The sequence below is a fragment of the Haemaphysalis longicornis genome, unplaced genomic scaffold (genome assembly GCF_048455015.1).
Source record: "Haemaphysalis longicornis isolate Haplotype H1 unplaced genomic scaffold, Haemaphysalis longicornis Haplotype H1 scaffold_3, whole genome shotgun sequence".
NCBI classification, from domain to species: Eukaryota; Metazoa; Arthropoda; class Arachnida; order Ixodida; family Ixodidae; genus Haemaphysalis; species Haemaphysalis longicornis.
Genome location: NW_027526335.1, coordinates 73,033,890 through 73,254,499, shown reverse-complemented (window position 1 = coordinate 73,254,499; position 220,610 = coordinate 73,033,890). Strand labels below are relative to the sequence as shown.

The window sequence follows — 220,610 nt, the reverse complement described above, 5'->3', positions numbered from 1 at the left end:
GAAGCATCTCATGGTCGAGGCGATGTCCCTCCCTCCGCCGTGCGCCGTCCACACCCCCACTGCGCATGCTCGGCTTGCTGAACGCCTGGTGGTGTCTTATCCTTTAATGACTCCTGGAGCGATAGCGTTGCCGGTGTCTTCCTGGGCCGGCACGAGACGAGCCCGCTTCACGCGCCTTCAACGTTTCATCGTCGTCGGCGGCTGCGTGCGTCGGCGAGTCTCGGCGGGCCATGATTACAAGCAGCCCACAACCATCCGGGGAACGTGCATCGACCTCATCTTCGGCAACTGTAGGTTTAATTCACTACAACAGCCCTTGAATTTACATTTCACAGACCATAAGGCGGTCATGATCAAAGCTGAACGCCAACCACAGCTCGACGTCGCCTACGTTGAACATGATGATGATAATGCCAAAATAAAGACAAACTCATACCACGTACAACGTCTCTCTCTCTCTCTCTCTCTCTCTCTCTCTCTCTCTCTCTCTCTCTCTCTCTCTCTCTCTCTCTTTAATGCCTCTCCACTCTAACACCCCCCCCCCCCCTCCAATAAAATTACACCACTTTCCCGTAGGGGAACCTTGAGTAGTATGCGAAGTAGCCATGGGGTCAACGCAATTTCCCATTTCGTAGTTCCGGTAAGTGAAAGTCTGGTAGTTACCATGGAAACCAAACGGTTAATATAAAGGTAGCTACGTACCTCAACCTAACGGAACGAAGAACTGAAAACTAATGGGCACTTGAATGGACCCCATGGCTGCTTCGCATACTACTCAGGGTTCGCCTACGGAAATATGGTGTAATTTTTTTTTCTGAAAGTATTGCTTAATTCATCGCGTTATTTTAAGTGCCCAACAAGTCCCCGGGGCTCTCTGGTGCGGTCACGAAGCACATCTGCATGCGCTTGACGATTGAACCGATAGCCTCAGCTAGCGCTTTCTTTACCTTACAGCCAAGCGACATTACGTACGTTATACGGAACACCCTATCCGAGGTTTCGACGCCTGCCGTCAGCTGAGCACGAGGTCGCGGGTTCGATTCCCGGCCGCGGCGGCCGCTTTTCTGATGAAGGCGAAAAGCAAAAACGCCCGTGTGTACGAGATTTCGGCGCACGTTAAAGATCCCTAGGTGGTCAAAATTAACCCGGAGCCCTCCACTACGGCGCGCCTCATCGCCTGCGTTGCGTCGGCGCGTTAAACCCTACAATCAATCAACGCTCGCCGTCAGTAAAACTGTTCGACGAGGCTGCTTACGAATTCCGTGAAGCGGTGTTGAATGACGTCACATGCCGCATACGCACGCAGATGAATTATTTCATCGCTCATAGCGGCGATGCCTATCGGGTATCTGGACGAGTTGGGAACGGCGCGAAGTGTACGTGAGAAGTGTTCTTGAACGCTTGCCGATGAGCGTATTTGAAGCACTGATTTCCTGATGCATTATTTATTTGGACTAGCGTGACGCATGGAGGATAGAAAATTCCTTCCCCCATGGCTGCTTATATAAAAGCACACGGGGCGTCACACACGGAAGGAGGCATTCAGGTGAGCTGCGCAAAATTCACACATTCTTTATAAAATTAGTTTTATATTTTTAGAGCATTGATAAGGGATATCTAAATAATCAGCTTGGACATACCTGGGGCTAGCTATACCTGGGGCGGAAATACGGGGGGATTATTGAATTATGTTCAGAAAACGTAATATTAACATATTTGAACCCAGGATAAGCTTAGGTTTCAGTATTTCATCCATGAGCGATTTAAGCACGGCTTTTTGAAAGAAATTAACGAGTCAGACAAAAAAAAGATGCAAATTGCCATGTTTCGATTACCATTTTCGTAACGTTTAGGGCCTGTTTGCTATTCTACACAAAGGGGAAAGCGAGAACCGGTTTTTGTGTGAACAATGTCTTTGTAAAGTTGCGGCGATCTTTGCTCTAATTTTTCCCAGGGAAAATGAGGCCCGATTCATTCGGTTTTTTTGTTGTTCTACTTACATTAACGTTCCGGGAAGCATTTATGAGGGACGGCCCTCAGGAACACCGAGGTACAAGTCTTTGTGAAAAATTTCCAGGCCGCGCCAAAGGTGTTTTGCTCCGGAAACAATTCAATGTAAAATGTTACGTTTAACTGGGACCAAAACTGTTTTTGACAGAAGAAAGGCGCTTTCTCCCGCATTCTGGAACAAAAAGTTTCAGCCTCGTGCAAGAGGTAAGCTCGTACTTTGATTTTTTTTGTGCCCCGCACGCTTTTTGCATGGCCTAGAAATTTTTGACAAAGGGTGTACGTCAATACCCCATACGCAGGTTTCAATTGCTGCAGGATCTATTCATGCATTCTTAATAATGCTTCAGCACCGCATTCTTTAGGACTCACATGCGGATTTTCGTGGAGTTGTATTATGTTTTCTATCGCCGTCGGGACATATATTTGGAACTTGTGTTGGAATCATTTTGGCGAGGCACAAAAGGTTCGAATTGCGTTGTTCATCTGAGCCCTTTGTTCAGCAAAACATGCATCGTAGATGACCCTCACAACCGAGTTTGCCTCGCGAACTTGACGATCAGCCCGCTGCATGCTCTTGCTGAAGAATCCCGCACAGTGTGTCAAGCGTGCTTTGCGTTGTTTCGCAGTCTCGGTGGTCCCCTTTCTGCGCATTGGATGCCTGTCTCTCTTCCCGTTGTTGGGCAGTTTCGGCATTACACGTAGCCGTCGATCCCATCTCGTCTTTTTTGCTGTCTACTCGGGCCTACGCTAGCTCCTAACTCCATTTCACACTTCGTGTCAGCACTGACAAAATGCGCCGAGATGCTCGAACACATGTTCGGTCACCGCCGCAGCCACCTCGACCTGCCGTCGCCCCGAGCAACCAAAGGCCGGCAGAGGCGCTAACGCAGTGCCACCGCTGCCAACGTCGCCGCCTGCCGGGCTGGACGTCACCCCTATCCTCTCACGCTCTTTAATTCTCTGGTGTTCTGTCGTTGTGCCCGCGGATCGATGGTGAAGACTTCTGCCGACATGCCCCATCCATTGCTAACGCAATATTAACATGGTAGGATACAAGTGAGACTATAGTAGATAGGTGCAACCAAACTTGGAACGCTCCTTGGGACACGAACCGTAGTGGCTCATCAGTAGAGATTTTGACCGCCCTGGTGGTAGCTTTACCATGATCCCCAGACTGAACGCATGGCCCTTAGTCCCAGCGTCTGCACGGTACACATAGCCAAGGTGGTGAATAGGTCAGCGAACACCACAGGGGAGGGGCAGGAGTAAACTTTATTCAGGTGCTGATGTCTGCGCCCCCGCCTGGTGGGGGGTTTCCTATAGTCCGGGATACCCTGTCCTGTGCTGGCCACCCGGGCCCTCTCCACCAGGCCACGCTGGGAGGAGAGGTCGGAGCTGGTCAGCCGTGCCACCCATCGCACGTATGTAGGTTGGGGATTAGGAGTAAGGGGCGAGGTTTGTTGACACCTCCATACCAGATGGTAGGGGTGCCAGGGTGGGTAGAGGGTGGGGTACGTGGCATGGAGTAGGGTACTGCAGTCGTAAGAGTTCGTTTGCAGTCGTCGGAATATGGTTCTTGGTAGGTGTGGGTGGGGTGCTGGGTATTGTTGGCGCCCGTGCCGGTATTGGGCGAGTATTCAGCGTATTTTCGCAGGGGCGTAGGCTTGAGCATCCTCAAGTCTACGTCTCCTCAATCTTTCCCATTCTCAATCTTTCCCGTCATCTAGGTTATCACTGCCATGGGAAACGGCCAGGTGTGTGCTGGCGCGGGCAGCGGTATGTTCTGCCTCATCTCCTTTGAGGGATTCGTGCCCAGGTGACGAGACAATCTGTAGTGCTGGAAGTTGTTTAATTTATTTTAGTACAACCAATGCTAATAGGGATATTTGTCCAATCAGGAAATTGTGGCATGCAGCTTGGGAGTCGGTCAGTATCACTGTATAATCTTCACAAGTGGTGGTGGCTAGGGCGATAGCAACTTCTTCAGCTGTTTCTATAGATTTTGTAATGGTCGTGACTGCGGTTATTTCTTTTCCGTTGGCATCGGTCTTACTGACGGCGTGGGCAGATTTGTGGGGGGTAATTAGTTTACCTTATAAAAAGGAAGGAACACCACATGTTGTTCGGGGCTGTTAATTTGCGATTCATTCCCACGAGGTCTGAGTGTGCAAAATTTAAATTTTCAGCCATTTTTTTAAAGGGATACCGAAACACTTCTTTCAACTTTTTTGAAATTTGAAATGCCTGCAGAACGTGGCCACCCAACACAGTACTTATATTAGGGAGTCGCACCTCCTCGCAGAAAGGCCAACTTTTTCCCCTTGTCATTGATGCGCCAGGCGTATCATAGGGTGAGGTGTTCGTGTGGGCTTGTTTGTTCATTTGTCTGTTTCCTTGCTTGTTTGCATGCCTCTTTGCTTAAAGGCGGCTAAAATTTTTCAAAACTGCACGTGCATGTGAAGCGCGAGGCGTTCCGCAACACACTTTCTAACCCGGCAGTAGCGAAAGAGAATGGGGAGCGGCGCAATGTGTCGAGACAGATAGAAGGAATTCGAAAGCATATAAGGCGGAAGCGAACCGCGAAGCAAATTGTCTCAAGCGGCAAAGGAACGAAACCCTTCGAGAACGAGAGCGGATGCGGAGCTTCCCAGACGTTCAATTAGACAATGATGCATTCGCATTCAGAACCATTGAGAAGTTCTAGGTGTCCCGTGGGCTATATGGTTGCGATGACACTACACTCCTACGGCAGTCATAGCCACGTTACCAGTGAAAAGTAAGTGTTACAGTTACAGAGACCTAAGCGAAAAAGGTACCTCTGTTACAGTTACAGTTATAGTTAAGTTTCGAAAAGTAACTTGTTACACTTACAGTTACTACGAAAAAGTAACGTCGTTACTTTTCTGTTCCTGATGAAATTAGGTTACAAATAAAAAAAATTCGGGCTAGGGGCCTAGTGAGGCGAATTCAGATGTCGTCTTTTGCCATATGTTAGGGCAATCTGTTTTTGTTGCCGAAATAATTAATATAAATTAAAAAACCAAACGATAGCATTTATTTAACCGAAAAGTAAAAAGACATGCGGGTAGTCAAAAGCGCACGTAATAAAACCCTTGAAGTAGGGAACCCTAAAGGGGGCACACTCAAGCCCGGCGCAAACAGTCGTCCTAGACCTCTCATTTTGCTGCATCAACGTTTTTGTTGATGCAGCCTTGGTGTCATTACGGGCTCCTTGTCCTCCATGAGACCATCTGCGTTGGTCTTCCTTACAAGCGTAAGCGAAATCTAATGGCCGGTTTAGTTTTTTCTTGTTTCCGCTGGACTCAAGACGAAGGAAAAGTTTCAGAAATCATCTCGGCCTTCTGCAGGGAAGATAATCATTTCAGAGACCTCCTCTCCTAAACTGCGAAGGGAGCCGTGTAGTGGAAAGGAAATGGCGAAGAAGGAAGTCGAGTTTTACTGTTGGATATTTCGGATGTTTGTTATTTAAAAAGTGTTGCTGTTGGATTTTTCTTATAAGAAAGGAAGCAACTGTAACTTATTTTTTTTTGTAACAGTTACTGCGTAAAAAGTAACAATGGTACAAGTTCCTGTAACATTACAAGTGACTGGTTACAATTATAAGTTACTCAAAAAAGTAACCGGTAACGCGTTGCAAGTAACTAGTTACTGCCCAACACCGCCCTGAGGTCGCAGCCGGCGATTTCAATGTGGACTTGTCCGGACGGAAACGGAAGTGGTTTACGCATTTAGTGTTTGAGGCATTTGGCTCGCGATGGTCTACTAGGGGCCGCCCAGTAGGCCAGGGGTGCGCTCAAAAAGCACAAGCCTCAGGACCAGCCACAGACGGGCCAAACTGGGGTAGTGCAGAGTAGGACATAACCCCTGGTCGGCGCTTGGTCAACGTCACGACGCGTTGGACCGCCTGTTGCCGGCAATTTAACAAAGTTATTCCTATCTTATCCTATAGGGAGATGCGAGAATTCCATAGCGCGACCCATTTGTTATCCTCAGTGCGATCTTGCGTGCGAGGCATTTGTGATCTTGCGTAAACGACCTCCCTTTCCGGCGGAGGGCTAATTTCCGGTTTCATTTTTTTCTTGTTTCCGCTGACCTCAGGCTGCCCAAGGTGTGTGCGTGTGCGTGTGCGTGTGCTTGTGCGTGTGCGCTTGCGTGTCTGTGTGTGTGTGTGTGTGGTGCGTGTGTGCACGCGTGTGCGCTTGCCTGTGCGCTTGCGTGTGCTCTTGCGTGTGCGCTTGCGTGTGTGCGTGTGCGTGCGTGTGCGTGTGTACGTGCATGTGCGTGTGTGCGTGTGCGTGTGTGCGTGCGTGTGCATGCGTGCATGCGTTAGTGTGCGTGTGCGTGCGTGCGTGCGTTGGTGTGTGTGTGTGTGTGTGTGTGTGTGTGTGTGTGTGTGTGTGTGTGTGTGTGTGTGTGTGTGTGTGTGTGTGTGTGTGTGTGTGTGTGTGTGTGTGTGTGTGTGTGTGCGCGCACGCACGCACTCGGTTGTTTTTATTTGGCTCTGCACTTCCTTTAACTGGACAAGTTGCCATTCTCCTTTTAAAGGCAGCCACGAGTACTCTCATTCCCCTTTTGAAGGCAGCCACGAGTACTCTCATACCAAAACCCGGAAAGAGCCTTCGCATTGACAATTTGCGGCCCATCTCGCTGACCTCCTGTATAGGAAAACTTATGGAACACGCGGTCTTGACCCGTCTCCATCGTTACATGGAATCTTCCCAGCTATTTACGCCGTCTGTGTTCGGTTTTCAGCCACGACTCTCGGCACAAGATGTCACGCTCCAAACACAACATCAGATCATTAACCCCGAGTCATGCCCAGCAGGTGACACTAGAGCCAACGTGGCACTCGACCTGACCAAATCTTTTGATCATGTCCGGCATGATGCGACCTTGAACAATATGATAGACCGCCATGTGGGCCCCAAAACATACGACTACATCAAGGCCTTTCTTACGGACCGCACGGGGTGGTTGAGGTTGGGGGCATAAACTTGTGGTTGGGGGCATAAAATCGGCTACCATCTCCATGGGTAATCATGGCACCCCCCAGGGATCGGTCCAATCGCCGTTTTATTCAATGTAGCAATGATTAAACTCCTTCATCTCCTCTCTACTATCCCGCATCTGCATCATAGTTTATACGCTGATGACATCACGATATGGACGGCTGGATGCAGCGACGCGCACACCGAAGACCGCCTACAACAAGCTGTCGACATAGTGGAAGCTTACGCCGGAGAACGCGGTCTGATGTGTTCCTCGCAGAAGTCTGAACTTGTTCTCTACAGTCGTCCCGGCAAGCGGCATCGTCAGGGTACTCCAGACATTCAGCTCACATTACAAAATCGCGTTACCCCCTTGTCCCGTGCATACGTGTTATTGGACTCCGCATTCATCAATCAGGCTCCAATATGGACACCACCAAAGCCCTTTCTGCAAATTCACTACAGATAAGCCGCCTTATTTCACGAATTGCGCACCGCCACAATGAACTTAAGGAGCGCAACCTTATCCGGTTAGTGGAAGCCTTTATTATAAGACGTATCACGTATGTCTCTACCTCAAAAAAGCTGAACAATGTAAAATTGACTGCATAATATGCAAAGCCTATAAACAGGCCGCGGGCATTCCCATCACGGCATCCACCGACCTCTCTATGGCTATGGGTATCCATAATACTGATATGGAGCTTGTAGAAACGCAGCGCACATCCCAATACCAGTGATTATCTAGCAGTCACACAGGGCGCCTTCTACTCCAGAAACTAAATATTCCGTACGCCAGCCAATATGGAACTAAGACTTCACTACCTCCTCACTTTCAAAAGGCCATCTATGTCTCCCCCATACCCAGAAACATGCACCCGGTACACCACCAAGATCGCCATCGTGCCCGAGCGTCTGCCCTGCACCAGCGTTTCAGAGATGACCCTGGTGTATGCTATGTTGACGCCGCTGATTACCATCCTGCGCGCGCCATGGCTATCATGGCAATAGATGCTAAAGGCATCTATTGCCATTTATTGTCATCTATTGAATTATTGTCATTGAATTATTGTCATTTATTGTCATCTATTGAGGCATCTATTGCCATCTATTGTCTGGCATCCACCTCTATTTACACTAATTACGCTGAGGAAGGAGAAGAGGCCGTTATTGCGCTTCTCGTCGCCTCCACAACTGCTAAAACCATAGTGAGCGACTCTAAAACAGCTCTCCCTAATTACAAAATTAGCAGGATCTCTAATGCCGCCCTACGCATCTTACGCTCCGTCCAAGCCGCTCGTATGCGCAACGTGCAATTATTCTGGACACCAGCCCATGCATCTCTCCCAGGCAACGAGGTAGCACACGAGGCGGCCCGAGGTTTCAGCTCCCGGGATTGCCCTGACGACGCTTCTGGCTCGAACCAGGGGGCTAGGGACAGGCTGGTAACCCACCGGGACATCACTCAACACTATCGCATGGATTTCCAGAAATATCCCGCAGCGCATCCCACGCTCAACAGACGTCAATCTGTAGCCTGGCGTCAGCTGCAGGCTAATGCATTCCCCAATCCTGCAATATTGAGCCACATTTATCCCCACCTTTAAAATGACCAATGCAAGTGGCGCACCCAGCGAGCCGCTCTCTCTCAGATGATTAGGGCTTCTGATGCTCAGCCACGAACTATACGAGCATGCTTACGAATTACCAGTGCGGAGGAGTGGGAGACCTGTTTGCTTAACTCCGACCCCGAAATACAGGTCAAGGTCGTCCAACTGACCGAAGATGCCGCTCGCGCACAAGGGCTGCAGGCCGCCATCTGAGGGGGAGGAATTCAGGAAGGCTTCCCCTTCCTCCTTTCAGCAAGTTTTGGGCAAAATAAAGTTATTCTCATCATCATAAACTTTCCTCCTTTTCGTCGCCGTAATATGTAGGACGCGTATAGGCGGGACTTCAGGCTGTAGAGGACGTCTAAAATTTCCAAATATGCGGGACGTACTCTTTGCTTAGAGGTGTTGTGACGCGATTCTCCACAACGAACAGATACGTACAAAGCGTCCAATTGCAGACCATATATTAGGATTGAATGACGTCGAGGGATGGCTAGTCACAGCACTACTTCCGCCTGGAGTTTGTACGTTTCTTCAAAATGTTGTGTCTTCTCAGCTTATTCGGTCACCCACATATAGGCGGTATTCGTTGAAAAGTTTAGCGGTCAATTTCTTCGCTTGGCAACACTGGAAACGCCCACAGACATGGCCGATGCGCCGCGGACAGGGCAAGGCTTGGGCCACTGCGCCCGCACGCCGACGAAAACACCGACGTGCGTCATCTGCTCCGTTCCAATCCGATTCTAAACGGTGGCGTCAACAGAGATGTTATTAATCGCACTCACATTGAACTCGAGGCAATACTTTGCGTTCGGTGAGCTAGAGTTTGCAACGTGAAACATAGTCATGTGTTTCACACTCGTGCTTAGCATGGACAAGTACCGCCATCCAGCGGAGCCCGACGTAACGAGTGACGGCGCACTCACACGGTTGCATGGAGGAGAAGAGGGGTGCCTGATCTGCGGGCCGTGCGCACAACGTCGCCTAGCAACTACAGACGCTTGGTCACAGATATGGCGGCGCACATTTGGTTGCCTGCATGTATTCCACGCAATTGAATACCGGCTATAGAGAGTGGAAAGACTCGTAGTTTTTTTCTTTGTGAGAGCCATCTACCAAACTACGAAGCAGCTACAATTGAATATGCTAACGACGGTTCTAATTTCGCGCTACCACCGACACGAGCGGAAAAGCATACAGCAACAATACAACACGGTCCGAACTTGCTGTTAAGAATTTCGTGAAGGTCGCAATTAAAGCTGCGGTAATCAGAACAGCAAGTGTGTGTGCAGTCCTGCACACCATCAGGGTGCAAACCAACCGAAAGAGGAATGTTTCCTTGAGTCGCCCAACACTGAAAGACCACAGCTGAAAGCCCAGTATGGTACCGCTGACATTCTATAGCAATGACGATTGACCGGGCATCGACCGTCGGCAATTTTGACATGATTGCGTCCGTTGCCATTACGCGAAACGCCTTCGCGCATACGCTCGCGCACGCCACTGGGCAGCTCTGTAAAATACGAATAAACAGCGCAAACAAGCAGGAAGACCTGCTTTTGAGAACGAGAGTAAGAAACTAAAAACAAAACGAGCACGACGCCGCCTCCGTTACATGTCCGCTCTCGCCCGTCGACATCCGATGAACGGCGGGGTACCGGGGGTCACATTCTACACGCCTGCGTTGCCATCTATCTTCCCGAAGGCTTGTTCTGGCTGGCCTTCAGTGGCTTCCAAACGGGAAGACAACAAAAAGAAAAGGATGTTTTCGGGGTCATCTTGGTATGGTTGGGGACAGGCCGAATTGAGTACAGAGCCCTGGCCTACTCTTCGCACCTTGGCAGGTACTTTTTGTCGTCCTGAAAAAAAAAAAAAAAAATGAACGGGAAACAGGAGAAATGTCAACATCAATTATTTATTTCGGTGCCCGGGAGGCATCGTTGGCCATCGAAAAAAAAGTAGGGCTATAGGTGCCATCCTCCAGATAAAATAATAAGTTACTCAGCAGTAAGTATAATGTACATTTCACAGTTGGGCTGAAATGAAGCTTGAGGAACTGAAGGCTTAAGGATCACGCGCAAACTCTTTTTCTCTAGACAGCGATGCCTCAGCATCAATGTTTCAGCTGGCGTAGACATACATCACCGATTGGGCAATCAATGTTTTCCTCTTTCCCTCTCTCCGTCTCTCTCCGAATGCCAGCCGGTAAAAATCCAGCACCCTTGAAGTGGTCGCTTTAGCTGCTGGATGTCGCAAGTGGTTGTCACGCTTTTTGTATGTCGCAGTGTTACGAGAGCCCGTAATGGGAACAATGGAGCAGCAACCACACCAAGGCCCATCACCGGCCCTGGTTGAAGAAGCAACAAATGGCGGCTCCCAGATCGCGCAGTTCTACCAGGACAGAGTGGTATTCATCACCGGAGGAACTGGGTTCATCGGGAAGGTATGTGGCAGCCCATTCGCGTTACTAGGAACCGTTTACGGTTAATATTGAAAAAAAAAACGGCATAAAAAGGACGTACTGTTCTGTCCCAGAACGAATGCGTAATTCGTCCGTATGCGGTTAACGTGCCTTTTCATGATTTCTTTATCAAGATGACCTTTGACCCTGATTTAGAAACTGCAACAAACGATTAATATGTTTCTCCTCAATTACGCTGTCTTGCAAACAGACGCATTGGTCGAATTTTGTGTTCGTGGCTCGTCTGTCGCGTTTTTTTTTTTCGTTAGTACATAACAGCAGTCGGTAATAAACAACAACCTTTCGCCCACGACGTTGCTTTCGCCATACAGTGACGCTTCTCAGCCTCTGTCCTTGAAAGGTCGCGGTCGACCATCCGCGTAAAGCCTGCTGAGTTGGAGGTGAAGGCGGGCTCGCCGCGGAGGAATCGGCGGAGGGGTTCGGAGCTGCGCAAAGATGGTGATCAGATACATTAATATTGAGGAGGTTTTATACGCGCCGAAGCTACAACTGGGCCATGGAGCGCGGCGTAGTGGTGCTCTCCGGGTTAATACTGACCGCGCGGGGGTCGTTAACGTGCGCCGAAATCTCTACGCATGGGCGTTTTCGCTTTTCGCCCGAAAAGCAGCCGCCGCGGTCGGGTATTGAACCCGCGTCCTTGGGTTCCGCAGCGCAAAGCCTTAGCCGCTGAGCAACCACGGCGGGTAAGGAATGAATCCGCTGGTATATATTCTGTAAAAACAGTTCGTTGTCCCTCTAGAGTTCCTTGTTTACCACGTTTGTGTTTGCTTTGCAGACGTGCCCCAGCTCCTTTAGGCGATCTGTTTTCATAGGAGACGTTTGCGCTTGGCTGGCGCATCGAGACAACGTATTCTGTGCCGCCGCAATATAAAGCGCACATTCCTCGCGGCGCGCGTTCAATGCGCAGCTAAAGCATTTCGGAAAATGGGGCCGCTTTCCTACACGTGCCGGTTTTCCTCCTCGATTTCCCTCTTCACGAGACGCGTGCGCAGAAAACGGCACGCAGCAGAGGGCCCTTCCGGCCTTGAAATCAATGCGAAGGGCAGCTTCCCCACCTCATCAGACCTTGTCCAACAGAAGAAAAATTGCAGAATAACTACCTCATGGCTCAAAATATTTCCCGTGAGAGAATCCGCCATTTACTTTCCACATCAGAAGATGCAGTAACTTTTTGGGGCCGTTTTCAAGTACAAGTCTGTCCAGCGGCTGAGCAGCGGGCATTTAATAAACGTTGTAGAACTAGCCGCCGTGGTAGAAATATTTAACACAAAAGCTTCCGTAGCGTGCGTGCGTGCCTGCCAGATATATATGGCCATATATATATGGCAGGCACGTATGTATATGGCCGGTTGGTCAGATACACACACATACACACACTCACGCACACGCGTACGCGCGCATGCACACACGCGCGCACACACACACACACACGCGCACGCGCACACACGTGTGCGCGCACACACACACACGCACAGGCGCACGCGCACGCACACAGACGTGCGCGCACACACACATACACACACGCGCACGCACGCGCGCACGCACACACAAACATACACACACGCGCACGCGCACGCGCGCATGCACACACACGCGCACGCACACACACACACACACACACACACACACACACACACACATATATATATATATATATATATATATATATATATATATATATATATATATATAGAGAGAGAGAGAGAGAGAGAGAGAAAGAGAGAGAGAATATGGGTTGGCAGCAGTCAGGAAAACCTGGGAAAGCAAAGGGGGGAATGCAGTAGGTCATAGAAACAGATAAAGAATTTATATATATATATATATATATATATATATATATATATATATATATATATATATATATATATATATATATATATATATATATATATACTTGAGAAAATGGTAGACGCACGATTAAAAACAAAAACAGTGGTTTACTGACGTTTCGACTGCGGGACCAGTCTTCATCTAGAGTAGTCTTCATCTTGAGACTCAAGATGAAGACTGGTCCCGCAGTCGAAACGTCAGTAAACCACTGTTTTTGTTTTTAATCGTGCGTCTACCATTTTCTCAAGTATTTTTTCTGGCTCCTCGAGAAGTTTTATTTTACTGCGTATATATATATATATATATATAGGAAATGAGGGGCTCGTTGAAAATAACACAGAAACAAGGGTTGGCAGTCGAGAAAACCTCGGAAAGCAAAGGGGAGGATGTGGTAGATCATTGAAACAGATTAAGAATTTGGAAAGAAAGAAAGAAAGTGAAGAAAAAATGCCCGCCAGGTGGGATCCGAACCCACGACCTCCAGAATACCGGTCTGGTGCGATAACCACTACGCTACCGGCGGGGCGATTTTCCCATTCACTTTCTGGGGTATTTATGTTAGGTATGTTTGTTTCCTGTGCTTGGGGGTGGTAGCCAGCGCCATTCGGACTAATCGGGGTGAAGGGGACCTTCTTTTTAACCCCCAGGTCGTGACTCGAGTGTCTACGACATGTCCAGAGTGGTCGACCAGCTTTGAACCCTCTTAAGCTCCCTTTGGCACCAAGACTGCCAGAACAGAGGCCCTCGCTATGCATGTAGCGAATCAGAATAGGAAATGAGGGGCTCGTTGAAAATAACACAGAAATAAGGGTTGGCAGTCGAGAAAACCTCGGAAAGCAAAGGGGAGGATGTGGTAGATCATTGAAACAGATTAAGAATTTGGAAAGAAAGAAAGAAAGTGGCTACCACCCCCAAGCACAGGAAACAAACATACCTAACATAAATACCCCAGAAAGTGAATGGGAAAATCGCCCCGCCGGTAGCGTAGTGGTTATCGCACCAGACCGGTATTCTGGAGGTCGTGGGTTCGGATCCCACCTGGCGGGCATTTTTTCTTCACTTTCTTTCTTTCTTTCCAAATTCTTAATCTGTTTCAATGATATACCACATCCTCCCCTTTGCTTTCCGAGGTTTTCTCGACTGCCAACCCTTATTTCTGTGTTATTTTCAACGAGCCCCTCATTTCCTATTCTGATTCGCTACATGCATAGCGAGGGCCTCTGTTCTGGCAGTCTTGGTGCCAAAGGGAGCTTAAGAGGGTTCAAAGCTGGTCGACCACTCTGGACATGTCGTAGACACTCGAGTCACGACCTGGGGGTTAAAAAGAAGGTCCCCTTCACCCCGAGTAGTCCGAATGGCGCTGGCTACCACCCCCAAGCACAGGAAACAAACATACCTAACATAAATACCCCAGAAAGTGGAGGGGAAAATCGCCCCGCCGGCAGCGCAATGGTTATCGCACCAGACCGGTATTCTGGAGGTCGTGGTATCGGATACCACCTGGCGGACATTTTTTCTCCACTTTCTTTCTTTCTTTCCAAATTCCTGATGTGTTTCAATGCTTTCCGAGATTTTCTTGACTGCCAACTCTTATTTCTGTGTTATTTTCAACGAGCCCCTCATTTCCTATTCTGATGGGCTATATATATATATATATATATATATATATATATATATATATATATATATATATATATATATAAGACATTCGGTCGTCGAATACGTCGCTATAGCCACGCGTCCGGAAGCAAACACAATAGTGTGATCCCACCGGAGTGGTGCTGAGGCGTTGTGCTACTGAACATAAGGACGCCGTCCGAACCGCAACAAAAGCGCCCTTGTGTCGAGATCTCGGGGCAGTCTAAATATCTCCCGGAGGTCTGAGTTAATCCGCAATTCACGTCTTCGGCGCTCCTTAAAGCCACGTGGAAACCCCCCAAAATTTGAATTTTGAACTACAGCGTGGGCTGGGGACACTAAAGCATCCATCCTACGTATGCATCCTATACGCGCACAATTTGGTGCTTACTTGACATTATAGAGCTAGAGTCAATTACTTATTTTTTGAGCGATTTCAATCCACCAGTGAAATGAAAAAGGAACGGTATATCCCAGCGCTGCTGTTTATGATGCGTTGTCCGGAAATCACCGTTAGCTGTGTTGCTTTAAAGGCAGCTTGATTGGCATGCTGTTGATTTTAACTTCAATTCACTATGATGGCTCTGGGCTATGGTGAAAGAGGGCGTGAATGGGGTAGAACATTGCGGCCGTGGTGGTCTCCAGTAGCGAGGATGGCGCTACCTCGGTTAAGGTCGCTTCGCATTGCCGCGAACCACAAAAGTGAACATTCCACCCGAACTTTAATGTTTATGCGTTTCAAATGATAGGAGTGCATCTGAATGAATAGCGTAAAAATACCAATATCGTATTAATCTTGAAGATGCAAAAAGAGACAGATTAGGTATGCAGAATTGAACGGGCGCTGTGATTGCGAGGTTAGCTAATGGTCCGCTAACTCGTTGCCCCTGATGTCCGTATGACCAGGGACCCAAGCCTAACCTAGCTCTCCTTCACGTGCCTTGAAACAAAAAAAAAAATAGCAGTGGCTTAGCTCGGCTATGCCAGGATATACGTAGCCTGAGATAAGGTTCAGCTGGTTATTCTTAGCTTTCCTGGTTGTCTAGGATAGCTCGATTATCATGCTTACTGCAGCTTCAATGACACACGCAGACGGTATACGCATTATGTGACGCATGTATATTTATCAAGGGGCTCCGGTGCAGCGTCACCAATCGCCCCAGAGCTAAGCTGGTTCCACAGGCGCACGCCGGTGTTGCTGCGACGCACGCGCCATCGGTTCCACACCCGGCCACCCCTCGCATGATCATCAACTGGACCTGGCCCCCACGTGCGGAACGGAGGTCGGCGAACACGCTGGGCGCGTGGGGTGTGTGAGAGACACTGGGCAGCGAGCAACGTACTGTGCGCCGCGTGACGTCACTGCTCCTCGCGCATGCGCAGCAAAGCTCTCCATGAGCCACGCGAAACTGCTCAACCTAGGCCAGTGTAGCTCACGCTACAAAAACAATCGTATGCGGTACAATAGAGATTCGGAAGAAGAAGTTAATACCGATATAACTGACATCGAATCAGATAATATGATGATTTCTGATGCATATTGCTGTACTTTACATAGAGTGAGAGCTATTGCTAAAAATTCTGCCGTAAAAGTGGGTGTAGTCCGGGATTCGTAGCGAATAACTCCAATCTAAAGTTTGCGAAAAAAATACTAATTCCCGGTTTCTCGCCATTTTGAGATGCGTCTGTATAAATCACAGAAGACGCATGATAGTTGGATAAATACTCATTTAAAATAGCGGTTAATAGAGAGCGTGGGCAAACTTTTGCAGCCGAAGGGAAGGGGTTTCGAAAGAAAAACTCAGCTTCTCGCTCAATAGCGGATACTGGATTACTTCATATAGCTTAGCAGAAATACAAGCAAGGAATTTTTGAACGAATTGCACTAGGGGGGAAATACGTTTCGGCCCCGGATGTGCAAAGAATAAACGCGGATCACAAATAAATATAGGCTTGGCAGTTCCAGAGGGGGCTTCGTACATGCGGAGGTAAGTTTGAACTGTCAGCAAAAGAAATCGGACCTTGAGTTCTGAATGCGTGCCTCTAAGTACAAATCCCAGTTCGAGAGGAACCGAGGGAGTCCAAGGCAAAATCGAAGGATATGCTTCTCCAACAGGTATACACCGGTCGAAGTTTGTAAATAGGGCAATTGCAAAACAAGACGCAGCCAAACTCCATGACTGGCCGGACGTAGGATCGGTACAACCGCAAAAGTATGTCGCAGCGCACTCCTGCTCTTTTCCCACATAGCCTCTCCATGCGACCAAATGCTCTCTCTACTTTCGTGACTCATGCGTTAATATGTGTATGCCAATCGAGAGCAGAAGGGCACGTAATACCAAGATACTTCAGCGAGCGAATCACCCTGCGGAATGATTTGAGTTTTGTAAACGAGATAAATTGAAACTGGCCATGCAACCGGGAAAACGAGTAGAGCACTCTTCGACACATTCAGCTTCTCGAAAGCCAGCATTACTTTTTATTTTTTGTCGTCTCTGTTTGGTTTTACGCTGCCCCAAAGCTTTCTTCTGGTTTCGCGAGTTTTGCGACACAAATCTTCGCCAATAGCGTAATTAGTGCCCTTAAGATGCTTCCCATGCTTTATTATTGATCCCTTCGGTCACGAATCGACAAGCTTGAAGATAACTGGTTGGTTTTGTGGTCAGCAGGTTTACCAAGCCGGTGGATGAGCTCTATCGCAGTCGGTTGCAGCTTAGGTTTATCTTGTATGGCGTCCTTGTTTACTACTTGTTCGAGGGTTTCACTTGCCTCAGATTGTGTTTCTGGCAACCCATATACGATTCGATTGGATCTTCTGCTCCTATTCTCGATGTCATCTATCTTGTTTTTTTTAATGATTGTTTTACACTAGTCATAAAATTATATTGCGTTTTGCAATGCCCCAGCTCTACTTCAAGCACTGGCAGAGTGTCAAGTTTGTTATCGATATCCACTATCCGTTCTTCTTTAAAGTACACAGTACTTTAGGGGCTCGCATTGTCGCTCATTGAAACTCTCGATGCCAAACGACTGCCGTAATCAAGCGGCGCAGCGAGATAACGGACTCAAGTAGAGCCCGGCGTATACCCGTCGTAGGGCGTCCCGCAGATGCTTCGAAAACCAAGCGGAATAAATTAACATAACCGTTCGAAACTCGGGAACCGCTTGAGCTTGTCATGCATCTCCCGTTGTTTAGCGCAAAGATAACTCCAGGTACATTTGGGGCAAAGTATACGTAACTAACCCGCAGCGCCCGCATTCATTTAGTTAGGAACGCTCGTTGGGATGGTTTTTACGATAGTAAATGAAAAAAAGTGGCAGTGCAACGACGGCACGCGCGGGAGGAAAAGCAAGCACAAAAAGAACAGAACTCCCGCTGGCGCTGTTTTAGGCGGGGGGCACGCGAGCACAGCGGAGGCGGGAAATTTGAATTGCATTGGAAGGTAGCAGTGAGAGGATGACGGCGCTTCCGCCCATTATGACGAATCACTGCCCTGCACTTCCCACAGCTTTCACGTTGAGTGGAACGGCTTTAATGTTTCGTTAATGTCGCTTGCAATGCCCTTCAGTTGGTTAAAAACTTCAAGGGTGGGGTCCGGGTTGGTTTCAGTGTCTCCGCCCATTAATAACGGTTTTTTAAAGAAACTTCGTGCTGTCTAACGCTATGCTAAAGAGCCGTGGGCACGGCAGCGCCAACAAGAAGCGCTCACTTGAGCGAAAGCATTTACCGTAGTTTCTGCTCACCTGCACAATGAAGACAAACGGGTTAACGATCCACGGTCCGCTGGTTAAGCCGTGCCCAGCGGTGAAGCTGGCCTTTATAGGCGGTCTCAAGGGAGGCGCTCCCAGTTTTTCCCGCGCACCGAGGCCCTCCGATGTCGTCTTGCGTGGAAGGATTCCAGTCAGCAGTCCCGGCACTTGTAGGTCGCTCTTGTTCGAGATGAGCGCCGTTCCGATGATTCTCAGCCATCCAGTGTCGCCATTTCTGGCCGGACACAGCTGGCTGAGGCAGAACTGCCCAATGGAGACAACGGGTTAACGGACCGCATTCCGCTGGTGAATCCGTGCCTAGTGGAATATTTGTTCACTTAATATTGTTCACATAAGCGTTTGCATTTTCTTAGTGTGTTGTACGCACCGTATTTAAACTGGTAGTTTCACATAAATATTATTTTTGTATCTGTATTGCTTTGTTTCATTTTAGAATGGTAAACTCGCCCTGTTTAAATCTCTGCATTGAGATTTGCAGTAGTGTTAGATGTCTAACTCATTAAAAGCCTCCACGTTTCAGGTACTACTGGAAAAACTGCTGCGATCTTGTCCTGGGGTCAAGCGGGTCTACCTTCTTGTGCGAAGTAAGCGAGGAGAGGAACCTGAAGTCAGGCTTGAATCAATGCTCAAGTCTAAGGTAAGCTTCGCGAAGTTTTGGGTTAACATGCAATGATATCAGGATTTTAGTGATGACTTTTTCTCGCTAAGCCGGGGCAATTTATGATTCGTTAGCATGCTAGAAATACTAGAAATGCTGGCGGTGAAGTTGATCATGTGGCCGATGGGCCGATGGGAGCTTATTCCTGCTGTTGCTGCACAGGATTCCGTAAAACCCTTTTTGAAGGTTTACCCAATGACAGTGTTATTTTCCGAGGAGTACAGTTAAAAAAAATAGCAGCTGGAGAACTTGTGCTACATCTAATGATTGTTTCGATTTAACCAATATCGGTTAGCGCATAAATGAGACTCCTATGTAGGATGAAATCAAGGATTTCACAGTGCAAGCGGAACAAGCAGCTTTAACTTAGCACTACACCGGATGGGCGCAAAGCCCCATCGGACTTCCCTAACCAGCACTCTGTCCATCTTTCCCTGCCGAGCATTACGTCATTTGCAGTGTTCAGATGTTCTAGCAGGCAATGTCTTTACAAGGTTATTCCGGAGGAGGGAGCACACTGGTATAGCTTTACTTGTTCCCCCTTCCCCATTCCCGCTTACTCTTCCTCCGTGCACCCAGGCGTAAACACTGGTCAACTTTGAAGTGGCAGGTGTACTAACTTCTCGGCTACTCGATTGGCGAGGACCAAGGAACCACGACCGGACAAGCATGGATTGGGTCACGAGTAGAAGACTAATAGCATTTGATGTTAACACCGTAAATAGAACCAGGCAAACAGTTTTAGGTGCAGATGAATAGTGACCCTGTGTAAGCAACCCGGGTTTTGACGAAGATGGTCTGGCGTCATATTGTTCGCATTTATTCGGTGTCGGTACCACAACATACAATTGTGAATAACTTTCGTGTGATAACTTGCCATAAACTAACGTTGTTAGCTTAAGTTAGGGGACTGTGCAGCTGTAAAAGTGTACATCCAACGTCGTTGTTTTGTTGCTCTTTGAGCTGCGGAGTAGAAATTCGGAAGAGTCATTCTCTTCCACAACTACCTACTAATTTCTTTGATGACAAGCATTTTCTGCCCACCTCTGCGACTCTTTTAATTTCTGTATACATAGGTGAGAATGCCCTCTACTTCAATAACATGCCAGCCCGTGCACAAAGTAGTAGGCAGTATAGTATCCTGGATATAATCCGGCGCACAATAGGTATGGGCTGGGGTGCTCTCGGCAAACAACAATCCCAAATAATGAAAAGTAAGCTGCCTTTATTACTCAACAGAAGAGTATACAACCAATACGCCCTGCCGGCTATGACATCAGGAGCGGAAAATTGGCGACTTACTACACAACTAGACAGAGAACTTAGGTCGACCGAAAAGGCCATGGAACGAAGAATAATAGGAGTGTCACCTATGGACAGGAAGCGAGCTTCGTGGATCAGGGAGAAAAGTCGAGTATATGATATCATAGCTGAAAAAAAGAAAAAAAAAAGGAAATGGGCTCGGGCTGGCCATGTAGTTAAACGAAATGACCACTGCTGGACCATCAGGGTCACAGAGTGGATACCGAGAAACGGGACTAGAAGAAGAAGAAGAAGAAGAAGAAGAAGAAGAAGAAGAAGAAGAAGAAGGGCACTCAATCGATGGAGGCCAGTGAATGCGTACTTTCCGAGTGGAGTAACTTCCACCTCTTCACTCGATGCTGCCGTGTCGGCGTGTGAAAAACGAGTTGTTCTTTGTGGGGATTTCAATTCGCACCACGTATCGTGGGGTTTTCGCACAGATTCCCGTGGCAGGCGTCTTTGCGACTGGATGCGAGACAACAATTTGTATTGTTTTAACTCTGGAACTGCGACATTTTTTCGATGGCAGACCAGTTCTGTTCTTGATTTGACCTTCTCCACCCCGGGAAATATATCTTCATGGTCTACTTGGGACCAGGCTACAAGTAGTGACCACATCCCAATTGTATATGAGTTTTTATGCCTTCCTACGTCACCGCGAGCACATATAGTTCGGCATATAAATTTTCATCGCGTTCAAAAAGAACTAAAGACAGCACTTAGCCCTATTCCATCGAGAGACGAGGAACTCCGGGCAGCTCAAGTGTTATCAATCCTTTCTGAATCTGTTAAAAAATCCCGCTTTATTGTTTGTTCTCAAAAAGATGGCGGCTCCAGTCCATGGTGGAATGAGGAATGTGCTCGTGCGTATAGTCAGAGAGAAGCGGCTTGGAAGAACGTTCTTAAAAACCAATGCCCATCCAATTGGACCAGTTACAAGTTTGCGGCTGCAATATTCAAGCGGGTTGTTTCTAAAGCAAAAGAAAATTATAACACCCAAAAGTTCGCCTCTCTATCAAAGTCCAAAAATAGACGCATGTTGCATAGATTCCTCCGTTCAAGAAAGGTTGTACAAGTTCAGGATAACGGCAAGTCAATTGTTCAGTCGACGAGTGAGTCTATGGAAACTTTGGAACGTATTGCGCAGGAACTGGAATCTCGTTTTTCTTCTGGGTTGGCCTCTCCTTTTGTGTGCCAGGTTTCGAATGAGGGTTTCACTCCAGTGACAAGGGCGGAATTAGCTGATATTGTTCTGCAGCTGTCTGAGTGTGCTCCAGGATCAGACGGCATTACGGTGGCAACGTTGAAATTTCTGCTTGAGGTGTCTCCTGATGATTTACTAAACATTGTCAACATGTCGTTAAAAAACAGCTGGATACCTTCTGAATGGAAAATCGCTAAGGTAGCACCATTGTTGAAAAACGAAAGTTTGGGTTTCGTCAAAGACAATATTAGGCCGATTTCGTTGACTAGCAACGTGGTAAAGTTGGTTGAAAGGGTATTGCATGGCCGGCTTATGCGGTTTCTGAACAGTAATCGTATTCTAAGCCCCGCCCAGATTGGCTTCAGACCTGGAAATTCTATTTGGAAGGCCCACGTCGACATCGAGAGCCGCATTAAATTAGCTCGCCGTCTAAAACATGTAAGTGCGCTGGTAACCCTAGATATAGCAAAGGCTTACGACAGCGTAGAGTACAGCACGTTGATGTCACGCCTTGCATCTAGCGAGATTCCAGGGTACATCCGCTCCTGGATTGGTGAGTTTTTAAAGGGAAGGAAATTCTTTTGTTCCAAGGGCGGCTTATCGACATCCCAGTATCACCAATTTCGTGGAGTTCCTCAGGGATCAGTTCTTTCTCCAGTTATTTTTAACTTACTCCTTAGTTCTATCCCAATGCAGAACGGCATATCTACCTATGTGTATGCCGATGATATTGCTTTTTTCTCGGCTGATAGGGACATCCAAGCGTTATATCAGCGACTGCAGGACTATGTGGTTGTCCTGGATAATTGGCTTAGCACGTTACACCTCTCGCTAAATGTCAGTAAATGTGCCGTTATAGTATTTCCCAGCAATAACCCTATATCATTACGTCTAACATACCGGTTGCAATCCATCCCTCAGGTCACGGAAATTAAATATTTGGGTATAATTTATGACGACCACCTCACATGGCGTCCTCATATTTCGCACATTGCTGCCAAAGGTGAAAAAGCTGCGGGAGTGCTGCGTAGGCTATGCAATCATAAATTCGGTATGCGTAGAGACGCCCTGCTAATGATTTATCGTTGCTATGTTCGCCCAGTATTGGAATTTGGTTGCGTGTTATTTTCTGGCTGCGCGACGTACAAACTCCATCCCCTATTTCTTATTGAGAGATTGGCGTTGCGTTTATGTTTAGGGTTGCCAAAGTATGTAGCTAACTCTGTATTGTACCTTGAGGCACGGTTGCCTTCACTTCTGGATCGATTTAAATTGTTAACTGTTGTAACTTTTCTAAAACTGTTTGAATCTCCATTATACGAAGCTCAACCCATCTTCCTCTTGAGGCCTGATTTTTCGAGGATTTACGTGGCCCCGATTTCAGCGTCCTCAATTGGATTGCGTTCAGGAATGGCTGCAGCCTCTTCGTGCAGATCTTTTTCTACTCCAGCCCTATTCTGATCATTTGTCGCCTGTCGACATAAGCTTGGACAACATTTTTCCTTCGCATGCGAAATTATTGCCGGCCCGATTACTCAATCATTTACTTGACGATCACTTGGCCACTCTTCATACTGATGTCGTCATTGCCACAGATGCCTCGCAAAGTGATGAGAAGGCTGGGGTAGGAATATATTCTCAGTCTTTAGATTGGTCCTTCTCAATCAGGCTGCCAGACTATACCCCGATCTTTCAGGCAGAATTATTGGCGATAATCTTAGCCCTTAATAAACTACAGCACAGATTTGCGGGGGTGGTTATCCTTTCGGATTCTCTCTCCGTGTGCACTGCTCTAACAAATGATAAAGATTCTTCTATTCTCAGGTCATTCCGTTCATTCATTCCTTACCAGCTTCGCGAGATCCGGTTAGTGTGGGTCCCTGGTCACGAAGGGATAATCTTCAATGAAATGGCAGACCAATTAGCCAATTTGGCTCTTGGGGGTCCTGCCGTAGTGAATTGCCCAATTGACAGTTTTCTTTTGGGGGCGAGGTTCAGGCGCCTTCAAGTTTTACAAAGTAATCGGCAAGATGCCCTTCGTTCATGCTCCGACTATATTCACCTCTCTCACTTATGGAAGCCTAAATTCTGCGAATCTCGTAAATGTGAGGTCGCAATCACAAAATTTCGTTGCAGAATCCCCCCTTTAAATTTTTATCTACACAAAGCTGGTCAGGCGTTATCTCCTCAATGCCCTTTCCGCAATGCCCCTGAAACAATAGAACACTTTCTTTTAAATTGCCGCAGCTTTTCCTCGATGCGACGCACGCACCTTGAATACACGTTTAATCGGCTGAATCTCCCTTTATCTTTAACCGTTATTCTTTCCCTGGGTGCTTCCGTCATAGGATATTGCCACAGAGATGTCGTGATCGCCTTTCATTCCTTTGTTGCGGCGACAGGCCGGATGCCCTGCTAGATAGCTATGCCTTCATTCGCAAGTTTTTTTTTTCCTGACAATCCTGTTCAATCCAACGATTTTTTTTTTCTACTCTCAATGTTTTTTCTCGTACTTCTTTTTTTTTTTCTCTAAAATAAACCGGGTCACAGCCTAATTATTTCTGGCAGCTTCTTGGCCAATCCCCCGCGTGGGTACGCGCCATAACATAAGGAACCAACCAACCAACCAACCAACCAAGGCCACTAAAATTTTGGGGGTAATGAATGGACTAGAGCAGCGCAGGACAGGAGCGATTGAACGTCTCTGGGAGAGGCCTTCGTCTTCCAGTGGACCTGAATAGGCTGTTGATGATGAGGAAATGAAGTGCCTCTTAAACAGGATGTCTGAACTAGTTTGTTTAAACGAGAAGTTATTTTTTGACATAAAATAGCGTAGTGTTCACGGCTCAACTAAACAAACTCTTTTAGTTTATACTTTGAGGTGACTTCATTTATGCCGAGGCGCAAGTCATGACAAACTCCTTCTTTACAAATTAGCCCACTGAACGTGTACTTTCTTTAAATATGCTTACGAAGAAGCAAACGTGTTGTGATACCCACAAAAAGCATTTTTTACGACTCCCCCTCCCCGCCAAGGTGTTTGAGCGCCTGAAGAAGGAGCAACCGGGTGCCTTGCGCAAAGTGAAGGCAGTGGCAGGGGACCTCACTGAGCCAAACCTGGGATTCAGTGCGGCCGACCTGGAGATCTTAGTCCCAGAAGTGTCGGTCGTCTTCCACGTAGCTGCCACCGTCAGGTTCGATGAGCCTGTCAAGTAAGTCTGCCACAAGAACAGATGCGCTCTGCATTCCAGACGATTTTTTAAGCGCCTTGCAGATTCGCAACCGTAGAGGGAACTCATAAGCTTGCGAAGCATAAACACTGTGTACTATCGCGATAAATTGAAATACGAACAACGGCGTACGAGGTTTTCAGTACATGCTGCGCTCCCTGGCGACGGGCCGTGTACGCACAGCAGGCATAAGGTTGGGGAAGCCCTCTGGTAACTTATTCTTACTGCGCAGGAGCTGCCGCTCGCTTAGAAAACGGATCATATACTAAAAACCGCGCGAATCGTTGTTCGTATTTCAATTTATAACGCTGGTACCTACCAGTGCGATTGGCAGCCAATGATTGGGATTGGTAGCTTAGTATTCGTTTTGCGAGTGCCGTAATGTGTGTGTGGGCAGTTTGTATAGGAAGTTGTATATAGCCTTTTACTTTCGCGTGACTAAAAGAAATTCCGCCCTCCACAAAAAAATGTAGTCGAGCTAAGGTATTTGGGAAACAAGTTTGCTAGCTGCTGATTAAATTTTTTCAAGATATGCGGCGATGCTATTGGCACAGTTTCGTTTTCTTGTTAAACGTACATTTCGTGGGAAATGTACACCGTGCTTCGTTGGTAATAATTTCATCTTGCGACTTGCTGCTTCTTTTTTCTTTCAGACAGGCAGTTAAGATCAATGTTCTGGGTACACGGCGTGTTGTCGATCTGTGCAAAAAAATGCCAAACCTTCGTGTAAGTTCTGCGTTTCGATTATGTCGCATTCCAGCATGGACGCTTTGTGTGAAGGCATTTTCACCGATTGCGATGTACAACCTCCTGTTCCTTTCAACTCCATGAAAATGATGTATATTTACATGACTATATACAAATAACAGAACACTTTACCATACAATGGGAAGTTCTTAGCTGTGCGAGGGGCGAATGTGGGAATGATGCTACTACTTAGTGTACGAACTACACAAGCGAGGAAAACTTATCTAAAAGAAAGCAGCCAGGGCAAAGTGCATTTTTACAGATTTTACCGTCAGCACCGGCATGCAACGAAATACCTACTGCCCGTACAAAGTAGAAGTAAGTTCAAACTTTACTGAAGTTTTAAGTGGATAGTTAAAGCTTCCATAGTTTCGAATTTAAATTTGGGCAGGCAGATAAGCATGTGCGGGAGAGGACAAATAAATGCTATTCAGGGTAAACGCATAGCAGAGTAAAGTCTTCACTCTTGTAGGATGCCTCCTCAGTCCAGGAAACATTGGGACGGGTTCCCCACTTGGTTTTGTCGACCAGGAGGTCCTGGTCTTCAAGGCGTGAGTTGTCAACCTCGTTTTCTCACTACTCACAGTGGGCGATGAGACCGCGAGTAAGGTAAGGGGGGAGGGGAGGGGGGTTCTCCCATGCCTTTTGCTGAGAGTGAGTGCATAGGGAAGGGCATCGATTGCAAGCGTAGCTGTGCTGGGAGGCGTAAATGGCGTGTAGCAACGTGCCATCGTAATAGGTACAGAGTGTTGCACTACCGGTAAAATTGCACTACCGGTAAAATATGGAATAAAATACCTAGGGAACTACAAGCCAGAAGAAAGTAAAGAGTCAGGGGTAACCCGATCTGTTTTGCACGTATTTCTGTCGATCACGTGACGGGCTGCAGTTGATAGCGTAAGTTGGTTGGACATCGACACTCTCGAGCCCCGCTGCACGAATTGCTTAGTTGCACCAGCTTGTCCATTCCTCGCTCGCAATGTACGCTGGTGCGCGACTATATTCCTTTTCAGTAACACGTGGTCGTGGCGTCAAGTGCTTACCACCTCATCAGCGCGTGCACGTCGACGGAGCTTTCTGTCAGAAAATCTACCACCCCTTCTTGAAGAAAGTTGAGAGAAGCGCGAAAGCTTTCTAACATGAAAAGTGCGTCAATAGTGCGTCCAACCTTCGCTGGAAGATTGTCCAATGGACCGCCAAACATTCAAAGACCCAAATCACAAACAAAGAAAGATCCCCTGCGAGGATTTTTCGTGCACTAAGTAAACGCATCTACGGGCGGTCTAAAAGTATACCGATACCGGGTTTATGAGAAAAAGGTATTCTACTGTACTTATTCATGATCTATGAGTGTATAGCCTTATTTAGAACCGTTCCTTTTGCACGATTTTCAAGTAATTGCTTTAATAAAATGGAATCCCGGTTTCAAGAACGCGCCGTCTGTCCAGAGATATTATCAGAGCTTTCCGGTCAACCAACCGGTCTGTGGGAAAAAAGCATTAGTTTTTTCACGGAATGCCGTCGGTAACACTAAGAAAGCTTTCGCTTTGGTAAACTTCATGCAACTGCTAACGGTACCTTCGGGCGCTCTCCCGGTGGGAGTTGTCCTCAGTCCAGGATACCTTGGTGTTTGAATAACTCATTGATTTTGTGAGCTTGTAGATTGTCATGCCACTCTCCACAATGTACTCTTTGTCGGACTAGATGCTATTCGTTTTGTCACACTTGTAATAGTTTTCACAGCACCCAGAAGGGCACAGCCGTCATCATGAGCATTTCACGCACTCTCCGTGAATCTAGAGATCTTGTCACAACTGTCCGGCCGACCAACCGGTCTAAGATGAAATGCACTGGTTTTATGACAGGACGCCATTGGTCCAACTAAGAAAGCTTCGAATTAAAAAAAAAAAAAAAAAACGTCTATGCTTGTAAGGACCTGCTCTAAGCTATTTCTGGGTCACCAGTCTTGCGCTGGTAAGTTTATACCGCATAGCATGCACACGTTCGCTAGCTTTGAAGGAGACTGGACAGAGCAGGTGGCCAGGAGGCGTGTTCGCATGTTATTCGAAGCGTACGCTACAGGTTGAACGTACTGCGCCTCAACCGCAACTATTTGTAGCGAATGTGTGGAAGTATTACCACGTGCGCAGATGATGCTCTCACACTTCCTCGGCATCAAGGACACCTGCGAAAGCACGTTTTCTCCTCTCATTTTCAGTCGATACAATTAAAGTTGTTTGTGGGGATTAACGCGCCTACGCTTCACAGGCGATGAGGCGCGCCGTAGTGGAGGGCTCCGGATTAATTTTGACCCCCTGGGGATCTTTAACGAGCGCCCAAATCTCGAACACACGGGCGGTCTTGCTCTTCGCCTCCATCAGAAAAGCGGCCGCCGCGGCCGGGAATCGAACGATTACAACTGAGGTTCACCGAAAAGGGGGTATCGAGTGGCCGTGCAAGGTTCAAGCATGCAACACAATCAACCCAGATGGCACTGCAAATGGGTCCCCCCTTCCAATTGCTAAAGCTTGTTTGCCTGCCGTTAAAATGGCAATAATAAGAAACGATATTTTTCTGACCAATAAGTACAAATGTTTTTTTATCAAATTTCTGCCGCTCTACATTCTTTTTTTTTTCGTAACGTGGAACCAAAGCTTAGTTACTAGGTCTACTTTTGTACTCCTGTTCACTGACTAGAGAGATTCGCAATCTTGTGAATGGATGAAGCAAAGTACCGAATTTTAAGGGGCGTATTACCCCTAAAATGCAACTTTGCCCAAGGCAGTTTCACGCAGCTGCACGTAAGCACTACGCATGCAGCGCTATACAACTTTGGTAAGTATAGCTAGGCCTTCGCTTTCAAAGCAAGAAATTTTGTGCTCTCAACGTGGGTATAACGTGAGTCAGAGACTTGCGGTGGGCTTTCGGAATGAAGCTACTCTTCAAGACGGCCGTATGAATTAAAACTCTAGCAACCTGCCTAAATTAATACTTTATGTTTTTCTGATACATGTTTGTTAAGGCTACATTACTAAATGCATTGTTTTTTCTTTCTTCTAGGCTCTCGTGCACGTGTCAACAGCGTACAGCAACTGTGACAAACCCGAAATAGATGAAGTGGTATACCCTCCGCCCATAGATCCCAGCGAAATCATTGTAGCTTCGGAGTAAGTACACCCCTCTGCAGCACTCGTGTCATTGACTAGCGTACGGTACTGTTATTTTAACAGCAAAATATTTCGACAAGTATTGAAGAAGGCAAATCTTACAAAGAAACGGCGGCGGCTCAGCTCAGCTAACCGTTGATATGCAAGGCGAAAGCTTGCCTTAGCCTGGTTAAGCATTAGTTTTAATAGGTTACACTTTGAATTAGCTGTAATTAGCACACTATCCGTCGAAAGGCTGCCTCGACGTTTCCTTAGCCAAACGGCTTGGCGGGCGACATCCGCGGGGTGGTCAGACGCCGCTTTCCAACGGCGGCTCAAAGCTTCCAGCTCCCGCGCAACGTTTAAAGACGGCCCGGCCTCGCTCTCATTCATGGCCAAGCTCACATGCACGGGTCGAGTCACGTGGTCAGCCACGAATCAGCTGCAGAGAGTGCATGCGTCAAGCTGGGAGCGGCAAGCCCAGCGGCGAACGCGGCTGCCGGCGGAGCTGGGCCCGGCGAGTCACATGACGCGTTGCCAAGGATACGGCGCAGATGCTGTCATGTGAACGTCAAATTAATCGCGACGGCGATACCGCTCGACGGGATTAGTAATGCTTTGCTTTAAAAGGTGTTATCGCAGCATTTAATTAGGTTAACAAAGCCGGCGTCTCTCTTACTCGCTTTCGTTCCTTACAGGTGGATGGATGACAAAATGATGGACAAGATTAATGCAGTTTTTCTGAGGGAGTGGCCCAACACTTACACTTTCACCAAGGCTATAGCTGAGTCGCTGGTGCGTGACGAACGAGGAACTCTTCCAGCCGCCATAGTCAGGCCTTCCGTTGTCACGGCGGCGTGGAAAGAGCCCTTCCCGGTAATACGACATGCATGCACATGGGTGCGAATACGTCTGTGTGTTTTGCTGCAAGGAGCGCGTGAACTCCTGATTAATCAAGTGAGGTGTGGAATATTAGCGGCCGGTTTTGGTCGAAATGCGGTAGCACGTATTGGGCATATGGCTGCGGTTTCGGTGAAACGATGAAACGGTGAAACACAGGCGCCCGCTTCTTAGGAGCAAGAAGGGGAGGAGAGGCGTCTGGTTGTCGTCGTCGTGAAAACACGATCTTTTTAACTGGTCGGTGTATATTTTTTATGTGTAATGTACCCTCCCGGTCAGACGGGATTTCGTCACACTCTGGACTTTTACAAGGTGGTTAACACGTACGTTTCACGCGTCAAGCAATGAGAACAGGTATGTTTCACCGATCTAACGGCTCGTGCTATTCCTTGACGGCCGCCGATTATTACGTTCGTCGATAAAATCCGCAAATAGAGGTAACCATTCCATTGCTTACTGCAAACATGCAGATTCGTTTTTTTGTCGTGGCCCGCGCGCGTCTTGCGTTTTGCGCTACCAGGGACCGACTGTGTTAGACCTCGGGGCGAATACGACAGGCGGTCGAAAAAAATCAGACCACCTTTCTTATGAGAAAGATGGTTAAAATGCGAAGCTTTCTCCCATGCAACCCGAGTCAAAGTTCAAAATCCAAACTGCTTACACCGCGTCAAAATGGCGCAGTCAGATAGACGTCGGCTGCATAAAGCGAGGGCCCGAGGTTTGATTACGACCACGGGAAGCGTTTTCTTGAGGCGTTTCTCATTGTGTAAGGTTCGCTTTCCTGTCAAAAAGATGGCACAAGTGAGTGAGGTATAGAAAGCTTCGCTTTAAAATTACGCAGTCAAACTGACACCGTAAAAAAAGCCCTCAGCTGATTTTCATCGCATCGTAATTTTACCGTTTTATGAGACCACGCAGCATATATCCTCCCCGTTTCTCCCTTGCCTAGTTCTCTCAATTTTGTGGAAGAAGGCAAGGCGATATGATGACAACTTCGAAGCAGCTACCCAGCTTTATGCCTATGCAGCGTTGAGAACATACGCGAAAAAATGTCCCTTAAGGTGGATTCACCGCGACAAACGTAGTAAGCGCGAGGTTATGCATGACCATGAATGAAGCTGGCGTAGACGAAACACGTGTGTTGGCTTTCTATGGTTCTAACTAGCCAACATCAGTTGGGGAATTAGGGTATTACTAAACGGGTCCTTAAACAGTTGTTGCCGAAGGTCCTCACTGCACCGGCTCCATATTTACGTTGCCGTTCGTGTCTCGGTCCTCATCACGTCTCCAACCTCAAACTATTTATCATGGTGCTCGTTACGCTGCTCGCTACACCTTCAACACTCTTCCTAGTTTCAGTGAGTGAGTGAATAAACTTCAAACGCGACCCTCAGGAACTCTCCCGGTGGGAGGTGTCCTCAGCCCAGGATACCTTGGTGTTTGAATCGTTGCACTTGTCATGGGCCTTGGCGCGCTTTTCGATTGTCACGGCGCTCTCCACAATGCGCTGTTTGTCGCAAATGATGCGATTCTTTTTTCAAACTTCTAGCACTTTTCACAGCACCCGGAAGGTGCAGACGTCGCCGCATGAATTGTTCGGTATGGCTGCTTTCATGATAAGGCATGTTTTTGTCCTTTAGTTGAATGCCCACGGAAAGCGGCAGTCCCTAAGGCACTGCAAGGGCACCAATTGTGCACTAAACCGAGCACATTCACAGGGCAGGTGCTGGAGGTTTTCTCGCACATCGCAGTGTCGACACAGTGGTGATGTAGCTCGTTTCACCTTAAAGAGGAAGTTGCGCGTGTATGCGATATTCAACCGCATGCGATGTAGAATTGCTTCTACTCGCTTGAAGAGGCCAGGTGCAGTCTTGGGCGGTAACTAGTTACAAGTAACGCGTTACCGGTAACTAGTTACTTTTTTAAGTAACTTGTAACTGGAACTAGTTACTTTTAAGTTAGATGAACTTGTAACTGTAACACTGTTACTTTTCTATGGAGTAACTGTAACGGTATTTCTCGTTACAGTTACTTCATTTCTATAAAAAATTATCCAATAGCAACACTCGTTAACGGCCGATGTATAGTTCGCGCTTTCCACTTTTTCGGACTTCCTTCTGCGGAGCCTTCGCCTACTTCACGCATGCCAGCTCACTCCCTTTACATGGGTGAAAAACAGCTGGACTAGAAATGTTTAGGCATACACGTGTGCGTGGTGTCCCACGCGGTCAGCAAGGGCTCAAAATTTTTAGGTATGAGCTCCAGTATTTCCCTCAGCCATAAATAACGCTGACACGCGCCTAATAGCGCACGTGGACGCATGTTGATACCAGAACTCAGAGTACGATGCGCGGCTGCACCATTTTCGCCACATCTGGAGCGCAGTAAAAGTGTTTGACACAAAGACGATCAGGAAAAGACACCATCCACAAACACCGCACAACACACTGAAGCCTTTGCACTTTCGCGGAAGACTGGAAAACTCCAGTCAATGCATCGCCTTCTCATTAGCGACGTGCAGCCCCATTTGTGGGGTCATGAAACACCGCGGGGAGTCTCTCGGCGTCCCCGCGCTCGTCCAGCCCTGTGCGCACTGTAGAGTGTTCGATTCACAAATCGCAGTTGCTTGCGACCATTGTGCGCTTTTTAGATCCCTGGCCGTGTTTGAGACCACGTGTTTGGAATCCCTGGTCTAGAGGCTTCGTCGAGCTGTCAACAGTGCCCGAACGAGGTCGAGGAAGTAAATAATTCCACGCCCCTTCACACATACGACGACCCCAACACACCACCCAGCATCTTGGCCGGCAGACGCCTGACCACACTGCCGCTGCAGGCGGAAATATTCTCGGAAAGTTTCGTGACTTCATTTCCAGAGCTGGGGCAGAAACGAATACTGTAGCTACATCTGTTTCTGAATGTTGGGCGCAAAGAATACTTGGGCAAGCTTCGTTCAGCCTACGCCTCAAAGCAAATGAAGTGGGCGGGCTCCGGGATCAGAGACGTGGTTGCTGTGAAAGGCTGGGATTGGGGGAACAGTGTTTCCCGGTCGAGGCGACAAAAATCGCCTTTATGAGGACTGGGGGCGCAGGAAAATACCCTAAAGCATCCAGATCCGTTTCTATTCCCTTTAGAAATAACCTTGGCTTATTCTGGGGGTTGGGGCGGGAGAACGACTCCGAGGGCCTACGGACAAACGTCGCTTCGGCAATAGCTCAAATCGGTCTCCGTCTCCGATGACAAGTACGAAATAAAATGTTAACGCTCCGCTTTATTTTTAGTATATTTCAAACGCACCTCGACAACCGAAGTACTCCCACATTCGTTTCCCTTTTCCTCCAAAGGGCCTTCCGACGATCCACCTCCCCCATCCCCTTTTCCCCCTGCTCCCTCACTATGCAACGCGGTCAAGCGACAACACTAAGTGAAAATAACTTTAGTTGACATTGATTGTTTCGTCTGTTTTGTCCTCAAGCTCGGTATAGTATAAGTTCGGCGGCCGTGTTCGTACTTTTTTAAACGTTTGGCAGCCATTTCTGTCGACACAAAGCAAGTGCCACCGCTGCCTGGGCTCATATGCCTTTGTACGTTTTTATTTAATAAGGTAAATCTTGTTATCGAATAATTAGTTTCAGAGAGTAACGGAAAAGTAACGACGTTACTTTTTTACAGTAACTGTAACTGGTTACTTTTGGAAACTTCGGAACTGTAACTGTAACAGAGTTACTTTTTTGGGTTAGGTAACTGTAACTGTAACACTGTTAATTTTTTTAGGTAACGTGCCCATTACTGGCCAGGTGGCACTTTGAATTTTAGGTTTAAATCAATAGAAGCTAGCGGCGCGTAATGACATGATACGTCATCCCAGGTCACTCGCTGCATGTTCCATGCTACGCTAGATGCAAGGAAATAGGCATGTTTCCCGGAGAATGGTATGGATATTTCCGACGCACGATGGTTATCGTACAATGAACAGGAATCCATTGGACTGCTGTGTGATGGTGCGCTTGTAGAGCTTGGAGATGTAGGGCGTGTATGTCAAACACAAGCTAGTCTTTTGTAAATGGCGCTAGACATTGCAGTGCAGCTCTGAACTCTGTGAAGAAGCCCACTATCGTGCGGGCTGCTCGATGATGTGAGCGAAAGCCACCGCAGAGTTGCAAGTTCTGTAGCCTTAGTTGACGTTTTGTGGCTGAGCATGGCACTGACGGTGGTGCGTGATGACGGTATCCGCCCCCCGATAGTGAATGATGTGGATGACACCGACCCGTTAGTGTACAGATGAGAGTGGTTTATGTATTTCTGTGATATATAGCCCAGAGTGAATAACATCAGGGCGGTGGCCGGAACATGCTCCTTTCTCGTGATGCCGGGCACAGTGGTCGTGACTGGTATGGGCAGGAACGTCCAGGGCGGGTGCTCAGAAGGAACAGCCTCTTGATAGACCTTCGGCCGAAATTCACGCACTTCTTTGGTCCAGCTTGTCGCTAAAGGATGTCGCCGCTGTCTTGCCACAATCCGCAGACGGGCAAAAAGCAATTTCTGCTTGCTTTGAGCGAGCCGCCTGCATTCTGTCAGTGTTCCGATGGCAGAGGTTGTCTTTGGAACGCCAATGCAAACTGCAGGATTTGTGTTTGCATGATCTCTAGCGCTTTGAAAGTTCCTTTTCATACTGGGACCAAAGCACGGATGCTGTAGCGCATCAGGTCAACGCAAAGCACTTCGTATAGCCGGAGAAGAGAGTTGACTGAAAAAATTGCCGTTGTTGGTGAAGATCATACGGAAAGTGAAGTAATCTTGTCGTTGAGGGGGCCTACTTGAGACAACCAGGTGATATTACTTTCAAATCTTACTCGGTCGGGAAGTATGGATTTGTGGTCCCTCCAAAGTGAGGCCGTAGCGCTTAAGGTCAGGCTTCGTAAAGGCTATCGCAACACATTTGTTCCTTGAGATTTCTAAACGTCATGTTGCCAGAAATGCCGTAACAGAGTCGGTTGCCCGGTGAAGTCTTGACCGTAACACTCGCCTATTGCGACCAGAACGCCATATGCAAATGTCGGCATACAGAGAGGTTTCTACCAACGGTGGCACGCATTTCTCCAGGCCTATTATGGCAATGTTGAAGAGTGCAGGGCTTAGCACCCCACCTTGGTGAGCACTTCGGGTCACCTTGTGTAGCGAACAGTCGCCGCTGTCCGTATACATGTACACATACCTATTGGAGAGATAGCCCGATAGCCATACATACATGCGGCCTCTGTTGCCCAAAGACTTCAGCGCCGAGCAGATGACTTCATGCTCCACGCAGTGGTACGCTGGCTTCATGTCAAGGAACACGGCAACAGTAATGTTCCGCCGACACTTTGGTTGTTTAATACTATTCGCGAGGGCGATGGCGTTCTCCAGGCTGCTACGACCCTTGCGGAAGCCAGACATCTGTGACGGGTATATATATCGGATGGTCAAATTCCAGTTCAAGCGGTACAGCACCATTTTTTCCATCAGCTCCCCGACACAGCTCAGAAGTTCTATGGGTCGGTGAGGTTCGATTGCGGTGGGAACTTTACCTGGCTTTAGGACTGGGACAAGGCGAGCCCGTTTCGACCTTGCCTCTAGACGGCTACTTTCCCACGAACGAATGAAGGCATGAAGAACGCACCTTTTCCCCTTTCACCTAAACGCGAGAGGGTTGTGTAGGTGGTGTCATCCGGGCCTGGGCAGCTAGATTTCTTGACGGAAGCTGGGTATAGCCGGAACCTCTTCTTCCTCTACTTCGAGCAACCCCTCAAAACCCAAGCGTGCGTAGTGTCTTCTTTTTAGCTAAGCCCACATTTTCACAATGCTTGGGGATGTGTACTATCATTCCATTCTTCGCCGACTGAGCCACACTATGACAAACGCAATGTTTCAGTTTTTGACTTAGAAATTAGTTGTCCAGAAAGATCTGTAAGTTGGCTATACTCTTTTAGGGTATGTTCTGCGTTATCTAAATTCCACGCCTAAAAGTGTATACGCAGTGCAGGCTGCTGATACGGGACAACTTGTGTAATCCCTTTGTGACCCCTTTATTGCTCGAATGTACCCCAAGCATGACTGTATCTCGACGTTTACCTTCAGGGCTGGGTGGACAACTACAATGGTTGCACCGGTATTATAGTATCGGTAAGTTTTCCCACATGCTCCTTGATTGGCGTACGTGGTAATTTTTTTAACCACAAAACATAACTTTCAAGTTTTTGTAGAAGGCCTTGCCGAGCGCGCGCTAACTCGATGCCTTGTTTGACAGTGTGGCAAAGGCTGGCTAAAATCAGTGCTTGCAAAGAAATGCAGTGCCGACCTCATTCCTGTGGACATAGTCGCTAATACACTCATCTCTGTTGCCTGGCACACCGCAACTACAAGGTACGTTGTTACACTGCTTTCGTTATTACACTACCTTCTTTAGAGAATGCCACCCTAACAGATCCTTAAGGATCCGATCACGATCGAATAATTAAAATACGCCTACTCCAAGGAAGTGCGCCTATGGCCGTGCAATGAAAATGTTAAAAAAACGAAGAGAGGAAAAAAAAAAGCAGAGGTTAAAAGAGGTGATGGTTGTTCATGAACTATTCGAGGGGGTGTCCTTTGGGTAAATTTTCTAGGAAGCAATTTATCTGGCCCATCGGGTGACTCAAGAAGGTTACAAAAGAAGGCATCCCTCGCGCAGCTGCTTTGTAATGTTTGGGTCGATCCAGTTCTTGTATCACTTTGGCCGAAGGGGACCAAGTTCTTTCAGATGCCGTCCTCGTAAGGCTTTTTAGTGAACGAGTTGGGGGCGTCGGCGGGGGTCTTGAACAGATGTCTAACAGAGTTGGAGAGTTGGCCTTCAGCTGGGCTCGTCTTACGAGGCCTTAATTGCGTCGCGGGAGTAAGTGAGTCGGTATTCTTTGAGTGTTGCCAGGGTCGACGAGGATATGAAGGAGTGACTTAAGGTGTTATTTGGTGCGGGCGCGGAGTTCATGTGCTTCTAAGTTAAGACGAGATGGTTAAGATTGTGGCGGCTTGGTAAGAGGTGCACCTGGCGCCGCCGTGTGGGGTTTCCGGCTGCCTGGGATGACTCTGTTGCAAAATCCATTCGGCTCTTTTATTACTTGGTTTGAGTGCCGCTATTTCTTGTGGTTCAATGGTGAACTTTCAAGAAGCAATCAGGTATGACCCTATTTTCAAAAATCGTTTGGGGCCGATGAATCTACACAATCATTTTTGGTTGGTATTGAGGGAGCTTAACTGCAAAACCCAACGCGTCCGGTGTCATTTATCCTGGGACCATTGTGCCTACGCCCGTCCTTGAATAGACCTGCTCTTCTTGAGCTACCTGCTCACGATAGTTGAGTGCACGTGCTGAAAGGAGGCAGAATTATACCTCCACGTTTTGTATGCCACTTTTCCTTTCCTGGAGTTCGGGAATTGCATATATTGCTATTATTTTGGTGCACGGATAGTAAACTGAATAACGCGGTAAAGACAGGAGTGGTGTGCACAGCGTCGTGTTGCAGTGCTTGAGCCAGTTTTTTAGAGCAGCGCAACCAAAGACGATCTTTGTTAGCTCGTCAAAAAGAAACATGCTTGCCAATTCTCGCCGGTTTTATTTATGCCCCCCATTGTATCGGACGTTTGTAGTGTCCGCTAAAGGGTGCCGCCTTTTTGTAACAACCCTGTTCTACTGAAGTTCACTGCAAACGAACAGACCATGTGTGTAAACTTTTTAACCGACCACAATAGATTGTGGGGTCACAATTCACGAGAGAATTTTATCTATGAACTAGCCGCATCATGCCTGGTGCTTTGGTCTGGACTGCAACGCCAGTTGTGTTGCGCAGTTGTGTATGCTGATGCATGCTCTGGCGCTAGGTGCGCATGAACATGTCTAGTCCGGTTTTCTACCTAAAATGAAATCATGTGTGTTTGCTTGTGTGCGCGCAGGTCAGAGCACGTGAAGGTCTACCACTGCACCAGTGGCACCTTGCAGCCACAAACGTGGGCTGAAGTGTCGACGAGGATTCAGGAAATTATCGTGCGATACCCACTGCCTGACGCGAGGCGCTCGCCCAAGTTTTGCCAAACCAGTAACCCCCTGCGGCACGAGTTCAACCTCTTCTGCCTGAGTTACCTGCCCGCGTTCATTGGAGACCTGTGCCTGCTGCTAACATGCCAAAAGGCCAGGTTTGTCACCGAATTCTTCAGTGCAGCAAGGAACATGTTTAAGAGTGCCAGTGTGCTTGAGGGAGTTGAATGCCTGGACATGCATTTAGAAGGACAAACATATTCTTGCTAGTGCTATCAGTTTGCTACGTTATAGTGTCAGGGAAGTCTTCAGCACCTCAAAGGAAGGTCCCTCAGTACCTCATTGTGTTAAAAAAAAATCCCCTTAGACAAGAGCTGAGATTGTTGGTGTGACCTTTTGCTCAGGAAAGTTCACTGGGGCAGCACGCTGGTGAATTAAATTTGCCGTTCGTCTATCAACATTAAATGCCCCACTAGGCGAAAATGCGCCGTCCGGAGTGACCTACAGATTGTAAGAAAAATGGGTGGTAGTGCGAACCGAATAAAGAAAAATAAAGTTAAGTTTGGTGAGTCTCGGATTCGAACCCGGGATTATACAATACGAGCCCAGCACGCACCATCGTTGTCGCCAGCGAACAAAAGGTGTCCCTAGGTGTCCCTAGCACTCTTTTCTATGTAGAAAACCAGGTGTCCCGGGTTTTCGACATAGAAAAGAACGCTAAAAACATGTAATGAGGCCAACGGGAGTAAGCTGAGCATGCTCCATGCAGAAATAACAAAACACCTTTACGCTAGTAGAAAATAAGTACGGCTTACACTGGCGAAGTAGAAGGAAACAAAAGAGACTGAGACAATTCCTTTCCGTGGTACGCTCCCATTGCCGAAATGGGAAGAAAAACCAAATAGCCAATCGCCAACTGGAAGCCTACAGGCGTATTTGAAAGTGGGAAAGCGTGTTTAGGGTATGTGAGTATATATAAGGCTAACCAAGGTGATTGGCAAATCCGTCCAGTAGGGGTAACAAAGAGAAGAAGGAAGCAACGCAATCGAAAAAGTAAAATGACGGTGGAAATAAAGAGGCAAGCGCACCACTGGATACGTTTCTACGTGTCTGTGCTGTCTGTACTACGATGAACTCAGAAGTGTGTACCTCAGCGGCAGCTGTCAACTGTGGTTGGCCGCAGAAGTACGCCTCAGTAGAAGACGCAAGGGAACGCAAAAATGCCGCACTGCGAGCAAAGAGGCTGAAACGACGACACGGGTGCAGCTAAACCACGTAAAACCCCCAAAAGCTCATAATCTCGCTGCAGCTAAAACCACCACCAGCCGACACAACCGCATCTGTTACGGCACGAAGATTACTTGCCAGACATACAGGTATTTTGTGACGAAGACATTGTCGCAGGAGAGGAGGACATAATCACGACAGGCCTACTATTAGAGACTGAGGATCACGCAGCTTTAAATAAACGGTAAGGCTTTGGCAATCCCTAACGCAAGAAGCCTTAAGTGTCTCCCTGAAATTTTCACAATAACAGTGCTTCGGTGTCCCCACGTGGGAGACCTAAGGCCCGGTCGGCGAGGGCTATGCAAGGGTATCAATAAAGTTTTTCCCAACCAACAGGGGCCGCAAAAAGTTCCATTTTCTTGCGCAATCCTCGTAAAGGATTTGCAGAGGTCTGTAGTCACGACGCAGTGATTGTAAGCGAGCTCAAGATTGTGAAGCGAGCTCCAAAAATTCCCCCGCATTTCCCCGAGGGGGAGAATGTGAAAGTGCGAATGCACGGTTGTCGGCCCGCTTGCGGCGCTTGCGCTCGGCCCCCGCAGCCCACCGCCTCGCCGCCTTCTCTTCCATCTCTTCCATCGGGTTTGTAGTATCACGTGTACACCACGCAGTTATCAAGCCGCTATAACGCCGCTGAGTCGCCAACGCACGCCGCTGACGACGTAGTTTGAATGCGTTAAAGATATAAGGCGCGTCAACACTGATATCACCGTCGCGTCCGTGGCTTGATCGGTAGAGCGTCGCGCTGCGGCCGCAAAGTCCGCGGATCGAAACCTGGCGCCGGATGCTGTTTTTCTTTATAGAGGAGCACTGCGGACGCCGCCGACGCCGCCGCCGCCGACGCCGGCGGTGGATGGTTTGGGGTCGCTTATAAAGTGTATTCACACTTAAAACCCGATGTGTTGTCTTTTAACAGCGGAGCTTTTCTATGCCGAGACTTGTAGTTTGTCCGGCGGTGGTACGAGCCCCGTTTACATTGATCCGACGAGGGCCCGTTGAGTTGAAATTAACAGGTTTCTTGGACTCGACGCGCTCATGTATAAGCGGACGTGGTGAGTCGAAAAGCCGTCGGGGCGAGTCCGTTCGACTCGCAGGCATGCAGGGGTTGGGTTGACGCACTCGTCGGGCTGATTCGGCGGGCCGTGTAGAGCTGAATACCGCATTTTCACGATTATAACGCGCCAACGATTATACCGCGCGGGTAGGTTCGCGCAGTAAAATCCGAAAAAATAATTGGACGTCGGCTTTACCACGCAGATGTAAAATACATGACACTACTTACCCAGAAGAAGGAGGCTTTATTTTTCGCGTGCAACTGTGGCAGCCAAAAATAAATTGTGCTTCGTAAACTTGCTTATCCAGCTCCTGCAGGGAATAAAACTATAGCGGGAAACATTGAAGCTGTTTGCGATTTCAAGTGTCTTGACCTTCATAATTCTATGTGTGACGGGCTAATTGCAATGGTAGAAAAATGTGTAACAGCTGACCGAGGTATGTCATTCAGGAATGAGTGCACCGAAATTCACTCACGTGATATTGACTGATTGTTTTATTGGATTGAGTTGGAGCTTAGGGCGACCTCGTGCCTATGGCAATGTTGCTGGCCGATTTGGAACCTGTTTCGGTTTTGAGCCCGATCGTAACGCGCCCACAAATTTTAAGGCTAGCTTTTAGCAAGAGAAGGTGCGCGCTAGAATCGTAAAAGTACGGTAGCTCCTTCTCCGGCAATCCCCCGGCCCCCTCGCCTCGACTCTTTGAATGGAGCTCATATATACGCGTGAGGGGTCGAGGTAGCTCAACCCACCAGTCGACTCGACCCTCCCTCGTCGGGTCCATGTATCCGGGGCAACAGTCACGCATAGGTACGTCCCCGATCTCACCGACACAGGGCGGCATAGTCTCAGCGCGCGCCAGCGGAGGAGAGGCTCCTTTTGCTGGAGCGCGCCCTTTTACACCATTTCATTCATCACGAAGCGGGGGGCAGCGGAAGCTCGCCAGAGAACGGCTGCGCTGACGACACGCGAATGGTTCGAATACGACTGCTATAGACTTTATCTTACTCCATGTTATAGACCACGCTATAGATCAGTTACAGCGAGCATTTAGGCCCGCCTTAACCAGATTGCGCCAGTGCTGTACTCGCCTCTTCTGGCCTTTTCCAGCTTCGGTTTCACCGTTTACTCCCATGTCCGCCCAAAGTGCGTCGTTAGCAAAATGGGTTAGGCACAAAAAAAGTCGTGATTTAATATTGTGGATGCAGTCGGAGCTCATGTTGCTCGTCACGAAATGGAACAGAACATTCGAAGAAACGCTCCAATGTACGGTTTACACGAGGTTGCGGCAGCCGTTGGCGGTCTTCGAAGGCACACGGCACCGGGCATGGATCAAATTTCGAACAAAGTTCTGGTCAACTTGGATGATCAATCTCTATTAGATCTCACCTCCTACCTCAACCAGATATGGCGGGCTGGTGTTCTCCCAGCTGAATGGAAAACGGCAGAGGTCCGCCTAATACCGAAGCCGGGAAAACCACCTAGCATAGAAAATTTACGCCCCATTTCCCTCACGTCCTGCGTGGGGAAGCTCCTGGAACATATTGTCCTCAACCGGCTTCAAACGTATCTAGAAGACACAGGAAAGCTTCCCGGGACTATGGTAGGCTTCCGCCGTAATCTTTCCACGCAAGATATCCTACTTCAAATTAAAGAGGAGGTAATGGCACCTGCCACGCGAAATTATCCTACTGCCATTTTGGCACTAGACTTAAAAGGCGCATTTGACCATGTGAAGCACACCGCCATCTTGCTTCGACTCAACTTCCTTGGCTGTGGCGCAAGAACATACCAGTACGTCCGAGACTTCCTCACCACCAGGCAAGCCATCCTCAAGGTCGGGAACCACGCCACTGATCTTTTCTCTGTGGGTGGGCGCGGTACACCTCAGGGGGCAGTCCTATCCCCCCTGCTGTTTAACATCGCCCTGCTCGGCCTTCCTTCTCTCCTAAACGACATACCGGGTATCCGGCACGGCCTATATGCGGACGACATTACCATCTGGTCGTCCACTGGATCGATAGGGGAGATTGAGAACCGTTTGCAAATGGCGGCGGACGTAGTGAACCACTACGCCCAATCGTGCGGTCTTAGTTGTGCCCCCCAGAAGTCTGAACTGCTACTGGTCTCCCGCCAAAAAAAACAACCACCTGGATCTCCGACGATCAAAATCCGCATGGACGGCCATACCATCAGCCCCTCTCAACACATCAAGATCCTTGGCATGACATTTCAAGCAGACCGCACATCCTCCATTCTAATCAACAAGTTAAAACACACCACAGAACAAGTAACCCACATGATCAGACGCATTGCCTCCAAAACGCGAGGTATGGGGGAGGCAGACACGCTTCGACTAGTCCAAGCGTTCATAATATCCCGGATCACCTACGCTATACCGTATGCTCTTCTGTCCGCGGGAGAACTCAAGAAAGTAGATACGATAATCCGGAAAGCCTACAAGCAAGCCATCGGACTCCCAGCAAGCACCTCCACAGACCGACTTCTCCAGCTTGGAATTCATAACACCGCAGAAGAATTAATCGAGGCCCACCTCTCAAGCCAAAGAGTGCGACTGGGAGCCACAGAAGCGGGCAGAGCCATTCTCTCCCGCCTGGGACTTTCAGTCCCACTTCAACACTCACCTCCTGACCTAAGAAGCATACCACACACAATCCGTCAATGCCTCATTGTTCCCCCTCTACCGCGCAACATGAACCCCGTGCACCACGCGGCGAGACGAGAGGCCAGAGCGAGAGCCATTTCGAGGCGATACGGAAACGAATCCGACACTGCCTACACGGATGCTGCCACATACCCCGGGATTCAGGCCACGACCGCTGTTGTAGTCATGAAGAAGCACCACCACACCAGTCTCACTATACCACACCACAACCCATTGCAAGCGGAGGAAGCGGCAGTCGCCCTCGCCGTGAGTCAAACCACAGCTACTGTCATCATCACGGACTCGCAGCAGGCGTGCCGAAATTTCGCTAACGGAAGAATCCACCGCACAACCCTCAAGATTCTTGCACAACGCCCCCCAAACCGTTCCATCAAGATCATCTGGGCCCCCGCTCATCTCGACGTTCCTGGCAACGAGACCGCCCATCTCCTGGCTCGAGAGCTATCCCGCCGAGCCGCTGTTGCCGGAAGTGAGCCTGAGCGCATGCACCCGATGGTCACGTACCGAGAAATCACGCTACACTACCGACTAGAGCGACAGCATTACCCCCCAGCGCACAAACAACTCCCCAGAGATCTGGAGCGACTCCTACGTGCCCTTCAAACGAATACTTTCCCCCACCCCACCAGAAGTCACATTTTGGCCCCTACCTGTTTCCCCCCGCAGTGCCGCTTCTGCGAGGCCCCCGGGACACTCTATCATATTGTAGGAGGCTGCGACCAAGCTCCGCTTCCCCGCCCCAATCCCTATCCCACCCATGAGCTTTGGGAGAGAGCCTTGGCCAGCTCCACCCTCGAGGATCAGCGTCAGCTGGTCGAGAGGGCTGTGGACGCGGCCCGAGCTCAAGGCGTCCTGGACTAGGGAAGCCACCCCGAAGACTCCATTTTAATTTTTTTTCTCAATAAAGAAAGTTTATTCTCTCTCTCTCCAATGTACGGAAATATGTGAAGTCTCCGGCGCGCCACCACCAAGTGTGATTAGTCATTCGCTCGCAACAGTACAGGGTCCCTTCATAGGCCCTAAGTCTCAAGTTTACATTACAACGACGGGGTATATCGGACGAAGTGCGGAAAACCAGAGAAAAAAGCGTTATCGAGTGTAACCGTAACTTGAAACGTACGTCTGCTCAGGCTGCGCCTTAGCTAACATCACGTAGCTTGCGAAGGGAATTCTCGAGGACACCAGTATCTGAAATCTTGAGCGATACATTTCGTTGCGCAAGTCGTTGAAGTAGATTATTCTAACGGTACATTTTCAGTGTAGTCTGATGCAGAGCCAGAACTTAAGACTGCACAAAATGGAACTTAGCCACTTCAACTCTCTGTAATTCAATCGCAGGGCTCCAATTGGCGGCATACATGGTTACTGCAGTCAAGCCATTAGGGCAGTAACAAATGAAACTTGCTGCATCAGATTTGACAAAAAATTAATGGACAAATGGACAAGTAAAAATAAAAACTAAGGGCATATCCGAAAAAAAAAACCCGGGCCATCTCCACTACCATGAAACCTGGGAAGAGGCGAAGCATGCAGTGCATAAGTGTATTCTTGGTGCCTAGGCGTTTTTGCCAACGGAGATGAAACCATTGGGGTAGAAGTGTATAGCGTTGAAATCTCGTATCTTTGAAGCACGAAGCGTTCTAGCGCGAGGCGTAAACGAGTGTTCCGGTGTTTTTTAATACCGTGATTACATGAGACGACGCTTACGACGACGACAGGAGACGCCAACTGCCCGAGCCCCTATGGGGCTTCGCCCCTAAAAATGCCATGTTGCATATGCTACCAAACCAATCATGTAATGCATAATATAAAAATACACGAAAAAAATTAACTCCAATCCACTCTGTGAATGTGTTTGGAAAGCAAAGCTGTGAACGGCACCCACAATTCTTACTAATGCGACGTCACATAATTCACTCACTTCTCTCTACAAATATTGAAACCAGAGAGAAGTAAAATTCACTTTGCATACCTTTACCCTCTACTCCTTCAAACAGATATTCTTGGTAAGGTTAAATTAATGCATGAAGGATGAACGGTGGTTGGTTGAGTTGTATTGGTATAGCCCATGAGTGGAGACGGCTTTCACGAAATTAAAGCTTAAACCCGGTATTAGACGATCTCACTTCTCCGTCTCTGCCGTCGCGAACGGAGGCGACGAGATCAGCGGCAGAGACGGAGCAGGATCAGGAGGAGGAGAAGGAGAGGCAGAAGGAGGAAATACTTCTATTCAGATTCCTGAATGGCCCAGAGTGTGGTCCAGGGGAGTGGTTCCTCCTTCACTGTAGACCATATTCAGTCCGCGCCACGTGTGCTCTCTACCAGCTGAAGTTGGGTAGGCAGAGAGGGGCTGGACAGCAGCATCTCCCATGGCTCTTGTTCGGTAGTTGACGGAAAGAGAGGAGGGTGCTCAGGGCTAAAGTCACACACCCCGTTTATGTGGCAGAGTGTTCCTACTTCTGAGCAAAGTTTACATTCAGCGTCGTAGCGATTCGGGTGCATTAAGTGAAGACGCGTCGGGTGTGGGAATGAGCCGGATTGTATGAGCCGTAGGGTAGGTTGTTGTTCTATGGGAAGGTCAGGGTAAGGCAAAGGTAGGGTCTGTCTCAGAAGGCGATAATTCTGGGTTACGTCCCTGATTGAGACAAGCGGGTGACCGTCATCATGCAGCTTCGTAGCAGGGGGGCTAAAAGTGCGGCTTGGTGGTCGTATTTGTTGCCTTCCATGGAAGCATGAGCGGGAATCCAGATGAGCTGAATGGAACCATTTGGGGAGTGATTTTTTAGCACACGCAGTGTGGGTCGGGACACCTAACTCAACAGGTAATTCCGGTAGGCTTGTTGGGAAGTGGTGACTACCTTACGAACCCATGGTTGAGTGAGAGCCAAGGCGATGGCTGCCTCTTCTGCTGCCGTCATGTCTTTGGTCTTGAGTGAGGCACAAGCAAGGAGGTTGGTTCTGAAAGTAGCCACGATGATGGTGTACTGCTGCCCTCGATGTTGGGAGGTGCCTGTATAGCTAACTGCATGATCGCCACCGAGGTTGGTGTTGAGCGCTTGAGCCCGTACTTGTCGGCGACCCGTGTAGTCTGAGGGGTTCATATTTCTAAGCAAAGGGAGCATCTTTGTTTCTTGTCGCCAAAAGTACAGGAGTACATCAAGCGGAGTGACATTCTGTGCTGCCCAGCGAACCTCGTGAAAGATAAGGCGACCCGCCGCAGTTCTGCTCATTCGGAGCTTCTGGATAGAAAGATGGCCCTCTATCAGCTCTTCCACCGTGTTGTAGAGCCCCGTGCTAAGCAGGGTCTCTGTGGACGCACTCATTGGAAGACCAATGGCTTGATCAACCACCTTTCTAATCATTATATAAGGCATGTTTACGTCCTCCTTGCCGAGAAGACACGGGGTTGACGTAAGTGATTCTCGAGAGGACAAAAGCTTGAACTAATCGAACGGTATGGGATTCCTTGAGGCCTCGCTTCTTGGTGGCAACTCGCCTAATCATGTGTATGATTTATTGATGGTGTGTTTGAGGCGCTGCAAGGATGCGTCACTCTTGGTGTTGGCCTGAAGATGGAGGCCCAGGATCTTGATGCTGGGGCTTTGAGTGATGGCCTGGCCATCAAGGAGTATTTGAAAGTGTTCATTGAGGTATCGATTGGCGTGAGGGGGGACGACAAAGAGCTAAGATTTTTACGTGAACACGGGAAGCCATAGGCCCATTGGCGTACTAGAAGTGAGATGCCATGGGTTGGTGCAAGCTTCCTTTAATCGCTTTCGCGTGGCATTTAGCAAGAATGCAGTGGTTATACCCCTAGATGTGCTTGGTGAGTGCACCACTTGTCTTCCCCGTCTCCGCGTGGGCTCGTAGCTTAACCGGTAAGACAACGGGCTCTTGCTTTGTCGCTCTGTTAGTTCCAGGTTCGATTCCTGGCGGTGCAGGAAATTATTTTATTTCTTTGCGGGAGTTTTCTGGTGACACCAACGGTCGCGAAAGAACCCTTGGGGGGTAGAGGTGGAAAGCTTTGCTTTAGAATTCTCCCACCCGCAGCCTTATGTGCCAGCTCGGGAAATATTTGTAAGTGTTAACAAAGCTTCATCACCAAATTTGAGCGTTTATAAACTTTACTGCACGCGCTAAGTATCATTTCGCGATTTGCGAGCGCGCCTAACATTAATAGATATGCATATGCGATTTTTCCATGCACCGTATGCGCTACATGGCAGTTTCAACATGTGTGTTTCCATAGCCAAAAGTTGGCAGATACCGAACAGGCAACAGCAAATAATGCGGAGCAGGTATACAAGGCAGACCGCGTTAGCTGTAAGTCAGCTGACAATTACATATAACGCTGAGCGCAGCAGCTTTTTTATCGCACGTGGAAACATAAAGAAGCGGCAAAGGAGTAATATACAACTTCCACACCCATGCAGGACTACTTTGTTTTACAGCCCTCCATGTTAATAATATAGTGCCTCCACAGCCAACCATTTTAGCATAGGCCGGAAAGAAAACTTTCGAAACAAGCCTTAGGACGTTATTAAAACGTGTATAATTGTACTTTAGTACACGATGTTACAGCCCTTAAGATTTTATTTCGGTACTGTAAGAGAGTGCGATAAATAAAAAACCAAAATAAAGCCATCGGACAGAAATTTATTTGGACGACACTTAACCTCCATGGACGAAACTAGGTGATGAACGCCAATCAAAACAGCGCTCGAACAACCTTATGTGGAATTTTTTGTAACTAAGTAATCTCTGAACGCTAGCTGACCCTACCTACTTGGACAACAAACCCCCATTCGTAGTAATATTGCAAAAAAATTGCAAAATTCGCCCATCAATCCACGCCGGCGCTCGCCGATGCTCACGGGCACCAGTGAAGGTCACGGCGACAAAAGAGTTCTGAAACGCCGACCTTGCCAAATGACGTCACGTCTGCCAACATGGCCGCGCCCAGGGCGATGCGCTGTAAACCATCTATAGTAACACGTTCTTCGTGCTAGCCGGTGATGTCAACATGGACATCACTAAGGAATCGTTGTTGTATAGTTCCTTCTAAGCCGGTATGATCTGCGGTGCTTCTCCAAAGACTGGACCTTGCCCACGACATTGAGAGGCACTTGCATTGGCGTGATCTCGACGTGATGATTATCTGTTTATCTGTGCCCCCCCCCCATCGGTATACCACAGTGACCACAAGACGGTGCTTGTGAAAGCCAAGAAACATCCTACCAAGGACGTAATCTGCGTCAACAGGAAACCAATGTGCAGCGCTCGTCCTGTTGTCATTCATATGTTTCCCTGTTAATTCGTACCATATTTATGACGACTCCGTACGAACTATCCTAGCTGTCAGTTTTAGCAGAACAGCGGTTGAAACTTTCAGTTCCGCCGTATAGCGTTACCATAAAAAAGAATACCAAGAAAAAAGACCGAGCGCACGTGAGCCTGCGTTTCGTGAGCAGCGCCCGGCGTCGGCCAGCTCGACCTTCGAGAACCCTCTGCCCAGAGTTCGTTACGTTATTTCTCGTGTGCTATTGTGCTCGTCAGTTCACGTGCGTTCGCGACTGAAGTGCCGAGGACAGACGCTGAGTACGCGAAAGTGCTTCCGCAGGTTCTAGCGCATGCTAATGCGGTCAACTTTAGGAGAGATGTGAACAGCTGCAGACAAAACGATGCTATCCTGCCAGTTATGGAAACCTTTCAGTGGCAAGTTCAGTAATTCAGCTGAGGTCCAGCAGCTGGGTTTCCGACGAAGGGAGAGGGGTCGCCTGCTCTGCTGTTTTTCCGTCCTTGCACAACTAGTGCAAACTGCGCCAATTTTTCGTAGCGTGAGCTACATTGGCCGAGGTTGAGAAGTTTTGCGTGGCTCGTGGAGAGCCGTGCGGCGCATGCGCTAGGAGCAGTGACGTCACACGGCGCACAGAACGTTGCTCGCTGCCCGGCGTCTCTCACACGCCCCACGCGCCCAGCGTCATCGCCGACCTCCGTTCCGCACGTGGCGGCCCGGTCCACTTGATGATAATGCGAGGGGTGGCCGGGTGTGGAACCGATGGCTCGTGCGTCGCAGCAACACCGGCGTGCGCCTGTGAAACTAGCTTAGCTCTGGGGCAATTGGTGACGCTTGATAAATATACATGTGTCACATATTGCGCATACCGTGTGTGTGTCATTGAAGCAGCAGTAAGCATGATAATCAAGCTAATCCTAGACAACCAGGAAAGCTAAGAATAACCAGCTGAACCTTAGCTCACGCTACGTACATCCTGGCGTAGACGAGCTCTAGCCACTGCTAATATTTTTTTCTTTGACATGCACAATTGAGCTTCAAATAATATTTCGCCAAATTAACTTAACCACTCCTTCGACGGAGAGGCGATTAAGTTTTGTCACATGTTTGGGCCTTCCAGGTATGTGCGACTCCATCAAAAAATTCGCAAGGGTATGGATGTCGTCCAGTTCTTCACCACTCACGGCTGGCTGTTCCCAACGAACAACGTGGTGGCACTTCTGGATCGCCTCCGTCCTACAGACAAGGAGGTATACTTTCCTGCCTGTTTTCTGTAGCGACATATCGTTTGTTCGAGGCAGTGCTATAGCTAGAGACCACAGCTATTAGCTCGTGTCTGGCGCTTAGGGGCGTGTTTGTCGAGTCACTTAAATCACCACATATCATGCAGCACAGGATTAATATCTCACTCGCATGCCTGCGTGCACATGCACACGCACATTTTTGTGTAAAACTGGTGATAGTGCAGCGAGTGCGTATCAATTGTATGTTAACCCTTTCAGACGCCGCTCGCTATTTCCCCCTACAAAATTTTTTGTTGTTTCTATGCTCTGCATCTCACCAAATAAGACGAATTGGCAGGTTACTGACCCGAACACAATCTAAGTTTTTTTTTACAGTCATGTACAGAATTGTGTACATAGCGTCAAGAGGTCAGGAGCGTAAAGTAGCGCTGAATATTTGCAGATACGTAAATATTTGTTATATGCATGGTTTCTATATTTTTTAGGTCCGCAAGTGTTTGAGAAAACGAGGAGAAAGTTGAAAAAGCTCACCCGTTGGAGCCGTCGCGTGTATTGCCATTTTGTTTGTTTACGCCCTTAGTAATCTTACTAGCCGCCAGATGGTCCGAAAATCTTCACGGTTAGACGAAGTATACAAAATTATGCTAAACTAGTGAAGTCGTTCAGCTTTGGTTTTTTTTTTGTAAAAAACCGGAGTATTGAAATATACATAGGTGTGTACATAGCGTTTGAAAGGGTTAAGCTTGTTACCTGTTCACGCGGGCATATTATTATAATGATTGATTTTTTGATGCGGAACCAGCGTTTGAGTGCCAAAATTTTGAATGTTTGTTTGGCATGAACGTTTGCAGTTGTTCAACTCTGACGTCCGGAACCTGCAATGGCTTGCGTACTGGGACGAATACATGCTGGGCATTCACAAATACCTCTTTAAGACAAAAATGTCAAATCCCACCGAGCCCCATAATACCAAGAAATGGTAAGCAAGCGAATAGAAATTTTAATTAAGACATGGCACGTGGGACGGGGAAAGTGATGTCTGGGTATGTGTGATTTGAAAGAAATGACCAGGATAAATAAAAATGTTGTTAAACAAATGTTCAATAATGCACACGGTGCGCAAGCTCCCATTTTCAGGGCTGTCCTGCAATATTTTAGTATTGTGGCAACAATGTGCCGAATGGTCGACACATCGTAAAATAAACCCCGCCGTGTGCAATAATCTTTGGCGTCGAAGCAACTAAGTTTGCAAGCTTGGTTGTAAGAATACCCATTGAGCCTACCTGGACGCCTGATTAATAGTCATTTATAACGCAGAGCTGTGATTCCAAACAATTCAGTTGATGAAGGTTTTTGAATAATGTTTCCAGTATTCAGCAAGGAAAGCTGCAAACAAATTGTGTACTATAAACAGCGCAATAACGGTAATGTAAGCATAGTACATTAGGAGAAAGAATCTGTGGACCAGAATAGGTCAGCCCAGGACGGAAAAAATAAGAATGGGAATATCGGTCATTTAATGTCTTCATACAGGTCGCAAAGACCCTTCGTTACGTAGAGCATGTGTAGAACCATTGCAAGTAGCTGAAAACATTGGTTAGGACGTTTTTTGTGGCACTCATTGCAATTCAGCCCAGCGTATGTATATCCCCCGTCAAAAACTTCCACGGCGCTTTTTTTTTCAGATGGTAGTTTATAACGCATTAGACCACCAAGGAAACAAACTGCCGTCCGCAAATGTCATCGCCAGAAAATCCACTACAGCAGAAGAAATCGTCACAGCACTCTCGGACTACAACTCGACTTTACCACAGTTGCCGCGGACTCTCAAACTGCCTGTTGGCATTAGGCCTTGTCCACATCGCTTTCTCATTGTCCACATCCTACTATCAATAACCAACCATATATCGGCGTCCTGGCCACACTTCCTGTCCCACGTGTTCTTCCTGCCCATATTCTTATTGGTAACTCGCACCACCATTTCTTGTCCGATCCCTTGCCTCCATCATTTCTTGAGCTCTGTCTGTCTCCTTCGCCGACAGTGAACACCCAGGCTTCTCAGGAATCTCCGTCAAAATGTGCTCGGGATTCGCACGAACATTCTTCAGCACTGCGTGGATCCGGTGAACTGAAGACTGAAATAAGGTACTGGACCAAGGTCCGGCGGACAGTAAAGTTTGTTCTCTCTCTTTCTCTCTCTCCCACTCCTTTTTGAGTTCTGTGTAGCTCAGCAAACGAGTGTAAGGAGGAGGATGAAAGGTCCATGCCGTTGCCCGCGTGCGTATCTACCGGGAATTGCTGCCCAGCATTTCACTTTCACCGTAAGATGAAGACCACGCAGTGCGTGAAACATTCAAAGATGTACTTGCCAACGGCAGCGTCAAATGACGCACTCTACCACAAACCCACGAAATGTTGACCAAAGTATCCACCATACCCACCACCACCCTCAGACGAACACGTATTCACCATGCACGCCAGTTGCTGTTTCCTGGGATGACTGGCTGAACCCAGGCCATGGCGTAGACGTCAAGTTCATGCAAGAACTCCTGGGGACCACTGCTTTCCGTTCAGTGACGGACCCAGGAGGAGATACGGAACGGCTGTCTACCATAATAAAGCGACTGTGACACAATGACGTGGACTACGGCTGTTTGTACAATAAAGCTTTCTCTCCCTTTCTCTTGCGTGTCCTACTCCTCCACCTACAAATTCTGCCCCACACTGTGTGCACTCTACTCCATGACTGGGGAGTGCACACATAGTCCTTCTTTCACCGCAGTCTCTCACCCAGCCACGAGCAGTGGAAAGGTATGCAAGTGAGCCCAGATCCCGGCGATCAGCCTCAACTGGTCAGAGGGCCCTTCAAGCTGGGCTGTGGATAGACATTTCGAATGCGACTTCCCATCACTGTGCATTTGGTTTAATGAAAGTTTATTTCGCCCGCGGCCTGATCCACCGGACATTTCCAGAAAGGGAAAACGACGCACCGCTTTGCGACCATCCGGTCCTGCATCCCCTCACTCAAGCATACGCAGACATCCTCCACCACTACAGGGCCTCCCGCCTTACCTTTCCCACTCCTCACCCCTCCCTTTCCGCGGCGGACGCTCGCATCTGGCGCCGACTGCAAACCCACACATACTACCATCCCCCTCAACTCCATAGAACTCCACCAAAACATGTTACGTGGCGGCAGGACACAGGAAATGAACAATGGAAGATGCGAGTGATGTATTCACACTATTTACACGATGTCGGCCATGAGGGAGCCCGCCCAGCTGGGTCTTCTTCTCCGGAGGTTGGGCCGATAGATTACGTCGTCTTCTTCCCGTGACCAACTAGCTACCACTACGACTGCCCTCACTGCACCGATACCCCTTACACAACGCCTCACCTCGTACTGCTCTTTCTCGTCAACTCCCCACACCCCCTTCCCCCCTCCCTCGAGCAGTGGGAGAGCTTGCTGCGCAGCAGACTGCTTGACGACCAGCAGCTCCTGATCTCTCGGGCCAGGACGGCTGCGAAGGCACACGGCCTACCGGACTAGGATGGCCACCCACAGCTCATTCTCTTTTCTCCCACGGTCCCCATCCCCTGTATTTCAACAAACGTTTTAATCAATCAATAAATCTCCTCCTGTCCACAAGGTCTACATCATTCACTAATTTCTGAACTTGCTGCCCATATGATTTCTGGTCCGAGCGGATATGACAGTCGCAGGCGACGTGGAACCTCTTCTTCTTTATGGTGACCTTTGGTTCGAGAATGTGCAAAGTGGTAATTGCTGCAGCCGCTGTAAGGCTAGCTGTCATGTAGGCAGTGATGACTAGAGACCGGAACTTAAAGGCCAACTGCACTCAAATTTCACCTCGGCCAAATTTATTTTTAATGCGTAGTAAGTACCCCCAAATAAGCTGGGACACAAGTGGTAGCCCCGTGAAACGCCTCGTTAATCAGTCAGAAGCGTTTAAAAAAGCTCCGCCGCAGCCCACTCTGCACCTGCCGGCGGATCGCGTAAACAGGCATGACGCGCCTCTGACGTTCCAGCCGACGGTGGCTTTTTTCCTCTGGCCAGCCACGCAGCGGGAGAACCGGTCGAGCTCTGCTGCCCCGTGCGCGCGTAGAGCTTGCGCGCAGACATTCTCCCGAACTGGTGACCGTCCGGCCGCTCGCTGGACGGCTGCAACGTCACTGCAATGGCCGCGCTCTCCTCGGTTTCGGTTTCAAAATCGCCGATTTTTGCTGGCCGCTTGCGGCGTCCACGTGCGTATTTCAGCTGTTGTATTTTGCATGTTGCTTTCTTTTTAAGCAGACTATACGGAAATAGGGTTTTCAAGAAGTCGAAATTTTGAGTGCAGTTGGCCTTTAAGGTAAAATTGCCTATTTTACCCTTGAGTCCGTCTCAAGGCTGTTTAACATATAAGCATAAACTAAGGGAATTAAAGCATGTTAAGCAACAGTTCATTGTGCCTATTAGTTCCTATATTGACTATAGGGGCTTTTCAGTGGATATTTTTTCTATATGAGCGTATATCGGCATTTTAGCGCCTGAAAATGCCTTTTTGTGTTAGATATGCCTTTTTTGGTTTTTCGGGTCGATGGTCTGCAAGGACTGTTCTCACTTCAGAAGCCCGCAACTGGGTGTTTGTCGCACCCCGATTGAAAAAAAAGACCGTTAACCGCGCCAAACAAGCCGAGAAACGCAAACCGTGCACGAGCTACCGCCACCTCGACCTCGCCGCGTCTGACGAGCCACCAGAGGTCCGTACGCGGCGACACCGTAGCCAACCTCACCGATGTCGCGGCCTGTTTTGTTCAATGTCCTTCTGACGCGCTGTGCCCGCGGACAAACTGCGAAAACTTTTGCCCGTGTACCCTACCTACTGCTAATGCATTGAAAACAACAAAATAACAAAAAATTGATGTGGCATGGTCGCGCACATGCCATTTGAGGTCAAAGGCGCTTCCTAGGGGAAAACCACGTGCAAATCTGACACACCGAAGTTTTGAGGTGACGCCACGAACACGTGCTGATTCCACACTCTTGGCAGAAAGCACTTCTGCAGCTGAGAGGTTGGGCGCCACTCAGACTAAGCATGCTGAGCTCATTTCGAACATCCAGGAGAGATCCGCCACCATCTCCAAAGGGCCGGTGATAGGATAGAGCCATTCCTGTCTAATGTTCTGCCATTCTGTTACGTAAAATTCCTGAATTTCCAGTGGCAAAGAACTGCCGAAGGTTCTGAGCACAAAAAATTATGATATTCCAGATGCAATCAGCTCATGGAGTGCCCCGAAGTACAATTACGCTGCTTTAACTTCAGTGAACGTTGAGTGTTGTTTTTTTCGCACACAACTGAAATGAGGTACTACTTCAAGCCGCAAATCATTGAGTTGGGTCTGGCTTGTCATGGCTTTTAAGCGTTTTTTGCCGTCGAATCACCCCGAATTGAACGTAAATCTGTTAAAACAGCAGCTCTTGTGTGGATAATTTTCACGAAGAAAATAAAATTACTTTCCCGCTGCACGAGACGTGTGCTCTTATTTTACTGCAAGTAAACAATTTGTCGTAAAATATGCTGCTGATGTACATACAAATTGAACCTATATGCTCCTAAACGACAGTATTTGACATCTATAAATGCACTTTTCAGTGCCCATTTCCCAGTTTTCCCGTGGGCTCGTTTCGCGTTTTCGCCCAGTTTCGCGCCCAGTTTTCGCCCACTTTTCGCGTGGGCTCGTAGCTAAATTGGTAAGACAATGGGCTCTCGCTTTGTTAGTCTATTAGTTCCAGGTTCGATTCTCGGCGGTGCCAGTAAATTCTTTTATTTGTTCACTGGAGTTTTCTGGTGACACCAACGGTCGCGAAAGAACCCTTGGGGGTAGAGGTAAAAAGCTTTGCTTTAAAAGACAAAACTGCAGAACAATCAAAAAAGATGATCGCTGGGCGAATGGGACAGTGTGAGGTACCGACCTGCCTTTCTGCACGTGTCATCTGCTTTATTACTGTTTCTGCTTCCAAGACAAGGTCGAGAGCTGCAGTATCTTTCCAAGGGATTAAGTGCGCACCTTAAGAGGTTTCTCTGACATATTTGTTATTATTTGTATCTGTAAAAAACGCAACTTGTCCACTGTACTGTCCTCAAAAACTGACCACGTAACTCGCTTCCTTCGCATTGATGACACGTTTGGTTGTAGAAGGCAGGGCAAAGAAAAGTATAGAGCAATATCCACGTTTCGGTGCTTTTTTTACTTATTCGGTTTTACTTACTTTTTGCGTGATATTTTAAAAACGTTATTCGCCTTATACTTTTTTGTTGTTTTCCGTGTAAACATTTTTTTTTCAAAAACTGGCGGAGTTGATGCCCCGTGCTATATCTCTCCCCCGAGACGCAGCTTATGTTGCAGGCCGGCAGACTTATTTAAACCAGTTGGTGATATGAAACGTGGATCAAAATCTCGATACACGGACATTTCCATCTACTTCAGAAAAAAAACTCCCCCCCCCCCCTCCCCGAAGGGGATCGTGCGGAAATGCGAATGCATTGGGTGCACCGATGAGTGCGCTGCGGCAAGCAGTAACGGAGAGAGGCGTGCGCTCCACTGCATTTATATACATTTTCCGAGCGCAGCGAGCGGAGAGAGGGTACGCGGAGAGGAGAGAGAGACCCGCGCAACACGCCCGCCCCGCACGCGAGCTCTCTCTCCCGCCGAGCTCCGTGATGCGAGCGCCCTCACACGCCCGAGCGCGCTCCTCCTCTCCCCTTGACCTCCACTACTCCTGCCCGAGCTACCACCTGCTCCGGTTGCTAGGCGCGCCACAGCTGTTGCTAGGGGCGAGGAGGAGCGCGGAGAGATAACACCTGCGGGCGCACGCCGACGGAGCACGACAACCCCCGACTGTAGAGGCGCGGGTCCGCCGCGCCGAGACGATGACGACGACGACGCGCTCACGTGCGCTCGCGCTGGAGGAATGCAGGCGCACGCCGTATGCCTCCTTAGGCTACAACGCCAAAGGAGGCATAGGGGTGTGGATAGGCTTTTTTTTTACTACGGTTAATGAAGTTAACATTTTTTTTAATTATACGGAAGAAAGAAAGAAAGAAAAACACGCGCCCAGAATAGGGACCAAATATATATATATATATATATATATATATATATATATATATATATATATATATATATATATATATATTGTGGGAACCGTGGAGAACCGCCTCTCGCGATCCTGAGCCGGCGCGCGCTCCAGGAGAGACGCGTTAGGCTGAAACCTATCCGGCGTGATTGGTGAACGCCATCGAGCCTTGTGCTCGCATGTTTTGGGAGTCCCCAAATAAACGGCTGTGCTTCGGCACTACTTTCTACTGGTGCAGGTCTCGAGTCCCTTCTCAATCTCACAATCTGTGTTCTCGTATCGGCGAACCTCGCTTGGCTGCCGTAGGCTCGGGAGTTTGCGTGGTTGACACGCACGCCGGAGTACTGGCTAGGTCACCCCGAAGAACCCCACGATATACCACAATATATATATATATATATATATATATATATATATATATATATATATAGCAATAAGAATTGGCAGTCAAAACAACCTCGGAAAGCAAAGGGGAGGATGTAGTACGTCAAGATAAAGAATTTGGAAAATAAGAAAGTGGAGAAAAAAGGAAACAAAGGAAACAAAAACACGTGAACATAAATACCCCAGAAAGTGGAGGATAAAGTAGCCCCGCCGGTAGCGTAGTGGTTATCGCACCAGACCGGTATTCTGGAGGTCGTGGGTTCGGATCCCACCTGGCGGGCATTTTTTCTCCACTTTCTTATTTTCCAAATTCTTTATCTTGACGTACTACATCCTCCCCTTTGCTTTCCGAGGTTGTCTTGACTGCCAATTCTTATTTCTGTCTTATTTCAACGAGCCCCTCATTTCCTATTCTGATTCGCTATATATATATATATATATACAGAAAATGCCGGCAGTCTACAACGCCAAAGAAGTGACGTTACATTATTTTTTTTAATAATTACGTGGGAAAGAAAGAAAGAAAAACATGCGCCCAGAGTGGGGACCGAACCCACTCCTTTCGATTAGATCTCGAATGCCTTACCAATTCGGCTATCTGGGCGACTGTGTTCTCCTTCACTTTATGGGGTATTTATATTTACTACAACTGTATCTGACGCTTGAGGGTGGTAGCCTGTGCACTCAGACTACACGGGGGGAAGGGGACCTTATTTTCAACCCCCGGGGCGTGACGTGAACGTCTACAGCCTGTCATAAGCGGGTAACTGGCGGGAAACCCTCTTATGCTACCTTGGCATCAAGGCTGCCAGAACCGAGGCCCTCGCTAAGCTTTCGGTCGCAAATTAAAGGTTTCTGAAGAATTCTTCCAGTTTTATCCTGTGCTCGCATATTATGTCTCTCAGCAGACGGATGTGCTGCTGCTCCTTTACAGAGTCCATCTATCTACTTAAAAGTCTATTCTCTGGCAAACTATGCGTATCAGAACAAACAAATATTAGTGCCAATAAAACAAACAATTAGTGTGTCGCTTTTGTGTCGCCCGTTCCGTGTATGGTGCTGTTTTTCTTCCATGATTAAGAACCAATTAGCCCGACTACACTTGAAAACAATTGTGGTACATTCTGTATTTTTCTATTGACCCATCCCTGAACATGGATTTTCCTAGTGTTAGAGAGACAAGCGCATTCGTTACACAAGGTTAAAACTAAAAAACACAGCTTTTTATGAAGCTATAAACTAAATCTAGCTTAGCAACTAAAGCGTCTGAACGAGCACTTTAAATAAATATTTCAATAAGCATGTGATATTACATGTTACCGGGCAGCTCAACTGTCAGTATTAAAGCCGGTACCACGCAGGACAAGTTCGTTTGTCTCTAAAAAATAGGGTAAAGAAAAAAAATGGCATCAGTAATGAACGATGAAGGTTCGATTCATTTCGGCCCTGAAAAGTGGGTGTATTTAGATGAGTTTTAGGCAAGGGCTGGAGTCAGACTATTGGGTAGGATGAAACGTGCTTGCGAGGAATGATTTGAGGGCTAAGACTTTCTTGCAAAGGTGGAGTGAGAACGGCGGGAAAACCGTCGGCCGGTTGTGTGAGAACCATCGGCCGGAGGTAGAGGCTTAGGACATCCCGTCCACTAGAGAGCCTAACCTTGTGCCTCCTTGTAGCACTACTGGGCCCCGATAGGTCCAAAAAGCCGAACCAAAATTCGAACCAAATTACAGAAACAAAGCATACGAATGAACAGTGCAGACTGTAGCCAGTTTTTTGCACCTCTTGTGGCCCGTCATAAGGACAAGTTGGTTCGATTTGTTGCTGTCGACGCAAACCAATAAACTTCATTGCACGATCGTATTGAGGCCTGTGGTTCCATTTGATCATACCGCTCGAATCCTGCGGGAAGAAACACACTGGTGACTCTGCTCTGGCGTCTCTCCTGCTATGTATCGCAGCAACTGATGACGCTTCGTAGCGGTAAATTTGAAGGCTTGTCCATATTTATAATGTATTAGGGGAGAACAAGACAAAGAAAGACAGGAATTTTATTGAAATAAAAAAAACACAGAAAGGTCGGCCTAATGGTAGTAGATCTGGCCAGCTACTCTGTGTGTGGGAAGGGGAAGAAAGAACGGGGATAGAGGATGAGAGAGATGGAGATGGCGGAGAAACTAATAAATGGCTACGTACGAAAGCTCTGCTGCACTCGAGGAGAAGTCTGCAAATAGTTACCGCAGGGTTCTTTTAAAAAACAGATTTATGTTGTCTTTATGGCCCCTTAAACGCCCTTACGCCCCTTAAACACGACTAAAACGCGCAGGGACCTTAAAAATTACCGACTCACCAGCCTACTCTCGGTTGTGTACACACTTTTTACCAAAGTTATATTCAGCCGCATTGGTGAAACCCTGGATTTCCAACAACCAAGAGAGCAGGCTGAGTTGAGGAAAGGGTACTCAACCATAGATCACGTCTATGTTGTCAATCAAGGGATAGAAAAATCCGCAGAATAACCTAAACCCCTTTACATGACACTTAAAGGCGATGAGAAAGCACTTGATTCCGTACTCTTCGCAGCCGTGCTAGAAGCGCTAAAAGACAAGGGAACAGAGGAGACATACGTAGGACTTCTAAAAGACATATATAAGAAATTTACGTGCAGGATAATCCTCTACAAGCAAAGCGATAGTTTTCCCAGCCGAAAAAGAGTAAGGCAGGGATATAGCATCTTGCCAGAACTATTCATAGCATACCTGGAGGGGGTATTTAAAAATTTTGGCTGGTTAAACATAGGAATAAGGATAAAAGGGAATAATTGAGCGATCTAAGGTTTCCAGACGATAAGGTATTGCTGAGCGAGCCTGCAAAACGCCTCCAGAAAATGCTTGAGGAACTACAATCAGAAAGCATGGTCGTGGGGCTAAAATATATTTGAATCAATTAAGCAGGAATAAACATGCCAAAAGCGTCCGCTTTAGCTTAGGAAACGAAACTCTAGAAGTAAATGAAGAAAACTACCTCGGACAGATGATTATCGCTGACTCCAACCACGAGAGAGAAATCCGCGCAGAAGAGGCATGGGTTGGGTAGAACTCGGCAAGCACTCCCAAATAATAAAAAGAGAGCTACATATGACACTCAAAAGAACAATCGTCAGGCAGTGCATACTGCCGGTTATGACATACAGATCTGAGAGAGATACTTGGCGCCTTACTAAACAACTAGAACACAAACGTAGGTCGGCTCAATGGGTCATGGAACCCATGATGTTAGGAGTAACACTCAGGGACAGGAAACGAGCTACCTGGATCAGCGAACAAACTAGAGTAGAAGATATCATACTTCAAATAAAGAAAAAAAATTACACCATCTTTCCGTAGGGGAACCCTGAGTAGTATGCGAAGCAGCCATGGGGTCGACTGAAGTTCCCATTAGTTTAGGAAGAGCGCTCTTCCATTAGTTAGGAAGAGCGCCACGTACCTCCCGTTGCGGCCAGAGAGTCGTTGGATCGAAACCGGGCGCCGTCTAAGTATTTCTCTTTATAGTGGACTGCGCTGACGGCAGCTCGAACGCTGACGGGGCTGAAGAGACGCGCATGCGTAGTAGAGTGCGGACGGCGGACGACAAGAGAGGGAGGGACACAATTCCGAGCATGGGATGCTCCGCATCTAAAAATTGACTTGGGCGGGCCGTGTAGTGAGACGAACCGACAACTGGTGGACAATTAGGGTAACAGAGTGTATACCAAGAGATCGCTCTAGAATAAGGGAAAGACCAATAATCCGATGGAGAGCTGAAATAAGGGAATTCGGGGGTAAACTGTGGACTCGAGCATCGCAAGACAGGAGCAGTTGGTAGTCAATTCCAGAGGCCTTCATCTCAGTTCACAACTCCAATTAGGTTGGGGAAGGGATTAAATGGAGAAACTTGGTTGCAGTGCTCTTTCGAAGGCCTCAGAAAATTGTGCTCCGGCGCAGGCCCTGTCGATCATCTGGCGCTGGTCTTCCATGTCCTCGCTGCCCAGAGTCGCCTCCCATGTTTTTAGAGAATGAGGTGTATTGTTTTCTGTTCGCCATATAACTGGGTAGTTCTACATCGTTGTGCAGTGGACCTGAGTAGGCTGATGATAACTATGAAAATGATGATGATGATGGTGAAACGCCCGGGGTGTTAAACTGCCATGGCGTCAAGCAGTTCTTTAGGATTAGCGTTAAAACCCTCTTATGAATATTCGTAGGCCCACTGAATGCACTCGAGGAGAATAGTTTATTCATGCATTTTATGTTTCTGATCTTTAAAGGGACCCTGCAGACAAAACGTTTGGTTCATTGAAAAGGTTGCCTCGTTAGAATCACACTGACACCATTTTTAACGCACACTTCGCTCAAATAAGCTATATAATGAGAAAAACGGGAATGGCCATGCGACACACTTGCTCAGCCAGCGGTGCGTTTGGTTTAGACCCGCAAAAGCAAACGCACCGCCCTTATATGCTTGCCGAACGAGCTTTTTGTGTTTATAGGTAATGCATATTCATTTTGCAGCAGTAAGAATGGTGCGGTAAAGAATGAAAGTTACGAAAGTACACAAGAACATAGAAGTACCGACGCGCACTGCTGTTGGTACTGGGCGCACTATGCTTTGTTTAGCTGCACAGCAGTCCGCCGCTTTGGAGTTTTCTTACACGACACTGGCCGATTGGCGTAAGCAACGTTGTCTACGTGGCCCTGTTTGTCGAGTAAACCCTGTGTTTCACGAAACGATTGCTTTCTACCTACACAAAAACAAGCCAGGAGCAAATACACTCAAAAACAAAGCAACGCTGGACAGCTGTCCGCGGCTCGGTATGGCAGCGCCTTATAGGAGGACTTACGGCAAGCAAGTCGGCGAGCCGAAGGAGGCAGTGAAAGTTCGTTTTAATACGCGCCGTCATGACTTCATTGCAGACGTCACGAAAACACACGATTTGGCGGGAGTATCAATATTTTAACCTACATTGAATAATTTCTTAGTGATTCGGGCATCATTTGCTACCGCACAAGCGCTGGGGGCCCTATAAAACACGAAATCTTTCGAATAAAAATGGCAGCATCTCTACTCCGTGGATGATGGCGAGGATGTGGTGTACGGCGCCTCGAAATGACATCCAAGTTGCGCTCCGAGTGACATCCGATTTGCGCCCCGACCGTCATTCGATTTGAGCCGTGAGTTGCACCATGATTATATCCTTATTGAAACTGCAACTCACAGCTCAAATCGAATTTTGCTTGATTTTTGCTTGAGGGTGGTGTGCGCACGGATGGACGTGGACGGACATTGGGAGGTCCTAAGGTACTCCCCACCGTACTGGCCGCTTGACTCTCGTGTACTAACTCACGGTCGTAGGCCAATGGGTAAGACGACTGACTCTACCTCTGTCTGGTCTACCAGACACAGGCTCAAATCCTGTCAGTGCTTGTGTTATTTTTTTGCTATTGTTAATGCTATGCGCATGGACACGGACGGGAATTGTGCGGTCCTAAGGTACTCCGCACCTCAAACAAAGTTGTATTTTGTCTGGATAAGGACAAGCGGTGAAGCTTGCCTTATCCTCGTAAAAGGCGCATTCACCCCCGGAACACGAGGGCCGAATCATTTGGAAGCTGACCATGCAGGTTCCTCCTAGACTGATTGCCAGGAGCGGGGTTCCCTTTCACCGTTGCTTAAGCCATGTAGCCGACATTCGTGTTGAACTCCACAGCAAGGAGTGCAGTCACGGTGACTATGAACAAAATCTATAGCCGTGTCACAACACCGTATGGTGCTCTGGCAGAAGCGTCTAGAAACTGTATGGATCTGTGCCTGCAATTACCGACAGGAAACCTTCTGTTCAAGCTGTCGCGAAGGCATGTGTTTCACACCTGGTAATTATTTCCCTGTATAGTGACTCATGAGAAAGTCTATCATTCTTCTAGCATAGACTTCCACGTATATTCCGGCACCCCAAGCTAAAAAACGACAGAAAACAAAGAAAGTGATGACTATTCGAAAGAAACAGTCACTGCGGCTCTCCAAAGGAGTGTTGTGTACGTGACCAATGTATTGTACCCTTGTCGTTGCTGGGCGTAACCCCCATTCACTGGCTTGGTCCTTAGTGTCTTCATTGTCTTTGTTCTCAGTGCCATCTCCACGGCAGTGACGGCAGCGCATGCAGCTCTTCGCGCAGCCTCTGGGGAAACGTCAGCGGGGCGTAACAGAGGTTCCGCGCCGTCTCTGACCGTGTGATCACCAGTCTCCCCACAAACACTACCGGCAACAGGTTCAGGAACAGGTGTATGGCGTAGAGCCTGCGATTAAGGAGGGGAAGGGCGCGTAAACGTGTTGGCTCTTGCAGGGCAGAAGTACAATTCCCGAAAATGAGCTAGAAAAATGGCGACTAATTTTATCTGCCTCCTCAAACTATTTGAAGGCGTCGAATCGCTTAACTTTTTATCCGTTGTTCGCTGACCATCTACCTGTAGATTCAAGGTTTTTTCTGGATATGTATGGTGCATACACCGCTATATACTACCACACCGCGTTAGTACGTACCTTTTTTGCAGCTTTTCTCTACGAATTCCAGAAACTGGTTATTAACGTTTTCATCAGTTAAGATTTGGAACCGAGGTTTAAGTTGCAATTGGCCCCACTGTTCAGCCAAGTCCAAACTTGGGTTTGATAAGTATTTTTACGGCCAAGTCAACTAACGTTGTTGATGCCAAGCAAAAGTTGTTCGCAGGGCTGTGTTGGGTTTGCAATGAGTTAACAATTTCGAAAATTGCTGCCACGATACCAGAAAACATACTGGAGATACTTTGGACCTCCAGTTTTTGCACTGTTGATCCCAAAAGTACCGATATTTTGTATTTCCTGATTTCTTTCAAACTGTACATAAGAAAGTACGACTACCCCTATTTACACGTACATTTGCATAGATTTGCTTACCATTTCAAGCGCTTCTTTGCCTGTGGGAGATTTGACACATCTGCGTTGAAGAGGTATTTGCGGATTCCCAGCATGTATTGGTCCCAGTACACACGCCACTGCACTGTCCGGATATCAAAGTTGAACAGCTGCAACGAGTTTAAGTTGATGTCTTCTATAGCATATAATTATACGTTCAAATGCGTGCAGCGGAACACATGTCAAGCTTGAATAATTACCATTTGGGATAATGTGCAACTTGAAACATAAACTGAGTACTGAGTTGATACGGGTTCGTTGCATTATAAGCATTTGCAAAAATGTACCTGCGTATGTATGCGCATTCGTTTCAGCGCGAGATTTATCATTTCCTGCACCAGATGGCGGTAAACGAGCCGTGGCACGGAAATCACGACGCGACAAAACAGTTAGGATTGAAGTGCACAGTAGCTAGGTACCTCTCCCAAATAAAAGATATGCAGTTTCAGAGAACTTTTGGGACAGTATACCTGCTTGTCTGCAGGAGACAGGTGATCCAGAAGAGCGACCATGTTGTCTGTTCGGAAGAGCCAGCTGTGAGTGGAGAAGTACTGCACGGCATCCATGCCTCTGCGAGCTTTACGGTAGAGCGGCACAAACCTGAAATGCGCCAACATAAGAAACAACTGACTCGTTTCTCTCGTGCCTAATAGGCGCTTAAGGAAATTTGTTGTACTAGAAGCGGAAAGCCAAAAAGCCCGGGCGTCGAGATTTCGACCCAGGTTTAAAATTACCATGTGGCCAAAAACTCCCACCGCCCCTCGCGGGAACCCCTGTGTGGATGCGACGCATAGGCGGAGCGGCGAAGGGACCGCGTTTTATAGCGCGCATAATGTTGAGGGGACTGCGTAAGCCGGTCCCAGTCGATGACGACGTTGGCGTACTTGTAAAGCGGCTTGGACTCTAGGTGTCTGAGCCGAGCGTGGATGTTGCTTCGCCGGAGAACGGCACACCGGTTATATGCGCAGCGCGCCCGAAGGAGAGGAAACCGCGAAAGAGAGAGTACTGCACATGCGCCGGCCCCAGCGCGTCGGCCGCGGCTATGACGCAACACAATCCAACACAATCCACTTTAATTCAATCCACAATCCAATCCAAACCCAATCCAATCCAAGCCAAGCCAAGCCAATCTAATCGAATCCAATCGAATCCAATCCAATGCCCCTCGCGAGAGAGTGTTCGCTATCGGAGATGAGAGGGGGTGAGCGGCGGAGAGCGCAGCTGGCGCGGCCAAGAGAATGGGGGAAGGGTGGACAACGCCGCCGCCGACGACGATGACGACGACGACGACGACGCAGGAGGGACAAGGCGAGTGAATCAGATGCTCTGCATCTAAAATTAATCAGCAGCCCCCCCCGCTACGGATTGCATCATAGCCGCGGTATAGCTTCAATGCGTGAAACACCCAAAATTTGAAATGTATTTCATTTGCCCTACTAAGGTTTCAGGCTACAAGGTGTTCGATTGGAGCAAAACGTGTCGTGGAACAACTGAAAGGCAATAATTATGAGCGGCTGCAGGCTCTTGCTCTCATTGAAAGTGAATTCCTGAAATCGTCGTTTTAATTATATGCGAAAACACGGCTTAGTAGTTTGTATTTAAAAGTGAGAATCTGTGAATTACAAACACCGCGTAGCTTTCGGGGCCACTTAACAATATGCCGCAATTGCGACATATTCGTTCACAACAGCTTATGCAGATTGAACATTCTTTCGGCCCCTTCAAGTAGACCGCCCATTCGAAATTCAATTACAAATCCAAAATTCTTCCACCGTGTGACTTTACCTATCCCAGTGCTCGTCCAATGTTCCTAGCTTCAGCTTAACAAGAAGAAAAATACCGGCACCCTCATTCCCCTACAAGCGGGCGTTGTTCAAGCTTTATTTCCGTCACATTTTCTACCTTCCAGCACAAGTGCAGAAAAATTTAATGTTGACCTGCACTCTCTTTTCATTTTCCCGACATGCGTGGACGCAAAAAAATATGTCGAATATTTGCGAAGAAAGGTGACGACGAGACCAAATGTGCCATCCGCTTTCCTGTTCCTACCGTCTGCACATTCCTCCTGTGGCCGCACAACAACTGTTAGTGCCCCGAAGTGGGCGTTGTGATATGTCTACTTTTCGTACGAATGAAATGTCAGGAATAAGGGGTAGAGAAATGTCTGCTTGAATATTAAATCGCCAAACTAGCAAACCTTTTTATCTTGTGGAGAAGCGGCAAGAGCTTAAAATAGGTGACGTTTCGGTTAAAGGAACTATATTCCAGACTTTATCCTCCCGTTGAAGAAGCACTATTCTCTGCTTAATGTCGAACAACAAGAGATTTGTAGCACATGCATGCTGCGGCAGAAGGACTTGCTGAATCGGATATTACAGTTCCTATCTCAGGGTAAATCCTGGTTAGTTTTCTATACATTGAGCAACTGGGGCACTTTATTGTATGGATATTAAATTTCAGCGATTCTTTCTAAAGACAGGACCTCAGAAAGAATATTGAATAACCGAGAACGAAGATGGCCAAGATACAGTTATCAACTGCCCTGATACCCCCCTTCTGCGATCCTTACCCTACTGAAGATTGCGCTCACAAACCTTGGCTTTCGGCCCATTAGCTTCAGGAACAGGTCTGCAAAGCACGCAGGCAGGTAGTTCAAGCAGAAGAGCTTGACGTCGTGCCACAGAAAGTTGTTGGTCAAGTAAAATTTCGGGAAGCGCATCACGTCAGGCAGGGGGTCTCGCACAGCGCCTTCTCCGAACCCCATGGCCACATCGCCCCACGTCTGTGGCTGCAAGGTGCCACTGGTGCAGTGGTAGACTTTGACGTCCTTTGATCTGCGCACACGCACAGACACAGACACACAGACACAGGCTGATTTCCTTGCAAGCGGTGGGCTGGACATTTTTGCAGCCTTGTAACTCTTTGTACAGCCTGTATTAATAGAATGGGCATGAGCCTGAAAGGACACGTGATAATCGAAACGCAATGCAGCCAGTCTTAACCCAAATGATCATAGAGTTAGATCAAAGCACCACAAACTCCACTTAACAAGTAAGAAACCTACTATGAATGGCTTCTCATGGGGGCTTTCGGTTTGCTAAATGGTTTGGATTTTATTCCGTGCAAATAGCTATCAAAAGTAAATATGCATTCGGTAAAACAAAGGCGCCATGCTTGAACCGCCACCCCACATGTTAAATTTAGTCTGAACTTGGAATAACACATAGGAATAAATATGCATTTTGTTTTTAAGGATATAACAAAAATTGTGTAGGATCCGGTTGCTGTGAACGACCTAGGTAAGGCACTTTAGCTTTCCCGCTTTTATTTGGACGTACTACTTATGGCAGCATCTGTCCTGCATTACCGAGTACTAGACATCCATTAAAATAGCCCAGATCAGGTAAGTCCTTCAATTTGAAGAAATGAGACGAGTCAAAATCAGGCATCCCACTGCCTAATGGCCGCACCAGCACTTAAGTATCCCGAAGTGAAACCACACCAAGTGCAAGCCAAAAAAAATTTTCGAGAGAGATGGCCCGCTTTGACACTAAACCGACTTGCCACAGATGGCACTAAGAACGTGTTAAGCTTATTGGTTCTTGTCAAGAATTGACAGCGCAGACACCCGCAGGACAAAGTAGAACGTTACATAATAGACGCTAAAGAATGTTACATCAGCGCCTTTGGTGTAACGTTCTTCTTTGTCATTCGTGTTTCCCCGCCGTAAGTTCTTGTAGATGGCAAGATAATACTTCTCTGATGCAGTCCATGAATGCTGAAAGGAGCTAGTCACCAGATATAGCAGATAGTACAGCAGGTGCTTTCGTGAGCACGCGTGCAGAAGGTCGAAGGTGTGTTCGTGGTTGTGATCTGTAAGCAGCAGGCATGCTTTGCGTGTGTACATTTGTCGATATTGTCCCGAGTCCCAGAACTATCCAGTAGACAAGGTTTATTGGAGCGACCTTGTGCTCCCCAACGAATTTAGTGAATACACAGGCGTAGAAAAGGCAGTCAACCGAGTGACGTGCACAGGCGATCGTCGGCGAAATGAAAGCCGCGGTGTTTGCCCTGCGAGCATTTATCTTTTCACGTTTTACTTTCTGGAACCGTCTAATCGGATTGAGAACACTGGACATCTAAGAAGAACGTTTTAATTTAGGGCGATACACTCTCGCTTACATATCAGACGGCCTTCGCGGCACACAAAAGAAAGAGAAAGAAACAAGCGTGTCGCTTTGAACGCAGATAAGACAGCAAGGCTCGGTTAGACGCTCGCAACAAAACATGTGATTAAACAGAAGAGAAAGTATGGTTCGTGGCAGTATAGCTTCCCATAGAACCGGACCTCCCTGGAGTTTTTACCGCTTAACAAAGCTTCCCTAAAGATCACATTTACACACGATACACTGGGGAGATTTAGGACCACACCGGTGACAAACATTCGGGCATTGACAATGTCGTTGCTTCTCTGCCGTGCTAATCTAGTAGAGGAATATTCTTGAAATCAACACTGGCATTTTGTTTTCCATCTGAGCATGAGGAAAAATAGCGTGGCTACAAACCTCGTTATGGCAGTGTGCCAGGCAACACCGATGAGTGTATTAGCAACTAGGTCCACAGGAATGATGTCGGCGACGGCGTTTTCCTCGGCAATTAGGGAATTGAGCAACCCTAGACTACACTGAGAGAAAAAAGGCATCAAATAAGCGTTTAGAATAAGAGTTTGATTTTGCGTTAAAATGAACGTTCTTTAATTACGAAAGAATTATGAAACGTCCCAAGAAACCTCACCGCCACCGCGATGCCGGTGCTGCCATAATAGTTGTCCACCCAGCCCTGAAAATAAATATCGCAGGTATTGTTAAGAGGACGCCTTCCTGTTTTAGAGAGGGTTTGAACTGCGGAAACAATTCATCCACTCTCTGTGGATTACAATACTTGCAGGATTACAATACTGTTGTTGTGTCATACCTCGATATCGGAAACGTCTCAACGTGTAGCGCCATCTTACAGAGTCTTGTACACAACGACGTGTGACGTATTCAAAAGAAGCACACTGTTCTAAAAATTAGTGCCTTTCCACTCTGTGAAGAAGGATGCCCTGCAAAGCTGGACGCAGTTCACAGAGCGCACGAAACAAAATACGTTTGTCGTAATTTGCGATGGAGCGTATTTCCTAGGCCAGTAGCTGAATGACCCTCTGACGGATCCAAGCTTTGTTCTTTCAGATAAACACGGAACTGCCTGTGTCCCTCCTGCGTCGTAAGCATCTTACTGTTTGTGTAAGGCCGGGTTCAGACTGTCGCCGCAACTGTCGCAGTGACCTAAAGAATGACGTTATTTCACGTCTCAGTTAACCGAACTGCGTCACATGGCATTTTTTTACGTCCATAGATCACGATATGGGTTTTGCGTCGGTAATGTAAACTTAGCCTAACACACAAACCCAATCCGCTCTTCCACTATGGACTCCGGACAGGTCGCATTCGGCCGTTTAACGTCCGCGTTTAAATCTCGTACCAGCACAACAGACATACCATCCATCAATACGGGCATGAAACCTATAGCTGCGCGTGCACGCCTCCCCTCCTCCCTACCACTATTTTTTACTACAAAACTGCGCACGCATAAACCGGGAACCGGTCATGTACGCGTGCTTAGAAGTGACATACGCCGCGACGGCGGGTTTGAGTCGTTTTAGGGTGCAGCCCTTTGGCAGCCGTTACCTGGGCTTCGCGGAAGCGGCGTCTGTTTGTCTGCGTAACCGAGTGAGCGAGCGCAGCAGCGAAAAGAAAGAAAACGGAGAGGAGCGTCTAGCGAAGGGTGAAGTTGAGTACGACACGAGCGGCTACCGCATCATCTCTCTCACATATGTTTCATGTGTCGCCACCAAGGAGCGCCCTCCCTCTACACTTTCCCCAGACGCTGTTAGTTTCTCCGCTAATCCCAACTTCTTGACGCTTGCGCGGGAGGTTCAAACACGATATGCAACAACATGCTCGCTGCTCCCTTGCGCGGGGCTAGTCCGAACCACGGGAAATTTGCGCAGGAGATTCTAACACGATTTGCAACATGCTGGCCGGCGGCGGCGGTGCACTGCAAGGTAGCAGCGGAGTAGCGCATGCCGTCGTACGTTCGCTGATCACGCGAACACTTCCTTAGACCCAGTAGAAATGCGCCGTGACCGCGAAGACTGCCGCTCCTGCTGCGCACAATTTGTAGTAATCGTCAGTGCATTTTTTTACGCCCATCCATGGTTCAGTTTATTTTTCGCAATCATCTGATAGCCGCATATCGCCGTTAGCTGTCGCCTGCGCCACTTTACACGGGGGCATCGGTGGAGGCGAGAAGGAAAAAAGTTCTGAAAGAGATGCCAACGGTGGGGAGGGGGACCCCGGAACGGCGCCGAGTCAATCGATGACGCGGGAATGAAAACTGGGGGGGGGGGGGGGGGTTAGGCATATACTGCTTTGCAGTAAAACCCGTTTTGCCCGCCGCCACCACTGCCGCCGTAATCAGCCTGTTCGTGCTCTCTGCAGGGCGAATGCTTTCCCCAAAGATTTCCAGTTACTTCTATCGATTGTTTTTCTGGTTCATTCTTTGCCACGAACTTTCTAGTTCATCGCTGTGTCATATGACTAGTCTTTTAAAACGCGAAAGTGTTTTATGCCGGGATACACAAAGCTCACCGACGATATATCCGTCACGGAAATGACATCCCCAGAGAACGTTCTGTTGGTGCGGCGCCGCTACGATTCTAGCGTACGATCAGACTGGCCGCAACTGGAGGTGGAAAACGCTCGGCGAACTGAGCCTTGAAATCATGCCCCGATAGCTTTACGAACGCGCCTTATGACCTACCCTCTAACTTCTCTTTCAGATGCTGCTGCCGTCTACGAGGGGTGAAGCGAAGTAGTGCGTCATGACGACAATGAGCACCGATAGTTGGCGCCTGAATAGGGCACCGTATAGCAGCTGATGATGCTGTGTTTATCCGTCCACCGCCTATGTGAACGCCGCTCAGCTTGTGGAACGCCGCTCAGATTGTGGAAAGCCACCGCCGCGTTCCACAAGCTGAGCTCGTCGCAACCGAAGCGTCTGGCGTACACACCACGGAGCAGGCCCAATGTGGTCGCACCGTTGCCGAAGTGACCCGCCAGCAGGACGTCCCTCGCCAGCAGGACGTCGCTTGCCAAGCACACTAATAAGACTGCTGCCGACCCGCAAATCATGCTACTTTCGCTGTAGTGGACGGTGACTTCACCAAACGATTCCCTGACAAGCCGTGCGGTTTGGTTCGCCGGGTTTGCGAGTGCCTGCCTGGGGTTTCAATCGGATTTACGCAATGCTCCGGCGCGTGTAATCCCGTGTCTAATTTTGCAGCTTCTAACGGTGCCATAGCGACGAAATACAATAGCGTTGTGCAAGCTCATATCGATGCACAATAAACATTTAGCTGCTCTGATTCCTATGAAACTCACCCATTCCTATGAAAGAAGGATCAACCATATTTCTTATTTCATTTATTTCGGTTTATTTATTTTTATTTCGGTAGCCATTCCCTTATACGGACGGTCTACACGGCTGTTGCCCTGCGCCAGCATTACGTGACCCGTTACATTACGCGCCCACATTACATGACCCTTTCGCTTAATTTTAGATAGTGTAAGGTGTTCTACCCGAGTTTGTCTCGGCCCGACGGCCCTCTTCTCCTCTCTATGCGTTATCCTTAGCAGCTGTTTTACATGCCTCGTCGAGCTGTTATAAGTTTTTTTTTTTTCAAGGAGCTTAGTGGGACCTGAAGTTTCTGGACCTCAAGGTCATAAACGGAGGTTCACACATACCAAGTTTTGTAATGAGAAAGGTAGCTTACGGCTGAAAATGTCAGGATATTCGCCGAATGCAGCCCGTATAGTTTCTTTTCCTATATTTGGATCAGCAAAAACAATTTGTGCATGACCGTTATAACTATCAACATGTTCCAGTACATGAGCTTTTTCAAAAGATTACTTTTCTGCGCGTTTATTCAACATCACCTCTGATTTCTGTCGGTTTATTTTCAGTACCGCAACAAGGCTTTTCGACTACAGTTCCCGAAACATTTTCCGTTAGTCCCTGAGCGACCAACTAAACGAGAAAATCTCACCCGAAAATTTAAAATCCCTCAAGTATTCCAATTGGTCCGTTCCGTAATGTTGATTTCTCCCAACTGAGCTTTCTAAGCATTCCTTTTAGGCCCACTGTAAATACTAATTTCGGAAATATTGTGTCTTCCTCTCTGGATCCTTTTCTGATAAGGATCAGCTTATTATTCTTGTGAAGAGTTATGGTACCCGTGCAGGTGTAACCGAGTTTCTCGAGGAGATATAACTCCTCCAGCAACTCGATTACCCCAGAAAAAATACACCTATGCACTGAAGTTAAAACAGCCACACGAACGATGTGTACTCCCTGTGAGGACTTATAGCTCCGAAACTATGAGACTTACTAAGAACCTTAAGAGAAAACTGACGTATGGCCAACGAGCGGTCGAAATGAGGATAAAGGGGAACGCTTGGAGATGGGAAACGAACACCTTGGACTAGGGACTAAACTCTGGCGAAAGATATCGTAGCTAACATTAAGAGAAGGAAGGGTTGTGGGGCGGGATATGTAATGAGGGGAAGAACAATCGGGAGACCACCAGGATAACGGACTGGCGACTGAGAGACGGTTGATTGATTGATTGTGGGGTTTAACGCGCCGACGCAACGCAGGCGATGAGGCGCGCCGTAGTGGAGGGCTCCGGATTAATTTTGACCACCTGGGGATCTTTATCGTGCGCCGAAATCTCGTACACACGGGCGTTTTTGCTTTTCGCCTCCATCAGAAAAGCGGCCGCCGCGGCCGGGAATCGAACCCGCGACCTCGTGCTCAGCAGCGCAACGCCTTAGCCACTGAGGACTGAGAGACGGGATCAGAAGTGAGATAATACTGCTATCTCGATGGAGGCTGAGATATAGGAATTCGGTGGCAAACTATGGATTCGAATAACCTGGGGTAAGAGCTTTTGGAACTTGAAAGCCAATTGTGAGACCTTCATCCTGCCATAATGACAGCGGCGACGATGACGACAATGATGATGTTAAATGCAAGTAAGTTTTTTGGCGCTTCCCAAGTGCATTTTAAATGGTTAAAACAAAGTGACAACTTTGACATGGTAAAATGTGGAATAAAAGACTGGCAATAGACGTGTCAAGCTTCGAGCTATTGCAAAGCGTTTTATGAAATGTCGGTCCGTTAGAGATATTCGAGCGACGTGCACAGGTAAAGTAAGTAAATTCAACGAATGCAATTCGGTTGACCCCCTGAATTAATACCGGAAATGGTGCTTAAGTGTGTAGCGGGAAGTGAGACGAAAATAATTATAAATAATATTTTAGCTGGCGATTACTACGCTCCCTATTGCGAAATTTGTGCGCAGGGCTAACTGCATGCAGTCTTCTGGGTGACGTCGCGTGTCTACTGCCTCTCACAAAGTGATCGCATAATCAGCGCCCGCAAGAAGGCGCGCGATATAGCTTGTATTCACCGGCGAGGCACGCATGCAGGCAACCATGTGAGTGCGCCGTTACTGGTTACGTAGGGCTCCGCGGAATGGCGGTACTTGTCCGTGCCAAGCACATGATCTGTGTTGGACGTTCCAAACTACCTCAGCGAACGCAAAGTAATGCCTCTAGTCCAATGTGAGATCGATTATTAACATCTTTGTAGACACCACCACTGAGAAAAAGGTTGAAACGGAGACTGTGAATCACGCCGGTGTTTTTTTTTGTTTTTTTTTTGCAGCGTGCAGGCGCAGTGGCACAAGCCGTGCCATGTCCGTGGCGCAGCGGCCATATCCGTGGCCACTTCCCCTGTTGCCAAGCGAAGAAATTGACAGCTAAACTTTTCAATTAATACCGCCTATACACTGGCGTTGTCTCGTAGCGCGTCGCAGCGGGGGACCATATCTCGCGCCTCTGGCAACACTGTCATTCTCCGCTTTTCTGCTCGTTCTATCTTCCTCTTCTTTCTCTCGGTTATCGCATAGCGCATCCTCGCCGGAAAGTACGTCTCGCGCCGTCTCGACATACCGGCCTCCTCCACACTTTCGCCATACGTTCCTCCTACGCTTTCCTGTTCGCTGTATCTCGTTTATCTTCGGTGCCCCTTCGTTTGCTCGGTTACAACGAAGGACGACAGCGTCGTGAAACAACCGGACGGGACGCATAAGTGCTGCGCACTAAATTGTTGGCCATGGTAATGAGACGTACGACGAAGACTCAGGCTAAAAGAAATGATGCAAAGATGGACACAGCGCTACAAGGGTTTTCGACGAGAAGTGTTACACTCGGTCCTTTAATGCGGGGTCCTAAGCTGAAGTGTAAAGCATGTGAAATATCGGTCGTGGGGGCCAAATTTTATTAAAGTGGCTATTTGGGTCTGTTGGTTTTACAAGGTAACAAAAATACAGCCTAGCTGCGGCTCGGACAAAAGCGTACACCGCTCACTGACACGGACAGCGCTGTGTGGGTCAAGTCTTCATTTTGCCTGCACCTCAGCTTAGCTGTCTTTTCTTCTTGATCTTGCCTAACCATTCACGACTATCGCACTGCACCATCTCTTGGTGGCCAACCTTCCGTTCAAGCGATCTATATCCTATTAGCTTGTATTCACTGGCGAGGCACGCATGCAGGCAACCATGTGAGTGCACCGTTACTGGTTACGCTGGCGTCCGTGGGATGGCGGTACCTGTCCGTGATAAGCACATGATGTGTTTGGACGTTCCAAACTACCGAACGGAAAGTAATGCCTAGAGTCCAAAGTGAGAGCGTTTAATAACGTCTCTGCACCATTGAGAATCGGGTTTAAACGCAGCAGACGACGCACGCCGGTGATTTTTTTTTTCTTCGGCGTGCGGGCGCAGTGGCACAAGCCGCGCCATGTCCGTGGCGCACCGGCCATGTCTGTGGCCGTTTCCAGTGTTGCCAAGCAAAGAAATACCAGCTAAAATTTCTATAAATACCACCTATATATACTTACAACGTCATACATAAGTAACGTTTCGCATGCAACATCGACACCCTAGGTATGTACTCAACGGGGTCCCAAGCTCGAGATTATCATTATAAAGCCATGTTTTCTTTCATAAAACCGAGAGCGAGCAATGATGGAGGGTAATCGCGGAGGTACACCGAGATGTTTAATGGAAAAAGTGGTTTTGAGGGATGCCTTCGTAGCGGGCTCACAGTTTTTGTTTTTCAGCGTGAATTCTACATGGTTTACAATATTCTTTGTTGCCGTGGCCTGGAGGTCGTTTCACAGAAACCCGACCCGTACGCAAAAAAACGGACAAAACGCGCTGTTAAATTCCTGCCGCAAAACTTACAGCATCGAAATTCCATTCGAAATTCGCAATTCGACAATCAGTTGCCATGCTTTCCGTACTTAATGCACAGATGTATACGCACACATCTGCATAAATGTCCCCTTACCGGGAAGGGCTCCTTCCAAGATGACACAACAACGGAGGGCCGTACCATGGCGACTGGGAGCGTTCCTCGTTCAGCAAGCACTAGCGATTCAGCTAGAGCTTTGGTGATAGTGTAAGTATTCGGATACTGCCCAAAAAGATGTCCCCTAATCATGTCCATCATCTTGTCGTCCATCCATCTGTAAGAAACTAGAACAACTCAGCTGGACATGGATAGTGCTTGATGCAGTGTAGTCCTGAACCAGAACGTAGTCAAACAGGGTGTTTCGCTGTCAGAACAGCCTCCCCTTTAAATTTTGGGAGCACTGGTCCCCCTCTTGGCCTCTTTATCTGCCTTGCTATTTGCACGCCACATCGATTTACATTAGACTCGCGATAATACAAACTCGGATAATTCGAACTTTCGGTTAATTCAAACAAATTTTAAATATTTGGTTCGCCCGCTATGTTTTCAGTGCATTTTGACGCCGCTTAATCAAAACCGCTCCATTGCGCGAATTCGGTTAATTCGTACTTTTTGCTTGCCTCGCCGGAAAATATCGGCTTATTTGCCGCTTGTACCTCTCCTCTGCATCCTTTCTGCACATCGCTGGGGTCGGCAAGTGCAGAAAACTCCCACAATAAATTGGCTGCCCTTGTTGTCATCAAAAACTTTGTTTTGAATTCTCATGCAAAGGCAAAACAGTCATCAATTCGTGATTTTTTTTTCAAAGCGGGAATAGTACTTCAGCATTGTGTGCAATCAAATATATGTGAATGTCTTATTACAACCCCAGTTTCGTACATTGGCCCGAGTTATATTTATGAGAACTTCTGATAATTCATACAAAATTCGGGGTCTCTTTGAGTTTGAATTATCGCGAGTGTTCTCTAATGAAATGTAAAACGTGAATAAAAATGACTAAGATATTATTTAGGCGCAGGCTTTCTTTTCATGTTTTTAATTGCGGCGTATGACCCCTTCCTCCTCCTAAATATATCTGGCTACGCGTCTGTCATTAGGTGACTTTTGTTAGGATTGACTTATTGAACTTGGGTAAACACTTTGAACTGTAAATGCTGCATCCAATGCGTGCACATCACCTTATCATCTGGTCAATTACACAACTGCTACCGGGCGATGTACTTACTCCGAAGCTGCAATAATTTTGGTGGGATCTACAAGTGGGGGGTATATAACTTCATCTACTTCAGGTTTGTCGCAGTTGCAGTATGCTGTCGACACATGGACAAGAGCCTAATGAAAGAAAAATACAGGCAATGTAGAATCTGGTGTGGCATGTTGCAGAACAACACATGCAGTGAAATGATTTATTTCCGCAACTTTCGCAGTTTGAAAAAGTTGCCAACGTTTAGGGTACGCGTAAAGTCCACATTTTTATGTTAAAAGTACGCTCCAATATGTGGTAACGTTCTTGTTGTTCCCCGCGAAGCTCATAACTGATGACCTCACAGAGTAGAGCTGATTATCAAAGCAAAACTTGGCCGAATGCAAACTTATTTGACTGCAGTATATACAACATCTGTGTTGATAATAAGCATGAGCCCCGAAATTCAGTTGAGGCGCTGACTCACGGGAATTATATCTTATGAGGGGAGGGTACATGTCATCGCGCGCCTTAATTTCCGTGAATATAGACATAAAAATTTCCAACATAAGTGGTGTACGGCAAGTGGTCGAGGGAGATCAACAATAAAAAAGCTACCGCTAGTTTGAGAGGCGTCTACTAATCGCGGTGTCTACTGGATTGCAGTATGGTGAATGGCCATAGTGCCCGTGGCATACGTAGTTAAATCGCCTTCGCCGTGCTGTCTTTTCCCTCAGTTGGTGTGTTTCTCTCTCTGTTCTTTTCGGCGGTGCAGCCGTACGGGCGATAAGAAGATTTGCGGTAAACGTTCTCTGAAGACAGCAGTTCGGCAGGCCATATGCATAAACTGGAGGAGGAGGAAAAAACGTTTATTGCTCCCATCGAACGGGAAGAAAGGAGCACGGGATGTTTGTCGGTCATCCATGGTGGGTGGCGTCCCTAGTCCGGGATGCCATTGCCAACTGCAGGTTGAATGGCATGGGTCATTAGAGCACGCGGATTTTCCAGCACATCGCTTGTCAGCAGGACCTCCCACTGCTCCTGTGTCCATGCGCTAACTTCTGGTAGTTCGGTGACGCCTTTACACTCCCACACCATGTGGTATAGGGTGTTGCGCGTCCCAGAACAGAAGTTGCAGTCGTAGCTGAAGAGCGTGGGGTGTATTTTGGACAGCTGTGTGGCGTGCGGAAATGAATTTGTCTGCAGTCTCCTCAATTTTGTGGCTTCTTCCCTGGTTAGCTTCGGTGCAGTAAATATTTTCTTGCAGCAGTCCCCAGCAGCAGCCACGTGGGGCTAGATATTAAAATAGCAGGAAAACATCACCACCGGCAGCGATTAGGCGCCTTTTTGTATTTGTTGTGTTTTGCGTCGTTCGGCAACATTAACGCCCTGAAGGACTCCTGTTGTGCTTTCATCTTTTCGGCGTAAGGAGCTGTTTTTGGACTGCTTTCTTTTATTCCATTAGACTGTGAGTCTACTTAATTAAGCTTTGAATGAAATAATGCCGTAATTTTTGTTTATATACGCGTTCTACACCTGATGTATGCCCGAGGCTAACTGTGTGCTAAGCAGTTGTGGACGTATATTAACCATGCCGCCAGAGGTAGTCATTTGGATAGGTCTGACCGTATATCCATTGTATGCAGTCTTGCTATTATTTAATGCCCGCAGATAGCGATAGTGGGTTGGTGCCCCACCAAAAATCACAGCAGCCGGAAACGCGTGAATACGTTAACCGCAGCAGAATAGCCAGAGAGGTCTGTGCATTATAATTCTTGCCTCACCATTTTATTGGAGTTGAAATTATTCGTCATGACGCCTACAGCTTGGGATAACAAAATAGTACTGCTGCACTGTCCTTTCATTCGCGGTTCATAATGCTTGAAAAAAAACTTACAGTAATATTATACAAGCTTTAGGATATCTGTGCAGAACTTCGTGGAATCTGCGCAATTCTTTTCAATAAACCAAGAACAGGTGACATGATGCGATCGGAAAAGTAATTTTACTGAAATGGCCAATGCAAGCACTGGTCACAGCAGTAAAGGGCGAAACAAACCTACACGAAGGTTTGACATTTTTTTGCAGAGGTCCACAACTCGCCATGTACCGAGAATATTGAGCTCAACTGCCCTCCTGAAAAAAAAGGAAAACAGAAAGTCGCTAGATTTTGGAAACGAACCATGGGGGCCATTTTACCGAAAACAAATCGATGAGTCACATAAAACGGTTACAGGATAATCAGCGCACATCTAAAAAGTAATTGCTTATAAACTCCTTTCACAAACGAATTAACGTATAGCGCACATTCACCAACCACTCCCCCATCTGCAGGAGGTATACCTGAACCTCAGCTGACCCTGTAAGGACAGCCAGTCCCACACGTCCCGCACCTGCGCGTGTTGGGTCTCACAATACCCAAAAACGGCCCTGGCCTGCACACAATTTCCCAGCTACATAAAACCCTGTCACCCCTAATGCACATTCTGCAACGCATCTCCCAATGCGGTCGATGTCTCAAAGAGCAAACTAACCTTGGAATGGGGCAAGCTTTGCTTGTGAACCATATTACCTACGGAACCCGATACGTCGCTCTCAAAACAATAGAAAAGGCTCGTCTCAACACACATGATCCGCCACGCGTACAAAACCGCGCTTGGCTTCCTCGCTGCCACTGCGACCCAAAAACTACTCGCTTTGGGAGTTCGCAACACGTGGGAAGAGCTGCAAGAAGCCCATCACCCAGCTCAACTACGGCGCCTGCAATTGACTCCTGCAGGTCGGCAAGTCCTTGCAGAATTAGGAAACCGTTCGAAACTAATTCAGTGAAGCTTGCACTAACGCGCAAGACTTGAATGGCTTGTCGGTGAGCATTGCCGTATAGACACGTGTTTCAGTATCATTGTTTATTTGCATAGTTGCGGTGCTAGTAATCGTCGTCATACGCATCAAACAGGTTGGTCGTCATCTTCTTCGCGGCGAGTTGTGGATGCGAAGTCATCCTCAGCCTTTTAGTGTTCCCCCAGCTCTTCGTCATCGACTCGAGGCGGAATCTGCAAATCATCTCGAGAAGGAGTGGCACACTCGTAGCCATGTCTTTAATTATGCATAATGGCTTCTAGAAAATGCGGCGGTCGCAGCGATCTATGTCAAGCAGGGTGTCTTCACCTTTACCATTAGCGCTGGAGTGTGTTTTTTTAACGCAGAGCATTTGTATAACTCACGATGTCACCCGTGCGTCGGCGTCCGCAGCAGCCAGCCTCCCCCTACACTATAAAAAGAAATAACAGTTACCGGCGCCTGGTTTCGATCCCACGACCCTGCGGGCGGAACGCAAGGTACATGGTGCTCTACCCACTGCGCCACAAAAGCGACGCAGAATCAAAGGCTACGAACGCGCCTTATATCCTTGACTCATTCAAACTACGTCGTCAGCGGCGTGCGTTGGCGACTCAGCGGCGTGCTAGCGGCGTGATAGCTGCGTGGTGTACACGTGATAGCCCCAACCCACCAAACACTAAACGTTAACGCAATACACCCACCCCCTATGCGACGCATTTACTCGAGTCCCCCTCGCGGGGAGATGGGCCCATTTTTTGTACATGCGGTTAAGCGCTTCACGATAGCATTGGAGTTTTAGGGGCGAAGGCCCTTAAAGGAGCCATGAAGAGAAAACACAAGTTTGGTTCATTCGAAAGATTGCCTCGTTAGAACCATAACGACACCACTTATAACGCAAACTTCGCTCAAATAAGCTACATAATTAGGAAAAAAGGAAATGACCATGCGACCCACCAGCTCATTTTCCGCAACAGAACCTGTGATGTCACTTGGGAATGCTCTGCGATTGGCGGAGGCCGGCAAAAGCAAACACATGTTAGGCAGGGCTTACAGTTTGCATAGCGAGCTAAATGCCCGTGAAACATACTGCACATTCTTTTTATGACAAAGAACGGTGGAGTAAACGGTTGAAGGTCCGAACGAACACGCAAGCGTGTGCGCCAATGCGTACGAAACTAGGCGCCGGCCGAGCTCGACATCTCGCCGTCGCGCAGACGAATTTTCGGGTTCGAGGCTCTTCGGGGCCAACGAACCGTTCCAGCACGCACAGCCGCGACCTTGCTTCGTATCGTAATCCCTTCACAGGAGGTTGGCCGTCATATCGCCAACCAGCAAAGGTAAAAATAGAAACGAGGGGAGTAAGGAACAGCAAGAAGCGACGAGATAGTGCCAGTCGTCGCGTAAGTTTCGAATGGTGTTGGCTTGCTGCTGTCGTTACGAGCTCGTTTCCAGTTTACAACCACTGAAAACTTCAGTTTGTTCGAGTACTTTACAGTGAAATTTTGTTGCTGCGTTTTGAAATGCCCATGTAGTACGGGCAAATCGTCAAGGGAGTGCGACATCCCCGCCGGTGAGGAGATCTCCTTTCATGTGCTGCCCAACGACGAACCTAGGCGAAGCAAGTGGCTACGTTTTGTGAACTTTGCAAACGGAGGAGAAAGAGAGCTAAAGGAAGTACGAGTGTGCTCGCTTCATTTCCGAGGAAGTGATTACGGCAGGGACCCTTACGTTAGCTCACTCCTGGGACATGCTGGCGCTCGTCGCCGACTTCGTCAAATCGCTCTGACCTTGGGGAAACAACTGCCGTAAACACCGCGCATTGACGCTCGTATCTTTCTGGTCGAAGCAGAGAGCTCGCGCGAACGGCTTTCCATACACGACACCGGCCAACTGGCATAAGTGACACTGCTACTAAAATTGAACTATTATTAACCGTAATCAAAATACGGCACATACGTACCAGTCTATATTCGTCCGTCGCGACGGGGCTGACGAGGCAGCGGTGCCGACAGCTGGGCGTTCGTCTGTTGTGGCTATCGCGGAATGGTCGCTTTCCCGTCCACCGCGTATCCCACAACTCTTGCCGCTCGTGCACTTGGAAGCATTGAGCGTTTTAGTGGTGTGAGGTTGTTAAATGCAAGCCCGAGCTCCTCGGCGAGAGTTTTCTTCTCCGGATCAGGCGATTCCATGACTAGGGCTGCGGGTGCACTAGGTTTTACTAGTATTTTTAAAATGGCCGCCGTCTCGATCGACTCCCGCGTGTGGGTGCTATATGGAGTCGACATACTAAGTATCTGTTTCATGGACCGGCGCTATGACGCCATTGTACACGTCACGGAATGTTCAATTTTAGCGGGAGATTTAAAATTTTGGCTGAAATTGCCTTATTTCTCAGTGAATAAAGCATCATTTGCTTCCGGGAAAGCGCTTGGGGTACTATGAAACACCTAATCTTTCGAATAAAACAAACTTTTGTTTTCTCTTCATGGCTCCTTTAATGGCTCGGGCTGTCGGCGTCTCCTGCCGTCATCGTCGTTTCATGTAGTCGTGGTACTAAAACACCGGGACACTCGTTTTCAACGCCTCGCGCTAGAACCTAACGCGTGCTAAAAGAACACACCAGGACATCCGTTTTCCAACGCTTCGCGTTAGAACGCTTCCTGCTTCAAAGACACCAGGCCTTTACAGCAAAGCTGTATACCTCTACCCGTAACGGTTTCACCTCCGCCAAGGCGCCAAGAACAAATTCATACAGTGCATGCTTAGCCCTTCCCCAGGTTTCGCGTTAGTGGAGATGGCCCGGGATTTTTTTAACAGCCAAGCTTGTTAGCAAATCGTTATTTTTCGTGTTAAAAAACTAAGAAAATGCCTAGCGCACGTGAGCGCGTGCCTCGCGGCGACCTCCCAGCATCTCCGGCGCGCGTTTGTCAAGCAATCCATAAGGAGATTGGCAAAGTTTGGCAAAAATAACACACTTGCGCGGAACGAGAAATACTTCAGCGTTCCTCTTAATCGTGGCAACACTTGCTCGGGACGAAAAAGGCACATCATAGAGTACGCCACCCCCCCCCCCCCCCAAGGTTATGTCGAATGATTATAACTCCGAAAAATGAAGGAAGCTCACACTTATAGCAAAAGTAATTGGGTAAGGGTCGTTGCGGCAGCGAAGAAGCTGCAAATCGGCTGCAATTGTGAACTTCAACCGTCGCGATGGTCGTGAAGGTTGCGTACAGCTTCGCTACCTTCAAGTCTTCCGCGTTAGTGTGAGCTTCCTTCATTTTTTTGCGAAGCCACTGCGCAAGCCTGGGACTCGGCGGTCGCCGTGACGCAGGCGCTGACCAGCGCTTGGCATTTTTGGTATTTTTTCCTGCAGCGGCGAACTTACAGCTTGTACACCAGCTCCACTGATAAAAAATTGCTATGGTTTAGCATTGGTTAACCCTACTTGATAGCGAAAGCTTCACTGCCCTGGCTAAGTCCAGTGTGGAGGTGTGGTTTCGCAATGAATACACTGCTTATTCATTATCTTTTTTCGCCTCACGGCGTCGTTTAAGCCTCGCCGCTGTACTAGGGACCACGGCTGGATGTCCGTCTTCCGCCATCGCGCACTGCTATTCGCTACACGTGGCTTTCCTTTGTTGCGCACGCTTATCGCTGCGCCGGCGGCCTTCTCACCTTCCTCCGCCAGGTGGCGACACGGGTTCCGCGCACGTCTCCGTTCCCTCCTCGCCTATCCCTACGCTGCCGCCTCTCTCTCCCCGCCATCTAGCCGCTGCTCCATGCCGGGCGCTCCGCCAGGTGGCGACACGGGTCCCGCGAACGGATCCGTTCCCTCCTCGCCTACCTCTCAGCAGAAGGGTTGCAAGCTGGGCTAGTCGGAAAGAAATATTCTTGGGTGAAATCAGCACGAACGTAAACAAATGCGAAGTAAGTAGAGCACACGTTGTAACAACGTGCGTTTGAGAGAGCAAGAATTGTCATTAAACGAGCCATGAAGACAAAACACAAGTTGGATTTATTAGAAAGACTGCTTAGCCCCGATACTAATGATACTAATGCCATCGCAATCTTCGAACAAATAACGCAGATATGAAAGAAAACGTGTGAAGCAGTCGCGACCCCCTAGAAAATTTCCCGCAACTTTTCTATGACGTCACGGAACCGTGTTTGTGTGATTGGCGGCCGCCTAACTGACCTGTCGTGACGACACATGACTGGACGTCTGTAATGGGGCCTCTAGTTCCATTTGGCCGCATCACTTGAATGCTAACGTGCAGTACACGCACTGAAAATTATGTTTTATTGTTGACCCGTATGACGTCATTCTTGCTCATAACACGTCACTGTGGCGCAAAATTTGAAAGTTACTTCTTGCTACTTATTACTTCTTGCTTTTTTTCGTTAAAAAGGCATCTTTTGTGGGTGAAATCGAGCTGAGTGGGATACTGAATCCTAGTTCTTTCAAATTAAACGATGTTGTATTTTCTCTTCATGGCTCCTTTTTAAAGGGCCTCCCATCACCCCATCTTTCTTCACAATGTGCAATGTGCAGCGGATGTAGACCTAATTTTCCTGCCACTGACATTTTACTTAGGCCCAGTGAACCAACGCCCCGCAAAATTATGGAAGCGTTCCACATACCGTATAAACCGGATTATAGGTCGACCCGGTATATAGGTCGACCCCCTACCTTGAGGTGGGAAAAGTTGACAAAAAAAATAATTTGGCACAGAAGCGCACTCACAATGTCTATATTTATTTTCGACGCCCGTCTGTCACTGCCACTCACTATGCCTGCCGAAGTCACTCGTCCGAGCTCTCAGAGTCGTCCGAGGATGACTGCTTCGCGCTGTCATCTTCCATGCCATCAGGCGCGTTGCTGATGGAGCACTTCCTGAGCGCTCGTGTACCCATGTCGTCGGGCAGCGACTGCCCAAAGAAGGACACCCAGCTTGACACGGTCGCAACCGGCCCGTATAGGTCTTTTTGTTGTCGCCGGCTATCCACTCATTGTACAGTTCGCGGAGCCGGTCCGCGCATGGCCTCCGGAGCGATCGTGAGCGAAGTTCCCGGACGAAGTCCGCCACTTTGTTCTCCAACTCGGGGTGCACCGCTTGACGTCCACAGAACGATCGGTTTCGGGGGTTGCACGCGCACAGCTTAGCTGTCTGGCTCCGCCAGTACCGCACACTTTTCTCTGAAACGCCTAACTGAAGTTACGCCGCCATATTCCCATTCTGCTCGGTGACGCAATCACCGTCGACTGCCGCCACTCATCTCGGAACAGAGACGTACAGAAATGTACGCACGCAGGCGTAATAGACGAGTAAAAGACTAAAAACTAGAGAAAAGCGAAATCAAATAAAGGCCTGATAGAGCGAGAGAGCAGTCCGACACGAATGGCGATTGGCGACGGACTACGCTTGCACATTGTTGCCAGACAACGATTTACATTCTGCCAATGACCGCTATATAAGACGAGGGGTGACTTTTGTGCGAATTTTTTTGGAAAAAAACTCGACCTATATTCCGGTTTATACGGTAGCAGAAAGACGAGATAATTGTGTCAGCCAAGCAAGCGTGTGTCTTCATCCCAAAGAGATTGCATATCTGGGTGGGCCTGACTGTAGCCGGTGTCTGTCTCGTTGCCTTATCACCGTGGAGTTTGTGAACTTGTTTTGCTGATAAGCAGTGTTTTTTATTGCTTTGTGCTAAGGGTTTATAATCACCCTTCTGTGCTTGTGCTTGTGTTCCACTTCCTTTGTCTTTGTTTAAGTTCGCGCTAGTTTCATTCATGAATAAGCCTATCTCTCCTCTGCCGCATGTCTTCCCCGCATCTGGCCGCTGCTCCGTTCCCGGCACTTCGGGAAGGGGGTGTGGTTTGACCTCTAGCTGTCAATGTCAAAACTGGTCACCCCGTGAAGAGCGCCCCAAGTAGTGTAGTCTAGCTTTCGCTACAAAACCCATCTCTCTAGCCAGCAAGATTGCATTCGGGTTGCACTCGCAATATCCACGCCAACTACCACCTTTGCCGCCTGGATGCTCATTCTCGAGCCCTGACTGCGCGATACAGGAACGACCAGACCGCCCCATACACAGATGCTGATTCCAACACTGTGGGTTCCGGCCACGTAGCCTGTGTAGTTATCCATACTGGCCCATGCACCAATTCCGCCACTACTACCGCAGCCTCAATCAATGCAGCTGACGAAATTGCTATTACCCTGTCCGCAACTTCCAGCCCTGAACCAGTCGCTAGTCTCACCGGTTCGCAGACAGCCTGCCGAAACTACCAGATTAGCCGCATTTCTCTATCAGCCCTACTCATCCTCAGAACTGCTCAGTGACCCCTGACATCCGAATCGTCAGGGCTTCACCCCCGGCAACGATGCAGCTCACCCCGCGGCTCGCGATTTGATTCACCAAACCCTTCCCGTTGTATGTCGCTTCTCTTAGTGATTGATGAAGACGAAATAGTGAGTTTTTTTGGTATGCTCGAGCCGAGAAGACGATCTCTACTCGCTGCGATGACCGACGTCTTAGCTCGCGAGACCTCTCGCCTGGATGTCGTCTCGCCGAATTGCGGCTACCGCCACCTTGAGCCGGGGCTCATGACGCCTCCTGCTGAGGTGTCACATCGTCGACTACGGCCTCGTCGAATCACGGCTGCTGCCGCTTTGAGCTGGAGCTCACGAGTGCCCGCTGAGGTCTCACCTAATCGAATCGCGGCTCCCGTCGCCTTGATCCGGAGCTCACGAGGCCTCCCGCTGAGGTGTCGCCTCGTCAAATGGCGGATTACGCCTCCTTGAGCCGGGGCTCACGAGGCCTCCCGTTAAAGTACCGTCTCGTCGAATAGCGGCTCCCGCCGCCTTGGATGGGAGTTCACGAGTCCTCCCGCTGAGGTTCGCCTCGTCGAAAGCGGCTCGCGCCGCCTTGAGCCGGGGCTCACAAGGCCGCTCGTTAAAGTACCGGCTCGTCGAATAGCGGCTCCCGCCGCCTTGAGCGGGAGCTCACGAGGCCTCCCGCTTATGTGTCGCCTCGTCAAAAGCGACACGCGCCGCCTTGAGCCGGGGCTCGTGAGGCCTCCCGCTAAAGTACCGCCTCGTCAAATCACGGCTGCTGCCTCTTGGAGCCGGAGCTCACGAGGCCTCCCGCTGAGGTCTCACCTAGCCGAATCGCGACTCTCGCCACCTTGAGCCAGAGCCCACGAGGCCTCCCGCTAAGGGGTCGCCTCGTCGAATCGCGGCTGCTGCCTCTTTGAGCCGAAGCTCACGAGGCCTCCCGCTGAGGTGCAGCCTCGTGGCATCTTGAACTCTGGCTCGTCCTTGGTACGAGCCGAAACTTACGTTGAAGGAGCCTCTCAGAAATTCCCCACCAACTTAGGCACGCGGTCCTGGTCATCGTGTCGACTGCGCCAGTTGTATTTCGCTTGTCTTCTTAACGAGGGATGAAGACGAAATAGTGAGTTTCCTTGGTATGCTCGAGCCGAGAGGACGATCTCGACTGGCTGCGATGACTGACGTCCTATGCTCGAAGAGGGTGAGGATGACAGCTCCTTTTCTTGCTGGATACTGCATTTATTTACCCTATTTGCATGACTCCAAATATTTACATCCGGCCAGAGTAGAAGTTACTTTGGCACTGTGTCGGCAGCACCCTGTTCGGCCGTGATCTGTACTGAACAAGATCCCTCTCGACTGATCCCGAACAAAACCCAACACTCTGGTTTTGACCCCAAAAACCACGCCTCCAAAGTGGCGTTTCAGAAAGAGCGAAAACCCTTGTCAAATTGATTCACATTGACCACTGATTGGCCAGAAGAAACAACCAATCCTAAACACGTCCACACACGTGGTCACATGACCCCACACTCTACCTCATGGAAGTCATAGTAGGTTCTTTACGCGCATGTTATCAGAACCAAGAATCCTAATACAAACAGCCAGCACCGAAGGTAACTGATTACGCTGAGTGGTCAACCTATTACCTTCAGCGGCCGGCACCTGCCCAAAGCGCAGAAGCCGAACTCCAGGAGTTCGCGCGGCTAGCAGTTTGCTCCCTCCTCGCTTCCCTGCCTCGCCTTCGTCCCCACGTGCGCTGGCAAAAAGAGAGCGCCGCTCGCTAATCCCTGCCCCAGGTCAAGACACGCCGCTGCCCGCCGCCTGACATGCGCGATGCACTCCTCCAAGCTCTGATGGGTCTTCCCGAGGCCGGTAACCCTTCTCCCAACGCTGAACTTCGGTGGCCCAATCAATGAACAGCATTTACACCAGCTTCGTAAAATCCTCGAAAGCTACGACGCCGATTTTGCGACAAACGAAGAGACGGAATCATTTTGCTTCTTAACCACGGTCACCTTGACGAACGACTGAATCCCCCTCCTTGCGTCGGGAAGCCATAATACCCGCGTGTGAGTTGTCCGAAAGAAAACAACGCGCTGAAACTGTCGTCACTGCTGTGCACACAGTCGCGTTTCATCGAGACCGCCCGGCCCAGCTGAACGCGCCGCAACTTAACAAAGGCACACTGGCTAAGCACCCCCCATATTTCCACGAAACGTTAGTAAACAAAGCGTGCTTGTGGCAGCCCCGACTTCGCGTCTATGTAGCTGCGTGAAAGAAAAGGAATGTGGCAGCTGCAAGCAGAAGCAACGCCGATACATGAGCTGTCAGCGGTTTTCAATATTAAGTTAGGTGCTCGAAGTTGTGGGGATCGCGACATTCACGCGAACCCCTTTCTGGCTAGCTTCCCATAGCGGGCGGCGTTGCAGAACGCGCCTCGCCTACGCGACGAGAGCCATACGGGAGGGCGCCAGCGACCGGAGGGTTTGTTGTCGCCCGGGTGGAGGCATTGACCCTTTTCCGCTCTGCCTTACCCGAGAACCAGTTCTTCGTCTGCACTAGCGCCACGGTTCGGCGAGGTCTGGTGGGTTGTCACAGGACGAGAGGACGCTCTCTTGTCTTGGGGATGCGGTAGCGAGCGGACGTTTCGGCGCGCCAGTCCAGACCTGGGGAACGCGCCACAATGGGACTCGTCCGGGCGAGCTGGGAGACTGCACGCGCTCGCACGCGCAGCGCCCCGCTGCTCCGGTATGCCATCGGTGAGTCGAAACATCTCGATCTCTAGAATTGTTTAATGCCTCGCTCACAGTGTTACCGTTATGGCCTACGATCAGTCTGTATGCAGCGTATTTGATTCGCACTTTGCAATAAATGCTGCCATTGATGTTTTGCCCTTGCCGCCGCCTGCCTTTGTCTGCCTCCGCAAACAACGGACCCGTCCGCAGCCTGCGCTCGCAAGGCATGTTTGCTGAGTGCGGATGGCTGCTGGGTGGGAAATCACTAGTGTGTGAAATGTTGAAGCCCACAAACTTAACCCTTGCCGACGGTGGACAATTTCTCCCCCCCCCCCCCCGACTAAAAGATCAACCCAACCCACTAAGTGGCTACACAGAAATTCTCGTTTATTACAGGTAAATTCGCCCCAGCTTCCCGCCCCCCACGTTCGCCTCTTCCGAGGGGACGCTGCAACTTGGCGGCGGCTCTAGACGAACTCTAACATCCCACCCTGCTCCACCTCATCTTCCCAACTAACAACCTTCCCTACCTGCTTGCTGCCCCTAGCCCGGCAACCTATACGATATAGTATGAACAATGAACAATGAGCAATGGGCGTGCCAACACACTTTGCAGACCTGCCTCCCCACCCCAACCTCACCTTCGAGCAGTGGAGAGCTTCCCTGTTCAACCAAGTCCCGGATACCCCGCTCTACCTGGTGACCCGAGCAAGGACTGCCAGCCGAAGCTTAGGAATTCTGTACTATGGTTGCCTGTCACGGGGCGCGGCCCCTACATCAGCCTCTGCTCGACGAATAAAAAAATAATCTCTCTCTCTCTCTTACAGCTGTTTATGTTCACGAGATTTATCCACATATTCTTGCGCTCGTAAAGGAAATACGGAACTAACAATTGTTATAACAACCTAGAAATCTTACTAATATGAGTAACTATGTAGTATTCACTATTTTTATGTATGTAAATTTTCTTTTGGTCTGCGACAATACAACTTCCTGCCCAAAAGCCTCTAGAATGAACAAGGGCAGATGGTGCGGTAGACTTACTTGAGGGGCTCATTGAAATTGATCGCTGCCGCTGAGTGGAATACGACCGTTACTTTTGCGACTAACGTGTCCTGGTCGGTCGATGTTAATCCTAGGTTTTCCTGGGTGAGGTCCCCTGCCACCGTCTTCACTTTTTTCAAGGCAGTCGGTTGCTCCTGCTTGAGGCGTTCAAATACCTGATCAGAAAAAAATCGGGTGAAGGATGGTTCTGACGCCATAAGTCTGCTATGCTTGCCCAAAAACAGAAAAAAGGAAGCCTTCTTTGCGTCATGAAATGACTCTGGCATGTATAGAGGTGTTCGCCTGTAATGTAGACTAATGGAACTTATTAGTGAAGAAAGAAGTTTTGTGCCAGCAAACCCTGCTTGCATGAATGGGGATGGCTTAGAGGTAGTGGTTAAGGGGAAGTTATTGAGTTCCGGAGATGGCTTGATGCCTGCTTTGTTGTAGTCGAACACTGGGTATAGATATAGTTTCGATTGCAGACATGCTCTTCTCCAGACGCGTATGAATGGGGATAAAATAGCTGTTGAGATAATTCCGGAGAGTGGTGGTGATCTAGGTTGTCCTCTTTGCTCACTGAAGAGAAAAACGAGCATTTGAGTAACACTTTTACTGAGATCCGTAAGTTATTACCAATGTCTTAAGTGGGAACGAGCAACATCAAACAGTGACAAGTAATGGGACGAACAAGCAGTTCGTAATTGTGTTTGGACGCTGGCTTTCATTCAAGGGGTTGTGAAGAACCCGGCGGTGCCTCTATGGAGCCCATAAGGTCGTTCAGGGAACAGTTCAGGTATTCTCCCACATTTTTTGTTATTGCGATTAGCATTAAAAGATTTACAGTATATTTCTCTCCTTCTTTCCCAGCCATTTTTAACGCGGCGGAGGGTAGAGCAGCACGTGCTCAGAATGACAGGCCTGGAGTGAGTGAGTGAGTGAGTGAGTGAGTGAGTGAGTGAGTGAGTGAGTGAGTGAGTGAGTGAGTGAGTGAGTGAGTGAGTGAGTGAGTGAGTGAGTGAGTGAGTGGGACGCTTTGGCGAAATCAGTTTCCAATTCCGATTGCCACGCTTCAGGTTCAGATGTGGCAGCTCCGCAAAGTAGTGCATTTGTAGATATGAACCTTCGACCCATGGCTCCTTGTCGCACTTATCGGAGCTTGTGCAATTGAAAATTTCCTTCATGGCCTTTAAAGCCGACTGCTTTGTGTTTACGACGAGAAACAAGGTTGTGTTACGTTGGTTCCCTAAATGAATCCGATAACTGCAAATGACGTCCAAAGAAGCTTTACGGGACACAAGTATTCTAACCTGACCAAAAGAACAGGGCGGGGTTTCTTTCGCTGTTACCCTGTTGCTCAGCACTGAAACAAGGTGTGCCCGAAGAAAACTTCTTTTTCTAGCCTCCTTTTCGAATTAAAATCACTCGTGTGAATTGGCACGAAAAACCCACGCCTCTCCTCGGCATTGCGCATTTAACGTGGTATACGATAATTAGACAAAGGGTTACAACCAAGTTCAACGTCTCTTTGGATAGCTTTGGCTTATCATCCATTAGAACTATTGTCCAAAACACAGGTGCCAGTACAGCTTGGCCTAATCTGTGCGTAGTTTACCTTAGACTTGAGCATTGCTTCGATCCTAGCCTCTGGTTGCTCTCCTTTCTTGCCTCGTACAAGTAGGTAGACCTCCTTCACCCCAGGGCATGATCGCAGCAGTTTTTCCAGCAGGACCTGAAATGTGGACGCTTTCGATGAGCCTTATACTTGTCGCTTCGCGACGTATTTTAATTAAGGCGATTTACAAAGGTAAGCTTGTGCGATACGGCAGTTCAAAACAAGGCGGTACACACTTACTGGCTCTTTCGTTAATCAGTGCCTACGTTCTAACTTTGTGGTGGCCCCCTTCAATGTAGCCTTTAAACTCCCGCTATGATTTAGGTTTTGTGTACTCTCCAAATTCTGTAGGCTTGAACGTCAGCGTTCTCAGTTCTGTTAACAGTTTTGACCACTCCAGCCATTCGATGAGCTTATACGTTATTGACACTTTTATATCCTTGCGTTCATCGATCAGTTTCTACATTTTCTCAGATGCTTCAACAAACGCTCCCTGCCGCTACAGCTGATTCTGAGCTTCGAAAAATTCGGTGCTTGTCGGCGCTTTATTTCAAGAAAATATTTGCAGCGCGGAAAAAAAGGACCTAGGGACCGAGGAAAGCGTAACTCCTTTCTTATGCTAGTTACTTATAGCAAGTTTGCATTCCCTTTTTTTGCTGAGTTGAACTTTTTTCTTGCGAGAAGTATAGCCTAGTTTCCCCCACCACCATCTTGTCATCCCTACTCTCGACAGTGTATAGCACTTCCACATGCTGCGCAATACCTGGAGTGGCCTTTACAATGAACTCGATTAGATTTTTAGTTTCAACACTGAGAATTTTTTCTGAGTCCATTTTCTGTTAGTCGCCGCGGCACTTTCGACATTTAATTTTAAAGTTGACAATAAAAAATCTCGTTTACATCTTTTTTGTAAATTGGCATAAAACACCAAGACTTTCCTCGGCATTGCGCAATTAACGTGGTATAACGCTAATTAGGCAATTGTTTACAACCAAGTTCGGCGTCTCTTTCATAGGTTTGGCTTATCATCTGCTACAACTATTGACCAAATTTACAATGCCTCCTACATTGCACTACAGCATTGGTATATAGTTTCGATTGCAGACCCATCTTACAGTTTTTTCTATCCGATTTTTGCGTTAAACTGCTTCACCACTGTCGCTTACTGCGTAGTTCTGATTTATACTAAAGTATTAAACTAGAGTATTAGCAAAGCAAACATGTAGCGTCCAGCGTCGGCATGACTAAGAGATGGTACGAAAAAATCCAATAGGGAGAACAGAATAAAATTTAAAAAAAGAAATTTATGTAAATGGGGTTTTAAACCAGGCACTTACAGAACGCGAGTGGAACCCGCATCCCCTGCGCCATCGGCGCTTTTCTTTTCTATATTGCGCGGGAGAATAAACTCAATCGCCCCGTTTTCGCCTCAGGAAACAAAAGATAGACCTAGTGAATGCTATGCGGCATTTGACTTATAGACCTGTGTTACAGACATGCATTGAGGCCTACAGGAGTAATTTGACCGCTCTAAACAGAGACGGAGCGAAACACGCTTACGCTAATAGCGAATACGTAGGGCTTACAAGAGTGAAGAATAAGGCAAGAAAAGGGAACAAGGAAACGACCGTTTTTCGATGGTACGCTCCTTTATGCGAAAAAGTGAAAGAAGAAACAGGAAATAAAACACAAAACTAAAACGACGGCAATGATAGGACACAATCGCACCACCGGATGCCTACAGGAGTACTAAAGACGCTAATTACGAAAGTAGCAGGGTATGTTGAAGCTAAGAGCGTGTATTTAGTGTACCCAGGGCGATTGGCCAAACCTTTCAGTCATGAAGCGATGCAAAGGACGAAGGGGGATAAGGATGATAATATCAAGACAAAATCTCGCCACTCCAGGCCTACAGAAGTAATTTGACCATGATCATTACAAAAGTAGCGAGGCACATGGGTTCTAATGGAGTATATGTGTCGTCAAAAAAGGCGATTGGTCAAGGCCCTGTATCATAGTAACAAAGGAACGTAATGACGATGGTAATGGACGGACAATCGCACTACCGGGCACGTTTCGGGGTATGCTTGCTGTCTCTACGTTACTGTTTCTGAGGCATCTGAAAATAAAACACAAGGGAGGACCAAATGGCACAATGCGAGCAAGAGGCGGGCGCTGGTTGCAGCTAGAACCACCACCAACCTACACCTTGGCTACGGTTACAACCCAGGCCTCTATAGCCTTCTCCGGACGTGGACATAGCCACCAGAATAGAAGACATAATTACGATAGACCCACCATGCGACGTAGAGGCTCGCTCAGCTTGAAATAAACTGCAATGCTTTTGCAACCGCATACGGAAGCAGCCTTAAATGCCTCCATGAATATTTTCGTTCGGGAGTTGGCATCCTCGTATACGCCCCCAACAGTCACCCTAGCTAGGTGTCGCAATGGTGCATTATCATGTACCGTCTTTATTCAAATTTCCAATTCAGCTTAATCACCTTCTCACTAGTGCTACAGAAATCTACAACATTTAGAGGTATATTTCTCTATACGAAGGATCCTTCGCAAAGCTCCTTTTTTTTTCCTGCGGTCCTTGGAAGCATGATGTACTGGGAGAGTTTGGCGGTTGTGCCGCCTGACTACATCGAGTTATTTTTCCCATACAAATGTCGGTAGACGATCGGGGAAGACCTGTTCCGATTCCTGCGTAACTATCGGTGAGTTTTGCTGAAGCCCGTTTTCTTTAGGACCCTCCTTTACCCTCATCAATTTTCGGAAATAAATGTTCTCTCTCTCTCTCTCTCTCTCTCTCTCTCTCTCTCTCTCTCTCTCTCTCTCTCTCTCTCTCTCTCTCTCTCTCTCTCTCTCTCTCTCAATTTCCTACCCCAACTCGCTGAGCAGTGAAAAAACGTCTGAATCGCGTATCCCACAACGAACACTGTACACAAGTGCGACCAGGACAGCTGGGGGGTTTTTCATTTGTCGAATTGACCATTTTCCTGTTCCGACGAAGACTACATGACAGTCATGACGGCCATTGTTTTGCGCGTTCCCACCGACATATCTGAGAGCCAGCTGCGCCGTGATACCCAAACTGCGAGCTGTACTGTATTACTTTGCTTTTTCATTTCATGCGTTGGTTGACGTCAGTCGAAAATAAGTATGTTAAAAATACTCTCACTAGATCTAGATTGACAAACTATTAGGCAAAATGGAGCAACGGCGGAGTACATTAGGATCAAATGCAGCCGTTAGTTTTGGGGGGCAACCATTCGTCTTCAGGTGGAGTAACTGTGGCTAAGTGTGTGCTGTGTGCACAAATGCGGACTAAATGGTCGCCCCCCTCCCCTCCCCCTTTACTATAAAGAGCAACGGGGAGGCAAAACGCAGCATCTAGTCTTGCTGCGGAGTCATTAAACTCCCGTCATGGCGTCGTCATTGCGATTTGGCGCGTATGTGCCCGAACAGTTTTAGATTTCGATAACACAAGTCTTCGCAATCAGTGATCCTTTTATATAGTGCCATGTGAGAAAATATCAACATTTATGATAATAAAACCACCCGGGCTAGAAGCACGGCATCATATTCGAACAAATGCACATACCACGCGGTTTTAGTGTAAGTAGGTATGTGTAAGTGTAGTGTAAGTGTAGGTAGGTACGCTCTAATGTCTGCCTCTGGACGCGAGCGATCATAAGATACGTTAGTTATAGCAGCGACGCCATGCGTGAGACGTAGCGGATGCGGCAGCCTTTATATGCCTCTGTGTTCAGTAGTCATCACTGCAGTAACTAAAGGGGTGATCATTAAAACATTCACGCTACGCGTCTGTTCGAAGCGACTCTAACTCTTGAAGGCTTAGAAACATAACTCCGTACTACGTATTCTCAGAACAAGAACTGTCACGAACTCCTACAGGAGGTATTCTACGGTAATACAGATTTGTGCAGCCTGTCTTTATAGGGAGGTATGTGGACGACAGTGGCGGTATTTTCAAAAACAAGGTGGCTTTAATTGCGCACAGGGGATGTTAATTTCGGGCATCTCACTTAATTCATTAATATCGCCCGGCAGCTAGATATCGTCCGCTGGCGTTAGCTTGTTTATCTGTAGGATGTTTCTTTCACGCCGGCCGAGCTGACTTGGTCGCGAGGGGCGTCAGAAGAAACCGCTGAAGCTTCTTTTTTGTTCGATGCGCTATTGTGTTCACCCGACGAGCGGGCACGGACAGGACTTATATAAATGCGCCAGTCACCCAAGAATAGTTGAAAGTGATGTTAGATTTCGAAGGAGGATTTCCCCTAGTTCGTTTGGAAAACTGGAGGAGGGGGACCGTGGACATTTTAACGACCGCGATTACCGCCATGAGAATACCCGAACTGACAAGAGCTGGAAGTCAGTCAAGGGGTCAAAGGTAAGAAAAGGGCACGAGACGTTCTGTCTACCACGGTACACAGCTCGAAGATACTGGGCGGAGGTTCCATTCGCTCCACGTCTGGCCCTGGCGACTCGGTGGCTGGGATGCGTCAATGGGCAGGCGGCCAGGCATTGTTATGCGCTGGACGTGTTTACAATGCAAAGGAATTTTGGCGGCGCGGGGCACAATCATAGGCGTGCACGGTATTGACAATACTTTATGACGAGCCCCTCGACAGCCGATGGCAGGCGCTAGGTCTGCTTTTAGTTGGTGGGTTTTATTTCTGTTATATTTGTGATTTGCGGAACACCTCCGGATTTCTGCATTAGAGAGAGAGAGAGAAGGGTCACGTGACGATTTTGTACCCACCTAGCTTTGTTTGTCATGGTGGCCAATCAGTGGCCTATGTTTGATTACTAAATGAGCCATCCTCACTCTCAAACTTTGACGTCCCTTTTGTGGGCGGAGTTTTGGTGGTAAAGCCCAGGAGTTTGATGCTTATGAAAACAGAGAGAGGAGAGAGCGGAGAGCCCCGCTCGACGCGGTCCTTGCCCGAACTCTCGTATGGGATCATGAGCCTTGAGAGTTGTAAATACGTAGTGTAAATAAATTTTACATATTTTACATTTTGCGTTTGCTTGGAGTAGCTCACCGTCTGCCATTTGCCGTGGACTACGAGCCATCGTTTCACCGCATCATCGATCATCGACATCGGTGACCGATTCTACGGATGGTTGCATCCTTAACTGGGGGCACTTCCCGGACTTGCATCGAGATGCACAGGAGAAGTTTTGGTAATGCCACCGATCCGCGAGCGTTTCTGCAGCAAAAAGGCTAAATCGTTTAAAGGAAGAGGATGGGTTCGAAATCTCTACACAAACGGGGCCGTGCGAAAAATGCCGTGGGCAACCGACCGCATATATGTTGCACAACACCACGAGCGCAATTTTTGAATAGGTGTCGTTGGTTGCCAAAGCAGTGTAACTGCGGCAAAACACTTTCACGGCGGGCTGTAGTTCAGACGTTGAGGTGAGAATACGATCAGGGAAGAAATCACATGAGGCATGCAACAACAAGCACATGTTACAGAATTTTATGGCTGAATTACGCCGTAATTTTTATCGCGATAGTTTGTAGCCATTATGTCCATTTCTCGAGAATAATGACCATAAAGAATGCCTGTGATGGGAGTGAGCTGCCACGTACCTTTCCGATGAACCCGGTTCCCCCGGTGATGAATACCACTTGATCGCGGTAGAACTGCGCGATCTGGGAGCCGGCAGAATCTTGTTTAACCCCTTCCATTGATTGACCTAGGTGCGCCTGGTGCCCCATTGTCTCCATCGCGGACTCAGTCTGTTTACTGCAAGACGCAAAGTATCGTGACAGCAGCTGAGAGGCGCTGCAGCAAATTTCACTTATGTGTCGAGCACAGTGAACGGTAAGCCGAGAGCAGCGACTGTGCGAGGCCAGCAGAGTAGTGGTGACATTTCTGTCCGAACACCCACTTTATATTTGGAGCAGTCGGGTCTACTACTAATTGCGCCGCCCATCAGAGGTCCGCTTAATTGTTCCGGCAGTCACAGGCCGTATACGTATGCTAGGTAAACAATTCCTGCTTCCTTACACCTGCGGCTATGTCGGAGGGGACAAGACGTGGGTCCCATTCTCGACTTCGTGAAGTTTCTACGAGTTCGCCAGGTCGTTTTCTTACGGAAGGTGTGCATGGAGATATCAATCAAAGGGCCTGTAATTAGAATATGCGTTGACTTAAATCTCGAGAAGGCTATGTGACAGTTTGCGTAAAAGATATAAAAAACAGTCTACAAGTTTTAGTTGTAAAGGTGCAATTAAGTTACCATTAACAAAATAAACCAAAACTTTCCGTTATAATTACCTTTAATACCTCAAAACGATGTTGTAACGTTGGCCCAAATGCGAGTGAAAGCTATCTGTTGGAATGAAGAACATCCGGCAAACTTGTCTTTCGTACCAAACAGTTTATTCTCATCGGTTTTAGTAACAATTCCTTTCAGATAAAAAGGGTGCGACGGCTCCCGGCTTACATTGTCGAATTGACTGGTGTCGTGGTACCAGTCATACATAATGTGAACGCGGTGGCTTCCTTTTTTTAGTGGAGGGGGGGGGGGTGTATCCTACCATGCGTGGCGTGCCTAATGTTAGTATATATTTACGTTTGTGTTCATTAACAGAATTAGTTGTGAACCGGCGCTCGTTCTCTTTCTTCTTTTTATGTTTCTCGTCCGTGCGTAGTCTTAGTACATAACCCTCGCATTCCCGTTTGAACTTGCCGCCACAGTATGACGCTTTGGCGTCAGGGGCATCAGTAATGAACTGGTAGGGAAGGAAAGAGAAGCGGCAAACGCGCAAGGGGTGAAGAGGAAGAGGGCGACAATCCAGCGCTGAGATAGCAAGTAGCGCATCGTCTCTGGGGTGAAAGTACGCCTTGTAAATAAAATGTAACCATCGCTCAGTCCTAACCATCGTTACAATCTCGTAACATCTCTTGTTATTCATTTTATTTATGGGTACCCTAAATCGCATAAGAATCAGAGACGAGTGGCTTTTTGAAAAAAAGAAGAACAATACCAGTAACAAAGCTGCAAGAAAAGTGACAAAAATACATACGGTGGTATACTATAGAGACACGCAGAATACAACACGAAAATACACTAACGGTTGTTCCGAACGGAAACGTGGCAATATTCGTGCTGTAAAAAGCACGCGTAAAGTATTCGCAGGGGACAGTAGACTACAGAAAGCTACACAATACTACACACAAAATATATAAATCATGCGCTGGAAAACAGTTAATAAAGGCGGAAAACAACACAACTCGTGCACCTCTTCGTCTAACTACGACGATGGCTTAGCGCGGAGCTTTCTCGTGACGGATATTTTGGTTGTCGTCTGAGTTGTCCAAACCGCTTCGACAATGTCGAAATAGAGCAATGGGATAGACGCCGGCTTCATAACGCAAGAGACCCAGGTTCGATTTTTTTTTCACTTCACCCACGGCATTCATAATCATCTTCATCAGAGAAAGTTGGCTTTCCTGCAGGGATTTTTTGTATTACGGACGCATCAGTGAGAACACTACAACTTCGCTTTAAAAACAAAAATTCAGGTAAAATCCCTAAGCCCCGAAAAGGCGAATAACAATCAGCGAAAAGATTTTATTCGGCAATTGCTGCGATATCTCTGGTAGGTGGTTCTCGTCGGTAGAGCTCAGCGGGAGGAAGGAATGAAAAACTGTTTGTGCAAACAATGTTCTCAACTTTGTATGAGGGGTCGACACCATGAAGAACGATAAGTTGGCCTTGACATAAGCTGACTGGCTAAACATAAGCTGACTGGCTAAAGCACTGTACTTTTCGTTTTGATGTGACACTACCATGCAGTTCGTCTAACGTTTTTTTGTCCGGTACGAACAAAAGCTGAACTTCATAGAGCCTTCGCTCCTACTTGAAGAAGAATTGTCCGGGAACTTTCCGTTACTAATCGTTCAATGAGAACTCTTAACCTCCTCGCACTTCAGCGGAATCTCATACACAACGCCAAATTTGTAGTCTTTGTGCAGCCCAAGCGATGTTGAGATTCCCCTGCTACTCGCATCAGCGCAACGTTTCATCAAAGCAAGGCTAAACACCGTAATTGGCAGTCATTTTTATTACACACTCGTATATCGATCAGTATCGAACTGTAACAATCCCCACCCTCCTTTATTTGGGCTAGCCGTGAATAGTAGCGCACCATATGTAGCGAGGGAAATGATTTGTTTTATTCCCAAACTTTCTGCCAGAAACAAGGCAAAGTTCTGCACCGCACGCTAGCATTGTCTCAATAATAATAAATCTTGTCATTACTAAGAGTATAACTTTTGGCGCACCGGCAATTTGTTTTACACTATCTTCGCTGGTAATATTGCAGTTCTGTATTCGATTATGGGACATATATCTGGCGCGTATTCCGTCCACCCTCCCGAGTAAACGATAAATATATTGGCCTAATTAGAGTGAAGGGGACGGCCTGTTGCTTCTGTCTCTGATAGCAACGTTTTTTTTTCTTACGCCTATGGGGGAAAATAGTGAGAGGTAAAAGTTAACTCACCACACTTATTGATTGGAACTCCGTCGCATTCACGTCGCAACCGGCGTGAATGGACTGTAGAAACTGGCCTGGCTGCAACTGCACAAGAAATGCACGATTGTACGCACGAACTATATAGCATGACGCCCAGAGCCGACACGTGTCATGTATACGGTCGTGCTGAGTTGACTGACGCTAGGCGGCGAGATCGTACCTGTGAGGAATAAATGACCTCCAGGCACAGGTGTTCATGGCAAACGGGGATAGGACCATCCATGGGTTCGTTATAAAATGTGTCCAACTGAAATAAAAACAGAGCAGTGTGGGCAGATTGAATTCAGCCATCTGGATTTGAAGGGTTTTTTTTTTATGTTGCAGGCGTACTTTGTTTATACGAATCACCTAATGTTCTGGAATTTTGTTTGCAATATAAAATTAATGTTTGGCATCATTTGGAGTTTATGGATAATATCTGATTGTTTTTAGATTGTTTTTCATTCGTTTAGAAAGTATTTACATATCGCTCTTCAAGTCCCGCCGATATAGAACTATGCTTTGCCACGGAATATTCCACTTGGTTTTCATCATTTTCCCATTTTCAATTTTTCACCAGCTATCTTGTTCCTCCCACAGAATTTATGAGACTTGCAGATCGGATGGGCACCCAAAAACAAAGCGTGGAAAGACCGCCCGTGACGGCGTCCCCGGCAGTGGCCTTTCCGGTGGGATTTCTTTACCTATTTTATACTGTCTACCTCCTGTAAAAAATTGATGCTGACAACGGTCGTGCTTTATTGATTCATGCATTGCCCGGCGACCCTGCGCCTGCCGTGTACAGTGTTTAGTGTGACAACGGGGTGGAGGCATAGGCAAAAGTGGTACTGGCACTCTTTCAGTCTTGCATGGCGTTATCCCAATATGCAGCACTCGGAGCCGCTATCAAAACACAGAACAAAAGGGAGGAGCTTTGGGCCAGTCCTCACAGTCTTGCATGCGGAATCATGCGAAGGCAATTGAACTTCGCAGTTCGATATATCGGAGTGCGGATGCGCTAGAAGAATTCTTCCAAATGAAACGGCGTAGAAACACGATCGCGTCCAACTTTTCGATACAAACATGCGTGCTTACTGCCGCCACGAAAGAGTTCATTATTAATTTTTGTTAATTAGGCCACCGTCATCAATAGTTTCCACTTCATTATGTGTCCCCGGGGGGGCGCATAACCTCACTGTAGAGGTGGTCTTCATGCACATATAAGCGCCTAATTGTAATAAAACCTGTCGACTTAACTTTGTTCAGCCTGTATGACACTATTGCAAGCAGCGATACAATTGGACTGCAGTGCTAATGAGAGTATTAGGAGTAATTTACTTCGATGCATGCGTAATCATGCGAAGGCAATTGAACTTCGCAGTTCGATATCTCGGAGTGCGGATGTGCTAGAAGAATTCTTCCAAATGAAACGGCGTAGAAACACGATCGCGTCCAACTTTTCGATACAAACATGCGTGCTTACTGCCGCCACAAAAGAGTTCATTATTAATTTTTGTTAATTAGGCCACCGTCATCAATAGTTTCCACTTCATTATGTGTCCCCGGGGGGGGCGCATAACCTCACTGTAGAGGTGGTCTTCATGCACATCTAAGCGCCTAATTGTAATAAAACCTGTCGACTTAACTTTGTTCACCCTGTATGACACTATTGCAAGCAGCGATACAATTAGACTGCAGTGCTAATGAGAATAGTAGAAGTAATTTACTTCGATGCCTACGCACGCTTGCAATTTCAAGTTGTTCCCATACCGTTGGATAATTTAAAAGACTACATATTTACGCTTGTGGCTGTGTTCATTTTATGGCAAAAAATGTTCTTACGAAATGTGTGGCTGGGTATTTTTATTTATTTATTTATTTATTTATTTATTTATTTATTTATTTATTATTTAATTATTTATTTTTATATTATTTATTTATTTATTTATTTATTTACAGTCATTGATGCTTACGGGATCAATTGTAAATTCCATTTTTCTTATTGACACCCGCAATGTATTGTATTCTGTTAGAAACTATTGAAACAAAATTATTTCACGCTTTGTATTCACTTCAAAGGCAGAAAATCACCTTTTGCAACGTTTATTACGGAGATAAAACGCAAGCAGTTTTTCAGGGCATCAAACAAAATAAATTGGACTCTGCAAAGGAAAGTTTGACATCAACCTAATATGCAGCCATTCAACTACAAAGGAAACCTTTCTTACCATACTACACAACTGAGGAAACATTCTTCCTAGTGTTCATTTTTTCTTTAACTGAGGCTTCCTAAAATGACTATGTAGTCGTACGGCTGCATTTAAGGTCAGTGCATATTTTCCTTTAACGTAACTTACTCCTCTAAGGGCGCTTCCCTTAAACTGCCCAAGTAAAATTTATATTTTCAATGACGCCAAGCGTCATTATTCATTATAAATTGCAAAACAAATGTCGAAAAATTTTGTTAAGCTTACTGAATGTAACCCTTGAACAACGCGTTACTCGGGGAAAGTTTTGACAAACAATAACGAAACCAGTTACATTTTCTAAATATATATAGGTACAGCCTCCCAAATTTTTAATAATATAGCAGGAGCGACGACCGACCTACATGTCAGCGCCTTATCACGGTGTTCAGCAGTGAAATAGGCGAGAGTACGCGCACGCGCATAGGGCCATCTGCTGTACGAGAGTCGCATGCTTCGCTGTTTCCTTGAGAGTGGTACACCCGCTGCCACTGGATCTGAATGACTTTGTGCCCCACGCTGCTTAGCTACCATTGGCGGCAGCGAAACAGCCTTGAAAGATAAGAAAAAGGGGGGGGGGGGGTGTGTGTTGCCCTGAGAAGAACAGCGGAGCAGACAACGCTCCCACAACAGATAGTTCCATGCGCGTGCGCGTACCCTCGCCTATTTTGCCGGTGAACACCGTGAGAAGGCGCTGACATGCAGGTCGGTCGTCGCTCCTGCTATATTATTAAAAATTTGGGAGGCTGTACCTTGGACTCCACGCGTGAAGATTTGGCTTCACAACAGCTACTTTAAGTCAGCTTGGAATCCGGCGGATGTGAATGCGTCTTGACGGGGGGACGCTTTTAGCAGTTTTGCTCAATTTAGACAGCGTGCTTGCGAAAATATATATATAAGGAATTTTAATATAGCAATATATTGCTGCAAAGCACTTCAAAGCTTGAAGCGCGAGGCTGAGAAGATACAGCAAACGTTAAACATCGGACGCCGGAATTCCTCGCAGCCCTCAAATAAATTTTTAAGCACAGAAATAAATATAACATAACACTAAAAAGTAACAGAAGCCAAATAAACCAACGTTTCGTTTGAGTTGGAGCCATTGATAACGGTCCTTTCACATCAAGTCACCACCGCAACAAGAGATCGATGAGTATGTCGAGAAAGCGTCAATAATATATGATGCAGGGCGAATCGGTAGTATAGGTATAGTAGTATCTGGGGCATCTTGTATGAACAAAAGTCACGGAACGTACTATTGTTTTCTGTATCGAATAGGTGAATATTTCGCTTGAACAGCTGGCCAGCCGATACATGTTTTGCGGGGTTCAACACGAATTCAGGAATTCACAAACTGACAAATCTGCCCTAGCGTGTATAGTAAGAATTTTGCAAAGGAAAGTTTGACATCCACCTGAATGCAGCCGTATGGCTACAAAGGACCAGGACGAATTTTTCTTCAGCTGCGAAGTTTCTGAGAAAGCTGTGTAGCTTTCCTTTGTAGCCGTACGGCTGCATTCAGGTGAATGTCAAATTTTCCTTTGCAGAAATTTACTCCACCTTGGGGATTTCCCCTAAATCTGGTCGATTGGTAAGTATTTTGTTCTCCCAAATATGATTACCGTAGTGTAGTGAAAGAAACCATTACAAATACACAATGTCGTAACCATAGAAAGCAAAAAAGACCCGGTTGCAATATCTGTTGAAAATGTTTCATGATGCGTTCTCCCCAAAGCCACATCTAGTCCTCAAACTGCTGACTACCTTTACAAACAACTAATAAACAGTAAATAGTTCGGATATGGAAACAACGCCACACTTTGAAAACTGTTTGGAACGGTTTCTGTGTTCAAAAACTTTTTGAGGGTAATTCCGTTTGATTAGCCAGGCCCTCACTGCACAAAAAAATTACACGGTGGAATTAGTGGTAAAGAAGCATGGATGCGCTGACACGATAGATGTGATGGCTTTTACTTTGATTTGTTTGCTCTAGGATGTCATGGTGCGATGGATGTAACAACTCGGTGAACGTGATGACACGATGGACGAGGTTGCCCATCGTGTATTCAGTGGCGGCTGTTTTCTGTGCCGCACAACACGAACGGCGGTTTTTGTAGAATGGGGCGCTAAAGCTTTCGCTTTAAAATGTGTATTTTAAATGCCCCTCTCACACGACGAAAAAAAAAAAAAAGAAGCCTCCACAATAAAACTGAAACACCAAATAAACACCCTCAAAAAGCACCAACCGTGGAACGTTCTGCACCTCCGCAAAAATGCATAACTGGCGAAGTTAGCATATTTAACTGTTATAATAATCGACAGTTTTAGCATATCGTCACCGTATTTGCGTTACCATTTACCGTGTCACCCAGAAGCCAGAGCTTTTGTTTACTGGTGAAAACGGTAGGACACGTTTCAGCACAAGGTTAGCGGTCAGCGTATTCTGGCTTACCGGCCGCCTTGGTGCACGCAGCGACGCCTGATGGATTAGCATCCAAACAAATCAGCATAATTTTGTTGCTCACAGCTATTTCCTTTTGTTTAAAGTAGCTTGATTATTTCACTTTTCGGGTGAATCGTTGACAATAGCATTATTTCTTTTGAGAATACTGTAGCCCTCACCTATATAGTTTTAAAAAAGAAAACGTGATGTCGGTGGCGCCGTCTACTGAGTACAGTAGGAACCAAGGTAAACTAAAATTTACGTCTGCTCTAAATATTTCGGCATCAAATGGGTAAAATTTGTTGAAATAATTACTCAATAACCAACACTACCTTGCCGAGCACAATTTTGCAGACGTAAAAGCGCTTTGCGAGCTCAGAAACTTATTTGTACTATTTGAGGCGGGCGAGGCTTAGCTCGATTAGGGGCGGCCATTTTGCTCGTCCATCCGCAAAAAAACGTAGTTGTTTTTCGTACTCCTGACCATCACTTAAATAGAAAAACGTAATAAACAACATTATCTAAGATTACTTTTATCGGCTGTACCCAGCATCAAGCGCCGAGCGCACTGCTTTTGTAGTCAAGACGAGCGGGTACACTTCGTCTGCTCAGGAAGCGCGGTGGCGACGGTTCACGGTCACTCATCACGCATGCGCAGTCGACTATCGCCAACCCGGTAAACGGTAACGCAAACACAGTATCGATATGCGAAAACTCTAAAATGCAAATGTGCAGGGGCCGCAAGAGGTAATTGGAGCACGGGAGCTGTTTCCGAATAGTATCGAAGCGCCGTGGAGCTGCACCAGCGGTAACCGAAAAAAATTCACCCCACCTCCCCGAAGGGAATCATGAGGAAATGCGAATGCATTTCTTTTGCGCGAGAGTGCGCGGAATTTATAATTAATGAGGAGACAGTGATTTGTAGCGTAACCATTCTACAGTGACGTCACCTCCAGCGAGAGGTGTAATGATCGAACTGGATTGTATTACACTTCTTGCTCGAGGTACCGTTGCCGGCAGACATTCCATTTATATATACTTGCGACCGAGCGAACGGGAGAGTGGGGCGAGCGTCGAGAGGAGAAGCACCGAAGCACCGCGCCTACCCCCGCCTAAACTCTCCCACAGACGCGGGAGCTCCGGCGAGCTCCCGCGATGCGAGCGCCCTCACACGCCCGAGCGCGCTCCTCCTCTCCACTCACTCGCCGCTGATCCACCCGCACCACCTGCTCCGGTTGCTAGGGGAGAGGAGGAGCGCGCGCGCTCGCAGCTGTTGCTATAGGAGAGGGGGTGAGAGTGGAGAGATAAGACCTGCGGGCGCGTGGACGCCGCACGGCGCCTGACATGGCTCGACTAAGAAATGCATTCGCATTTAAAAAGCAGAACACGCATGCGCGCAAACCGGCGGCCATGGCCCATCTATACCTCTCAAGGAAGTTCATTTCAGCTGGCTTTCAGCATTGCTTGCAGCTTACTGGTCTCTGTTATGGCCCTCATAGGAGACATACATCCGGCAGAGTCTTTTGTAAGACTCCAGCGCACGCGAGCTGCAGGAGGAGCGGCGCTACATAGGGATCTAAAGCAGCCATTCCGCTTGAAAAGTTTGTTTTTCGCGCTTGCATGCGAGCGAGAGTGCGTGCGTGCCTGCGTGCATGTGTTTTACCAGCGCCATCGCTGAGACCAGTATTCTGCGAACAATGCTCGTAGCTAGGTTAAAGGAAGTTGGATGAGACGTATATAGATGGGCCATGGCTGTCGGTTTGCGCGCATGCGTGTTCTTCTCCTTTTGGTTGCCACCAGTGCTGCCAAGCCGGGCTCCGATACGATACAGCCACAGCTCCCGCGTTCCAGTTACTCCTGGAGGCCACGTATACTGCTTGTCGTAGAAAAAAACATTTAATGAAAACAGGCGACGTCGGAACTGTTTTGGATTAGTTGAATTTTCTCTGTTTTTCTGTACATTTTTGTTGGCGTGCCTTCGGCTTGCTTCCGTCATCGCCTTGCCGCTAATTGTCCCGACCCTGAGAAATCGCGTCGGCCGTTGTGTGCGATTGTCTACTGTTAATCAAAAGCCACAACGCAAAAAATGCCGCGGGAGCAAAAAAAAAATAATAATATAAGAAAGAGCCACGTATTTGCTTGCTTCACTGCAATTGAGGTCCAAAGGCGGCTACCGTCGTCTGCCGCCCCCGCCACGTAACGCTTTTCCCGCTCCCGCCTCTCGTGATTTTCCCCTCACCTTTCACATCTCTGGGGATGAAGCCAGTGGTGGGTTGGTTCAATGCAATATAAATTGCCCGCCTTCGCGCGGCTCGCGCGCCATCCGTTGGGACCGCGGAAATTTTTTAAGGCAAAGCTTTACTAATCTCGTCAGAGGCTTCGCCGTCGCGGTTAATGTGACCTTCATTCACCCGCAGTGGCGCCGTACCCATGGCAACACCTCACGTGACAGCTTGGCGCATGCGCTCTCCGCAGCTGGTTCGCGCCTGACCACGTGATTCGCCGCGTGCATGCGAGCTTGACCAGGAATGAGAGCGAGGCCGGCCCGTGTTCTCTTAGCGTTGTCCGGTGGCTGGAGCTTTTGCACCATCGTCGGCAGGCAGCGTCTGACCACCCCGCGGATATCGCCCGTTCCGCTCAGAAAATGCCGGAAGCGGGATCAAAACCGCAGCAAAGGCAGGCTGTGGACGAATAGTGTAATAATTACATCTAAATCAAAAGTTAACCAAATAAAACGAAGGATTAACCAGGCTCAATCAAGCTGACGCTTTGCATATCCATGGTTTGCTGAGCTAAGCCGCAGCGATTTTTTTTCTTGGCGTTTTGTTTTTGTTTGGCCTGGAACAGCGCGAACGGTATACTTAGGCAAAAAGGACTAAAAGCTCGTCCTTTCGGGGTCTAACGGCCTCTGCCACAATCATTAGTCCCTTTGGGGACGAACTGTGAGGGGACGAACGGTTAGTCCCCCACCCGGATGGTCCGTTCCGATACTCCCCAAGGACGAACTGCGTAGAGTCGCAGAAAAAAGACAAAACTTGGCACCAGCAGGGATCGAGCCACCAACGCCAGGAAATACACGCAAGAAACCCGACGCGCTACCGCTGGATCACGCCGCCGGGTGCAGGCAGTGGTAGTTAATATTCAAGTGTACAGCGTGTAATTATGTGCATAACGCGACAGATTCATTGCATCTCGTGTCCGAATTTTTATCCGTGCGAACGAACTTGACCGGGATTTGCGCTTCGCGTTGAGGGCTTTGCTAACTTTCGGGACTATTGCTCAGTTTGATTTTAAGTACAGCCTCACAACCGTAGTTTTTTCTCGTAAATAACAATCTACTCGTCGTCGCCTAGTTGAGGTAGGTAGCTGGGCGATCGGACGACTCATTTGTTTCCGCACAAATTAGCGCAAACTAGGTGTATTCGTAGTGTCCGATGCATATGTTAAGTGCTCTATGTAACGTATGTGAAAGGTGTCGTGTGTGTGAGTGTCAGAATAAGGAAACATGCCATATTTTCCTGCATCGGCGAAAGCGAATTCGGTGTTGCTTAGCCTGAATTCTTCACATTCGCGTCGCTAGACGATTGCGACTGGGAAATGCAAGCGGGTTTTACAGCAGTTGCAGCATTGTCATAGCTTTGGTGCCCAAGGCAATTATGTACCGAGTGTAAAAGATAACTTCGAGACGCTTACCTGTAGCGAGCATTTTTGTTTTGCAGTTGTCATCAGCAACATGCGTTTTTTCTTGTCTGTTAAACATATACATATTCATTACGCTCAGGAATCCACTTTTGCTATTGTCACTAATTTTTGCGTTACTGTTAAGGCGCTTGAAAGCTTGCATTGGACGTTATTACCTCGCACGAATCGTATGCAACACGGCGTATCAACATAACCTCGCCGAGAGGCGTCTGGCCATCGCGCTCGCCGCTTCTTGCCATTACCCGGCGCTCTATTAACCCTAGGCGATTTTCTTATAATTAACATCGATATTTTCTCCCGTGGCATCATCTAAAGGACCCACTGACTGCAATGACTTGTGTTTCGGAAATCTAAAACTGTTCACAGACATATGCGCGAAAGGACAACGACGACGCCATTAGGGGATTAACGATGCAGCAAAGAGACTAACTGCATGCGTTTCGTCTTCCCGTTACTCCTTAGCGATCCGCGGGGACGAACAGTTAGTCCGCATTTGTGCACACGGCACATACTCTGCCGCAGATACTCCCCTTGAAGATGAAGGGTCGCCCCTGAAGACTAAAGGCTGTATTTTAGTCCCTATTTTAGTCCTTTTTGCCTAAGAGTGTAGTATTGTTCCATTTGTGCGTGCTTTCAGGTCGCAGGAGCTGGAAACTTTCTCCGTCATTTTTACTCCGTCGTTTTCCTTCCCTTTTTTGCTATCGCAAATAGCAACCCTATGTGTATTTCCGACTAAAAGAACGCGAAACTACCGGTTACGTACTTACACTTTGCCGCGATATTACCTGTAGTTTACTTCGCCGTAAAGAACGGTGAAATGTATGACAAATGTCAGAACTTTCAGGAGTTTGGAACTGTTCTCCATATACGTACTGCTTTTTGACAGATTGCTTCAACTTTTGGCCGTAAAGCTACCCACAGACAGGCAGACAAAAATTCTTCCGTTTGAACAGCCCAAGGGAAATAATCGTCTTTAAAATGTTGCATTAGCCGTGCTGGGGCGTCGGGCGTCCTATGCAGTTCTGTCAGAGTGTGAAGCCTGTCAACGATAATCACAAAGGGAAAGAATGCCGCGCGAGCAAGATAGAGCGATCTTAGGTAACGCTTCAGAAACAGCGCAGGAATAAGGACGGTAGTGAGACACTGGAGCGCTCTAGTTTGTCACTTCTTCCATCGTCATCTCTGGGTTGTTTTGAAATGCTAAATATGCGTACCTAACTATCCCAACATCAAGCCTTGGTGCTATGTAACGCCTACGTTCGTTGCAATGGTACGCACAGCGGCTGCCGGATGTGCCACTGAACGGCAGTACATTGGCACGCACAGCAGTATAGTATGCATGGCAGTATGCGCCGAGCAGTATGGAGAAGAGGAGAGCGTATATTGGCGGTGAGCGCGACCACGGGTGGCGCTGCGAAGGGCGTCTTCGTGACGTCGGCTTAGGGAATCTCGAATTTGTCGTCTGCTTCACTCGGGCTCGCTCTATATGCTGTTTCTTTGCACTCGGGTAACTTTTGATGTTTGTCCGCACCAGATTTTGCGTATGCGCAACTTTTTATTATAAGAAAAGACTTAAAATCGCATACACTAGCTGAGGGGGTGATTTACAGTATAGTTTTCGGCACCGTATATATCGGAAGAAACATTGCCGGTGTGGCCCCTTTCCTGCGAAGCCGGTCCACCGCGGAAAGTCTGAGCTAGGCGTCAGCTTCTGTATTCAGAAATCTTTCGGACAAGGGAACATCCTGAGTCTAAAAACCGACAGCAGCGAAAATGCAAGACCAAAACAAAATCCAGGCCTTCGGGGCTCTCGGCTTTGGCAGAAGGCACTACGATTCCTGGTAATCGTATGTAAGGTAAAACAGTTTTTGCAACCTTGCCGAACACTCGAAAGTATTGTATCACATCACTTTACGTTGTCATAGCATGAAAGTGTGCCGACATGCACTATGGGGCGCAAAAAATGTAAGCTGAGTTCCAAATAACGTACGTGTGTATAGGCGCGTGCTGGTGCAGACTTCTGACCAGTATGGAGGCTTATAGCAAAACGGGAAACGTGTACGGTAAAAATACAGTAACAATATGTTTCTTCAGACCTCTGTGGGATATTTCGGTACATTTCCGACAGCCATGCCTTCCCAATATTCAGATAATTAACACTGCACTCAAGAGTACTAGGAGGAGAGGGAGGGGAAAAAAACTTTAGCAGTAAAATCGAGCTCGTTAGTGGGTGGGTCCCCTAGTCCAGGAAAGAGAGTAAGAATAATTTTCTTCAATTCATCGAATGTCATCCCGAGTAGGCAAGGATTTGTTCTTTGCGCCTGAAGGGGTTGGAAAACAATAAATAGCTGCTTGGAGATATTCGTCAGTTATGATTCTTCATAATACTGAAAACCGGCACGTACACCATTTCTTGCGTTTCTCAGCGAGTATATCAAGCCTTCAACACCGTAATCATGTCATAGCTGTTCATGTTGAGATTCAGTTCGTTAGTTACGATAGAAATTGGGGGCGGAAAAGTCGCCTTCCAGTACTCTGGACAACGTCGTCTGCGCTGTTTCGCGGTGGCGTAGCACAAACCTTCTCATTGCATTTGCATGTGAATAAACTCACGCTGCGAATATGCACCTTCTTGTACGCAGCCATACCGAAAGCCAATTTCTGAAGATTGTAGTGTATGCCTCACAGCCTGAAGAACATATCCACACGAACTGTTTGCGTCTCTCAAGCGTCCCCAAACCTCCTAATAAGACGTGCGTGGCGGGGCAGAAAATTTAGTGCCTTGGGAAAAACATTCACCTGATACAACTCAACAACAACGAAAGAAATAGAAGACAACCGCTTTGTTTTCTGCTTTGCGATGCGCGTGTAGGGACGCGCTGCTTGGTGCGTACCATTAGACTGTTGAGTATTTATATGAACATATCGAAAATACTTTAGGGGAGCCTACGCATTTTGCATACTTATCGAGGAGCTCTGAGCCCTGAACCTGGCAAATAAGCTAGAAAGGAGGAGTTGCACACGATTATCTGACCGATGCTCTGAAGAAAGTTGGTCTCTCTCTCCTCATTCGTTGCAAACTTTTGCGGTATACAGCTTGAAGTTATTGAGAGCTGTCAGAAGCTGGAAAAAATGACTGAATTACTGGAAATACGCTTTTCGATGCCCTAAAAGATTAAAGCGGGCGATTTTTAGCTTAGGTTGTGCTGCCCGTCACAAGCGGACCTCAGGGGAGCGAGTGTATCAGCGGCGCAAGTGTAGCAGACGACAGCGGCGTGAGTCCCTAAGCTGACGTCAGAGCCAGGGGGCGCCACTCAAACATCTCACCGCCAATACAGACCACAGTTACGGTTTACATGGCCTTAGAGTTTTATTCTAACATACATTAGAGGGAAATCTGGCGCCACTGTCTAGGTAAGCCGCGCTTCGGCGAGCGTTCCGTCATGTACCGGGCAGGCACTATATTTCTAGGGACCATACAGGCACGTTCCACTTGTCCTTGGCATGGCTCATGAACAGGCTGAAAAGTTGGCTCTGGCTGCAAAAACGCAACAATATTACTGTAGAAGGTTCATCAAATTTGTTTCGTTGTTATAAAATTGAATCTAAAAAAAAATTTGTCAGTGATTATGTACAAACTTTATGTACGATGAACATGAAAATATGTTACCCTTTTTGTTGATTTTGGCTTCGAGACAAAAAGAAGCCATATGGCTAGCTAAGCCAAGTAAGCGAGGAACGTCACTAGCGGCAATGGCGCCGTCCACGGCGGCCCGCGAGTGCAGCGACAGATTTCCCTCTAGTATTAGTATCAAACTCTATGCGTAAACACAGCATTACAAAACAGGTAGTACAACTTTACACATGTTTATCGTCTTCCAATAATTTAAGTGAATCGACTGGCTAAGTACTACTATCGACATAGGAGGAGGAGGAGGAAAAAACTTTATTCAAACGCAACCTTAAGCGTCGAGAATGTCCCGGGCCAGGTTCACCAACGCCAACTGGTCCGAGAGCTGGTCCGAGGCTAGCCAAGTCCGCCACGTTGAAGGAGGTGGGTGGGGAAAATGTGGGGATTGAATTGCAATGGGGCAGGCGAAAATGCAGTGTTCTAAATTAGCGTATGGTTCGGGACAATTGGGACATGCTGGTGAGTGTCGGATACGGTAGAGGAAGGAACGAGCAGGTGTAAGGATGGTATTTAACTGTACGCGTAGGTGCGAAGTGTAGCAGAGCAGATCGTTCTCGGTCGGTGCCACTCGCGTTCACCTGAGTAAAAATACTTCTAATTTTTTATTCGTGGATTTTCCTCTCACCCGCTATCACGGATTTGTCGCCTTCTCCTCTGGACGTGTTTCGCGGCACCTGCAGCCACGATGCTAGTCGATCGAGCTCGAGTGTGTGACACACTGACACAATCTGCAGCAATCTGCAGCCTCTGTGCTCCATCATACAAAGAGCGTTTAACGCCATAACTTGTCGTATCTCCACGTGATTTAAAGATTAAAAGTGTCACGAACTTGTTCATATTTTTTTTTAAATAAGTACATTCGGTTAAAAAAAAGTAACGATAGCGCGGCCACATCGCCCTACCTTGGTCGTGCATAAAATCGCATGATCCCAAAACGGCTGGTTTAAATGCAGTGCCGAGTGAATTTTGCTCTTTACGAATTACGGCACGAATTTCCGCGCCTGCTAGACATTGTCATATCTTTTGATTTTGCACCCATAAAAATGTTTACATCGCTAGTGTTGTCTTTGAGTACGAACGCACGACTGGCCAAGAAACTATATTCCCGCTTTTTTTCGGTATAAAACTTTTTGGTATAAACTTAAAATAACAAAATAAAACACTGCGTCCCCTCAGCCACGAAGCAAATGTCCTACTAGCTATGCCACACCGGCTGGTGGCATGGTTGGACATGATGGGTTGGACGTGATGTGTTGCAAAGGGTCGGACGTGATGAGTTGGCAACGCATTTTCTGCAGGTGCTTCCATCTTTCCTTGTGCGCGACGGAGCCATCTTGTGCGAAAAAGTATACGAGAAGGGAATCGGAGGAGTCGTGTAAAATTTTCACAGAACATATCCGTCACGCCAGACCCAGAACCAATCGCTTAACACGTATCCACATGGGAGATCCACCGATAATGTCTACCCGACATTTGTAATGATATCTGCTGTGCTCAGAGACTTACCTACTTATTTTGATCTGAAAAATGTGCACACTGATGCCAAATCGTGGCTTCTATGCATTTAGTTAGTAATTCCTCAAACAAGGTGGTACTAATGCCTACCTTGGATCTTGAAATGAGCTTTTGGTAAATATGGGCGATAAGAACGACGGAAACATTTGAGCCTCCTTTGTAGATTATCTCAAACAATTTAAAGCGGAGATTTATATGGCTAGGCGAAAGGAAATCCGGTGGTCCCGCGTACGCAAAAAACTCCTCATGGGCAACCTTATGCGCTTGTGCGAAAAAACTAAGTTGGAGAGGAGTTATAACTAGGGGGAGAAAGACTGGCTGGTTTTGTAAATGACGTAGCTACACTCTCGCATAGACGGACACCCAGTAAGCTACTAAGTGTAGCCCAGCACACAAACTTTCGCTGTTTCGGAACTGAGTTTCTTATCACAGATTCGACTGTTCAAACATAGATATATTTTAGCCTTATGGCCCTTTAAACGAGCAGGAATTTTAACAGCTTGTTTTGTGGACTTCAACGTCAAAACAAACGCATACAGTACGAGCTCGTTAAACCAAGCCGCACGGGGAAGCCATCTCAATTACCATCAATTAAAATTCGAGCTAAAGGAAGTGAATAAGAATAACGATTGTCCCCGGTGACTGCTTTCCTGATGGAGGCGAAACGCACAAATGCCCGTGTGTACGAGATTTCGGAGCACGTTAAAGATCCCCAGGTGGCCAAAATTATTCCGGAGCTCCGCGCTACGGCGCGCCTCATCGCCTTCGATGCGTCCACGTGTTAAAATCCTACACTCAAGAATAAAAGAATAACAATTCTACACTGCGACAGGGAAGCATTAGGACATGTCAACCCTTCGAAGCTTTTAAAAGCCCGTTATTGCAGACTGCTTGTTGTCCTTAAAGGCGACAGCCGCCCGAGGTCGCAGGTTCGATTCCCTGCGGCGGCGGCCGCTTTTCTGATGGAGGCGGAAAGCAAAAACGCCGTGTGTACGAGATTTCGGCGCACGTTAAAGATCCCCAGGGAGTCCAAATTAATCCGTAGCCCCCCACTACGGTGCGCCTCATCGCCTGCGTTGCGTCGGCGCGTCAAAGCCTACAATCACCATCATTAAAGACGACAGCCAGCACTTTCAAAGCGAAGATTTAGTGTCCTCACTGATGCCGCCGTACGCCAATACGCCCTGCAGCAAAGCCAACTTTCTCTGACGACGATGATGCATGATCGTTGGACAAGTGCATGAAAAAAAAAATACAGTTGCCGTAGCTGGATTCGAACCTGGGTCCCTTGCGCTATGAAGCCGGCGTCTATCCGACCACTCCACTTCGGCTTTTTTATCTTTATTGCCTGCTTGGCGACAACACAAAACATACTGCCCAGTACACAAATTAGTAGCTCCAGCCACCAATCGGCTGAAGGGAGTGGCTTAAAACATCTTAAATTGCGCTAGAACATCCAGAATGGGTAACCACTCAGGTTCTTCCGGCATGACTCTATAAACTTCTCTTATATACTTCGACATCGTCGAAGCAGTTTGGAAAACTCAGACGACAACTAAAGAATACCTCACGACAAAAAGACGTTGCTCTGCGTGCCGTAAGGCTGTTCACCAGACGACGTTAGGCCTAACTTCTCATTTTAAGGTACAAAACGTTAGGCCTAACGTCACACCTTGGGGTTTAGCACTTCGAACCGGCATCCACTCCCAAAACTGCTCACTGAACGCCATGAAGCAGGTAGAGATTCGCGCCGTACAACCCTATCCAAACGTTCGCCCTACGAAGTCCACACCCAAGAGTTGCTGTGGGCATTATAGAAAAGTGGTGCGTACCTCCAGAGTGGCACATACTCGTAGTGTGGGATTTGATTTGCCAAACAAAAAATCTATCACGAGAAAGCTTCGCGTTCAACCACCATCGTCATTAGACGGAAGGGGGCATGATTTTTGCTCTAACGAAGGAATGTATCCGGCCATGACTTCGGAACGGTTCGGCTCAGTGGCGCTTCGTCAACCTCCGCCTTGTCGCCACTGGAAGCGACAAGTTCTACTCTTCCGAACCGAGAAATGATTGCTCTTCTGTAAGCGCACCACACCACTTCCCTCCCGTCCTGACCCGCATTCAACCCGTCCGACGGTGCACCCCAACCACCGGGTTGTGAGTAGCCGCCCGCTGCCTGCTGCTACGTGTGCGGCTCGACGGCTGAAATAGGGCGGAGTTCCCGCACCGACACAGGCGCAAGGACACCCCTACATCTTCTGGCTGCTTGCAACCGGAGACGCTGGAGCATCTAATCTGCTTCTGCCCCCCCCCCCCCCAATGGTAAGTCTTTGCCCATCTGCTCCACCACCTGAAGATGGCCGGCTTCACACAACAGCTGTAGCACGCTGTGCCGTGGTAATGACTGATGTACCCGCTCTGAATTAGCCCTATCTTCTATTCTCTCTTCTCTCATTCTCTATCTCTTTAACACTGCTGTATCCTTTCACTCCCAACAAACAACTTTTAAAACGCACGTCTTCGGTGTTTCAGATAGGTTTTACCCTATTTTACCTTCTATTTTAGTTTTGGAGGTCATGCAGCTTCTTGTGTAGGCAGCATGCGCGTCTCTCTGGCCGCTTCTCAGGCGCCAAGCCGCAGGTGCGGGGGCGCGTAGTTCAAATTATCCGCCGCGGTACCCGCTGGAGTTCGAACTTACGGTCCTTTTTATGGCTAGGCTTGTATGCTTCTGTGGATCCTGGCCGTACCAAATTGTGCAGTTCGAATTATGTATGAATTCGAATTAATTAACGAGATTTTATTGTATTTCGTAGAATTATTGCGACAAACCGGATGCACGAGACGAGAATGGCTCATTTATGCATTTCGCCTTTTCCAGCGGACTTTGTTGAGATCGAAAGGCAGGTGGTGGGGCTTTTCGTATCGTCGAAGAAGCCACATAGAACCTCAGTATCTGAGGGCCCCAACATTTCGATTCTTCGTCTAAAAGAAATCTATGCCCAACGCAGGTACTGCTTGCACTGCTTGCTGCAAGTTCAGCACCACCTCCCGGTTGCTAACGCCATGAACTCAAGTTTTTACTCGAGCTCCTCAACAAGCAGTACCGCCACTGTCCAAGATTGCGCAAAACGATGGAGAGAAGGCACTAACAGTGTCACAACACTTTTCAAGTGTCCCGCTTTGGTAAAAGTGGCCCCGAACTGTAGGCATCTGCCCCCCTCCCCCCTCCCCCCGGATGACAGAAAGAAAACTCTCAAACGACAGCACGGCTCAGTTCAAGCTGTCACTAAGCCAAACGTCACTAAGCTCCGCATTATTTTTTACGTGACGTGGCCTATGAGGGCGAGTACCATCCTTGTCGTACAGAATGCAACACCTCTGGCTAAATAAAGAGAGTGGATAGAAGGGGGCAGCTACTATTTCGACAGAGAGAATCACTGTGGCTGAACGGCAGAGTGCAGTTTAGGTGTGCAATTTATTGCTTCAACGCGGTCGTTTTTATCAGGCGTCCCTCGCATGGAACTGGCATGATAAGCGCCACTGTCTTCATTGTCATCGCCTCCATGGTAGCGATGGCAGCGCAGGCAGAACACTCCTCAGCTTGTTGGGGAACGTGATGGCGGTGCCACAGAGGTTCCGCGCCATCTGCGACTGTGTGATCAGCAGTCTCCCCACAAGCATTACTGGAAGCAGGTTCAGCAACAGGTGCACAATGTACAGCCTGCGGGGAAGAAAGAAAGGGAAGCTGGCTTGAATGGGGTATTACAAGCCAGGAAAACCGGCTTGTAATAGTAAACACGGAAAGCAAGTGTGACGGACAAATAACGTGGGAAAGCGGTAACAGACAGTCCAGTATAGACTACAGTTTAGTATCCGAGACAGTATACGGAAGGCTGCGGGAAATGAGGATAGATGAAAATGGAACAGACAGCTTAGGAAGCGACCACAAGCGGTTTAGCTTGCACTTTGGAGGTGCAACCCGGACAAATGCAGAAATAGGTACAATAGGAGGAAATAAGTTGAATAATGAGCAGTTAAAGATCATCGCTGATAGATTGGAAGATGAAATCAATAAATACCCAGGCAAAAATTGGGATTACGACGAAATGATTGCGTTGATAAAGGGTAAGACGAATGAAGCAAAGGAACGAAACCGATGGAAAGGGAAGAGAAAGCCGAGAAGCTGGTGGAATAAGGAAATAAAAGAGGCTATTGACCAGCGAAGAAAGGCGCCGAGAGAACATAGAGAAGCAAAAAGAACTGGTATGGAACCGGAGGTAGTGAAGGAAAAGTGGGAGGTCTACCGTGGGGAAAAACTAGAAGTGTAGAAAATGGTGCAAGCAAAGATCAAGCAGAAAAGCGAACAATGGATGGCAGAAATACGGAAGAAGGACAAAAGCGCATCCAAGAAGTTTTGGAACCATGTAAAATCACTAAGCTCAAAAAACGATAACCATCAAAAATTCCTGATTGATGAGGAGGGGGAACATTTAGAAGGAGAGCACGCGTTGGCGCATATTCATCGAGTGATTAGTGAGAAGTTTAGGACAATAGTGGTAGGGAAACCTGCACCGAGAACATCAGCGCCACAAAAGACCGCGGAAAGGGAAATAAGTTTGAGCAACCTTGATTGGAAAAAAGCAGAGCAAAAGGTTTCCCCCCAGACAGCAGTGGGCCCGGACGGAATACCAATGCAACTGATAAACCTACTTGGACCTAAAAGTAAGGAATCGGTTATGAGGGCAATAGATAAGGTGATAGAAACCAAACAAATACCAGAGGACTGGTTGGAAAGTAGGATGAATTTAATATATAAAAGCAGAGGAGACAAAGCCAGTATTGATTCATACAGACCACTCACAGTAACGTCAGTGGTGTATAGATTCGTAATGCAGGCGATAAAATCAAAAATTCAAGCATGGATGAAAGAAAATGAAACACTTGGGGAACTGCAGAATGGATTTAGACAAGACAGGCGACTGGATGACAATGTGTTCGTGATAACGCAATGCATTGAAATTGCGAAAGCACAGAAGAGACCACTATGGATTACGTTCTTGGACATTAAAGGGGCATATGACAACGTAAACAGAGAACGGCTGTGGAGAATGCTGAAACTCCAGGGATTAGATGACGAGTTAGTACAGTTCCTTATAGCAATCTATAAAGACAATAGAGTGCACCTTACTTGGGAAGGACAGAAATGCGCCCAGCAGGTCAAAATCCATCGGGGACTGAAACAGGGATGCCCTTAGAGCCCAATACTGTTCATGCTTTACATGGCAGGGTTAGAAAAGAAACTGGAAGAAAGTCAAGTAGGGTTTAGCCTAACCCATATGCTGCAAGGGGAAGTGGTACAACAGCATATTCCGGGAATGTTATACGCAGACGACATTGTTCTTTTAGCTGATAACCAAACCGATATGCAGCGGCTAATAAATATTTGCGGCCAGGAAGCCACTGACCTCGGATTAAATTTCAGTGCAGAAAAATCAGGAATAATGGTTTTCAATGACGCTACCACCGACGTAGTGTCTATCCAGCAAGGCGAATTACCTAGAGTGAAGGAATATAAATATTTGGGAGTGTGGATAAACGAAGGGGATAACTCTTAAGTACTCACGAGGAGCAACTTAAGGTTAAGGGAAAGCGAAACGCAGCTATAATGAAGCATAGAGCTCTGTGGGGGTATAACAAATATGATGTAGTAAGAGGAATGTGGAAAGGAGTAATGGTTCCGGGTCTCACGTTTGCGAATGCTGTACTCTGCTTAAAATCAGACGTTCTATCAGGCCTTGAAGTAAACCAGAGAACGGTAGGACGTTTGGCCTTAGGCGCGCATGGAAAAACAACTAACGAAGCAGTTCAGGGGGATATGGGCTGGGCGTCGTTTGAAGTTAGAGAAGCTCAGAGTAAAATATGCTTTGAGATGAGGTTGAGGGCAATGGATCAACGAAGGTGGGCAGCTAAGGTATTTAGGTACCTATACTTGAAAAGCGTGGACACGCAGTGGTTAAGAAAGACTAGAAGGCTAACGATGAAATACGGAAAGAACAGTGGGGAATCCAAAACAGCCAAGGTAACCAAAAAAGAGGCAAGGCAGATTGAAACGAATAAATGGAGGGAAAAAATGGAAGCTAAAACGTCGTTAGAGATGTACAGGGCTGAGAAGATGAACAACCGAAAGGAAAATTTCTACGATAATTCCCAGGGCAGTGCTTTGCTTTTTGAGGCTAGAGCAGGTTGCCTGCGAACTAAGAGTTTTGTGGGGAAGTATTCACAAAATGATGGGGTATGCGTGGTCTGCGGAAAAGAAACAGAAACTATGCGGCACATCGTGTTAGAATGTGAAGGTATCCATCCAAATCTACATGAAGGGAATATTGGGCTTTCAGAAGCCCTAGGATTTAAGGGTATCACAGAGGAAGTTAACTTTAAGGCTGTCGAGGGGACGAAAAGAAGATTAGAATGCTGGTGGACGAAAAGCAGAGAGGGGAATATTGCCTAGGACAGTTACCACCTGTAACAGGAAAAAAAAAGTATTTTGTGCCTAATAAGCTTTTCGTGCCTGCCCTAAGCAGCGCTAGTATTGAACCAAAAGTGTAAAACATAGGTATATTAGTACTTTTTGGTCAGATGACATGTCATCACCCCGATACAAAGGGGAAACCAATAGAAATCTTCGGGTTGCTTTTGGAGGGGAAAAGTTCAACACCCGAAAATAGCGTTTGAAAAATGTCGACTGACTTTAGACTTTGTCCTCCGCGATGAACGGGCTCCCAGGTATTAAATCATCTAACTTCTCCCCCTTTTACCAACATTGTTCCCACCATTCACTTTTTCCTTTGATACTAGGACACTGCATTAATAAAAAAGTTGCTTGTATCGTGTCATAATAAATTCTAGACACTCGCTCGACACGTGCGTCTTTGTCAGGTGAATTTTCCGGAGCACAGTTTTATGTTGTAATTGGCTCGAATATTCAGATGCACTCCTGTGCCGAGTTGGGACCTGGGCCAGATAGGTATTTTACAGCTACGTTTTGCAAACGAGGTTGGTGCGATGCAATATTTGGTCGTTTGATTGTGTTGACTGTATAACGAAATACGTATTCACGAATCTTCTGCAAAACTGGCAAAAACCTACCTGGAGCATTACTGGATATTGTGTTTGTGCACTTTTTAAGATTGAATTATCTTTGTTTAGAGCAACTTTCCCATTACATTCACGCTGCAAATGCACAAGTTCGACTGCTTGTGTTTACGTTGATTTATAAACAGACTGGCTTACCATTTCATGCGCTTCCTCGACTGTGGGAGACTTGACACATCTGCTTCGAAGAGGTACTTACGAATGCCCATCATGTATTGGTTCCAGTACGGAAACCACTGAACATCCCGGATATCGAAGTCGAAGATCTGCAACAGCATGTCTTCAGCCTTTCGTATATGTAATAGCACTTTGATATGCAAGCACTGAAACGCAGTTTAAACGAGAAGAAGAAACATTTCTCATAATGTGCCCCTTCAAACACAACCTTAACATGGACGTTAAATACACTTATTGTCTTGTGGCCTGTTGCAAAAACGTGCACGGGCTGCAAGAGAGCTTTGTGCTGTTGCCCCAAAGCGTTGGGCAGTGACGAAACACACACGCTATGCCGTAACTAAGAACTGTGGGGCCTATCAATACCACTGTCCAGATAAAATGGCATGTAATTGCAAAAACTTCCAGGAGTGTATACCTGCTTATCTGCAGGAGACAGGTAATCAATAAGTGCGACCACGTTGTTCGATCGGAAGAGCCATCCGTGAGTGCTGAAGTAGAGGATGGCATCCATGCCTCTGCGAGCTTTTCGGTAGAGTGGCAGAAATCTGCAAGGCGCCATCATTAAAAAAAACTGACTGGTGTCTTTGACCTCAAAGATTAAAGCAACGATGAAGTGTAAGTGGCGAGCGATCGTCCTAGGCAGCAGTGTCTGCAACTGTACAATCAGTACAAGAATAAAAAGAATAAGCCGTCGCAAGACTCGCTATCGCAAAATCGCACATTCGACCATATGGCTGAAGCATAGCGCCCTAGACTCGGGACAGCTTTCTGTGGCAATCGAGAGAAAGCTGTGGGGGAGGCGGAAGAGGGAGCTAACTGCTTCGTGTTACTGTGCCAAATTAGTTCCCAAAAAACTGGTTTCGATTTCAGTTTCGGCGTGACAGATGCGCATTTGATACAGCTCATTTATTCGCATGAGCTCCGTGGTTGAGTACGCTGAAGTACGATCGCCGAGCATGCTGGCATATTGGAGCCTCCTTCCCCACGCTTCGGTTACCAACGCTTTGACAGGACAACTCAGACCGACCGTGAACTATACCGCCCAGCTCAGTATCGCTCAGAAGTGAAGTGAATGTTGACAGCTGCAGTTTAGACGGCATGCACTGATTGCTACTCTTCTGGAGCTCAAAACTGGGCGCCACCACGAAGAGTACCGTAATTACCCGATTCTAACACGCACCTTTTTTCCGGAAAAATAGGTCGAAAAATCCTATGCACGTTAGAATCGGATACGAAACCGAAACTGCCGAAACAACGGAAATTTCGTCTCGCCCATCGCCATCTCAGGATGGCGCCAAAGCTTTTAGCAACAATTTTTCTGACGCAGGGAGCATAGGCGCCCAGGCTTTTCTATCGGCGTTCACACAAATCGTCAATCGTTCCACTTGCGCACTTGATAACAGCAATGGCAGCGGCGCCTCTCGCGCGTTCAAAACGAGTGGTCGGCTGAAGCGTGCGCCTCTGGAGAAGTTCGCAGGATGGGCGTGCGAGGCGTGGGCCACGATCCCATCGATCATGGTTGAACGTTCGTTATGAAGTGTGGCATTGCGAACGCGCTTGACGGCACCAAGGACGAATAAATGTGTCGATGCGAGCTAGTTGGTACTTCATCATGGGAACAGGTTAAGCGCCAGGCACAACTGGAGGAAGTAAAACAGACAGTAGCGCCCCTTTCCTGTCTGTTTTACTTCCTCCAGTTGTGCCTGGCGCTTTACCTATTACCAAGGGCGAGATGTTGTGGTCAGCGGAGAGCGACGAGGAGGGCGACGGGTGAGATTACTTCGAGAAATAATTCGACCGTTTATCTCGCATTCGTTTTTCTTGCTCACAAAGTTCCGTGCGCGTTACAATCGGAAGTGCAAGTTTTTTCGGTTTTCTTGCCAGGAAAATAGGGTGCGCGTTAGAATCGGGGGCGCGTTAGAATCGGGTAATTACGGTACTTACATATCGCGGGCGCACTATACCGAAAGAGCAGCACGCACACACGCTTACGGACACGCTCTCTTACGCCGGCCAACTGGATAACCAAACGGATCGCGCAAACGACGGAGTCCCGGTTGCGTCAGCCTCACTTGGGCGCACACTTTGCAAACCACTTCCTTCGTTCATTTTGGCAGCTTTTGCTCCTTAAAAAAACCTATGCGGAGAATGAAGTGGCGAGCTGCCGCGCGCTGCCGAATGCCTCCGACGAGGACGTCGTGTTTTTCCCGGAAGAGAACCATTGCGACGCCAGTGGCGACCGTCCCTACCATAAAAATCCGAAAATAAAAACATAATGCTCTTTGTTTCATATATTCTAGCTAGTAATTTAGTGACACTATCAATACAGGGCTAAAATATAAGAACTATATATATTTTTCATTACTTCGGGTACAGCCAGGCAATTATTTTTGCTGAACTACGCCCAGGTGCGGAGCGAAACGGCGTGGTTCGGCTCTGTAGCCTTGACTGCATTACCACAGAAAGTTGTCCCCGAGCATAGTTGAAAGGCTAGAAGCAGAGAAAACACAAGCAAAACGTGTGTTCTTTGTGAACTTCGCGCTTACCGCAATAACGCTACGTTTGTACACTCACTGTTTCATCATCATCACCATCATAATCATCATCACCAGTATATCTACGCCCACTACAGGGCAAAGGCCTCTCCCATTAATCTCCAATTACCCCGGTCCTGTGCTAACTGCGACAAATGTATCCCCGCAAACTTCTTGATCTCATCTGCCCATCTAACTTTCTGTCGCCCCCTGCAACGCTTGCCTTCTCTAGGGATCCACTTTGTTACCCTTAATGACCAACGGTTATCTTGCCTTCGCATTACATGCCCTGCCCAGGCCCATTTTTTCTTCTTAATTTCCACTAATATGTCCTTAACACGCATTTCTTCTATGACCCACTCCGCTCTCTTCTTGTCCCTTTATGTTACACCTATCATCTCCCGCTCAGTTGCCCGCTGAGTCGTTCTCAATTTAAGTTGAACCCTCTTAGTGAGCCTCCAAGGTTCTGCCCCGTAGGTGAGTACCGGTAAGATGCAGCTGTCATACACTTTCTCCTTCAGGGACGATGGTTTATACAGGCTATGAACTCAGTGTATATAAACAGTTTATACGGGCTATAAACATGCAGTCCCTGCAATTCTTACGCGCAGACTCAAGAGCTTACCGCTACTTCTGACATTAGCAACTCGTCGATAAAGATGCTGCAAGAGGAACGGACCTTTTGAGCGCACTTTTCTCTCCAAAAATATGCGAAGAAATTGGTCACGAAAATTCTGAAAAACGCCTGCACCTTGTAAACCTAAATCTGATCAACTAGACTTCAAACGATTCCTCGGGGTCTCCTTCCAAGGGTATGTTATAAAGAGGTAGCGTTTTCACATTGGTAGTCATTATGTCTTGGGGGTTCCAAAAATATGCCTTTTGGACAAAACTGCTATCGAAATACAGTCAAACCCGTTTATAGCGAACTGCAATATGCACCGAGATTAGTTCGATATATACAATAGTTCGATATAGCCGAACCCGCCTATTACGAGCTTATTGTTACGAGTTCGCAATCCGCGGGAGCCCCCTGCTCCCTCCCCAACTCAGCCATCCGCGTATGCAGAGACGAACAGAGTACAGTAGCCATTACCATACCAAAATAATCCATTTATTGCAAGTATCAAAGCTACTTTCAGCCTTAACTGCCCACGTTGCAAAAAAAACGGTGATTTTTGTTTTCACTTTCGTTTTGGCGGCTTCAACTAGCATAGAATTCTCTACACGAAACATTGTTTGCACCAGTTCGAGTCCGCGTCCTCAAAAATCTAAGAAGCATTTGCGGAGCACATCAACTGCCGAAAGCGCTTCATTATAAACGTTGGACGGATTTCACTCGCGACATCATCGGGAATGTTGGCGAGCTCTTCCCACAGTTCACCGATGCTGCTGTCTTGGTCCGGACTCGCTGTCTGGGCGGGTTCCGTCGCGACTCCTGCACATCGGAAACAGTTACGGAAACTATTGGGCGTCACGTCGCTCCGTGCGAGGCGCAATGTCTCAGTCACGGCTCTTGTTCCGTGGTCGCGGCCAATCCACATCTCAAGCACCGCTCCGAGATCATGCATTTCGGCGGCCATTCTAGGCGCCCAGAGTTCGATATATCGGATGTGAACTTCGTTATAAGGAATATGTTTCCCATGTATTTCCGTAACTGAAATATTTTTGTTCGATATACAGCATAATTCGCTTTAACCGGGTTCGTTATAGCCGGGTTTCACTGTATATGGTGCTATCATCCATTCATAGACACAAGGCGAAGACAGGCGATAAATGTAAGCAATGGAGATTATCGGCTAATGAATTGCCATGGAAACTAAACTCGCCATTGCTTTTAGTGTTAATACTTCCTGTACCTTCCCCTGTATGGTAGCACCCTGATCACTCGGGTGGCTTTGACCATAATTTGTTTAGTTACAAAAAATGGAAGGAATATGAGAGAATATTTATGAATATTCTCTTATATGTAATATTATTCTATAACTGCGGAAAACACTTTTTTTTGCCGGAAGGAATAGTTGGAAGAGGTAAGAAAGGTGTTACCTTTCAGTCACAACAACGTTTTTGACACCCTAATATCCCCCTGAAATGGCATTATTGCGAGAAGGAGAAAAAATATTGTGGCATAGTGCGCAGCAGGCTTGTTTAACAGGATATTGCAGTTCCTATGTCACATTTCAACACCGGCTGTTTCTTTAACCCAACCCAAAAACGGAAGACTTTATTGTACTGATATGTCATTGCAGGGACTTTTTCCAGTGGAGTGACGTCAATACCAACATTAGCCTTCGTCCTGCTAATTGCAACGCCAAGCCTTCAACCCACTGACGTGCTTGGGGACTCTATCTACCATACTTAAATCCCGCTTCTGCGAGCCTTGCCGTGCTACCCATTGCCTTTACATACCTTGGCTTTCGGCCTGTTACCTTCAGAACCAGATCTCCAACGCACGCAAGCAAATAGTTCCGGACGAAGAGATTGACGTTGTACCAGAACAGGCTGTTCGTCGTAGAGAATATCGGGTAGCGCATCGCGCTAGGCAGGGGATATCTCACAATGACATCCTGAATTCTGGCGGTCACCTCGCCCCAGGTCAGTTGCCGCATTGTGCTACTGGTGCAGTGGAAGACCCTCACGTGTTCTGGCCTGTACACACGCACAAAAACACACAGGCTTCATAATACCGGACATGTTTCCTGCCCATTTACTGGCACAGCCTGCACCAACAACATGAACATTGCCCTGAATGCATGGACGTTAAAAGAAGCGCAATACAGCGAGTCGTATTAGATCGAAGTTCCGAGCACGATATGAAGTAAATACTACGCGTAGTGTTTAAACGGGGTAAAATGTCGCTTTCGGTCTGTCGGAAGCGTGATTTGGTGCAAGTAAACAGCTGGGCTAAATTTGCATTTGCACATATAAACAACTCAAGTTTTAAATGTCACCCCACTATCCCTGTACTGTAATGGTGACATTAAGCTGAGGTACTGAACAAGTCTGTTCTTGAGAATTCAAGACGGTCGTCTTGAATTTGGTTTTTCTGAACCAACCTGCAGTACGCACCGCTTTGTTTCGCGAATATCACTTATGGGAGCACCTTAACTTCGTTATAGAGCTCGGTAAAATCTCATTTGAGGCGAAGATATGGTCACGTTACTCTCTTCTTCCCTGCAATCCAGGAAAGGGCGAGGGCACATGCCCTAACGACAATTGTACATATAAAGATGTTTCATATATTCCATGACTGCACCAAGGAGCTAGGTTAAGTTACAAATTTAAGCGTCTTGGTGATCACGGGGCCGAAAGGTTTAGGTCGCGCTTGTTTGTGATTCGTGATCAGCAAGCAAAGTTAATTTTGGAACATATAAGGACATAGCTACCTTGGACCCATAGCGCTTCATACTAATATATGCTAGACAGAAATCTGGCGCTACTGTCTAAGGGCGCCACGCTTCAGCGAGCGTTCCGTGATGTACCGGGCAGGCACTTTCCACTTGTCCTTGGCAAGACTCATGAACAGGCTGAACGTTACCTCTGGCTGCAAAAAAGCAACAATACCACTGCATAAAATTATTTGAATTTGTTTTGTTTTGATAAATTGATGGCCCAGAAAGCTTTATTTGTCAGGGATTATTTAGAAGCTTCATGCAAGAGAAAAAAAAAAGGAGTTACTCTTTTTTGTGTATTTTGGCTTCGAGACAAAAAACAAGCCCTGTGGCTAGCCAAGCCTAGTAGGCGAGTAACGTCGCCAGCTGCAATGGCGGCCCCCACGACGGCCCTCGACTGCGGCGCCAGAGTTCCCTCTATTATATATTAGTATGAAACTCTATGCTTAGAACGGCCCTTTCCATGCGTTTTCACCATTCAGCCAAACTTGCCTAGATATGAAGTTTACATATGACAAATTACGCAGATGCAGAACTAATGTGGAGATGCACATTCGTTCTCTGAGATATTTGGCTAGGCTTCCATGCCTGTGTGGGACAGTAAACACATTGGACATGAGCCCAGGATCCCTGTTCTTGTCTGATCATGAGAGAAGGCACTGTAGCAACGAACCTTGTTGTGGCTGTGTGCCAGGCAACAGCGATGAGTGTATTAGCCACTACGTCCACGGGAATGACGTCAAGGACGCAGTCCTTCTCGACAAGTAGTGAACTCAGCAAGCCCAGTCCCAACTGCGTGAAAAAAAAGGACCTAATAAACGAGCGCCACAGTGACATGATTTTTATTCGCTATTCGTTTTAAATCGAAGCTGTTACCCTCTCGTTGTTCGGACAATTTTCTGTCGTAAACGAGAAACTCCGGCAGGACCCAACACTTCTCGCCCGAGACGCCGAGCGCATGAGTCAAGCTAATCATGTGTGCAGCATAGAGCTCGGTATTCGTGTAAAGAAGAAACCACAAAACAAGCACCGAAACGGCATGATGGATAATATGGCGCAGGTGAACAATGGGACCCCCCCCCCCCCCCCCCTCACAAATGTTCTGGTAAAGATTAGGTTTGCAGCTGCTCTCGAAAGGGGAGGAAGGTTGACGTCATTCGAGGGCTAGCACATGCGTCAGGCTAGGCTGGACGCATTAGTTCTCACCCAAGACGTCGGGCGCATGCGTCAGGACCCAGCATTTGCGGCCATAGAGGCCGAGCGCAACCGACAAGCCCGCCGGGACACCGAGGAACATTTCAAATTCATACCTTCCCAGTGAGCATTTGTAGTGGTTTACAACAGCTGCGCCTGATATCGACTTTCGGAGGGCGGGATGGCATCCGTTTTTTTCGTTATTAGTTTATATTGAGCGTATCAAAGTGCGATGTGCAAATGGTTTAACGTGCGACTGAAACTCACCGATACGGCCATTCCGGTGCCTCCATTAAGGTTATCCACCCAGCCCTGAAAGTAAAGAACGTAGATACGGGCATGTCCAGAAGACATTGTAGCTTCAAAGGTACACTGAATTGCAGGTGTAATTTCACCCGTTTATGTAGATTACAATTTGGCAACCGCTGTCGGTAACAGCTAGCTGCTGTTATGTTATGCAGAAAACACCCGTTAACGTGCGTTGTACACCACACAGTTCATTTACACTTCGAATAACCTGCTACGTCAGCAAGAAACATATTTAACACCCTTATTTTCGTAAAACGTGTTCCTTCATTCGAACAAAATACCACATTTTAAAACAGCTACCCGTCGTTGATTATATCTCTATTTCTGCAAAAACATGCGTTTACTCTGCAGGTCGAAATTCGCCGTGGTTTTATTCTAGATAACTGAGAGCCAACGGCGAGGGTGCATAGTTATGTGTACGTGAGGCGCGGGGTAATAAAAACGTGTATACCGGGTGCACCCCACCTCCATTTGGCTTACACTATTCGTTTACACGTCAGATTAAATTTCCATAGCAGCCTGTCGCTGCGGTAGGCAGGGCCGAGCTCTCAACCATACGTTCGTATGGTACAATAGTTCTCTCGAATGCTAAACAACAAAGTGCGTCCCATGCAAACTTTGTGAAAAAAACTATAGTTTCCTTCCGTTTCAGCCAAGTAACTCCCAGTACGGTTCCACCACCAGTACCTCAAAATTCTCCTCTTGGGGGGAAGCGAGAGAAATCATTTAAAAAAAGAGGTTTAACGCGCCGACGTTACACAGGGGATGAGGCGTGCCGTAGTGGAGGGGTTCGGATTAATTTTGACCACTTGGGAATCTTTAACGTGCGCCGAAATCTCAGAACACAGGGTCGTTTTGAAAAGTGGCCGCCGCTGCCGGAAATCAAGCCCGCGTCTTTGAGCTCTGCAGAAAGAAGTGAAAAGCGGAGAAGCGAAAATGAAAGAAGAGAAATGGGGTGCAGAGTAAAGGGGAGGACGTGTTGCCCTCCCCGTATGGGGAAGGACAACAAGCACTAATCTAGAAAAACTCATTCTCATTTTGCAGAAGAGCGCAATAACATTGATGGAAAACCTACAATATGACGATAGAACGGGCGCCTCTTTTGAGAATTATGGAATTCTCACCGTACATCAATATACTACACCTGTAAAAGCTAGCTCAATGCATCTTAATTAAAGAAAACAAAATATTGTATAGTTCAAAAACATGTATTTTTTGAAAATGGAAAGCTTTCTATTCCGCAAAAATAACTACACAGGGTGTTCCACCACCTATCATGCACCAAGATTTAAAAAAAAGAGAGCAATGGCGTTACTCGAACAAAACCTAACGCATAATGTTTCCAGTACAGGGGAGCAGCGGCCAGTTTTTTTTTGTTAATGACATTTAATTAAATAAATTTAATGAATTATCCAACTCGATAAGTACTTCCCTAATCACTAAGTGTCAATGAGACAATTTTACGTACCTACAAGAGGAATCTCACTGATATTATCAGCTACAAACTAATTGCGTACTCAGTTATTCTGACTCTTAAAGAAACTGCGTGAAATATGAACTATCACGTGACGGCGATCCCGCGCGCATTGTAAAGCAATGCCCTCGAAAAGGCTGCGTCTGAGGTAGCTAGAATGAAATGAAGAAAAGGAAGAAATAAGAAATCACGACCGAGGGAGGGAGGGATGGAGGAGAGAACAAACTTTTATTTTACGCAGGACCTAAATCCAGGTTCCAGTTTGAGTGTTCAATTCACCGGGTTAACGTAGTACTGCAGGATGCCCGTGCGGATCCGGTGTGCACATGTTCATAGAGAGCTTCCTGGGCAGCATGGATGTTTACTGTCGGCGGGAGAGACAGGCAGAGCTCCCAGGAAGTGATGGAGGCGAGGGATGGGGCAATGCATGAATGAATGAAACCACGTTTATTTCCCATTATAATGGGCTGAGGGCACTGCAGTGGAAAGGACTCCGGTGTTATAGAAGAGGGAAAGGGTTGGGCTGCCTCCGTTTTATTAACGGACGCTTTGGAGTCAGCTAAGTGAGGGCCGCTTGAATCTTGTGGGTGTCGAGGAGCCGATCACCAACCGGTGGCGCCGCCTGGTCTTGCTGGAAAAGGAGGAGTGCTCGCCAGAGTTCGGTGGCTCGATCCGGAGGCTTGGGATCCGGACAGGCCCATGTACGGAGAAAAGAAGGCCAGGGTCCCCGTTTTATAGTGGCCAGGGCACGAAGCCTAGCTGGAATGGAGAGGGGGCACTCCCAACACAGGTGGTCGAGATCAGCGCGGCAGTTGCACGTGGAGCAGGTGCCAGTTACAGGCCACAGGCGGTGGTGTGTCACCTCTGTGGAAACAGTTCAGCAAAAAAGGAGTAAGGAGTGTGCCTGTCTGAATTCTTCGAAGCAGGACAGACTCTCGCCGTGTGAATATCTTCAAGGGGAGCGGTGGTATCAAGAGTGGATTGCCAACTGCTGTAAGGTAGGCCGCCCGTTGTTGTTTTATCAAATGCTTGTCTGCCATCGGGTCTGCTAGCTCGCGTAGGGTAGCTAGGAGAGGAAAAGGAGTATCGGAGGCTCTGGCTAGCGCGGTGTAAAGGTGAGCGCGCGCTAATCTATGAGCCATCTCGTTTCCGGGGATACCACAATGCGCGGGGACCCAAAGGATGGTAACATCGCGACCGCGTTCACGGAGTAGGCACGCCTGGTGTCGGATCTTCTGCAGCACATGATCAGTGCAAAGAACGTTAACGCATGCTTCATGGGCAGCCTGAGAATCAGTGTACACACAATGTTGAACGGGGTCAGTTTCAGATTAAGTTTCGAGGGCCCACTCCAAATAACCTAGAATGGCCATTAACTCTGTGCGGGTGCTGTACATTGCCTCTGTTGATATATGATGGCGTCAGTTCTGGCACCCATTTGTCTGGTCGTACCACGCAGTGACATAGCAAGTGTTGCTGATACCATCTACCGGAAGTGCAGCGTCCGTGTATATGATGCGTTCAGTCAAGGGGATTGAGCTCGTAGCCTTAGCATGCCTCTTGGCATAGGCAAGTCGCCGCATCGCTGAGTGGGGTCCATATTAAGCGGAAGTGGCTTGCCATCGGTGAGTGCAGTTACTTCCCACGGCGGGGTTTTGTTGGGCAGAGTGGGCAATGTGTGGATGCCATACTCGAGTAGCATGAGCGTGTACCACCCGGCATTTGTTGCGTGAAGCCTTATCTCCTATGTGCGGATGTGCATGTCGACGAGCTCAGAAAGGTTGTCGAGCTTGCTACAGCTCTTGAGCGCATCGAGGCGTGTGTACCTTGGAAGGCCAGTAACAATGCGTTTGACTTCGTTAAGTAGCCGATCGAGCGCGAGCATTTGCGTGCGGTTGACCGGATGATACGGCAGTCCATACATGATACGAGAAACGAAAAAAGCTTGAGCAAACTGTCGCCTTTCACGTTCGTTTACTCCACAAGTGCGGTGAGATATTCTGCGTAAAGCGTGCAGAATTTGTTTGCTGGTCCTCGTAACCTGTTGGAGCCATGTGCTCGCTGTGCAGTTCTCGTCAAGGTGCCTACCGAGTATTCGGATAGTAGATTTCAGAGATATGGGTCGCTCACCGATGTAAAGTTTAAAAGACCGTTTTTCTTCCTCTTTGACAGGGGTTTGTCGGCCACCAGGAATGACGATGAACTCGGTTTTGTCTTGGGCGGTGTGTAAACTTGTTTCCGTTGCGTAGTTGTGAATAATGTTGAGGGCGCTTTGTAAGACGTCCTCCTGCTCACCGGTGGATCCTTGATGCGTCCACACAGTGACATCGTCAGCATAGACTGTGTGTTTCAGGCCCGGTACGTCCGCAAGGCGTCTTGGCAGCTCATGCATAGGGATATTAAACAGGGTCTCTGATATCACCGAGCCTTGCGGAACGCCTACCTGGTTGACTCGTACAGCACTGGCGTCTTGGCCAATTTCGAATTGGTAGCTTCGCCCTTCTAGAAAGCCCGCTATGAAGTTGTACATTTTCTGTCTGATGCCAGGCACGTGCTTTGGTCATGATGGTACTGTGTGAAACGCCATCAAATGCCTTGCGTATGTCCACTCCAACAACAGCTTGTGGGTGCACTGAAATAGAGTCGAGAACATCCTCTTTTAGGCGGAGGAGCACATCTTGTGTTGATAGCTCAGGGCGGAATCCGTACATTGTAGGAGCCAAAAGGTCGCGATCTTCATGGTACCACAGCAAGCGTGTGTTGACCATGCTCTACATCACTTTACAAACACATAAAGTTAAAGAGATCGGACGGAGGTTTGTAAGGTATACAGTGGCTTACCAGTCTTCGGAATGGGTTTGACCACAGAAAACTTCCATGCGGAGGGCAGTACTCCTGCTTCCCAAACACGGTTGAACTCGACGAGAAGAGCGTGCATGTACTCGTAGGGTATATTGCGTAGATGAGCAACACACACTCCATCGGCTCCTGCAGTACTACGTGCGTTAGCATGCTGCAAGGCGTGCTCCAGCTCGAGCATGGTGAAGGGACTATTAAATGGCTCGCTGTCTTCAGTACTTGCATCCTTCTGGTACGTGGTGTCTGTAGGGCGAGACGTCTGAGGGAAAAACACTCGCGTGGCCTGTTCGGCTTGCTCCTGAGCGCTGATGCCTTCCCGGAGGGCCACACGAGCCGCGCCGTTGTAGGTCTTGCGCTGACCGAGGAGAGAGCGCAGTATGTCCCATACCTTGGACGTGTGAGTCTTCCCATTGATAGATTCACAAATTCCCATCCAGCGGTCTGACGCGAGCGTAGTCGTGTACTCTTCAATGGAACGCTGTATTTTGCGCAACCGTGCTTTGTGGCGCGCCGCGCGGCCGGACCACCTGTTTTGAGCGAGAATCCGGAGCCTTCTATTCCATAAGGTGAGCAGATGTCTATCAGGTCTGGATGGTGAGACGGAACCCATAGGTTCTTGGTGGCATTCCGCTTTGCTGCGCATAGCTGTGATACCAGATGGTCAATGTTATTGGCCGGAGGCTGCTACTGTAATAACTCGTGGTATTTGTCCCAGTGTGTTATGTGGCTTAGCCGTGTAGTGGCGTCTGACTTAATCTTTGCATTGGTAGGGCTTGTACAAGAACGTATGAATATCGGAAAGTTGTCGCTTCCCATGCAATCGTCCAGCACCTCCCACTGAAACAGCTGTGGGCGGGTGCTCCAGGTGAGATCTGGTGACGTGTCTTCTTGGTGTACTGTCTGTCCCAGTCTCGTGTGTGCTTCGGGCGTATTGAGAAGTGTCAGCCCGTACTTCGGGGCATCTTGCATGATGCGCCTGCCACGCCGACTGCATTTGTTGTATCCCCAGGCGACGTGCTGATAGTTGAAGTCCCCGCACATCAATCTGGTGTCCTGTGGATACAGCTTCTCGAAGTGGGTGATGACACTTAGATCAACGGGCACCTTTTTGCCTCTTTTTTTGTGTTTTCGGGAACAACACAAAGGTGGCGGGGTGCACTCCCAATAAGAATGAGGGATGGATGGGTAAGAAGAACAGGTGGGGCAGGAAGAGATGACCTGGGCGCCGATAGATAAGGTGAAGAACGTGATGGGAGGGGAGTGAAGAGGTTTGAGCTGCCGAATGTGGCACGCAGCCTCACGAGTTAAACGGGAACTGGGGGGTGGGTACAAGGTGCGTGATAGCCGATGGGCGTGTTATTGGTAACGGCGTTAAGTGCGGTGCTGAGTACCAACCATCGGCGGGTGGTACACGGTTGGCCAGGACATAGGCGGATGCGTGAAAGGTACTCGGGTAAGCGCGTTTGCTAGGGCATTTCCGCACATGCCCGCGTGGCCAGGAACCCAAACCAGTGTGAAACGTGGCCGAGGATTTGAAGCAAGTGTCGAAGTGACGAAGTCAGTGGTCTGTGAGAGGGTCTCAATGTGAGCGAAATTAAGAAGGGCTGATTGACGGTCGGAGAAGATATACAGTTGAAATTTCATCATGAATTTCCTGCTTTACAGAACAAATCCGGATTCCTCCTGCAGCCCATAGGCTCAATGCTTTTACGAGCTCGAAATATCGAAAAAAATTCCCAGCATTTCCCCGAGGGGAAGAATGTGAAAGTGCGAATGCACGAGTTGAATTTGCGCGGTTCGGTAATGTTCGTGAAAGAGAGATCACACACACACACACACACACAACTACAAAGAAAGAAAGATGCATTTATTCACAGACACCTATTTGTGTTGTCGTTGTACTTGATTGCAAGAGCGGGTCTCAGCTTTGAAATTTCGTGTCAGTACTCCTTTAAGCGGGTGCATTAGCCCTTCTCACGCCCGATTCTTGGCCAATCCCCCACGTGGGTATGTGCCATGTCAGCGGCCAGGCAGCGCGCGCCCATCTCCCCCCGTTGCCAAGGAAGACGAGGAGATTCCTGGCCAATGCCCCACGTGGGTATGTGCCATGTCAGCGGCCAGGCAGCGCGCGCCCATCTCCCCCCGTTGCCAAGGAAGACGAGGAGCGCGCGCACCCGTAACTGTTGCTATGCGGACGGCGGCGGACGCTTCAGGCTCGCTTAAGAAGTGCATTCGCACTTAAAAACCTTAGCCGCCAAAACCGATTTAACGAAGCATTCCGGGAAAAAAGATGCACATAAAAAGTTTTTTTCAAAGGTTACGGCGTCTATAGAATGTCTGGCAATGTGCTGCCAGCGCAGTGCAAGCACCCGAGCTAGCAGTGTGCTGTAAGCTCGCGTTGCGGGCTCCACAAAACCGCAACACGAGCAGGAAGAGGCATCGCCCAGTTGTTGGGAATAGCTTCGTCAGCGAGGTGAGGTGGCCGCATATCAGAAATTTGACGACTTCGTGAACACCGTCGCAGACACGCACACTGACACAACAGAAGTTCTCGACGACGAGGAGATAGTGCAGCTTGTTTCCGGCGCCCAATTGGAGTCATGAGGATGCGAGCTATCCGGGTACTGCCGAAGCTCCCGTGCCCCCGCCAAACCAGGTGATGGACGCCGTCGACCTTCTGAGGCGGTTTGCTAAGGCACACGAGGGTGTCAAAGACGCTTAGACTTCACTGGCCAGCTACGAGAAGTGTGGGCTCACGCTGCTCACAAAGGGCGCGCAGGCGAAAATCGCAAGCTTTTTCTCGAGGCAATAAATTTGTCGTTCTCTCGAACAAAATTCGTCGTTATCTCGATTTTACGAAGTTCCCGATTTAACAAAATAGTTTGTGGGTCCCGATGACTTCGTCAAATCGAGGTTCAACTGTATACTGGCGTGGTGGCCGGAACAGTCAGAGTCGCGTGCTCTATTGCAAAAGCAAGGGCGTATTCTTCGAAGGAGGCCGAATCAGGTGGGGAAAGAAAGAAAACCGCGGCAGTGTTATATAGAAGGGAGTTGGAGAAATGAAGTCGTGCCCGTTGAGTTTGAGTGTATGTCGCTGGCGTCAGTAAATAAACGATGGAGCCGTGGGAGAACGCAACCGAGCTTGTGCCTTATCTCCCGTACGCGCTCCGGAAAACTTGCTGTTGCTGCTCCTTCCATGCATACCCTTATCAAGGTGATGCGCTGTCTTTACGTGTGACGGGCAATGCAGTCGCTTGATTGATTGATTGATTGATTGATTGTGGGGGTTTAACGCGCCGACGCAACGCAGGCGATGAGGCGCGCCGTAGTGGAGCACTCCGGATTAATTTTGACCACCTCGGGATCTTTAAGGTGCACCGAAATCTCGTACACACGGTCGTTTTTGCTTTTCGCCTCCATCAGAAAAGCGGCCGCCACGGCTGGGAATCGAACCCGCGTCCTCGTGCTCAGCAGCGCAACGCCTTAGCCACTGAGCCACCGCGGCGGGTAAAGCAGTCGCTTTCAATCAGCTCATTTGAGGGCGCTGGTTTATGATGTGCGCGGAATCGCCGTTACGTGGTATTTTTCTTATTTCGCTAGGTTTCTTTATCTGTCAGAATAAATGAGCACGCAATTAGTACGTCACTGAAAATACCGCAGTTAGATGCCTCTAGTCGGTACCTACAAGTACCTCGTTGACGCTTTATTGATTAGGAGAGCTACTTCACGAGTTATGTAATTATTGTACCTACAAGTGCCTCGTTGACGCTTTATTGATTAGGAGAGCTACTTCACGAGTTATGTAATTATTTCCAATTATTTAATGAAGTCTCATTAATGAAAAAATTACTGGCTGCTACTCAACTGCACTGGAAACATTATGCGCTAGGTTTTGTTCGAGTAACACCGTTGCTATTTTTTATAATTTTGGTGCATGATAGCTGGGATACCCCGTATACTTCCTCGCATTAGAACCAATTGTGAACAACAATCGATCAAATATCTCATTTCTAGCTTTTTAAATGAACATAGGGTACTGACGGAAATTCTAGACTCCCCGTCTACTGAAGCCTCTAAAGCGGTTCGGCGCGACCTTCGTCGGTTTTAAAGGGACACTGAAGTGAATTTGTCAAGCTCCCGTTTTTGCTTGCACTGTGTAGACTGGCTCAAATTAACACACTATTCATCGTTTATCCGGTTGACAAATCGGTAATTATTTTACAAAGCGCGAAAGAAGAAAAACTACTATGCGCGGTTTGCGGCGGCCGCACCAACTAAAGGCTGTGACGTCAGGAGGGGGGGGCACCGTGATTGGACGACGCCCAAGGTTAGCAATCAAACAAGTTTCGGTTTCGGTTTCGGTTCTGTAAAACAACATGCTTGACATCTGATGGCGTTGTTGGATGGGCATTCTCGACATCTCAGTTATCGCCGTACCGCACTTCTGCCATGTTGTCGGCTGTCAAATGTCAAAGATAAACCTCCCAGGGCGGCTTGGAATCGTAGAAATCACTAGACGAGGCCTACGCAGTGGATGAATGCCCTCCGCGTCACCGCAGACTCTCAAATGCCATGCGCTTTTCCCGCATATTCGGAGCTTGCCTCACTCATGACTGTTCGTAAAAAGCTAGTTCGCACCAGGCCAAGGGTGTGCTGATTCAGGCCTGGGCCCACTGCCCGCAAGCAGTCGGTGCTTGTGGCGACAGCACGCCTACGAGAACTCGCTAGCGCGTCGTTGTCAGTATGCGCGCGTTCTGCGATCTCGCTCGTGGAGCAGTGAACGTTACGGCCCAAAAATGGTGAACTCAGTTCAGAAAACATCGGCCGCATACGAAAAAATCAACTTACAGAAAAAAACATGTACCCACGGGGATTCGAACCTGCGACTTTCCAAGCAGAATTTCGGCGCCTAAGACCACTAGGCCACGAGTCGGCACTGGCGGGATTGGATATATAAGGTTTATAACGTATGACCAGTGTACACTTTTATTTATTTTAATCATTTTAAGTACTTTATGTGACTATTTGTTGTATATCACACCTCCAGTATGTGTCCCCCAAACTTCCACAATATCTCACGTCTAGCAATTGCATTTCTTTGACGGAAAAGCGTTCGCAGATGTGCGGTCGTGCTGCTGACCGCTGTGCTCGTTTACCCAGCGCAAAAAGTGCTTCCTGCTCCCTAGTTTTGCGCTGTACGGTAAAAGTTTCAGTTGATTTTATTTTCTTAGTACCTATATTGACTTCGCTGACTCTTCTCCCGCCTTCAATTGTCCTTAGATTTTCCTACTAGCGTAAAGTCAGCGAAGCGTCGCATGTGCACTTGTGCAGCGCTTGTGTGGAGCGACCCGGACTCTGAGTTTGACACAGTGTACAAACTAACAAAGTAAGGAAAGGCACATTCTTTCATTCACAAAGGTGTTGTGGCTTAGTTTAAATTGAGCGAGCGAATAGCGATGATCCGTCGGCGGCCGGCGGACGGAACGCTGGGCCGACTGACTCGATCGGTACGTCGGCTGGTTGGCGAACCGTGCAGTAGCGCAGCCATTTTCCAGCTCATCTCCTGCTGACGTCACACGAAAACGCCACAGAGAATGGGCGAGCGTAAAGAGAGGAGGACAGCATTTTCGAATTGATTTTTCTACTAAATAAATTCACGTAAACGCGGCCAGAGTGGTCGAAACAATGCCTACGGACTCCGAACTACAATTTGCGCTAGTAATCCCGCAATGTTTACAAATCACTTCAGTGTCCCTTTAAGAGACATCAGTGTATTTTTTTTATGTGACTCTAATGTCCCTGGCACTTGAAGACAAGCTTCTTATGACAATGTGATCTGTATGTATCCCGGCTCAATGAGTGTTGTGTATGTATCTATTGTACTTTTCTAGATGAATTTATATTACCTCACTTAGTAGTAATATTTTATATCTCAGGTACACTGCCCTTAGTTATATTTATGTAGTCCTAGTCATCATATGTTCCTGGTGTAGACGGTAATATGCGGTCAAGTGACATTGCTTGGGTTTCTTTTTTTTTTTCGTGATATGTTCATGCACTGCGTCACGCAAATGTTTGTTTAATGCTGCTACAAACCCTTTTATAAGGATTTTGGACGTAGCCAGGTACTGGTGTGTACCTTTTCGTCCCCTTTGCTTTGTTTAACTGTGACAAAAAATGAAAATAAATTTCCATTTCAATTTTAATGATACAGCGGATGTTTGTTGAGTTGTGTTTTGCTGCGCTCACACCGCTTGCCCGTCATCGGTATGAGTGTTTCGTTTCTGTTGTCTTTAGAGCAGCTCATGCGAACACCTTCTGTGTTAGTGTTTGATTTTGCCTCAAGATTTTCCACTTCCTCTTAACGCGTTGTGTTTTTCGTTTCCTAACTAGAAGCCACTGCAACGTCTATCTTCAATGAAACGGACGCTGGTAGTCTCAGTTGTGTGCTTTTATTTTGCGTCAACTAAGCCAGAGATTTCTTGCCCGGCGAATAATTCGTGCATATAGGATCCATGGCAACATTTAACATGCAGCGAAGCGAGGTGACATTTGGTTATTTTTTCCGGACGGCAGGTGGTTGAATCACATTACAGACAGACAGACAGACAGACAAGAGTTACGCGTGTAACTATCCCAAGAAGGATTAGCACACTTAGAACTTAGAACAAGCAGCGAAATTTGGCGCCTCGTTAAGTTAATCTTTTGTTCACGCTCGTCGCAACTGCCAGCAACAAATGTTTACGCGCCCATATACATGCTCGTCGCCTTACCGGGAAGGGCTCTTTCCAAGACGCCGTGACAATGGAAGGCCGGACTATGGCGACTGGCACAGTTTCTCGTTCAGCAAGCACCAACGATTCAGCTAGAGCTTTGGTTAGGGTGTAAGTGTTCGGCAGCTGTCCAAGGAGCAATCCACTCATCATGTCCATCATCTTGTCATCCATCCATCTGTAAGAAACTAGCACGACTCAGCTACACACTGATAGTGCTGCGCAGTGTAGTCCTACGCTAACATTTTGAAGTTTCCTTTAGTTTAACTTGTCGAAATATTTGAACACTTCTAGTCATAACCAAAGCAGGATAAGCAGCTTATCCTTTAGCCGGTGATAACAGTACTGCGTTGAGGTGTACTTACTCCGCAGCTTCAATTATTTTGGAGGGATCTATGGGCGGGGTGTACACCACTTCGTCGACTTCAGGTTTGTCGCAGTTACAATATGCTGTCGATATATGCACAAGAGCCTGTAAATAAACATGAAGGGATCAGGGAATCAGCGTAGCCATGTGGCAGAATATAACACAGTAGTAATCGTCAGACCCTTCATTTCGCCTATTCCAAATATGCGTCAAAATAGGTACTTGACAAATTTTCCTACATTGTTGGCTTGCGAAAATATAAATATTTGATATTAGATTTCTGCTCCAGGCCATAATTATTTTTTTTGTTCCTTTGATGAGCTTGACCCCCCTTCCTTACAAACAATAATCGAAGCTCCGACTTCTGTGATCACTACCACATGAAGGGTCGATATAACGAGTTCCACATTTTTTGGAAATTGCAGAGTCGAAAGATTTACAACATAAGCGGTATACGAAACATAATTACATTTCCGGAAATAACCACTCGGCGATATTTGGACATAAAAAAGCTGCAGAAAGTCTCACAGTTGAACGACCACGTGCCGAGATTTGGGCGCACGTGAAAGGTCCCCCAGGTGGTCATAATTATTCCCGAGCCCTCCACTACGGCGCGCCTTCTATCCCAGGTGTAGCTTGGTGCGTTCAACCCCAGATAAGCATTATTACGCCGCTTTTCCCAGTTTAAGAATTTTTGTTTTCCTTGGTGGCATCGATGAAACACGCACACCCCAATAGCGTGATTTTTGTTTTGTTTTTTATTTATTCGCGTGAGGAGGCTTGGTTTGATTGACAACTGGGGTTCCGGGAACTATTTTAAGGTATTTTTATTTTTAATTCTTTTTGTTTCTCCTTCTGACTTAACCACATGGAGGCCTCCATTAGAGACACGTTCGTAATTTCATTCGTTAATTTTCGGTGGTTATTTCTGTTCGCTGCATTGTTTAATTTCCTGTTTACTTGCAAGGGTTGGCTATTATTAGCCACATTGGGCGACTTTGTCTGTTTTAGTTGTATCTTTGCTTCGTTTATTTTTTTTGCATGAATATACGCCAGTTACACGACAGTATTACACTATCAGAACGAATGATTTTCTCAACATCTACCCTTATGCAAATTTCATATTGAAGCACACTGGAATCAGTAGTTCTGTAGTAGTTCGTTTCACCCGACGCAGTCACAGTGGCACCTATTAACAAAAAAAAAAAAAAAACTAGGCACAACACAGGTTTAAATGTCCGAAGTAGATGTAGTATTGGTGTTATCAACAAACAGGTGCCCCACGCATCAGCCACAGCGCTGGCTCACGGGTATTAATCCGTACCATTCTTTGCCCCCCCGTCCAGGAGCGTGTAACTCCCTGCATTTCCACAAAAATGCAGATTTCGCGAATTTTCTAAGTGTAATCATTAGAATAACGTAAATGGAGATAATTTTTGGAACAAAATTTAGGAAAACTAAAAAAATAACAAAAATATACAAAATTACTGGAAATGTCACAACGTATCCGCATGGCATTTCCACGATATTGCATATTTCGCGAAACTTTCACCTGTACTCGTTATAACAAACATAACATAATCATAACATATAACATAATATAATTGTTATAACCTTCAAGCTCAGCCTAGGTCACGCGGGTGTGCGGAGGGAAAGCGTTCAATCACTTTTTCAGTTAAAGGGTAGGGAAATTTTGTAGAAACGGATAGAGGTCAGTCTTGGGGCCCGGTACCATCAGGGAAAGTGTGTAATAACAGCTTCCTCCGGCTTGAAAACAGAGGTGTATAACAAACTTCGGCTTCACTGGCATGATTTCTCCCCTTTACCGCAACTCATGACTGCCGACCCGCTATTTTTTGTTTGTTTTTTTGCACCCTGCGCTAAATGTGGCGGCCGGGTTTCTCCTGCTGTTTTTCAAAGTGGTGATGCAATTTTCCGTTAGCGAATACTGTTTATTTATTTGTTTATGAAGTGGTTTGGAGCTGAGCCCGTGTTGTGCACCTTAGAGCTTGCGTTGGGAAACTGTAGTTTTTACGACCCCCGCCGTCCTGGCGGGGTTGACGCGACGACGGCAGCGCACAACGACCACAGTTGCATTGGGATGCACCTTCAGGGCGCAACGACTACGGTAACATTTCATGATTTCCGCCATCGTGGAGGTGTCCACGAGAGGATATCCACTTTCCGCGCGCGAGTACGACCCCTTCAGGATGCCTGCCTTGCCGGCGGAGCCTTTTTTGTGTGTGTTTGACAGGCTTCCCTATTCAAAGTTGAACAATTCATTCCTTCTTAAGGCGGACATCATGCAGAAACGACTAGAAGGTTGTCGCTCCTCTCACCGCATAATTGGAGCACTGAGGTAAGCGGCATTTTAACAATGAAAGTTGGAAATCGCTTGATTCCATGGGGCATGTGGGCAAGTTTCTGGCCGTAGAGCGACAGAGTAGGGCAACAGAAAGAGCGCGTGGCTGCAGCGGCGCTGCCTTCGGTCTGCTGCCGCGATTGCTAGGAGGACGTCAAGTGGAAGCGCGGCGCGCCACCCGCCTCGGCCTACGCGCCCGTCTCACGGCGTTTCGACGGGTTCCAACTGCATTCGCCGCTTGAACGCGTTGTGCATTGCGTGTGTGGTCAAGAAAGGTGGAAATAAGGAAGACATCGGTAAGACGGCGAGGGAATGCGAATACTGGTGGACAAGTATAGAAGAGCAGGCAGCCAATACCGCTGCTAAAGCGAGAAACGAAGCCATTGAGACATTTAAAAACGCCGTGTTGCGGACTCCTAATAGGTAGGCGGGTCCAACGAACCGATCCTCAAGTTCGCGAGGGAAAGGGTCAACATACGCACGGATTGGATGAAAGCCAACTAGGGATCTTCAATTTGTTTTTGGTGATGACACTGTTCCTAATTACAAGGGTCGCTTCCGATTCTCACATATGCTGCTCGTCGTGGTAAAATTTTGGCCCATAATAGTGTTCTGTAAAATATATAGGATCTGTATTGAATCTTGTAGAATATGCACATGCCTTGACAATTATAATTAAAAACAGCTTACGTGTTACAATTGCTACGAATAATTTTGCGCAGAACGCTATTTCAGGCACAGACAGCTTCCTAACAGGGGCGATACTTACGCGTAGGTTTGGCATTTTTTTGCATAGGTCCACAACGCGCCTTGTACCGAGAACATTGAGGTCGACTGCCCTCCTGAAAGAAAAATTTCGAGTCGCACAATTCTGCAAATTAAACAAATGTAATTTTACCCCATACCAGAGACAAACCAGTGCCCGGATATACACCACCAAACCAATAAGTCAGAAAGTATTTGTGGCGAACCTTTTTCTATGACGGAACAAAGAGGACGTGTCCTACGTTTCTTCCTCTGTTGTGTGCGTGTTTCTGCACAATTTGTTGCAGTGAACCAGTACCAATCGCTCAGTTCGTCGTTCTTATCAGACAATGTCTTATACCCAACCTGCCCCCCAGGCCACCGATAACTCATATTCGTTTAGCATGTACGACCTAAATTTGCGCCTCTTTTTTAAACCAAAGCTTTAAAAAAGAGGTGCAGGAAAGAGGGGCGACCATTGGAGTCAACGAAAAAATCCCAACAAATGAAAGAAACTACTGGCAGCGCCAGGAATCGAACCTGGAACGAATAGAGAAACGGAGCATTCTGGAAGATACCTGGACTTCAAGTCAGCACACCCTATCAGTCACAAGCGGTCAGTTGTCATGGCATTAACAAATCGGGCCAGACGAACCTGCTCCGATGAAGTTGTGCTCCAGAAGGAATTGGCAACAATTGAAAAGGACCTAAAGAAGAACGGCTACCCGCTTTCGTTCGTGAGAAACACGCAGAGAAGAATGGTTCCGGAGCGCCCTCTACTCGAGGAAAATGTAACAAGCCAGAACACAGAGAATCCAAAACGCGCCGTGGTGCCATATGTACCTGGGATCAGTGAGGCCCGGGCACGTGTTTTCCGAAAGCGCAATTCGCAACTGGCGCACGCACCAACAAGCAAGCTGCGCAATGAACTGGTGAATGTGAAAGACAGGCTTCCGCGTTGCAAATTTCCTGGTGTTTATCGGATCGCTTGCGCCGAATGCCCAGCAGTATACATAGGCGAATCCGGTAATTTTTGCTAACGCATAAAGCAACACCAGTACGACGTGCGAAAGAAAAACGTGGTCTCCAACGCCATTGCGGAACACGAGGCGAATACTCAACATGCGATAAACTGGGAACATTCCAAGATACTGACGACGGAACGCAACATATCTGCACGCCTGAATCTGGAGTCCTTAATCATTCAGACAACTCAGCTTTGCGCAGAGGCAGTGTCGCATGCGATGACGTTTTTTAGCGCACACAATCAACAGGACGGACGGCTGCATGAATCCTGACTACGCCAAATCTCGTAAAAGCTTACTGGGGGCTATATAATTCGGCGTCTTCCAGTGGCCGTTTTCATTGTGAACAAGGGAGCCGTAGCGCTCCCGAAACATCTATTTGTTTTTGACTTGGTCAGTGACCTGTGTTTCTTGTTGTGTAGTATGCTACCTGACCAGACGGTATGCCGTCCAACCATCGACTTCATAAGCAAGAGCCCGTTGTCGTACCAATCGAGCTACGAGCCCACGCGGAGACGGGGGAGATAGGCGGTGAACGCACCGAGCACATTTGCGGGTTTATCCCCTGCGTTCTCGCGGAATGCAACGTGATAGCGTCACGTGACCTCTCGCGGAGTTATTTGTAGAGCCACGTGTGCGAATTCAAGTGACGTCTCCTGAGCGATCGTTGCGGGTGTCGTTTTCAGCTTCACTTTCCAACTCCATTCACAGCGTGGATTGGCGCGCATTTCTTGTTCATGAAGTTTTTCCACGCATTTCTGAGCTACAAAAAATATTGTACTACGCACTATAAAAATATCCTGGAAATTACACAGCGATCTATGTGGGCTGTTGCGCCACAAAATTACTCGCCGATAAACTCCATAAACCCGCACGGGACCTCCAGGATGCCTGACGGACGTTCCAAGCATGACGAAGCGGTTCTTCACCACGTGCGGCTAAATGTCGCTTACACAAGTTATTCTCGATTCGAGATGAAACAGGCCGCTTCCCCCTTTTGCCCTCTTTCTATTCGTGTCAAGTTTCTCGGCGGCACCATCGACTATAAATTATTCTGGAGGCAGGCCGTGGATTCTCTTGTCACGTCCATGCTTCCCCGCTTAAATGTGCTTCGACGAATTGCTGGATCTAACTGGGGTAGTCACTCATCATCTATGCTTAGGCTCCACTCGGCGCTCATCTTGAATCGGGTTCTTTACCAGCTACCTGTTTTGTCTCCCTCGGAGTCCCAGTATGCTCGTCTGGAAGCGGTGCACCGACAGGGCGTCAAGATATCCCTAGGAGTTCCCCAGGCGGCGGCAAACAAAAAAGTCCTGGAAGAGTCCCATTTTCCACCTCTTCGCTTGATGGCGTCTCAGCGGTTACTCTTGCAGCTTGTCCGGCTGGGAGAGTCCGCAGCCGGAAAGGCCTTGCTCAGACGTCTCTGCCTAAGGGTAGAATCTCGCATACACGCGGCGCTCAACACTCTCCGCATTCTCTACCCGCAACGGCGGAAGAACCAACATCGCTCGGAGCCACCATGGTCTTTCGAGAGTTTGGCGTCTCAGCTCACCATCCCGGGCATCCGCTCAAAGAGATGTAGACCTTGGCGGAAGCGAGAATGTTAGCACTTGAGCACTTGGACCGGTCGTACAGAGATTGTGTTCATGTGTTTACGGACGGATCTGTCGACAGAGAAGCAGATACCAGCGCAGCGGCCTTTGTGATTCCCGGCATGAACGTTTCCTGGGCGGTTCGCATTGACCAGTTGACGTCATCAACAACGGCAGAGAGCATAGCGATCGAGGCGGCCTTGAAAAAGATCAAATCGCTTCGGGTGCAGTATACGGTAATTCTCACGGATTCCAAGTCGGCCCTACAACTCTGGCAGCTTGGATTTCCCGCAGATAAATCTTGCCAACGCTCCCTGCGTCTTCTTCAGCAGATAACAGAAAACGGATTGAGCGTTCGCTTCCAGTGGGTACCTTCCCATGTAGGAGTGTTGGAAACGAGGCTGCGGACCAGTTGGCTCGTGAAGCGACATCGTGCACTAGTCTTCTGAACGTGGCCCCAAATGAACGGCGCATTTTAAAAGCAATTTCTCCAAAACCACACGGCCACCGTCCGCCTCGGGCATCTCCGATCCACGACTTTCACTCTCTGCTCCAGGGGGACACCGCAAGGATTAGTGGTGTCTCCGCTACTATTGAACCTAGCGATGAGAGAGTTGCCACCATTACTTAGCGCAATCACCACGGTTAATCATGCTCTGTATGCTGACGACCTTACACTTTGGGTTGCACAGGGCTCCACCGGCCAGCAGCAGGATTCGCTCCAAGCTGCTATTGATGTCATTCAGGAGTACCTTCAGGAGAGGGGCCTCAAATGCGCCCCAGAAAAATCTGCGCTCATCACACTGTGCGCTCGCACGTACAAGAAACGCACCGACCCAATCCCAGATCCTGACCTCTTCATCGACAACCACCCAGTACCCAATGTCGCCTCACTAAGAATACTAGGACTAAATATCTCTAAGAACGGTAGCGGGTCTAGCACCATCCCCCAACTCCAGCGGACGCTTATTCAACTCACTCAACTAGTCCGCCGTGTTGCCCACCGTCAGTTCGGCCTTCAAGAACACGATGCGGTTCGCATCATTCAGGCATTGCTGACCAGCCGCCTTATGTACGGGACCCCATACCTGGCCATCAAACCTGCGGAGCGAGACAAGCTCAACGTAATCATTCGCCAGGCTTATAAGACTGCGCTCGCCCTTCCGCCCACTATATCCACCCGCAAGTTGCTCCAATTAGGAATCCACAAGACCTGGGAAAAACTTCTTGAAGCGCACAAGCTGTCACAGCCCCGACGCCTTCTCCTTACATATACGGGGCGCTGCACTCTTCAACGCTTGGGTTATGCCACTCCCCCAGCCGACGACTGCCCGGTTGGCATACCGCCTGATATCCGGAATCGAATCACGGTGGCTCCTATTCCCAGAAATATGCATCCGGAATACAACGTCGCCCGCCGAGCGACTCGTGCGGCCGCGTTGCACCGGCTACATTCCACTAGCTCCATCACTCGGTAAACGGACGCTTCCCGCTACTCCACCCAGCGAGCTTACGCCGTTGCCGTTGTCGACCACCGCTTTCAACAGCTTTCGGCAACCACTATCCGCACCACCACTGCCACAACGGCCGAAGAAGCAGCCATTGCGCTAGCAGCCACTACAGTCAAAGACTACGTCACCGTACTTAGTGACTCGCAAGAGGCATGCCGCCGATATCTTCGCGGCCGCATTACTCCCACAGCTCTCCACATCCTTCAGGCTAATTACGAACTACCCGACATCCAACTCATCTGGGCACCCGGCCACGCTGACCTCCCCGGAAACGATGCTGCCCACGCCGCTGCCTGCGAGTATGCACGCCAGGCCGTCTCCGACCGGCAGCCTTCTTGCCCAGATACCCCTCTCACCACCCCTGATCTCCTCACCCACTACCGCCTCAGCCGCCGCAGATATCCTCCCCCTCACCCTCTACTTAGTCGCCTCGAAGCCACTACCCTCCGAAGGCTACAAACTAACTCGTACCCCCACCGTACACTCCTCCACAAAATGTACCCTACCCAATACTACACGACCTGTGCCTACTGCCCATCCCCTGGCACCCTATACCACCTGGTATGGGAATGCCAGCAATCCCCGTCTTTATCTCCAATCCCTAACCCTACTTACGAGCAGTGGGTGGACCGGCTGACCAGCTGGGACCTTGCGGCGCAACAAGAAGTCGTCGCTAGAGCCCGGGCAGCCAGCCAGGACCAGGGCATCCCGGACTAAGGATGCCCCCCACAGGGCTGGTGCCCCTGCCATCTAGCACCAAATTTGCTCGTTTTTATTAAACGTTTATTTCTCTCTCTTTAAGAACAATCATACAAGATCATTTCCACTCTCTTTGGCGAACACAACATCGACCTTGTGTTACCAAAGGAATGAAGAGGACAGAGGCAACCTCACTGTTCCGCATCCGGACCAGCTCAGCGCGGACACCGGCGTGGCTTCATAAGCTGAACATTATCTCTTCACCTCTGTGCGGAACGTGTGGTGCTACAGGCAAACATCGGTCATTTTATTATGGACTGCCGAGAGCATGCGGAGGAGTGGTTAGCTTTGTTTAAAGAACTGCGAAGGATAGCTGCTCCGCATGCCCCTTTGAACGATTTAATTTTCCCGGAAGGCCATTGGATTACGAGGATCTTTCGTTTGATCCTCCAATGTTTAAGGGTCACAAGCCTTTAGCGAATCATGGTGAATTCCCGCGCATAGCGGTAAAAGGTGCTGATCGGGTGAGCAATTGCCGGCATACCACGCAAGGCTAGGTCCACCCGTCAATAAACATCACCACCACCACCACCACTTTGTGACGTGCGCGAGGACTTGAACCACGTTCTAAGTGAGTGCACGCGGTATAGAGCAGCTAGAACATCCCTTTTAATGTCCTTGGGTCTTCCGCTTTCTAGAGGACTAACTCTAAGTGACGTGCTAGGCGCTTGGTCGAACTCTAAACGAGCATCTCGAGCGACAAAAGCTCTATTGTCTTTCCTGCGAAGCACAGGACTGGATCAGACTCTTTAAACAGGATTCTATTAATGAGCGCATCATCTTCATCACAGTCATTATCATCATCTCTTCATCGATTTAATTTTTTCATACATCTGGTGTAGCAAGCTAGGCGCCTTGGCCAGGCTAACCTCACCAGTGTCATTAAAGACCATTCTCTCTCTCTCTCTCTCCCTCCCTGGAAATCCCACTATTATGTATAACTGTAATGCTCGCTCTTTCCAGGTGTGTAAATTTTCCCTTCAGATCAAAGTGAGCAACCTTCTAGTACACAAGCCTATACACTGTAGGAGGAAGCTACTGAAGCTACTACAGCCTACTTACTTGAGGGGCTCGTCAAACTTGACCGTTGCAGCTGAGTGGAAGACAACCGAGACTCTTTTGAATAAGGTGGCCTGGTCGGTCGAAGTTAGTCCCAGGTCAAGCTGAGTGAGGTCCCCTGCCACAGCCTTCACTTTACGTAAGGCTCCAGGCTGCTCCTGATTGAGGCGCTCAAACACCTAGGAAAAGTGTTCGAAACAAAAAAAAAGTGTGGGAAGGACGTTGTGCAGCTCATTCGTAGAGGTTAATCAGTACCGACAGTTACACCGGTTAAACCTACAAGGCATGCTGTAAAACTTGCTTGCGAACGTGCCGGCGGATCGTTTTAGCTGGCGTCATCGAAACGGAGGGAAGGTGGGTTGAGTGAAAACGGAACTTTCTCGTTAGAAATTCGCGTAATCGTCCCAAGACCCCCAGAAGATGGTTTCGGTATTCTCAACGTTAGCTTGGTATGGTAATTAGACAATTTATACGACTCGTTTCAGGCTCCTTTTTAATAGCTTCAGTTTATCCGCCAGATAAAGAAATCTTTACCAGAACACACATACGGGTAAATGTCCGTCTAGTGTGTGTCTAGTTTACCTTAGACTTGAGCATTGCTTCAGTCCTAGCCTCGGGCTCCTTTCCTTTCTTGCCTCGTACGAGAAGGTAGACCTCCTTGACACCAGGACAGGAGCGCAACAGTTTCTCCAGCAGGACCTGAAACATGGAAGCTTCTGGTTAACCGGACATCTGCAGCTACTCGTGGGAATTTTAAGCGGGCGATTCGCAAAGCCAAGCTTGTTCTATTCGGCAAATTATAACAATGCAGAACACAATAGGACTTAATCGATGTTTGATTCATACAAGCAACCAGCTTCGATGCCTTTAGCGATGCCTTTGGTTCGATGCCTTTAGCGATGATGCGTGAGTAAGTGCGAATATCTTCATGTCTCAATGCGGTCACTTATTATTCCTTTCCGCACTTGACCCAAAAGTTCGCCTATCTCGTATGTTTCCTTGATATCTCCGCAGTTTTTTTTCATTGGCGGTGCAGCCACTTTTTTGTAGTTTTTTGCACCTGACCCGAAAGTTCACCCATCTCGTATTTCTCACTTGATATCGCTGTAGTTTGGCTTGGCGTTCTTTCGCAACATTACTATAGTTATGCTTGGAGGCTCGGTCAAGCTTTCTGCGTGGTGTCGTAGTTAGGCTCCCAAAGAGCAATGAACACTCGGTCATTGAAGTATACGTGCAATGGACGCGTGCCCACCGGCTTCGCGTTGAAGCTACAAGAGTAGCGGAGGGCGCAGCGGGGCGAGCGTTTGCTCAAAATTTTAAGTGCGGAGAGAGAGAGAGAAAAACTTTTATTCCTGGCAAGGCTTAGTCCTAGCGAGTGTCCCTTAGGAGGGGAAGGCGCGCCAGGTAATCTTGAGCCTTATTGGTGGTCAGGAGCTGTAGCTCGGGTGAGGAGCTCCCGGTCACCTCCATCCAGGTAGTGGGAGGGTTGGGTAAACGGAGCGGCGGTAAAAATGGGCATTCCCAAATGGCGTGTAGCGTGGTGTCTCGAGAGCCACATGCCGGGTACCTTAAGCACAGCGGCTTAAGATAGGTGGTGAGGCAGTGGAAGTGGTAAGCGAATATATCTACTTAGGCCAAGTTGTAACCCCGGATCCCAACCATGAGGCAGAGATAATTCGAAGGATAAGAATGGGGTGAGTGCATTCGGCAGGCATTCTCAGGTAATGAATGGCAGCCTACCATTGTCCCTGGAGAAGAAAGTGTATGACAGCTGCATCTCACCAGTAGTCACCTAGCGCGGCAGAAACTTGGAGGCTCACTAAGAGCGTTCAACTTAAATTGTGGACGACTCAGCGCGCAATGGAACGGAAGATGATAGGTGTAACCCCCACCAAGGCTGGAACCCCCACCAAGCGAATTTGACTAATTTACTCGAGGCAGTCCAGAACAAGGCTGCAAGGTTTATTTTGCGTTCATACTCCCCCACTCAAAGCGTATCCTTTCTAAAAATTCCCTTAATCTACATAATCTCCATCTCCGTCGCAAATTGTTTCGTCTACTAGTTCATTTCCGTCCACTATATTACAACCACTCGCACTTTTCCTCCGAACATATTTTTCCAGCGCATCACATTTCCTTACGGACCGACCATGTGCACAAGGTATCTCCAATTTTTTCCCGTACAGAAAAATTCAAATCATCGCCCCTTGTCCTGTCAATAAACGATTGGAACCAGTTAACAGGCAGTATTGTATCTGTGAGCGATCCATCTTTATTTGAAGCCGCTTTACTCAGATACCTTCTCGCGGAAAGGGTTGCATAATTTCTTCCATTTTTTTTCTCCGATGGTTCTTTCCGAAAACTTTGGTCGTACTGTGTTGTTCGCCTTGTTACTGCTTTTGCCCTCTTACTTGCCCATATTTGCATGTACAAATTTGTATGTACACATTTGTTCCTTTTATACTTTGCAATTTTGGTTGTATAACCACATCCCCCCCCTATGCAATGCCCTGACGGGCCTTTAGGGTACTGAAAAAAAAATAAAAAAAAAACATTAAGGGACAAGAAGAGAGCGGAGTGGGTCAGGGAACAAACGCGTGTTAAGGACATATTAGTAGAAATTAAGAAGAATAAATGGATGTGGGCAGGGCATGTCATGCGAAGGCAAGATAACTGTCGGTCATTAAGGGAAACAGAGTGGATACCTAAGAAGGCAAGCGTGGCAGGGGGCAGCAGAAAGTTAGACGGGCAGATGAGATCAAGAAGTTTGCGGAGATAAATTGGTCGCAGTCAGCGCAGGACCGGCGTAATTGGAGATTAATGGGAGAGGCCTTTACCCTGCAGTGGGCGTAGATAGGCTGGTGATGATGATGAACTTACTACCGAACAATGACCGTCCGCGTCCGTGCGCATAGCATTTACACTCGCGAAAAATCACAGAAGCACCGGCAGGATTCGAGCCTGTGTCTGGTACACCAGAGTTAGTGCCAGTCTTCTTACCCATTGGGTTACGACCTTGAATTAGTACCCGAGAGTCACATGGCTGACTCCTCGCCTGCAACGGTGCGGAGTACCTCAGGACCTCCCAATGTCCGTCCGCGTCCATCCGTGCGCACACCACCATCAAGCGAAAATCAAGCGAAATTCGATTTGAGTCGTGAGTTGCAGTTTCATTTAGGGAATAATCAAGGTGCAACTCACGGCTAAAATCGAATAATGGTCAGGGCGCAAATCGGATGTCACTCGGTCCCCGTACTGCGCACCCTCGCCATCATCCACGGAGTGGAGATGCTACCATTTTTTAAACTCATTCGAAGGTCACCGTTTGGCATGTGTAGCCTGACGTGTGGGACGCTAATTAAGAAGTTGATTAATGTTATCGCTTCTCAGCATTTTGGCTTATTTTATTTTGGCCGTAATTGTTCTTTAATCATAGCCAAAATTCTACCGCTAGTCGCAGAAAGTGGTAAAGCGAGCCACCCCACGACGCGTTTGCAAAGCCGTACGTTCTTGTACCAGTTGTATCACACCTCCGACAGGTGGCGACACCAGTCCCGGCCAAACGCTGCGAGGTAGAGCTGCAATAAAACTGCGGATGCCGGCGCGCGCGATTACGTCATCGCTTGGCGAGGTATCCCTCTGCCCATCTTCGCCGGCCAAATTACCAGCATAAAGTGTATCGCTGTTAAAAGTTGCCCCAATCCACGGCGTGAACGCGGTTGGATAGGGAAGTCACAAGAGCGATGAACATTAAAGCCATAAATTTCGCTTTGCCGCAAAGCATACTATCCGCCTTTCGTCCACAGGCTCCTGACAGGATTGAGCCGTTCCGGGGTGTCGGTGTGGCATCTCGGTAACCGACTAAAATATGTTTTAGTCAGGAAATCATTTGTTGTGCGTCAGGTTCGTTCAGTTATAAAACAGGCTCCTGTATATTGTTGAAAACCAAGGCAGAATGAGAAGAGAGAGAGGGAAATAATGATTTATTGGGGAGTTCAGCTCCAACCCAAACAGGAGATGGCTACTCCAGGCATTGGAGTACACAAAATGTACCGTACTTGTCCTAAGGAACCACAAGGTTAAAATATGCACATTGAAAAAGCAGAGGCTGAAAGATCGCATACGAACTCAGTAACTACTTGCTAGGAATAGTACAAAAGCACGCACATATATAACGCGTTTTACGGCTTTCTTTTTATAGACGGTATTCGTTGAAAAGTTTAGCGGTCAATTTCTTCGCTTGGCAACACTGGAAACGGCCACAGACATGGCCGATGCGCCACAGACACAGCGCAGCCTGGGCCACTGCGGCCGCACGCCGAAGAAAAAAAAAGACACCGGCGTGCGTCATCTGCTCCGTTCCAATGCGATTCTAAACTGTGGCGCCAACAGAGATGTTATTAACCACACTCAGAGTGAACTCGACGCAATACTTTGTGTCCGGCGAAGAGTTCGTAACGTGAAACACAGTCATGTGTTTCACAGTCGTGCTTAGCACGGACAAGTGCCGCCATCCCGCGGAGCCCGACGTAACAAGTGACGGCGCACTCACACGGTTTCAGGGAGGAGAAGAGGGGTGCCTGATCGGCGGGCCGTGCGCACAACGTCGCCTAGCAACAGGCGCTTGGCCACAGATATGGCGGCGCACACTTGGTTGCCCGCATGCATTCCACGCCATTGAATACCGAGGATTGGCTATACCCGTTGTTATATTGCGACACGCAGTGATCGCCTGGTAGTACGAGCAATTCACACACACACAAACGTGGGCGTGTGCGCGTGCGCGCGTGAGTGCGTGCGTGCGCGTGCGCGTGCGCGTGTGCGTGCGTGCGCGCGTGTGTGTTTGTGTTTGTTGATTGATTGATTGTAGGGTTTAACGCGCCGACGCAACGCAGGCGATGAGGTGCGCCGTAGTGGAGGGCTCAGGATTAATTTTGACCACCTGGGGATCTTTAACGTGCGCCGAAATCTCGTGCACACGGGAGTTTTTGTTTTTCGCCTCCATCAGAAATGCGGCCGCCGCGGCCGGGAATGGAACCCGCGACCTCGTGCTCAGCTTGTTTGTGTTTGTGTGTGCGTGTGCGTGTACGTGCGTGTATGTGCATGCGCGTGTGTGTGTGCGTGCGTGCCTGTGTTTGTGTTTGTGCTTGCGTGTGCGCGCGTGTGTGCGTGCGTGTTCGTGCGTGTGTTTGTGCATGTGACGGCGCGTGCTTGCGTGCGTGCGTGCGTGTGTGTGTGCGTGTGTGTGTGTGTGTGCGAGTGTTTACGCGCGTGTGTGTGCGTGCGCGTGCGCGTGTGTGTGTGCGTGCGCTTGCCTGCGTGTTCCCGCAAGATCTTTATTGGTTTATTTGACACAATCACTGCCCTGCTGTGTCGAGCTACGCTCACCCGAAGAATCAGCAGACTATCGTGCCACACGTGCTGCGATTTCTGCGCAGCTGGAGGTAAATTTAACTTTTTTGTGGAGCTAACAAACACACCTGACTAGAAAAAATAGGAGCAAAACACCACTATGACGGGGATGTCGGCGATTGTTTTGGTATTCCTGCCGTTTTTCCCAAGCGAGCCAATGGGATGTGATAGCGTAATGAATACTGCAGCACTGTAGTAGGTGTTTTCGTTCTCTCCTTTCGCAGCGAAGCTGTCGTGCGATGGGTTCAGCCCTCCATTGTGTGCGTGTATTGGGTCACGGCGGAAATAATTGTATGCGCTTGCCCCAGAGCAACTGCGAATTGCTCTGCAGTTTACCTTATCTAGGTATCAGAAAAATCATGCTGAAGTTGGCCGCTAAGACGACTCTATCATTACGTCAAGTACCATTTACGGGCCACAATTAGTTCACAATTTAGTTGTAAACGTTTCAGAATTCACGTCTGCCGCCAACACATGGCAGGCTACGGCGTTACTGTAGTATAAAGAACATGACTCTCGTTTTATTGAAACTACAGTATACTCTCGATAAACGAAACTTCAAGGGACCGAGAAAATTAGTTCCGTTTAACAGGAGTACCGTTTGCTGAGATAGATGTGTGAAAGTACAAATTTATGTGCGTACACACTCTTAATACTATTTCATGGAATTCTAAGCATTAGAACGTGAATGTAGCTGATAGACTTTCAGAAAGCAAGAAAACTACAAGTTTAGGCCCAACATTCACAAAGTTGATTTGGCAACAATGAGTCGTTGTGCACTAAAAATGCATCAATTATTGTTGTTTGAGTCCTTACAACTGCATCTTCACGGAGGCTAGAGGCCTCAACTTCGCTACTGCTTAAGAGCCACCGAATTTAGAAGACGGCAACGCCGTAATGAAGCCCGGATAGCACCACGATGGCACGAACGAGGCGGCAGGAGCTGATACCTGTAACCTCGGCGTCTTGAATTGAGACCGAATGACTGGAACAAGAACTGCGATGGTGCATTCGTCGTGCTAACACGGTGATCACTAACGAGGCGAGGCTTACGAGGCCAACGAGGCTAAAAAAACGTGAAGGAATAAAAACAAAAGACGAAACAGCCGGAACCCTAGAAAGCTGATTCTCATGCCAGTGGGCGTCACAAGAAGTTGCATTTCTGGTTCCGTTTACACGGTGACGCGCAAATTTTAGTTCCGATTACCGAGAGTTTTTTTTTTTTTTTACTTCATCTGAATACGAAACCAACAAACTTACAGGCTACTGTTCCGTTTAAGCGTTAATTTCGTTCAAACGATTTCCGTTTATCGAGATTCTTGTGTATGCTGAAACAATTTATTTGTCAATTATTTTTCATTAATTGTGAGAAACTTATGTGTATGCCTGTCCATTCGATCAATATAGTATGTCACCATACATAACGCAATGCAGTTCTCCGCAAATGCAGCATATTGGAAGCCATCTTAATTTTTTTCATTTCACTTCTATTGAATTACACAAAAGAACACGTCTGTTAAGGGGGACTCACCTGCCCGCATTCCTATAGTGTTTACTACTTCATAACCCACGGGATTAAAGGGTTATGAAGACAAAACACACGCTTGGTTCATTCAAAAGATTGCCTCGTTAGAATCATACTGACACCACTTTTAACACACACTTCGCTTAAATAAGCTATATAATTAGGAAAAAAGGGAATGGCCATGCGGCCCACTAGCTCATTTCCCGCAACAGACGTCATACCAGCAAGCTCTGCGATTGGCTGAGGCCGGCAAAAGCAAACGCCAATTAGCAAGAGCTTATAAGCTTGCCGAACGAGCTATTTGCGTTTAAAGTTAGGCCACATTCTTTTTAAACCACTAAGAATGGTGGGACAAGCAGTGGAAGTTACGAAAGTGCAGGTAAACATAGAAGTACCGATGCGTACTGCTGTTGGTACTGCGCACACTATGCTTGGTTTAGCTGCACAGGACTGCGGGGTTTCGTGTTGTCTCAGACGACACTGGCCGATTGACGCAAGCAACGGTGTCTCACGTGACCATATTTGTCAAGCGAGCACTATGTTTCACGAAACGATTTTTTTCTCCCTGAACAAAAATAAGCCAGGTACAAATATGTTCACAAACAAACCAAAGTCAGAAAACGGCGCGCTTCGTTATGGTGGCGCCATCTACGTTCACTGAAGTTAAACAAGGCAACGCAATCGGCTGCAGAGCGGTCGGTTCCTGTGATGTCATTGCAGGCCACAAAAACACACGATTTAAAGGAAAAATCAGAATTTTAACTTAAATTTATTAATTTCGTAGTGAATAAAACATTTTGCATCGGCACCAGCACTGGGAGCGCCATAAAACAGGAAATGTTTTGAATAAAACCAACTTCTATTTTCTCTGCATGGCTCCTTTAAAAAGCATCGTGTACGAATACGAAAAGGTACACAAATTCATAGAAATGCTCCTAATGGCCCAGTTTGTTTCTTTTACACATATATTACTTCTTTACTGAGATAAAGCAAGAGACGCATTTTCGTTTTTCTAGTTATCGCTAGAAGGGGCTAGCTGCCTAGCAAGTGAGTGTTTTGTGTATTTATTTCAGTACATAAGCGACACCTTTCAAGAATAAGGAAATTAAGCCGTTGTGAACATTTGTTTCTATTTGTAAAACTTTTTCTCATTTGTGCACGATTGTTTTTAAGCCCGTGAGCCATGACACGTAAAGTCTCATAGAAATGTTAACAAGCTAGTCCTTCTTTAACGCACTTTCATATCGGCTCTCTTTTGGTCATCAACCACGGAAATATCTTCGAATAGCGTATTTGCGGTGGTCATAAATATGCGGATTAATTCTCGTAGAATGAATGATCAGTCTCAGTATTGGTGATGCTGTAATGTGTGCCTTCTGACGCGAGCGATCATCAGCTATGTTATATGCAGCTGTCTAGCTGCGTGTGCGACGTGGTGTACCTGGGAGTGTTTGTAGGCTTTTTGTGTTTAATACCCCTCAGTGCAGTAGCTACAGCTAAAGCCCCTAAAAATGACCGCTATGCACGGGACTAGAATGCTTGAATGCGCGCAAAACATCGGTTACTGATAACCCCTAGAAAAAAATTTGCCACACTCTGTGACGGAAGGTTTTCTAGGTCAACAGGACGTTCTTGTTCAGCTTCTTTTTTATGGTTATGGAAGACCTAATGAATGAAAAAGCTGCCCCATACGTGTCTTTCAAAGACGGTAAGAGTCTCCAATGCTTATTCTGATCTCCGTGTGCAGTGCACGTACTGCGTGGAGAGTTGAACCGGATGGGAGATCGACGGGAAAAATAGGCGCGTGGAGAGTGGCGGGACTTTCAAAACCCAGGTAGCTGTAATTGTGCAGAGAGGGCATGGCCCGAGGCACCAACGGTTAATATCCACAAAGCGAACGATAAGATAAGTAAAGATTTTTTTAAACTCGTATACAACTATAGCAGCATAGGCGCGGGACAGCCTAAGCCTTCCGTAGGCCTGTGTGGCGACGCCCTACAGCAGACATGGCTTCACAGACCGGTGTTCGCATATAACGCGCAGCTATAAAACGTCAAAGCAAGTACCGAACAAGAACACCAGAGGAAGATTTAGAGAAAATACAAATACAAAACACGGGAAAAACAACAAACAAACAAAATAAAACATTGATGAGCACTTCAGCTCAGCCGTTCCGAAAGAAAATGTGGCCGCTCTCAGCGTACCTCGCGAAGCTATAAAAGGTAGATCACAAACAAACCTATTAAAATATTCTGGGACAAACCAAGATCGTATGCTTCTCCGGAGTCTGTTTGAACTCTTGGTATCACATAACGAGACGCAGTGGGAGAAACAAGAATATATGTTGCCGCAATGCTGCCGATCCGCAAACGTTTTTGTGAAGTACAAGTTTCGGCTAAAGGTAAATAACAAGTTTGCCAACTGCACGCTAGGGGGGTATAGTAGAAACTGTGGAGGTAAAAGATTATTGCTTACCGACCACTTGTATTTAATTCTGCAGAACAGGCGTCAGAGGGTCCACTATCATACTAATTCATTAAATGTCCTCGTTTGCGAAACAGTTTGAAAGAGGCAATGTACATATTTACGTCCATGTACACATTCAGTGTACATGTTCAATCTACATATTCACGTACATATTACAATAAAGCTGAGGACAAAACCACAACGCATGCAATGCTCATACGTGCGGCAACATTTTATTGATGCATTTCACAGTATTTTTCGTTAGAATACTTCACCCTATCGATGTTCTGTTTTCGAGAATCATGTCCATAAATGACGAAGGTAGTTGGCATGACCTTCCACGTACCTTCCCGACGAACCCGGTTCCTCCAGTGAGGAAGACCACTTGGTCCTGGTAGAACTGCGCGATTTGCGAGCCACCATTCTCCTCGGGCCCAGCAGCTGATAGTGGGCCTGGGTGCGGTTGGTGCCTGGTGGTTTCCATGGCGTATTCCCGTCTGCTCACTGCAACAAACATAAAGTGTTACAGACCATTTAGAGGTGCTGCAGTGGAGTTCAATCATGTATGATGCGAAGTGAAAGTAAACGCGGAAAGGATGACATAACTCCCCCACGCGTGATATATATAGGAAGCTCACTAACGCGTAAGACTTGAAGGCAGCGAAGCTTACGCAACCATCACGACCATCACGACGGTTTAAGTCACCGATTGCAGCCGATTTGCTTATTCTTCGCTGCCGAAACGACCTTTACTTCAACTTTGTTACTATAGGTGTGAGCTTGCTTCATTTTTAAATGTAGGACACATTTTGGACGCGCGTTGTCGTCGTAGCTTGACCCACAGCGTACCGCTGTCACTTTTTCTTTTCTTTTTTGGGCGTACCGCCATCACGGCATCCCAAGGAAGTTTCGAAAAACAACCGGTTTATAAATTCATAACCACTCGAAACTCATGAACCGCTGCCTCTTGTCATACATCTCCCTGTTGCTTAGCGACAATAAAACTGCAGCTACAATTGAGGCAAAATACATGTCATTAACCGGGAGCCCCCGCGTTCAATCAGTTAGGAACGCTCGTTGGGTTGGTTTTTAAGGTAGTAAGCAAAAAAGTAGCAGTACAAGATAACAAATCGCGCGTTCTAAACTGCGCAGTTAGGTGCCGGAACGTGCGGAATGAAAATCAAGCACACAAAAAAACTCCCGCTCGCGCTGCTCGCGCTGTTTCAGGCAGGGGGCCCGCAAGCACTGCGAAGGCGGGAAATTTGAAACGCGTTGAGAAAACCTCCGTTCGATTCATAAGGAGAGGAGTGAGACAGGGCGGCGAAGAGCGTGATGGGTCGTAGCAGTGAGCGGATAACGGTGCCACAGCCCATTATGGCGAATCACGTCTCTGCACTTCGGACAGCTTTCACGTTGAGTGAAATGGCCTTTTTTTTGTTGCTGCGGAAGTGATAATTATTGGACATCACCTTGGAAGGGCCTACGCTATGACGTGTCCTTGCTTCGAAGAAGTTTTGCCACGATTAAGGCGAACGCTGGAGTTCCTTCTTTCTTTTGGCCAATCTTGGCCAATCTCCTTAAGTGGATATGCTGGCTTGACAAACGTACGCCAGGGACTCTGGGCGGTCGCAGCAAGGTCTCACATTTGAGGTCTCACAAGAGGGATCAAATTTTCCTGTTTTTGTTTTAACTGCTGGCCGGTCGCCGCGAGGCACGCGCCGACGTGCGTTCCGCATTTTCTTGGCATTTTTAACTGCGGACACGCAAAACAACAATTTGCTAAACAGCTTTGCTGTTAATAACTTGCGTTAAGTGACCCTCGAAGCGTTCAACGTTTCACTACCCCTACCGAACACTGCACCGTCTCTATCTGCCGGCGCTGTCCCCGGAATTTGCCGTGATTTCGGGGAGGTGATGTTTGGTCTGCACCGATAGCTGAGCGAGGGTCAATGCGTTACACGTTTGGATAACAAAATCAACCTACAGAATACCGCCTTCAATCTCTCGGGTGAAGGATACTATCCACGACGATAACCAATATAGGATATCATCACCGACTCGGTCGGCTTGGCAACTCTGCTGCCTATGATTTTCTGGTCTTGTAGTTCTGGTCGTTCTGGTTTTCTGGTAGTTCTGACGTCGTCAAGAAGGCCCTCAAGGTCACATAAGCTTACGCTCTAGACGTATACTCCCTACACTGAGGATGTCTTTGCTCTGTGCCGGCGCGTTGACAAGGGCATGTCCAACGCCGATCGGGTGTGTCATATTCTTAAAGGGGCTCCGGCACTTCGCATGCACTGTCCTCATTACCGCCTCGCCCGCCACAAATACCCCTCTGCCCATTCTCAGCTCACCCACGTGCAGGAACGCACATGGCGCCTACTCCAGACTCACACTCTCCCTTGCCGAGCGGTACTTCACCACATCCACCCCTCCCTTTACCCCTCCCCCAATTGTCCAGCGGGGGTGGGGCTGCCCTGGGGCTGCCCTAAGGACCCTTTCCCTCTACTTTCCTCCGACGAGCAGTGGGAGGGGGCGCTGGGTAGCTCTGACCTAGGGACACAACTCTTCCTCGTGGACAGGGCCACGGTAGTCGCCGCCAGGCTGGAGCCTGCGGCCACTTCGACCCCTTAAACCTACTGAAAACAATTACGTTTTTTTCTCTCTGTCTCTCTTTCTCCCTCCAGAACACCTACGAGCATTTCAGATGTGACTGCCGCTTGCCAATGCCTGGACGACTTTCAGTCTGTGCGTCTTTACCAAGAAATACCGTCACGGCAGCTTGTAGCACTCATATGGATTAAAATCAGTGAACAGCGCATAAACCACAAGGCTTCATCAGCATAAAATTCTCCCTATCCAGCTACTACGCCAGGTCTACGAGAAATAATCAAAGAAGGAAGCACCCATGATCAATTTGGCACCGCCGATCATGTTTTCCCTGTGGCCGCCGCGCCATCCCACTCCGAAGTTATGGATGACGACCCCTCTTGGTGGCACTAATTAGCCCTCAGCATCTTCCCGGTTACATTTCCGTGTTCCCTCCTGCTTAGTACTAAACGTGGGAACCACCCCGTCCAGAGCCTCCTCTTATAAACCCGCGCGTTTTAACAGCAGAGCTGTTTAAGCTTTTAGTTTCGCCGCGGAGCGTTTCAAACACTCAGCCCAGCCGAGCGTACGTGAGCGTGTGCCTCGTTAAGCGCCCGGCGTCAGTCAGGCTTGCGCGTGGGATTGCGCCACGTAAGGAGTTCGCAAATAAATACCAAGAAACCCCCCCCCCTCTCCGAAGGGGATCGTGGGGAAATGCGAATGCATTGGGTGCACCGAATTCTTCTTTGCGGTATCGTTGCCGCGAGGGATTCGACTTCACCGACTTCCATCGCTATCAAGGCGCCAGTCGGCAAGCAGTCACGGAGAGAGGCGCGCGCTCACTGCATTTATATGCGCAGCGAGCGGAGAGGGGTACGCGGAGAGGAGAGAGAGACCCGCGCCAGCCCGCGCGCGAGCTCTCTCTCCGCCCCGAGCTCCGCGATGCGAGCGCCCTCACACGCCGAGCGCGCTCCTCCTCTCCACTCACTCTCCGCTACTCCGCCCGAGCTCCGCGATGCGAGCGCCCTCACACGCCGAGCGCGCTCATCCTCTCCCCTTGCCCTCCGCTACTCCGCACCTGCTCCGGTTGCTAGGCGCGCGCCACAGCTGTTGCTAGGCGCACGCCGCTCAACGACGCAAGACAACCTGCGGCTAAGAAATGCATTCGCATTTAAAATACTGAGCGCATGTGAGAGTGTGCCCCGTGAAGAGCGTCCGGCGTCAGCTCGCTCTTTGAGAGCACTCTGCCCAGAGTTCGTGGCGTGATCTCTCTCGTGCTGTTCTCCTCGCCAGTCCACGTGCACAGACGCCGAGTTCGCCGCTACAGACGGCGAGTTGGCGAAGCCGGTTGGAGCGGGTTCTAGCACATGCTAACGCGGTCGATTTTGGGAGAGGTGTGAAATCCCGCGGACAAAAGGATGCGGTCCTGCCCCTCATGTATATCCTTAAGCGGCAAGTTCGGAAATCCATGTGAGGGGCAACACCCGGGTCTCCGACGAACGGACAGGGGCCGCCAGCTCTGCTTTATCTCCAGCCTTGCACCACTAGTGCAATCTGCGCAAACTTTTTTATTGCGGAATAAGCAGCTGCATCGGCCGGTTTTGTCGTACAGTAGGCAAAAGGCTTGTCTATAACGCTCAAACGGCGTGGTCCGGACTGCGCGAGAGACACCTAGTGATAACGCCTGGTTTGAGATAGGTAGATAGTGAGCGTGCTCAGCCCGTGTCAGCGTGACGGCTGTGTCCCTCCTCGCTGTGCCCGTCTCCTTGGCTTCCACACCTTCTTTAACCATAATAAGCGCTGCAAGCCTGCGCCAAAAGCGGAGATTACCCGCCTTAGCGCGCGCTGTGCGAGTTTTTCGTCTGCATTAGCTTTGGCCCACAGCTGTTCATTGCGTTATCCTTCTGCCAATAGCTGCATAAGTACCGCGAGCACCACTATCCGGTTTTTAGGCTCGGCTTTGGACGTCACTGCTGACGGGCTAACGCCACAATACTTAATGCACTGTGCAAGCAATCACGGACCGATATCTGGTCACTCTAAAACACTCGCAGCGATGCGTTTTCGACGATTGTTGTTCGTTGTCTTGCATACAGAAAAAAAAAAAAACTCCTGCCTAAATTGCGTAGGGCGCCGCAAAAATTAAGCGTTGCAGGTAGTTAAACATAGCCAACGCTGTACTACCATTAGCTAATCTCCCGTATTGTTTCCCGGCCCGTCATTGCAGGCAGCGCTTCTCACGGCGAAAGGAGGTACGGAGGGCAAGGCGACGGGCACAGCTACAAGGAAAACAGCCATCGCGCGGATGCGGGTAGCGAATGCTCACATTCTACCGGTCCCAAACCAGGCGTTATCACTAGATGTCTCCTGCGCGGTCCAGAGCACGCCGCTCGCGCGTTATAGACAAGCCTTTTGCCGACTGTTCGTACGAGCAGAATGAACGACGTCGCCATGACATTTACAAGTGCCACGAAACAGCTACGTTACAGCTGCTACGTTACCATGAAACAGCGCCACGTTACAGATACCGACAACGAGCGTAACGCACTCCCCCGCGTCGCTTTCAAGCTGCGACGGATTCTGCTGGATTTGCACAAAATACTTGCGAATGGCGACGCGGACCTCCGTCCGAGCTCCGAGCTCCGAGCTCACAGCTCCTCCTTATCGTGCGCAATGCTAACCACTTCTCGAAAAACTGGGCCCTGAAGCTTTTAATGGGAAAAAGCATCCATTTCAGTTATAAGAGTTCTCCCTGAGCACTTGCCAAACGTACTGTTTGAAGGTATTTGAACGTACACTTGAAGGTATTTTTGTTGAAGCATTGGTGGATACCAGCGCAGCTATCCCAATTTTTCATGCGGATTTGTGTACTCGACTACGCAAGGCGAAAGCTCCCTACAAAGGCCCATTATTAACAGCAGAGCTGTCTAGGCAGAGGCAAATCCGTCCGTCGCACCAAAAAACCTCGACGCCTCAAGAAAAAGGTGTGGTTAGGGAGGTCCCGCGAATCGCACCCAGAAGCTTTACGCCATGAAACCGGCGACCTAACGACTGGGCCACCCCAAACCAAAGGCTCGAGGGGTACAGGCTTCCCGCGGTCGGAATCGAACCTGGTTCGCTCACGTTATAAAACCGGCATCTATCCTCCTACTGAGCGACCATCGCATTCCGGGCGCAAAGCCTTTCCTTTGGGTTCATGCTCGGGCGTTGGCTTTGGACTTGGATGTATCTTCTAGCGCGTGCTGACGCTGTTCACTCTGGGAGAGATGTGAAAGCCTGCTGACGAAAGGATCCGGGCCAGCCATTCATGGAGAACTTTGAGCGGCAAGTTCGGAAATAAATGTGAGGTGCAACGGCCGGATCTCCGACGAAGAGGGAGGGGCCGCCAGCTCCGCTGTTTCTCCTGCCGGGCACCACTAGTGCAATCTGCGCCAATTCTGTTGTATGGCGCCAAAAAGACTTCCATTCGACCGTCTACACAGTGTATATGGTTCGCACTCCAATTAAGGCACTTTGTCACCACCTTCACGGTGCCGTGCTCTCTCCGCGCGCTTACATGCCCTTCCTCGGCTGAAACATTCTCTTTGACGTCAGCTGTTATTTGCTGCCGATGGTTTACGCTCAGCTGAACGGACACACGACATAAATGCTTCCTGAAACTGGCACCTTTTTCTGCTGTAAACTGACGATTACGTTGTGCCACCGCGTCACGAGCACATGCTTTCGGTTTCCGCCGGTACAGTTGTAAACCGCGACATGCTAGTCGTTCCCTCTGGCAGTCTCCTTTCACATAGCCCGCCCCACATTCTCATGCACCGAACAGTGTTTTTCAAGGCTCATACACTGTCGACAGCTGGCGCGGTCCCGCGGTGGGGCTCATCCGTAAAATTCAATGGGACTCGCGCCATCGCCCTCTCCATTTTCAACCGGTACACGATGTGCTCCTTTGGATTCCTTTTCAAACTCCGGGGACTTGTAAAATAATTCTGCACAGCTTCATTTGCTCCTGATACATCCGCAAAGGAACGTTCCCGGTGAATTACTGAGTCACTCTAGTTGGTCCTCACACTAACCACCATCGCCGTGGCACTGACATCGTCCGCGAGGCAATATTACAGTCATTTTATCGTCGCAACTCATACTGACTTTCGGCCAGGTGGCTGCGTCCGCCGGACGGAGGATGTTAGTGTGAACATTTTTCCTACAATGTCACAGGTAGTTACGATAAACACTCAGTGGGAGAACTTTGGAGAACAGCACTAGTGGTTCGTCTTCATCTGTAAATAATGACCAGTGCACTCGCTCCTACGGCAGTGCTCCCTGCTTTTATTCATCATAATCATCGTATACTCCACATTCTGGCTGCTAGAGCATTAGAATAAACGTCGCTTGCGGCCGTAGACTTTCAATATATATATATATATATTGTTAATTGCGGAGGAAGAAGTGGACACTGATGCATATCTCCTTGGGACGAAGCGCAAACGATGATGGAGCAATGGATGGCGAGGACTCACTGCTCGAGCTATCATGGCCGCTTGTTATAAATAGATTCCCTCGCCCGGTGGCAACATCAGGTAAACGCTTCACTATCAACCACCGCTCGTCTCATTTGCCCTGCCGCCACGTAACAACAGATTGACCTAAACGGTTATACCAGGGTTTACCAGTTCGCGTGACATTTTGTCTCCGCATAAGCAAAACCCCAACTGCACGGAGCTCCGGCTTCAATTTGTAGTACGAAAGAACGAAGGGGCGGGAAGTGTGCGAGCTTCTTAATCTCAGTAAGGCTTGGGTTTGGGATAGTTGGCTATACATCGTTAGAAAAAAAAAAAACAGCGCAAAGGACGCGGACGACAGAACGTAAAAAAGACAGTATAAGCGCTGTCTTAATCTCGAAAGGAAGGTCTCGCAATTACGCATGCCTCCATTGATAATCCGGCCAATCGGTGACATTGTGCCTTTTCGTACTTTCCGGTAATCTCTATCACGACGCCAGCTTTGCAGCACACAGTCAGCGCAACTAAGGTATGTAACGGCCGGCTGCCTGCAGCGCACTTTTAAGACCGCCAGTCTGTCTTGCGTGCTTGAGAGTTACTCAAAATGCTAAGAATGCAAGTGTAACAACTACCCCCTCCCCCGCCCATTTTGTGTGGCCCGTGGACATCATCGCCACAATACTTCGCCAAAGAAATGGGTGGGTTTTACTCAAGAAGTTATTGCCGAAAACCCAATTTTTTGGACTTCACACTCACATTTGCCATAAATTGGAAGAAGAGAAAGACGAAGGGCGCGGAAGTGCCTTCGCGCCGTTCCTGCGAAAACCCGGTTTTTCTCGGGGTTACCTTATCCCATTTGCCAAAACGCCCCTTGGGGTTTCTTTCTGACGTACGTGGGCCCTTCAGTTCAGAGAATTCCGTGGATCCCAGTAACTTCGTCACGACGAACCCAGCCTCCTCGGCAGCGACCGCTGCCGCTGCTGACATGGCTTCTCATGATCTCAACCCCTACTCAGCGCTGGAGATGGATGTGGGCGATCCAAAAGAAGACATCTACAATATAACTGGTGAAAACAATACAGACCTGATAACACCTATGACAAAAAAGGCCAAGCGGCAAGTCTCCCGTTCTCACACTCCGCCCGACGCCGCTATGCCTGCTGGATCAGCCGCGTCATCAATCTTTGCTTCCACGAGCTCCTCTCAGCTCACTACTGGCAACCAACACAAGGACGTAGAAGACCCTACAACCAGCAAGGCTAACCACAAGACTTCACGTATGCCAACTCAGCGAACCCGATTGCCCATCACCGTCATTTTCCGCCCCAAGGAACCAGTCAAACTAAAGAAAAATGCCTCATTCGTGCGCACCGAGCAATTCAGCGCCATGTCAAGACGCTTCCCATAAACTATGCCTTTCAGGTGCACCTTTTGGAACGCTCAAACCTACTCACTGTAGACTTGAAGTCACCTCTTCTTGCTACTCATCTACTCAGTCTCACGCAACTGGAGGTGCAAGGAAACATCATTCCAGTCAGCGGGTACGAGGCCCTTCCAGCCGGGCATATCAGAAGCGTAATACACGGAATACAGGACATTCCGCCTAATGATCTCAAGCAACACCTGCGCTGCTCGGCCGCAGAAATCATCACTGCTCGTCCGCTAGGCAAGACAAACTCAGCACTTGTCACATTCAATGCCCCATCACTCCCTCGCACTGTTCGTCTCTTCAGCGTCGTTACAAGAGTCGTCCCATACGAGCCACGCACTCTTGTATATGACACCTGTCACCAGATGGGTTATAAAAAGACATTTGCCCAAACCATACACCGCCCAAATGTTCCACGTGTGGTCTGGCCGCAGTGGAAAGCCACCACTGGGTGACTACACCATCCTGCACCAATTGCAAAGGTGCGCATCTCGCTACTGATCCGACATGCCCGGCTCGTAAACAAGCCCAGGACGCAACGTTTAAACGGCTCAATCACCATGCGCAAATTGGACATGAAATGCCTCCACGGTTCTGTCGTTTTCAAGCAATGAATTTCCACAATTGCCGTGTCAACAGGCATCGCCATCAACGGGCTCTCATGTTCCATCTATAGGAGACCAACTAAAGACCAGCCAGCCAGCTCCAGCCGCCCAGCCGAATTTGCCCAACTTAGAAAGTCTGAAGCAGGAAATTTGTGCATCGTTCCGAACGTCACTTGTTGCCGCCATCAAAGAACAGGTCATCTCCATTCTGCAGCAAGAAATAACGAACCAGATCCAGCAACGTGTCAGGCAAGCGATGCAACAAAACGTGATCCCACAGCTCCAACAATACATCTCAGCCGAGGTTCACCGGGCTGTTTCTGACGTAACGACCTCCCTGCCTAACATCATCCGTAGCACTCTTCAGTGTCAACTGCAAGTTCCACCGGCTGCCGCACTATCATGAATGACTACCAGCTGCCCCCTCAGAATTCAACGTGGATCCTCCAATGGAACTGTCGAAGTTTACCTCTAAGGAAGGCAGAACTTTGCCTACATCTGCAAGGAACTTACCCTAAAGCGTTACTTCTCCAGGAGACCAACGACTCTAGCACCACTTTACCCGGTTATATTGGTTACCACCACCCTTCAATCAAAGACAGACGCATGGGGTGGCCTTCGACTCCAGGTAAAGCTGCAATATACATCGACAAGTACATTCCCCAAATGCAGTTAGACACTACCAAATACTACACCACATTGCAGGAACTCATTGCAGTTCGCTGCACATTTCACCGTCATGCATACGTTATTGTTTAGGCCTATTTTCGACGGGGACGCCTACCTACTTTGTGCTATGACTTCAGTTGGATCTCTCATTTGCGTAACCTGTTCCCATCTGATTTTTTCATAATTGGGGGAGATTTTAATGCACATCATCAAGATTGGGGTCATCCAAGCATCAGCCATCAGGGCCATCAATTACTATCTAGCATGACATCGGCTAAATTCTTCCTGTTTAACGATGTAGACATCCCAACTAAATTAGCTCAATACAATCGCCAAAACAACACTACACCAGACTTAACATGGGATAGTCGCAAACTTAAGCATACCTGGACTGCGCTACCTGACACTATGGGCAGCGACCATCTCCCTATCGCTGTTACCCTGCATTCTAAACGCAACATTCCATACAGGTATGTTCAACACATCAGTCGAGACAGGTACCACTGCGCCCTTATGAACACCAATTTAGAACGATCGAGCCTAAGTGTAATTATGGAGGCTATTCGCCACGCCAGAAAATAATCCGTTACCAGGACGAGTGTCCATCCCAAAAATGCAGACCCTGATCGGCATCTGCTTAACCTCTAAAATTCCCGTCTTCTTTTACTGAAGCGTATACATCGTTGTAGTGTTTTTTTTTAACGCGCCGACGCAGCGCAGGCGATGAGGCCCGCCGTAGTGGAGGGCTCCGGATTAATTTTGACCACCTGGGGATCTTTATCGTGCGCCGAAATCTCGTACACCTGAAGCGTATACGGAGAGAAGGCATCACACCACGCCTTAGAAGGAAACTCAACCTCGCAACTAAAAGGGCAACATCTTACGCTAAGGACTTGTACACTAAGCAATGGAGAGACCTCTGCGACTCTTTAAGTGGGTCTCTTCATCTTTCGCGAATCTGGACAATCCTTAATTACATGTTCGGTAAGTCCAAAAGCCGCACGACTGCCGGAAGTGTTGCATTACATTTGAATATGACACCTCACGAACTGGCTATAAAGGCAGGAGACAGTTTCTTTCCTCAACCATCCATGCCCCCAGATCCTTCCATTTACGCACCTATCCTCCCACATCAACCTCCTACGGACATGGACTCACCTTTCACGTTAGGCGAATTAGAGCTTGCTTTGCACGCTACCAAATCGAATTGAGCCCCGGGAAAGGGACGCGATTACAAATTCTGATTTAAAAAAACCTTTCTGAGAACTCCAAAACAGCTTTATTAGATGAAATAAACAATATTTGGGAACGCGGCACATTACCTCCCGCATGGAAAAACTATGTTGTTATCCCCATCCTTAAACCAGGCAAACCACCTACCTCCCTAACTGATTTACGCCCAATATCACTTACCTCCACTATCTGTAAATTAATGGAACGAATGCTCTTCTATCGGTTACAACATTAGAAATGAACGACGTACTACACCCTTTTCAGATAGGCTTCAGACCGCATACCAGTGCTCAGGATGCTCTACTGCTCCTTCACGAGCACATTCTTCTTCCTACTAGTACAGTGCAAACAAGAACAGAAGTAGGCATTGACACTAAAAAGGCGTTTGACACTGTCACGCATAAATCAGTAATTGAAATCGCTGAACATTTCGGAATCACAGGCCGAGCTTTGAATTTCATTAAGCCTTTTTTATTCAATCGGGCTTATGAAATTGCAATAGGAGACATAACTTCGCCCCCTCGACTTAATCGGATGGGGTGCCACAAGGTGCTTCCTTGTCTCGTACTCTTTTTAATTTGGTAATGGCACGCCTGTCCACATATCTCACCAGTATACCTGATCTGCACTTCACTATCTACGCAGACGATATAACATTGCGGTCAAACAAAGGCTCAGTAGGAGAACAAGAATATATGCTTCAGCAAGGTATTGAAGCTGTTACAAATTTCCTTCGCGATGTTGGTATGCAGGCCGCACCTGAAAAATCGGAGTACGCCGTGGTACTTAATGGCACCAACTTCAGAACGCAACCAACTCGCGAGCTATCCTCATTGAAGCTTAATAATCAGCCTATTCCTCGCAAATCATCTATTAGGGTACCAGGCTTACACAGTGATCAAGACAGCCAGGCTACTCCATGGGTCACTAACACAATAAAAAAAAAGTAAACAGATCCTCCGCATTATAAAGCGCTCATGACACACCAGTCTGACCTTAAAGAACATGACCTCAGACACCTCACTCACACCCTCCTCATTTCACGGGTCATGTATGTATATAGTAAAAAGCAACAACAAACCCTTGAAATAATTAATAGAGAAAGTCTACGACTCATTACCGGCCTTCCCACTTACACTAGAATTCATGAGTTTTACGACTGCAGTAACATGCCTACATACGCCGACAGGGCATACGCACTCCGTAACTCACATGTACAACGACTGCCCACCTCACGGTACGGACGACACATCCTTGAAGCCATTGGCCACAATACCTCGCAGCTGCCAGACATAGCAAACACATAAGAACCATGAACCACCCTATCATTAACGGATCCTAAACCAGATCCTCAACCACAAAACAGGCGGAAAATTGCAAAACAACACCAGAAACAGTCTTGCCCCCCTAATACACTCAGCATCTACACTGACGCATCTAAAACAGAATCCAGCGCAACTGCGGCGTGGCACATACCGGCATTTAACGTCAATAGCGTTCATTCATTGACACCAGATACCCCCATTAAAGGGGCAGAACTAGAAAGTATCATCCCCTTACTTCGTCACATTGTTCATACCATATCATCGTTTCCCATGTACAAACCCATACACATTCACACAGATAGTCGGGAAGCTTTCCTGGAATGTCGTCATCAACTATCATACAGTCTACGAGTTAAGGATATCCAAGAAATCAAGAGCATTCTTCATCAACAGAACATCGACGTCACCATCACGTGGGTGCCCGGCCATGCCGGAATCCCCGGAAATGAGGCAGCCCATTTGGCGGCACGTGCATCATTCACAACCGTGGCCCAAGCCAGCTGGACGCCTTCGAACTGCGATTATGACTCTGACGAGCACCGGACCGCCATCAAACAGCAACGGAAAGACTTTTTGGCCTCCCTGGTCAACCACACTGCCATTCCAAAGTCCTATTATCGCTCTCAACAAGTCCGCCTAAGACAGCAAATGACACTTACGAGCCTCTCCCCTGCAAAACGACAACAGTTTTTTTCAATCGTAACCTAATCAAGGCATGTTTATCCCCTGTGAAACTCCGGACACCACTGAACACATTATTTGCACATGCCCTCGATTTCAAACTGAAACGCAGGTTCTCCTAGACACCCTTCCCGCTAATTTACGACCAAATTCCTCAAACGATCTCCTGCGTCCCTCCTACCCACCTAATTTAGCGAGGGCAGTGTGGGACACTCTCGTGCATTTCATATCGCAACCCACTATTTTTCCCCTTGCTATTTCCCACCCATACCCGTCATGAACCTTAACTTATCGCTACCCTAAGTGGGTCTGATGTACTAGCAAGAGACCCCCTGGTGTTGTTTCTACATTTCAATAAATGTTAAAAAATAATTAAGAATTGCCGTTGCACTAAATTTTACCCGCTACTTTTACTGCAGTTGTGTATACCTCCGTCCACACTCCCGAAGAAATAAGTTAACTTTCAAGGAATTGATGCAAAGAGGCAGTGATTATTGTTTCTAGACGTGGTAGCAACATTTTCCATGTTATACATAAGACAAAAGACAGAGGAATGTTACTGACCGCGTTCACTGGATCCCAATTCCGTCGCATTTATTTTTCGACCGGCGTGCGTGTGCCGTGGCACTGGTCTCGCTACCAAGGCACGCTGAAGTTAACCCGTGTACACAACGCGGACGCATACGTCGATGCGACCTGCATCACGTGTGCGTGTGTTTTTAAAATACTTATGTGCACAGCATAAGCGCGCACCTGCGTGCGCTATATCACCTTCCTGCGCAGGTGTGAGCTTCGAGCCACAAACAGGGGTATGAGGCCATGCATGGTTTTCTTAAAACCAGGGCATCGAACGAGCTTTTTAAATTCGTTCTTTATTTATCGACACTCATAAATGTTTGTACTCCTGGACTCCTGGTATGTCATCATGGTGGATTGGTACTGCATCAACGCCACACTCCTCTTGTGGTCATGTTCAGGTTCTTCTTACTAAAAGAAACTGCTTTTCATGCAGCTTCATCTAAATGGCACAAATTCTTGATCCATTTAAAGCACCAAATACAAAGAATAGTGACCCACATAAATATACAAGGCTGCACGTGAAATGGTGTTCCAGATATCTACGTGTCGGGAACATTGCTTCACATAAGTTTGCTGTTGATTTATCTATAGGTATTTTCCTGGTAACTGTATCTACCATTTCAGTTTAAAAAACCTTGTTGCGTGCGCCCTCCCGTGCCATATTATAAGATAGACGAACCAAAGGAGAAAATCACACGAATAAAAGTGAACTGAAAAGCGTACTCCAAACTAAACTGGAAAGCCAATCAATGGAGCCATGTAACTTAACAATCACATCAAGGCCACCAGCTCACTCATTACATATGTTTTATTTCAGAATAATTAGGTCACTTTTTAAACCCATAGCGACATTTGTGTAACGCGGTCATATTTCACGGATACAAGAAAAACTCTCATGCGTGTCATTTTAGGAGAACGTAAACTTGTCTTACTAGTAGCCGCATGGCCACAATAAAGTGTCGAACTATCGAAAACACAGTACCTACAACACTAAAAACAATTATCATATAGGAAGATAAACATGGCATACATACACGTTCCTGGCCTATACCGACGGCACAACAATGAGAAGCAAGGAAGATAAAAATATGGGCCCATCTCCCCGCGAGGGGGACTCGAGTAAATGCGTCGCATAGGGGTGGGTGTATTGCATGAACGTTTAGTGTTTGGGCGGTTGGTGCTATCACGTGTACACCACGCAGCTATAACGCAGCTATCACGCCGCTAGCACGCCGCTGAGTCGCCAACGCACGCCGCTGACGACGTAGTTTGAATGAGTCAAGGATATAAGGCGCGTTCGTAGCCTTTGATTCTGTGTCGGTTTTGTGGCGCAGTGGGAAGAGCACCATGTACCTCGCGTTCCGCCCACAGGTAGTTAATGCGTTGTATTAGCAGCTTCTTGACGTAGTTTGAATGAGTCAAGGATATAAGGCGCGTTCGTAGCCTTTCATTCTGTGTCGGCTTTGTGGCGCAGTGGGTAGAGCACCATGTACCTTGCGTTCCGCCCGCAGGGTCGTGGGATCGAAACCAGGCGCCAGTAACTGTTATTTCTTTTTGTAGTGTAGGGGGAGGCTGGCTGCTGCGGACGCCGACGCACGGCTGACATCGTGAGTTATACAAATGCTCTGCATTTAAAATATGACACAAACATAGTAATTGTGATGAGGCTTCGATGAAGAGAACGACGTGTACTGGTCAACTCACCGAAAGAATCGCGCAGAACCGACGCAAGAAAGCCGACGCCAAATGCCACACATTGAATCAATCAATCAATCAATTTATTAATATCTCCAGATGATACATGGGGGTTATATACAGAAGGAGGTCCCAAGGTCAAAGACTGTAGCGGGACCTCCTGCCAAGAATAACTTAAAATACACTGAATAATAGCAGCAAATGAAAAGAGGGATGTGTACAAGAATGATGTAAAGCAGAGTCAATAAGTAAATTACATGGTAGCAATAACTATACACAATAAATTTAGAAAAGAAAAACACTGAAAAACAAAGCATCAGGAACAATCTTGGTTACGTCTGAGGCAGGGACATCAGGTAGCACTTTAATTCTTTTTTGAATTTGTGGAATGTGTTAGAAGACTTAATGTCGGTTGGCATAGAATTCCATAGACAAATAGCCGAGAAGTGCGCTGTCTGTTTGCCGTAGTTAGTTTTTACTCTCGGTAAAATGAAATTGTGCTTGAAAGCAAACCTAGTGGTGTTAGTATTAACAAGACTAGCGGCCAAAAAAGAGAAACACGGAAACTCATTGCGAAGCAGCTTAAACAAAAAAATACCTAGGTTATAGTTTGGAAACAGACAAAATATTATTTGAACAAAGCCATGAATGAGCATTCGCGCCATACGTGCTTGATGAGATAATTCGAAGAGCTTGATTTTGTACGCTTCCGCTTTCAAAAAAAGGCGAAGGTGCCCGAATACACTTGTTTCTTCAATGCCACCAAGGAAACGTAAATTGGGGAAACGCGCAATCGGGGTAAAATTGCTTACGCAATTCTCAGATGTTCTGCAGCTTTTTACAGTGTAATGTTTCGATGCTATAGTCTTTATCTGCATTATTAAAACAAAACCAGGTGTCATTACACCATATCAGGGATGTATATAGGTTGCGTAATTAACATTCATGGCATGAGGATATAAAAAAACCAAAGACAAATCAAACATCTGTGAGCATGTTACTGAATTTCTTATTTAATGTCATGCTGTGTTGCCCCCATTACCATAGAACTACTAATACATTTAATATAGTGACGTGGAGGCCACCAGAGATCAGTTATAAAGTTCTGAGTGGTGTTGTACAATTATTGTGCTTCAATTTATACTGTTTAGATGCAACATAAAAATATTTAAAAAATCCCCACATTACACGCAGCAACAAGATCCTGTTTTACCAGTGAGATTTTATTCAACGGAAGTTTGGGTAACCATTTTTCATGTGTGCGAAGCCGAATTACTACTCCATGGCTTCACATTTTGGTACTATCGGATGAAGCAGTTCGCGCTAACTTTAAAGTCTTTAATTAGTTAATAGCGGTTTCTCCCGAAAGTATCCAAGAAGTCCGAGGTTACCTAAAAATCTCATGTGTTCTGAATGCGAACGAAGAATCTCGAGTTGAACGCCTGAGAAGCCTTGCTTCAGCCTCGCATTCTCGAAGGGCTTTGTAAGGCCGGGTTCAGACTGTAGTCGCAACTGCCGTAGTAACTTTAAAGAATGACGTCATTTCACGTCTCAGCCAACCGAAAAGCGTGACACGCCGTTTTTTAGGGGTGAAGATCCTCTTGCTCGGGCCCTGTCCCGGCCGTACACGGCACATTGTACACGGCGCATTGATGATGATTGTGGCAGGATCCCCCTAGGGATTGGCTAACCAATGATTGGCCGAAGAGGTCAAAATGTTCAACGCATTCGTTGCTACCCAACAAGGAGGAGAGGAAGAAGAAGAGGTTGTCGCTCGTCGCCTGCGAGCTGAAGACACGTACCGGGGGTACGCGACACAAGACGCGCTCTGCAGAAGGCGACGGCCAAGGTGGCTAAAATTTCACACACCGAATTCGCCAACTTACCTATGAAGATTCTCATCGTCCCAAACAAGCCCTACATAATCACCACAAACATCGACGTCGTCAACTGGCCTGTCAACGGAGAGATGGAAAGCTTGACGTGTCGAGTCTTTATATGATGTGTGGGCGAATGTTTCACGGTTTTACCGATAAGCATTTTAGCTTCGCCCTTTTCATCATCATTCACTTCGTGGAGATGTCGGAATTTTTTACGTCCATAGATCACGATGTGGCTTTTGCGTAAGTAGTCTGAACATAGCCTAACATTGCCGCTTGAGAGGCTTCGCTTTGCGATCAGCTTTGATGCTTTCGAATGGCTTCGATCTGTCTCCGAAGCGTTGCCCCGCTGCTCGCTCATGCCGCCGTGGGAGAGAACTGCAGCGACGATGGGGGATTTGGCTACTTGTGTATTCGCTCGTTTGGCTGCTTTCTTTCGCTTCCTTCATCTGCCGTGTACAGGCGTAATCGGCTCCTTATCACTGCTGCCAAATTTACGTTTGCCGCGTGGAACTCATCGCAGTATGAAACAATTCCTACCAAGCCGCCTCTGGAGCGCTTTTTCACGCCGGCCTTTTCTCTGAGTTGACCATTTATAGCTGTCGCCGGAATCAAAACTAGACAGCACTTAAACTCAGAGCTGCTTTAAATCACACGCAAACTGGCCGCATGACCGGCCATTGTTTTCCAGCCCGGGCCAGTTAAGACAAGCTCATAGATGTATTCACTGCGTGATATTAATTCGATGTAAATGCGTACCTTATTAAGTTTGTTTGTCGAAGATACCCGAAACACCATGGGCCACACGCAGCTTCAAGCGATGCACCACATTTCTGTCCGGCATCTTCTCGTGTATTTCTCCTCTCCAGTAGTGGAAATCAATTGCGTCCAGTCCCCATATCACAAGGGTGACACCTTCAAGCGGGCATCAGGAAGTCAGTCCGCGAAACACATGCGCAGTACCTGAAAAATTACCCGGGAAGCCTAATAACAGAATTTCAGCGAATAAAACACAAATAAAAGCAGTATTCACCCAAACATGCGCATCTCTTGTCCGAAAATCGAAGTTGCGGTTTTAGTGCATAAATTTTAAAGCTCTTTCTTGGAGGAAATTTTGGTATGTCTATCTGCCCGTCTATCTGTCTGTCCCTCGATTCAGCCGCGCGGCCTAAACAAGAATTTTTGACCGAAAGGTTTCGGTTTGTGTGGGCAAAACGCTTCCAAACTACAAAATCTGGTGGCAATGTTCATACTTTTCAACCTTGCTGAGCAAAAAAAAAAAAGATTCTTGGCCATCTCCACTAACGTGAAACCTGGGGAGGGGCGAAGCATGCAGTGTATAAGTGTATTCAAAGATTGTAAGTCTCCCTCCTGCCACACGGCGCGCGCTGATTGGGCGCCGGAGAAACGCCGGCGGTAGGAGCAATCATGCGCTTGCTGAGGTGGTGGCGCCCTCTCTTGCATTCGAGATGATTTAAGCAATTTGCATGCCCCGTCTGCCCCAGTTTGGGGTAGTGGCAGGGGTCGACGCGAGCGCAGTGCAACGCCCGCGCCTCGCCCTGGAGGCTCATCCTCGGTGATGAACGAGGCCCCGGTACCAGGAATGTGTGTCTTTTCTTGTTTCGACCGACCACCCGACCCAATTAGGCCTAGCGCCGGGAGCCGGTGGGTATCTGAGGGTAACACAAATTATAACCCATCTACAAACAGCTTCTGCTTGTGCTTGACGATTGTTAAAGCGAGTTAGTGACAATACAGCATTCTGGAGCGCAAATGTCCCTAGGTTTAATCATCAGTAGCTTATATAGCTTAGGTTCGGGGAAAGTGGAAAAAAAGAAAGGGCAGGGCACGCGCCTATCAACACCTAAGACGTGCATTTACGTCTATCTTATTGTGCCAATACACCAGTATTCTTTTAATTAAATGTACATGGCTTTTTGTTAATTAAAGGGGCCCTGAAAAGAGTTTTGAGCACACTAAATGAAGTAGCGCAATCGTTAGACTGGGTCGTCAACGTCATCTGTGCCAAGTATTACTCTTTTACGTGCAGCGGAAAGCTCACACTTTTGTTGCAAAGTTTGTCGTTTTTTTCTTAACCTTCCCTTCGTGTTTTTGGACGCCGCCATCTTCACATGTCTATGTCATCGATTCCCTGATGTTCGTCATGAGCTAGACATCCTGCTATTGGGCGGCTTTTTCACGCACTTCCGGCAAAGAGACGAGTCGTCTGCTCAGCGTCGGCTCACCGGCTGATCTGCCAGCGGAGTGCCGGAGTGCTTGGACATTTTACGACAAACGAAACAAGTGTAAGCAAACCCTTAACCGTTTGTATTGAATCCAACACGGCCATAACACGACATGAATATTCTCTTACCTGAGTAGTTCCATAAAGAAAGCGTTGAAGCCCCATGGCACTTCTTTCGTGCAATCGCAGAGAACGCCCTGATACGAATGCCCGGGTTTGACGCAATTTTATTGAACTTCAAAACAATCCAGAGATGCGTTTCGAACAAACACAACGTCACAACATGCGTTGCAAGTCTGAACCGCGATTGACAGACGATGGGTTGCCTCCTCCTGCCCGTCGTAAATTCGGCACTCACATCGCGCGCGGTTTGCGGGGACGAAAAGCAAATCACTTAACTCTGGCGCACAAGCCGAGATGGCTTTTAGCCACGCACACTGCACATACCCCATGCGAGGTTGAGTCGTACGTCGCTCGAGAAAGAGTCGCTCGAGAAAGTACGTCGCTCCAGACCATGGGAAGAACTATCCACCCGCAGAAGCACAACGTCGCATTTAATCGCGAAACAAAGGCGTCCACAACACACACACCATCGCCTCCTGTAACGCCAAACGCATCTCGCACTTCCCAATGGGAGCTACGCCTGCAGTCCCCACATGTCGCGAGGTGGGGCTCAGAGCTGTACCGGGATCACGCAACCGTAACTGTCTTCTGGAGCGGTTTGCGCCTTGTTGCCAAGGCAACCGACGTTTGAGATCGTCAAAGAAATGGCGCTCGCTCCAGCGCTAGAAAGCAAAGAGCTACGCTGGAGCGTGTTTTGCCAACGTTGCCGCTCTCCACCACGCGTCGCCCCAGGCTGAACTGGTCACATGATTGAAGCGTTTTGTGCACGGGTTCTGTATCGGTTTAAAATGTCTTTTTCACATGCCGCCGGCAGGAATTACCACCGCCGCAAAATAAGACCCGGCCGCAGCGGGGCCACATCTGATACGGCGCTTTTTGGATAAGCAGTGCGCGGTACATGAAAGGGACCGAGCGCACGATCCTCCCCGAGCGGCTGCGAGTTCGCCGCCGATAAAAAGTCACGTGCCGCCGATAGCAACTGCAGCAACGTACACTGCGAAAGGGAAAGGCCAGGTCGCGAGCGCAAGAATGCGGCCAGATTTTTCGTTCGCTTTCCAGCCTTGAGCGGAGTACGGGATTCATCATGTCAACAAAGCTTGCCCGTAGCAGACGGCAGTCTGAGGAGCGCCATAGCGGAAGTACGTCACCGCTGAGGAGCGCAGCATCATGGGAAGGAAGGCTCCGCGCCGTCAACAGCGAAAGGAGGAGGAAACGCGGCGCGACGATAATGCGCGGTTTTTGATTTACGATTTCTCAGCTAATACTCATCGCTTTAACAAAATTCTTGCGGGAGAAGATTGCTAATACATTGCTTTATTTGGTTACATGTACATCCATGCATCGGCGGAAGGTATTTCACGACCCCTTTAAGATGCCAAAGATACACCTGTAAAAAGAGGTTTTCATCCAAAAATTCAACAAGTGCTCGCTGCGCTTCCTCAGGTTGGCATTCCAAGAACAATAACAGTGACAAAAGTTTCCAGTGGATGGCGCATCAGCAGTGAAACGCGGCAAAATTTAATTGACTTGAGCAAACCTTCATTGCCCTTATCCCGGGAGGAGCGAGACGGGAAGGGGAGAGCGTAAGAGGTGGGCAGGAAGGAGAGTAGAGACATTTACGCGGGACAGGCGGCAGAAAACTGCTGTTTTTCGACGACAGCTGCAGCGAAGTGAGCAGCTAAGAGACCCATTTTTTGTGTGTGTTGAAAAATGTAAAAAACATAATAAGCATAGTCCAGGTACACAACCGGAACTGTAGCAGGTGCCAGTTGGAATTGCGAACAAGAAAACAGACATTATATAGGCGCACCCAGAGTATATTGTCCACGGAGCGCCATCCGCAGTCACATAAACATAGTATGTAACAACATTTGGCAAGCAAGCTTACAGACGAGGCTAAAAAAATATCGTGGTGAGCTGTCATGCGACAAGTATAGCGCGCACGGTGCGAGGTCGCTAAACCTTGCGAGTACCGCCAACCTATATGCTCGGCTAAATGCCTCGCATCCCCGAGCGCAAGCACGGAAAATTTTTAAGAAATATGCTCAAAACGCATCCTGGTTTTTAAGTGTTGACACGTACATTTCTGCCCTTTCCTTTCCAATTGTATTATGTAATCTTGATATAATTCAGCATGCTTTACAGTAATTTTCTGTTAAATCGAAGGTTTAGAGTCCACTGATGCCGTTGCACGCCAATACATCCTGCAGGAAAACCCATTTTCTCTGACGATGTTGTTTATTGATCGTAGGTGAAGTGAAAGAAAAAAAAATTAGCAGTGGCTTAGCTCGGCTATGCCAGGATATACGTAGCGTTAGCTAAAATTCAGCACCCGTACTCCAATTGGATTGGATTTTAATCCAACACAATCCAATTTAATCCAATCCTATCCAATCCAAATCAAACGCAATCCAAGCCAATCCAATCTATTCCAAGCCAATCCGATCCGATCCGATCCAAACCAATCCAATGCTTCTCGCGCTTGCGCAGGACGGCCCTCACGGCAAATGCGAAACCGCTCAACCTCGGCCAGTGTAGCTTACGCTACAAAACGCTTCCCCTGGCCGGAATCCAACCTGGGCCCTTCGAGTTATGAAGCCGGCGTCTATCCGACCGCTTCATTTCGACATGGTCGAAGCGAACGCAAGCAGCAGGCACCGATTCCCGCCGTTGACCCCAAACCCAACCGTTAGGCCTACGACTGCACGCCCGAGAGTTGCGGTGGGTATTCTAGAAAAGTGGTGTGTCCCTCCATAGTTGCACATACTCGCAGTGTGGGATCGACCAATCAAAGAATCCATCACGATAAAGCTTCGCGTTCAACCATCGTCGTCGTCATTTTTCAATCGTTCGTCATCGTTTAACTATCGTCATGCACAATTGTTATGTTGTCCTTTGTCGTTTAAAGCCCAACACGGCTACCGATATACAGTCGAACACGGATATATCGAACTCCTAGGGGATAACGAAATAGTTCGATATATCGATAATTCGAAATATGAAGTATGCCTATTTGAAGCGTATCTGAAAACTCCGCACATGACTGAGAGCTTTTGAAAGTCGCTACTAGTGGTACCTCATCGATTTTTTCCTCAGAGCACGGTAAATTCAAAGCCACACCGCTACGATAACGACACTTCAACATAAAAATAATCTGTAAGATTCACTTGCCTCTTGTGCATCATAAGTTCACAAGGTTGTTCTAAATCCGAAGTCTTCCGTTTTTCCGTGACCATGGCTCCAAAACGTGGGCCGTGGACATAAATACGTAACCCGGTACATGGGTCCCCCTGCGCGGTCAACCACTAAAAACGCTCAAGCATGCAGAAAAAATGCCAGAAACCGAGCGCGGCAGGAGAAGTTGCCATCATCATCACATCCACCCCGTAAGGAGAAGCGCACTTAGGGGCACTTGGGGCGCAGCGTTCGATATACCGAATGTGCCGTGACCGAGAGTTCGATACACGCGTATAACAGCGCTATACTTTTGCAAGGGATTTTCAAGGGGATGTTCACACAGTTCGATATAGACAACAATTCGATATATCCGTGCTCGATATATCCGTGTCCGACTGTATGCCTACCCTCAGCTGCAGAACAACTACTACGCCGGATTAACACCACCCTCGAGCCGTGGGAGGCCGCGCTGTGCAATTCGGACACTGAGGACCAGCGACAGTTGGTGGACCGGGCACGCAGAACCGCAGCCGCCGCACTGGCCCTGGACTGAGGGTTTCTCCCTCTGTCAGGCGCAAATCTCTTGAATAAATGTTTTACCACCACCACCACCGCACCCAAATCGCACTCCAAGCGCGTCTTGCCTGCATCCATCCTCCAGTTCCACGATTATTTCATTTTTTTGCGTGCATATTTGGATTTCTTATTTTGTTACCTGCATTACGTATATATAAATAACTAACGTTACTGTGGCTGGTATAACGGAATCATTGCTATCTTTGTTGCCTTTACCTTTACACATTAAACTCAGCTATGGTTACAGCAGGGCTATGGACGGCGGGAGCCAAAAGGGACCACACTGTTTTTCGTTGCTAGATTCGCCTACGTGAAGGGAGCACGCTTTTCTGACAGTTGCACGACAGGCTGGCTGTCTACACATGTGCTCATTCTACTTCCGGAATGAACTGTCATGCGCCTGACATCACCACATCCGACCAAGGATATCGTGCTGGGCGGACTACGCTCGATATACCGCAGCTGGAGAGAGCTTGTAATAGAATATTCCGAACTGTATTGGCCGGCTTAGAAACGAAGAACTACCAGGCAAAGAGTGCCGCCCGGCGAAGTGTGGGAGCCAGGCCTAAGAAATTTGTTCTTCCTTGTTTGGTGAGCCCGGTTCTTAGCTATTCTACGGGGTGGATTTAGTGCTCGGCTGGGCTCTCCTTAACCGGATTTAATTCTTTTCTATTTTTAACTGTTTTCAACTGTGTTGCCGTACCAGAAAGCCATGACTCCATTCTTGCACGACAGCGAATTTTCCGGGTCCCGAAAATGGAATGTGTACGTTCAGGGCACCCCTACAACGCAGTATAATTCTCCGGGGTAACGCAAGACGACATAAAACGCATGACGCTAGATTCGGCGAAATCCTGGGTATGCCTCGCGGGGACACATGCGCAGTCACGGCTGCCGGAAAAGCAAGGACAGCTGCCACACAGATCGCGAGCCTTCAGTTGAGCCGAGTTTGGAGCAAGAGTGGCTAAGTTCGATGTTAGAGGCATTACTTTGTAATAAACTAACCCCAACATCTATCGACCCCATTTCGACTAATATGGCTAAGCTATATGCTTGGCGCATTACAAAAGGAAATGTTGCCGGGCGAGTTCTGTGGCCTTACAGTATGGACGAAGTACTCAACAGTTCAACTTTAGCACAAGAATGCACTTGTATTACATCATTCTCAATTTGATGAATAGATAAAACCAGTTTTTGGAATTCGCTTACTGTTCATAATCACAGTAAAGAGGACGAGCTAACCTTGACTAGTTTATGGGAATATAGAGAAAGGCTAAAAAGTGAGTCGAGTTAGAGAGAGCGAACCCCGCCGTCGTTTCTATAGACAAGGAGATGAAAGCTTCCCTTTATTAAATACAAACTCTAAAGACAAAGTTATGATAATGTGCAGGATGGTGCGACATTGTGGATAACAGGACGAGGTCCCTACTGCTTCCATTGTTAAGCCGTTCATCTGAAAGAAGTGTTTTACAGGAGGCATTGACCAGGTCACAGGCATGGGGAAATAAACGACGCGGAGCAGTTTTCTTGTACCACGGTATTTAATCCGTTCGGTTACCAATGATTAGGCACCACATTGTGGGACAACTTGCTGCAGCGGGACGCACGCAATTATCATGTTAAGTTGTCTGTTGCAGTGAGCGACCGAGTATCTGCAAAAAAAAAGAACAGCGAAGTACAGCATTGACCATGGCTGACGAAGAAAACGGTGGCTCCCAGATCGCAGAGTTCTACAAAGACAAAGTGGTTTTCCTCACTGGAGGAACAGGGTTTGTCGGCAAGGTACGTGGCAGTTCATTCGCGTTACCGGCGCCGTTCCTGGTAGTAGTTTAAAATGGGCTCATAAAGGGGACGAATTAAATCGCGACACGTTTTACTCTCGATGATGGATGGCCAGCAAAGCTTTTAAGCACACGACGTAGTGCTGACACACAATTTAAGGGAAAGGTATGAGCAAAGCTTTATCTCTTGAGCATTGACGGTGGTCATCCCTACGGAAGGATTGCAAACGCCTTGATTTTGATTCTACTGATCTTGAAAATGGCGCCTGTGCCTTTACATAATGCGCATCCCATAGAGTTTCATACAATCGCAACTAGAGAGGAATCTGGCCCCGCGATCGTCCGCGGCAATGGGGGTGATAGGTAGTTCTGGATTCGGATTGGCAGTCGATGGCTTCCGGAAGTTACTATGGATTGAATGGTGCAGTCAGTTTCGTTTTTGTCTTGGACTTGCATAAACGCATTAGCCTATGTTGGAATTATCGTTCAAAAATACGTTTCTCCTTGAAATGAAAGCCGCACGCGCACTGATGCTGCTCTGAGTGGAAATGTTTTATAACCAGAGTTGCGAATAGAGTGGGTTATCAATTCATTATTCATTACCGGCACAGCGACCACGAAAACAGAAATGACGGCGCTGTATGCGGCGAAGTTGCCTGCGAATTCGGAGTTGCACTCCTCATTCGGCAAAGCAATGCATTTTCGAAGCTGACGACAGTTGCGAACTGCTTGGAACAGGCACACTTTTCGTGCGAACACTGGCTCCTACGGCGTAGTCCAGCAGTAGCAGCGGCTGATGGGAACGCAGCTTGGTCAATGTCAGTAATTCAGGCTGGAATAACTTCTCAAAAGGTAATCAGTTTCTTTTTTGAATAACACAAAACTTTTCTTAATATCAAAAACTACAAGCGACGAAACTTTTAACAAATAGTTTTTAATGTCCCGCTGTAGTTGGCGCCAAATGGCAAACCTACTGCGCAAACCTCCTTGACTCTGCGTCTGCTTTTTATTTAAACGCACCGTTTTATTTCGTACAAAACCAGTTTTTTTTTCTCTATCTTTCTTGTTCGCCATGTAATTTGTAAACAGCGAACGGGGCAATAAGAGTTTTTTTGTCAAAAAACACAATTTCCGCAGTCATAGGCCCGTTTCCATCCTACGCAATCCATTTGCAGAACTACCCATCATTCCCATCGAAGCGTAAGCACCGCCTCGGAGTTCGCGTCGAAACTAGCGCCAGTTTCCCCTCTATTTATTATTGTATGAAACTATATAGCGTATCCAAATTATTACTCGACTTCTAGGTAATGTTTTATTACTTCAGACGGGGCCTATTTTTATCTTATCTACTTAAGATGAATATCCAGGTTGTGAGACGCATAAGTTTGAAACGCGACAGGGAGAAGCAGAGAGAGACAAACGTTTTATTTGGTCTTTAAAGGCATCTTAGCTGGGCGTATTGACCAAAGCTGTTCTCATTTCCGACAGTGTCGATACCCGCACTAAAGGCAACGGGCCTTATTTTGGACTGCCATACCCACGTAAATCCATCTCATTCCCTGTGGCGCGCCTTTGAGCCTTTTCAACTCCCCCAGCACACACATTCGGCACCATAACTAACTATCTGCTCGCTGTCCAGCCTGTAACTTTATGAAATCAGGATGCTGCCTCCCAGAAGCATTCTAGCATGCTAGCATTTGTTTCAACTTACTCTTTACGTGGAAAGACGACAGAGCCGCACCAAGGCTGGACCAATAAGAAGAAGGCATCCTGCTTGCAAACCGTGCCCCTATCTCCTCTTTCAAAAAGAAGTTCATCATTGTATAATGCCAACGCTCTGTAAGGTATCGTTACGTTTGTGTTAGGAGAATAAAAATAGGGGCCATTTAATGGAAAACTTTTTTTTCTGTGAGTTTACAGCTCAATGCAGTCATTTCATGGGTAGGGGGGGGGGGGGTGCTGCGCACGCGCGTGTATGAGTACGTGGGTGCGCGTGCATGCATGCGCATCTGTGCGTGTGTGGGCGTGGGTGTGGGTTCATATGCATGGGCGTGTGCGTGTGTTTGTGTTCGTGTGTGTGTATGTGTGTGTGTAGGCAGAAGTTCACCGAAAGTGAGAACACGTCGATTTGCCACGTCATTGTCTATTTTGGGTAGTGCTCTGTTGTCCTCCTTGATCATTGGGATAACCTGCTTTAAAAGATTCACCCTTAGGCACTTGAGATCTGGCAAATGTTCCACAACGAATGGCGACTCCGTAGCGATGGCCTCTTTCCAGCCCACAAATTATAGCTTGTTTCCGGAAAAAGAAGCCCGAAAGCAATCACGGCGGCCAATTTCATTTCTGTCTTCGTGGACAGCTATATATAGTCCCGATTAGTTCGGAAGTACAATTTCGCTTCATTTAAAAGAAAAGAAGTCTAGAAAATGTGCGCACTCCAGGCGTAATTTGAAACTTTGCTGCCTGCATCCGCTGTTTTCCCTGAAAAAAGCCGGGCGGTCGTTGACTTGTCGCTGACCCATGCGGCTTTGATGGTCGTCCCCACGTCTGAGGCTTTGACGTCCATGAGTCGAGCCCGCTTTTGTCAATATTTATTTATTTATTTATTTATTTATTTATTTATTTATTTATTTATTTATTTATTTATTTATTAAATACTGCGGACCATTGAAGGTCCATGCAGGGTGGGTGGTTACATAGTATCAAAGCAGGAACTACAATGCGAACATGAATACAAAGAAACAAAACAACAAACATCACTGGGAACGATACATGGGATCTGTAAGGGAATTCCATTCGGCTATGGAACGAGGGAAGAACGGAGAATTTATATGTGTCTGTTCTAGCAAAATACGGTGTTAGGGAATGAGGGTAGTGATGGCGCGTTTGTCGAGTCATTAAAGGGGACAGATATAGTGTGGCGTCAATGGCCAATTGGTTGGTAACAAGTTGAGAGAGAAAATCCAGGCGGAATGTTTTCCTTCTTATCAGAAGGGGTGGAATATCGTTAGCTGCCATAAGGTCAGAGGGAGAGTTTAGTGGGGAAAATTTGGTGAAAATAAATCTAACGGCTTTCCTTTGAATCCTTTCAAGTTTTTTAATGTTAGAATCGGTGAATGTATCCCATACGATACAGGCATATTCAAGTTTAGGGTGGATAAGTGAGAGATATTCAAGTAATTTTACGTTTTAAGGTGTTTTAGAGAGTTTGTGCCTCAGGAAGCAGAGTTTTCGCAGGGGAGACGAGCAAATGTTGTCGATATGTGAATTCCAGGATAGATTGTCGGTAAATGTTACACCTAAATACTTCTGGTTAGTGACCTGCTTCAAAGGGGAAGACCTTAGCGTGTATGTGAAAGGAATGGGAGTTTTTTTACGAGTTATGCGAAGAAGAACAGATTTTTCATTATTAAGCACCATGCCCCACTCTCTGCACCAGTCATTGATGTTATTAAGGCTTGTTTGAAGCCCATCAGGATCGTTGGTACAGCAGATACTCTTGAACAAAACGCAATCGTCCGCGAATAATCGAATGCTAACTCCAGGAACCACGACAGACACAATATCATTGATATATAGTAGAAAAAGCAAGGGTCCTAATGCACTTCCTTGGTGTACACCTGAAGTTACTGGAAGACAGCCCGATTGTTGTGCACCAACAGTCACGCGCTGTATGCGGTTGCTCAAGTAGCTAGAGATCCAACTGATTAACATTTCCGATGGGCCTACTGCTCTTAATGTTTAAATTACTTTGTCATGGGGAACCTTGTCGAATGCTTTGCTAAAATCTAGAAAAATTGAATCAATTTGACCGTTATTATCAACTACCGAAGAGAATGAATGAGTTATCGTCACTAGCTGCGTTACTGTTGAATATCATTTCCTGAAGCCATGCTGCCAAGGTCTTAATACTGCAAGTTCTTTTAAGTAATCTAGTATATGGTTAGCTATAATATGCTCAATTTACAACAAGACGATGTCAACGAGATAGGCCGGTAGTTTTGGGGCAGTGATCGGTCACCTTTCTTAAAAACTGGGACAACTCGGGCTGCCCTCCAGTCATCAGGCAGCATACCAGACATAAGTGAAGCACGGAACAAAACAAGAAACTTTCCCAGTGATTCTGCATACCGCCTCAAAAATGTATTCGGGATATCATCAGGGCCACAACAGGTTTTAGGTTTTAGGTTTAGGAGCATAGAAACAATTCCAGCATAGGAAATAAAAGATACATCAGAGGCGGCAAAAACTGAAAAATTCGGTAGACATAAATTTGAACTGGAGAAAACGCTATGAAAATAGTTATTGAAGTGCTCTGCAATCGACGAATGATCAGAAATACATACGCCATCAACTGAAAGCTTAGACACGGGCTGTTTGTTTTCCCTTAAATAATTCCAAAATTTATCAGGTTCATGTTTAATAAAGTCAGGTAAGGTTGTCCGGAAGTAATATTCCTTCGCGCTCTTAAGTTCGCGCGAAATTCTGTCGCGCACATGGCTAATAAGATGAGACGGAGCGTGCTTTTTCTTGAGTCGTTTGATTTTTCTCTTAAGGTGGATAATACTACGCGTCATCCAGGGTGTCTGTTTAGAGGTGCGTTTAAACTTATTAGGTATGAAGTTACTTATGCAGAAGTGGCACATATTCTTAAAACTATTCCAGAGTGTGCAAACGTCTTCGTCACAAAAGCTATGACACTGGCAATCGAATTTTGGCTTGATTGGACCTGCTCCGAGGTTTCAGGAGATGATGATGGTTCACAAATCTTTTTGTCCAGTTGCGTGTACATATTTTTCAGATCCGTTAGTATGCTAATTGTGTTTGCCAGTTCTGTCTTAATGCCAGATATATCTGCTTGTATCGCCGCTTGACCAGCAAGCAACGTTTCTAAGATATCTTTGTTCGAAGGACCGGGACCAGGGTTTACTTCGACGTCCCCACAAACAAGCAGTTTGCACACAAAGAAGCAATCATAAGCAATTTTCAAGCACTGATGGGGGCACGGCACGACCATTATACCACGAGCATCACTACGAAATGAAGTTGAGTGAAGACTGACCTGCAAAATGAAGTAGGGGTGGCTTAGCGTCATTGCACTGCCGTGCCCACGAAAATCGAAACTGTGAGTGGCCTCCTTTATAGTTGTCAAAGAAGCTGACGTGACGTCAGGGTGGTCATGTGTCGCTTGATTGATTGGGCCACCAGGGGGGTCCCAATACGTGAAAAATATGACAGGCAGTGCGCGCTGATCGCCGTCGGTTGATTCTCCGTTCCTTTGGTCATGCTGCTGCTGACACGTGTAGCCGTCTGCAGGAATCGCGGCCAGGGCAAGCACGAGTGTCTGCAAAATGAAGTAGGGGCTGCTTAGCGTCATTGCACTGCCGGGTCTGCCGTGCCGTAAATAAAATACGACACCAGCGTGCCGCATGCACTTTCCCGGAACACCGCACCTGCAGTGGCAGTATACCTCACAGAACCTACTTGCCGGCTTCGCTGAGTTGAGTAAAAAGAGGAAATACGAAATGGCTGTAATATTGCGCAAATAACGCGACGTAAAACATGTGCGAAAATATAACGCAAATATATATGCTCGTATTACGCCGTCAAGCAGCTTGATAATGTCACTGTGCAAAAATCAGCACCATTGTGACAAAAACACAACAATGGAGGAACGCAAAGCTTTTCAAAGTCAAGCCCAACACAAAACAAACCAACCCAGAAGCGATTGTGCCCTCCATAGTGCTATGACGATGCTGGCAATTCATGGCTGTCTAATTTTGCACGTCCATGATGCTCTCTCCAAATCCAAACTGCTTCAACCGTGCCGGATTGGAGCAATCGGATAGACGGCGGATTCATAACGCGAGGGGCCCAGGTTTGGTTCCGACCACGCTTAGCGCTTTAATTTCTCTTTCACTTCACAAACGATCATTATCATCGCAGTGCGTTTTGAGTGGAGTAAAGACAGACGACATCAGTGAAAGGCTGAAAGCTTCGCTTTAAAAACACTGCAGCTCTATCATCTAGAAGTAATAGCTCCGAGAAAAAAAAAGTTTCGCTCAGCCTACAGCAAACAGTCTCCTTTATGCCTCTACTACACTAGCGTCCGAATGTCATTTGAACCAAATGTCGTTTGACTCAAATGCCAAGTTGTGCTGCTACACTAGGTTTTGAAATGCCATTCGGCTCAAATGACATTGGAGCCAAATGAGCACCGAGAGAGAGAGAGAGACATTTGAGATTTCACATGCCATTTCTAGCACTCTCGTATGCAGCAGCTTCGATCGGCAATAAAAAAATATAATACGTCCGTACGTAGAACAACCAAAATATTTTTGTTTGTGGAACTTTGTTCACTGTTCATTTACTTAAACTATGAAATCAACATATTTAATTTTCATAATCTCAAAACCAGTGGGTCAGTTGCAAAAAATAAAACCGCGCAAAAAGCCACCACACTAGAGTCAAAACTGCTGTCTCTTCTAATTTGATATCATTTTACTGCCTTATACTGCTCCTAAATTTGATTGTTGTAATATTGTACGAAAACGGAACGGAGCTACAACAGCGCCACTACAGCACGGCGAGAAATTGTGAAAGCTTTAAAATGCCGCCGAAATTGTAGTGTAGCACGGCGTGTTCTGAATGGCATTCGAAGCACCCCATTTGAGTAAAATGACATTTGATTCAAATGACATTTGGACCCTAGTGTAGCCGGGGTATTAGACATACATCTTTGACGTGGCCTCGGAGACCTTGACAAAGTAAGCAACAGAGCAGAATCTAGTCAAGTTAGACACAGTACCGGGCCGTCTAAAATGAATTTATATCAACCCCTTGCCTGTTAAATGACGGTTAGATGACGGAGCGCAAATGTTTTGGTATCATCCGCTGCTAACAACCTTTTGCGCATTAAAAGATTGCAGGAAATTGCCGAAACAAATCTAAAGGAATGCGAGAAAGCAGATACACCCGCCTCCGCAAGCCTAGATAAAATTTCCTGCTTGCGTTATTCATAAATTGCAAATATAAGCGGTTAAGTAATAGCACCATAAAAGGGTGACCTGTCCAAAACTGTGACGATAACTAGTCTTCGAATATCTCCTAAGTAGCGATAGATGTTCGGCTCAGCAGAAGCTTTCACATTTCAGGTCCTACTGGAAAAACTGTTGCGCTCTTTTCCTGTTATCAAGGAGGTCTACCTCCTCGTACGAGCAAAGGACGGCGAGGACCCTGGGGCCAGGATCGAAGAATTGCTCAATTCTAAGGTAAACAACGCTTTTCTTGTCAAGAATTTTTCTGGCGGACTCCCCATGGCAGTTTTATGTGCCGGTGAAGTGACTTGCAAATATTGTACAGTCGACTCCTCTTAAAGCGATGTCCACAAGGATCGCAAGAAACTTCGAATTAACCAAACTTTCAATTAAACAGAAAACACAATACCAGCATTTTTATTAGCCCGCCGCCCGTCTCACTTAGAAATGATTTTGTTCAGCATCTCCACTTTCGTCGGCAGTTCGCGCGTACGACACGGTTTGCCCTGATAGTTCACACTCATCGCTAAAGTCGAAGCCAGAAGCATCCTGCCCGCAAACGACTCACTCGGAGCTGTGCGCAATAAAGAAAGTTCAGGATCTGGAAAGACAGAGATGCGTACGCTCGCGCGAGTCTCAGCTGACCTGCCGCTGCACGACTCTGCGCTGCCTCAGTTGAGATGTCGCCTACATAGTGCGTAGCACAGCGGTATTTTGGCGCTCACAAATTTTGAATTTTATCAAGGTATGACAGTTACTTTGATGCGTTTTACACAAAACAACTTTTAATTAACCAATATATTGAGGTTTCGCTTCGAATTGTCGAGCAATTTCTGCTGTTGAATTGCATGTAAAATTGCCGGGACCGGAATACCACTTCCAATTAATCGAAAATTTTAATTAGGAGACTTAAAATTGTCGAGAGGCGACTGTGTCTTTAGGATAAGTGTAGGTAAAGCTCCTGAGCCTAAGGACGCGCATTAGATTCCCGGCCGCGGCGGCCACTTTTCTGATAAAAGCGAAAAGCGAAAACGCCCGCGTGTTCGAGATTTCGGCGCACGTTAAAGATCTCCTGGTGGTCAAAATTAATCCGGAACCCCCCACTACGGCGCCTCATCGCCTGTGTAGTGTCGGCACGTTAAACCCCACAATCATCAGGATAAGTGTAAGATACGGTGTGTGTTTTCTGGGTCGTAACACTCAACTTTTACGAGATATGTGGCTTCGAAAGGGGCCATTACTCGTGCGCCGTGTTTCACACCCATTTTCTGGGGCCATCTACAAAGATCCACACGCACGCACACAGCCTGAATTTATTGCATGGCCGCCTTTTTCTATGGAAGAATGGTTAGTACGACGGCGTTGACTTAAGGAACCTAGTTTTTTTTTTTTATCACAAGCAGTTTCGTGATGAAAGCCGCGATATTACAGTCAAGAAATAGAAAATGAAAATTTCGAAGCCTGATCGTCAAAATTACCGGAAAAAAATTGCAAATCGAAATTTTGAAGGCTGAGAAGTCAAATAAATGAGTGTGACTTCATTGTAGTGGTTCGTGCACGGCCGGTAATGCCATTTTTTTATTCTGCTGACCATTGCAGATATCTTGAGTCCATAGACTTCCGTCTAGTAGACTAATAAAGCATAACGTGTGTTAATCTGCACAATTAGGCACAATTAAAATTGGATGAATTTACTTCAGTCCCCTCCGATAAGCATTAACAGATTACTATGTTACTTTTTAGAGGAAAGTTTTGATGAAGTAGGCACCGCGTAGGCTGTTTGCCATGTGATCGCTGGGAGGTTATTATGAGGTACTGATGCATGTGATAGGGCAAAACGCCACTTGGTTATTTTCAGTTAGCCGAATGCAAGTGTTACTTTCAGTGCAGTCCTACCTAAAAAGAACCGCTCAAGAAACCAGGCAAATTTTGATACATTTAATATGGGTTTCTGTTTAACCTATTTTGGTTTACGCATCCCCTAAACTCCCTGGCAAGTTAAAAATGCAGGCGGTTGAAAAAGAGCAGTATAAGACCTCTTTAAGTGCAGGTCGAAGTGGTAATGCAGAAAAACGCCCTGAAATCATAAACAGTAGCAGAAGGCGGAAATTTCTTTGCTGAATGTGTGCGACAGAATAAAAACGAAGCACCCTTTGTAGAGCCCTTGGTAGAGCACCCTTGGTGGAATCCCCCGCTGCCCTTTGTTTCTTGTTTTTTTTTTGTATTGGATGCGCAAAGAAGATCTCCTAAATGTTCTTCCTTTTTCATGACTCATTTTTTTGGGCACTCATGCCCTCTTCTTGCAATTCCGTGGAAGAAAACGCCCACGATCTCTGCACGACGCACCCGCCCAATATCCGCGTGCAAAATAGCATGCCGAGTGCCACAATTGGAACTAATTAATCACCTCATAACAAGCTTATTTAAAACCCCTCCCGTTTGTACCAGTGGGGCGGATTGCATAAAAAAGCCCACATTTACCAACGAGCTGCCTCAATCTGTACTTCCAAACCATGCACGCCAAGGAGTATCTAACTGCATAAACACAGAGCAGTTTCTTTTCTCTAATTGTATCATTCGAGAAGCATACAACTTGGCGTTACAATTTTGTATTGTGCCTCTTTTGCCCACCCAGGTTTTTGAGCGCCTCAGGCAGGAGCAGCCGGGTGCCCTGGGCAAAGTGAAGGCGGTGGCAGGGGACCTCACCAAGCATAACCTCGGGTTAACAGCGGCCGACCAGGCCGCCTTAGTTGCAAACGTCTCGGTCGTCGTCCACTCAGGGGCAACAGTAAATTTTAATGAGCCCGTCAAGTAAGTCTGTCGCAACAGCCGATTTCTATTTTCTAGAGGCTTATTCACAAAAAAAAATGCGTAGTGCGACTCAAAGAGGAAACGTACACACTTGGAAAGCGTACACGCGATATGCATACAGATGAGGACGATTTTCAAGGCAGTATTGGAACAGGTAGTGCGATATTTTATTTGGGATCGTAGCAATGAGCGTATACACTCAATGAAAATAGATGGATCTGTAGGTAGTGTTTATTACCGATAAAACTAGAGGAACTTCTTTATTGACGGCGTGGTGGAAGATGGAAAATGTGCGATATATGGTGAAGAAGGGTAGTTCGGCTACATTTGAAATTCGGAGGAGTGGCAAATGGTGAACTATCAGGGTGGCTGCCGTAGAAGAGACAGGACTAGAAGCAGAGGTAGACCATTACCTCTATGGCGAAAGGAAGCCAGAAAGTTCGGATGCGAAGAAAGGACTAGGACATCGCAAGATGAGAACGTTTGGAAAAACATGGTAGATTGTGGCATACTTGAGTGCGCACAGACAGTCTGCTTATGAGCATGATGATGCTGATGTTCATCGTGATAAGCTATTGCTTCCGTGAACGAGGTTTTCCAGCCATTAGGAATTTTTAGCGCGCGCTGTGATTATCTTGGCACTTCTTCGGGTCTGTATTATTGATATGTCTCAATTAAAATTACTTCCTTGTTTTGTTGACAAAATATTTCCACTCAATTTTTCTTTACAGACGTGCAATTGAACTCAACGTTCTAGGTACACGCCGAGTTCTGGACATGTGTGAAGATATGCCTAACCTACGTGTAAGGTTTTGCTTTTTAAAGTGAAAGCTTTCTTAGTGGAACGGATAGCGTCCTGTCAAAAAACTAATCCATGTCACCATATACCGGTGGGCCGACTGAAAAGCTCTGATAATATCTCTGGACGCACTGCGCGTGCGTGATACAGGGCTGCCATTGTGTCAAAATAGTTACCTTAAAATTACGGGAAAGGAGCGGTTCTAGGTAACACAATATACGCATCGAGCGTGAAGAAGGAGAACAATAGTATACCTCTATCTCATAAACCACGAATGGGTATACATTTTGATCGTTCGTAAGTGCGTTTACATTGCGTGAAAAATCGTCACATGTGTTTTTTGTTTTTTGTTTGCTTTGTGGGTGTTTGCGATCGGTTGTACGAATTTCTAGCGAACTTTTTGACGCCATTTTGACACAGTTTTGATGTTAGAAAGATTTCGCGCTTCTCTCGTGTCTTCTCAGGACGAAATCGTAATTTTTTAATGAGGGTTCGTTGGTGTTTTCTGTAAAGTTATTTTACCTGAATGAAACGTGCCAGCTTTTTCTTGTATTAACTTTTCCTAATTCTCTAGAATCTACCAGGCTATTCCCAAGTCCTTTAAAAAAGTTATATATTTACATAGGTTATTTTTTACGCTGTCCGGTCGGAACCTGGGGGTGTTGCATTTTTGCTGAGTTATTGGGAGTGACCATCATCAAAACGGACAATACAAGGTCAAATAAAGCGCTAAAACCGGAGTCATTTTTATGTGTCTGGATGTTACTTTCGACTCACTACGAATTACCGACTCACCATAATAAGGACACAGGAGTTCAAATGCACTTCTGAAAAATCAAAGTTACGCGCGAAAGTTGCTTCTTTAGTAGTTTCCTGCCTAAGATGAGGCAGAAAAATTTAAACCCGATGAGAGTCGCAAATCGCACAGCCTATAACGCTATAGGAAAGGGAGCCGTGGACTCGGTGTTGCGCTCTGGCCTCCTACATTTTTTCTGGTGTGCAAGCCCCGGCCGGAACTTAGAGAGTGGCGTAGACATGCCATCGCCCCTGGTGTGTAGCCGTGTTCGAACTCTTGTGTCGCGTGGAACTGCTGACCTGGCCAGGCACCGCTGATGATGATTGTGGGATGAAATGGTCATGATGATAGTTGGTGAAGCTACCGCCACTACAACGCGATTAAGATCATGCAGAGGCCCACTACAGGAATGTCATAGAAACCACTACGCTGCATGGATACGATATACGAGGGCACGTTGTGTGAGAATAACCAGACGGTATTTTTTATTGAGTAAACTTTGATTGATTGATTGATTGATCGATTGATTGATTGATTGATTGATTGATTGATTGATTGATTGATTGATTGATTGATTGATTGATTGATTGATTGATTGATTGATTGATTGTAGGGTATAACGCGCCGCCGCAACGCAAGCGATGAGGCGCGCCATACTGGAGGGCTCCGGGTTAATCTGACCACCTGAGGATCTGTAATGTGCGCCAAAATCTCGTACACACGGGGGCGTTTTTCCTTTTCGCCTCCATCAGAAAAGCGGCCGCCGCGGCCTGGAATCGAACCCACGACCTCGTGCTCAGCAGCGCAACGCCTTAGCCACTGAACCACCACGGCGGGTATTGAGTAAACTTTCCTCGTTCATAATTTGCCTTTGATTGTTGTCAAGTGGTTAATTTCAGTGCTCAGTCATTGAAGCAATCTGTTTGGATACCTTACTAATGGCGTGGACGGGGCTTAGCCTCGAATATTCTCCAGACAGAATTATCCCTTCAAGAAAACGTGGTTTCTGGGGCCCTTCTTTAAGGTTTTCTAGGACCCCAAATTGGAAGCATAAAATGAAACAACAAAAGGGAAAATGAGAACATCTGGCTGCCTTCCAAGCATTCAGCCTCTGCAACAAACGGCAATCAAAGACGAAGAAATTTTCCGAGCGTACATGCCCACTCCGGGATATTTCAGAGAAAGCTAACCCTACCACTCCAAGGGAGCTTCGCGTCGGTTACCCTGGAGGTACTCCTGTGCAAAAACTCCGTTATACCCTTTTCTATCATAAAATCATGCCCAAACATACCGTTGAACAAACAGGTGCGTGTGAACATAACCATCATTTTTTTTGCGATAGAATGCCCGTTGGCATAAAAACAATTTATTTACAGGTAGAGATGGGCACCCGTCTCTCGAAGGAAGGCAAGAAGGCAGCGGTGGTGGGGTCCCCAGACCCACCGCTGGAGGTTGGGAGGTCTTCCCGGATGGAGGCCTGCGCCTCTCGGGTGTCGCTTTCTGGCCGAGTCCAGTGCAGGACACGCCAATAATAGATGGTCCGCGTCAGCTTGTTCGATGTACCCCGGGATGGCTTCCCGCCGTAAGCAAGGTACTCTAATGAGGAATCCAGCCGTGAAGGGAAGTGCATGACGTCACGTGCCGGGCGTCGAAGGATGCGTGTTCTTTTTCGCCCCCTCCAATGGCCCGCCAGAGACGGAGCCATTTGCGCAGCTTATGCAAATCACCCACCGTCCCCGCGACGTTGTCGCCACCATCGCCCCAGCAGCCAGCCCCGACTATATTCGCATAGAGGCGTGGCGTGCTATCACGTAACACGTGGGGCGTTGAGAAAGGAGATTAGTTTTCTGCTTCTTGAGAATAGTGGTAGAAGCAGAAATACCTTCGTGTCAGCTCCAGGTGAATTGGCGAAAATACCAATGCTGCCTCTACTGCGCACAATTAACTCTGCGGGAGGAAATTTCGCCCTGAAAATCACAGGAAATCTGTGGGCCGGTCTAGTAACACCTATGGAGTGAATAACAAAACTGTAATTCCTGGCTCTAGCGATACTACTATGTCGTAAATTTTTTTTTTCGCGTGCCCTTCAACTTTGCCCGTTCTCAAATCGCAAAATTTACACAAACGTGTGGTTTTACTATGGCTGCTCTATTTTCTACTGCGAAGCTCTCAACAGTCCCTAAAACAATTATTTTCTAGGCTCTTGTGTACGTATCAACAGCATACAGCAACTGCCACAAACTCGAAGTAGATGAAGTGGTGTACCCCACGCCGATAAATCCCTCCAAAATAATCGAAGCAGCAGGGTAAGCACATCTCTATGCAGTATTTTTTGTCATTGACAACCCTAGTGGCCATTTATCACTCGTTGAACATAGTTGTTTTAACCCAAAATATTTCAAAAAGTAAAAATTAACTCCAGCCTAATCCAAAACCATTAGCTCAAAACTACACACTGCCGATAATAATAGATACCTCGATGAGTAACCTGAGTTTTTTTACAGGTGGATGGATGACAAGATGATGAACGCGATCAGTGGATTACTCGTTGAACCGCATCCGAACACTTACACCTTCACTAAGGCTCTTGCTGAATCGCTGATTCTTGAGGCGCATGGAATGCTTCCAGTCGCCATAGTCCGGCCTTCCATTGTGACAGCGTCTTGGAAGGAGCCCTTCCCAGTAAGACATGCATGTACATGCGTGCTTACGTTTTTGTGTTTAGTTGCAACAAACGTAACCGTTCGATTATTCAGCAAATTTTGCTGACGTTATGTTTTTGTTAGAGTCAGAAGCACGGTGAACCTTGTACATAGGATGAGGACCAAATTTGTTGGAGGCCTAAATTTTATCTAAAAAAAGTGTAAACCGAATACAAAAGAATCCTTAACCAACCTTCTTTACGAGAACGAGCGCCGCATATTTATGCCTATCTTTCCTCGCTGCAGGTTCATAATCTGAGAGAATAAAATACAGTGCTATGATGACAATCTGCATGAGGTGGCCCATCTCGATGCCTGACAAGTGTTGGATGGTTGGGGGCTACCCTGGAGCCCCTGCTCTGCTCCTGCCGCCAGCACGATGCCCCGAGGGCAGAGCTTCGGGCCGCACTCCAGCGTCTCGGGCTGCCCAGCCACATTCTTATAGGCATGGTTATAGCAACGTTCACAGCCCAGCCACATTCTAATAGACAAGCTCCATATGGCGGGAAGCCTTCTGACTTGACCTGGCCTTCCTCGAGGAGACCGACGTCATCAAAGGGCTGTAGCCCAATGCCTGCCGGGCAGCCATACGCACTCCTTATCCCTTTCGTTCTCTCCCTCCCTGTTTCTCTGTCCCCATTTGTTCTCCCTTAACCCCTTTCATTTCCCCCTTCCCCTTACCCCGGACTGGGTTGTACGCTGGCGAACTCCCAAATGAGTTCAAAATATCCCCAGTCCACTTCTTCTCCCTTTTAACGTGCTGTTCTTGGGCTATCTGCGATACAGTGCCCCTGTCCTTTCTGGAGCGTGCCGCACAACTACTCGGTCACTTCAGGGTATTCAAGCTCAGGCCCTGCGAACCTGTCTTGGCCTACCACGATGTACGTCCACAGCAGCGACCATTGCCCTGGCTCGAAATCACCCTTTGGCAACCTTTGTAGACGTCGAAATACTCAGGACACATATCAGGCACCTCGCCCGTCTAGCTGATCATCACCTCGCGGGAATACCAGCGACCCGTCCCCGGGCGTCGTTCGCAAGGGTAGTAGCTGCCCACAACACCAGCGTTCCATCGAACTACACGCCGGCGATGAGACCGCTCGTTCCGCTGTGGTGTGTGATGCAGCCCCGAGTGTGCCTAGATATCCCAGGAGCGACAAAAAAACGGGAACTTCCAATTCCGGCCCTGCAACAGCTCGCTCTGACGTACATGCACGAGACATACAGCGACCGAACCCATGTATACACTGATGGCTCGGTAACATCGTCGGGTTCTGCCGGAGCTGTTGTTATACCACGACTGTCACTGTGCAGCAAATTCAAGATAGCCAATCTCACCACATCCACGGCTACAGAACTTACAGCCATCCGTAGCGCTCTTCACACCATCGAGCAAAGTTCGTGCCGCAGATAGGCTATCTTCTGTGATTCGAAGCCTGCACTTCACTCACTCCAGTCAGCGCTGTGCCGGGGACCTCACGAACAGCTCCTGACAGAAATAAGAATGGTATACGACCGTGCTGCCCAGGCGGGTCATGATGTCACACTACAGTGGCTTCCTAGCCACTGCGGCATTGTCGGCAACGAAAGTGCGGACGCTGCCGCCTGGCTGGCGCACCAAACAGCGACAACTGTACTCATCCCATTGTCTAAGACGGACGCAACTAGGGTCCTCCGCATTCTTGCCCGAGAAACAGCTATCTCCCAATGGTCTCCAGAAGATTTCACATGCGCACGCATTGGTGCCTTTGACCCGCACCTGCAACGTCCCCTTCCACTAGGCCTCCCACGGTCTGACGCAACTCTTCTTTGCCGTCTCTGGCTGGGGGTGGCATTCACAAATGCTTACTCGTACTTAATAGGAATGGCAGCAAGGGCGGAGTGCGAAACGTGCGGCACATCGGAGACGATACGGCACGTTTTATGCGAGTGCCCACGCTACTCGGCTGAAAGAAAAAAGCTGTCGTCAGCGCTGAGGAACCTGGACTCTGGCGGCCATTTTCGGAGGGAAAGATTCTGTGCCACTGGCCTTCTCAGTCATCCGCTCAGAAGGCGACTAAGGAACTATTACGTTTTCTACGGGCAACGAACTTGAACACGAGGCTATAGACTGAGAGCCTCCAGTGTCAATCACTGTCAGTGCCTCAGTGCTGGGCATACGTGTCTGGTCCAACTTTTCCTCTTTTTTTTCCCTCTCTCTTTTTTGCCCATTTCCCCTTTCCCACGTGCAGGATAGCAAACTAGGCTCTAGCCAGGTGAAATTTCCTGCCTTTCTTCTACATTCTTCCTTCCTTCACTCACTCACTCACTCACTCACTTACTCACTCACTCACTCACTCACTCACTCACTCACTCACTCACTCACTCACTCACTCACTCACTCACTCACTCACTCACTCACTCACTCACTCACTCACTCACTCACTCACTCACTCACTCACTCACTCACTCACAGCTGGTGGCTATTAGCGTCCAGAGGAGATAAATTTACGTCGATGAGAGTATAGGTTGGAAGAAGAGCACAGAGATAAACACGTGCACTTCACACGATCGTCTAAGCAGCCGACACGGCAGAGACACGTGTGTTGCCTTTTTTGCATTTTCCACCACTGATTTTCTTGCGGCCTGAAAAATCACGTTGTTTACTGGACATGCCAAGTTTCATCTTACGGTTAACCGGTTAATCGAGTGATCCTCACTCTCAGACAGTTTCGGACACCACTCCTCTGCAAAAAAGGCTAGCTGAAGCGCTTTTCGTCGAAGGCCCACATCGCGCCGTCTCCATCTTTACATTATGCTTCTCGTCTCTGACACCACCTAACGCCCCTCATGGTGTCAAAATTGTGTATGTACTGTAATCCACTGATACGAGACAACTTGCTTCTGGAGTTCCCTCACCCTGTAAAGCTCTACTCTATTTGAGCGTAACGCTCCCTGCAACGTTTACTTTCAGGGTTGGGTGGACAACTATAATGGCCTAACCGGGGTTATAGTGTCGGTAAGTTTTCATTAAATACCTCAATAATTATTTTACTTTAATTTTAATTAACGGAGCTTCATGTTAGTGGAAAAATGACAACTGTCGAGTCCTTGGAGAAGGCGCTGCAGTGCGTACTCTTGTTCTGTCGCTTTTTTCTCCGCAGTGTGGCCTGGGGCTGCAAAAATCATTCATTGGGGAGAAGGGCTGCATTGCCGACATCATTCCTGTCGACATGGTGGCTAATACAATCATTTCTGTGGCCTGGCACATTGCAACTACAAGGTACGCTGCAACACTCGTTTCATTAATGTAACTCAGCGAGTACAAAAAGACGAGTGCGCAATAGCTGTCACTCATGAGTGTAGGTCGGAAAAACAGAAAGAACGCACTAAAACTCGATCACAATTTTTAACAGCGCAGCTTAAGCTGGTTCCGGTGGCTTTCGCAAAAAAAAAAAAAAAAAAAAAAAACTTCTCCGCCTATAAAAGGTGCACCACAGCAGATAAGGTTTTAGGAGAGTGAAGCCTGCTTTCCTGCCTGCTCGAGTGGGAGCACGACAGGAATATGCGTATACGCCCCCTAACAACATACCATTTTAAAAGTAATAGATTTTCTTGTGCTACTAAAACCGAAAAGAATGTCGCAGCTCGTTCTGGTGGTGCAAGGCTGGAGACACAGCGGAGCTGGGGGTAACCCTAGCTTCTTCCCCCTTTGGAATCCGCTGTCAGTGTGGGGGACCGACCGGAACGGCCTTGTAAAATCCGGCTATACTTGGCCTCACCCCTCAACACTTAGCCTAGCCTAGCAAGAACATCGCAAAACCTAACAAAACTTAGAAAAACCGGAAGAAGTTATTGGGTCAACCCGAAGCATTCCTGTTCCTCCAGCCTTGCGCCACTAGTGCAATTTGCACCAATTTTTTCCTTCGTGCTGTACTCCCTCAAACACAGGCTCAAAAACCTTGTGTGCACTAAAATCCCTCGTACTTCATTCATCACATACTCATTTCTAATCGTACTCACCTGTATTCAAACTCATTAGTCCTCACGAGTGCCGCGCTTAATCTGTACTCAATTCATCTGTACTCCCATGTACAGTCATGTACAAATGAAAATACGAAGCAGAACACACAAATAGTGCGTCTCTTCGATTTACAGTCTCGGACTCACTGCGGGTAGTCCGCGGATTCCCAGAAGCCATAGGGATACATAGGAAAATCGAATGCCGGACTGCTTCTCGGGGAGTCCGCGGTGAGTCCGAAACCGCCAATCGAAGAGCCCCAGTGTGATTTCTTCCCATGCAGGCTACATTGGCGCGGATATTGATTATACTAACCAGGCTGGGAAATCTGGCCTTCCAAATATACCAGTAGCGCACCATTATTTCACTTACAGGAACAGTATTTTTCAATTTTGCGTGTTTTGGTTCATATTTTCGAGTCCGCGTTTCATTCGTCTATGACTGTACTCGTACTCACCTTGTGCTAACTCGAACTCGTACTCAGTCTGTACTCGCTTGTACACGTACTCAATTTATACGCACATTTACTCTTATTTGAAAGTGTTTCTACGGGGGAGATATGGTCTTAAATAAATCCACGTGAAGAACATAAAAAGGGTGATGTTCTCAGGGCACGTGAATCCGGCGCGTCTCGAGAACCAGAGAACACCTCTAGCCAGAAGCAATTTGTTTTCCTGGCTCCCTTTGTACCGCTTTGTCCAGCTAAAACAGACGAGAGTTTTTCTGGCTACTCAGTCCTAAGTCTGAGGGAGAATTGAGCGTGCGTAGTGCATGCTAGCAGCCTCCCACGCCCCTCCCTCCAAACAATTTCAAAGAAGCAAGCTCAGCGAAGCCCCCCACGCCTGCCCGGGCTTTTACTATGGCAATACTGTAACGAGCGGTTTCTTAGAGCGGCACCAACGTGAAAGAGGGAAGGAAGAGAGCCGCAGTTGTCCCCCTTATCATCTTCCTCTAACGGAGCCATGAAGACACAATACGTTTCTTTTAAGCAAAAGATTTGGTATTTTTAAGGGCGCTAAGCACTTTCTGCAGGAAACGATGCTTTATTCACTTTGAATTTAAACATTTAAGCCAAAATTTTAATTCTCCCGCTATATCGCGTGTTTTCTAACGTCAGCGAGGACATGTTCATGGGAGGTACCTGAAAGGGAATTTAGTCGAGAGTTCGAGCACAGCCCGTAGCGTATACGCTACGGAAGGGTCAGCGGTAAGTGGGACCCTTCTGCACATGCGTGCGCCCCCACGGACAGGACGGCCACACCATACCGGAACGAATGCGCGGGCTGGACGAGGAGGGCCGCTCGTCCCCGCAGAACGAATGCGCACCTGCCCAGTCGGATCCTGGTACCCGCCCGCCGTAGCATAGCGTACGCCAGCCGCTATGTTCGAACTCTCTAGTATGTTGACTACGGCTTCTGAGAACGGTGAAAGGTGTCTTCTGTTGCCTTTATTTTCACTGTCCACCTTAATAGGTTGCGCCACAATACCGTCCAAAGATCGCTTTCCGCACTCTCTCTGTTCTTGGTCATACCTGGCATACTTTTGTTACGATTGATAGTAACGCTCGTGAAAGATTTGGCATCTTTCGCCTTAGTTATGTCGGTGAGTTAATTCACTGAGATTAGTGTCGCTGAGTTGACTGTTGCTGAGTGTATGAAGTAAAACTCGCAAGAACTCATTTTTTTTTTTCGGGAGCGCGCTTCGTTGCAAATCACAAAGTAGAAAAGCCAGCTTTACAAAAATATTCATGAGCCATTCCACTCTGTGAAGGCGGATCCCCGGCGAAGCTCTAAAGCGCCGGACACAGAGGTGGCACAGAATGTTTACAAATGTACTAGCTTATTTATTGCAACCAAAGTATTTATGGCAATTAAATGAAACTCGGCGTCATGACAGAGCCGTCTTACCGATTAATTGTCATAAATTGTTGGTCAGAAAAGTTTCAATGAAACTGTGGTTGATTCCGCTGTCAAATGAATTCGTAAAACACGAAAGTGAAATGTGCGATGAAATTTGCAGTTGAGCATCATTTGCGGGTCGGCGGTTTTCTTGTGCGTGTGCTTGGTGAGCGACGTCCTGCTGGCGGGTCGCTTCGGCAAAGGTGTACTGGCATCATTTCCGTGACGGATATGACGTCAGTGAATTCTTGGTGTATCCCGGAATAAAACACTTTCGTGTTGAAATATAAAACCCGAAAACAAACAACCCTAAATATAACGTACTCTTTAGTACTAAAGGTTTCTTCCCCGCAAGATTACCCTCTATTCAGGGGTGCGCCATTTACAGGCCGCTTGCTTGGTTAAACTGGCGTCATTTCCGTGACGGATATGACGTCATTGTAATCTTTGTGTATCCGGGAATAAAACACTTTCGTGTTAAAAAAGAGTTAAAGCCGTTTGCTCTAAACATACTGCCCTGTAGATGTGCAGTATTCAAAGCAGATGAGTATTCTTTAACGTTTATCACTTCACTGAAAACCTCCTAATTATAACAAGCAAATGAAACTCCTAGTACACATAGAGTCGCATCAGCTATAAGCCAAACCTCTTTACAATAGGGCTCACTATTTTACTGAAACGCATTGCGGGGAAAACATTTCAGGGAAAATATAAGCAATGTTATTTAAAAAATTCAAGGGCAGTTATGTCCGCGAGAATTGGATTGCCTGTTAAACAGCTTAGAATCGAATTCTGTAATTATATACCAGGTAGTTTTAGAAAAAGGAAACACGGCGTTGGGGGTCCACATAAAGTTGGGGGAACCGAAGCGCAACACTCTCGCGCGTGAATAGTTTCAGAAATGGCTTTACTTAACAGCTCGAAGTTACCTTGTCTGGCTGGGATGCAGGGGACGTCATGCTCAGCATCCAGACAAATATTTCGTCATCGCTTTCATTAGCAGTGCGGACGACAATTCCTAACGCAATTTTTTACTCCACTATGATTCACTTTCTCCCTTCGCCGTCACTTCATTAATGCGAACGGAGAAAATATACATGTCGCGGAATGCGTTGATACTTTCGCGGAGGCAGCGACATCCTGCTGCAGCTCACGACATCACGTGAGCACCGGCACGGCAACGCACAGCCCGCTCCTCCGCGCTAGCCAAGCCGGGTCGCTTGCCCTGACATCCTTAGGCAGTCGGCATAGAGAACTGTACGCTTAGCACCCCGGAAGATATTTAATCGCCGCTTTTACAAGCAACGTGGGTGGCAATGCTTAGCGCAATATTTAACCACACTGTCTTGCATGTGAAACTTTGTTTTGCCATAAATTTGTTCTTGCGAGCGGCGACAGGCGGTAGCTTCCACGGCCTGCAACGGTTTATGCGGTTTCGTCGGCCGCGCGGGTAGGCACGGCATCCGTGCGCGGAGCGTTTCCACGTGCGAAAAGGCTTCATAATTTTCTGGTCTGTGCATTTCTTGACAACGAGGAGCAAAATCTGAGCGGTCATCCTATGGTGGACAAGGTTGATCGGTGAGAAAAAGCCGCAGCATTCGCTTCAACCATGTTCTAAGACTAGTCAATTGTAAATATATAATCATGATTCCGGATATTTTATGCGAACTGCATGTGCAATTGAACTAGACCGCCCTTATTTTGCTGCTTTAATCGTCTGTGCATACAGGCTCATAGCCACCCTGTTATTGCGCGCTGTACCAGTGTACGTGCGGAGAGAACCGGACCAGTGCAGGGAGTGCAAGAAGCTCTAGCCGGCGTGTTCTGCGTGTGCGAATGCGTGCAGGGCAGAGCACGTGAGGGTCTACCACTGCACCAGCGGAGCCTTGCAGCAACAGACGTGGGCCGACGTGACCGCGAGGATGCGGGAAATGATTGTGCAGTACCCCCTGCCTGAAGCGACGATCTACCCGGCATTTTACGTAACCAATAACCCGCTGTGGCACAGCTTCAACCTTTGGCGCCACAACTACCTGCCCGCGCGTGTTGGAGACCTCGGCTTGCAGCTAATCGGTCGAGAGCCAAGGTTTGTAACTCCAGCTTCTAGTACGGCAATGTTCGCAGCAGCGGGATATTAGCAAGTTTGGAAGTTTGCTACTTTACGAGTCATTCGATGAGTTAATACTACTACGGAATTACAACGGCGAAAGCTGACATTCGTACGGTGATTCCTGCAATGGGATATTCGTAGACTCGTATTTCAGTCCTTATTTCCTTGGAGAACTATAGTTATGGACGGAATCTGAGATTAATACTGCTATCTGTTGTTCATAACACCTCCCGCATCATCGTGACTGTGCAGTATAAATCTCCCCTGTAGCTCTGTCCTGAGTTATTAATCTTTTATTATTGCAAAAGGTTTACATGTCCCGGTAGGAATAAGATACAAACGTTCTGGTTATTGTACCGTAGAGAAAGCACCCAGGTGTTTGACGAGGCAAGAAACAAAGAGCAGGTCAAATAATGCTCGGATTGCACTGAGCAACTCGGGGAACCTCCTGCACACAGAGTAAAGCAATTGAGCTTAAAGCAACAAATTGGAAATGTTGGTCTGGATTGGAATCGAACCCAGCGCTTACGGAATGCGAGGCGAGTGCGCGTCTTCATACCACGAAGGCACGCCGGCTCTAGCTTAGTAAACGTGAACCTAGTGAATGTATTGCGGCATTCGAGTTGGAAATTTGCGTTAGACACACGAACTGAAGTCCATAGGAGTCCTCTTTGCATGCGTACGTGAACGCTGATATGTGCGGGACCGAGGTCAGGCCTAAGATTATGCTTTGAGCTCTAACGTCGCCAATTGGTGTACGCAGCTTTGCGTACATTCCACGTCGTAAGGTCCAATGTTATACCTATTTATTTTAAGGCTATTATACAGGCAGAACATTGGGATTGGACAAGGCTTTCAGACCTAGTCACGGATATGATAATAAAAGACGCAAAGCGAAAAGAATGCTGAGCATAATAACAGGAGACGTGATTCCATAACCCACCGGGTCGATGTTCGAGTACTACCACTGCCTCAGCGAGCGACTAAGTAGTCATCCAATTCTGCGGCGCTACGGCGACGCCTACAATGGCAGAATGTCCGTTCAGCGATTGGACACTAATGCTTTCGCGTTCCCTACAACATCAACTGGCCCAGAAAGCGCGCAGTGCCGGATTATTAAGGGCAGAGCACTTTAGGCGCCCGCCTTGTCGTCCTGGCTCGCTCGGTGGTACCAAGCATATCGCCACGGTGTTACGGTGTAGGCTGTCACGGTCCCTTCACCGCGGCGTAACCCAGAGGCTTCGAAAGCCAGGCGGCTATGCCAGGATATACGTAGCGTGAGCTAAGGTTCAGCTGGTTGTTATTAGCTTTCCTGGTTGTCTAGGATTAGCTCATTATCATGCTTACTGCTGCTTATCACCCAATCGAAATGTAATCCAATCCAATCCAAGAAAATTCCAATCCAAGCCAATCCAGTCCAATCCAGTCCAATCCAATCCTCGCGCTTGCGCAGCACGGCTCTCTAGGAGCTACGCGAAACTGGTCAACCTTGGCCAGTGTAGCCAAACCAATCAAATTCAATCCAAGTAACACTTTTGGTTGCGGCGTAACCCAGAGGCTTCGAAAGCCAAGCGGTTTATATAGTCATAAGCATTCGAAACTCGTGAAACGCTGGCGCTTGTCATACATCTTTCTGTTGTTTAGCGCAAAGAAAACTACAGGTACATTTGAGGGAAAATATACGTAAGTAACCGGCAGCACCCGCGTTTCCTTAGTTAAGGACGCCCGTTGGGTTGGTTTTTACGATAGTCAACGCAAAATGTGGCAATGCAACGCCGGCACGTGCGGGGAGAAAAGCGCAAAGAGAACAGAACTCCCGCTGGCGCAGTTTCAGGCAGAGGCGCGCGAGCACTGCGAAGGCGGGAAATTCGAATTGCATGGGGGGGTAGCAGTAAGCGGATAACGGCGGTACAGCCCATTATGGCGAATCACTGATCTGCACTTCCGACAGCTTTCACATTGAGTGGGACGGCTTTAATTGTTTTTTTTTTTTTCGAGTTTTACAGGTGAGCATGCCCGTTTCCTTAAAATAGTATCCGGGGTTGACAGTCACGCAAATCACCTGTCTTACGTCATTGATATTTTTGTGGTCTAGTTTCTTAGTGTGTTTCAAGGGGTGATGCAGACAAAATACAAGTTAATTTTATTCGAAAGAGTTGGTGTTTTATAGTTCCTCCAGCGCTTGTCCGGCACCAAACGATGCGTTATTCACTGAGAAATAGAACAATTTGAGCCATAATTTTTATATTTCCGCTGAAGCGTGTATTTCCTGACGTCTACAATGACGTATCCAGGGAAAGTACTTACGCGAACATTAGTATGCCGACCAGGGGTTCAGCGAGCGGCAGAAAGCTTTATTTGCTGTCGATCTTCCTAGATGACGCCACCATACCGCTGGCGATCGCTGTTCACCCTCACTTTGTTTTGGCCGAATTTGTGCCTGGATAATGTGTGTTACTGTTGATAGTACTTGCTTCGTAAAATATCAGGTATGCTGGACAAACAGTCACAGAAGGCGATGTCGCTTACGCCAGTTGGCCACTGTAAGCTAAAAGCGCCTCCGGGCGGCAGAGTTTACAGAGCCTGGACACTGCAATGTTGGACCATGTGACGTCACTCAGCATTGCTGTCCTTTCGGACGCGTTTCTCGCCGTGGCTTTCAATAGACCGGGGCGTATGGGCGAGCGCCGGAGTGGCCTTACGGGCGAATTCTGCAATTATTTGGGCGTTTCGCTATGGATGAGGACTTATCGGGCGGGTAGATATTGTGTGCCAACCTTCAAAGACCTTTTCGTCCTGAAAAATGATCCATAACGCGTCTGAAAGCACTGTTTTGACAGGCTCTGATCGCCAAACTCCTGTTCCAGCGTTCCCGCGTTTCATAGCTGTTTGACAGAACTTTTTTTCTATTTCTACGTACTGAGCAACCATACATATCAAGGGTGGCTACCTGCGGCCCGCGGGCAGCACGTGGGGAAGTGTTGTGCGGACCCCGGCCCGACGTCAGAACGTGCATCCTCCACCTGTCCCTCCTTAAGGCTGCCATGACAATTCTAATTTCAAACGGGGTTAGACAAGCAAAAGGCAAGACCGCTTCAATTTGGCATTGCTTCCCCCCTTCACACTTAGCCAGATAACGTACCTTTCTTTGCACAGGTCCAAAAAAAAAACAAAAGAAACAGGCCCGCATCCCCTCCTTCCCGCCCCATTTGCAGTCCTACCCTTCTAGTGTCGGCTTCATGCAACTCGGCCCTCAACCTCAAAAGGTGCCCTACCGCTTGTATAAATGAAACGGCTTTGAGCCGTTGGTTGTCAGACTTTTATCTCATGAGCATGCACGGATTCGTTCGCACACGGATTACCAACACAGTTGGAAACAACGTCGAAGCGGCAGCCTCCGGCGCAAGGGAACTGCCGCTAAGGCTTCACTCTGGTTGCACCAACGTGCATAATACAGGCCTACAGTGCGACGAAGTCCATGCAGTGCCATTTCTGCGCTCGTCACTAGTAGCTCATGGGAATGGAGCGGCGGCGCTCCGGGGATGCAGGCGGGGAGATCAAATGCGTTTGGTGCGCTTTAAGTAACACGACGAGATTAGATATTCTACTACGTGGCAAAGCTGATATGCGAAAACTGGAAACGAATCTGGGAGTCATTGTTTCGATCGACTAAAAACAGCCAGGCGGACTCGTGGATGTCATATCGATAAGGAGGGTGGAGCCTTCCAGGAAAAGGGAAAAATTCAGCTGATTGAAAATAATGTACAAAACCGGATTAGAAATCCTGCAGAATATTATTAGAATGCATGAAACAAGGTACTATCAACAATCATAGGCTACAAGCAAAACAAAACGGTTAAAATCTTACAAAAACAAAAACATAGGATTGGATAGGCTGGTTTTAACGTCGTGCTGGGGCCGCGTAATACTGCCCAGCGGGCCGAATGCCGCAGGTTGCTGACCCCTTGGTTTAAAACAAGCTTGCCGAGGCAGATTGGTGCGGACTGTACGCTTGCCAGCAGCCTTTCGTTACGGTCTGAAAAGGTCACCCCTGCCGATGTTCTGGAACAATATCCTTCCGTTGGAGAATGGCAGTCCAGCGACTCCTGGTCTCCGTGTCGCTCTCACTGTGCGGAAAGCGGTGCATTGCGAAATTCCGCACACACGGACAGTATTTCTGAAGTTGCGCCCAGTGAGACTCTCATGGCGATTATTCTTCCCACACCATCAGCTCCCGATCGCCGCTGGTTCATCCGACGACGGCGCATGTTTTTCGCCGTGACTTCCACATTTTCTGACCGCGCACTTCGCTGAGCACCATGGTAACCTACGGCCGAAAACGAAACCAAGCCGTGTTAAAGACCAGTCATATTGCCATATCGCCCATGTGAAACGGAAAGCTGCCTTTGGCATTTAAATCTTCTTAAAGGCGCGCCCATTGTTTAAAACTCCCGCACTAATCTCACTTTACTTTGCTTTTGTTCACTGTCATTTCTTATACTGCGCCGCATCTTGGGGCAACGCATGCACGACCCACTGAATTTCTTTACAACATCTGCAGAATCAAGCTATTCGGCCATCACTTTTAGCCCATACCGGACTAACGATTTATTGTTACTTACAGAATATCGTATACTGACGGTCACGAATCTCGTGAAATTCAGCCTCCTTATTTTCCTGTTCAAATCTGTGCATAAACCTCGGTTCATTTAGCATATTGAACCGCGATTCACTAAAAAATTTGAATTGCCCCAGGTTTGCTTCGGCTAGCAACCTACTTTTACCTAAAATACGCACCGATTGTGGCAAGCTTAACACTACTTTTGTGGCTGTAAAAAACTGGAATTCTCTCCCGAAAGAGACAAAACAATCACCATCATTACCAAGTCTTAAGAAAAATCTCCGTGCATATTTACTCAACTACAATAAAAATTTGCGTAACTGCTTCGACCCTATATTTCTTATGCTGTATTTGTCACCGCACCCCTGACCTGTTAATTACTTTATTATTTGTGTAACATTGTTTTTAAATATTTATGTTGAATTTCGCACGGTGTACATGCATAACATCCACAAAAAGCTCGGAGTTTTATTTGGCAATAACTCATTATACCTTCTCTTCACTGCTGACATTGCTGCTGAATTGAATTTTTTTTTTATTTTCTATCTGTAATAGGAGGTTCCCCTCCAGCCTTGCGCTTTGGGATCTCCTTGTTTATATTTTGTTCTGTAAATATGTTTTCAACACATAAATTTCTTGTTGTTGTTGTTGTTGTTCTTCTTCTTCTTCTTCTTATTCTTCTTATTCTTCTTATTCTTCTTCTTATTCTTCTTCTTCTTCATGGCAATGGCGGCGCTAGCCTCACCTGTTGAAGGTCAGCCCAACTGCTCGCTGTAAACAGTTTACCGGCGCATGGCACGCAGTACTCATTGATGGCTATATGTTTACGTGTGCGTCACAACTTCCATTGTTTACCCCAGCATTCTTACTGCTCTAAAAAAAATATGCATTAAATTTAAGCACAAATATGTGAATCTGCAAGCTTATAAGCCCTATTATTTTGCGTTGTATTTGCGCTGGATTGTTATTTTGCGTTGCATCATAGGTTCTAGTGCTCGAAATGAGCTAGTGGGTCACATGGCCATCGGGTTTTCTTTCTTAATTACAGTCCAACCGCGTTATAATAAAGTAGTATCGTGACAGCAAATTCGTCCGTTATATCTGATATCCGTTGTAACAGTAGCGGTAAAAATCGGCCCTAACGAACCAGAAATCTGGCTCGCGCAAAAGTACTTGATGCAGAAGTGCATTTTTTAAGGCTTCGAATGCACTATAACCAACGTAATTACCTTACCTTTCTCCTTGTTGTATTTCAATCTCAATGAACTGGAACAGGAGTACACGAAATTACAACAGAACAAAATTCACTTGACAAAACAGGCCTGCGTCCTTATTTATTTGATGAAGTATATGATCTTCGTCTGGTGGCTACTCACAGCACTGTCCAGGAACAAAAGGGCCTTTATACTTTTGCAGTTTCGGACGACAGGGTTTTTTTTTTTCAAGTAGCTTCTCAGACCCCTGGTCAATTATTTGTTCGTTATATCGGATATCATGCACGGCCCTCACAATTTCAGTTTCTTTATAAAAGAATACGTGTCATTGAAATAAGGCGGGACCAAACAGAGTTTGTATTTAGTTCGCTTTAGCCGATAATTTGCTATATGAGTGTTCACTGAAACAAGCTTCAAACTGTATATAGTTTATTTCAGTGGAGATTCCGTTAAAAGTGATGTCAGTGTTATCTTAACTAACCAATCTTTCGAATTAACCAAACTTGCATTTTGTCTGCAAGACCCCTTTATACTCACCAAGGACTCTATACTCACCAAGGCCGCTCTTGCTGCGCTAAACAATGCAACCTCGAATTCGCTTAAATGCCCCTTTATTTTGATGCACCGAATAGGCGAATCAGTTTCCTTAAGTTCTGTCGCCTCACAGGTTTGTGCCGCTCTACCATAAAGTTCGCAAGTTTATGGACATCGCCGAGTACTTTACCACGCGGGGCTGGCTGTTCCCATCGAACAACATGGAAACACTTGTGGCAGACCTCTCTCCAGCGGACAAGCAGGTACACTTTTGCGCAAGTTTTCTACAGCCCCAAACATCTCTTCCGGACAGCTGTCTGCAGATATGGTCCGCATCTGTTTCTCCTCTCATTAGTGCTCTGACCTGCTTTAATCCAGATGTCGCGTTACTATACCCACCATATGGCGCAGCAAACGATAAATACAGGGTAATCAAAATTAAGTCAACAGGTTTATTTAAAATTAGGTGCTTATATTTACGCGAAGACCACCTCTACTGTGAGGATATGCTGCCAGGGGGACGCAGAAATATGGGGGAACTATTGATGTCGGTGGCTTAATTAACTAAAATTGATTAATTTGACTTTTCAGTGTGTGCAGTAAGCAGGCATGTTAATTTTGAAAAGTTTTACGCAACCGTGTTTTTACACAGTTTTATTTGTCAGAATTCTTCTAGCGCATCTGTACTCCGAGATACAGAACTGCGAAGTTTAATTGCCGTTCGCATGATTATTACGCGTGCTAGGCAGTCAGGACCGGCGCAAAGCTCCTCCCTTTTTTCCTGTGTTGCGATAGCGGTACAGAGTACTTCAGATTGCGATAACGCCAACCAAGACTAGAGGGGTGCCACTTATCACTTTTGCCTATGCCTCCACCCCGTTGTCAAACTAAACACCGTACACAGCAGCCAAGGGACACAAGTGAGTATCTTTGGGCTGGTCGTCACGGTCTGGCATGCGTAATCATGCGAACGAAAATTAAACTTCGCAGTTCGTTATCTCGGAGTACGGATGTGCTAAAAGAATTCTGCAAAATGAAACTGCGTAGAAACACGATTCCGTCTAACGTTTCAATACCAACATGTCTGCTTACTGCAGCCACTAAAAGTTAATTAATCAATTTTAGTTAATTAAGCCGCCGACATCAATAATTACCCCATACTTCTGGTTCCCCCTTGACGCATAGCATCACTCTAGAGGTGGTCTTCACGCAGATATAAGCGCCAAATTTTAAAAAACCTGCCGACCTAATTTTTATCACCCTTTATATTTCTGTCGCTACGTGCGCACGCATACCTGCAGTATTTATTACGCAACCATTCCCAATGCAGTGATCGTATTTTGAACTCCGTGCTTAATTTTTTATTGCCCCTTTATTCGCCCGCGGTTTATCGATACTGGAGATCTTTCACGCCGTACCCCTACTGATTGATTGATTGTGGGGCTTAACGCGCCGACGCAACGCAGGCTATGAGGCGCGCCTTAGTGGAGGACTTTGGATTAATTTTGACCAACTGGGGATCTTTAACGTCCGCCGAAATCTCGTACACACAAGCGTTTTTGCTTTTCGCCTCCATCAGGAACGAGGCCGCCGTGGCCGGGAGGTACCCCTACTTCACAACATCCCTTTGAAAGCACAACGACAGGCCATTGATAACATCGCTACTTATTATTACAGTTGCTCAACGTTGACGTCCGGACCCTACCGTGGTTCGCGTACTGGGACGAATACATGCTTGGCATTCACAGATACCTCTTCAACGCGGACGTGTCGGATTTTTCAGAGGCACGAAAGCGCATGAAATGGTAAGCAAGCCTGTGTAAATGTGCAAGAATCTCGCGCCCTCGGACCTATGTGTGAATAATTCCAAATGAATCAGGCAACTCAAGCTCTCAAAACCATGGGTCATCGGTATTTGTGGTATCGTGGCAGCTATGCATTGAAATGTTGACTGGCTGGTCAATGAACACCTTCCTACGATACCCATTTTGCTTCGCATCAGTCAGGAGCGAAAGCTTCGCTCTAGTACTAAATCTCTGACGCAGGTCCGAATTTGGCGCAGGTCATCAACCAATTTCTGGCGCAGGTCGGAATTTGGCGCTGGTGATCAACCAAATTTCTGGCGCAGGTCCGAATTTGGCGCCAGTGAGCAACCACATAGTCCGACTAATTACAACATAAAGCTGTCCTACCAACCTATGAAAACGTATCGAGCCAGCTTTAAGATAAGTTGCTTACGTCTATTCTCTTTATTCGCGCCCTGTGTGCGTTCCCATTGGAGGTACCCGAGCCCGCGAACAAAAATCAAGGTAAGGGGAGAAGGCGCTGCGGGAAGGCTTCATAGCCGAAAACGTTTCATAGCACAAGGCCGTTCATAACGCGGGCTTCAACTCGGCGGTAGTTCGAAGTAAGCATCCACGCCAGTACACCGCAGATGGAGCGAGTAGAACACAGCTGAAAGAGCGAGTGAACGAGCAGAAAAATTCACATTGTTGTCCACTCTCCCCTTGCATGGGAGCAGGAACAAGCAGCAAAACACTCCGCAGGAGATGGATCGAAGCCATCAGGGGCACCGCAGAGCAAAGTGCCATAAGCGGCAAGGTTACAATGCCTTTCAACAACGCGAGGCGGAAGCAAGGCGCCTCGGGCGTTCCAACGGACATTCATGCCTTCGTATTCACAACACATAAGAAAATCTTAGGTGTCTGCGCTATTTTTGTTTCGTGTATTCGTGCAACACCATGAAACCGTTACAGCTTTGCTGGGAATGTACCACCATGTGAATGTTTCGGCCCTTCTTTTTTTTTTTTTAGTTCGGGAAGTTATTAACTCACCTGGTCTAACTTCAGCACTGTGACCACCACGCTTTAACTAAAAAAAACGCATGATATGTATTATCGGCGCCAACTGACTATGGATGGGAAGATAACCAAATTAATACGTTAAACACTAGTGAAACCTTTCATCTGTACGGAATTATGGGAAAACGGAACTCATATGGAGAACCAGGTCTAACTATGATGCCGATAATCTTTCCAAACGCAAAGGACTCATGTTATTTGTCAAACTAGAAACGTTTGACATAGTTTTGACACTAATGTCTGAACTAAAGAGCAAAATAAGGCACGATACATTCTCCGTATGTTTTCGCATGCTCCGTATATACAGAATTCATACGGAACATCATTTGGTGTTTCTGGTGGTCGTACAGAAATAAAACCCGTGGAAATTTTTTGACGTAGTACCGTACCATATAATCACGTGTTATGGACAGATATCCCTGCTTCTAGTCAGGTGGTGTGTCAGCAAAGGTAAAAATTCTGCATTTTCATATTCCGTATATACGGAGCGTTTCAGGAGGGAAGCTTGCGGAGCCTATTCTTTACGTAGTGCAAATCTCAGAATAACTCGGCATCCGCCTCCAATATTTTTGGACCTTGTTCCTATTTTTCTCTTCTAAATTCAACCTAATTCCCTCTACCTAATCTCCTTCATCGCAGGCTTTACACCAAGCACCGGTTTTTCAACCTACTCCCCGTAGCCTTTGTGTGGCGCCTGCTGAAGAGACGGTCACAGGCGGAACGAAGCTATAATACTTCACGCTGACCTTAGTTCTGAAATCACCAACTCCTGCCTTCACGGCGGTAGCTGTTGTGGAGGCCGCGAGAAAACCAGAAATCTTCATTCGATGGACAGTCCCGTCCTTCACCCGATCGCACTGCTCGTACAATCGAGTGGTCTTGCTCGAGGAGTCTAGAACGACGGGCCTGCTACCTCTTTGTATCACTATACACACAAGACTCCTGTTCCTCCCAGAAGACTCACGATGAGACCAATCGTTTTTTTTTTTTCATTCTAGAGCTTACTTCATATTACTCCATACTTCAACCCTACTTCTCCCAACAGGTCTAAAGCCCGCCATGCCTCCAATAAAGGCTTTTCTCTCTTTTTCTCTCGTTCTCCTTTCTCTCTCTCTATAGCAGCTACCAAGCCAGTTGCCTGTGGACGACACATAGAAGCGACGGCAATGGTGAAACAATAAATTGCTTATCTGATCAGCAGATGGCCAGGTACGCTCAGTGACTCGTCCTCTGTCTTAAAATGACCCTCACGTCTTTCGCTCCGTACGACGCATTATTCTGAACCACCACGCTATGCTCACGATACACTTCCCAATGCCCCGTAAATAACAATATCAGAGTGAAACAGATTCCATTAACCAAGCTCGAACTGATGCCTTCTGTTCTCAAGGTTTCTTTTGGTTCCTGCAGCGACACAGGTGCGGAGTTTGCGGAGACTTTGGTCAGCGTGGGATACATGCGAAGAGCTTGCACTGCTAGCGTTTGCTCGGAGCAGTACGCTGCGCGCCGAATGTATATTTTTTTTGTAAAACCACGATCGCTCCACCACAAAAATTGAGGAGTGCGACTTCAGCGCAGGAAATCCACCCCTCCTCTATTTTCCGGACCCCTCTTTTAGATATCAATGGAGACAGAGACAGAGAGATAGAAACTCTTTATTAGAAATCAGAGTGTTTAGCCGGCGTACAAAGTTGTTAGGGAAGGGGGGAAACGGAAGAAAGGCCCAAGAGAAAGGCCTTTGCCAGCAGGTCTAGACCTCTTATACCTGACTACAGTAAAAGCAGCCCGATTTTCCTCTTTAGCTGCATGTACGTCTTCGCTGCTGTAGATGGCGCGCTTTTTCACGGCTGATGGTTCAGGTTTATCGAGTAAAACATTGTCCTCTGGAGGCAGGGACGCTGTAGGATGCTTCCCTTGCGTTGTATACATGCTAGAAGGTTCCAACATGGAGTTATGAGGCACAAGTGATGGCGACACCCCGCTTAGCAGGGAAGACCGCTTATTGGGACAGTGAGTGGCTTTCTTGACGAAGTTATTGAGGGTCGCCGTCATCCGTAGACGTTTATAATGCCAAACTGTACAGCAGAATGTGCGGGAAGCTTTGCATTGGCACAAATAAATGAACACTCACAGAGCGGCGAAAGGAGTGGACCGGTTAGCCCATTCTCGTCCGAGAGCAATGGGAAATCTTGATGTTCAGCCCTTCACTGGCGATACAGCTTGCGCTGGTCGACAAGACGCAGGCGGCCATGAAGCCATATGGCCTTTAGTGGACAAGGTACCACACAACCGACTTTAGACTCTCAATAAATGTATTATCTACCTCTCTGTCTCACTATAATGCTCTGCGTTCGCGGGAACTGGAGTGCATGTTGCGCAGATCAAGACAAAAACTTTACTTCATGGCGTTGGAACATCACATTCATCAGCTGAACATGCGAAACAGTTCCTGTGTACAACTGAAACTGGTACGAATTACAAATACGAACAAGGCTGTAGCCTTTTGATTCCATCTTGGTAGTTCATGCTGCATTCCACTCAATACCAAGTTCGCGGCGAAGTAAACTAAGCTCAGTATCTTACCGTTAGTGTTTCAGCTCGTTTTCGAGCATGCAAACTCGCGATATATCTATCAATGCCGACAGCAGAAGCTTTTAAACCTACGACTGGCTGGTATGAGGCCCTCAATATTATACCTCTGAAACGTGTGAGAAATCAATGTCAGCATCAAATCGTTTCTCCCCTTTTTTATGTAAGTTAATCAACCACCAAAAAAAAACAGAACAATTGATGAGGCAATCCCAGCCAACACCTTCCTGAACAGATATCAATGCTTAGTTTCTGCTGTCAATCCACTTTTGGTCACGTTGCACAAAAATTATACGTACAAACCAACTCCCCCGCATTTCTTTTATTTCTTAAAGGAGCCATGAAGACAAAATACAAGTTGGGTTTATTAAAAAGATGGCTTAGTCCCGATAACAATGATACCAATATCATCGCAATCTTCGAACAAATAACGGAGATATGGACGAAAACGTGTGAAGCCGTAGCGACCCCCTAGCCAATTTCCCGCAACTTTTCTATGACGTCACGGAACCTTGTTTGTGCGATTGGCGGCCGCCTAACTGACCTGTGGCGACGACACATGACGGGATGTTTGTAATGGGGCCTCTAGTTCCATTTGACCGCGTCACTTGAATGCTAACGTGCAGTTAACGCACTGAAAATTGTGTTTTATTGTTGGCCCGTATGACGTCATTCTTGCTCATAACACGTCACTGTGGCGCAAAATTTGAAAGTTTTTAAATACTTCTTGCTTTTTTTTCGTTAAAAAACATCTTTTGTGGCTGTAATGGAGCTGAGTGAGATGCTGAATCCTAGTTCTTTCAAATTAAACGAAGTTGTATTTTCTCTTCATGGCTCCTTTAATAGAAATAAGACATGCAGATAGCAATGCGTTATACAATCTTGGTTTGTAAGCGGCTACGACCAATTCAATTGAAATAGCGAAAATCTTACAGGCAAACTGGCAGTAATTTCACCAACCCTGTAAAAAGGCAGTTAACTGAGGAGCATCAGATCTGAGGAGGATAGTCTATAAGCAGGGGTTGTGTGAAAAAACAGACGCGAAAGTTTGTGTCATGCTTCTCAGCAGTATTACGTTGTGCGTTCTTATTGATGGTTGGCCATCCTCCGATGCTTTACCAATACGACAACAGCCCCAGTATGAGGCGTCTACTCTACATCAAAACAGCCTAGGTGTGTTGGATAGGGCCCAGGAGTTGTGGCAGTGGCCGTCGTCAACACTGCTTAGGCGTCCCTCGCAGGAAACATAACTCTCGCGTTCCATCTGAATTATGCGGCGCAGTGCTCTGTGTCGCCGTGCGCCAAAGTACACAAACAGTTTCAGGAAAGAACGCTAAAGAAGGACAAACCGGGAGAAGGCAACACGGAAAGCAAAGATATGCTGATATCGAGTGTTTACCAGCAGAGAGGTGTCATCCTTTCCGGCTGTCAGAAACACCACCTATTGGTAGGCCAGGGAAATAGCTATGTATTCTTGGGTTCCAATATGTTGGTAGCGGTGGTAGCTGAGGTAACTCTATAGGTGCACCTTGGAGTCAACGACCACCAACGTTTGGGCCTGGTAAGAGGTGTAGGAAGAGGCGTCCACATTTCGACTATTGGTCCGCGATACGTATTCGGCATAATGGGGGGGGGGGGGGGGGGGCATGATGTGCGGTGACCTCGGTTGTATGTTGAATGCATATGACCGGAAGCAGGGCGATGTGGCAGGAAATGCGATGCGTTGGAGAGTACGTTCAAGTCGGGCGAGCAGATCATAACAAACTACGGATGGCTCTTTGGAAGGCGCGTTTTGTTCGGCTGGTAAGACGCACCTGAGTGAGATCCTCAGTAGTATTGTGAACCCCTATATGTGAAAAACCCGTTGTTAATGGCGGGGAGGAGATTAGGCGCTATTAATTATGTTTCTTAAAGCGGCGAAGAGCAACGATCGAAGTCTGCGGACACAACAGTGCCAGATGAACAAGAACAGATATTGCTCCTCCAACGAACCACGGCAACCCTAAGGCAGAAAATTAGACGGCTCGAAGAGTGATAAACCATCATGCACAAGGGGCTAGTTGAAAAAAACAATGCAAGGACGGGAAGCAGACAACAGGACAGAGAGCGGGGTCCTGCGCTGGCGGCGCCGTACCGTCTATTTCCGGTTCTTGTGCCAGGCACTCAACAAAAGTATAGAGGAGGCGCTGCTGAAGGTTTCTTCTTTTTCGATGATCATAGAGTTTCTTGAACCTGGGCATGGAGAGAACATGGGCCCTACTTAAACACCTGCTTGACCCCTTTAGTTTTAAAACAGAACAAAAGCACCGCTTCACGACGATCATCCAGAAATTTCCCGGCTCGGATGGGGAACTCCTAGACAAAATTTGTTCCCTATACGTACCTACCGGTCAAAAACAGCCCCTACCGGAGTATAAAGGTCTCACCAAAGACAGTCTGGACTGATATTGCTGAGTCGGAGGTGCGGGGGGCTCTCCTCCAACTAAGCCCGGCTTGGCAGCGGGGCCGGACTGTATCACTAACAAAATGCTTCGCAACCTTGACGATAGTGCAATTTCGGCCCTTATAGCATACTTTAATCATTGCTGGAGGCAGGGAACCCTGCCTCAAGATTGGAAGCACGTTAAAATCACACTCATCCCCAAGAGGGGGTATCTTTTCAACGAACATCTCCGGCCCATTTCCCTCAACCTCATGTTTGGGAAAAGTCCTGGAACAGGTCAACCTCACGCGTCTCACCAATCATCTCACTTCCACAGACGCGCTTTCACATTCTATGATTGGCTTTCGCCCCGGCTTATCCCCACAGGACATGCTCTTTCAGCTATCCCGCAAAGTGATAACTCCCCCCAGTAGGCTCGCTTCCGCGGCCATCCTGGTTTTGTATCTCACTAATGCTTTTGATAGAGTTTCACAAACCGCCATTCTGCGCGGAATAGAATATGTAAACCCGGGCTAGCGCACATACAGCTATGTTCGTAGCTTTCTCACGGCACGCACGGCAATCCTCCAAATCGGACACGACACATCATACACCTTGAATTTGCCATCTATAGGTACGCCACAAGGGGCTGTGTAATTACCCAGACTCTTTAATCTGGCCTTGCTAAATATCCCCAAAGAATTACACAAAGTTATCCGTCAGCGCTTCAGTATGTACGCCGATGACATCACTCTCTGGGTGACAGGTGGCAGTGATGCGCACATTGAAGAGACCCTACAAAATGGTGCAAATATTGTAGTTAAACAAGCAGAGTTAACAGGCCTTATATGTTCACCTAACAAGTCCGAGCTGCTCGTTGTGCAACCCAAAAGAGCAGCCTGCACGACGTCAGATATCTCTATCTCTATTAGTGGTTATTCAGTCCCCGAAGTTCACACACTAAAAGTTCTCTGGCTCCTTATACAACGGAATCGAAAAAAATACACAATTTGTCTCCCAGTTAACCAAGCATGTTGTCCAAACAATTGGTCTCATAAAAAGGATTGCCAACCGCCGGCATGGGTTGTGTGAGAGTGAGATATTGCGACTCATTCAGGCCTTCGTGATCAGCAGAATAACATACTCCCTCCTCTACCTTCATGCCAGTGCTGCTGAGTTTCAGAAAATCAATTGCCTCATCAGAAAAGACTACACACCCACCGCGGTGGCTCAGTGGCTAAGGCGTTGCGCTGCTGAGCACGAGGTCGCGGGTTCGATTCCCGGCCGCGGCGGCCGCTTTTCTGATGGAGGCGAAAAGCAAAAACGCCCGTGTGTTCGAGATTTCGGCGCACGTTAAAGATCCCCAGGTGGTCAAAATTAACCCGGAGCCCTCCACTACGGCGCGCCTCATCGCCTGCGTTGCGTCGGCGCGTTAAACCCTACAATC

At 47.6% G+C, this 220,610-nt stretch overlaps 3 protein-coding genes and 2 pseudogenes across 5 annotated transcripts; 2 read left to right on the top strand and 3 right to left on the bottom strand.

The window, feature by feature from the left end:
* The first annotated feature begins 10,931 nt into the window (after positions 1-10,931).
* LOC144175270 (fatty acyl-CoA reductase 1-like) lies at positions 10,932-52,962 on the top strand (annotated as a pseudogene). The gene is made up of 12 exons (XR_013323630.1): positions 10,932-11,072; positions 18,871-18,987; positions 24,551-24,726; positions 25,398-25,470; positions 28,552-28,658; positions 29,336-29,513; positions 35,652-35,696; positions 35,821-35,936; positions 37,500-37,739; positions 49,020-49,149; positions 49,995-50,126; positions 52,794-52,962. The product of XR_013323630.1 is annotated as a fatty acyl-CoA reductase 1-like (transcript).
* A 9,768-nt stretch (positions 52,963-62,730) lies between these two features.
* On the bottom strand, positions 62,731-99,552 carry LOC144174624 (fatty acyl-CoA reductase 1-like). The gene is made up of 13 exons (XM_077703401.1): positions 99,389-99,552; positions 96,464-96,620; positions 90,835-90,951; positions 89,220-89,395; positions 78,322-78,394; positions 76,301-76,407; positions 75,172-75,349; positions 68,447-68,491; positions 68,218-68,336; positions 66,247-66,486; positions 64,123-64,252; positions 63,635-63,762; positions 62,731-62,997 (listed from the first exon to the last, which is right to left on the bottom strand). Exons 2-13 carry the CDS (start codon positions 96,599-96,601, stop codon positions 62,826-62,828), a joined length of 1,623 nt encoding a protein of 540 aa, XP_077559527.1. The 5' UTR covers positions 96,602-96,620; positions 99,389-99,552; the 3' UTR covers positions 62,731-62,825.
* A 16,942-nt stretch (positions 99,553-116,494) lies between these two features.
* Positions 116,495-171,396, bottom strand: LOC144174625 (putative fatty acyl-CoA reductase CG5065). 2 transcript variants are annotated; one of them, XM_077703402.1, is made up of 13 exons: positions 171,278-171,396; positions 158,030-158,187; positions 148,863-148,979; positions 148,284-148,459; positions 142,360-142,432; positions 139,227-139,333; positions 138,862-139,039; positions 127,714-127,758; positions 126,926-127,044; positions 125,270-125,509; positions 120,742-120,871; positions 120,288-120,415; positions 116,495-116,718 (listed from the first exon to the last, which is right to left on the bottom strand). In XM_077703402.1, the coding sequence occupies exons 2-13, from the start codon at positions 158,165-158,167 to the stop codon at positions 116,550-116,552; spliced, it is 1,620 nt and encodes a 539-aa protein (XP_077559528.1). In that variant the 5' UTR covers positions 158,168-158,187; positions 171,278-171,396; the 3' UTR covers positions 116,495-116,549. The 2 variants fall into 2 exon arrangements, with proteins under 2 accessions (XP_077559528.1, XP_077559529.1); XM_077703403.1 differs by lacking the exon at positions 125,270-125,509.
* LOC144173633 (uncharacterized) lies at positions 129,789-131,183 on the bottom strand (annotated as a pseudogene).
* An 11,281-nt stretch (positions 171,397-182,677) lies between the features above and the next one.
* On the top strand, positions 182,678-214,897 carry LOC144175269 (putative fatty acyl-CoA reductase CG5065). Its single transcript, XM_077704363.1, has 12 exons — positions 182,678-182,770; positions 189,924-190,040; positions 192,442-192,617; positions 193,349-193,421; positions 196,412-196,518; positions 196,717-196,894; positions 199,868-199,912; positions 200,058-200,176; positions 204,659-204,898; positions 211,425-211,554; positions 212,969-213,096; positions 214,792-214,897. Exons 1-12 carry the CDS (start codon positions 182,678-182,680, stop codon positions 214,895-214,897), a joined length of 1,512 nt encoding a protein of 503 aa, XP_077560489.1.
* The last annotated feature ends 5,713 nt before the right edge of the window (positions 214,898-220,610 follow it).

Coding starts and splice junctions, on each gene's coding strand:
- LOC144174624 (XM_077703401.1), bottom strand. CDS start 96,601: ATGGAGACAATGGGGCACCAGGCGCACCTAGGTCAATCAATGGAAGGG. Junction 89,396..90,834: donor AAGCAATGCTCAAGTCTAAG/GTAAACTACGCA, acceptor TTTTCTGATCAG/GTATTTGAACGCCTCAAGCA. Junction 68,492..75,171: donor CTTGGAAGGAGCCCTTCCCG/GTAAGGGGACAT, acceptor ATTTATTTTCAG/GGCTGGGTGGACAACTATTA.
- LOC144174625 (XM_077703402.1), bottom strand. CDS start 158,167: ATGGAAACCACCAGGCACCAACCGCACCCAGGCCCACTATCAGCTGCT. Junction 148,460..148,862: donor AAGCAATGCTCAAGTCTAAG/GTAAACTAGACA, acceptor CACTTTTCCTAG/GTGTTTGAGCGCCTCAATCA. Junction 139,334..142,359: donor AAAAAATGCCAAACCTACGC/GTAAGTATCGCC, acceptor GTTTATTTACAG/GCTCTTGTGCATATATCGAC.
- LOC144175269 (XM_077704363.1), top strand. CDS start 182,678: ATGGCTGACGAAGAAAACGGTGGCTCCCAGATCGCAGAGTTCTACAAA. Junction 190,041..192,441: donor AAGAATTGCTCAATTCTAAG/GTAAACAACGCT, acceptor TTGCCCACCCAG/GTTTTTGAGCGCCTCAGGCA. Junction 200,177..204,658: donor TGGCACATTGCAACTACAAG/GTACGCTGCAAC, acceptor GAATGCGTGCAG/GGCAGAGCACGTGAGGGTCT.